Source organism: Mobula birostris, chromosome 1 (assembly GCF_030028105.1).
Source record: "Mobula birostris isolate sMobBir1 chromosome 1, sMobBir1.hap1, whole genome shotgun sequence".
NCBI classification, from domain to species: domain Eukaryota; kingdom Metazoa; phylum Chordata; class Chondrichthyes; order Myliobatiformes; family Myliobatidae; genus Mobula; species Mobula birostris.
In genome coordinates this window covers 49,554,448-49,842,805 of record NC_092370.1, presented here as the reverse complement: position 1 = coordinate 49,842,805, position 288,358 = coordinate 49,554,448, and the positions used below count along the sequence as shown (strand labels likewise).

The 288,358-nt window shown below is 40.2% G+C and overlaps 1 protein-coding gene across 1 annotated transcript; it reads right to left on the bottom strand.

Annotated features, from left to right (window-relative positions):
• Positions 1-59,054: 59,054 nt before the first annotated feature.
• Positions 59,055-195,366, bottom strand: st18 (ST18 C2H2C-type zinc finger transcription factor). Its single transcript, XM_072244117.1, has 20 exons — positions 195,279-195,366; positions 175,104-175,134; positions 139,190-139,383; positions 135,420-136,235; positions 127,440-127,574; positions 123,998-124,088; positions 107,056-107,157; positions 105,233-105,441; positions 104,127-104,329; positions 99,931-100,167; positions 98,465-98,571; positions 95,738-95,800; positions 92,094-92,162; positions 89,821-89,883; positions 89,647-89,730; positions 88,417-88,638; positions 87,288-87,379; positions 76,028-76,131; positions 75,522-75,665; positions 59,055-59,195 (listed from the first exon to the last, which is right to left on the bottom strand). Exons 1-20 carry the CDS (start codon positions 195,364-195,366, stop codon positions 59,055-59,057), a joined length of 3,195 nt encoding a protein of 1,064 aa, XP_072100218.1.
• Between the last annotated feature and the right edge of the window lie 92,992 nt (positions 195,367-288,358).

Sequence of the window (288,358 nt, the reverse complement as noted above, 5' to 3'; positions counted from 1 at the left end):
ATTTTCTTCCAGAGGGTCGGCATTTCACAGCATTTGTTGACCACAATGCACACAATGGCCAAAATTTTGGACTCTTGGTCTGCACAGCAGCAATGTTACCTAGCCCACATATCTGAGGTCACAACTGATATACAACATATCAAGAGGAACAATAATGTCATGGGTGGTTGCTTGTCCCTGCCAGCCATTGAGGCAATACACATAGGGGTTGACTATGCTGGCATGGCAGCTGACCAAATTACTGACCCAGGGTTCAAGGCTAACCGAACAGCTGCCGTGGGCCTGTGGTTGGCTGACATCAAGTTCGGGGAAGCTGGGATTTCTCTCCTATGCGATGTTTCAACTGGTCGTCCTTGCCCCTTAGTGCCCGCAAACTGGAGGCAGACTGTTTTTGACTCTACACGTGGCCTCTTGCACCCAGGCCAGAAGACCTCACAAAACTGGTTGCACTAAAGTTTGTGTGGCATGGCCTGAGAAATGATTTTTGGACTGCAGCCTGTGTGGAGTGCCAACGGGCAAAAATTAACCATCATATTCAGGCGCCATTGGCACCTTTTGAGGTCGCTGAGTGATGATTTGACCATGTCAAGGTGGACCTTGACAGTCCCCTCTCCCCCTTTCCTTGGTTTCACACACCTCCTTACCGTTGTGGACTGTACCACCAAGTTGGCAGAGATTATCACTCTAGCATTGAATACGGCGACAGACGTGGCTCGAGTGTTCATCAGCACCTGGTTTGCTCAGTTTGGCACCCCATCTAATATTTCCTCAGACCACTGTCCCCAATTCATATCAGACCTCTGGGCTGTGATGGCCCAGAACCTCAGTCTTAGGCTACATCACACCGTGGTGTATCACCTGCAGTCCAATGGCCTATGTGAGTGGTTTCGCCACTCTTGAAAGGCTGCTCTGAGGGCTTCCCTGATGGACGAGTGTTGGCATGATCATCTCCCGTGGGTTCTGCTGGGGCTCAGAACAGCTCCAAAAGAGGACCTGCAGTCGTCCGAGGCTGAGTTGGTATATGGGCAGCCGTTCCAACTTCCAGGTGATTTCATTCCTGATCGACCTTTCAAAAGTGTTCCAACCTCCTCAGTAAATTAAGTTCCTTTGCACCATTCCTACATCATAGAGAACAGCACTCTCGGGTTCCTGTTGATCTACATTCCACCTTGTTTGTTTTTGTCTGCCATGATGCACAACATACCCTTCGTCCCCCTTACAATGGCCCATTTTGCATTTTAGAACAGAAAGAAAGACTTTTGTCATAGATTATGTACTTTAGTAGATCACCTTAAACTGGCCCATCAAGATTTGGAGGAATCCACTACCATGTCCTTGCCATCACCACATGCCCATGAACATGTCAGTATACCTCTAGTTGAGCCAGATGCACCTGCTGTTCCTCCACCCATAAGACCCAAGCTGACTGGCTTATCCGAGTCCTGACAGGCTCGCAATGCCGGTTTTAATGAATCCTTGGGAGGCCTGTGTAGGGTCACGTAATTGGTAAAAAAGTACATGATTCATAACCACCAACATTGAGTTGGGATTCACTTTAAGAGGATGGTCTGACGTGTGATGTATTACATAAAGTTCGGTTACCACGCTTTTTGTGTTCAGTGTTAGGAGTACAATAAATGAGTTGTTACATTTTATCTTAAACACAAAACACCTCTGCCATTTTATTTGCGAAAACCTACACTGGGCACTGCACAGGCTTGAAATAAGCTGCAGAAAGTTGTAAACTCAGTCAGCTCCATCATGGGCACATGGCTCTCCAGCATCCAAGACATCTTCAAGGAGCGATGCCTCAAAAAGGTGACATCAGTCATTAAGGACCCCCCCCCCCCCCACCCCGCCTGATCACCCTGGACATGCCCTCTTCTCATTGCTAACATCCGGAAGGAGGTACAGATGCCTGAAGGCACACTTTCAATGATACAGGAATAGCTTCTTCCCTTCTGCCATCCGATTCCTGAATGGACATTGAACCCATGAACACTACCCCTCTTACTTTTTTTTCTCTCTTTTTGCTCTCCTTATTTAATTTAGTTTAAAAAAATATATACATACATATATTTCTTTCTGCAATTTATATTTTTATTGTTATGTATTGCAATGTACTGCTGCCACATAACAACAAATTTCACAACATATGCCACTGATATTTCCTGACGAAGGCCTGAAAACGGCCTGAAACGTCGACTGAACCTCTTCCTAGAGATGCTGCCTGGCCTGCTGCGTTCACCAGCAACTTTGATGTGTGTTGTTCCACTGATATTAAACCTGATTCTGACTCTGAAGGGACATAGAACATAGAACATAGAACATAGAATAGTACAGCACAGTACAGGCCCTTTGGCCCACAATGTTGTGCCAACCCTCAAACCCTGCCTCCCATATAAGCCCCCACCTTAAATTCCTCCATATACCTGTCTCGTAGTCTCTTAAACTTCACTAGTGTATCTGCCTCCACCACTGACTCAGGCAGTGCATTCCACGCACCAACCATTCTCTGAGTAAAAAACCTTCCTCTAATATCCCCCTTGAACTTCCCACCCCTTACCTTAAAGCCATGTCCTCTTGTATTGAGCAATGGTGCCCTGGGGAAGAGGCGCTGGCTATCCACTCTATCTATTCCTCTTATTATCTTGTACACCTCTATCATGTCTCCTCTCATCCTCCTCCTCTACAAAGAGTAAAGCCCTAGCTCCCTTAATCTCTGATCATAATGCATACTTTCTAAACCAGGCGGCATCCTGGTAAATCTCCTCTGTACCCTTGCTACAATGCTTCCACATCCTTCCTATAGTGAGGTGATCAGAACTGGACACAGTACTCCAAGTGTGGCCTAACCAGAGTTTTATAGAGCTGCATCATTACATCGCGTCTCTTAAACTCTATCCCTCGACTTATGAAATCTAACACCCCATAAGCTTTCTTAACTACCCTATCCACCTGTGAGGCAACTTTCAGGGATCTGTGGACACGTACCCCGAGATCCCTCTGCTCCTCCACACTACCAAGTATCCTGCCATTTACTTTGAACTCTGCCTTGGAGTTTGTCCTTCCAAAGTGTACCACCTCACACTTCTCCAGGTTGAACTCCATCTGCCACTTCTCAGCCTACTTCTGCATCCTATCAATATCTCTCTGCAATCTTTGACGATCCTCAACACTATCTACCACACCACCAACCTTTGTGTCGTCTGCAAACTTGCCAACCCACCCTTCTACCCCCACATCCAGGTCGTTAATAAAAATCACGAAAAGTAGAGGTCCCAGAACAGATCCTGTGGGACACCACTAGTCTCAATCCTCCAATCTAAATGTACTCCCTCCACCACCACCCTCTGCCTTCTGCAGGCAAGCCAATTCTGAATCCACCTGGCCAAACTTCCCTGGATCCCATGCCTTCTAACTTTCTGAATAAGCCTACCGTGTGGAACCTTGTCAAATGCCTTACTAAAATCTATATAGATCACATCCACTGCACTACCCTCAGCTATATGCCTGGTCACCTCCTCAAAGAACTCTATCAGGCTTGTTAGACACGATCTGGCCTTCACAAAGCCATGCTGACTGTCCCTGATCAAACCATGATTCTCTAATTGCCTATAGATCCTATCTCTAAGAATCTTTTCCAACAGCTTTCCCACCACAGACGTAAGGCTCACTGGTCTATAATTACCCGGACTATCCCTACTACCTTTTTTGAACAAGGGAACAACATTTGCCTCCCTCCAGTCCTCTGGTACCATTCCCATGGACAACCGAGGACATAAAGATCCTAGTCAGAGGCTCAGCAATCTCTTCTCTCGCCTTGTGGAGCAGCCTGGGGAAAATTCCGTCAGGCCCTGGGGACTTATCTGTCCTAATGTATTTTAACAACTCCAACACCTCCTCTCCCTTAATATCAACATGCTCCAGAACATCAACCTCACTCATATTGTCCTCACCATCATCAAGTTCCCTCTCATTGGTGAATACCGAAGAGAAGTATTTACTGAGACCTCGCTCACTTCCACAGCCTCCAGGCACATCTTTCCACCTTTATCTCTAATCAGTCCTACCTTCACTCCTGTCATCCTTTTTTTCTTCACATAATTGAAGAATGCCTTGGGGTTTTACTTTACCCCACTCACCAAGGCCTCCTCATACCCCCTTCTTGCTCTTCTCAGGCCTTCTTAAGCTCCTTTCTTGCTTCCTTATATTCCTCAATAAACCCATCTGATCCTTGTTTCCTAAACCTCATGTATGCTGCCTTCTTCCACCTGACTAGATTTTCCACCTCACTTATCACCCATGGTTCCTTCACCCTACCATTCTTTATCTTCCTCACTGGGACAAATTTATCCCTAACATCCCACAAGAGATCTCTAAACATCGACCACATGTCCATAGTACATTTTCCTGCAAAAACATCATCTCAATTCTCACCTGCAAGTTCTAGCCTTATCGCCTCATAATTTGCCTTTTCTCAATTAAAAATTTTCCTGTCCGCTTTGATTCTGTCCTTTTCCATGATAATGCTAAAGGCCAGGGAGCGGTGGTCACTGTCCCCCAGATGGTCACCCACTGAGAGATCTGTGACCGGACCCGGTTCATTACCTATTACTAGATCTAGTATGGCATTCCCCCTGGTCGGCCTATCCACATACTGTGACAGGAATCCGTCCTGGACACACTTAACAAACTCTGCCCCATTTAAACCCTTGGAACTAATCAGATGCCAATCAATATTAGGGAAATTAAAATCACCCATGATAACAACCCTGTTATTTTTGCACCTTTCCAAAATCTGCCTCCCAATCTGCTCCTCTGTATCTCCGCTGCTACCAGGGGGCCTATAGAATACCCCCAATGGAGTAACTGCTCCCTTCCTGTTCCTGAATTCCACCCATATTGACTCAAAAGAGGATCCTGCTACATTACCCACCCTTTCTGTAGCTGTAATAGTATCCCTGACCAGTAATGCCACCCCTCCTCCCCTTTTTCCACCCCCTCTATCCCTTTTAAAGCACTGAAATCCAGGAATATTGAGAATCCATTCCTGCCCTGGAGCCAGCCAAGTCTCTGTAATGGCCACTACATCATAATTCCATCTATGTATCCAAGCTCTCAGTTCATCACCTTTGTTCCTGATGCTTCTTGCATTGAGGTACACACATTTCAGCCCTTCTACCTTACTGTCCTTACACCATTTATTCTGCTTCTCTTTCCTCAAAGCCTCTCTGTATGTTAGATCTGGCTTTACTCCATGCACTTCTTTCACTGTTCTATCGCCCTGGGTCCCATCCCCCTCGCAAATTAGTTTAAACCCTCCCAAACCATGCTAGCAAACCTACCTGCAAGGATATTGCTTCCCCTTGAGTTCAGGTGCAACCCATCCAATCTGTACAGGTCCCACTTTCCCCAGAAGAGATCCCAATGATCCAAAAATCTAAAACCCTGCCCTCTGCACCAACTCCTCAGCCACACATTCAACTGCCATCTCCTCCAATTCTTACCATCACTGTCACGTAGCTCTGGCAGCAATCCTAAGAACTCCACCCTTGAGGTCCTGTTCTTCAGCCTTCTGCCTAGTTCCAGAAACTCTCACTTCCTGCCTATGTCGTTGATCCCAACATGTATCACGACTTCTGGTTGCTTTCCCTCTCGTACCAGGATGTCGTGCAGCCGGTCAGAGACATCCCGGACCCTGGCACTTGGGAGGCAACAAACCATGCGGGTGTCCTTCTCACGTCCACAAAATCTCCTGTCTGCTCCCCTGACTATAGAGTCTCCAATGACGACAGCTCTCCTCTTCTCCGTCCCACCCTTCTGCACCACCGGCTCAGAATCAGTGCCGGAGGCCCTGCCACCGTGGCTCACACCTGGTCGGTTGTCCCCACCAACAGTATCCAGGACGGTAAACTTATTACTCAGGGGAATGGCTACAGGGGTGCTCTGCACTACCTGTTTGCTCACCTTCGCTTTCCTCCCTCTGACTGTCACCCAACGACCGGCTTCCGACAGCCTAGGTGTGACTACCTCCCTGTAGCTCTCATCTATGACTGCCTCATTCTCCCTTATGAGTGGAAGGTCATCCAGCTGCTGCTCCAGATTCCTTACACGGTCTTCCAGATCGCCCAGCCGTATGCACTTCTGGCAGATGTGACTCTGCGGGAGAGGGGGGTTCCCCCAAGGCTGCCGCATCTCACATGAGAGGCACATCACCGTCTCAGGAGACATTGTAAAAACTAATTGCGAGCTAGCTTGTCCTCCGCTTCTTCTCGTTGAAGCCTCTCGAGTCAAAGCTTCAAAGCTCCACTCCTTCACTGGCCCATGTCTTGTTTTGAACACCATTAGCTCAAAGGTGTAAAAAATTAACTTTCCTCAGTTTTCCACTGTTCACACTCCAACTTCTATGTTTAAGCAATTCTGCATGTCTGAGATATTTCCTCATTTTAAACCCACAACCTACTGCCCCGTTTGCAATCATCACATCTGCACACCAACTGTGACATGGCCACACGATTCAGGGCAAGTCAAACTCAGCTTTTATGGTCTAATGTCCATTGAGGCAATTCATCACAGATGTATTCCAATTTATCATCAAGTTCGCTCTCCATTTCAGAACTAAAAATAAACCCTAACATGTGTCTGGCTGGTTTTGTCAAATTTCATCTCTGTTTCTCAATTGAACTGTCCGGGTTAACTTCCTGAACACATGCACACTCCCAAGCAATGGAATGAGTCTATGACAATAAGTTCATTCTTTTACATTATTTTTGACTTTTTAAAGCTCACAGAGGATGTATTCAAAAGATTCCTCTTCCAGGAAATAATCTGGGTCTGCCACATGTACACTTAATGACCCTGTCAATAAACCATACATTGTGGAGCTGGAGAATTTGTTCTTAGATCTTAGAGAATGTATTTATTTGATCAATATTTCACCTGAAGAGGGGCAAAGAGGCCCATTCAGCTTGGAATTCACAAAACCTCTCTCAAATTGGATAAAACACTTTTATACAAATCTATACATAGAGTACAGGATCTTTACCAATGTATAAGACCACAAGATATAGGGGCAGAATTAGGCCATTTGGCTTATTGAGTCTGCTCTTCCATTTCATCATGGCTGATCCATTTCCCTCTTAGCCCCAATCTCCTGCCTTCACCCCATATCCCTTTATCTCCTAACACATCAAGAATCTACCAATCCCTGCTTTGAATATTATCCAGTGACTTGGCCTCCACAGTCACCTGTGGCACTGACTTCCACAGATTCACCACTCTCTGGATAAAGATGCATAAATCTTCAGTTATCTGTTCTTGATTAATGCTAAATAAGGCAGCAAATCAGTAGTTACTTCTGACGTCATGCTCCCTGCAGATTTTCATGTGTTTTGCAGACTCACTTTGATCAGAGATCCAGTGCCCCATGCATGAAACATACTTTTGTTTGGTTAAAGTCTTGGTACTCGGAGCAGGCATATCCTCCAACTGACAAGCATCTGTATAAGTCTTCCATATTCATTATGGGGCAATCTGTTAACCATTGCCTCTACTTCCTTGACATATTGTTCCTTTCCGTTGTATTGTTCTTATTTGCAGCCTATGTGCCCCTGGTACAATGAAGAAAGCATTGAATGCTACTCTGAAGTTAGTCCACCATTTCTAAACATTTTATCCAAAGCCGAGAAGGTGAACTGTCTCTGAGCCCACTTCAGTGGGTTGTTTGCTTTAGGGGTGGATAGTTCATATATAATAACTAGCTCTGATTTATTTGGTGGCGTAGACTATGCTTTATTAAATAAAGTGCATGTTATGCTTAAGGGTTAATTCTTCTTGCTTTATTTAACATTTCGACCTCAGGTCATGTGGCTACATTCACAAAACTCCTTCATGTAGTTACATGCATATGTTCATTTTCATTGTGTACCTCAAGCTCACAGGGTCACAGCTGAACTATGTGTTTGAAAGTTAAATTCAGTTTGAAGAATAATCTTGCTTTTTATATACCTTGCATCTTGGTAACATGCTCAACCTTTTCTAGACATTGCCGTGGATCAACCTTTTTGGTTAACATACGTACCACAGTGTAGGTCAAACAGCAGCCACTCCTTTCTATTTTTGGGGACTGTTTCATGGTAGCAGAAGGAGAGGGAAAATAAAGAAGTCACCAAAATAACCCGTATAGAAAATGAATTACATTTGCCTCGTGCAGGGGGATATAGCTACACGGAAACAAATACTGATAAAGCAGCATACACAAAATGCTGGAGGAACTCAGCAGGTCAGGCAGCAGCTATGGAAATGAAGTAACAGTGAATGTTTTGGGCCAAGACTCTTCTTCAGGACTGGAAAGGAAGGGGGAAGCTGCCAGAATAAAAAGGTGTTGTGGGGAGAAGGATCGCTAGAAGGTAATAGGTGAAGCTAAGTGGGTAGGAAAGGTAAAGGGCTGGAGATGAAAGAATCTGATAGGAGAAGAGAGTGGATCATAGGAAAAAGGCAAGGAGGAGGGGACGTTGAGGAAATGATAGGTAGGTGAGAAGAACTAAGAGGAAGAGTGGGGAATAGAAGAAGCGGGGAGGAGGAGGGAAAATTTATCTCTTTTTACCAGAAGGAGAAATTGATGTTCATACCATCAGGTTGGAGGCTATCCAGACAGAATATAAGGTGAGGGTGGCCTCATTGTGGCACAAGTGGAGGCCATGGACCGACGCGTCGGAATGGGAATTAAAACGTTGGGCCACCGGAAAGTTCTCCTTTCCCGGGGACAAGTATATTGTTCTCAACAAAAGAGTTTCTGAAGTGTCATCATACTTGTAACGGCCCAACGTTTTAATTCCCATTCCAACATGTCGGTCCATGGCTTCCACTTGTGCCACAATGAGGCCACCCTCACCTTATATTCTGTCTGGATAGCCTCCAACCTGATGGTATGAACATCAATTTCTCCTTCTGGTAAAAAGAGATAAATTTTCCCTCCTCCTCCCTGCTTCTCCTATTCCCCACTCTTCCTCTTAGTTCTTCTCACCTGCCTATCACTGCCAGGTTGCACAAGACGAGCTCCCACAAACAGTCAAGACACAATATTTGTAAGTAAAATACTAGTCAGATCACTGTTGAGACCTCCCTATTTTTGGTTCTGAGATAATTATAGCATATGTAATGTTGGGTGTGAATAATAATTGTTGCTTGATTGTGTCATATAACTAACTGCAATAATGCCTGTGGTAAAGTGGACAGATAAATTGGTCAGAAAGTTTCCAAGGAATTTAAAGATGTTGATAGAACACCTGTAGAACGGGAAGTTGGAATCCACCATGTCAGAAATACTTTGATCAGCCAAAATGTAAAATCACTTGGGAAAGTTTGTGCCTCTTTTTTACCCTTTCAGGGTGTGGGGGGGTTCTTTTGAAGATCTGACCTGGAGTTACACTCTGACCTCGGTTCTTTGCGGGAATTAGACCTGCCCTCAGGGCCTCCTGACTAGCCACTTTTTGATATCCCAAGGACATGGCCTGGAAATTGAGCAAGCCTCGAGAGTTCTGGGTTTTTGTGGCTCTGGGGACGTGCCGATTCTAGGCCAGTGCCCCTGACTGAAGCGTCACAGGAGAACACGAAACATTGGGAGCAATGGGTTAGCTGCCGGGGGTTGCGTGTTCGGAGAGCCTCACCTTTTTGGTGCCAACTCTCTGGGCACGAAGCTTGGAAAAAGTAACGCAACAGACTTTTAACATTGTAAATCAGCGAGTTGTTTGTTATGTCTCCCCTCTCACGGTGAAATGGGGACACATCTTTTTCCCTTATTAGGGAGAGAGAGAGAGAGCCTGTGGTACATTGAATACCAGATGAACGAGTAGTCTTTGGGATACTGCAAGTCTGTGTCTTTATTGATGCTTTGCTGCACGCTTGAGTGCTCGGTAGAGGGTGCAGATGTTTTTTTTGCTGGTGGGGGAGGGGTGGGGTAATTGCTTTGCTGTTGCTTGTGCGTGGGTGGGGAGAGCTGTGGGGAGCTCTGGGGTTCTAACACCTTGGCTTTCATTCTTTGGAGCACTCCTCTGTTTTTGTGGATGTCTGCGAAGAAAAAGAATTTCAGTATGTTTATTGTATACATTTCTCTGACAGTAAATGTATCTATTGACACTTATTGGAAAAGAAAATGGTAAATTCAGTCAATGAGGAGGCCCAAAATAAAGGCACAAGATGAATTTCACAAGGAAGAATCATCAGTGTTCATGAGCAAGTAAACTAAAGGCAGATTACACTTCAGTATTTGAGTATCATTTAAATGAGACCAAAGAGCCCACATTGGGGTTTGGCAGGTGTAACTGTCAGCAATATGCAAATAATTGCCGAGCAAAGGAAAACAACATTGGGAAGAAGGAGCAAGTGATCAGGAGAGGTGGGTTTGATGAGGAAGGAAAAGCAGACCGAGACTCTGTGATCACAGACAAGAGAAAATCTGCAGGTTCTGGAAATCCAAGCAACACACGCAAAGTGCTGGAGAAACTTAGTAGGCCTGATGAAGAGTCTTGGCCCGATTCATCGGAGTTAACTCTTTTCTATAGATACTGCCTGTATTGCTGAGTCCTAAGCATTTTCTGTGTGTAGCTGAGATTTTGTGATGTTGAATTAGATATATTTTCCTGAACGTCACTGCTCAAATGCAGATGTAAAAAAGAAATATGATAAGTATGATTAATTTTATTGAATGTATCAACATATATTCATTAATTATAATTTGATTTGATTTGATTCTATGCAGTTGGTTTCCCTACAGATATGCACACTTCACGTGAAAAAATATTATAACAACCTAACCTGCTAGACCAGCTGTTTTGATATCCAGTTTACAAGTTAACCATTTTCTAGGCCCATGTGTCGAGGGTACAGACTGATCAATAGCTCAGCTACATGATATTCACTAGTTAGAATTAGAATTACCCAGTTATTGCCATGTGAAACACAATCACTCTGTGCTATGTTATTTCCAAATTCAATAAGCCCATCCAAGTCCTTCAGAATGTCATTGAACCAACTTCTATAGTTTTTCAAGGCTCATTTTGAAAGCAATTGCAAGGGAGGTTATTGAAATACATGTTGATGAGACTGTGTGAAGAAAATTGTTAATTGGGATTCTGAACTTGAAAATAATGGGCAGGGAAAAGCCAAATACTTTATCAAACCTGTGCTACATACACTTATTGGGAATATTGAAAAGACTTGAATAAAAGGCTAAATCTGAAACAAAAAAAAATAGAAACAATATTTATTCCAAAGCAGTTTCAGGAATTAACTTCTGATGATGGCAATAAAATCTAAACATTTCAGAAAGATTTTCTGCTTTGATTACAGTAACTATAATTATTCAATAAGGTTGTCCTCATGTGGTTAGGACAATACAATAATTATTGTTGCAAAATTTACTTTAAACCTCTTTCCACCAGTAGCATGTTTGATGTTGATGTTTCGGCTTCTAGTTGTTTTAATTCATGAATGCCTCATCCTGTTTATCAGTCTAATTATATTACTGCACGTTAACTGTTGTATTCAATCACTTAAGCCCTTGTTGTGCAATATTAGGCACTTAAATAAATTGGCTTACAAAATCCACATCAGGTCAGAGAACAAACAGGTATTGTGCAATTGTTCTAACAGGACTAAAATAATAAGTTGCAGTTATCTTAAGGTCACTTGAGGAGATTTGATCATATGGTTCTTTGCTAATGATCATGGTAGAACCCACCTAGTTGAGCTTATAAATTAAATTGATGAATACAAGGCAGTATGATTGCAATTATATCAAATTCATTTGCACAAAAGTGATTTGCCATTGGATTATTAAACAGACATTCATAGATACTTTGTTGTATACTATAGATATCAATGAGTTAAATAATTCTGAAGTCGTAAAATACAAAAAAGCAATAGACAACAGATCTAGAACCTATGATAATTATGTGTGAAATTCAGCAGGATGTCAAGAAAATTTAACTCTCAGTGTATACCCAATGCCCAAGTACAGATGCCTTTGTAATAGGTATTTTTGAGATTCGAACATTCTGGCATAAAAAGGTGTCCATTCTGAAACTACATTGTCTATGGATCTCTTCCAAAAACAGTTACCAGATGTGACACAGAGAGGGTGGCAGAACTAATAATGAAACCAAATATCAGCGAGAAGGTAAATTATGGCTGTAAGTCTTTTTTAAAATAGCCAAAAAATGTTGCATAAAGTAAAGGTACAGGAATAAACAAATGAAGCTGTGACCTAGAGTGATCTGAAGTGAATCACAATCCATATCAATCATCGGAGGAAGGGATCAAATATCTTCTTTCCTAGTTTGTTCATGACATTATACCAGGCAGAATTTTAAGTATGGAGGAGAATGTGAAGAGACTTCGGGGGATAGGGACATGCAAATTGAATATGTGAGAACATGGCAGATGGCATTCAATGTAGACTAATGCTCAGGTTTCAGTTTCAAGTTCAACTTTATTGCTGTCATATGCATACATACACAGTGCATAAATGCTATGAAAATTAGCTTTTTGCAGCAGCAGTAAAATTTTCATTCAAAATATCATTAAACAATGACACACCCAGGATAATACTGATGTTCAAAGTGTCATTTTACACAAGCCACTGAAAGCCCACATATAGGTGCAACAAAACAAATGATGTGCAACACACAGCATCAATGGAAAAAGAGTACAGTCGATGTTTCAGTCTGAGACCTTTCATCAGAATGTGTTTCCATAGATGCTGACTGGCCTGATGAGTTCCCCCAGCATTTTGCAGACGTTGCTTGGATTTCGAGCATCTGCAGATATTCTCTTCTTTGTGAAGGCAAATGATATGTTAATCTTTAAGTTCAAAGTTCAAAGTAAATATATTATCAAAGTACACACAGCATATGTCGCCATATACTACTCTGGGGTTCATTTTCTTGTGGACATTCACAATAAGCTCAAAAAGACACGGTGGCATCAGTGAAAACCTGCACACAAAGATGGACAAACACCCTATGTCCAAAAGACAAAAAGAAAAAAACTAACTAATCATAATAAATAAATCAATAATGAATACCTACTGAGTACGCGAGTTGTCGAGTCCTTGAAAGTGACTACATAGGTTGTGGAATTAGTTCAGTGTTGGGGTGAGAGAAGTTATCAACTCTGGTTCAGGAACCTGATGGTTGAGGGGTAACAAATGTTCCTGAAATCTTTGGTGTGAGTCCTGAGGCTCCTGGAGGTCCAAGAAAAGAGTGTGGCCTGGATGGCAGGGTCCTTGACGAATGCTGCTTTCCTACAATGGTGCTCCTTGTCAATGTGCTCAATGGTGGGGAGGGCTTTTTCCTGTGATGGACTGGTCTGTATCCACTACTTAAGTTTTAGATGTCATGCTGAATTTTCAGAAACTTCTAATAAAGTAGAGGCACTGCTTTGCCTTCTTTGTAATGCCGCTTAAGAGCTGGAACCAGGGCAGATCCACTGAAATGATAAAGTTGAGGAATTTGAAGCAGACAGTCCTTCCAGCTGAGGCGACACTTCACCTGTGAATCGGCTGGGGTGATATACTGCGTCCGGTGCTCCCGATGTGGCCTTCTATATATTGGTGAGACCCAACACAGACTGGGAGATCGCTGAAGACCTACGCTGTGTCTGCCAGAGAAAGCAGGATCTTCCAGTGGCCACACGTTTTAATTCCAGGTCCCATTCCCGTTCTGATACGTCTATTCACGGCCTCCTCTACTGTAAAGATGAAGTCACACTCAGACTGGAGGAACAACACCTTATATTCCGTCTGGGTAGCCTCCAACCTGATGGCATGAACATTGACTTCTTAAACTTCCGCTAATGCCCCACCTCCCCCTCGTACCCCATCCGTTATTTATTTATATACACACGTTCTTTCTTTCTGTCTCCTTTTTCTCCCTCTGTCTCTCTCACTATACCCCTTGCCCATCCTCTGGGTTTCTCCTCCCTCCCCCTTTTCTTTCTCCCTGAGCCTCCTGTCCCATGATCCTCTCATATCCCTTTTGCCAATCAACTGTCCAGCTCTTGGTTCCATCCCTCCCCTTCTTATCTTCTCCTATCTTTTTGCATCTCCCCCTCCCCCTTCCACTTTCAAATCTCTTACTAGCTCTTCCTTCAGTTAGTCCTGACGAAGGGTCTCGGCCTGAAACGTCGACTGTACCTCTTCCTAGAGATGCTGCCTGGCCTGCTGCATTCACCAGCAACTTTGATGTGTGTTGCTTGAATTTGAAGATCTTCCTGGTCAATAATCAGCTCCATGGTCTTGCTGACATTGAGGGAGAGGTAATCACCACCTTCGACTCAGCCAATAACAGTGATGTCATCAACAAACTTAAGTATGGCATTGGAGCTGTACTTAGCCTCAGAGTCATAAATATAAAACAAGCAGAGCAGGGGGCAGGTGCTTTTGTGCTGATGGTTATTGTAGAGGAGATATTATTGTTAATCTGAACTGACAAATGTTTGATGGTGAGGAAATCAAAGGTTGCACAAAGAGAGGCATTGAGGCCTTGCCTTGGAGCTAATTGATTGGTTCTGAGCGGATGATAGTGTTGAATGCAGAGCTGCAGTCAATGAAGAGCATTCTGATGTATGCATCTTCATAATCTGGATTGATTGAAGATCCAATGAAATGGCATCTGCTGTTGACCTGTTGTGACGGTAGGTAAATTGGCAGGGGTTGATATGTTTCATGACCAACTTCTCAAATTACTTCATCACAGTAGATCTAAGTAGCACGGGTATCTTAATGCAATTGCAGAAGGCCTTAGCAAAACTGCAACTGCTGTACTGTGCAGAGCTTTGGTCTCTTTATGCAAAAAAAGGATGTAGGGAGTGTAGTGATGACTCACTACACTAGTTCAAGGTATGATAGGCTTGCTGTAAGTACACCAGGCCTTTATTTAAAGATCTCATCGAAACTTTTTCACAGGACTTGACAGATTGGGTGCAGGGAGAAGGTTTCCACTGGCACCAAGGATGACAGTGTCAGAATAACGAGCTGTGTATTTAGGAATGAGAAAAGAGAAAAAAAAACATATTCACTTAGAGTGTAGTAAATTGGTGAATTCTCTACACTGGAGCTCAGACATTGAGTTCATTGAAAATAAAAGTTGATAGATTTCTGGTCAGAGAAGGTTCAAGAGAAATAGAGATAATGCAGTGGAATGGCATTGAGGGAGAAGGCATACAAGGCTTGTATGGGTTCCACTTTTATGTTCTTGGATTCCTTTCCTATTACATCAATATCATGATAATATTTAGATTTAACGACTTCAGGATTTGGATGTGTTGCACAATCATATTGTAGAAGTGGGTCCAAGTTATGAATGGTTTGAAGTTGTAACTCATTTGTCCTTAGTTTGCATTAAGAACTGCCATGAAGTGATGAACTAAAATCCTTACAGAAGTTAGGAACTCTGAAAAGTCTCAATTTACCATTAAATTAATTTGGAACGTGGATAACCTAAGCCAGTGCTGAGGAGTCCACAGCAGTTAAAGAGAAACCAGAAGTGGGCTTTTATGATGTTTAAAACTTTCAGTCCTCAGTTTAAATACATCACTTATTTATAGATGCCTTTAAACCTGTAACTGGGTGCACCGAACATGTACATTTCACAAGGACCATTATTTGGGTTACACAGTTAGAAAGCTTTAGAGGCTACTGGATTCAGCAATCTATTTTTATGGGGCTTATCTTTTTCATTTTATTTAGCGTGGTGTTACATTGTTTATTCTTCAGGTGCCTGGCATGCGTCCCTAATCTAAAGAGTGAGGAACAATAATGACATACTGTGTTATCTTTGACATAAGCCATCAGAACTCAGTGACTTTTCCACTTGTAAGGCTATTAGTTTATGAAGACACACAGTCCTCTTTTACTGTCATTTAGTAATGCATGCATTAAGAAATGATGCAATATTTCCTCCGGTATGATATCACAAAACACAGGACAGACCAAGACTGAAAAAACTAACAAAATCACGTAATTATAACATATAGTTACAACAGTGCAACAATATCATAACTTGATGAAGAACAGTCCATGAGCACAGTAAAAAGTTCAAAGTCTCTCAAATGTCCCACATCTTACGCAGACGGGAGAAGGAAGAAAAACTCTCCCTGCCATGCCCAACCACAGTCCGACTCTGAGTTGTTAGAAAACTTCGAGCCTCCGATCAGCTTTCCGACACCGAGTACCGGGCACCATCTCTATCTGAGCAATTTGACCTCAATCTCGGTCGCCAACAGCAGGCAAAGCCGGGGATTTTGAGGCCTTCCCTCCGGAAGATTCACGATCGCGCAGTAACGACAGCAGCAAACAGGCGTATCAGAAATTTCTCCAGATGTTCCTCTGTGCTTTCATGTCTGTCTCCATCAAATCAGAATTGTCCACGGCCCCTATTTAACGGATACAATATCATTTTTCACCGGAGGGCTGCGCACGCACGTCGCGCTGCACTCTCTCCTCCCGCCGTTATCACCTATTCTCTACAATTAACCTACACTGTCCATCACACCCACAGTCTTACCTCCATCTATGTTTATAAAATGATGATGGAAAATATCACTGACTTTTTACAGCTACTTTTACCATCGTCAGAGAACTATTTCATTGGTAAGCACTCCTACTTGTTCTTTAATTATCCTACCAAAGTTAATTGACACATCCAAGACACTGGAATCAGTCAGCAGACCAGACAGAGGAACATAGCTAATGATTCAAGATGAAGAACTTTGATCAGTATAGTGATGAAGAAAGATCATTAATGTTAACTCTTGTCTCCTCAATGATGCCTCCAGACTTGCTGAGATTTTCCACATTTTTCTGTATGCAGTTTAAACAATAGACTATAGACAATAGACAATAGGTGCAGGAGTAGGCCATTCGGCCCTTCAAGCCAGCACCGCCATTCACGGTGATCATGGCTGATCATAAACATCTGTATCAGGTGCATTTCATTTTTGCTTTGTTAAATAGTCTCTCTCTTTTTGTAATTAATTGTTAATTTTCCTGCTTCGTCCAACAAAAGCTTTTCCTTTACTGTCCTGGTAGATTTATAAACATTAAAACAGCAACTAAAATTCAAAAATATACTGTAAAACTCTATTGGCCCAATCTGTGGTCTTAAAGGTCCTCTATGAAAGTAAGGTTTTCTTTGAGTACCATTTTCCACTTTGGCACATATAATTAATTTGTGTCAACTTCTCCAGTCTCCTTTATATTGCTCACAGGACAATTTACAATGACCAATTAACCTACTAACTGGTGTGTCTTTGGGCTATGGGAGGAAACCAGAGCAGCTGGAGGAAACCCACGTGGTCAAAGGAAGAACGTACAAACTCCTTACAGGCAATGGCAGGAAGCAAATAGGGACCCGAACGAAAATCTCATAGTAATTTCCCGAAGTAACAAAAATTTAAGCTCCCTGTGAGCTGCAGATTTTATTCATACTGCTGGAGTGTCCTCTCCAGGGCGCAAACCTGGGTGGGAAGATTTGAAGAACTGGCTGTTGCCCGTGCAGCGGGATCCCCCTTTCCACATCACTGAAGTAGTCCAAGGGAAGGGCAGACACTGATACAGTTTGGCACCAGTTTCATCCCAGTGTAAACAACATCAAACTGCCTTAGGGACCCCGGCTCCACATTTCTTCCTCAGGGTTTACTTCTGAAGCCTTTCCCATGGGTGGATATGGCTGTAAGGCAGCGGAGGTTTAAAATCAGAGTTTTCCTTCTCGTAGGCGGGCTGTCGTACAAGGCTGACGACCCCCACCTGCCCGAAGCAACTGGCTTTGAGGCACCAGTGGTCTGCCTTTTCCTGTTTCTCTTGTCAGTAGAAACAGTTCTGCCGGGCCTAGTAGCTAAGCCACACATGAAGGCCAAGAGCTGGACTTGGTTGTCAGAGGCTATTAGAGTCACATGCCATTTGGAGCACTTTATAGGTAGTGGGAGCTTATCCCCACTACGACCTCGGTTATGACAACCTTAGGAACTTACTAAACCTGCAAAATGATAAAAATAAGAACAATAGTGAGAGCCAATTTTGGTAGCCTAGTGGTTAGTGTAACAGTATTACAGCACCAACGGTTGGAAGATCGGAGTTCAGTTCCCTCTGCTGTTTGTATGTTCTCCCCATGACTGTATGAATTTTCCCTGGGTGCTCTGGTTTCCTCCCACATTCGAAAAGGATGTATGAGTTAGGGTTAGTACATTGTGGATGTCCTCTGGCTCCCAAAGCATGGGTACATTTGCAGGCTGCCTAGAACAATCCTCGCTGATTTGATTTGATGCAAACTACGAATTTGATGTACATGTGACAAATAAAACTTATTTTTATCTTTGAAATGATTGCATTGAAATTGGCATAAAAGTAACTTTGCATCTGTCCTATTGTTGTGCACGTTAGGGATCACATGCACTATTCAAAGAATAGCAAAGGATTTTTTTTCTCAGGACTGGAAAGGAAGCGGGAAAATGCCCGAATAAAAAGTGGGGGCAAGGGAAGGAAGAAGAGCTAGAAGATGATAGGTGAAGCCAGGTGGGTGGGAAAGTTAAAGGGCCGGAGAAGAAGGCATCTGATAGCACAGGAGAGCGGACCATGGGAGAAAGGGGAGAAGGCGGGTCACCAGTGGGAGGTGATAGATAGGTGAGGAGAAGAGGTAAGAGGCCAGAGTGGGGAATAGAAGAGAGAAGGGGGAGGAAAATCTTTTTTTTTACCAGAGAATGAAATCGATCTTCATGCCATCAGATTGGAGGCTACCTAAATGGAATATGAGGTATTGGTCCTCCATTTTGAGAGTGGCCTTATCGTGTAACGATCGTCAGACAAGCAGACTCAGGTGTGGAGTAAACTCAGAACTTAACAATAGAAATTAATGACAAAACTAAAAGCTCATTTACTTAGAACTTGAGCACAAAGAACTCGAATCCAGGACTTAGCTATGAGCATCGTCCAGAATTCCCTTATATAAAACATAAAACACAGGAAACCTGTGGTTGGAATCAAAAACTAATCTCTTAAGAACAAGAAGCATAAGAAAACACATAATGAGTGTCACAAATAAAAAACACAGTGGCAGCTCACTGATAAAAGTAGTCATTAAACAACTCTAATAAACTCAAATAAATGACGTTCAAAAGCGTGGGGACTTGCTGCTACCCAGCGACCCTAACTAGTCTGAAGGGTTCATGACACATCATGGAAAAAGAGGAATCAAAGAGAAAAATAAACTAAAATAATGTTCCCATCTAAAGTATAATTTCTCAACATAAAGAGGTATAACACAAGGGATATTCGTATTATTTGTTACTAGAAGCAAAGAATCTTGCAGGCACATCTGACTTGCTGAAATGGCCATGGCATTGTCTTCCTCAGGAATCTAGTGCCCCAATCTTCACGGAAAATAGGCAAGTGATTGTGCAGCTTGAGTCACAAATAATGATCCCTTTGTAAGCGATTAGAACAGCAGCTGGTGAGTGCTGCAAATGTCTCCACTGTTTTAATTGAATTACATTAACTGAAACAGCACTTCAACATTTGTATATGAAGAGGCCCTGTTTATATGTTGTAGAGAGTTGTAACTTCTTTTTGTACTTACAGAACTTCAGACATTCAGAAAACATTGAATATGGAGATTCTAGGGTGGTTCCCACAACTGCTTTGAAAATAAAAGAGCATGAAATTGAATAGTAGGAGAACGGTAACTTCAAGGATCCCTCACTGACTAAGGATACCAGATGTCAACATACCAATGAAGAATTCTCATTCATTTAGTAGTTTCCTCTTCACTGCTACCAATGCTCCATATTCTCTGCCCAAGAGAAATGCTTATTTCTTTAAAGCATTACAATTCAAAGCATTGATGTAAATCATTAAAATTGCATGATTTGTGGAAAAATGTGGTTAATAGATCTTTGATTTAAAAGAGTAAAATTGCTTCTAGGTAGAGTGAAACAATAAGGTCTTTCCATCCCACATCAATGAGAGTGACAGAACAAATCCCTGTGAGAAGTTACCGAGCATGACTTTGGAATACAAACACATTAGTTCATATAGTTGAATACATTCTTACATTTTCAGTTTCATGAGGCCATATGAACATAAGATTTAGAAGCAGGATTAGGCCATTGAGCCCATTGTGAATGCTCTGCTGTTCCACCATGGCTAACTTATTACCTCTCACAATCCCATTTTCCCAACATCTCCGTGTAACCTTTGATGCCGTCACTAATCAAGAACCTATCAACATCTGCTATAAATGTATCCAATGACTTGGCCTCTGCAGCCGTCCGTGGCAATGAATTACACAGATTCATTATCCTCTTGTTAAAGAAATTTCTCATCTCTGTTCTAAATTGAGGCTGTACCCTCTGTTCCTAGTTCCCTCCCACCCCACTATAGGAAACATCATCTCCAGATCCATTCTGCCTACACCTTTCAATATTCAATAGGTTTCAATGATATATTCCCTTATTCCTCTAAACTCGAAAGAGTAGAGGCCCAAGCCAAGAAACACTCCTTATACATTAATCCTTTTGTTTCTAGAATCATTCTTGTTAACTTCCTCTGTACCCTCTCTCAGGCCAGCACAACCTTTCCTAGGTAAGGGGCCATAACTGCTCAAAATACCCAAAGTGTGGTCTGACCAATGCCTTATAAAGCCTCAACATCACATCCTTCCTTCCTACCAACTCAAACTGCAAGTTACCCTTTGGGGAATCCTGCACGAGGGCTCCCAATTTCTTTTGCACCTCCGACTTTTGAACTTTCTCCACATTTAGAAAATAATCTTCATCTTTAATCTTTCTACCAATATGCATGACTATACACTTCCCTACTCAATATTTCATTGGCCACATCCTTGTACATTCTCCTAATATGTCTAAGTCCTTCTGCAGGCTCCCTGCTTCCTCAAAATTACCTGCCCTTCCACCTATCTTCACATTGCCCACTAATTTAGCCACAATGCCATCAATTCCATCATCCAAATCATAAACATATAAGGTGAAATGAAGCCACCCTTGCAGAATAATACTATTCACTGGCAGCCAACCAGAAAAGGATCTTTTTTCTCAGCCAAGCATCTATCCATGCTAGTATTTTTACCGTATCACAAGCTCTTATTTTATTATGCAGCCTCATCTGCGGCACCTTGTCAACCACTAAAAAGTTCAAAGTTCAATACATGTCACCACATACAATTCCGAGATTCTTTCTCTGAGGGCATACTTAGCAAATCTAGAGAACAGTAACTGTAAGCAGGATTTGTAAACTGTAAACATCAGGAAATTGTAAACTGGAAGCAAGCTATGCAAATGCAGATATAAAGAAATAGCAATAAATAATGAGCATGAAATAACAAGAAACAAGAGTCCTTAAATGTGCTCAGTGGTTGGGAGGGTTTTACCTGTGATGCACTGGGCCAAATCCACTACCTTTTGTAGGATTTTCTGCTCAAAGGCATTGGTGTTCCCATACCAGGCCACCATGCAGCTAGTCAGCACATTTTCTATAGAAGATTGCCAAGGTTTTGCTGACAAGCTGAACCTCCACATGCTCCTGAGGAAGTAAATGTGCTGTCGAGTTTCCTTTGCAATAATATTCATATGACGGGTCCAGGACAGGTTCTCTGAGACTGTGACACCCAGGAATTTAAAGTTACTGACCCTCTCCACCTCTGATCCTCTGATGATCACTGGTTCATGGACTTCTGGTTTCCCTCTCCTAAAGTCTACAATCAGTTCCTTGGTCTTATTGACGTTGAGTGAGAGATTGTTGTTATTACATCACTCAGACAAGTTTTCAATCTCCCTCCTGTATGCTGATTCATCACAACATTTGTTGCAGCCCAAAACAGTGGTGTCATCAGGAAACCTGTATATGGTGTTGGAGCTGTACTTGGCCGTACAGTCATAGGTGTAAAGCAAGCAGAGCAGGGGGCTAAGTACAGATGCCTGCAGTGCTCCTGTGCTGGTTGAGATTGTGGAGGAGATAGTTTTTTGCCAATCCAAACTAACTGGGGTCTGCAAGTGAGGAAATCCACGATCCAATTGCACAAGGGGGTATTGAGGCCTAGGTCTTGGAGTTTACTGATTAATTTAGATGTGATGACGGTGTTAAATGCCAAGCTGTAATTGATAAAGAGCATCCTGATGTATGCATCTTTACTGTCCAGGTGTTCCAGAGTTGTGTGGAGCCAATGAAATAACGTCTGCTATCGACCTGTTGCTTCGGTAGGTGAACTGAAGCGGGTCCAAGTCGCCATTCGGACAGGAGCTGATATGCTTCACACCAGCCTTTCAAAACACTTCATCACAGTGGATGTAAGTGCCACCGGGCAATAGTCATTTAGACAGGCTGCAACACTCTTCTTGGGCACCAGTAGGATTGAAGCTTGCTTGAAGCAAGTGGGTCCCACACATTGCAGGAGCGAGAGGTTGAAGATATCTGTGAATACACCAGCCAATTGGTCGACACAGGTCTGCAGTGCTCAGCGAGGTACTCTGTTCAGACCGGATGCTTTCCTCGGATTCATTATCTTGTACACAGCCTGCACGTCGTCTTTAGAAAGTGAGGCCAATGGATCATCAGGAGGTATGGGGTAGCATGATGGTTCCTCCCTGTTCTGGTGATCAAAGCGAGCACAGTAGACATTGAGCTCATTGGAAGCAAAGCTCTGCTGTCCCCTATGTCACCAGATTTAACATTGTAGGAGGTTATGGCATTCAAATCCTGACACAGCTGTTGAGTATCCCTCATTGATTTCAACCTCCACTTCGCTTGAGAGATGGCTTTCTGGATGAACAATGAAATCTGGAATTTGGGGAGAGCCCTATAAGAGGCATTCAAATCTGGAGATCAAGAATGCCTCTGATCGAGCTCTCCCCAAATTCCAGATTTCATTGTTCATCCAGGGCTACTGATTGGGTAAAACACTGAACAAATGAGTAGGGACACACTCATCCACAGCTGTTTTAATAGAGTCAGGCTAATTGGCCCTCTCTTCTTAGAGTGGAGTGACATTTGCAATTTGGCAGTCCTCCGGAAACATCCCAGAATCTAGTGATTCTTGAATGATCACTACTAATGCCTCCACAATTTTTCCGGCAACCTCTTTCAGAGTCCTGTTGTGTAGTCCATCTGGTTCAGATCACTTATCTAACTTTAGACCTTTCAGCTTCCCAAGCACCTTCTCAGTAATAGCAACTACACTCACTTCTGCTCTCTGAAACTCAAATTACTGGCCTACTGCTAGTGCTTTCCACAATGAAGACTGACTTAAAATATTTATTAATTTTGCCCGCTATTTCTTTGACCCCATTACTATCTCTCCAGTGTCATTTTCCAGTGGTCTCCTGTCCAGCCTTTCCTCCCTTTTGCTCTTTATATATTTGAAAAACCTTTTGTATCCTCTTTTATATTATTAGCTATCTTACATTCATATTTCATCTTTTCTCTCCTTGTGGCTTTTTAGTTGCCTTCTGTTGGTTTTTACAAACTTTGCAATGCTCTAATTTCCCACTATTTTTTGTTATATTACATGCCTTATGTTTTGCTTTTGTTCTGTCTTTGACTTCCCTTGTCAGCCATGGTTGCTGAATCCTCTCTTTAGAATATTTCTTTCTTGGGGTGTTTTTATCCTACACATTCTGTCTTGCTTCCTGAAACTCTAGCTGTTGCTGTTCTACCACCATCTCTGTTAGTATCTCCTTCCAATCAACTTTAGCCAGCTCCTCTCTCATGCACCTGTAATTCCCTTTACTGCACTGTAGTACTGTAGACTTTAGCTTCTTTAACTGCAGGGTGAACTCTATCATATTATGATCACTGCCCCCTAAGGGCTCCTTTATCTGAAGTTTGCCAGTCAAATCTGGTTCATTGCAAACACCCAACCCAGAATTGCCCTTTCCTTAATGGGAATTAATTTTTCAAATTTCTCCATCTCTGTCCTATCTATTCTGTCTATAGGAAATTCTGAGATGTCTTCCACTTTGTTGAACAGTGACTTACTTTCCGCTATAGTTGATGAAGCATCTGGGCTGTTTTTCACCCCTCTGGTCGCACCCCTTCTCCTGCTGTGTTATAGCAGCTTTTACATTCAGCGGTTTTGCCAATTTGATACAGCACACATTAAAAGCACACTAGACAACTACTTGCCTAACAACTATACTTCTTTATTAATCACAATAAGTGCAGACAACTGAAAGATTGACTGTGTAGTCATTGATTAACTAATGCTGGATAACTCTATCAATTTCACAACTTTGAAAACCTACTCTTTGTATTCTGATATTACTCACTCTTGATGGTTGGTGTTCAATCTTTGTGAGTCCTGCTATGAGTTGCTAACTGAGTATCTACTGCATTTGTTGATCTCTGGAATTACTGCTGCTCGTCATCTCATGAGGAACCATTTAATACATTTCATTGCTTATCTCCCAGACGTTGCATAGTCTTTTATTGCCTTAAAACATCCTTAATACTGATCCTTATCCATATGAGTATGTTTCCTTAACTTCTTCAAGTTGCTGTAGATTTTATTCTGTACTTAGAGTCATAAAGTTATAGACAAGTACAGCCCAGAAACAGGCCCTTTGGCCCATCTAGTCCATGCCACACCATTTAAACTGCCTACTCCCATCAATGTGTACCGGGACCATAGCCCCCCATATCCCTGCCACCCATGTGCTTATTGCAACTTCTCTTAAATGTTGAATTCAAGCGTGCATGCATCACTTGCACTGGAAGCTCATTCAAATCTCTCCGCAACCCTCTGAGTGAAGAAGATTCCCCTCATGTTCGGCTTGATTTTTTCACCTTTCACCCTTAACCCATGACCTCTAGTTGTAGTCCCACCCAACCTCAGTGGAAAAAGCCTACTTGCATTTACCCTAATTATACCCATTATAATGTTGTATAGCTCTATCAAATCTCTTCTCAATCTTCTACATTCCAAGGAATAAAGTCCTAACCTATTCAATCTTTCCACATAATTCAGCTCCTCCAGACTCAGCAATATCCTTGTAAATTTCGTTTGTACTCTTTTGAACTTCTCACCAATGTCTTATACAATTTATCATAACATTCCATCTCTTGTACTCAATTTGTTAAGTTATCAGAATGCTTATATGACACTTTGTAATCTGTCAAAGGTTCTTTTCCACAAGTTGTCAGGTCTCAAATACCTTGACCCATGTGCCCTGACAGTGGCAAGTTTATGCTGAAGTTGTGCACAGGACTGTACAGCTGGCCCATCCTTGTTCTCAACTGGCACTGACCAGGCATTGATTACACAACCTCGCTTCACTCTTTACTCTTTAGTTTCTAACACTTCTTCCTAAGCAAGTGTCATCGCAAATCTAATGGGATACTTGACATCCTTCTGGCTTCTGCAACAGATCATCTGTAATTTTCACCAGATATATTAAGATTCCACCAGCAGACTCACCTTCCTCTATCCTCCACTTTCTGCATTTCAAAGGGACATTGTCGTTGACCCACTGTTTTGCCTCTACCAACAATTTTGCTTCTTGTGTTAATTCATGCTCACTTTAGTTTATGTTAACTATGTTTGTTCTCATCTTGGAATGTACTGTACTGACCTCCTGCTGAACAAAGCTAATTTTCACCACACTTGTACCTTGTATATGTATGCATGTAACAACCATAAATTTGAACCTATTGTACTTTCCCATGAAATCACTGGAAGTACAAAACCCGCCCTTTTATCTCTTTCAACTATTCAGGTACTTATACAATCTATTGAGGTAAAACAGTAATTCATTAGATTTCCATCCAATGAAATGTACTACATTTGATGGTCTATAATGTGATCTCCTCTGCAATGGAGAATCAATTGCAGATTATCCAAAACACCTGAGTTCACTCTGCAAACGTGACAGGGCTCCCTATTGCCTGCCACTTTAACTCTCCATCTCACTTCCAGTCTAACCTATTTGTCTGTGGCCACATGCAGTGTTATTATGATGCCCAATGTGAAAATGAACAGCAGCAACAGTAACTATCTCATCTACTTCAGGGCATTTTACAGGTTTCCAGACTTAGCACTGAATCTTTGTCTGTGTTAGATGTGGCATTTCTGATATAAGTTATCTGTCTCTGGCCTTGGCTCAGTTTGTTATCTATTAGCACTGTCTGACCTGATTGAACTAAAAACTGAAGTTTGCAATTTTCAAAGTAATTTCTTTTTGTCTCACCCTGTTACTATCCTTGTCTCATAACTTTTGTTCTTTCTCTCTCTCTCTCTACAATTGCCCTATTCAACTGGCTGACCTTTGACCCTACAACCATACCCTGTCAGAGATTATCCCCTTATCTGTCCACCCCCATCCCACTGTCTCTGTATCTTAAAAATGACCTGCCTCACTTTCCAGAATTGTCAGAAGATCCTTTTCTGACAAAGAATCTTGGATTGGAACAATTAATTCCTCGTTTCTTAGATTCTGCCTGACTCCTGACAGTTTCCAGCATTTTCTTTCTTTTTTATTATTATATTAAAAATTACTGACAATGAAAGAGGACAAATAGCTTATTATTCAATTCAGATTAATTCAGGATTAAGTTTTGGATGGACAAATGACTGACCTAGAAGTATAGATTAAAAATTAAAGAAAAACCCTCCTGGCTGCTCCCTGTAATTCACTGCTTCTTTTGGATTCATCTTGCATGAGTACACCTCAACCAAGTGAAACAAGTGCTACACATGCCCTTACGCTTCCTCCCTCACTACCATTTAGGGGCCCAGACAGTCCTTCTATAGAAACATAGAAAATAGGTGCAGGAGTAGGCCATTCGGCCCTCTGAGCCTGCACCGCAATTCAGTATGATCATGGCTGATCATCCAACTCAGAACCCTGTACCAGCCTTCCCTTCATACCCCCTGATCCCTTTAGCCATAAGGGCCATATCTAACTCCCTCTTAAATATAGCCAATGAACTGGCCTCAACTGTTTCCTCTGGCAGAAAATTACACAGATTCACCACTCTCGGTGTGAAGAAGTTTTTCCTAATCTTGGTCCTAAAAGGCTTCCCCTTTATCCTCAAACTGTTACCCCTCGTTCTGGACTTCCCCAACATCGGGTACAAACTTCCTGCATCTAGCCTGTCCAATCCCTTTAGGATTTCATACGTTTCAATAAGATCCCCCCTCAATCTTCTAAATTCCAACGAGAATAAGCCTAGTCGATCCAATCTTTCATCATATGCCAACCCAGGAATCAATCTGGTGAACCTTCTTTGTACTCCCTCTATGGCAAGAATGTCTTTCCTCAGATTAGGGGACCAAGACTGCACACAATACTCGAGGTGTGGTCTCACCAAGGCCTTGTACAACTGCAGTAGTACCTCCCTGCTCCTGTACTCGAATCCTCTTGCTATGAATGCCAGCATACCATTCGCCTTTTTCACCGCCTGCTGTACCTGCATGCCCACTTTCAATGACTGGTGTATAATGACACCCAGGTCTCGTTGCACCTCCCCTTTTCCTAATCGGCCACCATTCAGATAATAATCTGTTTTCCTGTTCTTGCCACCAAAGTGAATAACCTCACATTTATCCACATTAAATTGCATCTGCCATGAATTTGCCCACTCACTTAACCTATCCAAGTCACCCTGCATCCTCTTAGCATCCTCCTCACAGCTAACACTAAGGCGACACTTCACCTGTGAGTCGGCTGAGGTCATATACTGCCTCCAGTGCTCCTGATGCGGCCTTCTGTATATTGGCGAGGCCCAATGCAGACTGGGAGATCGTTTCGCCGAGCACCTATGCTCTGTCCGCCAGAGAAATCAGCATCTTCCAGTGGCCATACATTTTAATTCTACGTCCCATTCCCATTCTGATATGTCTATCCACGGCCTCCTCTACTGTAAAGATGAAACCACACTCAGGTTGGAGGAATGACACCTTATATTCCATCTGAGTAGCCTCCAACCTGATGGCATGAACGTTGACTTCTCTAACTTCCACTAATGCCCCACCTCCTCTTCGTACCCCATCTGTTATTTATTTATATACACATATTCTTTTTCTCTGTCTCCCTTTTCTCCCCCTGTCCCCCTCACTATACCCCTTGCCCATCCTCTGGGCTTCCCCCCTCCCCCTTTTCTTTCTCCCTAGGCCCCCTGTCCCATGATCCTCTCATATCCCTTTTGCTAATCACCTGTCCAGCTCTTGGCTCTATCCCTCCCCCTCCTGTCTTCTCCTATCATTTTGGATCTCCCCCTCCCCCTCCCACTTTCAAATCTCTTACTAGCTCTTCTTTCAGTTAGTCCTGACAAATGGTTTCGGCCGGAAACATTGACTGTACCTCTTCCTAGAGATGCTGCCTGGCCTGCTGCATTCACCAGCAACTTTTATGTGTGTTGCTTGAAATTCCAGCATCTGCAGATTTCCTCGTGTTTGCATTAAAAATATTTGCCAGACTGCAACATGTGCTGATCAAGGTGTTTATAGGGCCTGCTGCAAACAACAAGTTCCCTGAAGAAACTTCAATCAATTGAATTATGTCTGCTCAAGATTTCTGGAATGCATTGCCTGTGAGTTCTATTTCCCTGCTGGGAGCATTTGATTACAGTATCACCTTGTCTATCCCTCAGTATCTCTAGCCATTATCCTATTCTCTAATGTTATTGTAACTTCAGCAAATTTAGTCTGTTGCACCATCATGTGGTAAAGGATATGTATGCACTTACATTCCTAACACAACATTTTGAATTACAAGAATGTTAAGGAAAAGAATTAATGGTGAGTTTGCACTTAACAATAGTAAAACAATACTTAGAGCACTTTGTGTAGATTTAATACATTAAAGCTAATAAAACTGTAAAACAGTGATTCTCCTCAAATTTGATAGAATACTGAAGGCCATGCATACTGGAGTAAAATGTGAGAAAATTAGCTTAAAGTAAGTGGAGGTATCTACCAATAGACATGACAATAATGCTGAAGTGTTTTGATTTGCTTTTTTTTGCACTGAGGAGAGAGCTTGATTTTTTTTGAATGGGTTCCATTGTTTTCTTTGTTTTGTGGCTGTCTGTGGAGAAGATGAATCCCAGGGTTGTATACTGTGTACTTTGAACTTTGAAGTGGAAATATGGGTACCATAAGGCAGCAGAAAATAGTTAGCAGAATGGTTAGTATAGCGCTTTACAGTGCCAGCAATCAGTTGATTGGAGTTCAATTCTGGCTGCTGTCTCTAAGGAGTGAGTATGTTCTCACTGAGACCATGTGACTTTCCTCCAACTGCTCTGGTTTCCTCCCACGTTCCATTGACATATGGTTAGGATAAGTTGTGGGCATTCTATGTTAGAGCAAGAAGCATGGTGACACTTGTGGGCTACCCCAGCACAGTTGGTGTCAATGAGTTGTTCATTGACACCAACAATGCTATTTTCTGTATGTTTCGATGTACATCTGACAAATAAAAGCTACCCTTAAGCAACTCATGCAAATACTGGAAGAATTTATGAGATCAGGCAGGATCTATGGAAAAGAGTAAACAGTCAACATTTCAGGTTGTGACCCTTCATTGGGACTAAGAGGGAAGGGGGAGGATGCTGAATTAAAAGTTAGGGGAGGAGAAAAAGCAAATCTTTATCTTTAAATGGATAGACAATGAAGGATTATCTCTAGCATGCAAAATACACTTGCCAGGCCTGAGATTCTTTGATCTACTTTGGAGAGTAGTGTATCAGCTGCAAATGCTTTGATAACTAGTTTAAAATAGACCTCTGCAACCTCTTATAATGCAATCTGTTTATTCAAAGACCAGGAAGTCTGCCTTGCCAGTTTGGAAATCTGACACCACTGAATTATTTTGGTTTGAAACAGAAAACTTCACCATTTCTTGCAGTGTACTGTTCACAAAAAGCTCTCAGAAATTTCAACAGATGTACTGTGGAGAGCATTCTAGCTGGTTGCATCAACTCATGATATGGAGGCAGGATCAAAAAAAGCTGCAGGAATATTTAAATTCAGCTAACTCCATCAAGGCCACTAGCCTCTCCAGCATTGAGGACATCTTCAAAAAGTGATGTCTCAAAAAGGCAGCATCCAGCATTAAGGACACCCATCACCTAGGATATAGACAATAGACAATAGACAATAGCTGCAGGAGTAGGCCATTCAGCCCTTCAAGCCAGCACCACCATTCACTGTGATCATGGCTGATCATCCACAATCAGTACCCTTTTCCTGCCTTCTCCCCATATCCCTTCACTCTGCTATCTTTAAGAGCTCTATCTAACTCTTTCTTGAAAGAATCCGGAGAATTGGCCTTCATTGCCTTCTGAGGCAGAGCATTCCACAGAACCACAACCCTCTGTGTGGAAAAAGTTTTTCCTCAACTCGGTGCTAAATGGTCTACCCCTTATTCTTAAACAGTGGCCTCCGGTTCTAGACTCCCCCAACATCGGGAACATGTTTCCTGCCTCTAGTGTGTCTAATCCCTTAATAATCTTATATGTTTCAATCAGATCCCCTCTCATCCTTCTAAATTCCAGTGTATACAAGCCCAGTCACTCCAATCTTTCAACATATGACAGTCCTGCCATCCCGGGAATTAACCTTGTGAACCTACTTTGCACTCCCTCAATAGCTAGAATGTCCTTCCTCAAATCTGGAGACCAAAACTGTACACAATACTCCAGGTGTGGTCTCACCAGGGCCCTGTACAGCTGCAGAAGGACCTCTTTGCTCTATACTCAACTCCCCTTGTTATGAAGGCCAACATGCCATTAGATTTCTTCACTGCATGCTTACTTTCAGTGACTGATGAATAAGGACACCTAGATCTCGTTGTACTTCCCCTTTTCCTAACTTGACACCATTCAGGTAGTAATCTGCCCTTCTATTCTTGCCACCAAAGTGGATAACCTCACATTTATCCACATTAAACTGCATCTGCCATGCATCTGCCCACTCATCCAACCTGTCCAAGTCACCCTGCATTCTCATAACATCCTCCTCACATTTCACACTGCCACCCAGCTTTGTGTCATCTGCAAATTTTCTAATGTTACTTTTAATCCCTTCATCTAAATCATTAATGTATATTGTAAATAGCTGCGGTCCCAGCAAAGAGCCTTGCAGTACCCCACTAGTCACTTCCTACCATTCTGAAAAGGACCCATTAATCCCTACTCTTTGTTTCCTGTCAGCCAACCAATTTTCTATCCATGTCAGTACCCTACCCCCAATACCATTTGCTACTAATTTTGCCCACTAATCTCCTATGTGGGACTTTATCAAAGGCTTTCTGAAAGTCCAGGTACACTGGCTTTCCCATGACCATTTTCATAGTTACATTCTCAAAAAGTTCCAGAAAATTAGTCAAGCATGATTTCCGCTTCGTAAATCCATGCTGACTCAGACCTATCCTGCTACTGCTATCCAAATATGCTGCTATTTCATCTTTTATAATCGATGCCAGCATCTTCCCCACCACTGATGTCAGACTAATTGGTCTATAATTGCCTGTTTTCTCTCTCCATCCTTTCTTAAAAAGTGCGATAACATTAGCTACCCTCCAATTTGCAGGACCTAATCCTGAATCTATAGGGCATTGGAAAATGATTACCAATGCGTCCACGATTTCTAGAGCCACCTCCTTAAGTAGCCTGGGATACAGACCATCAGGCCCTGGGGATTTATCAGCATTCAGTCCCATCAGTTTATCCAACACCATTTTCTGCCTGATGTGAATTTCTTTCAGTTCCTCTGTTACCCTAGGTCCTTTGGCCACTATTACATCTGGGAGATTGTTTGTGTCTTCCCTAGTGAAGACAGATATGCTCTCTTATCATTGCTACCATCAAGGTGGAGGTACAGGAGCATAAAGACACACACTCAAAATTTCAGGAACAGCTTCTTTCCCTCTGCCATCAGATTTCTGAATGGGCAATGAACCCATGAACACTACCTCACTATTTTTTTTACTTTCTTCTCTATTTTTACTACGTATTTAATTTTATTTTCCTTTTTATATATGCTTATTATTGTAATTTATAGTTTATGATTATTATTATGTACTGCAATGTAATGCTGTTACAAAACAAATTTCACACATATGCTAGTGACATTAAAACTAATTCTAATTATTCTGATTCTGATTTGGAGGATGAGAAGTGACCTGATAGAGGTGTACAAGATGATGAGAGGCATTGATTGTGTGGATAGTCAGAGGCTTTTTCCCAGGGCTGAAATGGCTAGCATGAGAGGGCACAGTTTTAAGGTACTTGGAAGTAGTTACAGAGGAGATGTCAGGGGTAAGTTTTTTACGCAGAGTGATGAGTGCGTGGAATGGGCTGCCGTCGACAGTGGTGGAGGCAGAATCGATAGGGTTTTTTAAGGGTCTCCTGGATAGGTGCATGGAGCTTAGAAAAATAGAGGGCTGTGGGTAACCCTAGGTAATTTCTAAGGTAAGGACATGTTTGGCACAGCTTTGTGGGCTGAAGGGCCTATATTGTACTGTAGGTTTTCTATGTTTCTGTTCTAAACATAAAAAGCAGAGAGTTAATGTTTTTCTTGTCAGGGTCATGTCATTTGTTATCTTCTTCTCTGACCTGCTAAAAGAAAGAACTCAAGGTTGTCTGGCAGTAATTGAATACAAGATGTCATAGAGTTATATGATTAGCTTTACACACCATTAGGGAAAGGGAACATTAAAAAAGGAAACCCTGATCAACAGAAAAGAAGTGTTCACTTACTGAAGTAACATCCAGAAAATGCATGTAAACTACCAAAGGATCTACCACTACTAAGCTCACTCTTCAAAAGTGGGAGGACCATAGCAAAGGAGTTGGAAGATATCACTTAGTAACCCCACCAAGTCTGCATGGAACAGTTATGAATAATACAATGCTTTTACTGGGATCCTTAGAGTGAACCATGTCTGTGATGTTTGGGCTGTAATTTCTTTCTCTTGCTATGTTGCTGTTTGCTCCATATTGAACTGCACTAGATTTTGAGATTTCTGCAACTGGAGGAATAGCCACAACAGCAGTAGTAATCAACAGACGAATAAGATTTTGTATAAGAAGTGGAAATAAGGGATGATGCTCCAGGGCCTTATAGCAATATATCAGGAAGCAGTTGATCAATTGGTGATTTTGCTGTCCCATCCTGAAAATTTACAAACTTATAATTTCTAGATGTATTCATCATTACTTCCTTGATCCTCCACTGGAAAACATTGAAATTCAAAATCAAAGATGATTTTAAGTTGCTGAAACTTAAGTGCATCTAACTTCAACTCCTGACTGACAAGGTCAAGGAACTGGAGCTAGAGCTGGATGCACTCAAGACCATCTGGGAGACTGAAAACTTTATAGATGATACTTATTCTGAGGTGCAGACTTCAGATAGTAAATGTGTGAGCTCCAGGAGAAGTAACTGGGGTAAGCAGTTAGTGCAGGTTCTCCTGTGGCCATTTCCCTCAGCATCAGGTATAGACCTTTTGTTAGTGCGGATGGGGTGTGCTGACCTATCGGGACACAGCAGCAGCAGCCAGGCCAGTGGTTCTGACGCTTAACAGGGAAGAGTGAAGTCAGGCATTGTAATAATGATAGGTGACTCGATAGCTAGAGGGACTGGCAGCAGGTTCTGTGGCTGGGAAAGAGAACGTAGGATGGCGCTAGGGTCCAGGATGTCTCAGAGCAGCTGCAGAAGATTCTCAAGAGGAAGGGTGAGTGGCAAGAGGCTCTGGTGCATGTTGGCACCAATAACATGAGTAGAAAGAGGGAAGGGGTACTGCACAGTGAGTCTAGGGACTTGGGGAAGATGTTGAAGAGCAGGACCTCCAAGATGGTAATCTCTTGATTACTCCCAGTACTATGTCCTTGCCAGGAAAGAAAGAGGATGATAGCAAAGATGAATAAGTGGCTGAGGATGTGGTGCAGAGGGGAAGAGTTTCAGATTTCTGGATCATTGAGATCTCCACTGTGGAATGCGTGACCTGCATGAAAAGAACGGTTCACACCTGAACCCAAGGATGTCCAATATCCTTGTGGGCAGGATTGCCAGAGCTGTTCAGAAAGGTTTAAACTAAGATGGCAGGGGAATGGAAACCAAAGTAATAGGGCTGAGGTTGGGGCAGTTGGTATACAAGTGGATGCAGTGTGTAGTGAAACTGTCAGGAAGAAGAGGCAGATGATAGAGCAAAACTGCAGTCAGTGGGATGAGTTGAAGTGTAACATGGGTGGAAAATTGAAAAGGGTGATGAATACAGGACTGAATATTTTGCATTGGAATGCACACAATATATGGAATAATGCTGATGATCTTATAATTCAGTTAGAGATTGGCAGGGATGACGTTGTGGGCATCGCCGAGTTGTGGCTGAAAGAAAATAAAAATTGGGAGTTTAACATCCAAAGATACACATTATAATAAGAGGACAGGCAGATTGGCAGAGAAGGTGGGATGGCTTGTTGGTTTAAAAAAAGAAGTTAAATCCTTAGAAAGAGGTGACATAGGATCAGAAGATGTAGAATCCTTGTGGGTAGAATTAAGGAGCTGAAAGATTAAAAAGCCCCTGATGAGAGTTATACACAGGCCTCCAACAATAACCAGGACGCGGGCTACAAATTATAACAGGAGACAGAAAAGGCATGCAAAAAAGGGCAATGTTACATCAGTCATGGAGTATTTCAATATGCAGTTAGATTGGGAATATAAGGTTGGTGCTGGATACTAAGAGATGGAATTTGTAGAATGCCTACGGGATGGCTTTTTAGAGCTGCTTTTGTTTGAGCCCACTGGGGAAAGGTAATTCTGGATTCTGGACAGGAGGAGGAGTTGTTGATAGTGAGGAAGATTACAGTGGTATTTTGATCAGTTAGGGAAGTGGATCAAGGAGTAACAAATGGATTTCAATACAGATAAATGTGAGGAGATGCATTTTGAAAAGTCATTAACTGTTCAGATGCCTTTGATATTGTTATGGTTCATGCCTCCATCACCTATGTTGGTAGTTCATTCCAATACCAAAAAATCTGTGTGACAAATATAACCCTCAAATTCTCCTCCCTCTCACCTTAAACCTATGCCATCTAGTTTTAGACACCACAACTACAGGAAATGGATTCTGTTTATCTACCATATCTTTGTCTCTCATCATTTTATGTAACTATTATGTTTCCTCTCATTCACCTTTGTTCTAGGAAAACCAGATCTAGGGTATCCAACTTCTTCTTATGACTCAAACACCCTAATCATCCTTGCAAATCATTTTTTACACCTATTCTACTTCATTCCATCTTGTTAGCCTCCAACCTGAAGACATGGATTTCTTACTTCCTGCAATTACTTCCATCCGTTTCACACCACTAGTCCCCACAATACATTCATTTTCCGTTCTCCATTCTGGATATCCTCTCACTCCTTCTCTTCTCCTCCCCTCCCCTGGCCTTATGACCAGTCCATCACTTCACTCTGGTTTCCCTCCACCTCCTCTTTCTTCCATGGTCCACCTTCCTCACCCGTTATATTTCTTCTCCTTCTTCAGCTTTTTACTTCTTCCACATATCACCTCCCAGCTTCTTACATCATCCCCCTCCCCTACCAACCCCCTTCCCCCCCTCACCTATCACCTGTCAGCTTGACCTCTTCTCTTTCTCCTCCCCCTGCCCCACCTTCTTTTCCTGGCTTTTGCCCCCTTTCTTTCCAGTCCTGAAGAAGAGACTTGGGTGGAAATGTAGACTGCTAACTTATTCCCACCACGAAGATGCTTGCTGACCTGTTGAGTTCTTCCAGCAGTTTGTGTGTGTTGCTCAAGATTTTCAGCATCTGCAGAACCCATTGTGTTTTAGTACAAATGTAACATGATGTCACCACTCTTGTATTCATTGTCTCAGTTGATAGAGCATGTACACAACATGCCTACTTCAACACCCTGTCTACCCATGTTGAGACTTTCAGAGAACTACGTATTTGTACCTCTAGGTCCTGCTGCTGAACAGCACTCCCCAGAGCCCTCCCATTCACTGTGTATGTCTTGGCCTGGTTTAATTTCCCAAAATCCATCTGATCACACTTTTCCAATTTAAATTTTGTCTGCTATTTCCTTTCCAACTTTTCCACTTGACCTATATTCCCTTGTAATCTTAATTTTCTTCACTGTCCACTATATTACCAATCCTCATGTCATCTGCTAACTTACTAACCCTGCCAGCTACATTCTTATCCACATCATTAGTACATGTATAACAAATCCACCCCCAGTTCCTATGGCATACTACTGGTCATAGGATTACAATTTGGAAAACGACCCTCATAACCACTCTCTAATCCCACCAGCAAACAAATTTATATCCAATTGACTAGCTGTTTACTAACCTCCTGGACCAGACTACCATGTAGAACCCACCTCACTACAGGAAGGATGTGGATACTATAGAGAGTGTGCAGAGGAGACTTTCAAGGATGTTGCCTGGATTGCAGAGCATGAATTATGAGAATAGTTTGCATGAACTTGGCTTTTTTCTCTTTGGACTGATGGAGGATGAGAGGTGACATGATAGAGGTGTATAAGATGATGAGAAGCATTGATTGTGTGGATAGCTAGAGGCTTTTTCCCAGGGCTGAAATGGCTAACACAAGGGTTTGGGAGTAGGTACAAAAGGGATGTCAGGGTTATGTTTTTCACACAGAGAGTGGTGGGTGCACTGCTAGTGATGGTGGTGCAGCCAGATACGATAGGGTCTTTTAAGAGACTCTTAGATAAGTTCATGGAGCTTAGAAAAATAGAGGGCTATGTAGTAGGGTAATTCTAGGCAGTTTCTAGAGTAGGTTACATGGTCAGCATAACATTGTGGGCTGAAGGGCCTGTAATGTGCTGTAGATTTCTATGTTCTATGTCAAAGACATTGCCAAAGACTATGCAGACAATATCTTCTGCTCTATTCCTCGTGAGTTCTCTTGGTCACCCCTTCAAACACTCAATCAATTTCATGAAATATAATTTATATACACAAATGTTAGCTATTCCAAAATCAGTCCTTGCCTTTCTAAATTCAAATGAATTCTGTCTTTCAGAATCCCTTTCAAAGAATTTTCCACTATTAATGTAAAACTCACTGAACTGTAGTTTGCTGGCATATCTTTGCTGTCTCTCTTAGGTAAAGGCACAACATTAACTTTCCAGTACATCAGCTGTGGCTAACAAACTTATAAAAGTCTCTGCCTGGACCCCAGCAATCATGTCCCTTTCTTCCTATAACATCTTCTGGGGATTAATGCACTTCTATGCATCTCAAGACCTCTAATACATCCTCCCTCTCATGTTGATGTGCTCCTGGCTATCACTGTTTTGTCTGTCAGGCTTCTAAAACATTCTATGGGTAACTACAAATGAAAAGTATTAATTGAGGAATTTGTCCATTTCTGATGACTTCACACATTGATTATCACACCAATCCTTAAAGGGGCCTACTCTTTCCCTTGCTACCCTTTTCACTTAACATACTTATAGAATCTTTATAAATTTATTTTATCTGTTAAGGATAGCTTATAGCCCCTTTCTTCCCTTCTAACTTCATTTTTAAGTGTTCTCCTTCTGTCTCATTGACCCCAGCTGTTTATAGCTGTTTATCTCCCTCTTCTTCCAGACCAGTCCCTCAATATTACTCATCAACCAAGGTTCCATAACTTTGCCAGTCTTGTCCTTCACTCTAACAGGAACTCTCTGAGCTTGAATTCTTTTCAAAGCCTCCCACTTGCATGCCTGACTTGACCCCTAAAACAGATGCTTTACTGCAAGCTCGGTCATCAGAAGAGATTACCAGAAGTAAGACAATCAGACAATAGGCCTTTGCAAGTACGCCTACCATTGCATGTTATTTGCAGCTTCTTCATTCAAACAACACTTACAGAAATTTAGAGTAAGGGTGGTATGCCAGTGGATGTGCTGAGTGCCAAACTTACATTAATGTAATTTAGGAATTTCCAGGGAACCTCCAGGATGGAAGAGCATCACAAAACCAAACAGTTAATATCTGAGCATGAATCTCACTTTCCCTGTATGGTCAACTGGACCATCGAGCAGACTGGCTATATATTCCTTGTCTAATATTAGTTCAAATCAACTGCACCTGCATCTGCCATTAACGTTATTCTGTTTGCTTCAGATCTTGGCTTTCATCTAGACAATTTCATCAGTTCTGCCAAACAGTCCAAACTGATTTTTTGACTGTTTCAGGGATGCACTGTTTTATTTCCCTTTTTCTGTGCATCAACTCAGCAATGATTCAGGTAGGCCTCTAGCCCAATATTCTTTCTCATGTCACCCTCCATATGCACTTCAGCTTCAGGGATGACAGATTTGACAGATGATGAGTTGGACTAACCCATGCTTATATTCTGGGAAAGGGGGAGAACACCAGAATAAAAGGGTTCGGGGAGCGGAAGGAGGATAGTTAAAAGGTATAGGTGCAGCAAAGTGGGTAGGAGAGTCTACCCAGCTGGCTTCACCTATGGCTTTCAATCTCTCCTTCTTCCCTCCCCCCCACTCTCTTATTCTGGAATCTTCCCCCTTCCTTTCCAGTTCTGAAGAAGTGTCTCGGCCTGAAACATCGACTGTTTATTCATTTTGAATTTGAATTTTCAATTCAATTGAATTTTACAAATTTGTATAAGTATCGATGGTGGATGCAGCGTGGATGTTTTCCTTAATGGAGGCCCAGAGAATAAAGGGTATTTATTTATTTACAGATTCAATGCAGAACAGGCCATTCCTACCCATTGAGTTGCACCGCCCAGCAACCCACTGATTTGACCCTAGTTTAATCACAGGACAGTTTACAATGACCAATTAACCTACTAACTAGTACATCTTTTGACTGTGGAAGGAAACTGGAGTACCTGGAGGAAATCCACACGCATACGGGAAGGAGCATACAAACTTGCTTACAGAGGATGCCAGAATTGAACTCTGAACTCCAACACCCTGAGCTATAATAGCTTTGTGCAAGCTGTAATGCTACTGTGGTGCTCCAAGGCTATTTAGAACTGAGAGGGGAAGTAATTCCTCCAGCTGGAGGGTAAATTCTCCACCCTGGAGGAATGTTGGGTTTCAATCATTGAGTTCATTTAAACCAGGGAATATTGGATTTCTGGATGTTGAGCACATAAAGGGGTAGAGTTACTGTGCAGGAATATGGAACTAGGTAAATGATCAGTAAAGGACATGCTGAACTTGATCTCTCCCCAGCAGTATCTACATAATGCTCTGCCTCAGGAAGGCAACATCTATCATCAAAGATACCCACCATCCAGGCCATGCCATTTTCTTGCAGCTGCCATCAATAAGGAGATACAGAAGTCTGAATTTCCACACCGCCTGGTTCAAAACCAGCTGCTTCAGCTGTTCATTTCTTGAACCAACCTGCACAGCCCTAATTGCTACTTCTGCACAGCAACACTATGACCATTTTGTACTACTATGGAATTTTTGTTTGTTCTGATTAGGTTCTTTCGTGTAAACAATGTGGATAATTAATGTCTAATTTATGTTTTTCTTGTGATTGCTGCTTATCTGAAGCTACGTACTTGAGATGCTGCTGCTCATCACCTCTGCGTGCATGTATTTGTGCATTTGACAATAAACTCATCTTTGACTTTGACTTTGACTTTGCATGGCAGAGCAGGCTCAAAGAACGAGTTGGCCTGCTCCTGCTCCTATTTGTAATGTTCTTAAAGCCACTTTATATTTTTCTCTCTGTGTGTTTCGGAGAATGCAAAGTGAAACCCATTACACAAATGAACGTAGCTGATAATTTTTGTTTCAGTAACCTGACAATGCTTTGTCATAGCACAGATACAGGCCCTTTGGCTCATTCGGTCCACACTGACCATCAACCAGCAATTGACACTAATCTTATATTAATCCCACTTTCTCACGGATTTCACCCCTTGCCAGGTTGTACCATCTATCTATGCACCAGAGGCAATTTACAGAGGCCACTTAATCTACGTTGCAATCATTTTTGGCAGGTGGGAGGAAAGTGGAGCTTGCCCTACTATCATATTCAATATTCCATTTTTCTATGCAACTGCATATAAACTATAAATTCTATATCAATCACAGAGTCACCCTATTCCTTGAGTAATTTAGCCTGTAACCCATTCTCATCACATTTCCACCAGCTCCCCTGAGGCTCTATCATTAACCTGACACAGAGAAATTCTGAGTGAACTTCTCAAGTCACACCTCTTTGCAACATCGATGGAAAGTGGAGCATCCAGAAGGAAAGTATGTAAACTCTACACATGCAGGATTGAAATCAGGATTGAACCCAGGTTTTTGGTGCTGTTGGGAAGTGGCTCTACTAGCTGCACCATTCTGCTGCCCAATGTTGTTACTAGATACCTTGGAAAATCCCATCATAGTTTCCTCATTCCTTTCTTCAGTCTGAGCTAGTATTCCTCTTGAGGTAGTTCCTTCCTCTTCCTCATGAATCCAACAGTACTAACTTCAGGCTATAAAACCAGTGACTTGAAGGAACTATTTATGAGTGATTATTTTAATACAAATTACCCTGTGATAGTACTGATGACCAAATAGAAAATGATGGATGCATTCAGCAGGAAAGACAGAACCTGTGGAACGAAGAACAATTAATACTTCTCTTTCCACGGATGCTGTTGATGTGCAGGGTGTTTCTAGGATTTTCTGGTTTTATTTCAGATTTCTAGCATCTGCAATTTAAAGCAAAACCACAATACTATTGATATCTGGCAGTGAGAACAATTAACATTTCAAATCAAAATTTTCCATGATCATAAATTGAGAGGTCATCAGCCAGAACCATCGAATCTCCTTCTTTTCTCTGCTGATGCTGTTTGACTTGCGGAGTATTTTCAGCATTTTCTGTTTTGTTTTGTTAGAAATCATCATGGTCTGGCACTTACCTGGTAAAATACTGCAAGAAATGAAGGCACTCCCTTCTGTCACATCTTCCAATGGCTCATTCATCTGCACTTCTCCGGTTTTGGTTGTTACTACTGAGTGGCACTGTTACATCTTTCCCTGCTCTTAAAAATCAATACCAAAAACCACCTCAATCCTACTACAAGTATAGACCATAACTTCTGTTGTTCACCTTCTAACCCCTGTGCTGCTTTGTTGAAAACTCCTGCAAGTGTTGTGATATTTGTGGTCTTGGCATCAGGTAGGCAAACTCTAACTCTGAAGTCACACCTGTGCCACTGAAACATCTGTCCCTTCCCTTAACAATTAAAGTCATTGACGCATAGAGTCTGTACATAATTTCCCCATTTGAGTTGCTGTCAATGCAGAAAATGTAGTGAAGGCAGCCATTGTTGTGCATATACCTATGATCTATAGATTCACTTTGAAGGACTCTTTACAACTTATGTTTTCAGTATTATTTTTTATTTGCAGTTTGTCTTGTTTTTGCACTTTAATTGTTTATAGCCTCAAAAGCCAGGATAATCCAATAAATTTTTTCACCATCAACCAGAGATATGACTTCAACTAGTGGTAATAACTCTTTCTATGTGTACAATGTCTTTCATGTCGCCTATAAGTGTCACTGAGTTGAAATTTTATTAAACAACATTACTGACAATATTCCAAATCAGGTTCCTGTTATTGTGCATTAATTAATCCAGTAATGAATTCACTATTATTTCTGCATTAAAGATGTCCCAAAGCAGATAGGTGATTTTTTCCAGATATAAACAAAGTGAGAAAGTATCTAATTTGGAAAAGCAGGCTTCACTGCTGAACAGCAATGGAATTGTGTTCATTAACATATTGGTTCAATCTCTTAAAATGACCCTGAGTTCTGCTGAATTTAATAACTAATTAATATGTACACGTATTAATATGTACACATACTAAGAATGAATTGCATTCCCACAACCTCTTAAGCTTTCCTTTTTTGTGTGTCATTTCCAACCTGCTCTTCTTTAAGATCCCGGCCCAATGGAAACTCTCACCACAGCAATATTATTTAATTAAGCTGGTGTATATGCTGCATCTGAGGGCTTAAGAAGCTGTCTGATTTGTTCCCATTTATTTTCTGAGACGAAGTTTGCCATTTTTGAGTACCAGATAAATAATTATTCACATAACTTATTCAAAATTCATAAATTCATGAATTTGTTTTCTAACTGTAGGGCATTGTCCAATCTCGCATATAGTAAAATTCCTCAACCCAGACTGGAAGTTTTTAAAAAATCCAATTGCAAAGTTCAGTTCACCCCTAAATTTTTGAAACAGATGATATGCATACAGTATGTATGGAGACTGCTCAGCACTTGCTGTCATATTGCACAATGTGCAAAGTTGGTTTCGAAGTCTCTAACACAAAGTTATACCACAGATAAGACCACACATGATGTTGTCTTCATCCACAGAAATACATAATACTTGAAGGATCAAGTTATTTAACTGCCTGATCTTACTTGGTTACAGCTGGAGTTCACAAGGTATTGATTTTCTGTTTTATTTTCCAAGTTGTGCAAAATTTCCCTGTCTCATTGATCAAAATAACTCAGCCTAGCTATTGTAAATTAAAACAAAATGATGAGAAAAAAGTATATAATTTATATGGTAGATTTTCTGTGAAGATTAACACTATCACATTACCAATATCTTCTACATGCACCTCACTCTGTCACCTTAACTGTCTTTGCCAATCCTACCATGAATTTACACAACCAACCCACTTCAAATCCCTCCCTTACCTTGTCTCTATAAGTGAATTTCCCTCCCCACACCATGCATCTCCCATGACCCGCTCCTCCTTCAGTCTTCCCTCTGTTATCTTGAAAGGCTTATTCTATCCACACATTACCTTGGACCTCATGTATGATAGGATATTGTTTCTGAGCCACACACTATTCTAAAATGAAAACTTATTGCTCTTCTTCCATCTTCTTTTAGTCTAAAGTCAGCACTCCCTACTCAACAGTATTGTCGGTGCATCTTTACCAGAAGGACTGTGATGGTTCAAGGAGCTGGTTTATCACCTCAGGGCCTCCCCACTCCCCCAGCCCAGCCCCTCCCAAACTACGTAATTTACCTCTCCTCCAGCCACACTCCAATTGTCTTCCCAATCACACTATTGTCTGCTTGACCCAACCACCCCTAACCTAGACCCATAGCTCATTGTCTCCATAATGAATTTCCCTCTCCAGTCCCAGAATAGTTGCTGCTATCACTATCCACGCTATTCTCTCCTTTTCTCAGTATCCCCTCTAAAATATTGCCTTACTAGAAATTCTTTCATCCTCAGTATGTCTTAAATCCCTTATTGTAGTTATCTTTATTTACATAGACATCTGCACTGCACCAAAGTTAAGACTGCAGGTACTTTGGCTTTTCATTGATGTATCAAAATCCTTTTATTCTTTTTTCCTATGAATTATCCTTAAGGTCAATAGCCAGAGGGCAGCCAAGAACTTAAGAAGAGTATAGGTCCATTCAGGTTTCCCTCATTGAGGAAAATTGTGTGGATAGTTCCTACTGAAGCCAACGCTTGTGGAGTTCATGACTTCTGTGTTCCTTATCTTTGCAATGATGACACAGACAGTACTTAGACGCTGCACATAAGAAGATATTGCTGTTTTCATGAGCCACTTTTCTGTCTCCCATTATTGCCCATACTAAATACTAATTTACCCCACCCTTTCCCTGCAGATGTTGAATATCTATTAATGGCAGTAGGTTGCAAGATGACTTAGTGGTTTCAGAAACAGTCCAATAGTTAAGAGCATATTTTTGAACTTTTATTCTCTGGTGGAAACTTCTTGTGGAATACTTTAAAGTAGTAGAGAAAATAGCCCATCAACACTTACTGTCTAGTCTTTTGAGCAAGGTTAAGAAGTGTTCTGTGGAATCATACTCAGAGTAAATTTATCTACCTTCATAAGAGATTTTTCAAAAAATAGACACAAAGTTAATGAATTATTAATATCCTTTTATACAACAATGATAACATTTTAAATTCTTTTCCAACTTGTCTTTTTCTGTTATCTAGGCTGTCCTTTAGGATCATTTTGCATGATCTTTACCTTGTTGCAGTCACTAAAGCCCTGAATTATTAAGGTTATGTAATGAATACAATAAGAATATTTGGTTGTCATTTTTATTTGCTACCATACAAAAAAAACTGTATAGTATTCAATACACGTGTCTGTCTTCTTGTGTAAGAAATAGCAATTACATGAAGAACCATCAATGTACAACCCTCACAAACATAAAAAATGTACATTTCATCAGGGCTGAGAAATGCAAATTTTACAATAAAGTCTAGTATTATTAATGCAATTTGACACAAACAACAATTCAGTGCACATTACAAAACACATCAAGTATGAACCAGTTGGAAACAATAAATATTAATATTTATACTACACAGAAATACCTGAGCCAAGACATTGAACAGCACATTCAAATTAGCTTCAAGCAATTACAAATAATTGTCATGAATGAGTACACAAAAGTCTGGACAATTACAAAATAATTATATTTTATATATAAAGCTGAACTTAAAAGATTTCTTTAAAAGCAATGCTTTGCTTTAAGTTTCAGTATATTACCACAATATTATGTCTATAAAACTGTAATATTTTCATGTGTGGTAGCATTTTTTTCTTTGATTCTCACTCTATTCAGCAAATACAGTATGACAGCAGTTACAATCTAATAGTAGGTATTTTGGGCTCTGTGCTTTTTAAACGGGGCTCTGTGCTAGTCTATTTTTTGGGGGAATTAAAAAAATGACAGACAAATCTCACCAAGACCCAACCTATCCAAATATTAAGGCAAGATCATAGGAAAACTATGTGTTATATTATATACATTATCCAACAAAAAACAATCCAATGCATGACACATCTTCCCACCATTTATAGATTTGCCTTAAAGCTCCATATGAATTGGGACTTCTTTGCTCCAAACTGTACTTTTTGTGAGTTGCTTTATTTTAATGGTCACAGCAGGAATGACTTGAGTAACTTGAAAAGATGTAATGGTGGTTACTTGCATGTTAGCACAAATACCAAAAGCAACAGCAAGCGGAAATGAGCAGGAAGTGGGAATGAACTACTCTGCATTGTAACGGCAGTGCTAATTACAAATCGCTTTCAAAGTAGAGTGAGCATTTTTAAACGTGTGAAACTGAAATTTAGAGGATTGGTAATTGATAAAAAAAATCCAAAAACAACAGAATAAAACCTAACAGAATAAATAAGCAAAAAGTTTTAAGAACCAGCAAGAATTGTACTGGTGAAAGCTCATGAAGGTATATTGATATATGTATCGCTGGAACAGGTTTTGTAGTTTACGTACTAGGCAAAGTTCCCCCTTTTAATAATCTATCCTACAAAGAATAAGTTTATGACAATTGGCTTCAAATCATATATTTGTTTCAATTCAGATGTGCTTGCTTTAATTACCTACCAATTAAAATTATGCCAAAAACATTTTGTTCATTGAAATATATTGAAAAGCATTGGCTAATTCCAGTTTTAGCTTCCATTCACATGGCCTTCTCTGGTCTTATCAGCCGATCAATTTGGATACAATCAGATTCACAAAATAAAGAACAATTAAGTGTTCTGTAATGCTGGATCACAACCTATCAGGAAACGCAAATGCACTTGCTTAAGAATTTGGAACTTACTAACTTACTGCGAATTGACTAGAAAAATATCCCAACACCTAATTAAATCCAAGTTCTTGCATGAGGCCAGAAAACAACTGTTCCCAATGAAAACAGCCAGAATGAAACATAGGATAACAATTTATGAAATAGTAAGTCAGTGCTAGCCCTGCAACACTTTATGTGCTAGAGTTATGGGTAGTTTTGCAACCAGCTCCCAAGCAGACTATGAATGTGAAGCAACATAAGGTTTTCTGTCTGGGGGAAAAAAAGCCAAGCAGTAAGTGGCTGCAGTGAGCTCTTCCCAAATGTCACAGAGTGAAAAGCAATAGGGTGGGGAGAAGGAAAAGCAGTAAACTACAAGTGACTGGGAATTGTATCCCCCAGCACATCATTTTATTTCTTCCACTGTACACATTAACAGGAAGAGGATTGTGTGACAAAAAGATTGGACAATTCAATTCCACTGTTAAAAAATAAATAAACTGGGCTCGATACTTCAGAAGACTGACTGAAAACATGTATCTAAAAGTAGAATCCTTTGCAGCTACTTCTGAGTCTATGAATCCATTCCACCTCCAGCTGTCCTTGACCGGATTAGGATCTCTTGCTTTCACCATTTGCTTTCTCAGCTCACAGGATCTCTAGGATCACTGCCAGCAGAGCTGAGGATTGAAAGAGGGGCCAAGGTGTTTTGCATGCTACCTGAGAAGGAAGAGCTGACCTGTATGAGAGCACACAGCTATTACTGGTAAAAACAAGCTGAGAGCCTAAATGAAAACGGAGCACTAAACAGATCAAGGTAGAGCTACCAGTATCCTTCAAACTTTCTGCACCACTCTCAGGTAGAGGATTTATAAATAAGCTGAGAGTCCTGATGCCATTTTTATCTCTGTGCAAAAGACTTTGTGGATTGATTTGCTGTTGACAGGAAGACAAACCACAGTCTTGAGTATTTTGCAACTGAGTGAGCTTTGCAGTTTGTACAGAGCTCAGGTTTACATTGCTTACGTGTCAACGGTTACTGTGTGACACGAACAACTTACCACAAAGGGCTATGTAAACTACTTTGCCAAAGTTTCTACTGATCTACTGATTAATCAGTTCCTGGAAATCGGGAGAATTCAGTCTGAATACAGGACCATGATATGTTGCTTCTTTAAAATTGTTGAATTTTTTGGATCTTTTGCTGGGTAGAAATTGATCGAGGTCAATGTTTGACTCTATAACTACCTGTGGTGTACTGTACATACCCAAGTATTGCTGAGTGTCCTGAAGTTCACTTGAAATTAGGACTGATGCCTTACTTACAACTAAGCCTCTGAGCCCCTTGTGGCTCATAAGGAAGAACACTCATTTTAACAAGATCAGATTGTGGAAACATTTTCTGTTAGCAGTAACCCTTGTGTCATTCCCTGGGTGACAGAGGATAATTTGGAATCCATATGAAGACATTTGAGATAATTTACTGCCTTGAAACTGGCTCATTGTTAGATATTATGCTCAATTTGGGTCAGCCCAATTTGGTTCCTATTATAAAAGGTTAGACCGCACATTTACACATGCAAAGTGGTTGACTTAGGAAACCACCTTGGGCTCCTCTGAAACCATCTCTTTGATGCTTCTTTAACTGTTAAACTGATGCAGCAAATTGTCCCCAGAAAAGGGCTTTCCCTCTTCAGTTTTCCACTCAATAAAGAAATACAACAAGGACGGATTTCTAACCTGTCCCTTTCTTATTTATCAAAATGTAACTTTGAATTAGTAGGCTGTATTATATTTTAAAAGACCCCAAACCCAACCCCATCCTGTTATGAAAAATTACCTGCCGAATCTTTCATGCCCCATAGTGTATTAGGAGTAATTTCACCACTTCTGGCACATAGAACTGATGGTGAGTGCACACTGCATTACTGCTGCGTGAAACTAAATACATGAAGAAATGTTTTATCAAAGCTATTTTTATGGAAGTGGTCAATTTTTCAGTAACATTTTCTAAATGCAAATATATCATCGAGAACAGCTGACAGGAAATAATTTGAGCTGTGAATTATTAAATTCAGCAGGCAAAACAGCCACAAAATTAATTATCCAGAAGCAATTTGGACAATCTGCCTGAATTCCCCCAGGTATAAAATACAAACAGCTCTGAACATGGAGAGGGAGCAGCAGAAAGAATGATTTTACTGCGACTGCTGAGTGTTGCCTTCATGGTAAAATGAACGTGCTAGATTGGACTTGTCACTCTGCTGAAAGGAACATCACTGGCAAATTTCCCAAGGGTAGGCTATATTACAGCTTTAAGGTAGGCTCTGAGTGAGATTCTTGTCTGTATGAGTATGGGCCACTCAGGGGGAAAAAAAAACATTTGAAATCAGGATCAACAGAATGATTCCTATGGTTGATGAGGCAGGAAAAGGTAGCCTGAAGATTTTAGGTACAAATTTAGCAAACCGTGTTCTATAATGGAAATAAATATATTTTCTTGATCATGAAGTTATATGATTACTATTAAGACTCATGTAACAGCTTCCTGTTTGAGTTCCCTTTTTGCATTTTCTTGGGTATTTGCATTAATACAAGAGCATGAGATTATGGTGCAACTGATTAGGCCTCAGCTGAGGTGGTGAGTGCAGTTCTAGTAGCCACACTATAGGAAGGAAGTGATAAGTGTGGAGAAAGTATTGGGGAGATTCACTAGGATTTTACCTGAGATGGAGATTTCAGATATGAGGAGAGACTGGATTGGATGGGGTTTGTTTTATTTGGAGTGGAAAAGGTTAACGGAGGACCTGATAGCAGAATACAAAATTATGAGGGGCACAGACTGGGTGGGTAATAGGAAACATATTCCCTCAGTAAAATTGTTTTTACTAAGGGGCATAAGGATTACGGCAGTTCAGACAGGATCTGAAGAGGAATTTTTTTGCCAAGCAAGTGGTTGAAATTTGAAGCACGCCTCCTCAGGAGTAGTGGAGGCAGGTACTCTCACAACATTTAATTACTATCCAGATAAGCACTCGAATATCGAAACCACTGAAAGCTACAAACCATGTGCTAGTAAATGAGATAAGCATAAATGGTTATCTGATAGAAAGCATGCACATGTTAATCCAAAGGGCCTGTTTGCTTGCTGAATGACTATGTCTCTATGATATGTGGTATAAATTACAGAACATGATTAAGATGGAATTCACAAGTGTTCTATGAATCCCTTTAATTTCCTGCAGCATACGCTTCCCTTCCAATACTGACAACCACTTAAAGAGACTGTTGTGAAATTGCTCTGCCCACAAATATATTGTGCTTCTGGTATTTGATAACTTGACCTTTCCACATAACAGCAGTACAGATACAAACATAAGATGGATACATAAATATCCATCAGAATTGCAGATTGCTATGTGTTCACCAAAATTCATAAGAATGAAGGGATGAGCTCTTTGAAACCCATTGAATGTTGAAAAGACTCCATAGAGTGGACTTGGAGAGGATGTTTCCAATGGTGGGGCATCTAGGACCAGAGGACACAGCCTCAGAATAGAGGGGCATCCTTTTAGGATGGATATGAGGACGAACTCCATTAGCCAGAGAGTGGTGAATCTGTGGAATTCATTGCCACAGGCAGCTGTGGAGACCAACTCATTGGCTATATTTAAGGCAAAAGTTGATAGATTCTTGATTGGTCAGGGCGTGAAGGGATGTAGGGAGAAGGCAGAAGACTGGGGCTGAGACAGAAGTCAGATCGCCATGATGAAATAGTAGACAGAGCAGAATGTATAAGCCAAAAGGACAAATTCTGCTCCTATATCTTATGGTGTGATAAAATGTGCACCATCTTGCTGATTAAGTATTATTGTATTTCTTAATGCAATGTTTTCAATAATTTTGTATGATTATTATTTACGAGAAAATCATAATATCTCTCATATCTATGAACTTATTTCTTTCATATTCTTTATCCATGGATGGACTTCATATCTATGTATCCACATTAATAGAAGTTTCCTACTCTAAGGGGAGAGTTTACAGTTGTCTATAACTTTAATTCTTCATCCCACCCTTACTCTGATTTCTTTATGTTCCAATGTGGCCTAAAGTAAAACTGAGGAACCCACTTTATCTTTTGTCTGGGTGAATTCTGTCACAAATTTTACATATCTCTTTGTTTGTTTTCCCTCTTTGATTACCCTCAATAATCCATCAATGGGTTGGTTCATAAACAGCCTTTCACCATGCCAACCCTCGTTTCACCCCATCAGAAATACTCCTTTGTGCTATGCAAACTCCTCATTCTCCCTGCAACTTAAAAATAACATTTTTTTTTCTTTTCTGGTTTGAACAAAGTGACTTCAACCTTAAATTTTAATTTTGGTTCTATTTCAAAGGAGGCTACCTGACCTGCTGAGTATTTCCAGCACTTCCTATTTTCATTTCAGATTTCCAGCATCTGTAGATTTTTTGATTTTCGAGTTTCGGTGGAGATTTCTCAGGATGGTTGCAGAGAAGATGTTTCTGCTCGTAGGGTATTTAGAATTACAGGTCATTGTTTAAGAATAAGGAAATATCCATTTAAAACACAGGTGAGGAAGAATGTCTTCTTACAGAAGGTTGTGAATCTTTGGAATTCTCAAGGGCAAAGAGAGAGGATGATTTAATATTGTAAAGGTAAAGACTGACAGTGTTTGAACTATTTAAGAATTAAAGGGTGTGGAGAGAGTGTCACACCGAGGAGCTGGTTGGTCTGCTCCTCTATTCTTATGCTAATCGTTCCCAGTGTGCTGACAGCATTTTACAAACTACTTTTGGTGTTCCTCTGCATTCCAATCATTACCATCCATTGACAGAAATTTATCAAATCCTAAAGAGGGGTTTTAGTGAGGAAGCCAATCTAATGAAGTAGATCAGAGCCTTCCCCAGGGGCAGCAAAGGGGAAGTTTGATTTTTGTGCATCCATTGAAAGTTTGAGACCACTGCTAACCCATCCAATTAACCATAAAACTTACTTATATTTCTCACTCTTCTATGTTCTGTATTCTCAAAAATTTTGAATCCATTAGGATCAACAAAATTAGTATATTTTTTCATAAAGGGAGAAACCTTTGGGCCACAATCAGTTTAGACTACTGCAAGGGATGAGAACAAGCAAATTGTGCTCATTTGTTTCTGCTTTGCAGCCATGTAGATGTGACAATTCTCTCACTATATAGTACTGAGAAATTATTGTAAAGTAGAATACTCATTTTGTAGTTTTGCTTCTTTTCATGAATTTTATAGCGCTCATTCATAGTTTTGAACACCAATTAAAAGATTAGCAATTTTGGAATGGAACATTTTTAAAAGTGCGGTTCCGACTGACTGATTTTTATTCTCTTTAACTAATTTGTCATGCACACAACCATCTGAAATAAATAGCATAACCACGGCATTTTGATTTGAATCCATAAAATCGACAAAATTAGTATATTTTTCATAAATTGAGAAATCCATAGGCCATAGTCCTTTTAGTCTGTACGGTAAAAAATGTGAATAGAAAATTGTGCTGCTTGGTGTTTGCCTTGCAATCACATCAATGTGACAATTTCTCCCACTATATATTGCTGAGAAATTGTTAAGAATTGTAAGAATATACATTTCATTTTGACATCCAAGTAAAAAAACATCGTTTAGCCAATTTTGTTGAAAAAGTTGTCACAATGTTAATGCAAAGTAACAAACAATGGCATTTCAACATTTTTTAAATTTTCAAAACGCTAATCCCAAAAGTAGGGTTAAAAAAAAAACTAAAGTTTTGATGTTTAAACAAGGAGTGCATTGGCCCTTCAGTTCCTGGTGCTTGTTCCATTAGCACACCTTTTCACTTCACACGGCCCCATGTAAGATTTTTGTTACCTCAAATTGACATGTCATGAATATGTACTCCAATCCCAATTTATGTCCAGAAAATCATAAAAATCTATTTTTAATTTCAGATACTTTAAATTTTTCAGTTTTCTAAAATGAAAAATATAGTGCCAACAGTACTGTTCAATATGGTTAATAAGTGCCTTTCTCTAAAAAATAATCTATTTGTTTTAACCATGCTTATATATTCTGTTGTGAAGTGTTGTTAGCTAACTTTAGAAGAAAACTCTGAAATATATTGTGGCATATATTTTATTCTCTATTTTCACTTTTTTGTGCTTATATAGTGCAGTCTTCTAAACGTAATGTGAATCTAAACTGATGCAAACTCACGCGAGGAAGCTTGCGAGGTGCAAAGACCTGGTGGCGGACTGTAGATGGTAGGGCTGGCAGACGTGGAACTTCCCTGTTGAAGTGGGGGCAAGAGGATTTCCCGCCATGTCATGCTGGAAGATGATGGCAGCTTTAGGGATAAAAGGGAGAAACAGGAAGCAAGCCGTTAACACCGTGGGCCAAGCAGCAGAGAGAGCGTCCAGTTGGCTTTGGCTGCAAAAGGACGACAGTAGCTGGTTGTCTGACCATCGGGGGTAGAAGACTGATCATCTTCTGCTGTTCCACCATCCCGAGGATGTCCCGGGTTAGGGGGTGAAACGTCTGAAGACGGATGGACCCGGCTGATGGCTCGACGGTCCAGCAGCAGAAACATCACAGTTGTTTAAGGTAATGCTTCATCTAGTGTACCAGTGACATTCAGGAAAGACTGAATGACGACCGGGAATAGACTGATGACAGCTGGAGAGACAGATGGCATCCAGGAAAGACTGGAACTGAGGCATGAAGGGCCAGCAACCCGACATGATGCCTTTGGAAAAAGGCACCTCCAAGTAGCTACGAGTACAGAAACAAGAGGATACCCTCAGGTCTTCTGAGAGGGAGGGAGGATGAAAGACCCAACAGGACAGACCAAACAGAAACGACACGGCCTGTACAGCGGACTTTGACCGGAACAAACCTGACACAGCCAAGATGCCACTGTGGCAAACTCCGTAAGAACCTCAGGGGACTCAGGATCCACCAAGCAAAATCCAAGTGTCGGACCGGTGAGAGGCAGGAGGAACACACAGCAGTGGCTGGTGAGACGGTGGAGGACCACAGTCAGGAACAACCCCATCACACTGAGGACCTTCAGCCTACTGCTTCAACCCAGGAACACAGGAGGGGATCAACTGATGGGTCGAGGGAAACCCGTGTGAGACTTCCAGAGGAGAGGAAGGAGAGGATGAACTGGCCCCCAGTGAACAGTGGTGAGTGGAAGAAATTTGACGAGGACATGGACAGACTTCCTGAGATGATACTCATAGGTCCTGTGGAGAAGAAGCTTGAGAATATCTGCAGGTTGGTGTACTCCATTGGAGAAGACCGATTTGGTGTGGTGGAGAAGATAAAGGAGAAGAGAGTTTATCAGCCTAGCAGACGAGCGAGGGAGATAACCTGCATAAGATGGGAAATTAAAACACTCTCCAACAGGTACAGAAGAGGCAGTGTAGAAGAGAGAGAAGGACTGAGGCAGTTGAGACAAGACCTGAGAAGGAGGTTTAGAGAATTTCAGAATGTGGAAAGGATAAGGAAGAACAAGCATGAGAAGAATAGGAAAAGGGCTGCTTTCGTCACGAACCCTTATCGTTTTTCTGCAAGTGTGTTACCGGGGAAAGATCAGGCAAACTGGGGAAACCAAGAGAGGAAGTGGAGGCATACCTGCAGGAAACACACTCAGATGAAAGACAAGACCTGCCACTGGGGGAAAACAGCAGGATTGAGCCAGTGCAACAGCCGCAGAAACCTCTAGACGAGAAAGAGCCAACACTGAAAGAAGTAGGAGAAGCCATCAAGAAGGCAAGGGCAGGTGCAGCACCCGGACCCAATGGGATCACATATAAAGTCTACAAGAAGATCCCAAAGCTTCTCAAAAGGATGCGGAGGCCGATGAGAGTCATCTGAAGGAAGGGCCAGATACCACCTTGCTGGCAAGTGGCTGAAGGATGCTTTGTGCGAAAAGAGGAAAACTCAACTGAGATCAAGCAGTTCAGAACCACTTCCCTCCTCAACGTCGAAGGAAAAATCTTCTTCGCTGTTCTAGCAAGAAGGATGACATCATACATGGTAGAAAACCAATACATAGATACGGCAGTGCAAAAGGGAGGAATTCCTGGATTCCCAGGACGTGTGGAACACACAAGTGTTATATCCCGGCTGTTAAAGGAGGCCAAGGCAACCAAAGGGAACCTGACGGTTGTGTGGTTGGATTTAGCCGATGCCTATGGTACAGTGCCACACAAGCTCATCGAGACAGCACTGAAACACTATCATATCCCGGAGAAGGTCACCAAGATCCTGGCAAGCTACTTCGAGGGAATTCACCTGAGGTTCAGCGTGCAGGACTATGTAACATCATGGCAGCGAGTAGAGAAGGGTATTGTGACTGGCTGCACTATATCAGTAATCCTCTTCGTCATGGCCATGAATCTACTTATAGAGGCTGGGAAAAGAGACAAGCTCTAATATCAGACAGCCGCCAAGCAGAGGATTTATGGATGACCTTACAATTATAACCACAACACATAACCAGGCCAGATGGGTACTCCAGGCAATGGACGAGACAGCTACATGGGCACGAATGAAATATAAACCTGCCAAATCAAGGTGTTTGGTGGGCCAACTTACCTAGAAGTTCACCTTGAAGATCCAGGATGAGGAAATCCCATCTGTCATAAGAAAGCCCATCAAGTGCCTAGGGAAATGGTATGATGACAGCCCGAAGGATGTCAACAACAGCAGATGCCTGGAGCAACAAACATCGCAAAGGCTGGTAAAGATCCACAAATCAGGTTTACCAGGAAAGTTTAAGGCATGGATCTTCCAACATGGGCTCCTATCCAGACTAATGTGGCCAATGATGCTGTATGACATCGCCCTGTCAACAATCGAGAGCACGGAGAGGAAAATAAACCGGTATCTGAGAAGGTGGTTAGGAGTACTGCAGTGCTTCTCTTCCACAGGGCTATACAGCAAGTCAGCCAAGCTCCGGTTGCCCCTCTCCTCAGTTGTAGAGAAATTTAAAGCAGGGAAAGCACGCCTCGTCATGACCCTCAAAGACTCCAAGGACGACGAGGTCAGTGAAGCAGGAGTCAAGATGCAGACAGGGAGCAAATGGAAGGCAGCAGAGGTGGTAGAAGAAGCAGAGTCCCGATTTTGCCACAGGGATGTTGTTGGGACAGTGTGTAAGGGCAGACAAGGCCTAGGATGTGAGTCAACAATCAGGTGGAGGGAGGCCAACCCTAAGGACAGACGGCACTTGGTCCAGCGGGAGATAAGGAAGAAAGAGGAGGAGGCTAGATATGTGTGAGCAGTAGAGATGGGGAGTCTAGGGACCTGGACAAAATGGAAAACGGAACAGAGAGTGTTGACATGAGATGACATATGGAAATATACATCTTTTCAACTCCAGTTCCTACTGAGGGCTGTGTTCGATGTATTACCAACTCCAACAAACCTGCGGAACTGAAGAATAACAGAAAACTCAACGTGCCATCTGTGCCAGAAACCAGCCGAACCTAGAGCATACTCTTTCTTCATGCCATGTTGCCCTTTCCCAGGGACGGTACAGATGGAGACACGACCAGGTTTTGAGAGCACTCATCCACACTTTGGAGACAGAGAGGGAAAAGGACCACAAAAAGGACAGCCAACCAAACTTCATCAACTTCATCAGGATTGGGGAACATGCTGCAGCAACAAACAAGCGTAGAGATGGTATCCTGAGTATGGCAAAGGACTGGGAGATGAAGGTCAATCTTGTAAAGAAGCTGGTGTTCCCACCAATCATAGAGATCACACTTCAACCAGACATCCTACTATTGTCAGAGAGTGCAAAGAAACTCGTGGTGATAGAGCTAACAGTACCATGGGAGACCCGATGCCAAGAGGCTCACGAGAGGAAGCTTGCGAGGTAAGAAGACCTGGTCGCGGACTGCAGACGGCAAGGCTGGCAGACGTGGAACTTCCCTGTCGAAGTGGGGGTAAGAGGATTTCCCGCCATGTCATGCTGGAAGATGCAATACACGTCATAGTCTGGTATTGTGGTGCAGAAATCCTAGCTTCCCAGCAATGGGCTGGCCATTGAGGCAGCAATGGAGATGCACATTCTTGCACTCTGTCTGTCCGTCTGTATCTCTACCAGCGTGCATTGATGCTCAAAAGAACAGAATTCCCACTCTCCCACATATCTTATCCTTCATCAAGGGTTCTAGCAGCACAACAAATTACAGGACAATGGGACTGTAAAATAAGTTCCTTTATTGGTAGTTTCCAGTAGACCTTCACTCCTGTGTGGATACTGGCCTATTTCTCAAGAATCGCAGGCTGTAGTTTTCTGCCTTGGTTTCTCACACATCTCATGGTTTGTCTATCGTCTGTCCAGGATGTGGGAGAAAATATATAAACGAGGCCATAAGAAGACCTGCATCTGTGGCCTTGACACACTTCCAGCAGGCCTTCATCATCTGTGCAACTTTTCCATTCCTCTTAAATATTGGTGCTTTCTTCTCAAAACATAGGGGCTAAATTCTACTTGTTGATATTTGGATGGTAATTGTATTCTAGTCTTAAATTGTTCATCATTCAACAGAAATCAACCATCCCAAAGCAGCATTCATCTAAATATTGGATGGCAACAATTACATTTAAAAAAAGCTTATTTATAGGGATAATTTTAACCAGACCAGTCCTCTGAGAGACTGAGAAGATCAGGGCAACTCTGATTGACACCCTCCCTGGATGAATAATTGGTTGCAGTCAATAAAAATAACACCAGTCACCAACTTCACTAGCATGTCTGTCCACCTTTTGGCTTTCTTGCTCACCTGGATAAACTGAACTTACTCTTCTCCTAAGCATGGGTGGTAGAGAAATGAAACTGGTTCATATTGATGCAAACTGTGGATGTAATTTTCTTTATTTTCAGCACTTACAGGTGACTATTTAATTCATGTAGTCAACATCTGATCCACTACTGAGAAACTATTTTGGTACAAAAGACATAAAGGAATATCTCAAACAATATCATAAGGATATGGTATACAGTTACCTGTAAATGTTTCAAAATAGCATAGAAATAGAATAGATCAGGAACAAGGCAAATATTGGGATATATTTTGACAAACTTTACAGAAGATTTGCTTTCAATGCCTCAGATTGAGGAGGTGCTTGCAATGCCAACAGTGCTACAGACAAGTGGTATGCTAATAAACATACCCTATTGCCACTGGCAGGGGGATATTTGTTATTGCCGCTGGCAAGCTAATAATCTTAAATTATAGTAAATTTAATATCATTTATTGCAAAGTTGTTAAATTGGTATTGCCATTGTAAGATGATAGACAAGAGGCTATTTCTGAAGAATTTTTAGAACTTTCACTTCATTCTGAATTGTCACTTGTAAATAATGCTAAAAGAATCTTGTCAAAGGAACTGAAATTCTACACTATTAAAAAAATGGAATAACTTTGATCTGAATTAGGTCCTGCAGCTTGTATGATAACCTTCAAGTGATGCCTCAAATGACATTCACATTGAATTATGAAGTAATACAGAGTCAAATGAGACAACCTATGAATAGAACATATGGGAGTATCCTAATCAACAGTGCAAGGGAAAAAAATCACAGGAGCCCTTTGATTAATAAATTTAGAAAACAAATATACCACAGGACATATTCTAACTCACAAAGAAAAAACATTATAGCTAACACCACTGAATGTTTAAAATTTGTTTTACAAAATGTGTTTCATCAACTGAAATAAATATGCAAAATTAACAGGCAAGTATTTCTAGTCACTTTTAACCGTCAGTTGCTGTCCTGTCACAAGCACAAATATATGTGCACATTTAGACCTATTCAAGCATATGCATGCATGAGGACATATGCAGGCATAGATGTACATGTGATACATATGCGTATATACACAAGCCATTCACACACAAAGGCAGATTGTAGCAAATTTATGACCTAATATAGTGTACAAGAATTTTGAGACTTTACAGTTTAAAAAATCCATAAAAACATTTTCATACAAGTGATTTTTGTGATTCTTCTTGTCCATAGCTTCTCTGTTACTGTACAGTGGTCCCTGATATATAGCCTGTACCTGAACTGTAGCCAGGGTGAGCAATTTTTGCAAAACAGGTGTACCAAATTCATGTTACCACAGGAGGGCAGTATTTTATATTACACTTCTATTTGCACGATTCTTATAATTGATTGCTTTGTTGGTCATAAAAAATGCAATATAAAAAGTAAAGAATATATATATCCACAAAACACAGTAATAAGAAAATAAATTTATCGGAACACAAGAGACTAGAACAAAATAAAATCTGTTTGGAAATTCAGAAGGAAAACATAAATAATTTCTGTATGTTATTTGCATTTAGAGCCCAAAGGGAATTGTCATTTATTAAAAGAAAACGTATATTTCTTTTGTTCCATAATCCAGATAAGCAGAATAATTTTACATTTTTCCCCAGGAAACCATTTCATTAAATAGCATTGTTTGCATAATTAAAATTAACAAATTATTAAATTAAAAAGAATAAATAATAATGTATTATAAAAATAACCTAATCAACTCACTTTTACAACAAATTATATAAAAACTGAAAACTGGTGCAAACATAAAATTTCTTAAGTAAGTGCAGTGTTTTCAACGCTGTCATCCCTTCCAATTTCTGTTTAAAAAGTCAATGCCCTATTATAGACCTACATGAACTGGATATGAAAACTATTAAAAATTAGCACTACACAACATTCTTCCTTACTTATTGCACATGGTGCATGTGGTTGAAGATATTTTAAATAAGCAGCCCTGAAATCATGCAATTGGATCTTAAGGTATATACATTTAGCGTGTCTGCAATTTGTCCCTCTGCTATTTTAGCAAGGGTGTAAAACCATTTATCTAAATAGGTTATCATCTCTGCTGAAGTTGCAGTGAAGGCCGTTTTAGGTGAATATATTGTGCTTCAAATGCAAACACTACATAATTCCAAGGCTGTTTCTTTTGTAAGTAGCATGATGGTTGTACTTCCAAACTCTGCTTCTAAGTTGATTTCATACGGGGCTGTAACTCTGCGACATCATCTCAGAGTATTGACAAACTGCAATGTTTTCTGATGCTTCAATGCATGTTACTTAGCTTTTGTTTATGATTACTTCAAGTTACAGCCCATTGGGGTTATTATTTTGTCTTGCTATGTGGCTGTTGTAAATATGGAGTTTGCATTTTCTAAGACATGCCACTATTACATGTACGACAAACACTTGAAGCTGAAGTGTACTGCCTATGAGTAAAAAATGTCATTAGCATTTACAGAAGCAGCACCAGTAAACTGGCAGGGACAAGTTTTACACCTGGATACCCTTCACTGCTTGTTTTATGCTCTCCAGAAGGGCTTTGCTTTCAGGAGTGTAATTCCTTTCCAAGCTGCTGTACATGTCAGTCAGAGTGTTCACATACAAATCAAAATTCTGTTCGCTGATTGGTTCCTAAGTGAAAAATTCACATTTAGCACAATGAATATAAATATAGTTCAAATTTAATGCAGTAAGATTTTTCACAACATAAATCAAGAATTGGAGGAGCATTTGATTCTTGCTTCACTGAATGAGGATTTCTCACCGTTACCTTGGTGCTAATAACTGCAATTCAGCCACTGAATACTGACCAGCAAACCCATAGTGGCCCCGCTTTATTCAGCTATATGGAGCAACAAACAAGATGCTGGAGGAACACAGGGGTCCAGGCAGCATCTGTGGAGGAAAATGGGCAGTTGATGGCTTGGGTCGAGACCCTTCATCTGAACTGAAAGATAGAGGGTAGATAGCCAGTAGAAAAAGATGCTAGGAAGTTGTGTAACAAGAGCTGGCAAGTGGTAGGTAGATCGGCAAATGGAGAAGAGAGTGGAAATAACGGCAAAGACTGGGAGGTCAGAGGCAGAGGCAACAAACAACATAAACAATGAAAACATAAAACAATACAGCATAGGAACAGGCCTTTTGACCCACAATGTTGTGCCCAACCGATTAATCTATGTTGCCTAATTAAACTAACACCTTCTGCATGCACATGGTTCACATCCCTCTATCCTCTTCATATCATGTGCTATCTAAGAGCCTTTTAAACACTGATATCACATTTGTCATCACTGCAATCCCAGGCCGCCACCATTCTCTGTGTATTAAAAAAAATCCCTCACGCATCGCCTTTGAACTTTCAACTATGAATTTTCAAACTCCCCTTCAACGCATACCCTCTGCTATTAGACGTACTGACCTTGAGGAAGAGATACATGCTCCCTACTCTTTTTATACATCTGTTAATTTTATAAATTACCATCTGGTTGCCCCTCAACCTTCACCGATCCAGAAGCAAAGTAGTCGATACAGCCTAGTCCATTATAGATAGCCCCCCACTACCGCCATTGAGCACGTTTACGAGCAGCATTGTCACAGGAAAGCAGCATCCATCATCAAGGACCTACATGCAATGCTCTCTTCTCACTGCTGCCATCAGGAAGGATGTACGCGATCTTCAAGTTTCACACCACCAGCTTCAGGAATAGTTATTACTGTAGTGTATTTAATATTTCAGTAATATTGTGACTACATTGTTTGATTAAGCATTCTTTGTTTGTTCACATAATTCCTTACGGTTTAAATGTAAAAGTATGTGAATGGCAGATGTAATTACACCGCCATGTCATATCTGAGTGCCTCACTAAAGAAATGAAACTATATACACAAGTATTCTGTGCTCCTGTGTGTTTCTTTCAATGAGTTTTGGAGTCACAAAACATAACAGTGGCAATGAGGAGGTTAAAAAATGAACCTGAGGCTACTACCTACCTGTCGAAGTGCAGCACATTTTTTCTTTGGAAGGAGAGAAAGAGAGAGAGATGGTTGAGTTAAAAAATGGCAGAAAATGGAAAAAAAAATCATGAGTTCAAGGAGTACCAGGTGATAAAAATAAATTAACAGAAAAAGAAATGGCTGGCTACATCAAAAAGATAACAGTTAACTGGATGTATACTGAATGAACTTGGCAGTATTTTGAAGGAAATGAAATAGTCAATGAAAAACAACTGCCAGTGTTGCAAAGTGCAATAGGTGGAAAAGCATACTCTTTGCTTAGAAGTTTAACAGCTCCAACCAAACCAGCCCAAATGAACCTTGCTGATATTGTGAACTTAGTGCAGGAACACATAGAACTGAAACTACTGTTGATTGTTGAATGCTTTAGGTTTCATAATTGGAATCAAAAGGGGGAAGTCCATTTCAGCTTATGTGGGTGAATGGAAGAAATTGTCCAAGCATTGTCAGTTCAGTGATGGGCTTAATGATGCACTGAGAGATCATATAGTTTGTGGAATCCTGCAAGAAACAATTCAGAAACAGCTCCTAACTAAAGCAGAGCTTACATTTAAATGATCAATTGAAAATAGCTATATCAATGGAAACAGCAGGCAGAGGTGCAATTGAGATGCAGTCAGGGATGAAAAGGAGTGTGAACAAAATTGCAACACCTAAGCAGAAACCTGCCTGGCTGAACAAATTGTGTCAACATTGTGGCAGGGGCCCACATACACGACACCAATGCAGATTTAAAGCTGAAATTTACAGAAAATGCTACGAAGTAGGATACATACTAAGAGCATGTTGGGCATAATAAATAAATGGACCGCACAGGGAATAGAAAAAGATGAAAAGTCAAGTTGCAGTTTTAACAAGAGCACTAATCTAAATGCTGTTGATGAAAATCTGATAATGATGAGATGACACAGAACTAGGTAGTCTTGAGATTTATGATGTGAAAACTAACAAGAGACAAGCAATATGACTTACACTAGAAGTGAACAGCAAATTAATTAAAATGAAATTTGACACAACCTTGGCTGTTTCAGTCATTACACAAAATAAGTTTGAACAGCATTTCAAATAACTCACAGTGTTTAAATCTTTAGGCCTGAATGAGACAATTTAAAATTTACTCTGCTGTGGATGTCTTTATAGTTGTTGCATATATTACTATGCAAAAGTCTTATCCACCCTATAACTTTTCTTTTAAATGTTTATTTTTTGCGTTCTGCATTTTGTCAGTAGGAAAAAAGCAAAATTTAGATTTCCAAACATTTATTTTCCAAAATATTACAAGTTACAGAGAAATCTTAGTATTTCATTAAATAAAGTAACATATACATTCGTGGCCTAAGGTAGAAAGAGCCAATTTTAGAAAACCTAGCACATTTAGCCCCTCCTCCCCTACATTTACACACTTAGTCCAGCGGTCGTGGAGCATACGGATCCCTCCTTTGTAGAAGTCGGTGTCTTGGACCTCCAGAGAGTGGTCCACAGCAGGAGTGATTGATGTTCATGGCCTAAGGTAGAAGGAGATGAGTTATTAACTTCAAACTTTCTGCATAGTCACTCAAAGAGTTGAACTGCACATGCATTTAACAAGAACTGTATAACTCATCTCCTTCTACATTAGGCCACAAACTTATCATTCGCCCCTGCTGTGGACCACCTGGAGGTCCAAGACGTTCTCGTAACATGCACTTGCAGTTCAACCCTTTGAGTGATAATGCAGAAAGTTTGAAGTTAATAACTCATCTCCTTCTACCTTAGGTCACAAACCTATCAATCACCCCTGCTGTGGACCACTTCTACAAAGAAGGGATCTGTATGCTCCACGACTGCTGGACTAAGTGTGTAAATGTAGAAGGGGACTATGTTGAAAAATAAATGTGCTAGGTTTTCTAAAATTGACTCTTTCTACCTTAGGCCATGAACCTATCAATTACCCCTCGTAAAGTAAAAGTCCAATCACAAACAAGGGAAAATCTGCGGATACTGGAAATCTAAGAAACACACACAAAATGTTGAAGGAACTCAGCAGGCCAGGCAGCATCTATGGAAAAGAGTACAGTTGATGTTTCAGGCCGAGACCATTCAGCAGCTCCACTTTGCAAATAAAAATTTGATTACTTTGTAAGTATATGGCCCAATACGTGATTAAACAAAGATAACAAGCAGGTGATAATGATCAATGACTGAATGAATTGAATGAACTAAACTGATTAGCTGAAACAGAAATGATGTAGAAGGAATCAAACTGGGCGAAGGATAACCAAATTAAAAGATGAGGGTTCTGGCAGATGTGACATTTTAAGCTTCAAATTATCAACTATTACACCATGGCCAGAGTGAGCACAGCAACAAGACTCATGCTGGTCATACTGCATCAGCAAGGTCTCTCCCAAGCAGAAATTTAGTGGTAGACAGAAGTTTCAAGATTTGTTGTCCAAGCTCTTCTGAAGGAATACAAAGAAATGGACAAGGTTGAGGACCAGAAACACAATGGTTGGCCATGGAAACTGGGTGCAGCAGACAGGACAGACATCAAACTGACACCCCTTCTAAATCGGAAGAAGTCCCATTAGCTCTGAACTCACAGAAACTACTGGAACCCAAGTACACCCTTCTACAGTCCAGAGAAGTCTTGACAGAAGTGGACTTTGTGGAAGAGTTGCTGTCAAAAAGCCTTTCACCCAAGTAAAAACAAATTCACCTATGAACAAATACACAAGGACTGGGGCACTGAATAATGGCAGCGAGTGTTCTGAACTGATAGACAAAATTTGAAATTATTGCAACGCACATGAAAAATGCTGGTGAATGCAGCAGGCCAGGCAGCATCTATATGAAGAAGTACAGTCGACGTTTTGGGCCAAGACCCTTCAAGACCCTGAAATTATTGCTGTTTGTTTGTAGAAGAGCTGGAAAACTACATGAATGAGAATCTGCAGCCATAAGTGAAGCATGGCAGAGGTTCCCTGTAGGCTATGGACTTATTTCCACAACTGGAGTTGGTGATCTGGTCAGAATTAATGGAATCCCAAATGCTGAAAAGTACAAGCAGATTCTCATCCATCGCGCGATGCTTCAGGGAGGTGTCTGATTGGTCCCAACTTTATTCTGCAGCAGGACAATGACCCTAAACACAGGGCCAAGGTCATAGAGAACTATCTTCAGTGAAAAGAAGAACAAGGAGTTCTGCAACAGATGTATGGCATCCACAGAGCCCTGATCTCAAAATATCGAGGCTGTCTGGGATCACCTGGAGAGACAGCCGCAAGCAAGACAGTGAAACCTAATGGAAGAACTGTGGCAAATTCTCCAAGATTATTGGAATAACATTTCAGCCAATGACAGTTTTACCTAGGAGATTTGATGCAGTTTTAAAGGCAAAGTATGGTCTTACCAAATATTGATTTGATTTAATTTTTTTACTGTTTATTGTCTTTATAGTAATTTTTTGATGTTTAGAAACTTTTCATTTCATTAGTTTTGAAAGCATCTTTGCTTTACAAAATTTTTAACACTGACACACCAACACTGAACGGATTCCACAACCTATGGATTCACTTTTAAGGACTCTACAATTCTTTTCTTTTTGTATTTACACGGTTTGTTTCTTCAGCACATTGATTGTTTGTCCATCTCTCATGTACAGTTTTTCATTGATTCTATTGTGTTTCTTTCTATTTACTATGAACGCCCACATGAAAATAAATCTACGGGTAGTATATGGTGAAATATATGTACTTTGATAATAAATTTACTTTGAAATTTGAAAACAATCCCAGTTTGCCCAACCTCTCCTTTTGGCACATGCCCTCTAATCTAAGCAGTATCCTGATAAGCCACTTCTGCACTCTCCACATTCTTTCATAGAGTCATAGAATCAAAGAAAAGAATAGAGTAGAAACAGGCCCTTTGGCCCATCTAGTCAGTGCTGAACCATTTAAACTGCCTAGTCCCACTGACCTGCGCCTGGACCATAGCCATCCCTACCACTCCTATCCTTGTACCTGTCCAAACTTCATTTAAATCCTGAAATCAAGCTTGCATGCACCACTTGTGCTGGCAGCTCATTCCACACTCTCATGGCCCTCTGAGTGAAGAAGTTTCCCCTCATGTTCCCATTAAACTTCTCACCTTTCACCCATAACCCATGATCTCTGGTTGTAGTTCCACCCAACCTCAGCGGATAAAGCCTGCTTGCATTTACCCTATCTATGCCCCTCATAATTTTGTATGCCTCTATGAATCTTCCTTCAATCTTCTACGTTCTAAGAAATGAAGTCCTAACCTATTCAACCTTTCCTCATGACTCAGGTCATCCAGTTCCAGCAACATCCTTGTAAATTTTCTCTGTACTCATTCAATCTTTCCTGTAGGTTGCTGACCAAAACTGCACACACAATACTTCAAATTAGACCTCAGCAAATTTGTCTTATACAATTTCAACATACACCTCATCTCCTGTACTCAATACTTTGACTTATGAAGGCCGATGTGCCAAAAGCTTTCTTTAAGCCTCTAGCTACCTGTGCTGCCACTTTCATTAAACTATTAAACTGTATTCCAAGATCCTTTTGTTCTACCACACTTTTCAGTACCCTATCATTCACTGTGTGAGATCTAATCTGATTTGTCCTACTGAAGTGCAACACCTCGCACTTGTCTGCATTAAATCCCATCTGACATTTTTCAGCACATTTTTCCAGCTGGTCCAGATCCCACTGCAAGCTCTGATAGTCTTACTCACTGTCCACTGCACCCCTAATCTTGATGTCATCTGCAAATTTGCTGATCCAGTTAATGAAATTATCATTCGGATCATTGATATAGATGAAAAACAACCCAATACTGATGCTTATGACTCTCCACTAGTCTCAGGCCTCCAGTCAGAGAGGCAACCATCCACTACCATTCTCTGGCTTCTCCCACAAAGTCAATGTCTATTCCAATTACTATCTTGTCTTGAATGCCAAGCGACTGAACTTTCCTGACCAACCTCCCATACAGGACCTTGTCAAATACCTTCTACATGGACAATATCCACTGCCTTGGTAACTTTCCTGGTAACTTCCTCTAAAGAACTGTATAAAATTGATTAGACATGACCTATCATGCACAGCCATGTTAACTATCCCTAATTAGTCTCTGTCTATCCAAATATTCATTAGTCCGATCCCTTAGAATACCTTCCAATAACTTTTCCAGTAGTGATGTCAGGCTCACCAGCCTATAATTTCCTGCTTTGTTTTTAGAGCCTTTCTTAAACAGTAGAACGGAATTGGCTATTTCCAATCCTCCCTGATCCCTGTTACAAGGATGATCTATATTTCTCTGCTAGGGCCCCTGCAACTTCTGCACTTGCCTCCCACAGGGTCCAAATGAACACCTCGTCATGCCCAGAGGAATTAGCCACCCTAATTTGCCCCAAGACAGCAAAACACGTCATCTTCTGTAATCTGTATAGAGTTCTTGACTTTGCTGCTGAACTGCCTCTCTTCCATCAAATCTGTGTCTGTCTCCTGAGTAACTACAGAGGCAAAAAATCCATTTAAGATTCTCCGCCCCCTCCCCAATCTCTTCTGGCTCCATGCACAGATTAACATTTTGATCTTCCAGAGGAACAATTCTGAACCCTTGCAAACTTTTTGCTCTTAACATATTTGTCGAGTCCCTTAGGATTCTCCTTCAGCTTGTCTGCTAGGGCAAGCTCATGTTTTCTTTTAGCACTCCTGATTTCTTTCTGAAGTGTTCTTTTGCATTTCTTATACTCCATAAGCATCTCATTTGTTCCTACCTGCCTATACCTGCTATGCACCTGCTTTTTATTCTTAACCAGGGCTTAAATATCTCTTGAAAACTAAGGTTCTCTATTTTCATAATGGGATGACCAAAAGTGAGTGCAATATTCCAGATGCAGCCTAACCAGAGTTTTATAAATTGGCAACATAACTTCCTGATTCTTGAAATCATTGCCTCGACCAAGAAGGTTAAGCAGGCTATACACCTTACTTATCAGATTGTTAACTTCTGTGGTGACTTTCAGTGAGTGTAGACCTGATAGCCATCTGAATTCTCCTCTTTATTCCCTCATGTCTGTCCTTAGTGTCCTCCATTGCTATGGTGAGATTAAGTGCAGTGAGGAATATAACCTCATATTCTGCCTGGGCCTAGACATTAAATTCTCCAATTTCATGTTTTCACTTTTCTCCCTCTTCCTGATCTACCCAGTTCATCCCACACCCATCCTAGGTGTCACTTCACCTTTTCTTCCCCCTCTTCCGGCTATCACCCACAATGGGTCTCCTGCCCATCACTGTTCCCATCTGCCACCCCATCTCCTTGATCCGATTCCATGCTTCTTTTCCCCTGCAATCAGATTCCATCATTGCTGCCTTCACCTATGAAAGTTCAAAGCTCAAAGTAAATTCATTATTAAAGTGCACATATGTCACCATACACAACCCTGAGATTAATTTTCTTGTAGAACAAAGAAATATTATAGAATCAAGGAAAAACAAGCAAAAAGACTGATTAAAAAAAGACAAACTGTGCAAATATAATAATAATAGTGACTAAATGATACAAGAACACAAGTTGTGGACGTCCTTGAAAGTGAGTCGGTAGGTTGTGGAATCAATTCACTGTTGTGGTGAGAAAGATTATCCAGCTTAATGACTGAAGGGTAATAACTTTTCCTAAACCTGTTGGTGTGGGACATCCCGGCCCTGTCATTATTCCCACTCTTCCCTCCTCTGCCTGTTTCTCACTGCCGCCTCATCCAGATTCGACTAGCACCTATCAGGTCTTGCCCCAGCCTGTCCCTCCTCCTTTTTATCCTGGCTACCTTCCCTCTATCTTTCAGTCTAGATCTGAAACCTTGACCTTCCACAGCTGTGTCCTGACCCACTGAGTTCCTCTACCATCATGTTTGTTGCTCCAGATCCCAATATCTGTAGCCACAGCAATCTATCCATCTGGAAAATCCTCATTGTAGAAGGTTGATTATCACATTAACAAAACCATCCTTAATGGCACATACCTCAAATTCCTGTATCTCAACCTATACGGCCATGCTATCGTTTTCCTTATTATTAAGGAATATAGGAATACAAGTAACTCACTGTGGCTTCTACCATTATAGACCAGTTTATAACCATAATTGGTTTACAACGACAGAAGCCACAGAGTGTCTTAAAGAAAAGAATATTAATGAACTTTAAAGAAAAGCATTCTACTTTTGAAACATAGAAACATAGAAAACCTACAGCACAATACAGGCCCTTCAGCCCACAATGCTGTGCCGAACATGTACTTACTTTAGAAATTACCTAGGGTTGCCCATAGCCCTCTATTTTTCTGAGCTCCATTTACCTATCCAGGAGTCTCTTAAAAGATCCTATCATATCCACTCTTACCACCATCGCCTGTACCCGACTTTCCAATCTGACCCGGCAATTAAATCAGTAAAACATCAGCTCAATCCTTGTTTCCAGTCCCAGGCCCTACTGCCTCAATTCTGCTTGTACACGCCACACTGCAGCCGTCCTGCAATAGCAGCCAATTATAGATTGCATCACACAGAAAATAAAGATAAAGAATTATTCTGAAGTTATAATAACACTTCCTTAAAATTGTGAAGGAAGAAATATACATCCTGGATCTATTATCTTGACAGTTTTATGCAGTGTAACATATGATCGTATTGTGAGAGATGCCACATTTTAGATATGACTTTTTATTGTGCTAATGTATATATCACTGGAAAGTAGTGTTACTTAGAACCTTGAACATAGAATTCTAGAGCACGTCACAGGCCCTTTGGCCCACAATGTTGTGACGACCATGTAACCTACTTTAGAAACTGCCTAGAAATATTCTGCCACATAGCCCTCTAGTTTTCCTAAGCTCTATGTGCCTATCTATGAGTCTCTTAAAAGACCCTATTGTATCCACTTTCACCATCACCACTGGCAGTGCATTCCATGCACCCACCACACTCTCTGTAAAAAAACTTACCCCTGGCATCTCTTCTGTACCTATTTCCAAGCACCTTAAAACTGTGCCCCCTCATGTTAGCCATTTCAGCCTTGGGAAAATGCCTCTGACTATCACCATGATCAATGCCTCTCATCACCTTATACACCTCTATCAGGTCACCTCTCATCCTCCATGGATACAAGGAGAAAAGGCCAAGTTCACTGAACCTATTCTCATAAAGCATGCTCTCCAATCCAGGCAACATCCTTGTAAATCTTCTCTGCGCTCTTTCTATAGTATCCACATCCTTCCTGTAGTGAGGTGACCAGAACTGAGCACCGAACTCCAAGTGGGGTCTGACCAGGATCTTATATAGCTGTAACATTACCTCTCGGCTCCCAAACTCAATCCCATGATTGATGAAGGCCAATGCACCGTATGCCTTCTTAACCACAGAGTCAACCAGTGCAACAGCTTTGAGTGTCCTGTGGACCCGGATCCCAAAATCCCTCTGATCCTCCACACTGCCAAGAGTCTTACCATTAAAATTATATTCTGCCATGATCTTTGACCTACTTTATGAAATTCTAAAGCTTATTTTGACCAAATTTAATGCCTCAACTGTAACCAAATCCTTTGTTGTTGAGACATGAATACAGTTTTATTTCAACAGTCGCTTCTGTTTCGATAAGAACATTGATCTATTTGATCCCTCATGGGAATCAATGACCCTATTCTTCTTGTCCAGGCACAATTATATACATGTAGGTATATCATTGTTAGATCTGCGGTTCCTAAAATCATTGTCCGACAAACAAAAGCAAAGCCCTCTTGCTGGTGAGATCAGGCAGAGCAGAAACATAACCAAGAACGAGACCTAACCTTCACCATAATTATGTTGAAACTAATGGCATAATGATCACTACATGCAAAGTGTTCCACTATACACAATTCAGCCACGTGCCTGTCTCATATCTTAATAGGTGACCTAGTACCGTACTTTATGTACTGATTAAGGAAAGTTTCTTGAACCCATTTGACAAACTCCTTCCCATCCAGCCTTTTTACAGTATGGGAGTCCCAGTCAATATGTGGAAAGTTCAAAACAACTACTATCACAACCTTATGATTCTTGCAACAGTCTGCGATCTCGCTACAAATTTCCTCCTCTAAATCCCATGGGCTGTTGGGTGATATATAATATAATCTCATTAACATTGCCTTTCCTGTTTTATTCCTCAATTCCATTCATATAGACTCAGGAGACGAGCTCTCCAGTCTGTCCTGTCTAAGTACTGCCATGACATTTTCCCTGAATAGTAATTCCACCCCTCCCCCTTTAATCTCACCCACTCCATCACACCTAAAACAATGGAAACCTGGAACATTGAATGTCCTGAAACCAAGTTTCACTAATGGCTACATTATCATGGTTCCATGTGTTGATCCCTAAGCTCATGCCCTAAGCTCATCCACCTTTCTGACGATACTCCTTGTATTGAAATACACACAACTCAGAATATTAGTCCTACCTTGTTCAATCTTCCAATTCCTAACTTGGTATGTAGCCTTAACATTTTTCCTCTCAACTACTCCACTGTCTACTCTGGCTCTCTGGTTCCCATCCCCCTGCAACTCTAGTTTAAACATCCACCACCTCCCCCACCACCCACCCCATTGCAGTAGCAAACCTTTGGCAAGGATATTAGACCCCCCCTAATTCAGAAACAAACTTCCCTTCCGTGCAGGTCCCACATTCTCTGGAAGAGAGCGCAATGATCCACAAAATCTAAAGACCTCCTTCCGGCACCATCTTCTTAGTCACATGTTAAACTGTATGATTATCCATCTTCTGGCCTCACTAGCACATGGCATGGGTAGCAATTCTGTGATCACATCCCTGTCCTTTAACATAGCACCTAACTCCCTGAACTCAGTTTGCACCCAGCAGGATGGACAAACAACCAATGTGTAAAAGACAACAAACTGTGTCAACACAACACAAAAGAAAGAAAAAATAACAATAATAAATTGAATAAGCAATAACTATCAAGAACATGAGATGAAGAATCCTTGAAAGTGAGCCCACAGGTTGTGGGAACACTTCAGTGGTGGAGTGAGTGAAGTTGAGTGAGGTTATTCCCTCTATTTCAAGAGCCTGATGGTTGACAGGTAATAACCTGTCCTGAAGCTGGTGGTGTGAGTCTGGAGGTTCCTGTGTCACTTTCCTGATGGCAGCAGCGAGAAGAGGGCATGGCCTAGGTGGTGGGGGTCCTTGATGATGGATGCTGCTTTCCTGTGACAACGTTCCATGTAGATGTCCTCAACGGTCAGGACGCTTTATTCTTGATGGCCATCTCTAGGGGAGATGCCCCACAGTATACTGCATTTGCCGCATATCCATTTTCACCCTCCTAACAGGTACCCAGTTACTTGTGTTCTGCACCTTAGGTATAACTACCTCTCTGTAAATTCTGCCAATCAACCCCTCAGCCTCCCAATGATCTTGAGTTCATCCAGTTCCAGCTCCAATTCTTTATCATGGTCTGAAAGAAGCTGCATCTGGAGGACACTGGAGGTCTCCCTGCCTTCACACATCCTGCAAGAGGAGCATATAAATTTCCTGCCTGGCATCCCCACTGTTCTATAAGAAAGAAAGAAAAATTACTTGAAAAAATCTACCTGCAGTCTCCACCTCTCCTTGCCAAAGCCTCTAAGAGCCAAAACCTGAATCTCCCCACTCTTTAACACTGGCCTGCTCCCACAATAGCTGCTCCGCTTAAACCTAATTTCTTTTTTTTGAACCCTGCCAAGTATCTAATTATATATAATCCATGTCACCTCGAGAACTGTGGCACACAGAATGTCCTGACTGCCCCTGCTTGCATCTTTGGTACTCTCTCTCCCACTACACAATCCAACAGCTCCTCAGGACCTTCGGTGCATGGAATCTACTATCTGCAATCTACATCTGCAATCCTCCAAGGCTATTCTTTCCAGGATCCCTGAGTTTTCCTGTCTGGCATAAAACATTTTCTACAAATTATGAAAGACAATGCCTTAGCCATCTTCTCCCTAGTATCAAATGCACTTGAAGGTGGATATTGAATTAGTGAGCAGCCTCCTGAATGCACACTGGCCACTGCGTTAATCCAGAACAGTTGTTCTCATGGGAATGTGGTTCAGAACCAGCTACAGCACTCACAGCAAAGTCTTTCCACAATGTGGGCAACAGCTGAAAGAGAAGGTGGGATAAAGTGGCAGGAAAAGTCCAACCCACTAGATTGATGGAAGATACTTTGATAGTCAAATAAACCCCAAAGTTAGGTACTGTCAAATTTATCAAATGATTAGAAACACTTTGCAAGTTTTTGAGTGGTTTAGATCTTCAGAAAATTCAGAAATACTGTATAAATAATTTGTAAAATAAATCACTTCATAAAATCTGAATAAAATATTAAAAAATCTAAAGCATTTTAATCACATGTAAAGCAATTATAAATTTGTTCAAAGCAACTAAAAATAAATACATTTACCTAATATTTACCTTTGCTTCTGGGAGTCAATACCCCTCCATTGAATTGAATAGTAGAGCACTACTGCTTAAGGTCTAGCCGAGTGAAAGGTGTTGGATGCCCCACCATATGAATTGGAAATTGCCTCACCTTCTCACTCTCATGTTCAATTCTATGGAAGCCCAGTATCCAAGTGGACTCAGGGGAAAAAAAAAACAATGAAGCTGGAAAGTTTGGATCTGTATTCCTTGAAATCTAGAAAAATGTGGGGAGACCTCATTCAAACATTTAAGCTTCTAAGGAGGCCTGATGTTGAGATGTTTTCACTAGTTGGAGCCACTAACAAAGAGACATAGCTCCCAAATAAAGTGCCAGTCATTTTAAACCAATGTACATAGAAATTTCTTTCTTAGAGTGTAGTGAACCTGGAATTCTTTGTCTCCAAGGATGTGGGAGATCAGAATATGAGATATATTAGGTGGAATTTTAGATATATTGGAATATTAGATAGAAATATAGAACTGTGCAAAAGTCTTGGGCACATGTTAGGTGAGGATTGTTTCAAAAATAATGAAATGAGAAGTTTCTAAATGTAAAAAAATACTCTAAAGCTCAGTAAACAGTAAAAACTAAATCAAATCAATATTTGGTGTGACTACCCTTTGCCTTTAAAATTGCATCAATTCTCTTAGTCATGCAGTTTTATAACAAAATCAGCTGGAAGGTTTTTCCAAGCATCTTGGAGAACTTGCCACAGTTCTTCTGCAGACTTTGACTATCTCACTTGCTTTGGTCTCTCCAGGTAATCCCAGACAGCCTCGATGATATCGAGATCAAGGACCTGTGGAGGCCATACTATCTGAAACCATATAAAAAATCTAGGGTGCCTAAGACTTTTGTACAGTACTGTAGATGAGAAGTGGGAAAAAAGATTATATTTAAAAGGCTGAGGAACTTGAAGTTTGAATCTGAAGGGGAACAGTCACAGAAGAGGAACTGAGGCCAGTATAAATCAACCATGATCATGTTGCCTAGCAGGACAAGGCCAAGGGGTCTGGTGACCTCTCTTGCTCCTATTTTTTTTGCATCATTTTCTTGTGCTCTTGAGTGGTTGACCGCAATTTTGGTTTTTCCATATATACATTGAAATCCTAAAGTTGATGACATTTACTCAAAGGCAATGTTATTCTTCAAAACGATAAATGCCATTAGTTTCAAGGAAAATCTTGATCATCTACCTTCGTAGCAATATTACTAGTGGTGTAAAATGGCAGATGATACATACTATTTACCATCAAAAGTTAAAATAAGATTTATGGTTCATGTGTTTTTAAGCAATCAAAAATGATGCATGAAATAACTAATGTTGCACAACACTTTAATACTTAATTATGGGAGAGACTGCAAGTATGCTATAATAAAATATTAATATCAATCCCTATCAAATAGGGATTTAAATTGCTTTATGTAGTGATTTTTTGGTTAATTTAGTTATTTGCTTCATTTCTGGTTGGTTACTGGTGGTTAAAACTGACAATAAAATATCACCCGAACAGATTATCTGTTCTAAATTAACCACACTTATGCAATATGATCCTGTACATTATTTGCACCTATTGATTTGCCAAACAATTGATTAATATAACCAGCCAATACTATGACCTGGATTTTGTGGTTACAATAATTGCAGAATTCACTATCACCACATGTGAAACCGACTGCAACTTTGGGAGTGCGTTTTACATAAAAATCCTAAAAAATGCTTCAATGTCTCACAGTTTCTTCACATGCTACAGAGGTTTGCAGTTTTCTCCAAAGTAATCAAAGTAGCAAATTGATTTGACAAAAAAGGTGTTTTTAAGCTATCCTCATAGTAAAAATCCTTGAAAGTGCTAGAAAGTTGTTTCATAAAGTGCACTGAAACTTTCAGTACTGTACTGAGCCATAATTGATACTTATACAAATCTTTAGCACTAAGAAACTAATCTTGGTTGAGCATCTCAAATTATAATGTATATAAGTGAACATAATTAATTTTTTAAAACAACTTTTCTCATGATATTTCAGCTTCTATTTACAGTATATCATTTGCACAAATTGAAAGCTTTATTTTGTGCTTTCCAGAACTTTTTTGTAATATGGCTAAATAGTTGCTTCCTTCCTGTCCCATGAGTGATACGTAATGAGACAGGCTGCTCAGCCTGACTGATAGCCTATGTGCCCCACAAAATCTCTTGAATTGAAGCTTGATGGCAAGCAACACAAAAAAGAAGGGGAAGTCCGCCCCGATAGCTGAATCTTTGTGGCAGCTCTTTTAATTCTGGTGCCTACTTTAATGCTAACCATATCAAATGTGAGAAAAGAAGTAAAAAAACATTGGGAATAAAAGGAAATTTCCACAAATGTTTGTCACCATCACCATTATATGCTGTGTCGCATGACATTGGTAATCATGGTCCTATGACCGTGATTGTTCCTGGCAAATTTTTCTACAGAAGTGGTTTGCCATTGCCTTCTTCTGGGCAGTGTTTTTACTAGACGGTTGACCCCAGCCATTATCAATAGTCTTCAGAGATTGTGTATCTGGTGTCAGCAGTCACATAACCAGGACTTTTGATATGCATCAACTGCTCATACGACCAGCCACCACCCGTTCCCATGGCTTTACGTGTCCCTGATCAGGGGACTAAGTTGGTGCTACGTCTTGCCCAAGAGTGACCTGCAGGCTTGTGGAGGGAAGGTGCACCTTGCACTTCCTTTGGTAGAAATGTACCTCCACCCTGCCACTCAGCCACAAATGTTATGCCACAAATTTGTTCTGTTCTGCATAGACTTCAAACTTGATATAATGTTCACTGATCGAATTTCCTGGGGCTTATGGAAACTCCTGCTCAACAATATAGCTATATCTTAGTGTTTTTGATAGTTAAGTGAGGATGGCAGTGGAGGGGGGATCAATGAAATAAATGTTTCTTTTCCCATGATTTTAGTAGGGGTACCAGGTGTGTCTAAAGTGTCATTCACTTCCCACTTGGGGCATAGTTATTCTTAGAAGGAATTCCACCAAAATGAGTAAATGTGGCTTCAGGGCCCATTGTCTTTGTGCTTCATTCATTAGTGGTCCCAGATATGCCTCTTCATTCTGAACATTCTCAATATAACTAAAGCCTTAAAATAGCAAGTTACTTGCTTAATTATATTCTGTCAGTACCATTCAACAGTCATAAGTATAGGAGAGAACTGTCATTTATTTTAGTTTTACTTGTGTACTTTTTAAAAATCACTGCAGGGAAATACTAATGGGGGATGTGTACTCTAATTTGTTTGAAATGCTTCAAAGACATTACAAAGTGTATCCATTAGAAAATTGATTTAAGGGGTCAGAAATACTCACATACTCATAATAATTTTGCTGTGCAGAAATGTTTTAGTTTCAGTTACTTATTTGATAGCTTACCATTTGTGGGAGTTGGATGTCAGCGAGGCTGTTAATAAGGGCCTGACTCAGACCAGCTAATTCCTTTAACAAACTCTCATTGTGCTGCTCAATTAGTTTATTCTCCTCCTCAATTGTTTTCAAATTGCTCTCCATGGAAGTAATCTAAAATTTAGAAATAATTTTTCTTTAATTACATAATGGGCGCTTTACAAATTTCACAGAAATACAGCTTTGATTTATTATTGACAACGTAGCACTAAGAATTTTTCAGTTGGTAAACTACAGAACTAGACGTTGACTATGTTAATGTGAGTACCAGCTAAACCATAAAGCTGTATTATTTAGTCAACACTGTGGAAACATAACTGAAAAAAATAAAAGTCAGGCATTAAAAGAAGGCAATCATTGTCAAAGCACTGCATAAGGTGGCTGAAAATGTAGTGAAGTATAGCATATCCATGTCTTCAGATGAAACACTTCCATTGTTCCTGCAAAATGCAGCTCATGTACTGGCTGATGTTTACCTGTGTCTGAAGTTTTATCATATCTGCTTCCATTTTTAAATTTGATTCATTCAGCTCCTTAATTTCATCATCCAAATGATTGATCTCCTCATTGTTTTCAGCTCCTACAGAAAATAAAGGCAGTACATTTATCTATGTGGTCAGTGCCTGTAGATGGCGTACAATTACTGTGGAAAATATTTAGAAATTCATCCCTGTTCAGTCACATTAAACACATTATATAAAGCAACAGCTGTGCGACCTCCTCTGCTTCTGAATGCACAGTTATTACCATGTAATGTGTTTATATGATGAGTACTCTTGACCAAGGATGAATTGTTATTGGTAAGGCAACTTATAGATTTTACTGTGTGGAAATCTCTGAATGTGCATGGTAGCTTGAAGGTCCCGTAATCTGCATGTGTATTCCACCATGTGAAGTGATTGCCCTTGGTGATTAAGCAGCTTATGTTTTGACCTAATGAAGACATACATAATAAATTTATGACTCTTTTGACTCTATTTTCTTAATGTATTTTGATGGAACACAATTCAGTGAATGGCCAGCTCCAGCTGAATCTATCAAGTAGTGATTAAATCCAAGTTGCAGTGCAGGGTGCTTTCTGAGTGACCCAGGCAGTAGAAGAATAACTCAGGCTGTTTAAGAATAGCAATAGTCTACTCAATGACACTGTAAAAGGCAGCATAACCCATCTTATTAATGTTCACTTCTTGAGTGACAGCTTCAGGTGGTTTTGAAAAAAGTATATTGTGCAGTTTGTTCTCAATGCTGGATTGTTCGCTGAGAAAATAAAAACATACAGAACGGACCATTCTTTTATGGCAATTATCATGAATGTTCTCTGAGTTTTTAGGTGTTGGTCATCATTATGTTCTGCCCAAGATCATCACTGAGGGAGACATATCCTGTTCAGTTCTCGAGTACCTCAGGATTCCTAAGGGTTTTTAGTTAAGGCCAATAGTTCCTTGTTTCTGGGAATCCTGATTTCTTAGAAAATCATTTTCCCTGCTGCTTTCTCCTTGAGCCTGGAGCATTCGTTATCTCCCTTATACATGGTGGACTATAATCAGCGTGATGCAACCTGTGTGTCCAGCGGCAACCTGGAGAAAGCTAGAGGCACAGAAATTTATTGCAATTCTTATTACTTTAGGTTGTCATGAACAAGGGAGCATTAGCCTACTATATACTGTAGCTGAAGGTGTGATTACAGATCTCTTGGAGAAGAAAGAAGTCCACAACTATTGCTCTTCTTTCTTTGATGTGGAGAAAATGTTCCTAGAGAAACTTTATGTTAAGTTCTCCTCCTCTCCCTTACTTCCTCTCTTCTTTCATTGCAGCACTCTGGCCCACAGTTCCTTTCCTTCTCTATTCTGCAGGTCCAGAACTCTAAGCTTCTTATTCCTCTCTCTTGATGGGGCAACTGTAGCTCTAGTGAAACTTTATATTGTTCACTGCATCCTCTTACGACTTTGGAATATTAAAAGTTTCCAGCAATAGAAGTGAAGAATATGTGCAGTACCGGCTCTCCTTAGCACACACAAATGGACAAGTCAACAAAGGTCCTCTTCAGAAAACACAATGAGATTGGCAGGGGTAATATTCTTGCTGTTTTTAAATGCTAGACTCCCTGTGAGTGACTAACATATTGTGTTAGCAGGACTGCCACAGAACATCTTGACTGATGTAAAATCAATGTTGCATGAGGACTGATGTCATGAAATGTCTAATCTGAATATATTCAACGTGTTCAACCGCTTCATGTATCACTGCATAATCAGTTTGCTGGATGCTGCAATTTACACTTGGCAATAATTTCAATTAAGGCACACGTGCCTTTCTTGGACAGAGTTATTGATGTCAATAAGAACATGATTGTGCATTTCAAAATCTGGAGGGAAACTGAAAACCATGAGATCAAACAAAAAGCAAAGCAATGGAGCTCTAGCACTGACCTGTCTTCTTCACTCAGAGACTATGCTGAAGTCTGTCTGTTATTTCCTACCACTGCTGACAGGCAACTTAGGTCTTTGATGACACTCGAAGTCAAATTGCTTTCCAAATACATTTCAAAAAATTCCTTTAAAGACCTTCATAAATAAATCTGTTGTTGCATTTATAGATTCCCCTCACTAATACTTTTTGATTGACAGCAGCACAGATGCAGTAGAAGTGTTCCCGCACTGGTCCAGAGTGGAGCTTGAGAAAGCTGCCAGTTTTGATCGGAACACAGCACAGGCACAGTAGAAGCATTCCCACACAGGTCTGGAGCGAAGCTTCATAAACTCAGTCTTCATAAAAGAGAGGTACCATCTAGCAGAGAAGTCATCGTTGGAGTGCTCTGAATCAAAGTATTAAGGCTTTCGGTCAACAAACTTCAGCAACATGCCATGTGGCAGTGAGGGTAGGAATAGAATGAGGGGGCAGATAAATGCATGGCTGAAGAATTGGAGCAGGAGGCAGGGATTCAGATTTCTGGATCATTGGGACCTCATCTGGGGCAGGTGTAATCTGTACAAAGGGGACGGGCTGCACTTGAATCTGAGGGCAATAAATGTCCTTGCAGGCTGGTTTGCTAGAGCTGTTAGGAGTGGTTTCTCATATGGCAGAGGAATGGGAACCAATATGATGGAGCTGAGGATGAGCCAGCAGGTTTACAAGTAGTGATGGGTGCAATACGTATGAGGAAGGACAAGCTAATGATGGGATAAAAATGATGGCAGTGCAAAGAGTTAAATTGTACCAAAGAGACAAAATTCAAAAGGGAGAAGAACGCAGAACTGAAGGTTATTTGAATGTGCCTAGCACTTGGAATAAAGTGGATGAACTCCTGGTGCAATTAGAAATTTTCTGGCATGGTGTTGTAGTCATAGTTGGGAGCTTAATATCAAGGGATATACTTTGTATTGAAAGGACAGGTAGGAAGACATAGGTGGAGGTGTGGCTTTGTTGGTAAGAGATGGAATTACATCTTTAGAAAGAGGTGACATAGGGTCAAATCTTTGTGGGTGGAGTTAAGAAACTACAAGAGCTGAAAAAACCATTATGGGAGTCATAGCCTAGATGTGGGGTTGAGATTGCAAAGAGAACAGGAAGGGAATGTAATAAGGGTAGTGTCACAATGGTAACTGGGGACATCAATTTTCAAGGAGATAGGGAAAATCAGGTTGGTATTGGATCACAAGAGAGGGAATTTTTTGAATGACTACAAGATGGATTTTTAGAGCAGCTTGTGCTTGAGCCTACTTTAGGAAAGGTTATCTTAGATTGGATGTTGTGCAATAACCCAGATCTTACTAGGGAGCTTAATGTAAAGGAACCTTTAGGAGGCAGTGATCATAATACGATTGAATTCATACTGCAATTTGATAGGGACTACAGAGCGTCGTGGGAGCTGAATTCTGAAGGAAGGCAGTTTTTTAAAAAAACTTCTTCGAGTGCAAGAAGGACGAGACTGCGCAGGAGTGTGATGTCAACAGGACAGCGCGGAGAGTTTAAAAAGGAGACCACCCTATACAACGGGCAGTGGAGTGAGCGGGAGCAGAGTGTAGGGTTTTGGCTTCAACGGGCTTCGGCGGTAAACGGGAAGAGGCGAGAGTGAAGCACCAACTCTTTTTATTCTCCTCCCCCCCGCCCCCCGCTAATCGGCCCGGACAGACAGGAACAGCAGGGCTCACACAGCTAACGGTACGAGCTAACGGTTTAAAAAGTTCATCTGTTTGGCGAGATAAGTGGGTGAGTAGACTTACTTTTCCTGTTTCATTCCTGTAGAATTAGATAGCATGCCTGCAGGGTTAGTGCTTTGTTCAGGGTGTCAGATGTGGGAATCCTGGGAGACCTCCAGCCTCCCTGATGGCCACATCTGTGCCAGGTGCACCGAGATGCAGCTCCTCAGAGACCGTGTTAGGGATCTGGAGCTGTAGCTTGATGACCTACAGCTTATCAGGGAAAGTGAAGAGGTGATAGACAGGAGCTACAGGGAGGTAGTCATCCCTAGGCTACAGGGGTCAGAAAACTGGATCACTGTCAAGAGAGGGAAGGGAAATGCCCAGATAGTGGAGAGCACACCTGTGGCTGTCCCCCTCAGCAACAAATATCTTGTTCTGGATACTGTTGAGGGGGATGACCTGACAGGGGATGCCCACGGTGACCGGGTCTCTGGCACTGAGCCTGGCGCTGTTGTGCAGGAGAGAAGGAGGGAGAAGAAAATGCAGTAGCCGTAGGGGATTCCATAGTCAGGAGAATGGACAGGAGATTCTGTGAACCTCATAGAGATACCCGCATGGTGTGTTGCCTCCCAGGTGCCAGGGTATGGGATGTCTCCGATCGTGTCCTGAATATTCTGAAGGGGGAGGGTGAGCAGCAAGTTGTCTTGGTACACCTTCGTACCAATGACATAGATAGGACAAAGGAGGAGGTCCTGAAGAGAGATTTTCCAGGAGTTAGGAAAGAAGCTGAGAAGCAGGACCTCCAGGGTAGTAATCTCAGGATTGCTACCTGTGCCACGTGCTAGCGAGGGCAAGAATAGTAGGATCAGGCAGATGAATGCGTGGCTGAGAGACTGGTGTAGGGGGCAGGGCTTCAGATTCTTGGATAATTGGGATCTCTTCTGGGGGAAGTATGACCTGTTCAAAAAGGACAGGTTACACCTGAACCCGAAGTGGACCAAAATCCTGGCGGGAAAGTTTAATAGAGCTGTTAGGGAGGGTTTAAACTAATTTGGCAGGGGGATGGGAACCGGAATGACAGAGCGGAGGAAGGGGAAAACAGAAATCAATCTAAGATAGTGAGCAGTAAAGATGTCAGGAAAGACAGGTAGGTGATGGGGCAAATTTGTAGCCATTGGGATGAGTTGCAGTGCAATAAAGTTGCAGTGAAATCAAAGCGAAAAGTATCAAATACTGGTCTTAAGGTGTTACACTTAAATGCACGCAGCATAAGGAATAAGGTGGATGATCTTGTTGTACAGCTACAGATTGGCAGGTATGATATTGTGGCCATCACTGAGACCTGGCTAAAGGATGCATGTCTCTGGGAGCTGAACGTCCAAGGATACATGGTGTATCGGAAGGATAAGAAGGTAAGCAGAGGGGGAGGCGTGGCTTTATTGGTAAGAAATGATATTAAATCATTAGAAAGAGGTGATATAGGATCGGAAGGTGCAGAATCTTTAAGGGTTGAGCTAAGGAATAGCAGGGGTAAAAGGACCCTGATGCCAGTTATTTATAGGCCTCCAAACAGCTGCAGGGATGTGGACTACAAATTACAACTGGTAATAGAAAAGGCTTGTCAGAAGGGCAGTGTTATGATAATTGTGGGGGATTTTAACATGCGAGTGGATTGGGAAAATCAGGTCGGCACTGGATCTCAAGAGAGAGAATTTGTAGAATGTCTGCGAGATGGCTTTTTAGAACAGCTTGTTGTTGAGCCCACTAGGAGATCTGCTGTACTGGATTGGGTATTGCGTAATGAATCGGAGGTGATTTAGAGAGATTCAGGTGAAGGAACCCTTAGGAGGCAGTGATCATAACATGATTGAGTTCACTGTGAAATTTGAAAAAGAGAAGCCGAAATCTGATGTGTCGGTATTTCAGCAGAGTAAAGGAAATTACAGTGGCAAGAGAGAGAAATGGCCAAAGTTGACTGGAAAGGGACACTGGTGGAAAAGACGGCAGAGCAGCAGTGGCTGGAGTTTATGCGAGAAGTGAGGAAGGTGCAAGACAGGTATATTCCAAAAAAGAAGAAATTTTCGAGTGGAAAAAGGATGCAACCGTGGTTGACAAGAGAAGTCAAGGCCAAAGTTAAAGCAAAGGAGAGGGCATACAAGGAAGCAAAAATTAGTGGGAAGACAGAGGATTGGGAAGTTTTTAAAACCTTACAAAAGCAAACCAAGAAGGTCATTAAGAGGGAAAAGATTAACTATGAAAGGAAGCTAGCAAATAATATCAAAGAGAATACTAAAAGCTTTTTCAAGTATACAAAGGGTAAAAGACAGGTGAGAGTAGATATAGGACTGATAGAAAATGATGCTGGAGAAATTGTAATGGGAGATAAGGAGATGGCAAAGGAACTGAACGAGTACATTGCATCAGTCTTCACTGAGGAAGACGTCAGCAGTATACCGGACACACAAGGATGGCAGGGAAGAGAAGTGTGCACAGTCACGATTACGACAGAGAAAGTACTCAGGATGCTGAATAGTCTAAAGGTAGGTAAATCTCCTGGACCAGATGGAATGCACCCGCATGTTCTGAAGAAAGTAGCTATGAGATTGTGGAGGCATTAGCGATGATCTTTCAAAAGTCGATAGATTCTGGCATGGTTCCGGAGGACTGAAAGATTGCAAATGTCACTCCGCTATTTAAGAAGGGGGCAAGGAAGCAAAAAGGAAATTATAGACCTGTTAGCTTGACATCGGTGGTTGGGAAGTTGTTGGAGTCGATTGTCAAGGATGAGGTTACAGAGTACCTGGAGGCTTTTTCCACTGAGTCAAGGGGAGAAAAAAACCAGAGGACATGGGTTAAGGGTGAGGGGGGAAAAGTTTAAAGGGAATATTAGAGGGGGCTTCTTCACACAGAGAGTGGTGGGAGTATGGAATGAGCTGCCAGACGAGGTGGTAAATGCGGGTTCTTTTTTAACATTTAAAAATAAATTGGACAGATACATGGATGGGAGGTGTATGGAGGGATATGGTCCGTGTGCAGGTCAGTGGGACTAGGCAGAAAATGGTTCCGCACAGGCAAGAAGGGCCAAAAGGCCTGTTTCTCTGCTGTAGTTTCTATGGTTTCTATATGACAAGATAGGCAGAACTCAGCATGGATTCCTTAAAGGAAAATCCTGCCTGACAAACCTATTACAATTTTTTGAGGAAATTACCAGTAGGCTAGACAAAGGAGATGTAGTAGATGTTGTATATTTGGATTTTCAGAAGGTCTTTGACAAGGTGCTACACGTGAGGCTACTTAACAAGATAAGAGCCCATGGAATTACAGGAAAGTTACATACGTGGATAGAGCGTTGGCTGATTGGCAGGAAACAGAGAGTGGGAATAAAGGGATCCTATTCTGGTTGGCTGCCGGTTACCAGTGGTGTTCCACAGTGGTCAGTGTTGGGGCCACTTCTTTTTACATTGTACATCAACGATTTGGATTATGGAATAGATGGCTTTGTGGCTAAGTTTGCTGACGATACGAAGATAGGTGGAGGGGCCGGTTGTGCTGAGGAAACAGAGTCTGCAGAGAGACTTGGATAGATTGGAAGAATGAGCAGAGAAAGTTGGAAAGTGTATAGTTATGCACTTTGGCAGAAAAAAATAAATGGGCAGACTATTATTTAAATGGGGAGAGAATTCAAAGTTCGGAGATGCAACGGGACTTGGGAGTCCTCGTACAGGATACCCGTAAAGTTAACCTCCAGGTTGAGTCAGTAGTGAAGAAGGCGAATGCAATGTTGGCATTCATTTCTCGAGGAATAGAGTATAGGAGCAGGGATGTGATGTTGAGGCTCTATAAGGCGCTGGTGAGACCTCACTTGGAGTACTGTGGGCAGTTTTGGTCTCCTTATTTAAGAAAGGATGTGCTGACGTTGGAGAGGGTACAGAGAAGATTCACTGGAATGATTCCGGGAATGAGAGGGTTAACATATGAGGAACGATTGTCCGCTCTTGGACTGTATTCCTTGGAGTTTAGAAGAATGAGGGGAGACCTCATAGAAACATTTCGAATGTTAAAAGGTATGGACAGAGTGGATGTGGCAAAGTTGTTTCCCATGATGGGGGAGTTTAGTACGAGAGGGCATGACTTCAGGATTGAAGGTCACCCATTCACAACAGAGATGCAAAGACATTTTTTTAGTCAGAGGGTGGTGAATCTATGGAATTTGTTGCCACGGGCAGCAGTGGAGTCCAGGTCATTGGGTGTATTTAAGGCGGAGATTGATAGGTATCTGAGTAGCCAGGGCATCAAAGGTTATGGTGAGAAGGCGGGGGAGTGGGACTAAATAGGAGAATGGATCAGCTCATGATAAAATGGCGGAGCAGACTTGATGGGCCGAATGGCCGACTTCTGCTCCTTGGTCTTATGGTTTTATGGTCTTATGGAGAAGCATAAGTTAGATGTATTAGTATCACAATGGAATAAAGGAAATTACAGAGGCAGAGAGAGGAGCTTGCCCAGGTGGATTGGAGGGAGATACCGACGGAGATGACAACAGAGCAGAGGTAGCTGATGTTACTGGGAATAGTTCACAAGGCGCAGAATAGATATCTCCCACTGAAGAAGTTGTTCTCAAATGACCAGGATAGGCAACTGTGGCTGACAAGGGAGGTAACAGACAGCAGAAAAGCCAAGGAAAGAGCATAAAGTGTTGCAAAAGTGACTGGGAAATTGGATGATTGGGAAGTTTTTAAAATCTAACAAAAAGCAACTGAAAAAGCCATAGGAAGGGAAAAGATGAAATATGAGGGCAATAATGTAAAGCAGGGTACTAAAAGACTTTCAGTTATATAAAGACTAAAAGGGAGGTGAGAGTTGATATTGGACCACTGGAAAATCATGCTGGTGAGGCGGTAATAGGGGACAATGAAAAGGTGGATGAACTTAATCAATACTCTGCATCTGTCTTCACTGTGGAAGACTCTAGCTGTGTGCCAGAGGTCTGTGAGCATCAGGGAGCAGGAGTGAGTGCCATTGTTGTTACAAAGGGAAAAATGCTAGGCAGACTCAAAGGTCTTCAGGTGGATAAGTCACCTGGACCAGATGGACTACATCCCGGAGTCCTGAGCAAGGTTGCTGAAAAGATAGCAGCTGAATTGGTTATGCTCTTTCAAAAATCACTTGATTCTGGCATAGTTCCTTAGGACCGGAAAATTGCAAACTTCACTCCACACTTTATGAAGGGAGGAATGGAAAAGAAAAGAAATTATAGATCAGTTTGCCTACCCTCAGTAGCTGGGAAAGTGTTGGAGTCCATTATTAAGGATGAGGTTTCGGGATACTGGACATTAATGATAAAATCAGTCAAAGTCAATTTGGTTTCAATCTTGCCTGAAAAATCTGTTAGAGATCTTTGAGGAAGTAACAAGCAGCGTGGACAAAGGAGAGGCAGTGAATGCCTTTTACTTGCATTTTCTGAAGGCATTTGATAAGGTGCCACACATGAGGCTGCTTAACAAGATAAAATACCATGGCATTACAGGAAATATACTGGCTCGATAGAGAAATGGCTGACAGGCAGGAGGCAGTGAGTGGGAATAAAAAGGGCCCTTTCTGGTTGGCTGCCAGTGATTAGTGATTTTCCTCAGGGGTCAGTATTGGGACTACTACTTTTCACATTGTTTGTCAATGATTTAGACAATGGAATTGATGGCTTCGTGGCAAAGTTTACAGATGATACGAAGATAGGTGGAGGGGTAGGTACTGCTGAGGAAACAATGTGATTGCAGAAGGACTTAGACAGATTGGAAGAATGGGCAAAAAAGTGGCAGATGGAAAAGGTGCAAAAATGCAGACTATTATCTAAATGGAGAAAATTCAAACATCAGAGGTGCAAAAGGACTTAGGAGTCCTTGTGCAAGACTCCCAGAAGGTTAGAGTCTGTGGTAAAGAAGGCAAATGCAATGTTGGCATTCATTTCAATGGGAATAGAATATAAAAAAAGGAGATAATGCTGAGGCTTTTAAAGATACTAGTCAGGCCGTACTTGGGGTATTGTCAACAGTTTTGGGTGCCATATCTCAGAAAGAATGGGTTGTCTTTGGAGAGAGTCCAGAGGAGGTTCACGGGGATGATTCTAGGAATGAAGGGGTTAACATATGAGGAGTGTTTGGCAGCTTTGGGCTTCTACTCACTGTAATTTAGAAGAATGTGTGGGGATCTCATTAAAGCCTACCGAGTGTTGAAAGGACTAAATAGGGTGGATGTGAAGAGGATGTTTCCTATGGTGGGAGTACCCGTTCTGGAGGGCACAGCCTTAAAACTGAAGGGTGACCCTTTAGAACAGAAGTAAGGAGAAGAGTAGTGAATCTATGGAATGCACTGCCATATACAGCTGTGGAGGCCAAGGCTATATTTAAAGCGAAAATTGATCGTTTCCTGATCAGTCAGGGCATCAAAGGTTATGGCGAGAAGGCAGGTGTATGGGGTTGAGTGGGATCCAGTATCAGCCATGATGGAATGGCAGTTCAGACTTGATGGGCTGAATGGCCTAATTCTACTCTCATTTCTTATGGTCTTATTACCCAACACTGTATTATGGGGGAGGAAAACAGCGTAAAGAATCAAGGATGATACAATCGCTCAGCGTCTGTGTGGAATTTGCATGTTCTATTTGTGACCATGTGGGCTTCACCAGCTGTTCCAATTTTCTTCCACATCTCAGAATATGTGCAGGGTGGTTAGGTAATTCCTGTGAATATGTGACAAAAAGTAGAATTTGGGGTAAGTTTGTGGATTTGGGATAAGTAGTCTTTGTATTGTTTCATATAGCACCATGGTCCCAAAAAACGTTGTCTCCTTTTTACTGTGTACTGTACCAGCAGTTATGGTCGCAATGACAATAAAAAGTGACTTGACTTGACTTGATTGGACTCCATAGCTCATGTTACCATGTGTTTCTGGTCACTCCTTTTTTGCTTCTGTTATTTCGGGCGACTTTGTTCAGGGCAGCTTGCAGGTAATGAACTGGATATGCCTGGTTGTTTTGGTTTTGTGTTTTATATTCAGTGTTTTTTGCTCATTTTATTTTGTTGCCATTTGAGCGATTTGTTTTTATTGAGTGGTAAGGGTTTGATGATTTTCTTTGTTTCATGGCTGTCTGTGGGGAAGATAAATCTCTACAGATGTACACTGCACACATTCTTTGATAGTAAATATACTTTGAATCTTTGAAGTTGATGGGAATGTGGGGAGGTTGAAATGGGAGAAGTATACAATTAGTGTAAATGGATGTTTGATGGTTGACATAGACGAGGTAGGTCAAAAGGCTTATTTCCATGCTACGTGACTCCATATGATAGCAAAGCCAATTGAGGCAAGAATTAATAATAGCTTTCAATAAAATATAAAAGTGCAGCAAAATTCAATAAGCAAATTTTATGCCACAGGATTTACCCACAGGAAGTTGCAAAACAGAGATAATTTACTTGTTAAAGTTCTAGATTGCAATAGGACCCAATGTATGTAAACAGTATGAAGAAGGAATTAATCTAATATAAACAAACTGATTTGAATTGTATTATTGTATGTCATTTGATTGTGTTCTTACCGCTACTTGCCCTGAGCTTGATGGTCATCATTTCATCACACGAGAGTTTGCTTCTCTTCATTGCTAGGGAAGCTCGGGGGCAGCCTGACAAACTGGAAATATAAAAATATGATAAGAATAAGCATTTTCTATCCATATTTCATGAAGCAAATTTAGTTTGGGGTAGCAACTTAAAGAAGGTGTGTAAAATGTCTGTTGAAGTGCTGAGCCCTGAGGTACAGATACACAGGTAACTTTGAATCAAGCAGGGGTTTCAACAAAACACATATGCTTTTTAATCAGAAGGTGCCAATGATGCCAAATATAAATCCAATTAAAGTGACTTCAAGCTAGAAATTACTATTCAGATAAACAAATGTAAATTGGTTGATGCAACTGGACGATATTCCGTTTTACTGTGGCTTGATGGATTGAAGTAACTGACCTACAGTAAGAATGTCATAGAAACACGTTAAGGATTCACCTATCATATCAGCATCAGTGATTTCTATTCTGTTATTACAGAATGAAGAAAAAGTAAGGAAAATTTATAAACATAAGAGATTCTGCAGATGCTGGAAAATCAGAGCAACACACAAAAAAGGCTGGAGTAACTCAGTAAATGAGGCAGCATCTGTGGAGGTTTTCGTGCTGAGCCCTTTCAACAGGACTCAAAGAGAAAAGTATATTTTAGTTCATCTAAAATGGACCATGTTTTTGGCTAATTTATTTAAGCAAACAGGTTAAAATAAGTATTTAATAAAGGTAAATGAAGGATTTAACATGTGAATACAATGTATTCACAAGAAAATAATATTAGTCATAAAACATATCTCCTTTTGGATTATAATAGTTTACCTCTTGTTATCATTGTCCTCTTTCCATTTGATCTGTATTTTAACACATATCTTAGATGCTAAACAAATAAAATGTGTTATTTAAAAAAATGTGGTCACTGGTAACAATATTATAAACGACAATCAATTTTTTGAAAGTTGAAGGAGCTGGGCTCAGTTAGTTTAGCTGATAGTGTACAGCATAGTAAAGTGCAGGACAAATCCTTCAGTCTGGGTTCTTACATTACTAATATGGTTATAATGTTAGAGAATTTGTATTACAGTGGTAAGAAGAAGGATGCCCCTATACTAACCTTCTGTGGGTGACAAAACTGCCATTAATGTGACCAGATCCATCACAGCCAGGTGTGGGGCAAGTTGTACCTTCTGCTTTGCCAGATTTCCATGGAAATTGGGGTCCATTCAATGAAGCCTCCTTTTGTCTTTTTGCAGCTAAGGGGCACCCTGATGCACTCCGATGTGATGAGTATTTGCCAGATATGTGACCCTGCCCATCACAACCTATCACTGGACACCTTAGACAGACAAAAACACAGTGTGGTAAACCATATTATCAATGAACACTTCAACAACATAGTCAGGTCACGTTCAGAAACTCATTCTCCTTTTTGTGATAGATATGGTTTAAATAACATTGTACTAAATGTTAAGTTGCCATGGAACGCTTTGTATGTATTGCTAATAGGTGCAAGAGAAATAATCACATATAATTGAATTTTAGACTGCCAAGAACACATGGCACATTCATTTCATTCATTGCCAAATCTGTCTCAAACACAGCTCGACTTACCATGCCATACTGTCACAGCCAAAACCGTCTGCTGCTTCACAATCATACAGGAGCATAAAGCCACATTGGCCTCCATTTCTACACAAGGTACCACTCCTCATTCTCTATCTTCATCTTTGATAACAGCTCTGAAGGGACTATAGAATTCCTTGGTGATGAAATTGCACTTTGCTGCTTGTATTTTCAGATTGGGATGTCAAGAGGTTAAATTAAAAGGCTGGCCTCTCACAGCTGAGTCCATCAGGACAGGTGTTGGAGGCAACCCTCTAGGCGGAACTTGAATTTTTCTCCCTGTAGTCAATGTTGCTTTTCCCCTGGTGTTCCAATTTCCTCTCAAATCTCAAAGATGTGTTGTTTGTTAGATTAATTAGCTGCTGTAAATTAGCCCTAATGGATGTGGAAGTTAAGGTGGGATGATCGGAGGGTCAGTAAAAGCTACATGTGAGAGGAAAGCACAGGGGAATATTTCAGGAATTGGAAGGGTGGGGGGTTGATCTGAAGGCTCTATTCCAGGCTTGATTAGTCTAATGGACTCTTTCTATGCTGTAAGACTATATGAACATTCAAAACCTACAGATACAAATGGAAGAACGTCCACTGAATTAATATGAACTAGCAAGATCATTTATGCAATGCCTAAAGTTTACAAATTTTACATCACTATATACTGTATAAAAAAGCCATTACCTAGGGGAAGAATTTTTAAATAACAGTGTGTAGCCTTTCATCCTACCTCACTAACTCTGAGTCTTCTTTGTCATCATTGCTGGGTGTTAGCTTAATTCCACCTTTCTTAGCTCTTGGGCATCCAGAAAGGCTAGAAGATAAAATTGATCATAAACTCAGAATGAAGTAACAGGCCTTTAAATTACTACCCTGGTTTCTTTCAGCTTATTGCCAAACTCACCTTCTGTGTGAAGCATAGTTTCCAGTCACGTGGCCAGAGCCATCACAACCAGGCGTTGGACACCTCATGTAATAAAGGAAAAATATGTTGAGAAAACTGTACTGTGTAATAAACTTAATCTGATTTTTAGTGTATTTGTTGGTTGCCATCTAACAACAAAGGATCTTCCGGTGAACTGCTAAAATCATAGCAAACCATCGTCAATAGTTGGCAAATCACATTTAGAACCACAGAACACTACAGCACAGAAAACAGGCCATTTGTCCCTTCTAGTCTGTGCCAAAACAGTACTCTGCTAGTCCCATTGAATGGCTTCCAGTCCATAACCCTCCAGACCTCTCCCATCCACGTACCTGTCCAATTTATTCTTAAAACTTAAGAGTGAGCCCACATTTACCATGTCAGATAGCAGCTTGTTCCACTCTCTGAGTGAAGAAGTTCCCCCTAATGTTCCCCCTAAACCTTTCCCCTTTCACCCTAAAGCCATGTCCTCTCATATTTATCTCTCCTAATCTAAGTGGAAAGAGCGTATTCACATTTACTCTATACTCCTCGTAATTTTGTAAATCTCTGTCAAATCTCCTTCTACGCTCCAAGGAATAAAGTCGTAACCTGTTCAATCTTTCCCTGTAACTCAACTCCTGAACACCTGGCAACATCCTAGTAAATCTTCTCTGCACTCTTTCAATCTTACTGATATCCTTCCTATAGTTAGGTGACCAGAACTGTACACAATACTCCAAATTTGTCCTCACCAATGTCTTATACAACCTCCCAATGTCTTATACAACCTCCAATCATATGGACTTTTCCTCAACAAAGAGAAGCCAAATTAGAAATTAGTGTAAATTGTTGCATAGCCTGCTTTCAGCTGGCCTTGAAGAAACCTGCAGCTCTGGTACATTTTGCACAGTTGTCACCTCAATGCCAAACTCTAGAGTTGGCAATCTTGCTAAATTGTCCTGGGGACTCCAGGAATTAGAGATTAATTTTCTAGGTAGTGCTGCAAGCAATGTGGGAGAAAATGCATGAGGATGTTTCAAGGAACTGTGTTTACTTTATTTCATTACGATATTTTGGCAATTAGGAACAGCAATACTAGACTTGAAAATTAAGGCTATTTTACAGGATGGAGGAATTGGAAATGGCGATTATAGTAAGAACCAGGAATACAGTCACCATAGATGGCATCACTATTAAACACAAAAATATTATTCGTATCTTGAAAACATACCTCCTTAGATTTTCAATAAAGGTTTTACAGTAGAGAGAACTAATGTCTAGGCATAGTCTGAAAGATATTTTCTTTGTTGCTAATTGTTAACTAAATTATATCATAATGTAATGTAAAGCTTTTATTCTTTTTATGTGAAAAGTTCATACCACTCCACCAGTCACATAGAGATCTATGACTGCAAGTTTGATTGGTATCTGATGCAGCTACCTGTTGAGTTATGATAGGTTGTAAGCTGATATATCACAACCTGAACCAACAAAGCAAGCAGCATCCGTAGTGAGACATGTTTCTGCTGACAGGTTTTCAACCAAAAGCATTACTCCTACAGTCCATGTTTCACTGATGTCATCTAATCTGATGGATACTTTGAACAATTTCTCCTCCTACTCTTGTTTACTGTTATAAAAAAAGCACAGTCTGATCTTAGGTTAATTTTCACTCATTTGTCTTCTTTCACTGTGATTAATTAAATCTACATTGTACCATAACTCCCCAGAAATCTTGGCAAGGTTACAAATATTAAATGTACAGAAATGTAGACAACCAGGCACTTGCGGATTCTTAATGTAACATGTTCTTATACCACTGATGTGGATAACAAAATACATTCTCAATAGAGCAGTTTATTTCATCAACAGTTCCCCTGAAATGAGTAACCTGTAGTGGGATATACTGTTCGAAGCTCACAAGTCTCCATTGTGCACAACTCCAGGCAAATCGGTAATGAGGATTCTGAAACTGAATCTGATCCCATCATTTTTCCAGACGCAGCACATACAACAAAAACATCACTCACAAGTAACCAGGTACTAACCTGGCTAATATTCTCCCTCCATAGAGGATGGGAACAAAACCAATGAATTGTTGTCCCATCTAAGTCTAAATGGCTCAACTTCTGGTGAAGTCCAGAGCAGAGGAATTATTCTTCAAACACTCTTGGTTACAAATGATTGAAGAATGCTGCCTTCCAATCATTCAAGTCTGCCATTGAAAATAGTAATGGAAAAATACCAGAAATTTATACAAATGAGCATACTTCAGTTCCTGGGAGCTTGCTGCCATTAGACTCTTGAGACTTTTGTCAGCCAAAGGACAACCAGATACACTGCAAGAGAAAGAAAATATTTAATTATTCTATCTCTCTTATACTACTACAAATTTATAAACAAGAAAAAATATATGATAGAGGAATACAATACTTTTACCTGCCACCAATGAACCATGCTTTCAGATTCTCACTATCCAATCAGATAACTGGATATTAGGTTTTCCTTATTTCATTGGATATATAAATTTTATACAGTAGATCCAATCAAAAAGTTGCCACAGAGTGCATATCATAAGAATATACAGCATTATTTAACTTCCTTAAATACTTTAGGTTTAAATTTTAAAAGAAAGTAAAATTAAAATATTAAATCAAAGGAAAAAGATACATTTTGAAATTTCTGAGTGTAATGTAATTTTGTGCTGTGGGGAAGGACAAATTTGCAATATAAAAAACAATCAGTGGCTACTTTATTGGGTACCTCCTGTACCTAATAAATTGGTGAATAAGTGTATGTTCATGGTCTTCTTCTGCTTAGTCCATCTACTTCAAAGTTCAATATGTTGTGCATTTAGAGATGCTTTGCTGCTCATGACTATTGGAACATGTAGTTATTTGAGTTTCTGTTGCCCTCCTTTCAGCTTGAATCAATTTGGCCATTCTCCTCTGACCTCTCTCATTGACAGAGTGTTTTTTGCCCACAGAACTGCAGCTCACTGGATGTTTTTTTTTGTTTGCTTTTTTGCTCCATTCACAGTAAACTCTAGAGACCATGCGTGAAAATCCAGGAGATCAGCAGGTTCTGAATGACACAAATCACTCCATCTGGCACCAACAATCATTCTACCGAATGGCATAAAAGCATGCAGACACAGTCAAGCAGTTTAGATCATATTTCTTCCCCATCTTGGTGTTTGTTCTAAACAACATCTAAACCTCTTGAACATTTCTGCATACTTTTATGCATTGAGATGCTGCCACATAATTGGCTGATTAGATATTTGTATTAAAACCAGGTGTACAGGTGTACCGAGAAAGTAGCTACTGAGTGTGTACTGGAAGTTAGGCAGTTCCACTTTCACCAGAACAATCAGTACTGTTTGTCAATCCTACATAAATTTTACTTTTCCCATAACCAAATATATATGTAAAGAAATCACATAATAAATAATCAGAAGAATACCATCTGCTTTTCTTTTTTTTACTAGTGGGGCAATAACCCTGGATTTCTTCATATTTTTGCCCTGTTTGCTTAGAAGTAGCTCAGGGTTAATGCCTTTGCCTTAGAGTCATCATTATGAGACTTTGGAGGGAGATATTTGTCTTCAGTTCTTTGGCTAGACCTGCATGAATTGAAGCAGCAATGAGTTGTATTCTGTTATTTTAAATCCCATTGATTTCTATATTAAATATACACATTTGATATAAGAAAAAGCAGATTTCTGTCCTTACCTTTTGTTTTGATAATCATGGAGTGATAGGATCATGTGAGGGGATAAAAATAAAACACTATCTGACTTTTCTCTTCAGACAAAAACTGAAAATCACAAACATGCTTAATAGACTCATACCATCAATGGACATTCGGCCCACCTAGTCCATGGGGAACTATTAATTTGCCTTGTCCCCTTGACCTGCACCCAGACCATAGCTCTTCATACCCCTCCCATCCATGTACCTATTCTCATTTCTCTCAATTATTGAGATTGACCCACATCCACTATTTCCGTTGGTAGCTCATTCCACACTCTCACCACCATCTGAGTGAAAAAGTTTTCCCTTAAACATTTCATATTTCGCCTTTTAACCCATAACTTCCAGTTCTAGTCTCAAAAAACCTCTGTGGTAAAAGCCAGCTCCTTCCTACCTATATCTGCTATGCACCTCCTTCTTCTCAATATCTCTTGAAAACCAAAGTTCCCTATATCTTTTTACCCTTGTTTTTTATTCTGACAGGAACACACAAACTTTATACTCTCAAAATTTCACTTTTGAAGGCCCCCCCACTTACCAAATACAGCTTTGTCAGAAAGCAAATTGCCCTAATCCACACTTGTTGGATCTTTTCTGATATCATTAAAGTTGGGCCTTCTCCAATTTCGAATCTCATCCCAAGGACCAGACTTAGCCTTCCCCATAATTATATTAAAATTAATGGCAGCATGATCACTAGATGCATAGTGTTCCCACTACAAACTTCTGTCACCTGCACTGTCTTATTCCCTAAAAGGAGATCTCATATCACAGCTCTGTAGTTGGAACATCCATATATTCATTAAGGAAACTTTCCAGAGCATATTTGACAAACTCTATCTCATCCAGCCCTTTTACAACATGGGAATCCCGGTTAATATGTGTAAAGTTAAATTCACATATTGTAACAGCATATGTTTTCTTCCAACAATTTCTTGCAACAATCTGCGATCTTTCTGCAAATTTGCTCCTCAATCCCACTGACTGTTTGTGGTTTATAATAGAATCCCATTAACATGGTCACACTTTTTTATTCCTTTATAGCCCCAGTAGATGAGCTTTCCAGCCTCGTGCACTGCTATGACATTCTCCCTGATTGGTATTGCCACCCGTCCCCCGTTAATCCCTCTTGCTATATCACATCTAAAATAAGGGAACCCCGGTACATTGAGCTGCCAGCCCTCCTCCTCCCGCAATCAGGTTTCACCAATGGCTGCAGTGTCATAAATCTACATGCTGATCCATGCCCTAAGCTTATCTGCCTTTCCTATAATACTTACATTGAAATATACACTATACAACTCAGAACATTAGTTCCACCATGCTCAACCTTTCGATTCCTGTCTTTGTATGTAGGCTTAACAATATCTTTCCCCACAACCACTCCAGTATTTGCTCTGGCACTCCGGTTCCCAGATATCTATATAGTGTGTTCAGTTGAATAAGCAGAGCAAGCAGTTTAGTTATCTTAAGGACAAATACACAGCTACAAGGGAGGAGTGTTTAATTTAGCTACCAACTGCAGGCCACGTTTCTGCTTTTAGATGATACTGTTGCCATCAGATTGCATAATGAGAAATTATGCTTATTTGTGTAACATTTTTGCAATGTAATTTAGGCTGTAGTTAACCACACTACTGACTGAGAGCAGTAGCAGCAGAAAACAAGAGAAAGCAAGTTGTAAACTTGCACTTTGTTCATCAGTACCACAGTTTAGAACCACATATACTGTATACAAGCATATCTGAACTGCACTCCTGCCCAATAAATATAAGCATGTTCACTTTCTTAAAACTGAAACAAAAATATGCAGTAACTTTACATAAGTTCTAGGAAATACAAATGAACTTGCGGACATTTGCAGGAGTTTAAGACTCGATACTGCAAGTATGAGACTATTTTTGCTTCCTTGCAGATGGGAACCTCCATTTGCAACTTGAGCACAGCCAACTGATCACCAAACCTAACACACTTAAATAGGTGAAAGGATTACAGTGCAAATTAGCGAATCCTATCATTTTAATAAACAAAATACAGGGTAAAAGTCAATATATAACAATGTTATTATGATAAAACCTGTTTAGGTAGCAGGGGGTTTTACTCTATTAACTCAATATCTTTCATGGGTGGTGAATATGAAGATAAGTGTTTTCACGTACCTGCGATGTGATGCATAATTTCCAGTTACGTGGCCACTACCATCACATCCTGGTGTAGGGCAACTACAAAACGCAAGCATGAACATAATGTCAGATCAGCAATACCTGCAACAGTAAGATGGGCTTTAACATGTCATTTACAGTTTCAGAACATTGAAAAGCACACTTAACTGAAGACATAGGTGCCAATTTGTTAATGAAATGATGGTGAACATAAATTAGTTCCAGAATTGAAGTGGAATTTAAGTTAAATGATCTGTATATTAAATACATGTTGATTTCAGAATTCTCTGCAATTCCTCCCTGTGAAACCACAACCAAAGTCCTGATTTAACTGGATTTCAATGACATCATGTTGAAACTGTAGCATTGTAGATCTGAGTTAGAAACTTTTACAAAACCTTTCTGCCAATTATTTGGTGTGCATACATGCTCACGACATAATTCAAATTACTTTAGCATTCTTTTTGAAGTTTCTTCCAAATTCTCCCAATTAACTCCCAGGACATATGGACAAAATAGGTTTTTTAGAATGTTATAGGTTGTTGAAGTGAAAAGAGAAATTGACATACTGTATATGTATGTTATTTTCCTTGAGATGGCTAGAGAATTTGAGATGTCATATTAACATTGAGGTTATAAGTGTTATAAGTGAAGAATTAACAGAACAAAAGTTCTAATGGTAGATGGATAAAAATGAAGAACTGATGGTCTTTAAATTCAGCTTTATGAAAATGTTTTATGCATTCTGATACTGAATTGAGTTGGAGGATTAACAAACTCAGCAGGTCGAGCAGCACCTGTGGGAAGAAAGAAATTGTCAAAGTTTTGGGTGAAAATCCTGCATTAAGACCTGATGCAAGATTCTGACCTAAAGCACTGCTCAATTTGTTGAATTCCCCCAGCAGATTGTTACTCCAGATTCCAGCATCTGCAGTCTTTTGTGCCTTCGCTGGTTTGTGGGATGGATTGGTGAATGCTGTTGAGTACGTCAGCCATGAAATATAACTATGGATCACAAGCACCCATCGAACATTTGAAGCCCATCACGCATACATTGGTAATGGCAATCGTAGTACACAACACATTTGATATCACTACTGCAACAACAGAGAGCAAATAAGGGACAAGCAGGCACCAAGCATTAATGCAAGTGCACAGTCAAAAAGGAGGGGTATGTTCTGGTGCATTTATAAAATGGGAAGGTTTTACCAGTGTACAGTAATTGTTGGGGAATCCATGAAAAAAGACACTAGCAGTTTCACCTCCAATGTAACAAATAGGTCAAATTTCAGTTCATTATTCAGATGAGACAATCTACTTATATTCTAAGAGAGTTGTTTGGGATTCAAGAGCTTTGATTATCTTTCTGGTTGACTTTTTCTGAGTCCATGAGTTCCAATGCAGCATAGAATTGCTAGACCTCTGCTCACTTCCTAGTAATGCTCATGACAGTGCTTCCAAAGCACCACACTTCCAGATGAGACTGGATACTATGCAGGCTTGGCTTGTTTGTAGATCAGGCATAACTGAAGACAATATGTGCAGTCAACGTGTACAACAGTGAAAAAGGCCAATGACCTGCAATGCGTATGCACATTATGCTCACTTGCATTAAAGTAACTCTCCAACAGGCCCGGACAAAACCCTCATGGAACCTCCTCTGTGTATTTCAGTAGAAGGTAGAAGTTAGAGGATAATATTACAGTATTATTAAAACTATAAGCTTAAAGGTTCAGCTAATGTCCAGATTCAAATTTTAGAGATTTATGAAAATTATTCCAGTGATGAGGGATTATACCTACTTGGAAAAACTAGGAAAAGCTGATATTGTTCTCTTTGGAACGACAGAGCTTGATAGCGTTTTTAAGATCATGAAGAGTGTAGGTAGAGTAGAATAAGGTATAATATCAATGACATATGTTGTGAAATTCGTTGTTCTGAGGCAGCAGTAGAGTGCGATGCATAAAATATACTACTAATTGTAATAAGCAATATATATATAGTGTAAAAAGGGAGCAAAATTATGGTGAGGTAGATTTCTTATCTGTTCTGAAATCTGATGGCAGAGGGGATGAAGCTGTTCCTAAAACGTTAAGCATGTGTCTTCAGACTCTTGAACCTTCTCTTTGATGGTAGTAATGAGAAGAGTATACAGTATATCCTGAGTGGTGAGGGCTCCTATTGATGGATGCCACCTTTTTGAGGCATCATCTTTTAAAGATACTGTATCCTCAATGGCAGCTAGACGAATGCCCATGATGGAACTGGCTGAGTTTACAACTCTCTGCAGATTTTTCTGATCCTGTGCAGTTGCACCTCCATACCAGGCAGTGATGCAACCAATTAGAATGCCATTAGATAGAGAGAAGCTGTTTCTACTGAGGGTGGGTTAAGAGCCAAGGGCATAGAGTAAGGCAGTAGGCAAATGAAGCAAAAATCACATAAGGGAAAATACTTTTACACAGTGAGTGATAGAGACTGGAATTTATTAGCAAGGCAATAACAGAGGCAGACTCATAATGTTGAGTTGCATAACTGTTAGTCAAAAAAAGAACTTGCAGGACTATGGGAAGAGAGAAGGAAAATGGAGCTAGCTGGATTGCACTTTCATGATTGCAAGCCTCATGGCTACCTTCCATGCTGCAAAAATCCTGAGTTTTTGTGATTTTATTAGCTTATTGCTGCATCATACAAATAGAGAATAAATGGTGTACTGCAACTCACGTAATTAGTTCCTTCTTTGAGTCTTTGTTTGGAACTTTGGACTGAGGACTAGGAATCGTAACCTCACCAGGATATCTCCTCTCTTCCTCTGGACCAATGTCTTCTTTCTGTAAGCATAATAAGTGAGACAACAAGGTGATGAAATGGTCTGGGTGTTGTCGGCCATTCCAGCACACAAAATGACATTCCATTTAGGGAAAACGTTGCTTTATGCTTCACGCACAAATCTACATACTTGATTGTAAAATCTGACAAAGAACAGCACTATTGGACCTCAATTTAAAATATAAAAAAAATATAAAATTATTAGTATAATTTCTTCAATGAAAACTTCTCAATTGGTGAGCTTCATGAATTAAAAGTCAACACTGATCAGTGAGACCATAGGGGGTTGAGAATTTTAAAAGTGCAGCTTTGCTAAACTGATGCCAAATGTCAGTGGCCACAAATGGAATGATAAACAGGGCATTCTGTCAGTTAAGGGACAGCATCAATCACATCATTGAAACACGGCATTAATTCACCCCTATGACTAACTCTCTAACAATGAGCTTTTTTTCATAAAAGGTACAGAATTATTTTCTAATTCAATTCTAGTCAGTCAGATCTTCAAAAATAGCTGCCAATTATTCTTGCTTAAAAGATCCAGTTTAATCATTGTGGTGTCATTGAAAGACTGAAAAAAATCAAATGCAACCCAAATGAAATTAGAAAGATGCCCTAGTCATGGTTTATTTCCCCAGGGCCATTATTAGGTTTGTGGGTGGAATCTGCGTTTGGTATGAAGTTTTTAATACTAGAGGAAAATATTACTAAACCTCCAGTGGAAGCAATTGTAATTTGCAGTTCAAATTTGACAATATTTTGTGTAATGTCAGGGAAATTGTGCCAAGGAAAGTGCAAGCAGTTGAAAACTCCAGGCCAACATAACACTATGTGTTATGTCTTAACACTAAGTCTTAACACAAAGCAGTCATGAATAGTACATGCTTCAAAGTGGGCAGATGATGGAAGAATGATACATCTCAGACTGCAACTAGACTTTCATGTTTATGTATGTTTGCTAATGCTACTAGTCAGCTTGTGTAAAATAATAGTAAATGCCAGTAGCCTTCCTATTATTTTTATAATAAATTGTGACCCCTTAGACCACAACTTAATCTGTAATGTAAAGGTTTAAATCATGTATTTTAATGTAAAATTCAAGTGGAAAGTTGTGGTTGTAGAGAAATAATGAAAATGAATACATAGGAAGTAATGGATTGCAGCTGTGCTTTCCAGACTCGGACTTCTGTAACCTCTGCTCCGATGGAAACAATGGATAACAAAATCCCCACAAGAGCTTGCTTTCACAAATGATTCCATAATAAAATTAACAGTTAATCTACACCAGAGCACCTGGCAACAGCAACTCACAAGTCTACACAGACTTCATGAATTATCAGAAAGAAAGCCCTTTGAGTTACCTCTTTATCCTCTCCCTTTTGTATTTGTGCTTTAGTGTAGTTAACAGGTGCATCCCATCCTTCTTGTTCGCACAGTGCTTGGTAGTACTGAGGAGTTATCAAGATACTGTTTAGGTACGGTGGGGGAGATTCTGGTGTGGTTACTGCAGAACTGCAAGTGGTGACCTTGTCCCGGTTTCTATTTTTGTTCATGCTTAGGTCAAGGGTTCCATTTTCATCCACTTCTATATCTGTGTTCTGTATTAAGAAATTCCCATAACTATTATTATTTGTCATTGTATGTGATCAACAGTACTCTATTAAAGGGAGATCTACAGTGCTATATTAGGGAGCTTACATTACTTTGATGATACATTTCAAAAGATCGATCAGCAATGTGGATATACAGTTTTCACATGTTCCTTTAAATGGAAATTTAATCCAGTGATTCAATAAAAAAATTCATCATCTGTCAGAACTCAAAGTTTGCAAAAGAAAACCTCTGATCCTTCAACAGGGATTTGACAGTAACTATTTTTGTAGAAATTTGTGGCATTAAGACACTTCTTGACCTCATGACTAAGATGTAAAATTAATACAAAGAAAAAGATTTGCTTTTGGTTTTCAAAGCATGATTTGAGCAGACAGTTACTAAGCTTTACAATTAGTTTCTTTTTAGTTGGATGGCATCTAAACTGTTTGCAATGTTACCATGTGAGACATTTGTCAGTTCTCTATCAAAATTCAGTCTGTTGTCCATAAGCATTAATTCATTTAAAATTACATAATTCCCAGATTCTAGTCAATGTTCTAATAAAATAATTATAAAAAATGAAATGGAATTGTCGATCTGCATCTTGTTGAGAATTTAAAGTGCGTCACTAGTGCAAATGTCTCCTAGTTTTGGCAAAAACATGCAATCATATAGTGCAAAAAAAGGCTCTTTGACCATGACAACTATCAAGTACCCTACTATACTAACCAATCTTCCACCACAATGGCCTTCAAATACATTAGCAATTTCAGTGCTTGTCGGATATCTAAGTGCTTTGAAAGTATCTGATTTCCTCACTTATTCAGGCAGTACATTCCAGATTCTAACCACCTTTTTAGTGAAAAATATTTTCTTACATCCTCTCTAGATTTTCCCCAACCCCAGCCCAACCACCGTCCCCACCCATCCTAAACCTATGGTGTTCAGTTTTAGAAGCTTCTGTTACACAGAAATCTTTCCTAATAACTACCCAATTCATGTCCCTCCAAAGTTTTCTGGCATTGAGGCTCTTGGCGAACTTTCATTGTCCTGTTCTCATGGATTAGATGCAGGTTGTACTGTAAGTGTATTTTCAAATATTGATGAAAAATTTGTTTTCACTTTTCAAAGCATGAGAACAGAAACTTAGTAATTATGGTTTACAGTTAGATTCATTACTGAATTCTATACTTGTAAATTACTGTTGCGTCTGCATCACCAGACTCCTCTGATCCAAGGAAAGTAAACCCAGCCTATTCAGTTGCCCCTCATAAGTGAAATGTTCCAGCTCATGTCACATGCTGGTGAATCTTCTCTGCACCCTCTTTGATGCAATTATTATCTTCCTGTAGTGTGCCAACCAGGACCCATATAACGGTATTACCAATGATTTAGAATGCTTTTTCACAACCCTCTGGTCTTAAATTCTATGCTGATATCTTCAGGGATCATTGGACCTTTACAAAAAGGTCTTTCTGTTTCTCAATGCTCCCTAAGGTCCCATGATGTGATTGTATTTCTTGGAAACCATTCATATTGTGATTTCCTATAACACAAACCTCCTGTTCCCGTCACACCCCATGTTACAAACAGTGATGAGTGTCTATGGAATGTTTTTTCTCTCACATTAAGCCATTTTGTCAGTGATAGCAAAGTGACCCACTGCTATTATTTAACAGCTGATGAAAATATTAGACTTGGGGGGTGATCATGGCTCGATCAACATAAAATATTGTCAATTTTGATTTTTAGTCAGACAATATGGTGAGGCAATGAGATTTGGATAATATGGCACCATATCAATTGGGATGGCATTCACAGCGGAGTCCTTCCTTTGCCAAACCATCTCCTGTTCAAGGACTTATGAACAGATATCTCAGAGTGCAGCATAGGCACGTTCTTCATCTGTGAGGTATTTCTTCTGTTGTACATGGCTTATAGAGTAGTAAATGGTATAGGAAGTTGGATGCAGCATCTCAATTAACAATTATCACCACACTAACTATTTAATATGGCTATAGAGGTGCCAACCAACCATAATCCTGGAAGCCTTCCATTTTCATAGGTCACATATAGTAATCCAAATTTATAATTTCTATCAAGAAAGACAGAATTATAACTAAGTCTATGACAATGAGCAAGAATACTACATATCTACTAATCCTATTTGATTTGCCCTAAATTCCTATCAGTTCCCTTCCTGATCCTATCACTCACCTACAGACTAACCAAAAGTTCAGGATGGGGAGAAAATCAGGAAACACTGTAGTCACAGGGAGAACGTGCAGACTCCACACAGACAGCTCTAGTGATCAGGATCAAACCTGGGCTTGCAGAGCAGTGAGGAAGCAGCTGCACCAACATTGCAATCATATGTCAGACATCACGTTGAACATAAGTTTTATTCATACTTAAAGAGAATGGAATTAATCTCAATAGCTGGAAGGTGAATGTTGGCATGATATGAAATTAATATGTCAAAATTCAAATGCTATTCTGCCATTTTTATTGTATGCTATTAAAGGAATTAGGCACATACATGTTGTTGCAGTCAGAAGAATTAAAGTAAAGGCATCCGTTAGTCTTGCGAGACCATGGATCTGCACCTGGAAAGTCTTCACTCTCCAGGGCGCAGGCCTGGGCAAGGTTGTATGGAAGACCAGCAGTGGCCCATGCTGCAAGTCTCCCCTCTCCACAACACCAGTGTTGTCCAAGAGAAGGGCATTAGGACCCATACAGCTTGGCACCAGTGTCGTCGCAGAGCAATGCGTGATTAAGTGACTTGCTCAAGGACACAACACGTTGCCTTGGCTGGGGCTCGAACTCACGATCTTCAGGTCACTAGTCCAATACCTTAACCACTTGGCCACGTGCCCACCAGAATTAAGCCATTCATTAAAATACAAATTGTGAGAATAACATGCTGTATAAATGTGTCAAAGATTCTTCTTTCAAGACAATCAATAGAAACATCCATTTTGAGAAATTCCAGCCTTCCACACATTCTTTTCTTTGCCTGGATGAACCATTATGTCTTAAAACCTTTTCATCTTTTTGCATGGAAAAATTCATGGCTGATGAACCAAATACAACCCATGAGATTTATAAGACATTTTCTAAGAATGTTTCATAAATGAAGTTTCAGTAAGGTTGTAGTTTCAGATTCTAATTTTTTTTCAAATTCCTACTTGAACTTCAGAATTCAAAGTTCAAAGTAAATTTATTATCAACCCTGAGATTAATTTTTTTACAGCTATACTCAATAAATCCAATAACCATAATAGAATCAATGAAAGATCACACCAACAGGGTGGACAACCGGTGTACAAAAGACAACAAACTGTGCAGATACAAAAATAAAGAAAAAAGGAAATAATAATAATAATGATAATAATAAATAAATAAGCAATAAATATTAAGAGTGAGAAATGAGGAGTTCTTGAAAATGAGTCCATAGGTTATGGGAACAGATCAGCGATGGGCAAGGGAAGTTGAGTGAAGTTATCCCCTCTGGTTCAAGAGCCTAATGGTTGAGGAGTAAAAACTTTTCCTGAACCTAGTGGTTTTAGTCCCGAGGCCCCTGTACCTTCTTCATGATGGCAACAGTGAAACGAGAGAATGACCTGAGTGGTTGGGATCCTTGATGATAGACGTTGTCTTCCTGCGACAACGGTCCGTGTAGATGTGCTCAATGGTGGGGAGGGCTTTACTTGTGATGGACCCTCACCACTCAGTGCTCTCTTCTCAGTGCTGCCATCAGGAAGAATTTAAGTTGCTGGTTATTTTGCTGGACACAAACAATCCAACAGCTCAAATTAATCATGCCAGTTCAATATGTATAAATGAAGAAACTGATATGAGAATTGCTATAACATTTGGAGTTCATTGCCTACTTCAACCATTTTCTCAGCGTACATGATTCATTGTTTGAATGTAACCCACGGTTTAAGATGAATTGTCTCACCTTAGCCGACAAATCCTGAGGCTTTGTGGAGAGGTTCTGCGGCATTTCTCTACAGCGAGTGGATAGGTTGAGGATAGCTGCAGCTGCTATATGAGTGGCTTCAGTATCGTGAGTATAAGTGTAGATACTGGAATGGCATGGACTTTGAACAGAGGCTCTAGGCAGTCGGCTGGAAGAAGTCACTGGACTTGTAAACTGTTTAGCTGGCAGTAGATACAGGTGAAATTTATGTTAACATTTATGCAGTAACTTGACTGCATTATACAATTCAATCTATTATTCAACTTTTAAACTATTTTCTTGTTCGATTGAATTAACAGGTATAAAGATAAAAGTAAAACTGGAATAGTTAAAATAGACAGGGAAAGATGGGAAGAAACAGAAGAGAATATGATTAGAAGTGTCTATACTTTAAACTTCAGTTTAAAATAATGCAGATTTATTAACTGTATTTGTGAAAAAAAAGTCTTGGGATTATGACTTAATCCCATTCAATGGGTAAAATACACCTTAGTCTTCAGCAGAATGGCCATTTTCTCCCTGACAATGAGAAGCCAATGAATCTATTAGCCCATAAACACAAAAAATTCTGCAGATGCTAGAAATCCAGAGCAACACACAAAACGTTGAGGGAATTCAGCAGGTCAGGTAGCATCTACGGAGAGAAATAAACAGTTGATATTTCAGGCTGAGACTCTTCATCGGGACCAGAAAGGAAGGGGGATGATGAATAATAAGGTAAGAGAGGGGAAGGAGTATAAGCTAGAAGGTTGTAGTAGAAGCAAGGTGAGGGGGAAATGGCGGGGGCGGGTGTTGTGGATAAAGTGAGAAGCTGGGAGGTGATACGTAGATTCCATTTCCTAGTGTTCACTTGGTTGGTGGGTGGGTGAGAGGGGACTTTGTTGGAAAATCAACTCTTACAAGGAATTGAGGAATCTCCCAGAAAGCTAACATGAGACTGCAACGGATTTCCTGGAATTTCAATGCATATCCTGACAGAGTAATTCTGGGAGACAAGGGAAAATAAACCGCTCTATTATCCATTAATGCTTTCTAACATTCTATTATTATTCTTTACTGGCTTCATCTTGTTCTTCAATACTTACATTCACAAAATTGAACAGCTTCCCATTCTTGCACTTTTGATGTTACAGTGTGTTTTCCAAATACTTGTGCATCGAAGCTGGCATAATCAAATGGAGCCTTGGTGTATTTGTCAAGCTCTTTAGATATGTTGGTATGGCATGTGCTGATTGGCTGAGATGATGCATAGCTCAATTGTGTAATCTCCATTTGTTTCACCAGACACATAGGCCTATGCAAAGGACAGAAACACCATAAACTAAATTTATTTGTTTATTTCCTCTCCTGCCAATGTAAGCTGCAGATTTTTCTTTGAGGCACTCCAGTTTCTCAGCTGTTGTCACTGTGTCACTTCTTAACTGTCCCACAAGGTGGCACACTGGAGCAACAAAAACTGGTTATATCTTGCCTGTGATAAGCCAACGTTTGAAAACTATGCAAAACAGGAATTTTATTCCAACCTAGTACGAAATTTTGGGAAGTACATGCGTAACCTATCAGTCCACATTGGCTGGCAGCCAAACATGACAGAGGAGAATATGGTAACAGAAGTGCCCTTGCCAGTAACAGCTTTTTAAAGGGTAACCGATCAACATGAATAGTCAGAATATGCAAAGGATGAACTGTCACCTTGCAGAATACAATAGGCTGAGGCTGGGCAAAAAGTAAAAGCAGCATTGATGCCTTAATCAATTGATGATGGAGTCTGGGAAAAAAGGGCAACACCTCAGAATACAAGAATGTCCCTTTAGAACAGAGATAAGAAAGACTTTCTTTAGCCAGAGGGTGGTGAATTTGCAGAATTCATTGCCACAGATGACTGTGGAGGCCAAATCATTGGGTATATTTAAAGCAGAGGCTGAGAGGTTTTTGATTACTAGGGGCGTCAAAGGTTATAGGGAGAAGTCAGGAGAAGGGAGCTGAGAGAGATAATATATCATGGAATAGTGGAGCAGACTCGATGGGCTGAATGGCTTAATTATGCCCCTATGTCTTTTATGGTCTGATGGTCTTAGAATTGATTGCCTATTTTGAGACTAATAGGAAATCTAAGACAGCACACAATGTCACTGTCTCAACTGCAACTGGATTCCTACCTAAAAAAGAGCAGAATTTCTGTGGTTTGCAGTGGCGCTGACTCATTTCCTTCCCTCTTTCTGAAATTGTTAGCACCACAATTATCCTCTGCTTTGCATCTATTTCCTGATGCTCAGCCCAGAGAAAGAAATAAGTAAAGTTTCATTTTTAGCCCTTGTCTCCTTTACACTTCATGTGCTTTTCTGGGGCTTCACTGAGGTGGGCTGGGTTGTTCAGGTCATGAGACAGAGTTGGAGGTAGGACCGCTCCCCCCTTTGGCTCCTCGAGCATCAATCCGACAGAATCCAAATTGCAAATGTGTCCATCGCAAGTGGATGTTCCAGAATGGAATTAGCCACTTCATATAATAGAATCTAAGAAGATGTTTGATGCACAAGTTGTAAAATTGACCCAAAATATATGCAAATAAACTTCCCGGTTATATCAATAAATCATCTCATTTTCTTTGACAAATTCAACACTATCTGACTCAAGTTCTATTTTTTGAATTATATGACAGTTTTTTAACTGTTCTAAATAATAAAGCTTCCTTAGTAAGTATCCAAAAAATATGAAACATTATATATTAAATGGTTCTGTGTCTTTTTTAATATCAATGTTTTCATAATCAAGAAAAGAAAATTGAGATTTTCTTTTATGAAATGTTATCCAGGCAGCGCAGTTGAAATTATGCACCATGCTTTTATAATTGACTGGATCATATCAGCAGTATTGATTACTCCAAGGAAATGGAAAAAAATATGACTACCTGAACATTTGGTCTGAGGTTTGTCCAATCCTTGTAAGATCATTCTGTTTGTCCTGTGATTTGGCCAGTTTCTCTGCTGCAGCAATAGGGCAACCTGAGAGACTACGAAACAAATGAAATATTTAAGTGTAAATTATTTAAGGAGTCACAATGATCAACAAGATGAATGCAATGTATAAGAAGCAAAGAATCATAGAACATTACAGAACAGAAACTGGCACTTTGTCCCATCTAGTCTGTGCCGAACGATTTATCCATCTCGTCATATTGACCTGCATGACAGCATGTCTACATACTTAGAAGTTTAAGAAGATTCAGCATTACCTCTAAAATTCTGACAAACTTCTATATCTGTATGGTGGACAGTATATTGACAGTTGCATCACAGAACGGGATGTTGCATGACTTCGTATGGAAACATCAATGCCCTTGAATAGAAAGCCCTATAAAAAGTAATGGAGCAGACCAGTCCACTATGGGTCAAGCCTTTTCCACCCCTGAGCACATCTACAGGGTGCGCTGTCGCAGGAAGAAGCAATCAACATCACAAACTCCCACCACCCAGGGCTTGCTTTCTTCTCACTGCTGCCATCAGGAGCCACAGTGCCCTCATCATGAGGTTTAGGAACAGTTAGTACCCCTCAACCATCAGGCTCTTGAACCACTGGGGATAACTTCACTCAACATCACTCATCCCATCACTAAGCTATTACACAATCTATAGACTCACTTTCAAGGACTCTTCAACTCATGTTCTTGATATTTATTGATTATTTATTTATTATTATTATTTCTTCTTTTCCTATTTGTACATTTTGTTGTCTTTTGCACATTGGCTGTTTGTTCATCATGCTGGGTGCGGTCTTTCATTGATTCTATGATGTTTCTTTGATATATTGAGCATGCCCACAAGAAAATGAATCTCAACATTGTATATTGTGACATATCTGTACATTGACAATTGATTTACTTTGAATTTTGAATAAACAGTTGTCGTTTTGGGCCAAGACCCGAAACATCGACTCTTTACTCTTTTCCATAGATGCTGCCTGGCCTGCTGAGTTCCTCCAGCATTTTGTGTGTTGCTTTGGATTTCCAGCATCTGCAGATTTTCTCATGCTTGTGTTATCTAGCTACAAGATGACTGGTGAACCCAGGTGGGTGGAAAAGTTATAGGGCTGAGTGGGGAATAGAAGAAGAGAGAAGGGGAGGGAAATTTTTACTAGAAGAAGAAATTGATGTTCATCTCATCATGCTGGAGGCTACCTAGATGGAATATGATGTGTCGCTCCTTTGCCCTGAGAGTGTTCTCATCTTAGCAAAAGAGGAGGCCATGGATTAGCATGTTGAAAGGAAATGGGGATAGAATCGAAATGGTTGGCCACCAGGAAATTCTGCAGTTAGCTGATGGAGTGGAGGTGCTCAACAAAGGTGCCCCCCACCAATTAATGATTTTGCCAATGTAGAGGACCCCAACATAATTGCAGATGAAGTATTGCCTCCTCTGAAAAGACTGTTTGGGAACCTGAATGAAAGTAAGGGAGGAGGTAACTGGGCAGGTGTAGCATTTCAGTTGCTTGCAGGGAAATTTGCCAAGTGATAAACCTTCTTTAACAGCTTCCTGTGCTAGATCTGGTCAAAGGATTTGCTAAAGTCCATGTAGACAACATCCACTGCCTTGCCTTCATCCACTTTCCTGGTAATTTTCTTGAATTTTTTTTTAGATTGTTTAGACACAACCTACCACACACAAAGCCATGTTGACTATCCCTAATTATTCCCTGTCTATCGAAATACTTATACATCCGGTCCTTTAGAATAACTTCAAATAATTTACCACTACTTATTTCAGGCTCACAAGCCCATAATTTCCTGATGCATTCTTAGAGCCTTTCTTAAACAAAGGAACAACATTATCTATCCTTCAATCCTGTGGCACCTCACCAGTGGCTAAGAACAGTTTAAATGTCTCTGCTAGGGCCCCTGTACTTTCTGCTGTAACTGAGTCTTGGTTACACTGGCTGCTGAGGTGTCTAAAATGGCTTCTTTGTATGTTATATAAAATGGCTTTTCTGTAATAATAACTGCGATGTAAGGAGTTATCTCTCCCCCTGCTTGTTTGGGTTAAATTATTGATAAGGGAGGGAACGAAACAATGAGTGTCTATGCTATTCTTTTTGTGGGTGATATTCTGTCTCACATTGCTGGGGGACAGTGTGGTTTGGTGGGCTTTTCGGGGGAGAACTGAAGAGGGAGGACGTGCTGGATGCGCTCTGGTCGACCACCTGGTTGGTCCCAGGCGGCGGGTCGAGGAGGTCGGAGGAGATCGACTGGTGGACGGAAGACCCCATTAACTGAGCTCGAATGGTTGTGCACGAAGTGGTTGATAAGTCTGGCGCCTTTTACTTTCCTTTTATATTGTATCTCTATTAATTACATAGTTCCAGTAAGATCTATAAAGTGTAATCTGTAAATCATACATTGTGTGCTGTCTGACATTTGATGTATGAGTTTGAACCAGTGTGCATTACACAGCAACTACACAAACGTGACACACGGGGTTTCCTCTAGATAAACACGAGCTGATAGCTCTGAGCCTTACATTCACTGGGGCCATTGTCTGGGTTTGGATTCTGTGGAAGCTGTGTAATCACCACGTTAAGTTAGTGCGGAGATGGACCTGGATAAGACTGCAAGCTGGTGTGAGTCTGAGGAAGTACCGGTTAAACATGCGTGCGTGTTAGGTGGGGTGGATCTCCACACTTCGGAAGAAGTGCTCATGCGAGGGCTGAGTCTGATTAAAGCTATCGGCAAGGTAGAACTGATAGCTAGAAGGTGCGGTAAAGTAGTGGAATCCAGCTTGGTGTTGGTTCATACGAGTGCTGACGTCATGACCTTGGAACTGCCAGCAACGGTCAGTGTCCCGGGAGGTGGGTAGCATGTGCTATAACTGTGGGAAAGAGGAGCATTTCCAGTGGAATGTGTGTGGCAGGAGGTGTGCTACAGCTGTGGGGAAGAGGGACACTTCCGGAGGGATTGTGAGAGACAAGACGCCCTGCGGAGGGCAAGCCTCCAGGTGACTAAGAAGGGAGAGGTGTCGGGAAACTTAGGAGAGACTCAGTGAGGGAACGGACTGGAGTCTCTGGAGGAATATGTTCCCTGAAATCTACCATGGGACCTCCACAAGCCCAAGCCCTTATTCCGGATGGATTAGTGGGACCCCGCTCTGGCATGTCCCTATGGATAGAGGGAATCTTTGCAAGGGCCATCCTTGACACCCGGTGGCAAGTCACCTTATTGTACCGGTCATTCTACAACAAATGTCCAAAGCATTTGCCTGTAACCCTGTTTAATGCCCTGGAGATTTGGGGTATAAGTGATTACCCATACGATAGGTACCTGTGAGTGAGATTGGAATTCTCGGAGGGCGATGTGGGAATGTCGGAAGCCCTTGAGACGTTGGTGTTTTTTTGTCTGGACCCGGTGGAAACAGGTGGCACTGCCCTTCTGGTGGGGACTAACTCCCCTCTTGTGCGACGGCTCCAGGGAGCCTGTAAGGAGAAGGCGGGGGAGAACTTTCTGGAGACCCTCTTGGTATACCCAGTGTTTCGAGTGGCGTTCGAAGAAGCGGGTGGCCACAGGGGGCTGGATCCTGAGTTCAGACGAGGGGCAGTGTGGTGTACTCAGGCGAATCCTAAAGTCAGGGGAGGTGGCACTAGTGTTGGGGACCCCCAGATTTCCCGGAGTACCGGCCGGCAAGGCCCTGTTAGTAAACGCCCCGGAAGATCTTGAAAGGGAGTCCCGGTTCCCGGCTGGGGCGCTGGTGAGACCTGAATTGCAGAGGCCCTCAGTTCTACATGCACACCGGATTGGAGTGATTGTAATGAACACCATGGAGAGGGAGATCACCTTTAAGCACGGGATGCCCCTCGCGCACTTGTTCCTGGTGACGGTGATGTCTAGCGCCCCCGTGAGGCCCACTGGAGGAAAGGGGGCGGCTGACTGAGGATGTCTATAATTTTGAGGACTCCCCTGTGCCGCCAGAGTGTAAGAGAAGGCTGGCGGAGAAGATGTTGAAGCTAGGGGATGTCTTTTCTCAGGGCGAGTTTGATGTGGGTTGTTCCAAGAGCACTCGTCATACTATCCGGTTGACTAATGACACCCTGTTTAGAGAAAGGTCACGGTGGCTGGCCCCAGCAGATGTGGAAGATGTGTGGCAGCACTTGCACCAGTTGAAGGATGTGGGAATTATCACAGAGTCCTGGAGCCCCATGCGTCCCCCATAGTAGTGGCTAGGAAGAAAAATGGGAAGGTACGCATGTGCGTGGACTACAGGACCCTGAACTGGCGCACTGTCCCTGACCAGTGTACGGTCCCGAGGGTTGAAGACACGTTGGCCTGTCTGAGTGGGGCGCAGTGGTTTAGTGTCTTGGATTTGCGGAGTGGGTATTACCAGATTCTGATGAGTGAGGCCGATAAAGAGAAGACGGCCTTCATCTGTCCCCTGGGATTCTTTCAGTTCGAACGAATGCCCTAAGGCATATCGGGGGCCCCAGCCACCTTTCAGAGGGTCATGGAGAGAACAGTGGGGGATATGAACTTGCTCGAGGTGTTGGTGTATCTGGATGACCTGATAGTGTTTGGATCTACGTTAGAGGAACATGAGGAACGGCTGCTGAAGGTGTTAAGCCTGCTGAAGGAGCAAGGGTTGAAACTTTCCCTGGACAAATGCCAGTTCTGCAAGACGTCTGTTGGCTATGTTGGATACATAATCTCGCGAGATGGAGTGGCTACTGATCCGGCTAAGATAGACGCAGTGACCACCTGGCTGAGACCCCAGACTGTGAGTGCCCTGCGCTCGTTTTTGGGGTTCTGTGGGTATTATCGGCGATTTGTGAAAGGATATGCTAAAATGAGTCACCCCTTGAACCAGCTTTTGTGCAGCTATCCCTCCGTGAGGAAGAGAAGGAAGGGAGACTGAGAGCTGGAAGCAGGAGGATATCTGAACCCGTCGGAGCCCTTTGGACCGAGGTGGGATGCTCAATGAGAGGAGGCGTTCCAATCGCTGAAAAAGGCACTGACACAGGCCCTGGTGTTGGCTTTTGCCAATCCCTGGAAGTCGTATGTGCTACACATTGATGCCAGCCGAGAGCGACTGGGGGCTGTCCTGTACCAGGAGCAGGGCAACGGATTGAGACCAGTGGTGTTTGTCAGCCGAAGTTTCTCGCCTTCTGAGAGAAACTATCCCACTCACCAGTTGGAATTCCTGGTGCTGAAATGGGTGGTGGTGGACAAGTTGAGTGACTATCTATATGGGGCCAAGCTTGAGGTGAGGACGGACAACATTCCTCTCACTTACATTCTGACCTCAGTGAAACTGGACGCTACAGGGCATCGGTGGTTGGCGGCATTGTCTGCCTATGATTTCAGCCTGAAGTACCGGCCGGGGAGCCGGAACATCGATGCGGATGCTTTATCTCGTTGGGCACATGAGGGATCGGGCACGGATGAGGAGTGGGAGAGTGTCCCTGCACCGGGAGTGAAGGCCATGTGTCAATTTGCGAGCGACGCTAAAGCCGGGGACCCGATGGGGCCAGATCGGGCAGTGGATCAAATGGGGGTTGATGATGACGCGCTACCCACTGCTTACTGTAATTTGACTGCTCTGAAGAACCAGCAGTTGCCAGAGTTGAGCCCCGAGGAAGTTGGGGCGGCTCAGCAAGATGACCTGGGCATTGGCGCTATCTGGTACGTGGCTAAGAAGGGGGATATGGCTCAGATGGAGAAGATGAAACACGCCTCAGTGCCCTTACTACTGAAGGAATGAACTCGGTTGAAGCTGAAGAACCAAATCTTGTACTGGGTCACGTCGCCCCCGGACCACCCCCGGCGCTGGCAGCTGGTCATGCCTGAGAAGTATCAGAAGACTGTGCTTAAGTCACTACATGATGATTCCAGGCATTTAGGGCTGGAAAATACCTATGGATTACTCAAGGACCGGTTTTACTGGCCCCGGATGAGGAGGGAGGTGGAAGAATACTGTAAGGCCTGTAGTCGTTGCATCAGGAGGAAGACCTTGCCTGTGCAGGCGGCCCCGTTATCCCACTTGCAGAGTGCGGGACCCATGGACCTGGTGTGTATGGATTTCCTGTCTATTGAGCCAGACACCAGCAACACCGCCAATGTCTTAGTCATCACGGATCACTACACTAGGTGTTCTCAGGCGTTTTCCACTAAGGACCAGAAAGCAACTACAGTGGCGAAGGTGTTATGGGAGAGGTATTTTGTTCATTATGGCCTCCCCCGGCGGATCCATAGTGATCAGGGACGGGACTTCGAGAGCAGGCTTATCCATGAATTACTGGATATGCTTGGGGTCGAGAAATCCAGGACCACGCCCTACCACCCGCAGGGTGATCCTCAGCCCGAGAGGTTTAACCCGACCCTATTGGACATGCTTGGGACTCTGGAGATCAGTCAGAAGTGTAAGTGGAGTCAGCACATCGGGCATTTGGTTCACTGTTACAATTCTACCCGCAATGACGCTATGGGGTACTCGTCCTATTATCTGATGTTCGGGGGTGCGGGGAAGCGAGGTTGCCCATTGACCTTTGTTTTGGGACTGAAGCAGGTGAATTATCTTCGAAGCCCTATCTGAAGTATGTGTCCGATATGAGGAGGGAGTTGAAAAGGGTGTACGAGTTGGCTGAGGCAGTGGCCACCAAGCAGAATCAAGGGAGTAAGAGGAGGTATGATCAGAAAGTGAAGTTCGCCCAAATTATGCTGGGAGACCAGGTCCTCATACGGAATTTAGGATTACCTGGTAAGCACAAGTTGGCGGATCGCTGGGCGGCCACCCCCTATGTGTTAGAGAGCCAGATGCCGAACCTACCTGTTTACCGGGTGAGACCAGAGGATGGGAATGGCTTGTCAAGGTTCTTCATCGCAACCATCTGTTGCCCCTGCGACAGGAGGTGCAGGTGGACCCAGTGCCCGATGTGGAGCCTGTGCCTAGTACGAGGATTCTACAGAGCTGCAGGGTGATGGAGGAACCCACTTCGGGGAAGGCTGAACTGTGCCCGGCCCCGAAGAAGGACACTGATTTGGAAGATGATGATTCGGATTTGTGGTACCTGCTTCCGTTCGTTAATTCCCTGGTACCAGAAGAAAAGGCTCCTGACCCTTCCCCCACTGAGTTAGGTGAGAGGAGGGAGAGTGTTGAGGGGCAGCCTGGGATACAGCCGGCCTTGGAAGGAGAGAGGGTGGAACCAGAACCCGAGACAGAGGGCTCTGAGTTGCTGAGGGGTCCCATTGAGGGAGCAAGCGAGGGTTCGACAGGTAGACCCGGGGTGTCTCCAGTGGTGTCTGAGCCGGAAGGGTCACCAGAAGAGGTGTGGAGGTCTCAGAGAAGCAGCGACTCCCCGGAGAGGTTGACCTATACAGCGCCGGGAGAACAGGGTGTGATCTCTACCACCCTGGGAAGTTATGTCACTGCTTTATGCACCTGGGTTGGGTTTTGTGTTTTGCAAGGAGTATTGGTGAACTCCATTAATGTCATGAGGACATGAATTTATTTGGTGGAGCGAGAGTGTAACTGGGTCTTGGTTACACCGGCTGCTGAGGTGTCTAAAATGGCTTCTTTGTATGTTATATAAAATGGCTTTTCTTTAATAATAACTGCGATGTAAGGAGTTCTCTCTCTCCCTGCTTGTTTGGTTATATTATTGATAAGAGAGAGAACAAACCAATGAGTGTCCATGTTATTCTTTTTGTGGGTGATATTCTGTCTCACATTGCTGGGGGACAGTGTGGTTTGGTGGGCTTTTCGGAGGAGAACTGAAGAGGGAGGACGTGCTGGATGCGCTCTGGTCGACCACCGTGGTTGGTCCCAGGTGGCGGGTCGAGGGGGTCGGAGGAGATCGACTGGTGGACAGAACATAGAACATAGAACATAGAATAGTACAGCACAGTACAGGCCCTTCGGCCCACAATGTTGTGCCAACCCTCAAACCCTGCCTCCCATAGAATACCCCGTTAATTGAGCTCCAACGGTTGTGCACGAAGTGGATGAACTCTGATAAGTTTGGTGCCTTTTACTTTCCTTTTATATTGTATCTCTATTAATTACTTAGTTCCAGTAAGATCTATAAAGTGTAATCTGTAAATCAAACGCTGTGTGCTGTCCGATATTTGATGTGTGAGCTTGAACCAGGGTGCATTACATAACAACTACGCAAACGTGAGACACGATTTGGCGGGCGGACAGGGTTTCTCCTAGATAAACACGAGCCGATAGCCCTGAGCCTTACACTGCACTTGCCTCCCACAGCGTCTGAGCGATCACCTGATCAGGTCCTGGGGATTTATCCACACTCATTTCCCTTAAGACAGCAAATACCTGCTCCTCTGTGATCTGTATATGTTCCATGACATCATTGCTGTCTTGCCTCACTTCTACAGATTCTGTGTCTGTATCACAAGTAAATACAGATTCAAAAAATCCATTTAAGATTTCTCCAATCTCTTTTGGGTCCATGCATAGATGAGCACTTTGATCTTCCAGAGGACCAATTATGACACTTACTTTGCTTTTGCTCTTAATATATCTATAAAAGCCCTTGGAATTCTCCTTCACCTTGACTACTAGAGCAACATCATGACTTTATTTAGCCTACTTGATTTCCTTCTTAAGTGCTCTCTTACATTTTTTATATCACCTATGTACCTCATTTGCTTCTTCCTGCCTATACCTGCTCTGCACCACCTTCTTCTTAACCAGGGCCTTAATATCTCTTGAAAACCAACCAAAGGGACAGCTGGGACATTCCGCACACCACAGTTCCCTTGGAGATGTTCGATTGTGCGTAACTAGGTACTTGGCAAGGGCCAATGAAAAGACATTAGGTTTAAGTGGAGCAGCCATTGTGTGAGTGGGCCTGTGTTAGAATGGGAGGTTGAGGTTTGGCTCATAGAGGCTTTGTTAAGGGGAAGCAGAGGCTGTAGATAGATTTGTTTTTCCATTTAACTTTCTTTCTTTCTTATTGCAGGGTTAGACCCATGGGAATGTCAGGCAGGATAATGGAATGCTCCTCTTGTGGGATGTGAGAAGTCAGGGAGACCTCCAGTGTCTCTGATAACTACACCTGTAAGAAGAGGATCTAGCTGCAACTTCTTTTAGACCATGTTAAGAAATTGGAGCTGGAGACAGATGAACTCCAAATCAGTCAGGAGGCTGAGTGGTTGATAGTTATACTCAAGGTGCAGGATACAGGTGACATGAAGATGGGGCAAGGGGATTGGCAGCCAGTGCAGAGTACCACTCTGGCTGTTTCCCACTATAAAAGATATACCGCTTTGGATACTGTTGGGGAGAATAATCTAGAAGAGGGAAGACACAGTGGTCAGGTCTCTGGCACTGAGTCTGCCTCTGTGGCTCAGAAGGGAAGAGGAGGGAAGAGGTGAGCTGTAGTGATAGGGAATTCATTTTTTAGGAGAACAAACAGGACTTTCTGCAGACAAGGATGAAGGGTGATAAGGTTCTGCAAATATCCATTCAGGGCTCCAAACAGTCCTTCTAGGTGAGGCAACACTTCACCTGTAAATCTGACTATTCTACCTGGTGCTCACAGTGCGGCTTTGTTGAGCACATCTACTTCATCCACGCATATCAGATCTTCCTGGTGGCCCAGCATTCCCATTCCCATTCCGACATGTCAGTCCATGGCCTCCTCTTGTGCCGTGATGAGACCACCCTCTGGGCGGAGGGGCAACACCTCATATTCCGTCTGGGTAGCCTCCAACCTGATGCCATGAATATTGATTTCTCCTTCCGATAGAAAAAATTTCACTCCCCCTCCCCCTCTTCTTGTGTTCCTCTAATGCTCTGACCTCTAACCTCTTCTCACCTGCCTATCAACCCCCCCCCCCACCACCGGTGTCCCTCTTCCTTCCTTTTCTGCTATGACCCACTCTCATCTCCAATCAATTCCTTCTTCTCCTTTCCCACCCACCTGGCTTCACCTATCACCTTCTAACTATCCTTCTTATCCTCGCCCATCTTTTTATTCTGGCGTTTTCCCCCTTTCCTTCCAGACTGTTTGTACATGAATGCTGCCTGACCTGCTGAGTTCCTCCAGCTTTTTGTGTATGTGGCCTGCAGAATTTCTTGTGTTTAAGATAGTGGAGTGGTTCTGGGGAAAGATGTTGTTAAACCTACATATGAAGTCAGGAATCAAAAAATTGAGCATGGTGGGATTAATGTTCTGAGTTGTGTATATTTCAATGCAGGGAGTGTTGTAGGAAAGGCAGACGAGCTCAGGGCATGGATTAGCACATGGAATTATGATATTGTAGCCATTAGTGATACTTGATTGCAGGAGGGGCAGGACCACCAGCTCAATGTTCTGGAGTTCTGTGGTTTAAGATGTAATAGAGCGGGAGGAATTAAAGGGGGAAGGGTGGCATCACTGTTCAGGGGGAAATGTCACTGCAATGCTCAGAACAGACTGACTGGAGAGATCGTCTACTGAGGCTAAATGGGTGGAAATGAGAAATAAAAAAGGGATGAAAATGTGAATGGTATTATACTATACAACATCCAACAGTCAATGGGATTTAAAGGAGCTTATTAGCAAAGGGAAGATCTTCTGAATAGATAGGAAATTGATTGTGAGATAGGAGATATGGCATTAAGGTTGACAGCATGGCACTTGCTGACCTTGGAGTCAAAGCAGTGCATGAACCTCTGCAATCAGTTATGCTTTCTGCTTTGTCCCAGTAGTATAGAGTTTAATCATGCTAACATCCAAAATGAACTTTCCAATGTAACCTGTCAATGATCAAGATTCCTTAAATCTGAGTAAAACAAAGGTTCCCTAAACCTTTTGTCCAATAATAGGAGATCTGGTATTGCACTTTCTGTAGTTGCAACCTCCATATATTGATTAAAGAAACTTTCCTGAACACTTTTGATAAACTCTATCTTATCCAGTCTTTTACAGTTTGGGAGTCCTAGTCAATACGTGGAAAGTTAAAATCACCTAAATCACCTCTAACCACAACATTATGTTTCTTGCAACTGTCTGTAATCTCTCTTCACCTTAAGTACTCTCCTATTTTGAATCTGTAGACAATTCAACAAAAATATGAAAAAAAAGACCTAGCTTAGGTTTTAGGTGGACTGGTGTTTCCTTTGTTGTAATAATGAAAAAAAATTAATGAAGGTGAAAGCTTAGTAGATCCACTTAATTGAAGTTCAACCCTCCCCTCCATCCTGTCCTATGAAGACCTTGGTCTAAAATTTCATTGCAGGTGCTTTGACTGGACATCATTTGCATCTCAAAACCAGGGATCTGCATTACAGTCTTAAGAGTTTTCAGCCTAAACATCATGATATGCTGATCAATGAATCAGTAAGAACTCTAGCAGCAAATTTGACTGAGCTGCATCTCATTCTGCAGAATCTCTTGTGTTTACGATTGACAGAGCTGTACAATCTTTCCAAAAAAGAAGAGGATCGGGGGTCTGATGAACAATAGTTATACACCCAAAGTGATGTGGGAGAAAATTATTTTACAATATTGTAAGATTGGGCATCTCATGTTTAGTTGCCCTATCTTAAAATGACATCTTTCTATATTTTACAATTAATATCAAGCCTACCACTTTTAACTGTTTCTTTATCTTATCCAACAGATAACTTGTTTTTCTGCTTGAATTGAGTCCAGAATGCTAAATGTGTGCCACATAAAGCAAGACATTATATGGGGTGGCTGAGTGGACCACTGCCTGCCTTTAAGTGTCCATATGTATAAATGTATAATTTTACAATTGGGGTATTTAAATATTTTAAATATTCTGTTATTGCTCTCAGATACAGATTGGAAATGTTATGCAATAAGGGCATAGTGTTTGTGGCATTTGCTTCTGCAGCTGGGTCAACTAAGCCAAGAACTTGTAAAGTCAAATAGTTGATATATTTGTTTTTAAAATGACCTATTGTATGAAACGTTTGGTGTTGCTGCATGAATGGACATATTATTCACCAAGCAAAACATTTAGTGGAGCTAATTTCACTCCTATTGTCAGGAGCAGAATCTACAAACAACTGTACATAAAAATTCAAGCACGCAGACAGCTTCTGTCGCCTGGCATAGAGAACACACCCTTATTTTTATTGTGTTAACTATATTGATGTTGTAGGCATCCAATAATTACTCATCACCAACTGCAAAATCCAGGTTTTCATGTAAGGGATCTTGCCAGTGATGCCTGCCCACTGTGAGTCTGTTTCCCTCTCCAGGGTGCTGAACAACACATTTGTGTAGGCTGCAGTCCTTTTACAATTTGCTCCTTTTTATCACAAATTCTTCCCACAGCTTGGCCATGGACTTTGCAGTTTGGCAAAGGGAATGCACTCTGTTGCATTTTAAAATGCTCAATGTCTTGAATCAGATTTATTTGGACATAAATTTCATAAAACATAAGCTTAACCTGCATCCGAAATTCACTTGTAATGACAAATGCAGCATCCCTTGTCTGGAGCACAGACTGGAGATTCACAGTAACATATGAAGTGGGATTTACAGGTGAATCACTAAAATCAACTGTTAAAGAACAAATGCTAACGGGAGTGTGAAAATATCTTTAGCATCTGACCAACAGCGTTAAACTGATCAGCATAGTCAACCATTGATGGGATGCAGGAATTACTAGTGAGGCCATTATTTATTGCCCGTCCTTAATTACCCTTGACAAATTGTATGGTGATGGTGGTGAACTGCTCTAATTCTCGTGGTAAAGGATCTTCCATGGTGTTGTTGGGTAAGGATTTCCAATATTTAGATTCAGTAACAATGGAGGGACAATATATTTCCACTATATTATTGGATTGTAAAATGCGACAGAGGGGCATATTTCCTGAATATTCTTTCAAATGGAAGGTGATGAGTGGTGTTTTCTTTGGACCAGAGAAGCAGAATGTCATCGAAAGCCAATGAATTAAACACTGGGCAGTCCTCAACAAGTGCACAGTGATAGGTCATTCCGAGTAGTGGAGGGGCCAAAGATTAAATGGTAACAGGAATAAAAGAAGAAGAGGATTAACAACGAAATTGGAGAAATAAAATAATTTTCTTTTTACACGACATAATGCTTGGAATCTGGAGCGCACGCCTGCAGATATGGTTGATACAGATAGGATTCACTGTGGCTTCAAGAATGAATTATATAAGACATATATGGAAGAAAATTATACAGTGCTAAGAAGAAGGGGTAGTAAATGGTAAATCTCTCCCCACCGTTGAGCACATCTACAAGGAGTGTTGTTGCAGGAATGCAGCATCCATCATCAAGGACCCCCATCATCCAGGCCATGATCTCTTCCCACTGTTGCCATCAGGAAGAAGGGACAGGAGCCTCAGGTCCCACTCCAACAGGTTCAGTACAGCTATTACCCATCAACCATCAGGCCCTCGAACCAGAGGAGCTAACTTCACTCGACGTCACTCACTACAACAATGAACTGTTTCCATAACCTATGGACACACTTTCAAGGACTCCACAACTCATGTTCTCAACCTTCTTTACTTATTTATTTATTATCTTTACTTTTTGTATTCTCACAGTTTGTTGTCTTTTGTACATTGCTTGTTTGTCCATCTTTGCGTGCACGACTCTTTATTGATTCTATTGTGCTTCTTTGTATTTACTCTGAATGCCCAGAAGAAAATGGATCTCAGGGTAGTACCTGGTGGAATATACTGTATGTACTTTGGTAATAAATTTACTTCGAACTTTGTACTTTGTTTTGAACTGTGGGATGGAAATAATCAGTTGCTCTGGCTGAGAACAGGCATGGACAGGATGAGCAGAATAGTTTTTTTCTGTGCTGTAATCATTCTATAAATCTATACTATCTATCAGTATTATTAACTAATTTGCCTTCTATTGTTTTGAAAGTTGTATCTCAAATACCAATAACATTTAATTTCCATATCTGAACTCACTTACACAATTATTCATAAAACCAAGTATAAACTTAGATTGCCTAAGATAAAGCTATATATATTTAAAGAATTAAAGTGCACTATGACATGGGAATTACTATTCAAAAGGGTCTAGGAAAGCTTTAAGCAAGACTTCAGCTCATAGTCTGTGTTAATAAAACTGAAAGGGTGGGGGACTTACATGTGGAAGGCCAAGAAGAAAGGAATGAGCTTGACAAGTTGCAAGCTTGATCTATTTCATGTCTTCCCTGAGTTGGTTGAAAGAGTTGCTACATTCTTTATCAATTCTTAGCACGTTCCCACATTGTAATATACCTAGACTAAAGTGCAATCAGTTTTCAGACAGCATCTAATCATTTACACAATAGATTCTGAAGATGTTGGAAATCTTGAGCAACACACATATTGTGCCGTAGGAAATCAACAAGTCAGGCAATATCTATGGAGAGAAATTTAGTTTCGTAGATGCACTTTTGTATATGGGAATAGGATTCACAGTTCATTCTTCAGAGATTCTCCTAATTGGTCAAGACAACTTTAACAAATACATTGGTGGAAATGCACGTAATGTATTTGGATATGTTATGTAATGTGTGATTCTGACAACATTCAACTTATAGTGATCAGTTTGGAAATTCCCAAAGAAATTAGCTGTGATTGTACAAACGTTTGTAATTTTAGCACATGTTAATGACTTAACATTTCACTTTCTGCCCACCTTCAGAATCTTTCTGAAAAGATCTGTTTCAATGGTTATTCCCAAAGGTTATTGATGACTAGCAGAAGTGTTTTGGCTTGTCATAAAAAAACTCCGTTACCTCACTGGGTATTTAATTTCATAACATGGTACTCGAAGGATATAAAGAAAACAAAAAGTATTTGTATTTTGCAAAAGATTTGCATTTGTTTTCACAATGGCTTTTGAGATATGTTACAAATCACCTTTATATTCCCTGATAACTGACCTAAGCTCAGGAAGGTTTATTGCTGTTATCCCTGGATGAAAACCTAATCTTATGAATTTAGATTGAAATCAGCACATATTCACCAAGGTTTAGAAGAATGACAAGTGATATAATTTAAAATGTAAAATTCATAACAGGTCTGGAACTGGAGGTGTCAGTCTCTGAGGATGGAATCAATTATTTAACATTGGGATTGTATTTCTTCACATGTAGGGCTGTGAGAAGGTGGAGCACTCAATCCCAGAAGGCACTGGATGTTCAACTGTTGTATATCTTCAAGAGAAAAAAATCAACAGGGTCAGAAATCAACTGATAAAAATGGGATCAACTGCAAAGTGGATGATGTAGAATTATCCTACAATTCGCCTACTGACACAACTGATCAGCAGATGATACCATAGTCACAGCACTACACACCGTCGTCACTGACCTCGAGAAGAGGGATGCTTAAGTTAGAATGTTGTTTTTGGACTACAGTTCAGCACTCAATATCACAATTCCCCACAGGCTCAACAAGAAGCTCAGGGACTTTGGCCTGCAAACCGCCTTATACAGCTGGATCCTGGACTTCCTGTCGGATCGCCGGTAGGTGGTAAGGATGGGCTCCTTCACCTCTGCCCCTCTGCCCCTCAACACTGGAGCACCCCCACAGCAGTGTCCTGAGCCCCCTCCTCTACTCCCTATACACCCACGACTGTGTTGCCACACACAGGTCCAATCTGCGGATCAAATTTTCAGATGATACATCACTGATAGGCCTTATTTCCAACAATGATGAGATAGCCTACAGAGGAGAAGTCAAGGCACTGACATAGAGGTGGCAAGAAAACAACCTCTCCTCAATGTCAAAAAATGAGGGAGTCGAAGGATCGTGGATTACAGGGGAGACAGAGACAGGCTGGCCCCTATTGACATCAATGAGACTGTAGTGGAGAGGGTGAGTAGTTTCAGGTTCCTTGGTATACACATCACCGAGGATCTCACCTAGAGTGTACATACTAGCTGTGTGATGAAGAAAGCACAACAGTGCCTCTTTCAATTCAGCCAGCTGATGAAGATTAGCATGAGTCCCTAAATCCTCAGGACTTTCTATGAGACACCATCAACATTATCCTGACTGTCTGCATCGCTGCCTGGTATAGGGACGGTACTACCCTCAATCGCAGGGCACTTCAGTGGTGCAGACAGGCCAGCACACCTGTGGATGTGAACCTCCCACTATTCCGAACATTTACAGCAGCAGGTGTGTAAAAAGGGCCCGGAGGATCATCAAGACTCCAGCCACCCCAACCAGACACTATTGCAGCTTCTTCCTTCTAGCAAATGGTACCTCAGCATTAAGGCCTGAACCAACAGTCTCCAGGACAGCTTCTTTCACCAGGTCATCAGATTTATCAATACACATTGATCTGATGGTGTATTTGACTGTACATACATGCATACAAAACAATAACATATACAATATTGGTGTTTGGGCAATATCCTCCTATATTTCCCTTCCATATTGCTTGTACATAGTGACGGAGACGCAACATAAAGATTTTTACTCCCTTGGATGTAATGAATAAATAAATAAGTACATAATAAAATAAGTAAATAGAAAATCAGCATGATCTTATAAAAATTGTGCAGCAGGCTTCAGAGGTAAAATGACCTACTCCAATGCTCACTTCTTATCTAAGTTGTATAATCACAAAAGCTATACTATTCTTTTACTATGATTTTTCCTTTTACCACTTTTCTTCATAACCTTTCTGAAATCCAAAGAGTATAAATCAATTGAAATGATACTGAGCAGAACTTCGCGTGCCCAAAACAATTTTGTCAAAAATAACACAGCTTTAAATTCTATCTCATTCAGACTGATAGAACTCTGAAATGAACAAAATGGTGAAACACAGTAGTTTAGGCAAATTACTGATTGCCTAACTCTACAACTGTAAAATATATACTCTAAGTAATGCAGCTTACCTTCGGTGTGAATTGCGGTTGCTGTTCACATGGCCTCTTCCTGTGCAGCCTGGGGTTGGGCACCTGAGAACATTCTCATGCATGGCAAGAACTGAAAAGATGCAATGAAATATACCTGGTCATGAATGAAACTGGGTAAATATACACGTTCCTTACTTATCCTTCAGTGTAAAGTCTGTCTGTCCAAACATGTTTGTACATTAATTATATGAACAGGATGTTCATATAAATTCATAAAATGTATAAGCATAGGTAAATATAAGAAGTCATTATTTTCAATGAAGCTGTCAACTTTTGATGTATTATTGTAACTTCATATTGAATTTGTTAACTACTATGTTGAAAATCCTGCATTTTGCTGGAAAATCTGATCAATTTGCCATGAACAACAGAATAAAGTGAACTAGTCGACAAAGTGTATTTGGAAACATTTTGCCAACATAAAAGGTTACTCTGTAAGATCAGAAGGCATGAGATTGGGGATAATATATTAATAGGACAGAGAAGTGGCTATCTAGCAATAACAGGGAGTCAAAATCATGGATCAGTTTCAGGTTGGCCGTCAGTAACTAATGAGGTACTTCAGTGCAGGAGGGAGGGAAGGCAATACCTGGAGATTGGCTCGATCTTTGACCTGGATGATAAATGCATGAAGGTAAATATGGCTTGAAAAGTAAAGGGGAATGGAACATTGGCAGAAAGAAGCTGCCTGATTGACTTCAGTTCTAATAACGTGAAATTGCATGAGATCCTTACACATTGATGATATGATGAAGCGGGGGAGAAGAATTAAAGGTTTTAAGTAGAATTATCATTACTCTTATGGATTATGCTTGAGCATGGTATGCTTTGGTAAAGGAGAGAAAGCCTGAATGTGCTTTATGAAGTACAGCCAATTCTGGTGGTGGATGGCTAATCCTCTATTTTAAACTTTTTCTTTCTAGATTGAGGGAATGCAGGTGGGAGCAATTCTGGTTTAATCAAGACATCAGAAAATAAAGTTCTGATACAAGATTAATTGTGCAGATGGACGCAGAAGAGTTATGGACAGCGTAGGGCAAAGGTAAGTAGTTTTCACTTTGAAAAATGCATCTGTAAGTGAATGATTGAAAGTTTATAATTGGATATAACAGGAAGAATAGCTTGTAAGGAAAGGGCTGGTGAAGGATGCAGGAAGATGATCAGAAATAGTCTTCACTGGTGTGCATTGGTGATCACGAGTTTAAAAGGAACAGAGTATAACTTCAATGGGTAACTGAAATGAAGATTAATATTACTGAGGATGGAGAGCAACTCAGCCTAAAGACTTGGCAGTGGGGTTGGATTGACAAGACTGAAGGCTACCTTAGTGGCTAATGGAATCTGTTTAATGTTAAAAGAAAAGCAAGAAAGGTACAACAACAGGAGGTGTTTGACAGATATGGGGGGGGTGGTGGAAGATGATTTGTTATTTGCTGAGTGGCACCAAATAACAAATCATGTTAGTGAGGGACAGGCATAGATCCAGTTTAAGTCAAAGCCTGGATAGCAGAACAATCACCCAGTATTAGAATAAGTGATGTCGATTGCTGATGAACGAACGTTTTGATGAGAAATACAAAGGGAGTGTTGGCTCAGTGGCAATGTTTGAGGTTCAGGTCCTGGGTTAGGTGAACAAAATTGGGAGATAAATAAAATTAATTAATGCCAGTGGATGCTGGATGAAAAGTGCAGTGAGAGATGAAGATGGAGCAATCGTATTTAGTACTTATAAAGAGGCCCTGGTGGGTGTTTTGTTATTCCTGAAGAAAATACCACCTTGTTCTGCTGCTCATAAAGCCTTCTTATCTGCATACCATTTGATTAGAGAGCCCAGTGAGGATGAAATACCTCACATACCTCAACTCCAATGCTTTGATTTTCTGGCATGTTAGTTAGTTAGATAGTTCATAAAACCAGTTAGTTTTTCCCTGACAGGTTAAATTGAATGCTGTGGATGTCTGAGTTTTCATCTGATCACTACCCTTGGCATGTGATCTGTAAAACATCAGGGAAATGGCTGTAACCTTCTAGGTGTCTTGGCAAAATACACTTAATTGCCTTCGACTTTTGCAAGTTTGTCCCATCCAAAATGATCTGGGATTTTGATAGATTGCAGTATAGTCCTTAAAACTGAAAGTATTTTAAGAAATTTACCAGAGTTATTAACAAGTAACAAATTCATTTTAATGAAGAATGAATCAGAATGGTAAAAGAGTAATTACAAATAAGAAGTATTACTGATGATTCAAAGAGCTTGTCTTTTGAAAAGGTGAGCTATGTGAGTCAGTAATCCCTCAGACCCTAGAGGTCTTTTCCACTTCAGTTGATCTCTTCCGGACTGGTGCTTTATTGGCTTCTCTTCCAGAGGTGAAAATCATCCAAAGTCAGATTTTCAGGCTTTACCTCAGTTATATGATGCTGGATATATTTATTACTGCTAGATTAATTATTTGTAATTTTAAAACCTGTGCATAATGACCTTTGATAACAATAAAACTTACTGGGAAAGAGCAGGGAGGGTTTGGCAACTTCATTCAGAAAACCACAACAGAATAAGATGGATCAATTTGTGAGCCTTCAATGCTTTAATTCTTTAATCATGATTTAAAAAGCATTATTTAATTATAAATTAATGATTTTTTTTTTCTATTTTTTGCCTTTCTGTTCAATTAGGTATTCTTGTTTATGCTTTTCTCAGCTGTTTTAGTTGGGTCTGAGGAGAAGCAGATCTGGGAGTAATTCCAATATGAGTACGGGGTAGATGGGTGAATTATTTTAAATTGGGCTTTGTATTCCCTGCAAATGCTTCTATTTCCTTTGCCAGTTCAATGAAACAGATACCCACATATTGCTGCTGCTATTGTGATTATATAATGATCTTTATTAATCTTACTGTTCAACAAAATCATCTGATATAAACTCTTATTTATTATAAACATTTATAAACAGTGAACATGGCTTAAGTGTAATCTACTAAAAATTTTCCTATTTCACATTAGTTTAATTTTAAATCATAATAAAAACAAGTATAAGAAAGAAGATCACAATGAGCCCATGAAATGATCTGTCACCATGTTTGGAGCAAGCAGGTAAGAGCAAGCGTCCGCTTTTCACTTTTACCATGTGCTGACCTTGGAATCATTAGGTAACTGGGTGGAGCTTTGAGCTATAATCAAATCAATATATGGGAATTGCCAAGCAGAACATTTGGTCTGTTTAAACCCCATATGTTCAACTGAAGAGCAGCCAGATCTCAGATCCAGATTGTTTTATTCTTTGAATCTAAATATTGCGTGTACACTTTTTTTATATCAAGACATTTCAAATGTTTGTAATACGCCACAGGAGCTTTAGAATTATAGACAGCATTTATATGTAAAGTTTGCATTACGGAACAAGTTTGTCACTGTTGAATACTCACTGTCTGGGGGCACCCTCATTTTATGAGGACATCCTGAGAAGCTGCGGTGATGTGGATACAGTCCTGTGATGTGACCACTGCCATCACACCCTGGAGTTGGACATTTGGACTCTTTTTTGTCAGATCTTATAGAATCTGTAAAAATCAGCAGAATATTAGCAACAAGATAACTCAAATACAGCCATGTGATCTATAGTTTCTCATAAAAGCAGTCATCAATGTAAAGCTGATTAATATCCATCTAAAAATAATGTAGGCACAAAAATACCAGCTCCTCTCTCATGCCTCTGTAGTTCCTGCTGCTCCACGGTAATACTGATACATCTGATTTTGCCTTCTCCTTCTCAAAATGCAGAGTAAATTCAATCATATTATGATCACTGCCTCCTAACGATTCCTTTACCTTAAGCTCTTAAGCTCCCTAATTAAATCTGTTTCATTACAAAACCCCAAATCTAGAATTGACTTTCCTCTAGTGGGCACAACCGCAACCTTCTCTAAAATGTCATCTTCTGGGCATTCTACAAATTCCTTCCCTTGGGATCCAGTAGCAACCTAATCTTTCTAATCCAGCTGCATATTGAAATCCGCCATTATTATCATAACATTACCCTTTTTACTATGCTTAGCTGTCTTCCACTGTAATTTTTATGCCACATCCTGGCTACTATTTGGAGTCCTGTATATAAGCCCATCGGAGTCTTTTTACCCATTCAGTTTGTTAATTCTACCCACAAGGATTCTTCATCTTCCAATCCTATGTCATCTCTAACTAAGGAGGTGATTTCTTATTTTACCAACAAATTCATCCTAGTTTCTCTGCCTACCTGCCTGTTCTTTTAATAGAGGATGTGTCCTTGGACATTAAGTTTCCAACTATATTCTCCTTTCAGCCATGACTCAGTGATGCCTACCACATCATATCTGCCAATCTCTAAATCTGCTACAAGGTCATCTTCCTTCTTCTGGAAACTGCATGTATTCAAGTATAACACCTTCAGCTCTGCATCCATCACTCTTTTCAATTTTTCCCTCATGTTACACTTCAACTCATCCCACCTACTGCAGTTTTGCTCTATTATCTGTCCTTTCTCACAGTCTCCCTACACACTGCTTCTACTTGCATACCAACTGCCCCATTCTCAGCCCTATCATTCTGGTTCCCATTCCACTGCCAAATATGTTTAAACCCTCCCCAACAGCTCTAGAAAACCTGTCAGCAAAGATATTGGACTCCCTTCGGTCCAGGTGCAACCCGTCCTTTTTTACAGGTAATACCGTTCCCAGGAAAGATCCCAATGGTCACAAAATCTGAAGCCCTGCCTGCTGCACCAGTTCCTCTACAACACATTCACCTGTTGAAACATCGTATTCTTACCCTCTCTGGCGAGTGGCACAGAGAGCAATTCTGAGATTACTACCCTGGAGGGTGTTCTTGTGAGCTTCCTACCTAACTCCTTGTATTTTCTCTTCAGGACCTCCTCCCATTTCCTATCTATGTCATTTGTACTACAAGTTCTGGCTGTTCCCTCTCCCCCTTTAGAATGCTGTGGACCCAGCCTGAGACACCCCTGATCCCAGCACCTGGGAGGCAAAATATCATATGAGTTCTTTTTCACGTCCACATATTCTCCTGTCTGCTTCTGTAACTATGGAATCCCCTATCACTACTGCAATCCTCTTCTCCCCCTTCACCTCTGAGCCACATAGCCAGACTCAGTGCCATCTGGGTGCCCTACATTTAAATATGAAGATTGTATTCCTGTCGTACATTCCACTTAAGCTTATTTCCGATATCACAATTGAAAATAATTGAGAATCCAGCAAAAACACATGGTGTTTAAAAATGGCATTTTATTTCTTGCAATAAAAACAATTCTTTAACGTATTTTCACATGATGTAACAGTTTGGCATGGACTAGATGGGCTGAATTGCCTATTTCTCTCCTGTGGTTCTCCATGACTCTGTGACTCTGGTAATCTGATGCAGCTGAAAACTGAGTATCCACAAAAAATATTTGTAATACTTAAAATGAAGCTGTATAGCATTCTGTTTTTAGATAACTTAATTGGATCAAAACTACTTGCCAGCTTAATTGATGTAATAGAGTCAATTTCTTTATACATTTCAAGCAAAAATGCTTTTAAAGAGTGTGTACTAATGGCCTTGTGTCTCATATAGGTTAATTTTTACCAGATTTTTTAAAGCATGACATATAGATATAATTCGCTTGGTGATTAAATCCAATGCGGGCATAAGATTATATTGTTGCAACCTGTCAGAAACTGTACCCTAGGTACTCGTGTGGTGAGTTTATGTGTTAACCTATTATATCTAAACTAACTCCTTATCTATAACCTCAAGATTCCCCTCTAAAAAACAATAATTGTGCTTCAATTATTTTATTGTATTTATTTTGAGATACAGCATAGAATAGGTTCTTATGTCCCTTCGAATTGCACCGCCCAGCAGTCTCTGATTTAACACTAGCCTAATCATGGGACAATTTACAATGATCTATTAACCTACAACTGTTATGTCTTTGGACTGTGGACAGAAACCAAAGCACCTGGAGAAAACCCATGCACACACGGGAAGGAATGTACAAACAATCCTACAGAGGATGCCAGAACAGAGTTCTGAACTCCAACACTGTGAGCTGCAATAGAGTCGAGCTGGCCACTACCCTCCTCCCTTTTTGAATATTGCACTATTATTTTATAAGGAATATTTTCCAACATGAGTTAAGCATGCATCCAACATGTAATTATATTTTATTTAAATCATTCATAATTGATGCACAAAAGAATCATAATATAAAAAATTAAAAAGTTCTTGTAATAATATGGTAAAGAAACATTTTGTTCATAAGTATCACAACAACTATGTTCACAAAACTGTTCCAAAGCAGGACAGAGTGGTTTTATTTTTAACTGGGATTGTGATAGTACTGCACCTGCTAACACCAATCTCTAAACTCAAACAAGACCTTTAGCCCTATCAGATATAAATATCCACGAGTACTCTCACTAATGGGAAATTATAATGTAACTACCCAATATTCAAAGACTAGTTCACTTCTCTAATTTATTCCAGCATTGGGTCCCCTCTCCTTACCAAGAGAAGATACTTCCAGCTAACAAAGTAGTTTAAAACACAATTAATTTATTTTCAGTGATACATGTTTAAATCCAAGCTATTTCAAGTCCAAAGTACAAACTATTTCTAAAGCACAAAGCATTTCCAAAACACAAAGGCCAAAAGATTTCAAAACAGTTACAATTATAGGTACAACATACAATTTACAAGTACAATAGATTAAAAAGACATACTAATGATGCAGATGAATGAATCATCCATTGCAGAAATTGAAGCCAGAGGAATGGATTCTAGTTCACCCCATGTTTCTTACATAGCTTCTTGATGTTCTTTATCCCATTCCTAAAAAGCCTGAACTGCTCTCTGCATTTACACCCTTTTCTTTCACTTGGGTGACTTCAAACACATATTTTTCCTTGGGAACCCTTTTTACACAAAGGATCTAACAGCTTTTTGAATTACTGTTACCAGTTATCCCCAATTAATGCTGTAATACTAAGTTCACTGAGTACATAAAACTTAAAACATTAATAGATCAGAAATTTGATATACTAAGTGGTATTACCAATCTGGTCTGCAAGCATCCCTGAACTAAAACAATGTAGTCAGTGTCATCTGTTTTGAAACAAACCAAATTAAATAATCCATTGTCTTATACTGCACATTTGAACAGCAATAAATCAAATGTAGTGAACTACATCTTAGTGTCCATAGAGAGAGCATCTACTATATACAAATATTGTTTGTAAGGCTGTTCTATGGACAGTGTTTTTTTTAACTTCAAGCTGATTACTGCTTGCCATCCATTTAGATTTTAAGGAATGAAGACTAACTTCTATTTATGACCAGAGCTAAACAAAGCAACTTGTTTCTTGGTCTCCAGAGATGCTGCCTGACCTGTTGAGTTCCTCCAGCACTTTGTGTGTGCTGTATAAAGGTAGATAGTCTTAGCCTGAGCAAAGGATGGATTACTAGATATTCACAGTTCAAATGCATGCATTGTGATTCCTGCATAATTTTCCTAACTTTTTTAATATATAATGAGATAGATACATAGATGACTTCTATAGATATGTGGTAGAGAGAATATTGACGAGCTAAATCACAGCCTGGTATGGAAACACCAAAGTCATTGAATGGAAAAACTTACAAAGAGTAGTAGATACGACCCAGTCCATCATAGGTAAAGCCTCCCCACCACTGAGCACATCTTCATAGAGCATTGTTAAAGAAAATAGTATCTATCATCAGGGAGACCCACCACCCAGGACATGCTCTCTTCTCACTGCTGCCATCAGGAAGAAGGTACAGGAGCCTCAGGACTCACACCAGCAGATTCAGGAACGGGTATTACCCCTCAACCATCAGCATCTTGACCAAAGGGGATAATATCACTCAACTTCACTTGCCCCATCACTGAAATGTTCCCACAATCTATGGACTCACTTTCAAAGACTTTTCATCTTAGTTTTTCAATATTGATTGCTTATTTATTTACTTATATTATTTAATTGTTTTTGTATTTGCACAGTTTGTTATCTTTTGCACATTGGTTGAAAGCCCAATTTGGTGTAGCCTTTCATTGATGATATTATGGTTATTATTCTATTATGGATTTATTGAGTATGCCTGCAAGAAAATGAATCTCAGGTTTGTATATGGTGACATATATGTACTTTGACAATAGATTTACTTCGAACTTTGATGTAAGTCCACAGTTTTATGATAAGAGAGACGTGTTTCCACAGTTGTTCCCTGGTAACTCTACCTCAGACCTCCACTTCCAGAAGGCCTGATAAACCCTTATCAGTATTTTTCTGTCAATGACATTTGAATTGTTTTTAAATTTCTCTGATAATTAGAAATATTTAGAAAGAATATAAGTAAGTTTGAATAATGAAAGTACATGGAGCTTAGAAAAATAGAGGGCTATGGGGTAGGGAAATTCTAGGCAGTTTCTAGAGTAGGTTATATGGTTGGTGCAGCATTGTGGACCGAAGGGCCTGTAATGTTCTGTAGATTTCTATGTTTCTATGTATTGGTATGTTCAATATTGTCTTAAGGTAATGGTGCCTAGTTTCTTCAGAAAATCACTCTTAGCCACTGACTCTAATCACTCACCACCAACATAGATGTTTGCATCTATATTGGACCCTTCAGATGAAGTTCTGTCCTTGCAGAGTTGTCATAACTAAGATTTTCTTTTTCCACTTCTGCAACATCATAGGACACCACCTACAAGAATGCCCTAGGAAAGTTTTTCCTGCCCTAGTCATCCTCCAACTCTGTTATTCCCAATGTCCTCTTGATCTCATTCCACTCCTCCACCCTCCATAATGGAGGTAGGTAAGGGTAGGGCAGTGAATATTGTCTACGAGGACTAGAACAAAGCCTCTGACAACGTCGCACATGGCAGGTTGATCTGGAAGATAAGGTCACATGGGATTCAGAAGGAGCTAGTGAGGTGGATCCAGTATTGGTTCAATCGCGGGAAGCAAAGGATGACTGTTAGACGTTGATTTTACAGCTGGAGGCCTGTGACTAATGGAGTGCCCTGGTGTTGGTGTTGAGATCTCTGTTATCCATTATTTATGTAAATGAAGTGACTATGAATGTACATGGCACAATTAGCAAGTTGTTGGTGATACTCAATAGGGGCTCCCGTTTTTAAAGGTGTGGGTTACAATGAATTACAAAGAGATCTCGATCAGTCAGAGTGACAAGCTGCGGAATGGGAAATGAATTTCAACTTAGGGAAGTGTGAGGTGACACACTTTAGACGGACAAACCAGGGTAGGGCTTATACAGTAAATGGGAAGGCACTGACTCGTGTTGTGGAACAGAGGGTTCTAGGAGTACAAATGTACAAGGAGAGAGGGTGGCAAAGAAGATATTTAGCATGCTGGCCTTCATCAGCCAGAGTATCAAGTTTAGAAGTAGAGATATTATGCTGCAGTTACACAAGTTGGCAAGGCTACACTTGAAGAATTGTGCATTGTTTTGGGTACCCTGTTATAGGAAGGAGATTGTTAAGCTGGAGAGGGTAAAGAAGAGATCTATGCAGATGCTGTCTGGACTAGAGAGCCAGGTTATAGGGAGAGGTTGGCTATGCTGGATCTTTATTACCTGGAGCACAGGAGAAGTTGAAGAGACCTGAGAGTTAACTTCTTTATACAGAGGACAGTAAGTACCGTACCTGGAATGAATTGTCAGAAGAACTGGTTGGGGTGGCCACATTTGCAATATTTGAGGTATTTGGATAGGTACATGGAGAGGAAGGATTTGGAGGGTTATAGGCTGAATTTGGGCAGGAAGGATGTTGTAGTTGGCATGGATCAATTAGCCTCCTGAGCCTATATCTATGTTATATTAGTTTATGACTCTATGACTATTGGTAGCCTTGTATTATGTTGCCAAAGCCCTAAACTCTGGAGGTATAAGAGAACACAAATACTGAGATCTGGATAAAAAATTCAAGTTGCTCGAGAAACTTAGGGGATCAGGCACCATCTGTGGAGGTAAGGGGATTGACAACATTTGGAATTGAAACCCTTCATTGGTCCTGAGTTCCTTCAGTAGGTTGTTCTTTATTGCCCATAAGATCTAGGATTCGCTTTTCTTTTACTTTTCTAATTTTCTTATCACTGAAAATCACTTTTTAATACCTCTATCTATGACTAAGTTGTTGGTCATGTACCTTAATATCTTTTTATATAACTTAGTGTCAAAATTGTTTTGATTACGCTTCCAGTATCTTGAGGTGTTTTACTACAGTGAAGGTACCACTTGAATCCACTACTTTTGTTGTTAATTGAATTGTGCTGTGAAGAAAGAAAAATTACCTGGATGCATTGCATATACTGTGATTGATTTGCTGTTTCTCTGGAATAAATATTCGTGTTTTGCTGGTTTGAGGATACAAAACCTTCCATATAAACTCCAGGTTTCCATTTTTTACATTTCTATTCATTAGTTTAATTCCCCCTCCTTCCTTACGGATTTTAACAGAATAGGCCCTGAGCATTAAATCATTAATATAAATTCAGTAGACAATGATGTAGCTGCCATCACCATTTCACTATTTCTAATTTGAACCCAGTAGTGAACAGATATAATAATAAACCAAGTATGCAAGTGAGGGATGGAAATGAGGTAGGTTAGATTGAAATGAGGTAGGGCAGTGGAGATTACTTGAGGCTGAAGCATCAATGTGGCTTTGGCCTGTTTCTGTGCAATAAGTTTCATACCTTGTTCACCCTAAAATTTTCCATATGGGAATTGAACGAACTGGCTGAACAGAATGAATAATACACCAGAATTCTTATATCCTTTGATGAAGCTAGTAACATCTGTTGACAAGGATTTTTAAAATATCCACAGCAGTTCAAATGGCTGAAAAATCTGTAGCGGGTTTTCCCTGTTGTTCAGTGTAACCCTGGCAAAGGAGCTGTGGAAAACCAGAGAAAATGGCATATGGCTGGTGTATCTTTGGTTCTTTTACTAAAAAAGATGATGGACAATTGGGAGAACTGCAGCAGGAATTCACTTTCCCCAACAGATGCATGGTAGCACATGCAAAACTTTTCTGGAAGCATTGAGTAACTGAACTGCAGATTTAAACCATGATCGTCTCAAGTGCAAAAACTCATCTGACCTGACTTGGGAATTTTCATCAAATACGAGCTCCTATGTGGAGCACTACATGGTGCTGCGCTGCTGTCATTTATGAGATCGAAGTCCAGAACAGAATCACTCTCAGACTCAATCACATCCAGGTCATGGATATGTCATTATGAATGGGGGAACAGCTCTAGAGGAAAAATATCATTTTTATGGGCAATATTAAAATTGCTCCTGGAATAATTAAAAAGGCACTTTACCTCTGCTGGAGAAACTTTTCCGGAAGCCAATGTCAATAGTCTTGCAAAGTTGCCTTCCTGCTGTTAACTTTTCCAGTAAAATCCTTTCATTTTCCTTGTGTGTTTCCTTTATGATGTAACCCCGCTCTGCCTGTAGAGCTATAGCCTGTTCCAGGTGACTTAGGTTCCCCTTTGCAGTGCTAAAGTCTTCTGAATCCTCTGTAGTTGTGGATAGCTGAGAAGTACAGTCATCATCAGTCATTGGAGACTGCATGTCACCTACAGGAAGGCCTGGCTTTGAATCTGGTGCTTCACCAGTATTGTTCACTCTGCTCTGATAGGCTGGCTCCCGTGAAACAATTTCTGTTATCTCAGATTCCTTGCCTTTTGCCCTTAAAATGCCTTTAGGTTTACTGCCCAGGCTATACACCTGGACTGCGAGGGGCTTTAATTCATTCTTGTTAGATGGTTTGGATAAATCTTGGGGTTGGTCACAGTTGTCGTAAATATTCTCGGAAGGAACTTGAGTATTTTCTGCGTAGGAATAGTGTGGTACTATTTCTTTCTCACATACACTTGCCTTATCTTTAGTTAGGATTTCAGAAGTATTTCTTTCATCTCCATCACTTTCTCCCTCCAAAGATTGTACCCCACTGTCATTTAAATTGTTTTCAATACACCTCTGTATTCCTGCATCTTCAGCTATTTTTCCCAGATCTTGAAGTGATTTAGCTACCAGCTCCTGATAGCTGTTGAAATCATCACTATTATTATTAGTGTCTTTCTCTGGTAGGTCCATTTGAGGGTCTTCGTGTGTTGAATACAGAATTCTGTTTTCTAGGCAACAAACAAATCATTAAAGCACATGAGGTTTCTCTTTTCATTTTGTTATTTCATCTCCTAAAGACACTAATTCTTGATGGGGAATAGCTCTTCAGGCTCCTGGCACCATTCATATCCTTCATAAATTGGTCTTGGCAGTAAGTGCCATCCTGCAATCTTACCACTGGGGAGACCACAGCCAAATCCCAATCTATCTTTGCCCAAAATGCATACACATGGTTAGTTATCAAGAATAAGGTCCAGGGTTGATCATTTTCTAACCTTAGGCAGAGGGCTTTGAGAAAAATTTTAGCACTCCAGCTGCCATTGTGGCTGTGATAAAGGCAACTTAGATTCTGGAGAGGGAATGTTTGCTCACGGTGCTATGCAGTAAATTCATTGGAGAATCATTTTCAAATAATTGGTAATTCAATAGGAAAAAAATGAAAAGGGACATTTTGTTGGAGCTGTAAAAATTTTGATGTTCAGCTAAATCTTGAATGATCTGTATCTACTGGCCATTATATTGATAGGAACACAGGTGCCACTGGCAAAGAGAATATCTTTATACAAGGGGTCATTGCTGTCATTTTGAAGCAAAAACACAACTGACTTTTAAAATTAAATGTTTAAGTATTTACTAAAAGTAAGGTCAAACTCCCACAGCATTGCAAATTGGAAGTGAACACTAAAAGGGAGAAACATATCTGTACTTGCTGCCACTTAAAGTGTGCACAAGATCTGCCTTATCTATATATTGTACCATTCCTTTCCATGCAGCTGAACACGTGGTAATGAGGACAGCTGTTGTCCAATACTCATGCACAGTTACCAAAGATAGAATTTTCTCTTAATTTATCAGTTTCAGGTGAAGAATAATTCAATGAAACATATTTGAGAAGTAATGTTGGTGAGAAATTGACATTTCTTCTTAGTTGGGCAGCTGAGTGATGTGCGACTAAAATATGACAGCAGTTCTCCTGCTTGAGTGGTGCAATGAGAGTCCAATAAATTAATGTGGGCACAGTTGTTTAGGAACTGACAGTGCTTTAAAGCCATATTAAGCAGTTAGTTCATCGGAGAGAGTATTTTTTTCAGGAACCCCACACTCCCACAATGGACAATTCTGCTGCACAGGAGGTTCAAGATATGATAGAGGAGAAAGGTCAGGGAGTAGGAAGAGGATCTGTGAAATAGAGCTAAGACAGATAGTAGATACATATTATACAGTACAGGAACAGGCCATTGAGCCTACCATGTTGGTACCAACCATGATGCAAGTGCAAACTAATCCTATCCATCTGCACATGGTTTGTATCGCTCCATGCCTTTGCCTGTTGATGTCCCTGCCTAACTTATTCCTAAGTTTTGTTTTGGTACCTGCTTTCGTCATCTCCCCTGACAGCAAGTTCCAGGCACTACAACCTCTGTGTAAATGCCTCGTTGCCTCAAAAATCTCCTTTAAACTTTCCCTTTCTCACCTTAAATTTATGGGCACTGGTATTTGACAATCTCCCCCTTCCTTCTAGGGGAAAGACTCTATCTACCCCAACTATGATCCTCATACTTTTATGTACTATTATCATATCACTCCTCATCCTTCAACACTCCAGAGAAAGCAATCCAAGTTTTTCCAACCTCTTCTTATAGCTAATATCCTCCAATTCAGGCAACATCTTGGTGAACCTCTTCTGCACCTTTTCCAAAGTCTTCACTTCCTTCCTGTAATGTGGCAGCTAAGACTTCACATAATACTCCAAGTGTGGTCTAACCAGTGTTTCATTCAAATGCAACGTGACTTCCCAACTTTTATAATGAACAGCTTGACTAGTGAAGGCAAGCATGTTGTTTAGCCTCTTTACTATCCATCCTACTTGTGTTGCCGCCTTCAGGGAGCTATGGACTTGGACCCCAAGATCCCCAGTACATGTTGACAGTTGCTGTATATTTTCCTCTTGCATTTAATCACCTAAATTATAACCTCTCACACTTGGGTCTGAATTCATCTCCATCTGCCGTTTCTCTGCCCACATTTCCAACTGGTCTGTATTCTGTTGAATCCTTTGACAGCCTTCCTCAATATCTAAAATTCTGCCAATTTTTGCGTTATCTGAAACTTACTAATAAAACCATCAACATTTTTGTTTGTGTAGCTTATATATATCACAAACAGCAAAGTCCCAGTACTAAGCTTTGTAGATGACCATTAGTAACAGACCTGCAGTAAGAATAATAGCCTTCCAGCACCAGAACTACCCTCTGCCTTCTTTGACCAAACCTATTCTGAACCTACCAGATCTCCATTCATCTCATGTGCCTTGATCTTTAGGACCAGCCTTCTATGAAGATGATTTTGATTGTGGTTGGAAGTAAATAGTGCTAATTTTTTTGTGTTATAACACATTATAGGAATTTAAAATCCAAATAGCAGGTAATTATTATTGACTTATCTTTAAAAAAAGCTTTAGTGTTTTTAAATGTTGGCATTGAGGACAAAATAAATATGTGGAATCAGGCAAACACTGCAAAAATATCAGTGTAACCAAAAAATCAGCACAAAAATATAACAGTACAATAATGAAAAAAACAGAATTATGTTTGGTGGTGTATGATTCATTGAATTGTTTCTCAATCCACTACTTTGGCCACTTCTGTTCATTACTAATGGAATGATTGTACCTAATAAAAGCACTAGAAAGCAACAATGACTACTGTTGCTAAGTTACACAGTTCTGATATATCCCAATTAGCCACAGATTACTGGACATGGTGAAAATGCACGTTTACCTAACAATGTCTTTTTTATGCCATGCTGAAAAACATCATTGAAAGGAGTATACGTCATTGGAATATTGTTATAATTATAATGATGTACTGAAACGCCTACTTGGACTTGCTATCTATTTAAAGAATAGTTCCAAAAAAGCTACTGGACTTCACTCTGACATGGATTATCTTTTTAGCATTACCTAACAAATGCCGGTGGTTTTCCATATTATCTGCCTTTGCCATAATCTCGTCACAGTCTTTACCATCTTTACTTTCTTCTTCACAGTCCTTGCTGGGACTGTAGTGACGTGGTTTCATCAGCAGGGATTTTCTTTTGTTCACTGATGCTCCCAGTTCCATTTCTTGTACCTTTCTCCTCTTTGCCAGAGAACAGCTATGAAACATTTAAGGGAGGGAAAACAGAACAATTATACAAATTTTATTTTTGGAAGCAACACAAACTTTGAATATTACTGCCAGAATGGAGTCGATTCCAGCCAATAAAGACCAACGCATGATAGCAGAAACATATGAAGTTTGGGAGCAACAGTGTTGGCAGTAGATGTCACCGTATTTAATTCTACTTGTTCAAATTGTGCATCATTGTAGGTGGTTGCATGTGACTCTTAACATGTTCACTATTACTAAGGCTTGGTAGGTGTATTGTACCTGGAACGTATTCACTTGATAGTTTGATATGATTGCCTACTTTGAAAATGGGTAGATATTCATGCTCCTATTTCCTTGTAACATAGAACAAGCCCATTTGACACATCAAAGATTTTCTAGCTAACAGAGCAATCATCAATCTAATTTCCCCACTTATTTACTTGTTACTTATTCTCTTACACAAGGCCATTGAGAATCTTGATTCTTTCACCAATCACCTACTGTACATTATCAGCAATTCATCGTGACCAATAACCTGACAAGCAGCAAATCCTCTTTAGGATGTGGCAGGAAACTGGGGCATCTGGGGTAAACCTTCATGGTCACAGGAAAGTGTGCAAGCACCACTCAGTTAAAACCAAAGCTACAGGAAAGATGCCGTTAAACTGGATATAGTGCAGCAAAGATTTACAAGGATGTTGCCAGTGGTAAGAATAGAACCCAATTCACTGGAGCTTTGAAGCAGCAGCACTACCTGCAGTGCCACTGTTCCATACCGTGTCAAGTTTAAAGGCTTTATTGTAGGAATCGGCAAATTAAAATTTCACATAAACTCTGCCATGTACAATCCCAAGGCCGGCTGCAAAAGGAGGAGAGTTGGTATGGGGCTAGCAACCCCATTCCATAAAAACCCAGATCTACAGAAATGCCAGCGTAAGGTTCACGGACCTCATCCCTGGGACAGGAAGGTACTTCACCTAGAAGATATATGAAGTTGTGTGGTAAATGTGGAAGCCACAGTGCCAATCAATCTTCCAACAGCTCAGGACAGAGGACTCCAGGTAGCTGCTGTTGGCAGCCTATACCCCAGTAGGGGTGATGTGTTTAAGAAGATGAAGAATTCACATAGTTTCAAGAATTTAATTACAATTTGCAAATATATATAAATTCTACTTTCCAGATTGTATTTCTACAAGGTGATCTTGAGAAGCTGAATACGTGGATTGAGAAATAGTAACTAGAGTTTAATTTAAATAAGTGCAAAGAGTAGCATTTTGGATAATCAAGTCAATGAAGGGTTTTCACAATGAATGACAAAGCCATGGGGAGTGCTTTAGAACAAAGGCCCCTTGGAGTTCGGGTACATGCTCCCTGATAATGGAATCACAGATAGACAGGGTGGTTAAGAAGGCTTTCAGCATGCTGGCCTTCATCATTCAGGGCAATGAGTGAAGAAGTTAAGAGGTTATGGTGTGGTTTACAAGATGCTGGTAAGCACTAGTCGTAATGCTACAGGAAAGATGTTATTTAACGGGCAAAAGTGCCAAAATTATTTACAAGAATGTTGCCAGGAATTGATAATTGAAGAACCCAGAACGATATTGCAGCACCAGAGAGACATTAGGGACTGCTGTGTACTTTACTTCTTGGAAATATGGCTCTCCCTTACCATTTTGGCTGCTGCGCTACAGCACAATGGCTTCATCATTCTCCTCAAAGAAACACTAGAAACATAGAAACATAGAAAATAGGTGCAGGAGTAGGCCATTCAGCCCTTCGAGCCTGCACCGCCATTCAGTATGATCACGGCTGATCATCCAACTCAGAACCCTGTACCAGCCTTCCCTCCATACCCCCTGATCCTTTTAGCCACAAGGGCCATATCTAACAAAGACAGGACAACTGAGTCTTTTAAAGGTAGAGGAGCTGTATGAGAAATCACTGTGTTGCACAGACATGGCAGTTCTGTCACAATCCTGCTCAACTGACTTGGAACATCTAGTGGTCAAGTGTTTGCCGTTTTATCTGCCTAGGGAGTTTTTCACCATCAACCTGTTAGCAGTATACATTTTACCTCTGACCAACATCAGGCAGGCACTGGAGGAGCTGAGCACCATGATCAGCAGTCACAAAACAGCTTCTTCCTCTCCGCCATCAGATTTCTGAATGAACAATGAACCCATGTACACTAGCTCACTGTTTGTCATTTTTTTGCACTGATTTCATTATATATATATATTTCTTATTGTACTTTATAAGTTTTTATTCAGTTTTTGTTAATATGTATTGCAATGTACTGTGGCTGTAAAACAACAAATTTCATGACGTAAGCCAGTAACATTAAATCTGATTCTCATTCTGAGTCTGCATTATAGGAAGAGGTTGGACAGCTAAGTACTCTTTTCTTGAAACAAAGGGGACTGAAATATGATCTTAAAAGGCAGTTGGACTGGTACAAGCATAGGAATGGTTTATATGGGCCAAACCCAGGCAGCTTAGATGGGCATTTTGGTCAGCTTGGATCAGTTGTGCTGCAGGGCCTGTTTCTATGCTGAATGACTTTATACAAATTTTGTTTTATTTATTCTTTTTGAGGGATCTGTATGTCAGTAACAATGCCAGCATTATTGCCTATTCCGTAGTTTTTGGAAACTAACTTAATTAAACTGGGGTATACTGAATATTAGTATCACTCATTTTAGTCATATATCCCAATTGACAAACTAAAGCTTACTTTGTCCTGTCTCATGCTCTCATTCACTGAAAACATCATGACTGTGGAAAATTGAAGAATTTTGAGAAATTCTTCAAACATTTTACTTAATTATGAGAACCACAAAGGTATCCAATGAAATTTAAGAAACAACTTTTCAAATATCTGTATTGTGATTATTTTTTTCAGAAATAAAACTTGAATAGTAATAAAAATTGACAGCAAAAGCAGTATAGCATTGAATTAGGCATTAATTTAATGCTCAAGCAAACTTCAGCATACCTCCTGGTAACCTTGAACATCGCAACACAACTAGTAACTAATACATGTAAGTTGATGTTTTGATGTTTGCAGTTTATAGATTTGCTAAGTATGTCTGCAGGAAAAGAATCCCAGGGTTGTATGTGGTGACATGTATGTACTTGATAATAAATTTTACTTTCAACTTTGATATAAATTGAAACCTGCATCTTTACTTGCGCTTTCATTAGATTACAGCTTATTGAAGTATTGTAGTTGTTCAGATGCTAATGTCTGCCATATTGAAAGTAGCAGCTGACATGTGGGTGTCATTTGCTGAACTGTACCCTTCACAGGTGGTGCCACAGATACAGGTGAAACACTATTCCATAACTGAAGATCCACATGGAAATTGGAATGCTCACACAACCAGCAGGAAGGAGAGAAAACATTCATTAGAAAATGACTCCTCTTTTGGGCAAAATGTCATCATTTATCATTTTAACAGAATAATTAGCAGGAATACAATTTGTTGAGTTTCTCAGCAGTTTAACATATCCATTTTCACATTTGATAGTGACAAATAATGTGAAGTCTTGAAGGGCTCCATATCCTGCGCGATCATCACCATAGCAGAATTCTCAGCTGTTATAAGCAAAATTGTCTCCTCGTCGCTACTTGATTTTGATCTTTCTAAACATGTATGTTTGCGGGTGTGCTGGCAGGGCCAGTATTTATCACTCATTTGTCAACACCCTTGAGAAATAGATGGAGAACTAACACCTTGACCCATTGCAGTCCTTGTGGTGAAGTTGCATGCACTGTATCAGTTCTGAAACTCTCGAGTTACATAAAGGTATATACTAGTTTTTAACAATGGATATAATAATCATTAATAATCCATTTGTTACCATTAGTTTGAGACGGTGCTTCCTGAGAACACTTTCCTGATGCTTGTTCTCAATTAAAGTGCTCTAACACATTTAGTTTAACTATTAGATAATTGATTCAAACTAGACTATATAATTAGCTCCTGAATTCACTTACCTAATAACTTAATATTGCTGACAAAACCAAAGTAATACTCAGAGAGCAAAGGACTTTGTAAGTACTTCTTACAAGTGCCATTTTTAGTTTTTAGTTTTATCCTTATCACTCTATATATACTCAGTGGCCACTTTATTACGTACACCTGTGCAGCTGTCGTTAATGCAAATATCTAATCAGCCAATCATGAGGTAGCAACTCAATGCATAAAAGCATGCAGACATGGTTATGAGGTTGAGTTGTTGAACAGACCAAATATGAGAATGAGAACAGACCAAATATGAGAATGAGAACAGACCAAATATGAGTGACTTTGACTGTGGAATAATTGTTGGTGCCAGACAGGGTGGGTTGAGTATCTCACAAACAGCACAAGTAGTACTTATTGCAAGTGATGTAACAGATACAGGTGAAACACTGATTTTCACATACATCAGACTCTACACGTTACAGAAAAGAATCCAGTGAACAACAGATCGGTGGGCCAAGACACCTTGTTAATGAGAGAAGTCAGAGGGGAATGGCCAGACTGGATCAAGTTGACAGGAAGGTGACAATAACTCAAATAACCATGCGTTACAATAGTGGTGTGCAGAGAGGCATTTCTGTTAAGAACCTTGAAGTGGATAGGCAACAGTAGCAGGAGGTACAGTACCTAATAAATTGTCCACAGAGTGTACACAGTTTTGTCACACCCTTCATTCCACGCCCACTGAGAAGGTAAGTGTGACCAACATGAATTGTGTGACAGATGACAGATTTCCTTCCTCCCTGTTACAATTATTGTTCCTAAACATGAACTGTACCACAGGGTAATATTGGGTGGCCAAAGACCCCCATACTGTTTCAGTATCTGCACCTGATTGAATTTGAAAGGATTGTTGGAATTTAAATTACATGCAAATTAATGTGCATCAGCAGATTGCTCATATTTCCTCTAACAGAATTTGATGCAGATCTTGGCCAGTCTCCTGACACTTCCTAAATTATTGTTTAGGTCTGTCTAAGCTTGAAGTAACAGCTATTATTAAGAAGGGCATTTAAGTTTTACTAGATAAATGAAGATTTTATTGGAATTTGCAGATGAACACTGTTGGGCCCATTCATTTTGTGACATATTGTTCCTACACCCTCATTCTTCACATCCCAACCTAATTTTAAGATTGGTGGAAAGTCTGTGATTTCTGATCTCAGTCCCTCTGCACCCTTACGTGTGCCTGGTACTCATCAGAGAAAGAAAAAATATGTGCCCCATTGATGAAAGTCTGTTTCCTTGATCACAAGGGTTAAGTGGCACTGGAGATGCAACCAGTATCCATCACTATGAAAATGAGGTTGATCCCAGCACAACTAGTAATGGAAGTCTCTGCTCAGCATCTCTGCATTGATACCTGCGGTTTTTCACAGCCACAGACCATCAGCAAACTTCAGGAACACTATGAAGGAAGGTGTAGCAATATGGCTGCTTTTGAATCCATACCAACAAGCTAAGCTTTAAGACCATAAGTCCGTTAGAGTAAGGCTATTCAACCCCTCAGTCGTGGTCTGTTATTCAAAGGGATCATGGTTGATCTGACATTCCTATATCCATTAGAGAATTTCAATTGTTCACCCCTCTCTGTGAGAAGAAATTCCCAGAGACCTCAGTTTAAAATACCTTCCTAATTTTATAACTATGTTCTTTTGTTTGAGACTCAGTTATGAAAACATCTCAACATCTACCCTATCATGTCATTATTAGGATCTTAAATGTTTCAATAAAATCATCCCTCATCTTTTAACTATAACTTTTTTAGTCATTCATTCTGTCACAATGTTCCTATCCCAGAAATTAGCGCTGCTGGACAATCACCAGTGCTAGTATATCCTTCTGTAAATAAGTGAAAATATAACTTTTCATAGTAGTTCAGGTATAGCCTCAGCAGTAACAAAATGTTATATTTCTGAACACCTACCCTTTGTAAGAAAACAACATGCCATTTGCCTTGCTAACTATTTTGTTTTTCACCTGCGTGCTAATATTTTTCTATCCATTAGAATGCTTTGATCCCTCTCTACTCTTTATTTTTAGATAATAGCATGTCTTTAGATTCCTTCCATTGGTGTAGTTTCCTGCATTACACTGCACTTGCCAAGTTTTTTTTCTCACTCACTCAACAAATCCTTTCTTATTGCAATGTCTAAATATCCATGCTGCACCATGCTCTCCATCTACTTGTGTGTCATCAGCAAAATTGGACATTACCCTCTGCCCCCTCCACCAAGTTATTACACAGTTATAGGCAAACAAGTAATCTTTGGGACACTTTACTAGTTAGTTATCTTCATCCTTAAAAGAGCCATTAGTTCCAATTCTGTAGGATCTACATGATAAGCAGTCTTCAGTCCATATTAATACACTCCTCCTAATTTTGTGAGGTCTAATATTGTGTCTTTGATGTGGCACCTTACTTAAATGCTCATTAGCTTCCTCATCTCAGTCTGAAGTGAGTGCAACCCTATTCTGAGGCCAAGGTTTAAACATTTATGATACCTTATTGCCTGAGAATCTTATATGTTTCTATAGGATTGATTCTCATTCTTCCAAACTCCAGTGAGTAGAATCCCAACATGCTTATTGTTTTTGTCATTGGACAATACCCCTATACTGACTGTAAGAACGTCCAAGTGTATCTTTTCTATAATGACTCCAATGAAATAATATCTTCTCTTACACAGAAGGATAAAGTCTATTCAGAATTATCCAGTAGTGGGCTCCCTTGGGCCTTGTTCAGCTATAGTAATATTTCCTTTTGGTTATTTTCTAATCCACATGATATAAAGGCCAACATTCCATTAGATTTCCCTATTGCCCACTGCACTCGAGTTTACGTGGATATTTCTGTGTTTCACGCACAAGGATCTCTAGATCTCCCTCTGCTGCAGCTTTCTGCAGTTTTGTTTTATTGTCCATTTAGTTAATACTCTGTCCCTTTGTTTCTCCTTCCAAAATGCACAAGCTCATAGTTTTCCCTAATTACACTCCACTTGTCAATGTTTTGCCCACTAACTTCACTTACCTATTTCTCTCTAATCTATTTTGTATCCTCCTCACAGCTTGCCTTCCCTCTGGTTTTGTTTTTTTTTCCTTTTATATATTGTGTTCCCTGCAGTGGTACCCACTGTTCATTAGTTACCAGTTTGAAAATGATCTCTTTATTCATACTTGTTTCTTCCGTCTAATTGCCAGCCCTCTATCCCTGTCAATATATTATCTCCAACATCATTGACTCTAATCTTGTGAGTTAATCTTTCTGTGAGGCCTTTGCCAAAAGCCTTCATCTACTGGTTCCCAACTTTCCATTCTGGTGAAACCCTCAAAATGGAATAATCGATTTGTCAGATAGAATTTGCCTTCTTAAAAACTATGATGAATCTGCTTCATTGGATTATGTCTTTCCAAATGTGCTGCCATTATTAATTCCTTATTAATTAACATTTCTCTAAATATCGATGTTAGGCTATTCACTCAATAGTTATCCTCTTTTTGCTGTCCTCCCTTTTTTGAATGTTTATACAGGTACCTCTCTAATCATTTTGCTGTGCTCCCAAATTTTTGGATTTCTGGAAGATTACAACAAATACCTCCACGATTTCAGCAGCTTGATCTGTGGATTCAAGCTATCTGATCCAGGGAACATATACATATATAATCCTTTGGCCCCCATTAGCTTGGCAAGACTTACGACAGTTCCATTTAGAGCATACTAGGAGAGGCAATAGTTAAATCTCACTCAAGATTTGTACTACAGAATATTTGGTCTTTCTCATATTATTCTCTATGGTATTTTGGTTTGGTCAAATTGCCATCATAATTGAATATTACAACCTTAGTTGCAGATCAGAAGTGCATCTTTGACCGGATGTTTCTGATAAGGCCATGCTACATAAATATATATTGAAAGGTTTTTTTTAGATAATTGTGCCAAATATTGGATGAGAGATAAGTATTGGCCAAAATACCACTGTACTCTTCTTAGAACAGTACCACAGGATCTCTCTGGCCAATCTTAGAAGGTAGAAGGAAGTAGATTTAATTTCTAATCAAAATTTCACACCGCTATCAGTGTAACACCCCCTGAGATTATACTGAGCTTGTATTTTGTCAGTAAGGCATCCTCCTCCATCGTTTTACTTACAATGCTGTGACTGTCATAGAAACATAGAGAAATAGAAAACCTAAAGCCCAATACAGGCCCTTCAGCCCACAATGCTGTGCAGAACGTGTACTTACTTCAGAAATTACCTAGGATTGCACATAGCCCTCTATTTTTCTAAGTTCCATGTACCTATCCAGGAGTCTCTTAAAAGACCCTATCCTATATGCCTCCACCAACGTGGCCAGCAGCCCATTCCACGCACTCACCACTCTCTGCGTAAAAAAAACTTATCCCTGACATCTCCCCTGTACCTACTTCCAAGCACCTTAAAACTGTGCCCTCTCATGTTGCTATTTCAGCCTTGTGGTAAAAGCCTCTGACTATCCACACTATCAATGCCTCTCATCATCAAGTATATCTCTATCAGGTCACCTCTCATTCTTCGTCGCTCCAAGGAGAAAAGGCTATGTTCACTCAACCTATTCTCGTAAGGCATGCTCCCCAATCCAGGCAACATCCTTGTAAAACTCCTCTGCACCTTTTCTTTAGTTTCCACATCTTCCTGTAGTGAGGTGACCAGAACTGAGCACAGTACTCCAAGTGGGGTCTGACCAGGGTCCTATAAAGCTGTAACATTACCTCTCAGCTCTTGAACTCAATCCTATAGTTGATGAAGGCCAACACACTGTATGCTTTCTTATCACACAGTCAATCTGCTTTGAGTGTCCTATGGACTTGGACCCCAAGATCCTTCTGATTTTCCACATTACCAAGAGTGTTACCATTAATACTATATTCTGCCATCATATTTGACCTACCAAAATTAACCACCTCACACTTATCTGGGTTGAACTCCATCTGCCATTTCTCAGCCCAGTTTTGCATCCTATTGATGTCCTGCTGTAACCTCTGACAGCCCTCCACACTATCCACAACACCCCCAACCTTTGTGTCATCAGCAAATTTACTAACCCATCCCTTCACTTCCTCATCCAGGTCATTTATAAAAATCACGAAGAGAGGGAACCCCAGCACAGATCCCTGAAGCACACCACTGGTCACTGACCTCCATGCAGAATATGACCTGTCTATAATGACTTTTTGCTTTCTGTGTGCAAGCCAATTCTGGATCCACAAAGGAAGGTTCCCTTGGATCCCATGCCTCCTTACTTTCTCAATAAGCCTTGCATGGGGTACCTTATCAAATGCTTTGCTGAAATCCATATACTCTACATCTACTGCTCTAGCTTCATCAATGTGTTTAGACGTATCCTCAAAAAATTCAATCAGGCTTGTCAGGCATGACCTGCCTTTGACAAAGCCATGCTGATTATTCCTAATCATATTATGCCTCTCCAAATGTTTATAATCCTGCCTCTTAGGATCTTCTCCATCAATTTACCAACCACTGAAGTAAGTCCCTGAGGATAATGCTCCTTTATATAAAAATGCAGATGGAATATAACACTAATAATATGGTTAAGAAATTGTCCTTTGGTAATATGTTTGGCATTTTTGAAAGGCATTTCTTATTGTATTTTTATGGTGACCTATTTAATTCTTTTGAATTGCCTTGTTATAAGCAACTTTTTTTTAACTGGATCCCTCTGAGTCTATACAAACCCTGAAGAATTTATTCAAACTAATTGATTAGTTTGGTTTTATGGCTGTTTGTTGCTTGGTAGCTTTTAAAAATGCTAATAAATATGTTGGTGGGTTTTTGGTGAATTAGTATTACAGGTGCACATTCCTTTATCTGAAATTCTGAAATCCAAAAAGCTCCAAAACTGAAGTTTTTTTCGCCAACAGCTGACGTCACTCTGGTGTGACGTGGCAGCACTAGCAGAGGCCGCCAGACGTCAGTTGTGGTTCAACGCTCACACCTGCATTTGCTGTTCGCTGTTATTTTGTATTCACTGTTGACTTTGTGTTTAATTTCACTGTGAAAATGTCAAAAAGAGCTGCAGATACCCCTATGAGTAACTATGAGAAGACAGAAAGTGGAGTTATTGCAGAAATTTGATCGTGGTGTGTCTGTGCGGTGTCTTACTGAAGAAAATAGTGTTGGAACTACCACTGTATATGATTTAAATAAACAAAGACAAGTTACTGAAGTTTTATAGTGACAGTGACAGTGACATTCTACATTTAGTCCAATAAGTCATTTACCATGTGTTTGATTGGGTTTGTTTGAAGCTGTATATTTTTATGTTTTATAGAACATAGAACATAGAAAATAGAATAGTACAGCACAGTACAGGCCCTTCAGCCCATAATGTTGTGCCGACCCTTAAACCCTACCTCCCTATAGAAAAAAAAACAAAAAAAGGGACTGGGCAGTCCACTTTGAGGATACAACCAAAAAAACATAAAGAAAGACTTTCTGATCAAATCTAAAACTTCAGAAAAAAAGATTGAAAGAGTAAGAAATCAAATTAAATGAAAATATTATTGATTTATTGAATGATTTTGTTGGAAATAAATTTTTTTCTTGTCATTATTCCCTAAACAATACAGTACAACAACTATTTACACAGCATTTACATTGTATTAGGTATTATAAGTAATCTAGAGATGATTTAAGGTTATACGGGAGGATGTGTGTAGGTTTGGTGCTCCGCTAGGTCCTAAAGTCCACTGCACTGAGATAGGTTAAATAAGGGACTTGAGCATATGTGTTTTTTGGTATCAGGGTGGCGGGGGGGGGGGGGGGTCTGAAATCCGAAAATTTCTGAATTCCAAAATGCAACTGGCCTCAAGGATTTCAGATAAGGGATTGTGGACCTGTAATTTCAAATGACCTATATTTAAACAGGACAACAATTATTTATGATGATTAAGTAAGTCCATACTTGTAATGTTTTATCAATGTGATAATGAATTTAAATTGTTGATGAACTGCTGCTTTATGGAACTGCTGATCTGGGTTCAATCCCGATCACAGACACCATCTTTGTGGAGTTTGCATTTTCTCCTGTGACTGTGCGATATTCTTCTGGGTGATCTGTTTCCTCCAACATCCTAAAGACATACAGATTGACCAGGTTGTTATGTTAATTGGCCACCGCAAATTTCCACTGGAGTACATGTTCATGGTGGAATTAGGGGAGGGGTGAATGATGAGCATGTGGAGAAAATTATAAGAAGAGGATTAGTGTAAATGGATGGTTGATAATCAGTGCAAATTCAGCGAGCTGATTCATGGTTTTTGTGCTGTATGGCTCTGATAAAATTAAAACAACAGGAATTCTGCAGATGCTGGAAATTCAAGCAACACACATCAAAGTTGCTGGTGAACGCAGCAGGCCAGGCAGCATCTGTAGGAAGAGGTGCAGTCGACGTTTCAGGCCGAGACCCTTCGTCTGACGAAGGGTCGCGGCCTGAAACGTCGACTGATAAAATTAACCTATTTTTGAGTATATTTCTGTTCAAATCAGTTGTCTGTTGCTAAACAGAAATTCCATCATAACCCAATACAATTTGGCAATGTTACATTAAAAAGTAAAAGTATTTTGAAACATTCTATTATGTATTTTAGTGATATATTGATAAGTTTATTAATAGAACTGGAAATACAATAACTCCAAATATTAATTTTAAACCTTAGTGTCAATCCTTTAATTTTACAGTACTGATGACATTTATATATGCAAAATTATTTTTACAGAATAAATTTAAAAACAGTGTAAAACTTTCCTGTTGTATATACTAGTGTACTTGCCCCCCCACCAAAAAAATGCAGTTTAACCTATAGAATCTGAATAATTGCCTACGATCAAAGAGCTTATACCAAAAACAATTTTCAATATCTTTCACTTCCAATGACAAATGACCTGGTGACCTTTATAGAAAAGATATTAAAGTACAACAATAAGGAAGTTTTCTTACAATTACACAAGAAATTAGTAGGGTCATACCTTAGGTAATATGTACAATGTCATGCTCTTATTTCTTTAAGGATGTCCTAACATTGATGACAATTCAACAAAGCTTCACTAGATTGACTTCGGGGATGAAGTGAAAAGTCTGTTTCAAGGTAACTACTGCATAAATTCCCTGCAGCATTGATGACTAAAAGGTAGTCTTATTGAAGCTTAACACCTTGAAAAAGCTATACAGGGTCAATTCTGAAAGTTTGTGCCCCTTGGTTAGAGAAATGTTTCAGGGTAAGAAATTAGAAGACATTTCTTCACTAAGAGGATGGTGAACTTTTGTTATTCACTACCTCAGGGCACAGGATGTTTTTTCATTGATATAATCAAGCTGAGACAGACAACCTTTTTGCAGAAACCATGAGGAAAAGATTTGGTTGAGAAATTGATGTGAGGTTAGTCAATGATAATTTAATGGAACGTTGATGCAAGTGCCCTACACCTGCTATTTTTTATTATTTTCTTAATGGCCAACTCTGTTGCTAGGTTGTGATGCAATCAGTTCAAAAATTGCAGAAATTCAATACAGTGTGTGTTAGTCAGAATTTCCACTTCAAATTTCAATACCTTTTCAGCTGTTTTGCTGTTATCAGGGTAAATGTTGAAAGAATACAATTTAATTATCATCTATATGTTTAATTACAAGTTCTATAATTTTCTGAACAACAGCTAATAACAAAACATTATTTAATTTTTATTATATTGTATAGTAAACAGTAAGTATGAATAAATTGAGATATATTTGTATAAAAGCAAAGAAAACATCAATATTGCTGAATGTGATGGCATAAATGTTCTAATATATTGAGCTTGCTTTTAAAACATCAGTTTCAATTTTATGGACTATTTTTAAAAGAACAAGGATTTTGTCTTAATGGAAACACAGAAATATGAGTCTATATTTTGCTGCCTGCAGGTGGAATTGATAATGGGAATCATTGTCAGTCAGTCATGCAACTAGATCCTGGACTAAATGCCAGAATCCTGGAAAAAACTGACCTCCTGTTACATCATGGCCTACCTAGTGACTGAAGCCACCACATTTGTCATACTGCTTCATTAGTGGACTCCATATAGAAGCCAAGGAAGAGGTCAGTCTTACTAGAATTCCCTAGCATTATATTGGAGAATCTATCTCACTGAATATACAGTATTCAATCAGATTTGGTGAGGGCAGAAGCCCCATTCATTTCAGTTGCTGCATTTTACTTTATTTTAAAGTTTCTGTTCTTACTGATTTACACCTATTTTCTTCTACTTTTTAACCCTTTAAATTATTTTATTTATTTTATTCAATTAATAGTTGCTTAATGTTTCAAGTTCTGGGGATATTTAAAAACTATTAAATGAAGCCTCACCTGCTTTGGCCAAGGCAACAATCAATTTGAGGATTAATCACTGCTATGAGCTTGCTGCACCTAGCAGTCCAACCGATGGGCAGAGGAGATTGGCCCTCTGACCCTGGGTGGGGATCCCAGCAGTAGGCTGGGTTCAGCATGATTCAGCCGCTCAAACCACCTCAGCTTCAACATAAACCATAGAACGCAGTATAGAACAGGAACAGGCCACTTGGCCGTGAGGTTCTGCCAAACTAATTAAACTATTTACGCCTAAATATACCAAACCCTTCTGCTTGCACATGTTCTCTGCATATTCACATGCTTATTTAAGAGCCTCAAGTGCCACTATCATGTCTATCTCCAGCACCACTCCTGGCAGCACACTTCAAGCACCCATCACACTCTGTCTAGAAAAACTTGTCACGCACATCTCCTTCAAACTTCCACCCTCTTACTTTAAATCCACGTACTCTAGTATTAGACATTTCAACCTTTGGACAAAGAAATAGACTCTCTGCTCCATTGTATGAATATATGAGTGGCGAAGTGCAGGACTGTAAGCTATCAATCAATATCACCACAGCAGTAGCATTATATATTCTGGGTAGTTTCTTAAATGTGCTTTCTGTATTTTTTGTGATACTTTCATATTTAGCCATAATATTGGCAATAAAGTAACATTATATTCTGAATACACATCAACACTCTTGTAAATTCACTAAAGCCAATTCAGACAACTTAAATTTCATAATCAGCAATGAAAAATATTACCATATTTTAATAATTAATTTCATTAATCTAGCTCAATGATCTTACAGTAATTGCTTATTTGTTACATAAAGCATTTTTAGCAAACATCATTCACTCCAATAGTGACCTTCATTTTATTCCATAATGTCTCTGCAGATGTTGTATACAAGCCAGAAATAATCAGTCCTCTTCATGATACTCAGTCTTCTGTGGTGCACTAGTTTAAAAGGTGCCACATAAATAGTTTCTCTGACTTATGCGACCAACAGAGGACACAGAAATTACAACACTTCCCACTGACAATCTCACTACATGCCAGTCGCAGAAAACAGTGGGAAATCACTAATCTCACTCAAAATTACAGGAACAATGTAAATTACAATAAAGCTGCAAATACAAAAAGAAAGAGAACAATAATAATAATAATGAATAAATACTCAATAAACATTAAGTACATGAGAAGAAGATTCCTTGAAAGTAAGTGACGGGGCAATTAAAGTTGAGTGAAGTTATCCTCTCAGGTTCAAGTGCTTGATGGTAATATCTGATCCTGAACCTGGTGGTGTGGGTCCTGAGGCTCCTGTACCACTTTCCTAATGGCAGAAGGAAGAAGAGAGCATAGCCTGGATGGTGGGAGTCCTTGACAACAGGTGCTTCTTTACTGTGACGGTGCTCCATGGTGCAGAAGGCTTTATCCATGATGGACGGTGCCATATCTACCATTATTAGTAGGCTTTTCCGTACAAGGGCTTTGGTGCTTCTATACCAGGTTGTGATACCACCAGTCAATATACTCTCCACCATACTGTACAATAGATGTCTGTCGAAGTTTAGATGACTTTCTGAATGAATGCAAACTTCTAAGAAAGTTGAGGCACTGCCATGTTTTCTTTATAATGGCACTCACATCCTGGACCCAGGACAGATCCTCTGAAATGAGAACACTGAGGAATTTTAACTTGCTGGCCCTTCCACCTCTGACGCCCTGATGAGGACTTGCTCATGAAGACCCAGTTTCCTCCTTCTGAAGTCAATAATCATCTCCTCAGTCTTGCTAACATTGAGTGAGAGGTAGTTGTTGTGGCACCACTCAGCCAGATTTTCACTCTCCCTCCTATATGCTGATTCATCACCGCTCTTGAATCAGTCAATTTCAGTGGTGTCGTCAGCAAACTTTGCAAGTGAGGAAATCGAGGATCCATTCACAAACAAGAGAAAATCTGCAGATGCTGGAAATCTGAGGAACACATACAAAATGCTGGAGGAATTCAGCAGGCTGGGCAGCATCTATGGAAAAGTCCTGCCCAAGGGTTCCAGCCCCAAAAATTAACTGTACCCTTTTCCAACTCCTGCTGAAGGGTTTAAGCCTGAAATGTTGACTGTACTCTTTTCCATAGATGCTGCCTGGCCTGCTGAGTTCCTCCAGCATTTCGTCTGTATAAATCGAGGTTCCAGTTGCACAAGGAGGTATTAAGCCTAGGATGTGAAGCTTATTGATTAGTTTTAAGTGTTTGATAGTATTGAATGCCGTGTTGTAGACAATGAAGACCATATTGATGAATGCATCTTTACTGTCCAGATATTGAGCGAAGAGCCAATGAAATGTCATCTGCCTGTTGACCTGTTGTGATGGAATGGATTCAAATCACTTCTCAAGTAGGAGTCGATATGTTTCATCACCAACCCCTCAAAGTACTTCATCACAGTGGATGTAAGTTCTACTGGACAATAGTCATTGAGGCAGGTTACCATGATATTCTTAGGCACCAGTAAAATTGAAGCCTGCTTGAAGCAGGTGGGTATCTCAGACTGCCAAAGCAAGAGGGTAAAGATATCGGTGAACATTCCAGCTAGTTCTTCAGTACTAGGCCAGGTACCAAATCTGGGCCGGATGCTTTCCGTAGGTTCACTCTCCTGAAGGATGCTCTCATGTCAACCTCAGAAACTGCAATCGTGTGGTCATCAGGGGGTGGTGCAAGTTTATCATGAAACAGAGACCCCTACCTTCAGCCTTTACTGAATCAGTTGTCCTTTCCAATCCGTCTAGTCTATCAAGAAGCGTTTGGGTCTTATTAACGTATTCAGCATGCCTGGAGTAAGACATGTCTCCATGAAACACAGATTACAGCACTTCCTCATGTCCCACCGATACGGCAATCTTACCCTTAGATCCTCAATCTTGTTCTCCAGGGACTGTATATTTGCTAGATTTTCATTCCACTGCATTTCAGTCTGGATTGGAGTCCTCCCTTCCTCGCTCTCTTCCAGTCATGCTGATGTACTTTTGTCCACTTCAAATGCCATACCTGCATGCTTGAGAGTTAAGTCTGCCGAAGGTCATGAAATAACTAATTCCTTAAGACTGTTCAAAAGGGAACAGTCTTAATGGTGATGCTTAAAGTGAAATTACAGGTTGCTGGCTGCAGTGAGAGTAATTCAGAGGAGATATTCATAAGTTTTGTGAGCAGAATCCAACATGTTGCTGTGATTCACCAGTGTCATCTTGGACACCGGTCCATCTGAAATGAACTGCATCAGCGTTTTAACCACAATGAATTGTTTTTTCATCTCACTTACATTTGTGAAATTGTTCAAAGACAGTTTTTTTACAGACACCGACTTTGAATGAATTAAAGGAAATCCATCCCGCAATTTCCTGCCTCACAATTATTGATTCTGGTGTTCTTCCTTCTTTTTCACCAAGTGATCAATGGGAACTTAGTCAATTCTATTTCCATGTTGTTTTGATATAGGAAATGCTATTGTTTTAGTGTCTTTATTAATGACAAAATATTGATATTACTTCAGGTTTGGTTTTGAAGAGCAAAGATTTTATTTTTTGCCAGTTAACTCCAGATCTAATATTTCCCTTTCTACTATTTCTTGGCGAGCTTTTCAAGTGAAATTGGAAGATAGGGATTTATACAAAAGCATATATTTCTCATGCCTAACAACAAAATAATTTGCCATTCCACAGCATAATGACTTCTTACAGCCAGTGGAATATTTGCTTGTATTTTCCCAATAAACGTTACCAGAATTCACATGATGCACTGTCATTGTTAATGCAAACAGTGCAGAGAGATGGGTGTGCCTGCCAGTCAAACAGAAGACTGTTTTGCAATGATGCATTTGTTGTTGAAAGAACTTGGCACAGAGCAGCCAGCTAAACTGAAATATCAAGCCAGAACTGCAAGAGAAATATAATCTCTCTCACTTACAGAGCTAGTGTGAATGTGGCTGATACAAATGATGGGAGAAAAGGAAGACAGCAAGCCTTAATCAGGGAAAGGGATCACATTTGGTTTCAGTCATAGACCTTTTACAGAGACAGCTGTTACTATTTCCTTTTCTCCCTTACTCTTGTTGACTTGCCGAAAATGCACTTGGTTTTGTTTAAGCTAACAAAGAGAAGTCACTAAAATGCATCAATTCATGCTGAGATGGAACAGATGTATATTGAAATTCTGGGGTAGAGTTTCATGAGTGGTAAGTTGGTGTTGGTGTTGGGGATTAATATTCTGATTTATTATTACCCTAGAGTCATAGAAAATGACAACACAGAAACAGGCCTTTCAGCCTATCTAGTCTCTTCAGACCCATTAATCTTCCTAGTCCCATCGACCTGCACCCAGGATCAAAGCCCTCCATAACCCTGTCATCCAGGTACCTACCAAAATGTTTCTTAAATGTTGAAATTGACCCTGGCTCCACCACTTGCACTGGCAGCTCATTCCACACTCTCACCACCCTCTGAGTGAAGAGGCTCCCCACCCCATATTCCTCTTAAACATTTCACCTTTGTATGGGCAATTACACAGCACCGCTACTTCCTCAGGAGATTGAGATGATTTGGCACGACTCCTAAAACTTTGATAAACTTCAACAGATGTGTAGCGGAGAGTATATTGACTGGCTCCATCACCTCGTGTTCTTGATATTTATTGCTTATTAATTTATTATTACTATTCCTTTCTTTTTGTGTTTGTGCAGTTTGTTCTCTTTTGGACACTAGTTGAATACCCAAGTTGATGTGGTCTTCCATTGATTCTATTATGGTTATTATTCTATTATGTATTTATTAAGTATGCCCACAAGAAAGTAAATCTCAGGGTTGTATATGGTGACATATATGTACTTTGATAATAAATTTACTTTGAACTTTGAACTTTTGAACCTTTCACCCTTAAACCATGACATCTTAATGTAGTCTCATCCAACCTCAGTGGAAAAATCCTGCTTGCATTTACCCGATCTATATATCTCATAATTTTGTATACTTTTATGAAATCTCCCCTCAGTCTTTTACAGTCTAGGGAATAAATTCTTGGTATATTCAACCTTTCCCTATATCTCAGGTCCTCAAGTCTCAGCAACAACCTTGTAAATTTTCTCTGCACTCTTTCAATCTTATTTACATACTTCTTGTAGGTAAGGTACCAAAACTGCACATCATATTCCAAATTAGGCCTTACCAAGGTCTTATACAATTTCAACATAACAACCCAACCCCTCTGAAAATACATTGATTTATGAAGGCCATAAGCTTTCATTATGACCCTACCTACCGGTGATGTAACTTTCAATGAATTATGGATCTGTACTCCCAGATCCCTTTGTTCTACTGCGCTAGTCAGTGCCCTACTGCTCACTGTGAAAGACCTACCCTGGTTGATCCTCCCAAAGTACAACACCTTACACTTTTGTCTGCATTAAATTCCCTCTGCCATTTTTCAGCCCACTTCACCAGCTGGTCCAAATCCTGCTGCAAGCTTTGATGATCTTCCTCCCTGTCCACTACACCCCCATCTTGGTGTCATCCGCATATTTCCAGATTCATTTAACCACATTATCATCCAGATCATTGATATAGATGACCAACAAGAACAGACCCAGCGCTGATCCTTGCTGCACACTTCTAGTCACAGGCCTCCAGTCAAGAGAGGCAGCCATCTATAACCACTGTCTGACTTCTTCTGAGAAACCAATATCTAATCCAATTTACTACTTCATTTTGAATACCAAACGATTAAGCCATCTTGACCAATCTCCCATGTGGAACCTTGTGAAAGTCCATTCATGGCCTTGCCTTCATTAGCTTTCTTGGTATTTAAAGATTGGTTAGATACGACTTACCACACACAAAGGGATGAGAGGTGCTGATCATCCCTAATTACTTTGTGAGGAAGTAAAGCAGAGTTGCTACAGAACTCGCTGTTTCTGGCTTCTTGCACTATTTGAAGGCTCTGCCAATCTTTCACCAAAAAGTGTGGAAGAATATCATGACAGCCTCCACATAAAATCAAAGTACATGCTTAAAGTCCATTGTCGTCCATGTCGGTCTGCTGCAAATGAGGTTCTGCACATGTCCTTTTAAAAATAAAATAAGCTATGTGGATATGATGAATGATTAAATAGTAATGATGCTAAATTGTTATGAAAGCAAAATTGTCATTCTAAGGAGACAAATTGAAAATGGAAGTACTTGGCACTTGTAGAAACTATTGGAGATTTTGGGTTTCTACTTAAATAAATCTTCTGTTTTTGAGAATTTCTATTTATGTTGTGGTAATACAGGTATTCCTTAATTTACACACATTCAATTTACAAATTTTCATTATAATACCATTGAGTCTTTAGAGTACATATTGTCTATTTTGCAAAGAACTTTTTGCTATAATGAAAATTGTGATCTTCTCCATCATTGAAGCCTTCTTTCTCCTTTAGCATTTTGTCTTTATCGAGATGACAATGATCTGCATTTTGTTAGCATTAACCAAAATGTATTCTGGAAATGCCTTGCAGTTCTAAGGATTACGCCTCCTCTATTAAATCATGGCAGAGTGTGAGCATTAATACTACATTAGTTGTAATGGACGTAAGTGGAAAAGATGAGTGTTAAGTGAGCACCAGACATTTGTTAAATCTTGCAGTGCTGTGTATTTAATATTTCAGTAATATTTGAGTAAACTCGAATGTTGTTGATTAAGCATTCTTTGTTGTTTATGTAATGCATTGTGTGTTATCTGTAAAAGTATGTAACTTGTATACATCATCAAACCACCACGTGATATGTGCACATCTCACTTAAAGGAAAAAAAAAACAAAAACTGTGTAACGCGCTGTAAGGTTTCACTGCTAAGGAAATGGCTTCTCTGTAATGTTCCACTGCTTAGGTAATGGTTTCTCTGTAGCAGCAATGTTTGGGTTATGACTAGAGATAACAGGGCATGCAAGCCAATGAGTGGGATGTTGCTCTTTCTGGGAGCCGAGAATTCGCGGTCTTTTGCCACGGAGAGGTGAGGAGAGAAGACACAAATGGAGAGAGTTGGTAGACCTCGGACAGAGTGGACTTGGAGCGAGGGTCCGAAGATCAGCGATGATCGGAGGAGGTTGGTGGTGGATGAACGGCCTTATCAGTGAGCTCCAATTTTGCAGATTATACTGTTTCATGAGAATGGGCCCTTTTCCTTCTTTTGTTTTCTTTACTAACTATATAGTCAAATTTAAGAATTATAAAGCTCAATCGTTCAATCGCATATTGTGTACTGTTTGTTATTTCGTGATACTGATTTGCAACAGGGGACGCATCGTGCACCATCCACCCTAACGGGATTTCTTAAGTTTGGCTGGGCTGGAGCGGTGGGGGGGTGGTTATCATCCCCTATATTAAGCCACTAGCCAACGCGAGAGTTACAACTAAACAAGTGGTCTTTGTCTCCTGTCTTTTTGCTTTCAATTAGTTTAATATTTAGAAGTTACAAAACATGACAGTGGCAATGAGGTATGTTGAAGCTCAGTGAGGCGCTCAAGTTAAAAAAAAAGGTTGAGTTTTTAAAAAGGTGCAGCACATTTCATTTCCTTTGAAGCAACAACACATTTTCTCCACAAAAGGAAAGACGATAGAACTTTTAAAAAAGCATAAAATGGTAGAATTCACAGGTTCATAAACAATGTTCCCTCTAATTTGTAATGACCAGTGCGTGCAAAAATCTTGTGCTGTGCTATTTTTTTGCCCAGTGATAATGACATTTGCATATTGAATGTCATATATAGAGGTATTCATTTTAACAGCTAGCAAAGCACTGTCAGTAAGAACCATAATCTTCTCTGGGTTTGATCATTTTCAATCTTGTTCATCTGCACTCTCACAAAACAAGCATACATGCTACAGGTCTGCTAATGATGGACTTTCTTGCTGGAGTTTTTGCACGTTGTCCATATGTGATTTGCTTGTTAAATGACACTTTAAAAATTCAAGTTTCCAAATATCACTCCACTTCTTCGCACTGGCAAATTCTCCAGCAACTTTTGCTTCACGACAATATACTAGGGTAACACCAATTTCTGTATCGTACCATAAATATTTCTCATAACTGCACACTCCTGAACTCATGAGCTTTCATTAAGTTATTCTGTTTTAAATGATCTAGCAGTTCTTTTGCGCATCACACCCTTTGCTTCTTTGGAATTTGACATAGAGAATCAATATTTTTTTTAATAAAAACTGTATAACGCCTGTTCTAAAATCATTGCAAACTCCATGCTGTCAACACTGTCCTCATCAGAAACCAGAAAAAAATGTGATTGTGTACAATTGTGGAATATACTGAACATACCAACGAGGTAGAGGGTGATAATGTTTTGTGCAGTTTAGATTCCTTTGTGCGCTGGTAGCAAAGGATGTGTGCACGCACACATGCACAAACCTCAGAGGGAACACTGTTCATAAGCAGTGAGTACCAAATGATAATAATCATAATATAAAATGAGCAGAAATGGTTGGCTCTGTCGGAAAGATTGGCACTTTTGATTACATAACAGATAACTGGATATTGTATACTGAGTAGATTAATCAGTATTTTATAGTGAATGGAACAGCTGACGATAAGTGAGTGCCAATTTTGCTGAGAACATTGGATTTAAAAGCATACTGCTTGCTTAGGAGTTCATCTGTTCCAACCAAACTAGCCGATATGAGCTTTGCTGATATTGTGAAAGTAATGCTGGAACATTTAGATCTGAAATCATTGATGATTGCACAACAGTTTAAGTTTCATCAGGGGAATCAAAGGGAAGAGATGTCCATTTCAGCATACATAGCTGGATTGAAGAAATTATCTGAGCATTGTCAGTTCAGTGATAGGCTTAATGATGCACTGAGAGATCACTCAGTTTATGGAATCTTACAAGAAAGCATCAAAACAAGTGCTATCTGAAGCACAACTTATATTTAAAAGAAATTGCTGTATCAATTGAAATGGCTGACAGGAATGCAAGTGAGCTTGAACAAAATTGCAGCGTCTAAACAGAAACCAAACTGGACAAAAAATTGTGCTACCTTTGTGACGGGGGCTCACACTAGATCAATGCAGATTTAAAGACAGAATTTGCAGAAAATACAACAAAGTAGGTCACATATCAAGAGCATGACAAACAGGCAAAAATAGATGGACTGCACAGGAAAGAGAAAAAGGTAGAAAGTCAAGTTGCAGTTTCAAAAAGAGCATTAATCTGCATGCTGTTGATGAAAAGTCTGATAATGATTAGAGTGACACAGGACTGAGTGGACTTGAGATTTACATTGTGAAAACGGACAATAGACAAGTAATATGGCTTACACTAGAATTGGACAGCAAGTTAATTAGAATGGAATTGGACTGATTCAACTGTTTCAGTCATTCTACAAAATGAGTTTGAATGACATTTCAAAGCTATGGAACTTGAAGACCGCAGGTATCCAACCAAGAACCTATACTGAAGTAAAGATAACTACTGTAAGAATAACATTTGTAATACTGAAATACAACAACTAACAAGCCATACTGGGCTTGTATGTGGTAAAGACAGGAGGGCCATCTTAGTGGGGGCATGATTGGCTGAGATAATGACAACTTGATTGGAGATCCATCTATCATTTGCATGCCACATCGTCTGCAATAGAATCAATTAGAAGCAAAATAAGAAAAGTACAGGGTGATGCCTCAATTGTCTCTATGCTGTACACCAGGAACTGCTTCCCAACAGAGAAAAAAATGTGTTGGTGCCTCTGCGTCTCTGGTTGGAAAGTACATTGGACCAAGGAAGTACTGTGCTGCTAGGAGGAATCGTGTAAATGTCGAGAGCAGTGGTCTGACTATAACAATTTTTGTAGTTAACATATCTGAGAATGTTTCTGATGTGTTAGTCAGGTAGTTACTTGTGAAATGTGGCTTAGTTTTGGACCATAAGACTATAAGATATAGAAGCAGAATTAGGCTATTTTGTCCATTGACCCTGCTCCGACATTTTATCATGGCTAATCCATTTTTCCTCTCAGTCCACATCTCCTGCCTTTCCCTTGTATCCCTTCATGTCCTGACCAATCAAGAATCTATGAACCTCTGCCTTAAATATACATAAAGACCTGGCCTCCACAGCTGCCTGTGGCAAAGAATTCCACAGATTTACACTCCTTGGCCAAAGAAATTCTGTCTCATCTTCAGTCTAAAGGGACACCACTCTATTTTGAGGCTGTGTCCTCTGGCCTTAGTCATTCTCACCATTGGAAACATCCTCTCCACATCCACTCTATCAAGGCCTTTCACCATTCAACAGGTTTCAATTAGGTCACTGCTCATTCTTCTAAATTCCAGTGAATATCAGCCCAGAACCATCAAATGTTCTTCATAGGACACGCCGTTTAATTCTGGAATCATTTTTGTGAACCCGCTTTGAAGCTTCTCCAGGTTCAGCACATCCTTTCTAAGTTAAGGGGCCTAAATCCGCACCAAATGAGGCCTCATCAGTGCTTTATAAAGTCTCTACATTATATCCTTGCTTTTATATTCTAGTCCTCTTGAAATGAATGCAAAAATCACATTTGCCTTTCTCATCACAGACTCAACTTGCAAATTAATCTTTAGGGAATCCTACACAAGGACTTCCAAGTCCCTTTACAACTCATTTTTTTGTATATTCTGGCCATTTAGAAATCAGTTAATTCTTTGATTTCTTCTACCAAAGTGCATGACCATACACTTCCTGACACAACCTCCATCTGTTACTTCTTTGCTCACTCTCCTAATCTGTCTCTGTCCCTCTGCAGCTTCCCTATTTCCTCAAAACAACCTGCTCCTCCACCTATCTTTGTATCTCCTGCAAACTTTACAACAAAGCCATCAATTCCATCATCCAAATCATCAACATATAATGTAAAAAGAATCGGTCCCAACACAGATCCCAGTGCAATATAACTAGTTACAAGCAGCCAACCAGAAAAGGCTCCCTTAATTATGCTCTTTGGCTCCTGCCTATCTGCATTGCTTTATCCATGCTAGAATCTTTCCTGTAATACCAACAAGCTACATTAAGCAGCAACTGTTAAGTAGCTTGTGTGGCACTTGTCAAAGGTCTTCTGAAAATCCAAGTACACAACATTGACTGATACTCCTTTGTCTATCCTGCTTGTTATTTCTTCAAAGAATTCCAACAGATTTGTCAGGTAAGGTTTTCCCTTGAGGAAATCATGCTGACTACAGCCTATTTGATCATGTGCCTCCAAGTACCCCAAAACCACATCCTTAACAATCAACTCCAACATCTTCCCAACTACTGAGATCAGACTAACTGGTCTATAATTTCCTTTCTTCTGCCTCTCTCCCTTCTTGAAGAATGGAGTGATATTAACAGTTTTCCAGTCTTCCAGAGGTATTCCGGAATCTGGAGATTCTTGAAAGATCATTAATAATGCCTTCTTCATCTCTTCAGCTACCTCTTTCAGAACCATAGGGTGTACACCATGTAGTCTAGGTGACTTATCTATCTTCAGACCTTTCAGTTTCCCAAGAACCTTCTATCTAGTCGTGGTAACTTCACGTACTTCATGACCTCTGACACCCGGAATTTTCACCATACTGCTAATGTCTTCCACAGATTGACACAAAATACTTAATCAGTTTATTGGGCATTTCCTTGTCCCCCATTACTATCTCTCCAGCATTGTTTTCCAGTAGTCCGATATCCACTTTTGTCTCTCTTTCACACTTTACGTATCTGAAAAAAACTTTTGGTATCCTCTTTAATATTATTGGTCGGTTTACTTTTTTTTCTCATCTTTACCTTCTTTATGATTATTTAGTTGCCTCCTTTTGGTATTTATAAGCTTTCCACTCCCTAACTTCCCGCTAATGTTTGCTCTATTATATCCCCTCTCCGTGGCTTTAACTTCCCTTATTGGTCATGGTTGTGTCATCTTGACTTTAGAATACTTCCTCCTCTTTGGGACGTATCTATTCCGTGCCTTCCAAATTACTTCCGGAAATTCCATCCATTGCTGTTTGTCATCATTCCTGCCAGTGTTCATTTCCCATCAGCTCTGGCCAACTCCTCTCTCATGCATCTGTAATTCTCTTTACTCCACTGCAATACTGTCTTTAGCTTCTCCTTCTCAAATTTCAGGGTGAATTCGATCATATTATGATCACTCACTCTAAAAGATTCTTTTACCTTAAGCTCTCTAATCAATTCTGGCTCATTGCACAATACCCAGTCCCGAATATCTGATCCTCCAGTGGGCTCAATCAAGAGCTGCCCAAAAAAACCATCTCATGGGCATTCCAGAAATTCCCTCTCTAGTAATTCTGCATCAACCTGATTTTTCCAATCTCCCTGCATATTGAAATCCCCCATGACTATTGTAACAATGCTCTTCTGGCATGCATTTTCTATCTCTATTTGTAATTTTTAGACCACAGCCTTACTACTGCTTGGGGTTGGTCTATCACTTCCATTTTAAAAACGCGAACAACAGGAATTCTGCAGATGCTGGAAATTCAAGCAACACACATCAAAGTTGCTGGTGAACACAGCAGGCCAGACAGCATCGCTAGGAAGAGGTACAGTCAATGTTTAAGGGTTTCGGCCTGAAACGTCGACTGTACCTCTTCCTAGAGATGCTGTCTGGCCTGCTGCATTCACCAGCAACTTTGATGTGTGTTGCTATCACTTCCATTAGTGTCTTTTTACCCTTGAAGTTCCTTTTTTACCAATAGAACCACACCACTCCCTCTGCCTTCCTGCCTATTGTTTTGATACAATGTGTATCCTTGGACATTAAGCTCCTAGTTTTTAGCTGGAACAGAGTTCCAGGACCTTCAAGAAAGTTGCAAGCACTTGGCTTCTGTGAATATAACGTACCAGAATCGATTCTGCATGCATTAATGTTATTTCATGATCATCAGTTGGGAGACAAAAAGCTGCTTGTAAAGGTGAATGCAAAGACCAAAGTCCAGTTGTATGAATGGAAGGCCAAAAAGAACGGAGTCAATGGAGATACAAAAACAAAGGATTCAACAGATGACATTGTGGATAGTGAAACCAAGAGGAGAGATCAGATCATAAAGGGAGCAATAGAAGGATTAATAAGAGAATACTCCAGGCACTTTCCCAAGATCAAGATGCACAAATTAGAAGAGGAAAAGGGAAAGAGAAGTAAGATGTGCAGAGCAGTAAGAATCATTTCCTACAGTCTCAGAGTTAACACCCGCAACCATCACGGAGGAGGCCCCTGAACCTGGGATTGCCTTCCCAGCCACAAGTCTCACCTGCCAAGCGGAGTGACCTCCCTGTCAGGAAACACATTATCCCACAAGTATGAAAGCCTCCAAAATGATTATATGTTTGGGCCTGAATGGGAAAATTTATAATTTACTATGCTGTGGATGCATTGTGTACACCCTTACTACCTGTATCATGTCACTACGTGATATGTACGCGCTTCACTTAAAGTAAAAAAAAAAGAAAAATAAAACCAGTGCTCCTGGACTCCTGTCGTTTTGCTGTCAATTAGCGCCATATTTTGGAGTTATAAAATATAACGATGGTCTTTAACAGTACAGACAAATTAAAGTTATTGCCCTAACTGTACTCCATGTGATAATGAAGATTCTCCAGATTTCTATCAACATCTTGTTCATCAACCTCAATGTCAACATTGCAAATTCCATCACGTTCAGATTTACTACCATCATGATCTGAGCAGTAGTGACAACTCTTACCTCCTCACGCAAAGCCGGCACTATTACTTGTATACAAAGGGAGGAATTAGGAGCAGAGGTAGGCTACTGTACTGCTTGAACCTGCTCCAACATCCCTCCAGATGATGGTTGACCTAATTACATACTCAGCTCCATATCTCTGCCTGCCTGAGTAACCTCTTATTTCCTTTTTATATCAGGACTATGCCTTTGGGGCTTTGAGCAAGATAATGCCAGATTCATTATCCTCATGATCTCTTTCTTAAATGAGTAAGTGCCCTTTTTTTTGAAGCAGTAACCCTAATTCCAGATTTTCCTACAGGGTGAAGTATCCTCTTATCAGCAACTCTAATAACTGTTATGAAGGTTAGGCTTGTTTTCCCTGGAGCAGGTGTGATTGAGGTACATATCTTGTAATTATAAGAGGTATAGGTGAGTTAGACTGCAGGAAAAATTTCCACACATCAGAGATAGTTAAAATCAAAGGACACTGATTGAAGGTAAGGAATAAGGAATCCAGACAATTTCTCAGTGGGGGTTGACTGTGGTGATCCCCAGGAATACACTGCCTGAGAGAATTTGGAAGCAGAGTCAGTGACAGCATTTCAGAATTGTCTAGATAGGCACATGAATCTCTTTGGCATAGAAGGCAAAGGAAGAGGGCTGGAAGTAGGATTATTACCAGTTGGTGCCCACTGATCAGCGTGAACACAGTAGGATGAATGAACTGTTTCCCTGCGGCATGATGCTATGACCCCGTGGCACACTCTCAGTTCTCAGGTAAAGTATTTTGAAAGTGTAAACTATATATCTTTTCATAATTTTATAATTTAATTGTTAAAAAAATAATATATGGTGTTAAGCTTTTTAGATATTTATATCAATGTATTTTTAAATACTTTTTAATGTCAAAGTTCTTGAAGTGAGAATCAGAATCAGGTTTATTATCATTGTCTTATATGATGTGATATCTGTTGTTTTTCAGCAACAGTACAGAATGCAACCAGAAATTTTATGTTTAGTTTAGTGGGAAATGTCTTTTCAGGTTGCGAATTTTTGCTTAATGAAACATTTTACACTGAAACAACCCTTTAGTAAATTAAGGAATACCTGCACTCTATTTCTGGTGGCAAATCTAAACTGGCTGGAATGAGTGCCAGCCAAACATATAGGGACTCCATTCATCTCAGTTTCACAAATGGACTCCGAACAATGTGGTCCAATGTCATGAAAACTACCTGGTGCATGAGTTTTCAACGTTGTCTGTTTGCTGCAATTTAATTAGTGCCCATACCAATTCTGTATTGCAGACTTCAGTTCTGGATCACAGTTTACTCTTTTGAAAAAGGCATTCTATGCTGGAACAGTGCCAGAAACAGTCAGTGAGCTAGTTTGCATTTTTACTGTTGAAGAACAGGAAGAAGAAACGGGGCTTAACTCTGCTCAAGGACTCAGAGACGCAGTAACATGAATGAGTTCTAACATTAAAGGTTAGAACCTGCACAGGAAAAGCAAGCCAAACAAACAGCATGGCACTGACTGACACATAGCCTCGAAAGGTTGCAGGTCATCAAATGAACTATTATGAAAGCTGGTATATGAGTTGACTCTTCTATAATTTAGTGAAAATAAACAGGGAATAATTTATATAGTGACAGAGTTTTCTGTGAATGCACTGGACAGAAGGCTCACTAGAACAAAAAAAGACTTGAAACATCGACATCCAACATCCGTATCAGGACAAGACCCAAGAAAAAAAAAGATGGAGAAACAATGAGTGGAAAAAAATCGTTCTAAGGAATCCCAAAATGTATCACAGAGAATGGTTTATTTTCTGTTACAATGATTATAGTGTTCAACATGATGAGCAATGCTATAGTTTGTTTCTCAATAATGTTATGTTAAGGAGAAATATTATCTTGGGCATGAGGAAGACTCTTTGCTCTACTTTTAACAGTGTCATAATGTCTATCCATGCATCTATCGATGCCAGCACAGTAAAATAGCAACACAAAAGTAAAGGCTCAATACTGTACCTGAAGGCAGCTTGAATAAGATAGCTGAACTGATGGCTTGAACAGAAATAAAGTGTGAATGAACTCATTGCCATTACAGTGAGATGATTACAGGGTGACAAGGCTGGGAAATGAATATTGCAGGCAAGTTGGTATTTCAGAATGATAGAAAGAAACAAAGTTGGGATCGTTCTATTAATAAGGAACAAGATTGATACAGTGGGTGAGATTGTCAGTATGGCAAGATATAATTATTATGGTGCAATAGCCATTAGTCCAGGAGCTTCACATATTTATAAGCAATAGTAATGAGTTGGATGAAACCCACCAGTTTTTGTGGCCAATTATGTTTATGAAGCAAAGAAAGGTGGGAAAATGTTTTGCCATTGATGGAAAAAGTCTGCCAAGGGATATAGACAGGTAGGCAAATGGTGTATGCTATAGGGAAATGTGAAGTAATTCACTTCGTTTGGGCAAAAACGAAAACATTTTAGTGTCAGTCTCAGAGTGTGCTCAATCTTTGTGGTCAGTGGTGATGTTCACTTCTTGTTTAATACTTTAAGTGGGAAAAGTTGTAGAATGCTGTGGTACAGAAGGATTTGGTATTCATAGATGAAGCATAGGGAGTAGCGTCTAAGTCCAGCAAGTAATTAAGGAAGATAATAGAATGTTGGATCTTATCACTAGAGGAGTAAAGATACTGCGAACATATTTCCCCTCTAGAAAAAAATCTAGGCCTGAGAGACGTAGATTCACATTAAGGGAGTGCACACCTAATTGGAAAACAGGGGAGCTGTTTTTTCTTGGAGGATTGTGAACCTTTGGAATTCTTGAACCCAGGCAGATAGGGAGGTTGAATCTTTGAATATATTTAAGACCAAAATTTTTTTTAAATAAGGGCACTAAGTGTTATAGGGGACAAGAATGACAGTGGAACTAAGGCAAACATAAGAACTGCAATGACCTTATGAATGGCAGAGCAGGCTCTAGGTATCACATGACCACCTTCTCCTCCTATTTGTGTTGTTCTTCTTCCATAATCTTGCAATAAGTAGGAGGGAATACCTTCTGGGAGTCTTCATGGCTAATTCAGCTAACCTCTTCAATTAATTGGAGACTCCCAAATACACATTTCTGTCTGATTGCCATATAACTGTAAACTCATTTTGGCTAATCGGCAGACCAAATGGCCTGGAGTGGAAAGATATTTCAGAGGTGCCAAAATAGGGAATTATTTAAATGAGTTACATGCGATACCCTGGGCCTAAAATTCCCCAGAGTAACCTTAATATATTCTGGTAGCATCTAAGGTGTATCAGTTGACAAATGGCTGTGTCAGGGCCAATATAAACATTTGTCTTTACGCACACTTTTCCTACAGAATAGTTCTTCCAACACTGGGAGCCATTTACTTATCCAATTAATAGAGAACAGTTTTTGTCTTGGATTACCCACCTGGGAAGTTCATCGGATGGAGGTCATCTTTTACAATGTACCAGGTGAACAGTGTGAACAAATGTCTCAGCCTAACTTATGAGTTCAAATTCTGAATCAGTACTTGAGTCCAAAAACTTCTTGTGCAGAAGAAAAAGTGATAACCTTCAAGCCAACGTGATACGCAAAGGCTTTATCCCCTTGTCTCTCAGAATAACCCCCACAAAATCAGCTCAAATATCTGCCCTTTCAGGGTATGAAATCTTTCAGTACAGCATCAGCTGCATAAAGGAGCAGGAATGCCTTTCGAGATTTTCCCTGTGACATTTGGAATGTTTTCATCAGTCAAGCCTGTGAAAATCTCTCTCCCACTCCCACCCCTTGTTTGACAGCCAGCTAAGCACGGCTTTCTTAAGGAAGGAGTCTAGGATTGAGTACCTACCTAAATATTATAAATGGTTTTAGTCACAAATGTTGTTGGGCTTCTTCCAAACTTCTACATTTAGATATAATGATATTTGATTACTTTATCAGTAACTTTAAAGTTAACCATAAATACACAACTGCAAACTTAGATTAATGGGTAACACACTATCTTTGTTTAATTCCTATTACCATTTTCTCTTTTATCATTACAGCTGCACATCCTACATATTTTATGGGCCTAGAAGTGATTATCTCCAACCTGTTATCTTTCAACACCCCTCTGTTTCTACTGGAATGCAGGGTTATGTAAGAATTCCTATTACCTGATTTTAAGATTTTTTGGCCTGTTTATTGAGATTCAGCGCAGAATAGATTATTTCGGCCCTTCGAGCCACACTGGCCAGCAATCCCCCAATTTAATCCTAGCCTAATTTACAATGACCAATTAACCTATGTCTTTGGGATAACGTAAAAACTCCTTACAGGCTCTGGCAGGAATTGAACCCGGGTCGCATGTACTGCATTATGCTACTGTGCCACCCCAGAACATAGTGTACCTACTTAATTCTCCAGAGCATTAGAGTTAAAATACTGAAAAGGTTCATGTTGAAGGAACATGAGGCATCAATTCTCACCCCACTGCTCAAAATTGTTCAATCTCAAACAAGAGAAAATCTGCAAATGCTGGAAATCCAAACAACACACACAAAATAGTGGAGGAACTCAACAGGCCAGGCAGCATCTATGGAAAAGGGAAAACAGTCAATGTTTCGAGCTGAGACCCTTCATCAGGCATAATGAAGGGTGCTGATGAAGGGTCTTGGACTGAAACGTCCGTAGATGCTGCCTGGCCTGCTGAGTTCCTCCAGCATTTTGTGTGTGTTGCTCGGATTTCCAGTATCTTCAGATTTTTTCTTGCTTATGGTTTGATTACCTCTGATTTTAGTCTCACCCAACCCCAGGAGAAAAAGCCTCCATGTATTTACCCTATCTATGCCCCTCAGAATTTTGAATATCTCTGTAAGTCCTCCCCTCATTTTCCTACACTGTAGGAAATAAAGTCCCAACATATTTATCTTTTACCTATAACTCAGATCCTTAAGTCCCAGCAACATCCTTGTAAATTTTTCTGCAGCCTTTTAAGTTTATTGACATCTTTCCTGTAGACCAGAGCTACACACAATACTCCAAATTTGTCCTCTCCAATGTCCTACACAACTTCAACGTAACACCCCAATTTCTGTACTCAATGCTTTATAAGTTTGGAGCATTTTGGGGCAGTTAAACTAAGTTAAACTATAGATTTATTAAGTATACCCACAGGAAAAAGAATCTCAGGATTATATGTGGTGGCATGTATGAACTGTGATAACAAATATTATTTTGAATTTTGAACTTTGAAGTTCCTTTCCTGACTAGTTCCTGTTTTTTTAGGAACTTCGGTGCATGACAGCAATGAAGAAAAGCCATTTTTTTAAATGAGTCATCTCCAGGCAGCTTTCACACTTCTCAGAATGAGTAACACAGTGAAGTCATATAATTCAATAAGCAGGGCATCAGCCTACTCTCACAGTGAAACAGCTTTGTTTAAAGTCATCCACCAGACAAAAAAGGTGATAGTGAGACCCCTATCCCTACCATCACTATGGTTTTTCCAAACAGTGGACCCAGGCATCTACCTGAGGCAGGTGCACAGTTTATTTTGGCATTTAAATATGGATGATGGGGTGGTAAATTTGATTAGTAAGTATGCAGATGATACTAAGATAGGTGGCGTTGTGTATAATGAAGTAGGTTTTCAAAGCTTGCAGAAAGATTTAGGCCAGTTAGAAGAGTGGGCTGAAAGATGGCAGATGGAGTTTAATGCTGAAAAATGTGAGGTGCTACATTTTGGGAGGACTAATCAAAACAGGACCTACATGGTAAATGGTTGGGCATTGAAGAATGCAGTAGAACAGAGGGATCTAGGAATAATGGTGCATAGTTCTCTAAGGGTGGAATCTCATGTGGATAGAGTGGTGAAGAAAGCTTTTGGTATGCTGGCCTTTATTAATCAAAGCATTGAGTATAGGAGTAGGGATGTAATGTTGAAATTGTATAAGGCAATGGTGAGGCCAAATTTGGAGTATTGTGTACAGTTCTGGTCACCGAATTATAGGAAAGATGTCAATAAAATTGAGAGAGTACAGGGGAGATTTACTAAAATGTTGCCTGGGTTTCATCTCCTAAGTTACAGAGAAAGGTTGTACAAGTTAGGTCTTTATTCTTTGGAGCGTAGAAAGTTGAGGGGGGACTTGATAGAGGTATTTAAAATTATGAGGTGGATAGATAGAGTTGACGTGGATAGGCTTTTTCCATTGAGAGTGGGGGAGATTCAAACAAGAGGACGTGAGTTGAGAGTTAAAGGGCAAAAGTTTAGGGGTAACATGAGGAGGAACTTCTTTACTCAGAGAGTGGTAGCTGTGTGGAACGAGCTTCCAGTAGAAGTGGTTGAGGGAGGTTTGTTGTTGTCGTTTGAAGTTAAATTGGATAGATATATGGACAGGAAAGGAATGGAGGGTTATGGGCTGAGTGCAGGTCGATGGGACTAGGTGAGAGTAAGAGTTCGGCACGGACTAGAAGGGCAGAGATGGCCTGTTTCTGTGCTCTAATTGTTATATGGTTATATTTTGCTTAGCACAATGCTTTACAGTAGAGGTGACTTGGTTTCAATTCCTACTACTACTTGTAAGGATTTTGTACTTTCTTCCCGTGACCATGTGGGTTTCCTCCGGGTGCTCCGGAAGATGTACCAGTTGCTAGGTTATTTGGTCATTGAAAATTATCCATGATTAGGCGAGGATTAATCTGGGGGATTGCAGGGTGGTGTGGCTCGAAGGACTGGAAGGGCCTACTCTGCACTGAATCACAAATAAAGTAAACTGTGTCTCAGATCCAATGACATCTGTAGATATAGATCAAAGGACTTGAGCTCACATGTAGTTAACTGTTGGGTTATATGAGGCTGCAATGAACAGTATTGTTGCTTTCAGCAGTGTAAAGATTACCTGAGCTGCTGCCACACAGGGTCACTTTAGTTCCCAAAAACTGATATATTCTTCATCTTTTTCAACATACCTCATTCATGGCTAAATGCCTGGCATAATCCAGCCATGGTGATCTAACTGATCATGTTTGGAAAACTGTGCAAGTCTCTCCAAGGTGTGTCCATGAGCTGGGAGGAAAGGCTAAAACCTCCATTTTAGCCTTTCTCCAGTGACTCATGCAGGAACGTACATGTAGCATTATGTGTTTGTGTGTGTGTGCGCGTCTGTTATTGTGTGTCTGTATATATGCATGTATTCATATGTATTAATCTGCAAGGATGACTGCATGCATGTTTGTGCATGCTCGTACATCCATGAACATGTGTGCAATGTATGTATACATGTGAAGTGTATGACTGGGGAAGTCTAAAGTTCAAGTGCAAAGAGCAAGTCAGTCAGATGCCATAAGGCCACAAAGAAGGAAAATCTATTTTGGAAAAACATCAGAGAAGTAGCAAATAAGAATATGCCACATAAACAATTACTTAAACATGGTAAAATGCATCCCTGGCATTTTTTTTGTTACATTAGTGTACACTTTCACAAATAGATCATACTATTTTTTGTTTCATTGTTGAAACTTATAGATGGAATGTTCAACTTCAAAGGAAACTTCAAATATTGCTATATAACAATTCTGATGACGCTTTCCATTGAGGACATCTTAAGTACTCTTTTACTAAAGCCAGCCTTCCAGTGGTACTTCAATCTCATTTATATATACAAGGCAGATAGACAGTAGCTCTGAGCAAGAACACAATTTTTTTGTATGTTTAAGGAAGACTAAGGCATAAGTTTCAGCCTGCCCTGTGTTTATCACAGGCGATGGACCTTAGTATGCAGAGCTCAATACCATCCATAACATTCATTATCTGAAATGGTGGACATCTCCCTCCATTGAGTTTCAGTTGAACTTTCATCCACAGAGAAATGATGACAACCTGCTACCCTAGATTAATTGGCTTCGCAAGGGTTGCTATAATAATTTTATAAATGAAGAAGATTGTTTTTCATTTTTGGATAAAAGTTAAAGCCTTCATTATTTGAAATCCACCAGCAGTAAATCTAGGCTAGGAAATGTCCTGTTCAGTACCACAGATGCAGATATCATCTTTCTTAATTGATTTAACAGGATCTCCTGTCTTGTCAAATGAAACTCTGTTTGCTAACTTTAAAAAAATCAATATTTAAAAATACACTCCCTGAATCTATTCTTTATTTTAAGTCATTGTTCTGAGAAGTATGTATATATATGTCTTTTTATCAATTTGCACATGTTTGTAGGTGGGGTAGAGAGGATGTAGTGTGTGTGTGTGTGTGTGTACATCCTATAACAAGAATGAGTGTGCATGTGCTTGTGTGTCTTGCCTTTAATGGTAATGATTACTTGATTAAATTGCTGCAACCAATTCTAAATGTTTATCAGTACATTCTCTTTATTGCCTGTTACCAAGGAATTAAATCATTGAAAACTTATATATGATGGTTAATAGATAAAGCTATTGAAATTCGACAATGCATTGTGGCAATCAATCAATAACTTTTATCAGTGGTAATGGGGAATATATGGCCCATAGCTTCCTTACCTCAGTTCCTGTGTCACAGGCTCCACTGGAACTGTCAACAGAGAAAAAAAAACAGTTAAGTTTACATTTCCACTAAAAGAGCTTCTGCTGTTTGCACCTGTCTCCCTGTGACGACTCCACCTATAGTATTAAAGCTACAGGTGCGCTTAAATTCACAGCTACGTCAATTGAAAAGCCATTACAGGTTCACTTTAACTAAGAACCGTGCATTAATTGAAGCTATTTAAAACTAGGTGATATAACAATTTTCCTGACCCTAGTAATTTTCAGCCTTGATCCTGCCAATAATAATGTTAATGCACTACGTAGTGCACGATGTGTAATAAAGCATTTTCCCCATTAGAGTTTGCTGATACAAATAACATTTATTGCTCATTGTAAAGAACTTCTGGACAGCTCTCCTTAGTTCCTTAGCCATCTTTATCCAATATATGAATGCTTGTATCTTAATGAAGAGACGAAACCCTAGAAATTGCACTGTATGATAAAAACATAAAAATGCTCAATAAATTTAATATTTCAGAGTTGGAAGCCAATTTTCTTAAGCAGGTATTAAGTATTATAATATGCCATAATTCCCATGTCTAGCTGTTCTATTTCAATTTCATTATTTTAAAGGAACATGCAAGTAAAGAGATTATGGCAATGATCCTTCTGAAAACAATTTGCCTTAAATAATTTACTTACAATCATGAACTTCATTTTAGATCCTCAACATGCCCGAAAATGCTAAGTTACTCATGAGATTCAGACACATTAACCAGTTTGCATACTGTATGATCCACTAATGTCATATGAATGAGTGGAAAGTTCATCTGATCTTTAAAGGATTGCTGACTGGGATATCAGATCAATATTTACAACACTACAACGCAACCTTATATATAAATATCCTAATATGAATGTACTTCTTCCTAAAGACGGTACTTCTGACAAATACGCTTCTTTTGGTATTGTGCAGAATAATCAGCCCAAGTTGTGTCTTTAAATTTTGTGATGGGCATAAAAATTACAATGTTTCAGTCTAGAATTACAAATGTGACAATCATTTTTGACTTTTCTTTCAGCTGAGTCTAGCCGTGTTCTTTCAGCATGATGCCATGTAACGGGTTAGACCTTTGATGCCAATCAATGCTGCTTCACACCACCCACCCCATCCTGCATCAACACTACTCCCCTCACAGACACGCCTCACCATAACCCTCTGCCTCCCCTTGGCCAGGTACTATAAATTCTGACTGCTGTGTTCAGCAATCAGTGCTACAACTGCTCTAAATTTTACTATTTTGCTGGAAATTCAAATGTGAATATTAAGAAAAATTTTTGACCCATATATTACTTATAATTATATTTTTTACCTGTGCACAAACTATAAAATATGAGCTAAATTATTGTGAATGGTAACAAAAGGAAAGACACATTCCTTCTCACATAGTTTGAATATGAATACATGGGTAGATAGGGTGAACACTGAACAGTCAGGCTATGAATAGAGATTACCTCTGCCCTGCCATGTGATATACAGTGTTTTGTGCATTTTATGTGCCGTGACTGTAATTATGCAATTTGGAAGTATAGATGGAGCAAAGGGAGAAAATTTGATTTGTCTTCTGCTTATCACAGGGCAACAGCTCTTTGTTTTTAATTTAAAGAGGAATATGGTGTCAAGCTATGGCACAGGTAAGGAATGCCATCTTTCATCACTCCTGTAAAGCCAACTGAACAAAGAATAAAAATGCCAGAATGGAATTTTCAAAAAGCATTACTGACTTTATTCTTTGCTTTAAAGCAAAATTAGTGCATACATTTTGAAATTCTGGAGGCAATGGCTTGGATTTGCCAGTAAGTAAACCCATAGAGAACCAGGCAAATTGGCATCAGTCTATGTATTCAGATGGCATTGCTGATCCGCATGGCACACCACTGAATAAAATTAGATTTTTATGCTCTGTTGCACTCAGCTATTAGTGTCACACCAGCAGAGATTACAAATTCTCTCTCATGTTTCATGATAGTCTATGCACAACAGTTTATTCCATATCTATCTCGGATAGAACTAAATAATGTACCTTCCACTGGTTTAATCGACAAGAGGACTTAACATCAATGTTTTTTTGCCTCTATTGAACTTTAATAATATTTTATTTTTTCACCATCCTTGTATTGCAAATTTTGTATTTTTCAATGTGGAAAAGTATGGCTAAAAAAGGTGAGTTTACTTTTTCAACAGATTTCCAACTGTTGGCTGACAGCATCAGGAAATCATGAGGATGTGCATACAGTCAACAATTGAAAAACATGGTCAACATATTCACGATTATCCAGTAATCACTGCTAATCAGAAAGCTTGCATTGACAATGGAAGTTCGTCCCTGAGTGTGTAACAGAGAAGCATTTACAGATTGCATTCCATTTCTGTCAACTTTAATGAAACTGAATGTCTTAATATTAGCATGGTATGCATACACAACTGTAGCCAAAGTCAAAATCGAGCTTATTGTCATATGTGAGAGTACATGTATGCACAGATGCAATGAAAAATTTACTTGCAGAAGCATCACAGGCACATTGCATCAGTGTCTGAGGGAATATTTCTACAATAGGACGTTTACTTTATTTTCTGCGTGGCTTTGTTCATTGTCTCTGGTGGATTTAGCCCCACTGAGTGGAAGAATGAACTAAAGCATCATTGCCAAAAAAACAAGGATTAGTATAAACTTATATTCCAGGCATGAATGCATATGTCAATGTATATGACACTCTGAATATAACCAGGAGAGCATTATGCTGAAAGGAATGAATCATGTCTGACACAATGTTTCCCCCTGGAGACTTTTTTTATAAATTTTATAAACTCCCTGTTGTCAACTTAAAGTATTAATATGTCATTGCATGTACCTGTGAGCATAGATCAAAGCACCAAGGCAATAATATCCACAAGACAATAAGACCATAAGACATAGGAGCAGAATTAGGCCATTCTGCCCATCATATGCTCTGTCATTCCATTATGGTGATTTATTATCCCTCTCAACCCCATTCTCCTGCCTTCTCCCCATATCCTTTGATGCCCTGACTAATCAAGAATCTATCAATCTCTACTTTAAATATAAGCAACAACTTGGCCTATGGCAATGAACTCACAGATTCACCACCCTCTGGCTAAAGAAATCCTCCTCATCTCTGTATGAAATGCATGTCCCTCTATTCTTAGCTGTAGTAAGCATCCTCTCCATATCCAAAACTAGGCCTTTCAAGATTTGATAGACTTCAATGAGATTACCCCTCATTCTTCTAAACTGCAGGGAGTACAGGCCCAGTGCCATCAAATGTTCCTCATACATTAACCCTTTTGTTCCTGGTATCATTCTTGTGAACCTCCTCTGGACTCTCTCCAATGCCAGCAAATCCTTTTTTAGATAAGGAGCCAAAAACAGCTCATGATTCTCCAAGTGCAGTCTGACCAATGCCTTATAAAGACTCAGCATTATACTCTTGCTTTTACATACTAGTCCTCTTGAAATGAATGCTAACATTGCATTTGCCTTTCTTACCACCACTCTAGTAAATTTCCTTTTCTTCATCTTTTTTATTCTTCATTTCTCTTCTGTAAGAGCATAGTTAGTGTAGCGAGAATGTCTCCAGGGGTTGCGTTGTGCTCTGTGTATGAGATGTGAGAATTCTGGGAGGCCTCCTGCCTCCCGGAGAACCACGTCTGCACCAGGTGCACTCAGCTGCAGCTCGTCAGAAAATGTGCTAAGGAAATGGACCTGCAGATCAATGACCTACAACTCATATCGGAGACTGAGGAAGTGATATGCAGGAGGCACAGGGAGGTAGTCACCCCTAGGTGGCAGGATGCAGGTCACATGGTTACTGTCAAGAGAAGAAAGGGAAAATGGGCTGCCAGTACAGAGTACCCCTGTGGCGGTTCCCCTTAACAACTAGCATACTGTTTTTGATACAATTGCATGGAAGGGCTTGCCAAGGGTGGGGGTCTGCTGCGTCCGGGTCTCTGATACAGAGTCTGACACTGTGGATCAGAAGAGAAGAGATGAGGAAGACTACAATAGTGATTGGAGATTCCAAAGTTAGAGGAATAGAGACACCCAGATTGTATGTAGCCTTCCAAGTCCCAGGGTCAGGGATATCTTGGATCATGCCCATGACATTCCAAAGGGGAAGGGTGAGCAACCAGAAATTTTGGTACATATTGGCATCAATGACATAGGTAGGAGGAGAGAGGAGCTCCTGAAGAGGGATTTTAGGGAGCTAGGTAGAAAGTTGAAAAACATGATCTCCAGGGTATTAATCTCCGATTGTTGCCGATGCCATGTGCCAGTGAGGGTAAGGATTGGAGCACTTGGCAGAATAATGTGTAGCTGAGGAACTGGTGCAGGGGACAGGGGTTCAGATTTCTGGATCACTGGGATCCAGAGTGATCAGAGGAGGAGAAGATGGCAGCGCGACGGCAGCGTGTGCGATCTCTCTTGTGATGAATATCTGTTATCTGTCAAGTAGGGGACCGTGCACAATTCTGATTTGATGGAGACAGGCGTGAGAGTACGGAAGAACATCTGGAAAACTTCTGAAATGCCCACTTCGCTGCCGTTGCTACTAAGTGGTAACCGGAATCTCCGGAGCAGAAGGCCCCAAAATCCTCTGCTTTGCTTGTTTCAGCGGCTGAGGTGAGGTCGAAGGCGCTCGGCAGAGGATGGCGCTCGGGAGGCTGTATCGGAGGGGCAGATCAGAGGCTCTAAGTTTTCGGACGGATGGACTCAGTGTCGGCTGTGGTCGGCTGCTTCCAAGGCATTGGCAAGTTGACGGTGCCTGGCGGTTTATGGCAGGGAGTTTCTCCCTTTTGCCGCCTGCTATTGGGGACTCGGGAGTCAATCAACTCGGGAACTTTTGAGACTTTTTTTGACCGTGCCCATGGTTTGTTCTTCATCAAATTATGGTATTGCTTTGCACTGCTATAACTATATGTTATAGTTATGTGGTTCTGTCAGTGTTAGTCTTTGGTTTGTCCTGTTTTCTGTGATATCACTCCGGAGAAACATTGTATCATTTCCTAATGCATGTATGCATTTCTAAATGACAATAAAAGAGGACTGAGTGTTCTCCTAATCTAATCTAAATCTCTTCTGAGGAATGGATGACCTGTAGATAAAGGAAGGTTGACATCTAAACCTAAAAGGGACCCATATCATTGCAGGCAGGTTTGCTAGAATTGTTCAGGAGGATTTAAACTAATTTGGCGGGGAGGGGTGGTGGGAACCTAAGTGATAGGGCTGAAGATGGGGCAGTTGGTTTACAAACAGAGGCAGTGTACAGTGAGACAATGAGGAAGGATAGGCAGATCGTAGGGCAAAATTGCAGACAATGGGATGAGTTGCAATGTAAAAGGGGGACAAAATCAAAAAGGAAGTCGAATACAGGAATGAAGGTGTTATATTTGAACGCATGCAGTATACAGAGTAAGGTAGATGAACTTGTAGCACAGTTGCAGATTGGCAAGTGTGATGTTAATCACAGAATCATGGCCGAAAGAAGCTTAACATCAAAGGATGCACATTGTTTTGAAAGTCAAGCAGGTAGGCAGAGGGGGTGGGGTGGCTCTTTTGGTAAAAAATGAAATGAAACCTTTAGAAAGAAGTGACATAGAATTGGAGAATGTAGAATCCTTGTAGGTAGAGTTATGAAACTGCAACTGATGGGAGTTCTATACAAGCCCCTGGACAGTAACCAGGATGTGGGATATGTTTCTATGTTTCTATAAGGGCAATGTTACAATAGTCATGGGGGGAGGGAGCTGGTTCAATATACAAGTAGATTAGAAAAGTGAAGCTGATGCTGGATCCCAAGAGAGGAAATTTGTAGAATGCCTACAAAATGGCTCTTTAGAGCAGCTTGTCATTGAGCCCACTAAGGGAAAGGCAATCCTGGACTGGGTGATGTATAATGAACCGGAATTGATTAGAGAACTTAAGGTGAAGGAATCCTTAGGGACCCATGATCATAATATTATAGAATTCACCCTGCGATTTGAGAGGGAGAAGCTGAAGCTAAAGAATACTGTAATCAATATTACAGTATAGTAAATTGGGATTACAGAGGCATGAGAGGCTAGAGTCGACTGGAAGGGGACACTGGCAGGGATGACAGTAGAGAAGCAATGGCTGGAGTTTCTGGGAGGAATTCAGAAGGCAGATGTGTTGGCATCAGACTGAGTGAGTGTAAAGAAAATGGGTTGGCATCAGACTGAGTGCAAAGAGTACACTTTCCATCACGAGTCCCAGCAGAGATCAACTATCTGCACTTTGCAAAGTTTTGCTTCTGGCAAGGAGTCTAACTGGATGCCAGCTCAGATGGAAGATCAAGGGTGAGAGAGAGCAACCTAAATTTGTTCAAGCACATTATGCTCAACAGACCAAAACTGAAATTTTTGAAGAAGATGCTGAAGTAAGGTCTGGTGGGGGGGAGGTGTGTGGAATGAAAGTCAGGCAAATTAAGGAAGTAATCCAAATCAATTTTAGAGCTATCTATTAACTACGTGATTCTTGAGGCTGGTAAATAACATGTAAGCAATGTGCATACAATGTACTTGCAGCCACACAAAATTATTATATAAGACCATAACCTATAGGGTCAGAATTAGGCCATTTGACCCATTGAGTCTGCTCCGCCATTTCATCATGGCTGATCCGATATTCCTCTCAGCCCCAATCTCTTGCCTTCTCCCTGCACCCCTTCATGACCTGACCAATCAAGAATCTATCAATCTCTGCCATAATTACATATAAAGACTAGGCTTCCACACTACTGCCTGTGGTAAGGAATTTCACAGATTCACCACTCTCTGGCTAAAGAAATTCCTCCTCATCTCCATTCAAAAAGGACATCCCTCTATTCTGAGGATGTGTCCTCTGGTCTTAGATTCTCCCACCATAGGAAACATCCTTTCCACATCCACCTTATCAAGGCCTTTCACCATTCAATAGGCTTCAATGAGTTCGCCGCTCATTCTTTTGAATTCAAGTGAATACAGGTCCAGAGCCATCAAACGCTCTTCATATGACAATTCTGTCAATCTATGACTCATTTTCATGAACCTTCTTTGAACCCTCTTCAGTTTCAGCACATCATTTCTAAAATAAGAAGCCCAAAACATCTCTAAGTGGCTCCCCACTAGTGCTTTATAAAGTCTCAACATTCAATCCCTGCTTTTATACTCTAGTCCTCTTGAAATGAAGGCTAACATCACATTTGCTTTCCTCACCACAGACTCACCCTGCAAATTAACCTTGAGGGAATCTTGCACAAGGAATCCAAAGTCCCTTTGTAACTTTTTTTTTGTGTTTTCTCCCCATTTAGAAGATAGTCAACCCTTTCATTTCATCCAACAAAGTGCATGACCATAAAATTCCTAACACTCTATTCCATCTGCCATTTCTTTCCCCATCCTCCTAATATAGCTAAGTCCTTCTGTAGCCTCTCTACTTCTTCAAAACAACCTGCCCCCTCCACTGACCATTGACATATAATGTAAAGAGAATCAGTTCCCCCACAGAACACCACTAGCCACCGGCAGCCAACCATAAAAGGCTCTATTTATTCCAACTCTACTTTCTGCCGATCACTCACTGCTTTTTCCATGCTAAAATCTTTCCTGTAATAATATGGACTTGTAGCTCGTGTGGCACCCTGTCAAAGGCCCTCTGAAAATCCAAATACACACCATTAACCAATTCTACTTTGTCTATCCTGCTTGTTATTTCTTCAAAGAATTCCAACAGATCTGTCAGGTAAGATTTTCCTTTCAGGAAACCATGATGACTGTGACCTACTTTATCATGTGCCTCCAAATACCCTTAGAACTCATCCTTATGAATCAACTCCAACATCTTCACTGAGGTCAGATGAACTGGCCTATGGTTTCCTTTCTGCTTCTTTCCCTTTTTGAAGAGTGGAGTGACAGTTGCAATTTTCCAGTCTTTAGGAACATAGCAACATAGAAAAACTATAGCATAATACAGACCCTTCGGCCCACAAAGTTGTGCTGAACATGTCCTTACCTTAGAAATTACCTAGGGTTATCCATAGCCCTATTTTTCTAAGCTCCATGTACCTATCCAGGACTCCCTTAAAAGACCCTCCACTACCGTCGCCAGCAGCCCATTCCACGCACTCACCACTCTCTGCATAAAAAACTTACCCCTGACATCTCCTCTGTATCTACTTCCAGGGACCTTAAAACTGTGCCCTCTCGTGTTAGCCATTTCAGCCCTGGGAAAAAGCCTCTGACTATCCACATGATCAATGCCTCTCATCATCTTATACATCTCTATCTGGTCTCCTCTCATCCTCTGTCGCTCCAAGGAAAAAAGATCGAGTTCACTCAACCTATTCTCATAAGGCATACTCCCCAATCCAGGCAACATCCTTGTGAATCTCCTCTGCACCCTTTCTATGGTTTCCACATCCTTCCTGTAATGAGGCGACCAGAACTGAGCATAGCACTCCAAGTAGGGTCTAAACAGGGTCCTATATAGCTGCAACATTACCTCTCGGCTCCTAAACTCAATCCCAAGATTGATGAAGGCCAATGAACCATATGCCTTCGTAACCACAGAGTCAACCTGCGTAGCAGTTTTGAGTGTCCTGTGGACTCGGACCCCAAGATGCCTCTGATCCTCCACACTGCCAAGAGTCTTACCATTAATACTATATTCTGCCGTCATATTTGACCCACAAAAATGAACCACCTCACACTTATCTGGGTTGAACTCCATCTGCCACTTCGCAGTCCAGTTTTGCATTCTATCAAAGTCCTTCTGTAACCTCTGACAGCCCTCCACACTATCCGCAGCACCTCCAACCTATGTGTCATCAGCAAATTTACTAACCCATCCCTCCACTTCCTCATCTAGGTCATTTATAAAAACCATGGAGAGTAGGAGTCCCAGAACAGATCCCTGAGGAACACCACTGGTCACCGACCTCCATGCAGAATATGACTCATCTACAACCCTCTTTGCCTTCTGTGGGCAAGCCAGTCCTGGATCCACAAAGCAATGTCCCCTTGGATCCCACGCCTCTTTACATTCTCAATAAGCCTTGCATGGGGTACCTTGTCAAATGCCTTGCTGAAATCCATATACACTACATCTTCTGCTCTACCTTCAGCAATGTGTTTAGTCATATCCTCAAAAAATTCAATCAAGCTTGTAAAGCACAACCTGCCTTTGACAAAGCCATGCTGACTCTTTCTAATCATATTATGCCTCTACAAATGTTCATAAATCCTGTCTTTTAGGATCTTCTCCATCAACTTAGCAACCACTGAAGTAAGACTCACTGGTCTATAGTTTCCTGGGCTCTCCCTATTCCCTTTTTTGAATAAGGGAACAACAACCACAACTCTAATCCTCCGGAACCTCTCCTGAACTCATTGATGATGCAAAGATCATCGCCAGAGGCTCAGCAATCTCCTCCCTTGCCTCCCACAGTAGCCTGGGGTACATTTTGTCTGGTCCCAGCGACTTACACAACTTGATGTTTTCCAAAAGCTCCAGCACATCCTCTTCCTTAATATCTACATTTTCAAGCTTTTCAGTCCGCTGTAAGTCATCCCTACAATTGCCAAGATCCATTTCCATAGTGAATACTGAAGCAAAGTATTCATTAAGTACCTCTGCTATCTACTCCGGTTCCATACACACTTTCCCACTGTCACACTTGATTGGTCCTATTCTCTTATGTCTTATCTTCTTGCTCTTCACATACTGGTAGAATGCCTCGGGGTTTTTCTTAATCATATCCACCAGGGCCTTCCCATAGCCCCTCCTGGCTCTCCTAATTTCATTCTTAAGCTCCTTCCTGCTAACCTTATAATCTTCAAAATCTCTATCATTACTTAGTTTTTTGAACCTTAAGTAAGCTCATCTTTTCTTTTTGACTAGATTTTCAACAGCCTTTGTACACCATGGCTCCTGTACCCTACCATCCTTTCCCTGTCTCATTGGAATGTACCTATGCAGAACTCCACGCAAATATCCCTTGAACATTTGCCACATTTCCTCCGTATGTTTCGCTGAGAACATGTTTCCAATTCATGCTTCCAAGTTCCTGCCTGAATCTGGGGGGTTCTTGAAAGATTATTACTCATGCCTCCACAATCTCTTCAGCCATCTCTTTCAGAACCCTGGGGAGTACACCACCTGGTCCAGACCTTTCAGTTTCCTAAGACCCTTCTCTCTGGTAAAGGCAATTTCACACACCTCATGATCCCTGCCACCTGAAACTTCCACCAAACTAGAAAATACTTGTTCAGTTCATCGGACATTTCATTGCCCCCATCACTACCTCTTCAGCATTGTTTTGCAGTGGTCTGATATCCACTCTTGCCTCTTTAACAATTTATGTATCTGAAGAAACTTTTGCTATCCTCTTTGATATTATTGGCTAGCTTATTTTCTTATTCCATCTTTTCCTTCTTATTGAGTTTCTTAGTTGCCCTCTGTTGGTTTTTAAAAGCTTCCCAATACTCTAACTTCCCATTATTGTTTGCTCTATTATATGCCCTCCCTTTCATTTTTCAATTGTCTTTGACTTCTCTTGTTTGCCACAGTTGTGTCATCCTGCTTTTAGAATACATCTTCTTCCTTGGGGTATATGTATCCTGTGTATTCTGAAATGCTTCCAGAAATTCCAGTCATACTACTCTGCTGTCATCCCTGCCAGTGTTCATTTCCAATCAATCCTGGCCAGCTCCTCTCTTATGTCCCTGTAATTTCACTTACTTCGCTGAAATACTGATACATCTGACTTGGATTCTCCTTCTCAAATTTCAGGGTGAATTCAATCATATTATGATCACTCTCCCCTATGGGTTCTTTTAGCTTACTCTCTCTAATCAGCTCCAGTTCATAGCACAACATCCAATCCAGAATAGTTGATCTCCTGGTGGGCTCAACCGCGAGCTGCTCTAAAAAGCCATCTCATCGGCATTCTAGAAATTCCCCCTCTAGTAGTTCTGCACCAACCTGATTTTCACAATCTCCCTGCATATTGAAATCCTCCATGACTATTGTAACATTGCCCTTTTGACATGTATTTTCTATCTCCGATTGTAATTTGTAGACCACATCCTTACTACTGTTTGGGTGTCTGTATACAACTCCCATCAGGGTCTTTTTATCCTCGCTGTTCCTTTGCTCTATCCACAATGATTCGATACCTTCTGACCCTATGTCACTCTTTCTAATGATTTGATTTCATTTTTTACCAATAAAGCAACCTCACCCCTGTTTTCCTGCCTTTATTTTTAATACAATGGAGGGAGGAGAAGATGGCAGCGCGACGCAGCGCGCATAGCCTCTCTGGTGAAGTGATATCGTATTTGTCAAATAGGGGCCGTGCACAATTCTGATTTGACGGAGACAGCCATGAGAGCACGGAGGAACATCTGGAGTAACTTCTGAAACGCCCAGTTCACTGCTGCTGCTACTGTGCGATCGAGAATCTCTGGAGGAAAGACCCCAAAATCCTTGGCTTTGCCTGCTGCTGGCGACCGGGGCTGGGGTCGAAGTGGTTGGCAGAGATGGTGCTCGGTGCTCAGTGTTGGAGTGCTGGTCGGAGCTCGAAGTTTTCGGACGACTCAGAGTCGGACTGTGGTCGGGTATGGCAGGGAGAGTTTTCTTCCTTCTCCCTTCTGCGTGAGATGTGGGACTTTCGAGAGACTTTGAACTTTTTTACTGTGCTCACGGCCTGTTCTTCATCAGGTTATGGTATTGCTTGCACTGTTGTAACTATATGCTGTAATTACGTGGTTTTTGTCAGTTTTTCCTGTGTTTCTGTGATATCACACCGGAGGAATATTATATCATTTCTTAATACATGCATTACTATATGACAATAAAAGAACACTGCGTGTCCTCATAATCTAATCTAATCTAATGCGTATCCTTGGGCATTAAGCTCCCAGCTATAATCTTTCAGCCATGATTCAGTGAGGCCCACAATATCGTACATGTCAATCTGTGGCTGGGCTACAAGTTCATCTACCTTATTCCATATACTGCGCGCATTCAAATAAAACACCTTCAGTCTTGTATTAACCCAATTCAATTTTGTCCATTTTATGTTGAAACTCATCCTCTTGATTGCAATCTTGCCTTATCAACAGCCTCTCCTCACTACACATTGCCTCTGTTTGTAAACCAGCCACATCACCTTCAGTTTTATCAGTCAATTTCCCATTCTCCTGCCAAGTGTATGCTAGATAGTTGGTACAATAATTCTGCAGCCTGGACCATTCTGGAGAACTAAATCAGAAACACAGAAAATTCTACAGATGCTGGAAATCCTGAGTAACACATACAAGATGTCAGAGGAACTCAGCAGGTTAGGCAGAGCCTATTAAACAGTTAACATTTTTGGCAGAAGTATCAACTGTTTATTCATTTTCATATATGCTGTCTAAACTGCTGAGTTCCTCCAACATTTTGGATGTGTTACTCTGGAAGCGCACTGCGGTATCTTGCAAAGCAGATTAATTGTTTCTGGTTTTCCAGCACAAGTTCACTGCCTTGAAGCCTTACATCTTGCCACTACTTTTATGGAAAACTGGTGCAAAAAGCAGGGAGAAAAGAAGGAGAAAAGAGGGGGAGAGATGCCTATTCCAATGCTCCCTATTTTCCAATTAACCTGCTGTTGTTTGCCCTAACTGTGCTGAGAAACTTACATGGAAGCAGTATTGAAAACCTCTTTCTGATTTAAGATGGCACTGGAGAAACACAGTGACACCTTACCTGCAGCAGACAAAACTACTATTAATTACACTTTTTCTGGAAAAAGATTACTTCAACCTGTAACTTCCCTCTCAGTTTAGCTTTTGAACCGCTTGTATAAACCCTAGGTATTTTTGCAGTATGAACTGAAGTCTCAAAGGTGCAGGATATTTGCGGCATGACACTTACGGACCAAACTGAGGTGGCGGGTTTGAGCCTGAGAGTAAGGAACAAGCCCGTGTTTGACCAGTTTAGGTGTTGGGCCAGATTGGGTACTGGCCGAATCGAGGCAGCGGAGCCCGGGCCCAAGAATGTATCAACGTTGCAGGGCTTGGGTCTGAGAGCGAGGAACAAACTGATGTCTGGCCAATTTAAGTGCTGGGCCAAAATGAAAAGGTCAGGGTGTCAGGACTGGAAGCAAGGGATGGTTCGGTGTTCTGCTCAATGCTTGGTAGGGTTTACTCGTCTCTGTGCTGAACTGAGGCTGAGGCCTCATCTGTATGGTTTGGCTGTAGTGTTGACTGGCTTTGTGGCTGTGAACTCACTTTTGTGAACTTCAGTTCTGAATGTTATTTGCTTGCTTCTTGTTGTTTGCACAATTTGTTCTTTTTTCCTGCACAATGTTCTTTTTTAATGGGTTTTATTGGGCCTCTTTGTTTTGCAATCTCAAGGTTGTATAAGGCATATACACTTAGATAACAATGAACTTTGAACTTTGAACATGGTACTGCATAGAAACATAAAGGAATCACTCTTGTATCATCCATTGGAGCCTTACTTCATTGGCTTTGTCTGGTGTAGTCATACTCCATTAGTGTTTCAGATCTGATGGAAGACTACTGACTTTCAGTGGAGATATTTGGAGGTTGCTTTAGAGAATGATTCTAAGTAGATAAAATCTTGGCTTTGGACTACACCTCCTCGGAATGAATGGCATTAGATTAGACTGTCTGGCTCACAACCAACGGCAAGGTCATGGGTGTTTGGGAATGGTGGGTTCATGAACCTTATAACTCTGAAAGTGGATAGCAGATTCTGGAACCATTGCTACTCTCCAGGAGCAATGCTTCAACAATCCAAGGGAGGAAAAATTGCATACTTCCCTACATGCTTCATTGACCACTGATATTCACAGCCAGCTTTTTTGTACAAACTTTTGCTGTGGCGCCAACTATCGGGTAGCTTCTGGCACTGCTGTAATAAAAGTTGAACCACATCCATCAGATGCTGCATATGCTTGCACCACACCAGTGCTAATTAAATTCCCCCTACTTTGCAGAATGAATCATTGAATCATTTATTGTATTCTTTACGCTCACTGTGTTTATCTTGTGCTCTATCGTATCTGGAGTAATTATCATTTTGTTCTTCTCTACACTCATGTACCAAAGAAGGACAATAAAAGATCTTGAATCTTGAATCTTGAATTGTGATAGTAGACAAGAAGCCCATTCAACCATTTACGGCTGTGCCAGGACTTTCATTCTGCAATGGAATGGCTCTGCGCCTGGGAAAAGTGCACTTCTAAGTTGCATGGATTTCTCTGTGGTCCTTAACTCTGTACACGGCCATTTCAGTAAATATGTACCAATCATTTCATTATGCATATCTCAATCATCCTTTCCTGGCCTTCTCAATGTCTTGATCCTGGAGTAGAATACAGTGTGGTATTGCCATCTGGGGATGTGGCACTTGTTTTGCTCCTTCCACCTGATCTTGCTATAGTTCACCTCATGCCCCTTAGATCACAATGTTAACACATGCCTCTTTACAGCCATGCAGTACTGAGGGAATGCTGCACTCTTGGATCCACTTCTTTTTGCATGAAATGTTAAAGTATGCCTCCATCTTGTTTCTCAGAGACGGAGCCTACTAGCACAGGCTCACCATATCTGCTACTGGCCACTTACAGAAGTGGGCACTCACTGATGACATCAGTCGATGGACAGTACATTTAAAGCTGGTAGAATTCTCTAGATTGAATAAAGCACATGAAGTTGGCCTGTTGCCTGTAATGGAATGGCTTAATCATGCATTGTATGTCTTGCACTTATCAGGAGTATCCAAATTAATCTCCTCTTGAGATCCCAGTCTGAGCTGAAGTACTTTACATGAATCACAGTTTTTGTAGTCACTGTAGCCTAGACATTCTGTGTAAGAGAAATTATATCTGTTAGGTCCTTCCTAATTACTATCAAATGACTTGTTCTAAATATGAAGCTGCACAGAGTTGAAATCGAGAGTCCAGGACACCTTTAAGGAGTGATGACTCAAAAAGATGGCATCCATCACTAAGGACACCCATCACCCAGGTCATGCCTTGTTTTCATTGCTACCGCCAGGACGAAGGTACAGAAGTCTGAAAGTACTCACTCAATGATTCTCCCCTGCCATCAGGTCTCTAAATTGACATTGTACCCATGAACACCATCTCACTACTTCTTTATTTCTATTTTTGCACTACTTAACTATTTAATATGCACATGTATACTTCCTGTAATTCTGTTTTTACTCTATTATTATGTATTGCATTGTACTGGTGCTGTAAAGTCAGCAAATTTCATGACATATGCCAGTGATATTAAACCTGATTCTGAAATAAGGATGTCACCAATGACCAGACAGGTAGTACTCATTGTAGAAGCTCATAATGATTAATGGTTAACTTGGTGAGGTACTAGCAATGAATGCTTGTGGAACTGGGCACAAAATCACCCATGCCTTTTGGGTTTCAGAATGTGGAGATAATATGTTAATTTATTTTCCTGAAGATCTAGTTGTAGCTGCAGTCATATAAAAACAAAACAGAGGGGAAAATCAGAAATATAAAAGTGGATAAACCATATAGCACATGTAGAATACAGACTTGACATAAGAGACAAATAAGGGACATAAAGCGGACTGAACATAATTACGGTCCTGGTGTAAAGAGGTACTCGATATGAATGGTGCAGATATGAGGACAAATCTGATTTCATAATCAGAATACAAATCAATGCTTCAGTCCAAATCCAAAAAGGTTTTTTGTTGGCTTTGTACTGAAGCACCTTAGGGGTTCCTGATGCAGATACCTGGTGTAGATGGGGTGATTGCTTTGTCGAGCACCTTTGTTCCATCCACTGTAATAGCCAGGATCTCCTGGTGGCCAGCCATTTTAATTCCACTTCTCATTCCCACACTGAATTGTCTATCCATGATCATCACCTCTATTGTCACATTGAGACTAGACACAGGTTGGAGGACCAAGACATTTTATTCTGTCTTGGAGTTGTCCCCAACCTGAAGGCATCAACATCAAATTCTCTAACTTCCTTTAACCATTCCCAATTGTTCCCCACTTTGTTTTCCCTTATCCTACTGCCTCCTCACAGAACCTGCCTATCACATTCACCCTCTTATGGTTCCCCATCTTCTTCCCTTTATTCCATGGTCTACTGCTCTCTCCTATAGGATTCTTTCTTCTTCTCCAGCCCTCTGCCTCTTCCACCGGTCACCTTCCAGCTTCTCCTATTATTTCCCTTTTCTCCCCAATTCCCATATTCCTACCACTTCCCTGAATCCACCTATCAATTGCCAGCCCATGCATCTCCCTCTCCCTCCAATCTTTTACTCTGACTTCTGCCCGCTTTCTTTCCAATCCAAGATGAAAGGGCTCAGCCTGAAAAATAACTGTGCTGCTGCTGCAGAAGCATAATTTTCATGGCTCTTACACCCTTTGTATGATAAACTTGAACTCAAACTTGATACCTTGGGAACATTTTGTGTGTCTAACACAGGCAACATGGAGATAAAGAAAATTCCAACCAAACTAAACTAAGATTGGAACAATTGGTTTTACTCATTTATTACCTCATATTAACTAAGCTAGATAAGTGTGTTGCTTTCTTGAACTCCTGCAGTCTTTAGGAAAATGCAGGTCAGGTAGCAGCCATGGAAACTGAAAAAGGTTTAAAGCTTTAGGATAAATATCCATTGTCAAAACTAGGCAGAAGAAAAGAACAAGCTAGTTTTCCCCTGTTTTCCTTCTTTTCCTCTTTGAATCAAAGGTCTTCAACCTGAAACAATCACCCTGTTTCTCTCACCACAAATGTTGCTCAGTTGCTGTTTGCTTCTGACATTTTCTGTATTTTGTATCAGATTTCCAACATCTTCAGATGTCTTTATATTTCTTCCTATCATTGCTGTTGAATGAAGACTTTCAGAATTTAAATCTAGTGATGATAAAGGACAAGTCAGGATGCTATGTGACTTGGAGGAGTACCTGTAGGTGGTGATGTTGTCCTGTGTCTGATGTCCTCGTTATTAAGGATGGTAGAGGCCATGGGTTTGACAAATACTACTTGATGTCAAGAAATTCTTGAAGAGTTACTACAGTACATTTTGCAGAATGTACACCCTGCAGCCACTGTATGCTAGTCACGGAGGGAATAAATATTTCAGAGAGTGGTTGCCAGCAAATTCAAGTGCTGGAACTGGGGATTATCCCATGAGATTTTTAACTATTTTCCTTTGTAGATTCAGTCATGGAGTCATAAAAAAGTACAGCACAGAAGCAAGCCCTTTGGCCCATCTAGTCCATGCTAAACCATTTAAACTGCCACATCCATGTACCTGCACTGAGACCATAGCCCTCCATACCACTACCAGCAAGGTACTGATCCAGACTCCTCTTAAACATTGAAATCGAGCTCACATGCAACACTTGTGCTGGCAGCTCAATCCACACTCTCATGGTCCTCTGAGTGAAGTAGTTCCCCTCATCTTCCCCTTAAACTTTTCACCTTTCACCCTTAATCCATGATGTTTAGTTTTCTCAATACATTGGTCTATCAGGGCCATTGTGCCAAAAGCTTTCTTTATGACCCTATCTACATATGATGCCACCTTCAGTGAATTACGGATCCGTATTCCCAGATCCCTTTGTTCTACCACAATCCTCTGTGCCCTACAGTTCACTGTGTAAGACCTACTCCGGTTAGTCCTACCAAAGTGCATCATCGTGTACTTGTCTGCATTAAATGTCATTTGCCATTTTTCAGCCCATTTTTCCAGCTGGTCCTGAACCTGCTTCAACCTCTGATAGTCTTCCTTGTTGTCCACTACACCCCCAATATTTGTGTCATCTGCAAATTTGTTGATCCAATTAACCACATTATCATCCAGATCATTGATAAAGATGACATTCAACATTGGACCCAGCACCGATCCCTGCGACACTCCACTAGTCAGAAAGGCAACTATCTACTACCACTCTCTGGCTTCTTCCACCAAGCCAATGTCTAATCCAATTTACTACCTCATCTTGAATGCCGAGCAACTGAACCTTCTTGACCAACCTCCCTTGTGGGACCTTGTCAAATGCCTTGCTGAAGTCCATGTGAACAACATCCACTGCCTTGCCTTCATCAAATTTCCTGGTAACTTCCTCAAAAAGCCCTATACGATTGGTTAGACACAACCTACCATGCACAAAGCCATATTGACTATCCTTAATCAGTCCACGTCTATCCAAATACTCATATATCTGGTTCCTTAGAATACCTTCCAATAACTTGTCCATTACTGGTGTCAGGCTCACCACCCTATAATTTCCTGGTTTATTTTTAGAGCCTTTCTTAAACAGTGGAGCAATTTAGCTGTCCTCTAATTCTCTAGTATCTCTCCTGTTGCTAAAGATGACTTAAGTATACCTGCTAGACCCTTGCAGTTCTGCACTTGCCTCTCACTGTGTCCAAGGGAACACCTTGTCAGGCCCTAGTGATTTATCCACCCTAATTTACCTCATGGCTACAAACACCTCCTCCTCTGTAATTTGTATAGGCTCCATGAAGTTGATGCTGCTTTTCCTTTCTATTGACTCCGCATCTCTCTCCCAAGTAAATACAAATACAAAAAAATCCATTTAAGATTTCCCCTATCTCTTCTGGCACCATGAATAGACCAATTTTTTTTCCCTTGCAATCCTTTTGGCCTTAACATATCTGTAGAATCCCCTAGGATTCTTCTTTACCTTGTCTGCTGTTGCAACCTCATGCCTTCTTTGAGCCCTCCTGATTTCTTTCTTAAGTGTTCTCTTGCATTTCTTACACTCCATTAGTACCTCATTTGTTCCTATCTGGCTATTCCTGCTAAGCCCCTCCTTTCTTTTTCTTAACCAGGGCCCCAATATCTCTTGAAAACCAAGGTTGCCTAAACCTGTTACCTTTACCTTCTATTCGGACAAGCACATACAAACTTTGTACTGTCAACATTTTACTCTTGAAGACCTCCCACTTACCAAGTACACCTTTGCCAGAAAACAGCCTGTCCCAGTCCACACTTACCAGATCCTTTCTGATACTATCAAAATTGGCCTTTTGTCAAATTCAGAATCTCGAGCTGCGGACCAGACCTATCTTTTTGCATATTTACTTTGAAACTGATAGCATTGTGATCACTAAATGCAAACTGTTCCCCTACACAAACTTCTCTCACCTTTCTCATTCCCTCCTGGCAGATTAAGTATCACACACCCTCTCATTGGGACTTCTACGTACTGATTAAGGAAACTTTCCTGAACATATTTGACATACTCTGTCAATGGTGTGAAGGCTTTGAGGATTCTGAAGGTGAGACATAAAATAACTATGGGGCATCTTTCACCCACTCTCACTGAATGATATATTTGGAGTCATAGAGTCATATCATTCAACACAGAAATGGGGTCTTTGGTCCAAGTGATCCACAATGACCAAGATTCACATCTGTTTACCTGCATTTGGCCCCTATCCCTGTTGGTTAACACTTGGTTAAATGCAGCAACTGAATAAGAGGAACAGTTACTTATTTTTTATTCAGCAATGCAGTAACAAGTTTAGCAATTGCCATTGCTGGAACACAGGTTAATAATTTCACCACCCTACTCCACCAATTATCCTGCTTTAGCTCCTCAATGTTAAACTGTTGTTATTTAATGTTAATCTTAGCAGGGATATTACTTTATCTGCTGGTGGCCATCTTCATTTGTGGGAACATTATTCAAAATAAAAGCATATAATCATTATTGAAAGACATTTCTTGCATTATGGTGGTCAACCTCTTCATAAGAGAATGTGTAAAATTTTTATAGCTAAGCTTCAACGGAGAAAATAACTTTAAGTGTACATTTTCAAAGAGCACCAACAATAAAAAGCTGTTATGTGGCCTATTATTCAACCTTATTAAGCTTGACTGTGGAGCTTATGGGTAGAAGTACCTTACTCCTTCTCTCTGCTTAATATGTGAATGTATCACAATCAGAAAAGCAAGAGTAATAACATGTCTGCATATTTAAGGTTCTCCATAGGAACAAACCTGTCTTTTACTGTGTAGAGCAAAATTATTTTTGAACTTTTCAAACACTTACCCCTGGATCCTTTAGAACGAGTGCGTAGTCTCTTTTCCTCAATGTCTGAGTCCATCTGTACATAGAATGAGATATTAGTGCCAATCATTGCCACTAATTTCTCGCACTTATCTTACCTTAAAAAATAGTAAATAAAACAAAGCCTTTTGCATTCTTATCCATTGTTTCCATCAGGCCTAACAGCCTCATTGCTGGATGAAGGTCATTTTTTAATTTTGCATTCTCAGAAAGGAAGTGAGTGAACAGGATGTACTGTTACCTTAGTTTAAATGGGAAACATTACTCTTTTATCTAATGTTGTGTTGTGATTGAAAGTAGTGACCTGTATTAGATTTATAATAGGGGAGCAGGTGTGGCTATGATGGACCTTAATTTCCTTTAATAAACCTTTTGTGCACTGCACTCATATGGCAATACGATGCTCTCTGAGGCCCTGCGCATAATAGGTTCATTACTTTTGATTACTACGGTCTATTGAGAGAAAGAACTCACCAGCACACTACATTATATGCTGTTAAACCAATATATGTATGCCATTTATTTATTTTCTTTCACTAGTTCATGTGTGGCACTTAAAGTGATTTTAGCAACTGGCCTTCATAAATTAAAAAGATACAACCGGTCCAGGTAAAAATAGCACATGTGATCTGTTTTCTTACCACTTCAATCGCACAAGTTATTCCACATTTGATTTGACTATATACAACAAAAGTACATCTTTAATATCACAAAATAGAGCATGGTGGTAAATAGACCAAGGAGTAGAATTGTAATATGTCAGTGAAAAATAAATCACACCCAACTGATCGGACCAAGCTTTCTATTTTAGTAGCTCTTCTACAAAATCACTTTTATTCTAAATTGATAAAAACTCTTAGATAGAAACATATTTTGAACTAAACTAATTTCTGCAATGTATTAAAAGTGTGCATAATATAGATGTAATCACTAAAGGATAAAATTGCTCTGCAATATACAGCAATAAAATACATAATTTATGGGTTTTATTTAAAAAAACAAACCTGGCCAGCATTAATTATAAAAAAAATGTGAATAGGACAGTGTCTTTCTACTGTTTACAATTTCTTGCGCCAACTTCTGTTGGCTCTGTCAGGATCTTCCATGAGTCACAAAACTTTTCCCTAACACCCTGTTTTTCTCCAGCTAGCAAAGGTCATAATTTTATAATATAAGCAGTTTATAGGTTGTGTAAGAGTTCCATTCCTGAGACTGCCCATAAGATGATTTCTCTATAGCTCAGAAACACCCATTTTCTGTAACTATCCATAGTTTATCACTTCTGCATACAAGAGTTCTAATTCTTATATTTCACTGAATAATCACTCTAACGCCATCAATAATTAAATTAATAGAATGCATACTGAATCCATTCATTAACCAATACTATTACACCCTTATTATGACTATTATTATTACTAGCTTGAAAATGTTCTAAGAATTATGAGAATTGACTTGAAAGTTGGATTTCTCTAATTCATAACCTTGTGTCCCTATACTGGGTTATTAATAGACCACATTGAAACATCACATACCATGAAGGAATCCTGATTTAAAAAAATAATGTAATGGAGAAATAGGTAAGATCTTACATATGATGTAATTAGCTTGCAATAACACACTTGATATATGGGACTCTTTAGATTAAGATCGGATAATCTGATAGTTTGATGACATATCTTGCCCTTTGACATTAATCACACAGTTAATCTGCCAAAGATTTGTAATCAAGAAATTATTGTTTCTTTTCATATATTATTAGAAACAAATACAATATTTTAGAATTGGAAATAGAATTGGTTTATTATTGTCAAATGTACTAAGATACAGTGAGAAGCTTGTCTTACATATCATTGAGATCAAATCATTATATACTGCATTGTGGTAGCACAAGGTAAGACAATAACAGAATGCAGAATAAAGTGCAACAGCCATGGATAAATTGGAGTGCAGGTTGTCATTAAGGTGAAAGGTCATAATAAGGAAGATTGTGAGGCCAAGAGCCCATCTTATCATAATCTTAACTTTCTTAACTTACTTTAAATTTCTTAACTTAGCCTTTATGCAATATTCACCTGTACAATACTTTAAATAATATTTATTTCAAACATTTAACTCCTCTCTTAAATTAACAGATAGAGCATAGGTGTTGTCACTATACAGATCTCAAAACATAGAAATGAATGAATTGTGAATAAAACAAATAACTGATCTTAAACATGTGGTACAGCAAATTGTAAAGAAGTCTCAGTTTGAAGGAAGTGTACTTTCAATCCTAGTTCGAAGGTGAAGCCAGGGTATTCTTGTGTTAATGACAATACATGCAACTGTAATTTCTGTGAGGATATTAACACTTACCTTTCCTAGTTGCCTGTTGTAGTTTTCTGATGCTTCACAGTTTTTATTATATTTATGTAACCTATTTATTTTAGCAGGTAGTCTTGAAATTCATTCCCTGCAATACGAAAAATACGAATAGTAGACTCTTGAATTTTGAATCAAAAATAAAATACAGAAATCTATTTTCAATGTTAATTTAGCTAATTTTTCTAAATCTTTTAATACTCTTGGTCAGTACAACCACTTTGAATGCGATTAAGTTAAACAGTGAACAGAACGGCCCTAACTGCACTTACAGGCACCAAGAAGAAATAAAGAAGCACTCCCGACTGTTCAGCATTACGCTTAATCCAAACCCCATTGGAAACTGATAGTATTAAGCAAAAATCATGTGTTTAAAATTAACGTGTCAATAAAGTTATCAATTTCTATTTCTCGTATAACTAAACAGCAGAATTCAAATACAGAACTCCAATTCACGGATTTAAAATCTGAGTATTACCACCTTTGAGCTATTCAATTATACTTCACCCTTGTTTCTTTTTATTGTAGAATACTTTTGTCTCACCATTTTGTTATCAGTTTCAAGTGACAATAAAGCAGTCTGTTCAGAATAAAATCCACAAAGTTTGTTAGCATTAACTCAAATTTAACTAAAGGGTTTTTTGTTTTGCCTGCACTTAGTTTGCTGTCATGGCATGAAAATTACTCCAGCCTGATCTCAACAGAAATTCTGTTTTACATTTGATATGTAGCAACACCAGTATATTTCCCTTATCCAAAGCAAGTGTGGCATTCAAAGCAATGCACGTCTTGATCTTAAATTACATCTACCTTACTGCTTAGTATCAATCCAAGGGAGAAGGGCAAGTCACTTCTGTGATACAACATTAATCTTGCCTTTTTAATCTATTACTTGAATCATGGGTTGCTTAATTACATTCTAGTTATATCATATTTATGGTGGAGCAATGGTTGATATTGAACTAATGTTTCGGAGCCTGGACGGATATTAGTAAATATAAATCTTTATCCTTGTCATGGAATAGTTAGAACCTGAATTTAGTCAGAAGAATTGGGATTGCTTTCCTAGGGAAGTGAAGATTAAGGGAGACTAGACAGTGGTATTCAAAATGGTGAAATGTTTGGAAAGTGCAGATTTGCTTTCCTTTATCAGAGGATCAATATCTATTGGGTACAGATTTACTGTATCAGGCAAACTAATTCGGGTGTAAGGAGTTTTTCTTTATACAGCAATTTGGTATAATCATGAATGGGCTATCTGAAAGAGGATGGTTCAACCACAAGGTATAAAAATGAAATGGAATAAATGGAAAAAAAAATTCCAGAGAAAAGCAGAAGGGCTAGGATTAAATAGGTGGACCTGATTTTATGCAGGATGACTCCAAGATATTTCTTTTCCTGTATAGTTCAAATAGAGTAAATCTCTTATCTCTGATACATACTGATAAATATACCCATATCCTCCTGCTGAAGTCAAAGCAGTGTTACAAAGGTTTATGATCACTTATTTGCCTTAATCTCTAACTAAAAAACCAAGGATCCTATTTGCTATTTCAAGAGCCTTATCAACTTGAATGTTACTCTAAATTACTCTACTTATTCATCATTACAAAATATCAGGGACGATAGTTGTGTTCTAAGACCAGAAAAACGGACTGTTAAAGAATCACAATGCTGGAGTAGTAATTTGTTATAATGTCATGTTCAGGCAAAATACCATACAAGTACTCCTAGCATGGTAGGAGTAAACCTTGCCATGACAGCCTGTTAATAATGAGATATAATCTACACATGTCACTTGATGTGTATTAAATGCTTCAGAAAAATGCATCCAAATAATTTGGCTTTCAGGAGTAGCTTTAAGGGGCAAAATCCTTATTTCATTCTAACACTACTTATTGCCAGAGCTGGAGCACTAACATTTAGCCTGCAAGCAATTTTTTTGTGCTTTTTATCTTCACTTGAATATTTGGAATACTGTTACTTTAATTATAAATATAATGAAGCCAACAGTGAGCAAAATAATATCAGTTACTAACTATGGAAATGTCTGTCACATTTTAAAATATGAATATGAAGCTCTGGTGAAAAGAATGAACGCCATTGTCTGACTTTTAGAAAGCCCAAGCCAAAGTCAGATTGTTTCTTTGATCGTATTGTGTAGTGATACAGCTGTTCCAAGAAAAACATCTTTTTTGTTTGGGTAGATTGACATTGACAATACCAGTGTCATAGCTCCTCAGAGCAGACTGTGCTCAATCAAATAACTAAAATTTAATGAGCTGACCTGCTTCAATTTCATATTTATTATGTACCAAAGGTTTTTTTTTAATATTCTGGAACTCTATTCCTTTCCCAAAATGCATCGGCAGCTTCCGTTGTTTCTTCCCAATAAAGAAAAAAATCCAAATTAACTTGTACTGAAAATGAAATAAAAAGCACTGTTGCTCCACGTTGAACTGTTTTTTAGTGGAAAGGAAGTAAGTAGCTAGAAGAGACAGATTGAAGTTAATTGGCAAAATTACCTGAGGGGAACTGTTTTTACAGGCTTGTTATGGTAGGCATTGCTAAGTATGGTGATGAAGGCAGATTCATTACTAATTTCAAACAAGGAATGACTTGTAGAGCTCAGAGTGGGGAATAGAAGAAGGGGTGGGGGGGGGTGGCGGCAATTTTTTTCTAACAGAAGCAAAAATCGATATTCAGGCCATCAGGTTGAAGGCTACCCAGACAGAATCAAAGGTGAAACCCTGAGAGTGGCTTCATAGTTGCTGCTTGACTGCTGAGTTCCTCCAACATATTGTGAGCATTATTTTGAATTTCCAGCATTTGCAGATTTTCTCATGCTTATCATTTCATCTATATTTTTTCTGTTTATATAGCAGCAGCCAGCATCATCACTGTGGTCTACCGACATACAGATGCTTCAAGTCATCGTTCATGCTCTAAGAGTGTTACACCATAGAAACAGATCCATCAGCCTATTGAATCCACACTGGCATTCAAGCACCAACCCACACTAATCTGATATTTATTCCATTTTCATTTTTCCCATGTTCTCATCGACTACTTACTCATTCTGCCAATCACTTACACACAGGGACAATTTGATGTTACTATCTGGGAGGAAATCCACACAGTCAAGGAAAACATGCAAACAACATACAGATGGTATCAGAGATCAGAATTGAACTCAGGTGACTGGGCTGTGTTGAATCAGCTCTAATTAAATGTGCTACTGTATAGTAAAAATTCTTTGAGCATGTCTTCCCTTTTGGAAGTTTTGGAACTGATAGATTTCCCTTTCTACATTACAAGAGCTAAGGTTTTGAATTGGCTGTAAGGTCCTTTGGAATATTCTATGGCAATGAAATGGGCTATATGAGAGTGTCACTGTTGACAAGCTCCCTACAGTACATTTCTTGGGTATGTAAGAAGGCTATAACACTCTGGAGGAATTAGTTAATTTATTTCTCCCTGTTGATGAGATCAATACCTGAAACCATCATCTTCTAATATTTGTAATCTTCTACTTTTTTATTAGTTCCTTCCATTAACTATATTCATCATTCACCTTTAAGACTGCTAGAAACTCATATTACAACAATGATTTTTACACTTGTAAAGAGAATGACCTGTTATGAGCCTGTTTTTCAGGTATATACTAAAGTCCATACCTCAGGAGATCAGAGAATTCAGAAGTAAAAAAAAAAGGCAAAAATGCTTTTGTAATTTCTGACAATATAAATAGTTAAAAAAATTAACCAATTGAAGTAAGTTGGACATATGCACTACTGTATTCCCTTGAGAAGCAGGCTATTATGTGCAGTGATAGTTGTGGCAGCTGTTCCAACTGAACAAAATTCAGAATTAAGTTTGGTGCCTCCTTAATAACTATGTATATCCTCTCATCTGTGGCAGACTGCCAAATAAATTGTGCCGAGACAAACTACCAGTAAGACCATTTGCACTGTAAGGTATACATATGGGAAGGGATTACTACACAGTTTTTACACAAATAGCCCATGGCAAACAATCTTTTAAGACTGGCACTGATCTTGAAAATACATATCTGTTTCCATATGTCCTGATATAAAATACATGTACAGTTCTGTGCAAATGTCTCAAGTACATACAATGCTTATAAAAAGTATTCAACCCTCTTGGAAGTTTTCATGTTTTATTGTTTTACAATATTGAATCACAGTTGAATTAATTTGGCTTTTTTGACACTAATCAACAAATAAAGACGCTTTCCCGTCAGTGAAAATAGGTCTGTACAAAGTGATCTAAATTAATTACAAATATAAAACGCAAAATAATTGACTGCTTAAGTATTCACCCCCCCTTTGATATGTCAGACCAAATCATCGGGGTGCAGCCAATTGGTTTTAGAAGTCACATAATTTTTTCAATGGAGATCACCTGTGTGTATTCAAGGTGTTTCAGTCGATGGTAGCAATAACACACCTCTATCTAAAAGGTCTAACTGCAGGTGAGTCAATGTCCTGGCAAAAATTACACCATGAAGACAAAAGGACACTCTAAGGAACTCTGCGAAAAGGTTATTGAAAAAGACAAGTCAGGAGATGGATAAAAGAAAATTTCCAAATCACTGAATATTCCTTGGAGTACAGTTAAGTCAATCATCAAGAAATGGAAGAATATGGCACAGCTGTAAATCTGCCTAGAGCAGGCCATCCTTAAAAACTGAGTGAGTGTGTAAGAAGGGGACTAGTGAGGAAGGCCACCAAGAAGAGTTGCAAGCTTCAGTGGCTGAAATGTGCACAGCGTTGCCTGGGTGCATCACCAGTCACTGCTTTATGGGAGAATGGCAAAAAGAAAGCCACTGTTGAAAAAAGCTCACATGAAATCTCAGCTAGAGTTTACTGGATGCATGTGGGAGACTCTTAAGCCAGCTGAAAGAAAGTTCTGTGGTCTGATGAAACTAAAATTGTGCTTTTTGGCTATCAGACTAAATTCTATGTTTGGCATAAGCCAAACACTGCACATCATCAAAAACACACCATCCCTACCATGAAGTATGGTGGTGGCTGTATTATGCTCTGGGGATGCTTCACTGCAGCAGGCCCTAGAAGGCTTGTGAAGGTAGAGGGTAAAATAAATGCAGCGAGATACAGGGGGATCCTAGAGGAAAACGTGATGCAGTCTGCAGGAGAACTGTGACTTGGGTGAAGATTTGGGTGAAAATGACTAAGGAGCTGGTGGTAGACCTGAGGAGAGCTAAGGTACCGGTAACTCCTGTTTCCATCCAGGGGGTCAGTGTGGACATGGTGGAGGATTACAAATACCCGGGGATACGAATTGACAATAAACTGGACTGGTCAAAGAACACTGAGGCTGTCTACAAGAAGGGTCAGAGCTGTCTCTATTTCCTGAGGAGACTGAGGTCCTTTAACATCTGCCGGACGATGCCGAGGATGGTCTACGAGTCTGTGGTGGCCAGTGCTATCATGTTTGCTGTTGTGTGCTGGGGCAGCAGGCTGAGGGTGGCAGACACCAAAAGAATCAACAAACTCATTTGTAAGGCCAGTGATGTTGTGGGGATGGAACTGGACTCTCTCATGGTGGTGTCTGAAAAGAGGATGCAGTCTAAGTTGCATGCCATCTTGGTCAATGTCTCCTATCCACTACATAATGTACTGGGTGGGCACAGGAGTACATTCAGCCAGAGACTGATTCCACCGAGGTGCAGCACTGAGTGTCATAGGAAGTCATTCCTGCCTGTGGCCATCAAATCTTACAACTCTTCCCTTGGAGGGTCACACATCCTGAGCCAATAGGCTGGTCCTGGACTTATTTCATAATTTACTGGCATAATTTACATATTACTATTTAACTATTTATGGTTCTATTACTATTTATTATTTATGGAGCAACTGTAACGAAAACCAATTTCCCCTGGGATTAATAAAGTATGACTATGACTATGACTATGACTATTTGTTTTCCAGCAAGTCAATGACCACAAGCATAAAGCCAAAGCAACACAGGAATTGCTTAACAACAACAAAGTTAATGTCCTGAGGTGACCAAGTCAGAGTCCAGACCTCAATCCAATTGAGGATTTGTAGCTGGACTTGAAAAGGGCTGTTCACTCCCGATCCCCATACAATCTGACAGAGCTTGAACAGTTTTGTAAAGAAGAATAGGGAAAAATTGTAGTGTTCAATGTGTAAAACAGATAGAGACCTACCCATTGAACCATAGAACCATAGAATACTACAGCACAGAAAACAGGCCATTCGGCCCTTCTAGTCTGTACCAAAACTTTATTCCACTAGTCCATTGACCCACACCCAGTCCATAACCCTCCAGACCCCTCCTATCCATGTATCTATCCAATTTGTTCTTAAAACTTAAGAGTGAGCCCGCATTTACCATGTCAGATGGCAGCTCGTTCCACACTCCCACCACTCTCTGAGTGAAGAAGTTCCCCATAATGTTCCCCCTAAATCTTTCCCCTTTCCCCCTAAAGCCATGTCCCCTTGTGTTTATCTCTCCTAATCTGTCGAAAGAGCCTACCTCATTTACTCTGTCTATACCCTTCATAATTTTGTAAACCTCTATCAAATCTCCCCTCATTCTTCTACGCTCCGAGGAATAAAATCCTAAACTGTTCAATCTTTCCCTGTAACTCAACTCCTGAAGACCCAGCAATATCCTAGTAAATCTTCTCTGCACACTTTCAATCTTACTGATATTCTTCCTATCGCTGGTGACCAGAACTGCACACAATATTCCAAATTTGGCCTCACCAATGTCTTATACAACCTCACCATAACATCCCAACTCTTATACTCAATACTTCGATTTCTGAATGCCAGGATGTCAAAAGCCTTCTTTACCACCCTGTCCACCTGTGATGCCACTTTCAGGGAATTATGTATCTGAACTCCCAGATCCTTTTGTTCCTCCACACTCCTCAGTGCCCTACCATTTACTGTGTATGTCCTACCTTGATTTGTCCTTCCAAAATGCAATACCTCACACTTTTCTGTATTAAATTCCATCTGCCATTTTCTGGCCCATTTTTCCAGTTGGTCCAGATCCCTCTGCAAGCTTTGAAAGCCTTCCACGCCGTCCACAACGCCTCCAATCTTAGTGTCATCAGCAAACTTGTTGATCCAATTTTCCACATTTTCATCTAGATCATTGATGTAGAAAACAAACAACAATGGTCCCGGCACAGATCCGTGAGGTACACCACTAGTCACAAGCCTCCATTCTGAGAAGCAATTATCCACTAGAACTCTCTGTCTTCTCCCACACAGCCAATTTTGAATCCAGTTTACAACCTCTCCATCGATACCAAGTGTCCAAACCTTGTGAACTAACCTCCCATGTGGGACTTTGTCAAAGGCCTTACTAAAGTCCATGTAGACAACATCCACAGCCTTTCCCTCATCTACTTTCTTTGTAACCTCCTCAAAAAACTCTACAAAATTTATTAAACACAATCTACCACGCACAAAGCCATGCTGACCATCCTTAATTAGCCCTTGGCTGTCCAAATACTTGTATATCCGATCTCTCAGAACACCTTCCAATAACTTACCTACTACTGATGTGAGGCTCACCAGTTTGTAATTGCCTGGTTTACTTTTAGAGCCTTTCTAAAAAACAGAACAGCATGAGCCACCCTCCAGTCCTCTGGCACAGCACCGGTGGCTAAGGACATTTTAAATATTCCTGCCAGGGTCTCTGCAATTTCTACACTAGTCTCTCTCAATGTCCAAGGAGATATCCTGTCAGGCCCAAGGGATTTATCTACCTTTATTCGCTGTAAGGCAGCAAGCACCTCCTCCTCTTTAATCTCTATATGTTCCATGACACTACTGCTTGTTTCCCTTCCTTCCATGTACACTCTACCAGTTTCCTGTGTAAATACTGATAAAAAATCTGTTTTAAGATATCCACGCAGACTCGTCTGCAATTGCTGTCAAAGGTGCCTCTATTAAATACTGACATGAATGGGGTGAATACTTATGCAATCAACTATTTTCTGTATAATAATTGTAATGAATTTAGACCAATTTGTAGAAAAATGTTTTTACTTTAACATGAAAGATTCTTTGTTGCTGATCAGAGTAAAAACAGCTAAATTAAATGCACTGTGATTGATTGTTGTAAAACAATAAAACATGAAAACTTCCAAGAGGATGAATACTTTTTATAAGCACTGTATATATAGCTAGGGTGTGTAAGACTTCTGCACAGTGCTATCGTAATTTTATGTATTGCACTGTACAGCTGCCCCCAGAACATACAAAATTCATGAGATATGTGAGTGATGATAAAATTGATACTGATATGGGTCTCTATTGTGGACTGAGAATGGGAAGGGAGCAGGGTCAGTGGAATCATGGTTGGGAAAAGGGGAAGGGAGAGGGGAGATATTTAGAATCAAATTATCTTGCCTGGTGCCTCAGGGCAGAATGTGTCTGCAACCGCACAAGCACCCCTCCTCCACCCTTAGCACTCCTTCTCTGCCACCTGTCCCACAGCTCTCCACCCTTGCCATTCCCAACGTCCTTTGCTCCCGCCAGACTTACAAACTTGCTCTCCACTCCACATTGACAAATGCAGCACTATGCAAAAGTCTAAGACACCCTAACTTTTGTACAGTACTGTATATTGGTCAATATTGATTACTGGATGGGGACAATGAGATGCTAATTGAAAACCACATTACGAATACAGGTAAGTTTTCTTTCAGTACAAAATTGCTCTCTGAAATCTGAGGAGATTAACTGGAATCTTATTCATTCTTATGCATAAGTAATTCTGCCAGTCAAAATGTACTTTACACTCTTTACCAGTGAGCTATTTATTACAGCTTACATCTATGCAAAGCAAACATTCAATATTACTGTGTTAACAATAACATATGTTGAGTATAAGGAAAATCTTTCTCTTGTAATATGGACAGTCTGTTTTTATAATAATGGAAAATTGGCTAATTCTTTTAAGAGATAAGAAACTTTAGTGACCATTATTTAATAAAAGATCCTTCCAATTACCTGCTGGATTAAATATGTTTTTATCATATTTGTTACCATATTTATCACAGTTGTTTATTTTTTCAGTTTCTTGAGGCATGAGGAAATCTCTCTGGTTGAACTTTCATTGAAATAAAATCATCTTCCAGTAAATGAAAATTGTTCTTTATGGCTTTTGTGAGATTGAAGTAAATATATCTTTTGTCAGGAAGATAGTTTATGGATCTTTGCATTATGTCACTTGGTATACATCCAGCGATAAAGGAGAGAATAGAAATCTACATTTAATCATCACAGCATGTTTCCTGAAATGTACTGTGATTCTCCTTATTACCAAGGCAATCTAGAGTATCATATGAGATGATGAATTCATAAGGGCATAAGGCAAGGAATGAGGAGGAGATCATACTATCTCTCAAATATACTCCACCATTTATTTAATTTGTGGGTAATCCTTTGTCTTAGGTCTTTGCTGTCCAATTTCCATGCCCATACATTCCCTTAGTTTCCAAAAATCCATTACACTCATTCATGGACATGATCTACAAGATCAACAAATTGTTTTTGCACAGAACATACCTTACAACCATCCAGCTAAATAATTTTTGCTTTGTTTCATTTCTAAATGGGCAATACCTTCTCCTGACACCATGAACCCTAGTTCTAGACCCCCAAGCACAATGAAACAACCTCTGACCTTTTATCCTGTAAATACTTTTCTTGTGTGCCCCAGTGACATCACTTGTCATTCTGCTGAATCTCAGTGAATATAAACCAGTTTTACTCAATTTCTGTTCCTCCAGTAATCCTCTCAGTTTAGGAATCCATCCATGCTTCATTATCCCATAGCAAATACATCCTCTCTTAGATATGGAGCCAAATACTGCACAGAACTCCATGTTCCATAAGTGGGTAATTGCAGAATTATTTGGCTAAAGATATTTATAATTTCCTTATTCTTGTTATCTAATTCCATCATAATAAAGGCCAAATACTATTTGCCATTCCAACTGCATGAATTCTCTGAGCACTATCATTCCTTAGATGTTACTATTTATGAATACTCTGTTCCTTCTTGTTGGAAAAGTGAATAACCTCATAATTTGCGCCTCATTTTCCTTTCCCCTGGTACCTTCTTGCCCAATTATTTAGCATACATTTGTACATTTGTGATTTCAAAACCTCTTCACTTTTCCAACTAGATTTGTATCATCAGTAAATTTGATTACTATACACAACGCCTTTCAGGTTTGTCATTAAAATTAATTACAAATGGCTGAAGACAGAATGTGAATCCTTTTCCATCCCACCAATAATAGCTTGCCAAACTGGAAAGGAAGCATTTGATTCTAATTCTAATTTTCCATCCCTTATCAATCCTATCCCCATGCTAACATGTTAACCACAAAAATACAAGCTTTTAATTTATGGACAGCATCAATCAAATCCGCTTTGAAAATTGAATTTGTTACATCCACAGGTTTTTTTATTTATCCTCTTGCATCAAACTCTAGTTCTCTTTCATAAAACACTAACATTAATCCCATCATGATTGTGTCCTGTTAACATTTTCTTTTATATAAAACATAGATTAATTGATAACGTAGTAAATCTAAGCAAAGGATGTTTTCTGTCAACGCAGCACTAATAACATCAAGATGGAATATAAAACATCTTGACATTAATGCTCTATAGGTTAAACTTGTGGATTTAAGGATTTACTGAGAAACAATTGCTCCAAAGCATGTTAGACAAAACAATTGCTGCAGCATAAATAAAAAGTTTTGATCACTACATATATCATTGCAAGAGAACTTTAGAGCGAAATATAACCTGTTAAAATGGGTGATATATGACAAACTAACAAAATTTTTATTCTTGACATTTCCTTCTTTATCCTGATATTGTGTGTTAATATAAATGCTAAAAATAGGAGTTTGATTATATACTTTGAAAATATTTAGCTGGTCAGTATAAATTTATACTGTAAAGGGTAAATAATATTTATTGAACCCAATTGCTTTTTTTCAAATGGTGTCTAAAATAAGGAACAGAGGAAAGTCTATTGAAGTTATTTACATGGACTCCCAGAAAGCATTTGGTAAATTTCTTCACAACAATCTGTTAACCAAAGCTGCAGCTCAAGGTACTGAAGACAAATTAATCACAGAATTAAAGAAAATCAGCTCAGCAGCCAATTGGCAAGATGGCAGTGTCCTGGAAGAATTTGTGTTGAGATTGTGGACAGCATTTCTAATTGGCAGGATACCACTCTTAGTGTCTGACAAAATCTATGCACACCATATGTGTTAATAGGCAGTGCAAATGGAGGCATAAACTTATACATAATTATTCATAGATTAAGCATAGGTATTCAATTATGGACAATGGACTTCAATGCTGGCTAATGTGAAAACTTTAATTTTTGATCCAGAAGAGATTGAAAAGGATGCTTTTAAATGGTGAAAAACAGGATTTATTATAGGTTCATAAAAGCTTGAGGGCCCACATGAACTGACCAATAATTGATTGTTAGCCTTTGTATCTGGAAGTCAGCAGTGTACACCACAATTGTACAGATTCAGAGCCCCAATAATCTGAATTAATTCAAAATCTCTCATGCTACACATTTGGTATTTTCATGGGATTACTATAAACGGGTATTTGATAGTCAGTCTGGACTTGATGGGCCTAGTGGTCTGTTTCCATGTTGCCTATGAATTTATGAATGAAGTACACAGTGATAGTATTATTCTACAGCTATTCAAAATATGCTTTCATTATCTAAGATATTGTGTTTCATTCTGGGTGCTGCACTTCACGGTAGATATACAGGCTCTGAAGCAAATGTACATTTATATGGGGAAATATAAATCAATGAGAGATTAGACAAGTAAGAATTGTATTTACTGAAACTTTGAAGGTTTGATGGAAATTTTGATGGAAGGTCTCAATAAATTAAGAGAAATTAACGGGGTAAAACAGAAAAACGATTTCTCTTGATGATGGTTTGAGATTAGCATACATAATTTAAATAATAATTGAATGTTTCTGGACAAAACAAAAATTGCAGTTGCTGGAAATCTGATACTAAAACAGAAAATTCTGAAGGCACTCAACAGACCAGGCAGCATCTGTGAAAAGGGAAACACAGTTAACACTTCAGGTCAAAGACCCTTCATCAGAATTGCAAAAGGGAGAAAAAAGCAGTTAAATTTGTAAGGAAACTGGGGAGAGGGGTAGCTGGGCAAACGGGAAATAATTGCGAAAAATGAGGCCAGGATTATGATGAGATTAAATGGGTAGTCAATGGGCTAAAGTGATAACAAAGATGCTGAGTATTTCCAGCATTTCTCTTTCTGCTTCTGGAGCGATGTTGAAGAAATCAGCTATTGCAAATACATGTTAACATTGCTTGAAATATTGGATGTGCTGCAGTGAACCTAACAATGAAAGAGGGGCCACAGCGATAGCATACTCAATAGCTATACCATGGAATAAATTAAATAGATCATTATTAGCAGTCTTATCTGAGTGGTATAGAATGGTCACTTCCTTGGCAACCAGTCTAGTTACCCTTCAAGAGAACTTGAGGACTGTCAACAAAAGTTGTGTTTCTCTCCTTTTCTAGCTCACTTAAATGAAACAAGGAGGGGAAGAGGACATCCTCCTGACTCCACTTCATTAAAATTAGGCTGCACCTACGCCTATCTTGCAGTTCTTCCACACTGCATTAACTCAGTGAAAAACACCTCTAAGTCTGCCTGCCCGAAATCTGTTGATCTTCCAGTGCGGCAAGACATCTGTAAGGCAATGCTGCAGATTGGCTCAGTACAGACTGCAGGAGTATATGCTGAAGAATACACCGAAACTCAGTACAACCAATGCTAAGTCTCTGCAAGGAAGGACAACAGTCGAAAGTCCTTCCACTACGTCACAAAGAGGGGCGGAGTTGGATGTTTAAGCCCCAAAAACAACCAAAGGGTGTATCACCCGGGGGGGGGGGGGCTCATTAATGGCATTGTGTGATGTTTGCTTGTGTTTCTTTTAAAGAAAAGTTTACATCACTGAATAAGTAGTTAATGACACTACACTGAACCACACTAATAAAGCGGGCAGCACACATCAAAGTTGCTGGTGAACGCAGCAGGCCAGGCAGCATCTCTAGGAAGAAGCACAGTCGACGTTTCAGGCCGAGACCCTTTGTCAGGACTAACTGAAGGAAGAGTTAGTAAGAGATTTGAAAGTGGGGGGGGGGGGGAGATCCAAAATGATAGGTGAAGACAGGAGGGGGAGGGATGGAGCCAAGAGTTGGACAGGTGATTGGCAAAGGGGATATGAGAGGACCATGGGACAGGAGGCCCAGGGAGAAACACAAGGGTGGCGGGGGGGAACCCAGAGGATGGGCAAGAGGGACAGGGAGAGAAAAAGGAGAGTGAGAGAAAGAATGTGTGTATAAAAATAAATAACGGATGGGGTACGAGGGGGAGGCGGGGCATTAGCGGAAGTTAGAGAAGTCAATGTTCATGCCATCAGGTTGGAGGCTACCCAGACAGAATATAAGGTGTTGTTCCTCCAACCTGAGTGTGGCTTCATCTTTACAGTAGAGGAGGTTGTGGATAGACATGTCAGAATGGGAATGGGATGTAGAATTAAAATGTGTGGCCAATGGGAGATCCTGCTTTCTCTGGCAGACAGAGTGTAGGTATTCAGCAAAGCGGTCTCCCAGTCCGCGTCGGGTCTCACCAATATATAGAAGGCCACATCGGGAGCACCGGATGCAGTATATCACCCCAGCCGACTCACAGGTGAAGTGTCGCCTCACCTGGAAGGACTGTCTAGGGCCCTGAATGGTGGTAAGGGAGGAAGTGTAAGGGCATGTGTAGCACTCGTCAGGTGCTCCCGATGTGGTCTTCTATATATTGGCGAGACCCGATGCAGACTGGGAGACCACTTTGCTGAACACCTACGCTCTGTCCGCCAGAGAAAGCAGGATCTCCCAGTGGCCACACATTTTAATTCCACGTCCCATTCCCATTCTGACATGTCTATCCATGGCCTCCTCTACTGTAAAGATGAAGCCACACTCAGGTTGGAGGAACAACACCTTATATTCTGTCTGGGTAGCCTCCAACCTGATGGCATGAACATTGACTTCTCTGACTTCCGCTAATGCCCCACTTCCACCTGGTACCCCATCCGTTATTTATTTTTATACACACATTCTTTCTCTCACTTTCCTTTTTCTCCCCCTGTCCCTCTGAATATACCCCTTGCCCATCCTCTGGGTTCCCCCCCGCCACCCTTGTGTTTCTCCCTGGACCTCCTGTCCCATGATCCTCTCGTATCCCCTTTGCCAATCACCTGTCCAACTCTTGGCTCCATCCCTCCCCCTCCTGTCTTCTCCTATCATTTTAGATCTCCCCCTCCCCCTCCCATGTTCAAATCTCTTACTAACTCTTCCTTCAGTTAGTCCTGACGAAGGGTCTCAGCCTGAAACGTCGACTGTACCTCTTCCTAGAGATGCTGCCTGCCCTGCTGCATTCACCAGCAACTTTGATGTGCGTTGCTTGAATTTCCAGCATCTGCAGAATTCCTGTTGTTTGCGCTAATAAAGCGGGACTGTACAATATCCAGGGTTTCATCTACGAATCTGAACAAACACACCACAGTCGTCACCAACTTCATCAAGGCCTGTGTGGATGAGAATGTGCCTTCGAGAATATACCAGACATACCCAAACCAAAACCCATGGACGAATCAAGAAATTTGTAGTCAGCTGAAGACTAGATCTGTGACATTCAAGACCCGTGATCCAGAACTACATAAGAAGTTCAGATATGACCTACAGATGGTTACTTTAAGAGCAAAACATCAATTCCTATTGAGCTTAGAGATGGAATCAGATGCACATCAACTCGAGCAGGGTTTGAAGGCCATTACTTCCTATGAAGCCAAACCTAACATCATGAATGGCTGTGCTGCCTCTCTCCTAGATGAGCTCAACACCTTTAATGCATGCTTTGAAAGGGAGGATAAAACTACTCCTGTGCCTCTGGTGACCTTGTGATCTCTGTCTCGGAGGCCGAGGTCAGAACATCTTTCAAGAGGGTGAACCCTCAAAAGATGTCAGATCCTAATGGTGTACCTGATAGGGCTCTGAAAACCTGTGCTAAACATCTGGCAGAATTGTTCATCTTTAATCTCTCACTACTGCAGTCAGTGGCTCCTACTTGCTTCAAAAGGACAATGATAACAGTGCCCAAGAAGAGCACAGTGAGCTGCCTAAATGACTGTCACCCAGTGGCACTCACATCTACAGTGATGAAGTGCTTTAGAAAGTTGGTCATGGCTGGAATCAACTCCTGCCTAAGCAGGGACCTGGACCTGCTGCAATTTGCCTATCTCCATAATAGGTCTACAGTGAATGCAATCTCACTTGTTTTCCACTCGGTCTTGGATCGCCTGGAGAATTCCTATTCCGATAGTAATACCTGTGTCAGACTGCTCTTTGCTATTTGAAGCTCAACATTCAACACCACCATACATCAGTTCTAATCAACAGGCTCTGAGGCCCTGGGCCTCTGAAACTTCCTCTACAACTGGATCCTTGACTTCTTCACTGGAAGACCACAGTCTCTGTGGATCAGAAATAGCATCTCCTCACTGACGATCAAAACTGGTGCACCTCAAGGTTGCAGGTTTAGCTCACTGCACTACCTTCTCTACACCCACGACTGTGGGGCTAGGCACAGCCCAAGCACATCTATAAGTTTACCAATGACACGACTATTGTTGGCAGAGTTTCAGAAGTTGATAAGGAAGTATAGTTGAGTGAGATAGTTCAGTTGGTTGAGTGGTGTCGCACCAACAACCTTGCACTCATTGTCAGCAAGACCAAGAATTTGATTGTGGTCTTCAGGTCTCCAGTACTCATCAAGGGATCAGCAGTGGAAAGGGTGAGCAGTTTCAAGTTTCCGAGTGTCAACATCTCTGAGGATCTATCCTGGGCCCAACATATTGATGCAATTACAAAGAAGGCACGGCAGTGGCTTTATTTCATTAGGAGTTTGAGGAGGCTTGGTATGTCACGAATGATATTTGCAAATTTCTACAGATATACCATGGAGAGCATTCCAACTGGTTGCATCAATGTCAGGAATGGAGGGGCCACTGCACAAGATGCAGAAAGTTTTAAATGTGGCCAGCTCCATTACTGTTACTATCCTCCTCGGCAACATGTGCACCAGCCTCCCTAGCATCCAGGACACCTTCAAAAGTCAATGCCTCAAAAAAGAAGCATCCATCATCAAGGCCCCCATCATCCAAGACTTTCTCTCTTCTCATTGGTACCATCAAGGAGGAGGTACAGGAGCTGAAAGGCAGACACTCAACATTTCTCGAACAGTTTCTTCCCCTCTGCTATCAGATTTCTGATTGGGCAGTAAACCCATGAACCTCGTTATTATTTTTTCCTCTCTTTTTGCACTACATATTTAGTTTAATGTTTTCAATATACTGTATATACTTACTGCGATTTATTTTTTTTTTATCATTATAAATTGTAATGTCCTGCTGCCACAAAACAACAAAGTTCATAACAAAGGCCATTGATACCAATACTGATTAATCATAATTCTGGTGCAATGTTTGCTTGTTTTCTTCAAAATACTTCAAAGAAATGTTTACACTACTGAATGTAATGATCATGAATGTAAAAGGTTTTTGCACTGTTTCTTCATTTGTATTTATAATTTTTATGCTAAATAAAATCCATGATAGGCTGTGGAGAAACTATTTTCTAGGTCCAATGTAGGTACCTCAGTGCCTTCCCAGTGGTGAGGAAGAATTCTTTGATGGACATTAGATGAGATTTAAATATTGTAAAAATTCAGAAATGTTTACCATTTAATAGTCATCAACTTGTGGGATGTGGATATTATTGTTGTGACTAATATTAATGTCCTAATTCTAATTCTTCAATAACTAGGCAGCATGCTAAGCCATGTATGGAACAACTAATGAACTGTATGAGTGGATTCAAAGTTACATCTAAACTGGACAGGCTAAGTTTGGCAGACTTCCTTCCCTCAAAGACAGAAAAATGTTGGGTCGGATTTTATGATATTCGGTTATGTACCCTTTCTGGAGCTTAAACAATAATTTTGAGCTCATGACTTTAAACACGTGAGCTTTTTGTGCTCAATCTGAGTGGCTTTAGTGGCCAAAGTAGCATAGACCCATTAGATGTAAGAGTGCACTTATGTGACTCTTGGCAAGAGGGTGATGGTGGGTGGGTGGCAGTGGAAGCGTGATAATAAGCTCTTGAGGGAGCCAAATTCCACAATCAGTGGCAGACCTGTGTGGATAGCTGCTCACAGTAAACCAGCCTTCTCTGTTCTGTATGTCCCCACTTTTAATACTAGTTGTCAAGTATCAGCTCTCAGCAGTTACTAGAACTCAGTAAAAGCCAAGTTATCATTTTGGCCGAACAGTCAGCTTCATTGAAGAACTCGGACAACAGACCAATTGGGTGGAATCACAATTTAACTAAAATGGTAAATGGTAATAGTTTTATAACTACAAAATAAAAGTTAAATTAACTATTTACACAAGATTTGTAGAATCTGATATTTTTATAAATATCATACGAAGAAGAATAATCCATACGTATACCATTACATCTTGGAGTTGAAGGAACTGCTTCGTAATGTTTTGCTTTCGTAGAACATGACCAATTCATTTAAGTCCTACGTCACAAAGCATAATATTTGCATGGGATTTTTCACAGCAGGGTAAGTTCATAAGTGCTTCAAATTCTTGAAAGATGACTGAATTTGTAAGATTACCCTGGGAAGGATTTTGAAACAACATTTCCTTTGGTGGCAGAAGAAATCTCTAAGAGCCACTTCTATATTCCTGTTTTGAAGAGTGGATGAGCAGATTCCAAAAGGCAGCATTTGCTTTTAAAGCAGTGTTCTGTGTTTCTCTAATGCATGCATACATCACATAACAATTGAACATATGAAATAAAAGCAGGGAAAGATTGCTAGACTACATGTGCTTGTTCTGCCGCTCAATGGGATTATGACTGACCTTCTACCTCAGTCCGCTTGCTTGCACTAGACTCACATTTGTTGATTCCCCTAATACTAAGAATTAATTGATCTGTCTTGAATACACACAGTGGCTGAGAATTCTTGTGCTGCAAATTCTCACAACTGCCAGCATTAGAATATCGGATACAATCCCAGTAGACAAATCTTTAAGGGGATATACAGTACTATGCTAAAGTCTTTGGCACATATATATAGCCAGGGTGCCTAAGACTTTTGCACAGTACTGTATTTGGTAATGTGGAGTGGAGAGTGAACTGGTAAATCCAGCAGGAGTGAAGGACGTTGGGAATAGTGAGGGTGGAGAGCCACAGGAGGGGTGTCTGACAGGTGGCAGAGAAGGAGTGCCAAGGCCAGGGGGTGGCACAGATGCAGATGCACTCAGTCCTGAGACACCAAGCAATTGATCATTACAGATTCTCTCTGGTGCTTCACACTCCTTGTCCTCTCCCTTCCCCTTTTCCTAACCATGATTCCCCTCACCATGTTCCCTTCCCACTCTCAGTTCACAATAGAGACCCATATCAGGATCAGGTTTATCATCACTCACCGATGTCATGAAATTTGTTTTTATTTGCAGTACAATAGATGAAATTACTATAGTACTACATTTACTTATAGTAAATTGCTATAGTGCAAAAGTCTTAGGCATTCTCATTTTATGTACAAACACAAGAACATCTGCAGATGCTGGAAATTCAAAGCAACACACAAAAATGCTGGAGGAACTCAGCAGGCCAGGGAGAATTGTAGCTGCAGGGGGCATACGGAGCTCTCCTGGAACTGGGGAGCATGGAGCCATAATTCTCTTATGTGATTTCCCAAACTATCCCCCCTCTCCAGGGCAACAGACACATATCTGGGAAATTTCATAAGAGCATTAAGTTCAATCTATGATCACCTACACTTTGTTGAAGTTTGCAATGCAGACAAATGCCGTGCTAATTCTACCTGCTCCTGTGTAGATGAGGTGTCTTCTCTTTAGGTGACCTGTATAATACAGAAGTGAGCAGCAAACTGCAAAATGCGGCATATTTGCAGCAACAAACTAGAATGCGTTTGATCTGATCCCTTCCAGTTTAAAAACTCCATTCTCTCTTGCTCAATTCATAGTCTAAAACTGTAAGTAGGGCAGTAGAAAAGTAACAGAAACAAACTCTTTGTTTACATTTTCAGTTAATGGATCTCAGAAAGGAATTAAAATAGAAAGAAAGTATTGGTAATTTTTAAGAAAGTGCATTGGAGCACAGGGAATCAGACATCAAAGAGGCAGAGCTTTTTCCCTAATGAGCCTGTTCTGACCTTTGAACTATTTGCACTAATCTTACACTAATCAGGTTTTATTTCCCTAACATTCTCCTTCACATTCCACAACTTGCCTACACTCTAGGGGCGATTCTCAGTGGCCAACTGGGACGTGGGAGGAAACCAGAGCACCAAGGGAAAACCATTGTGGTCACAGGGAGAACATGTAAATTCCACACGGACAGCACCAGAAGTCAATGTAAACTGCGGTCGCTGAGCAGCTCTACCAGCTATAGCGTTGCTGCCTCACTAATTCGAATCACTTATTAAACATTTGCCTCTCCACTTCTGGTCAATTCATAATTGTCCATCTGAGCTCACATTCCATGATTTCTGTTCTGATAGATTCCTATGCTGTTGGATTGATGAACAGAAAATTCAAATACTTATTAAACTGTCTCTTGGACCTGTTACTATTTGCAAAAACTATTCTCGTGGCTAAGCTCAAGTTACAAAATTCCTTCCAATTTTGAAAGACTTTGCCATTGAAAATCAGTGCTCAACTGTAGTGACATCATTGTATAATCTATACCATGATATCTGCTGCTCATAATGCATGCAATTGTAAATAATATGCCATTAATGTGACTGTGTAAGCTCTGGTACTTGATTATTAGCTTGAGTTCCAGTTCAAATACAGGGTGGAAGTTATCTTTTTATAGAGAGTATTTTTCAAACTCCACCAATTTAAAAATTGTAGAACTGAACTTGCTTAAATATAATTCAAACCTCAAAGTACATTTATTATCAAAGTATGTATACTGTATACAACTTTGAGATTTGTCTCCTTACGGGCAATAACAAAACAAAGGAGATGAACATAGGTAATAAACAAAAATTCCCGGATAATTTTTATATCATTACACATACGACAGCAGTGCCTTCCTTCTTAGAGAGAAATCCAATTTCCTGATAGCAAGATAGCTTGGTTTAAAGAATATCACTGATGGGGATTCAAGCCCAAAAAACTATTCCTGCCAGCAAGTGTAGAATGGAGGCTAACATATACACTAACATAGTGTGATCAAAATTTAGTTATAAAGAAAGCCTATACTGTAATATGCCTAGGTAATTATTGTGCACCTTCCCAATGTGGACAAATTAGCATAAAGATAACAACAAATGATAAGTCATCTGTTAAAATGCAATTCTTGGTACTTTTTTCCATAAGCATTTTTCTCAGAGGTATTGTTTTCCATTTATTCAGCACTTCATCAGTTCTCAAGGGAAAGAGGCATCTTGAAGCTCATAGGTTCTACACAGCAACCAAAGCATTTGTTGTCAAACGCGTCAGCCCTCTACCCTAACCCCATCTGCTGTTTCTGCCATCCCTGGGGATGGAAAGTTCAGAGTATAATCTGGGATTCACTGACATGATATTATTGAATGGTAAACAAACAGGTTTTATGAATTTTATAAAAGCAGGGATTACTTTCACTTCTTTTATGTAAAATGAAAGTTATTGTCAATTTAAGCTTTTAACCAGTTACTGTCCCTTAAAATTTAAAATAAAGACTGGGTTTATTTTAGGTCTTGAACTAGTATTAAAAGGTATGAAGATAAATTATTTATTTGAGCACATACTGAATTCATATAGCTATTAGCTAAAAGAATCTTTATTCATTTGTATCTTTCACAACCTCATCAGATCCATGTGGTAATGAAATACTTTTGAAGTGTGGTCATTGTATCATTGTGGGGAAGAAAATATAGAGTGTGCTTCTGTATTCAAAAACAGCATTGAGATTCATAAGCCCACCAACATGAAATCTCAACACTTTCTTCCTGTACACTGAAGCTGACTGATTTGCAAAATTGGTCCTTATTTCATGAGCAGGATTCTTTCGTTAATGATGACACCATAGGCTGAAGATGCCCTAATCTGGAGTTAGAACCAAACTGTTGGGGGAACCAACTGAGTCAAAAATTGTACAGTAGAGGAGCCTCAGTAGAGTAGTGATTCTTTATGTTCAGGCTTTATATCAGCACTGAGAGTGTAGAGGGGAGATGTGAATAATGTTACTTAACTAAAAATTGTTAGCATGGATAATATAAAACTCCGCATTTCACATTTGAATAGTACCAGGAAGAACAACTAAGGATCTCAGTTTAACATCTTGACCAAACTTGACAATGTAAAACCCTTTCAGTATCACATTAAAGACCCCAGCAGAATTATGATCTCAAGTGACTTTATGAGGTGAAACACAATAATTTTACTCAAAAGCAAGAGAATTGCCATTAAGCCAAGACTGAACTGTCAATCCAGGCTGAACTGTGTAAATGTAATATGCACTCTAACTGACTGTACAAATGGAGCTGTTACACTGGGGACAACATACAAAATGCTTTCAACTTGGCTTTGTGCTGGCACTGTCAGTACTGTTGCGGAAATGTACAGCATAGAAGGAGGCCTTTCAGTCCTTGGCAGCCAAAATTGAAGCTTTTTATGTTCCTTGCATTTGTCAACTCATTGTCCATTGCATTGTACATTCCTGATGCTAAAGTGCTCATTGGAGTACCTTTTAAATAAGTGTGAAGTGGATCACTTTAGGGGGTCAAATATGAAGATAAAATATAATATTAATGGTAAGACTCTTGGCAGTGTGGAGGATCAGCAAGATCTTGGGGTCCATGTCCATAGGATACTCAAAGCTGCTGTGCAGGTTGACAGTGTTGGCATATGGTGTGATGCCCTTCATCAATCATGGATTTGAGTTCAAAACCCGTGAGGTAAAGTTAAAGCTGTATAAGACCTTAGTTAGACCCCACCTGGAATTCTGGTCACCTCACTACAGGAAGGATGTGGCTACTCTAGAGAGAGTGCAGAGGAGACTTCCAAAGATGTTGCCTGAATTGGAGGACGTACCTTATGAGAATGGGTTGAGTGAACTTGGCCTTTTCTCCTTTGACCAATGGAGGATAAGAGGTGACGTGAGCATGATAAGAGGTGTATAAGATGATAAGAGGCATTGATCATGTATATAGCCAGAAGCTCTTTCCCTGGGCTGGAATGGATAACATAAGAGGGCACAGTTTTAAGGTGCTTGGAAGTCGGTACAAGGGGGATGTCAGAGGTAAGTTTTTCACACAGAGGGTGGTGGGTGTGTGGAATGCACTGCCAGTGATGGAGGTAGAGGCAGATACAATAGGGTCTTTTAAGAGACACTTAGATAGGAACATGGAGCTTAGAAAAATAGAGGGCTCTGTGGTAGGGAAATTCTAGGCAGTTTCTAGGATAGGTTACATGGTTGGCCTAACATTGAGGGCCAATGTGCTGTAGATTTCGATGTTCTATGTTCTATGTTCCGTTAAGTGTAATAACGGCTTCACCACCTTTTTATTCAGTGAGGTCCCCTTTGAGCCTTGTACCAATAAATTTAAATTTATGTTCGCAAACACGAGGAAACCTGCAGATGCTGGAACTTCAAGCAACACACATAAAAGTTGCTGGTGAACGTTCACTAGCAACTTTTATGTGTGTTGCTTAAATTTATGTTGCTCAGTTATCAGTCTCTCTGACAGTTCACGTTTACTTGAACCAAAGCAATACCAATATATATTGGTTTTGAGCTTAGTGATACTCAACAGAGCACATTTGTTTACAGCTTTTGGTCCTGAAGTCTAAATGATCAATGAGACATATCCCTATTTCATTATAAAAAGATTTAGAAAAATACAGCACAGTACTGGCCTTTCAGCCCATGATGTGGTGCCAGCCTTTTAAACTACTCTAAGATTAATCTAACCCTTCCCTCTGACATAGCCTTCTATTTCTCTGTCATCCATGTGCCTATTAAAGGGCTTCTTAAATGACATCTGCAAGGCCAGCAGGAAATGACCCAAACACAGAGCAGTGGAGATGACAGAGCAGTGTGTGATATCTTTAATAACAAACTGCAAAGTAACAAGCCACAAGGGGCCATGAAACAAGAGAGAACAGACACTTAACAAGATGGGGGAACAAGGTAACTTAAGTCCAGATCAGGCAGGGCTTGATGTTTCCCATCAGCCAATGTTTTCATTCCTCCAAGGCCCATTTAATGATGGGTAGCTTCATGTTTCCTAGTCCATGATGGTGTTGTGTGGAGATGAACATGTGTGAGAAGGCACAAGGGTGTGACTTCCCATCCAGTCCTCACTGGAGAGGATTGCCCCTGCGTCCATGTCAGATACTTTCACCTTACCACAAAAGATCCGGAGGGGTTCAGATGGCAATGAATGGGAGCAGTGATAAAGTGTCTCTTGAGCTCCTTGAAACCATAGCCTGGGGCAGCAGACCAGGTTAGCCGTGAGGAAGGTGATTTGGTGAGGGAGATGAGAAGAGAGCTGATTTGGCTGTAGGTCCTGATGAAACAGCAGTAGAAGGTGGAATAACCCAAGAAGTGCCGTAGCTGTTTGAGGGAGTGTGGTCTTTGCCACTCAACAATCGTCACACTTTCACTGTGTCCATTGTTATGCCTTGAGTTGAGAGAACATAACCCAGGAGGGAAATGACTGAGGTGTGGAACAGTAATTTTTCTAACTTTTTCTAACTCCTTGGTTTTCAAGGAGATGCTGAAAGTCTGAATAGGCCTTTGTGTAGCATGTCTCAGAGGATCTTGTTGACGAACGCTTGGGAAATGGCTGGCCTTTTGAGAAGTTAGAAAGGCATCACCAATTATTCGTAGCGTCCAGTGGGTGTTATGAACTCTGCCTTCCACTCATACCCCTGGGCATGAATCAGGTGGTAATGTTCCGTAGATCCAGGTTCGTGAAAATCTTGGCCCCACAGAGTTTTGAATGTGCTATTCATCAAGGGGAAGGGTAATGATTCTTAATTGTGATCTTGCTGAGTTCACAGTAAAACTCCACAGGATGGAGATGCCTATCTTTCTTTTTGACAAAGAAGAATCCTGCACCATCTAGGGACTGGGATGTTCAAATGAAGCCATGTTGTAGCACTTCAGTGATGCAGTCACGCAAGGCTTGGGTCTCAGGAGGGAAGGGGGAGAACAGGCAAACTTGAGAAGTGGTGGTGCCCAGGAGGAGGTCTACTATGCAGCTGTGTAGTCTGTGAGGCAGCAGGGGGCTGGCTTCCCTTTTAATGAAGGTGATTCATGGTATTCCTCTGGTAGAACTTCCTCCGTCTCCACAGATATATGCGATAGGGTCAGCTGAGGTTGCAGGCAGGAGGTCCGGTAGCTGGGTACCCAACTCAGCAGTGAACTGTATGTGAGGGTCGTAAGTGGAGTGCCAGGGGTAACGCAAGATGAAAGGAGTGTGAAGTCAGTTGATAAAGAGGAATTGGATGGAATCGTAGTGCTCGCTGAAGCTCATGTGCACAAACCATGGTACGCGCTGATCATTCCAGAGCTCAGGTGACGTCAGTCAATCGCTGTGATCCAGAAGAAGTGAGAGATAGGCTTGGTAGGGAGTCCAAGCTGCATACAGAGTCTGGTCCAGAAAGTTGCTGTTGTGCAAGAATTCACGAGAGCCCCCTATGTGTGTAGAGCTATTGGGGTGTGGAAGAGATCAAAGAGATTGAGTCAGGCTATGGTGCTTAATGGGTGGCTGGGGGGAGATTACCAGATAGAAGGCCCCTCTTCACTGCCTGCTGGTGCTGTTTTCCTGGATGCAGTAGGTGTTTAATGTCTGGGTGAGCAGCAGCTTGGCAGCAAACACACAAGTTGTTTCTCCACCAACGCACGTGTTATTGGGGGGCATTTGGATTAAGGGACCTCTTTCTAACTGCATGGGTTCTGCAGAAGTTGATGATGAGGGTCCTGTAGCCCGAAATGGTTCTGGCTGGTGATCTGGAGAATCTTTCCATAACATGCTTATCAATTCAGAGGATCAGAGTGATGAAGCTCTTCAGGCCAATGGGTATCTCCTGGGTTGACAGCATATCCTTCAAGTGTTCCAAGAGGCCATGATTGTTATGGGCCAACAGTGATCCTGCAATCCAGTCATGCTGTGCCGTGAGGGTCCTGAATTCCATGGTATAATCATGGAATCATGGTATGATCATGGTATAATCAGAAGAGAAGATGGTGGCATGACGCAGCGCGCAGCGGCCACTCTAGAATGAATATCTGTAATCTGTCAAGTAGGATGAAGTGCACAATCCTGACTTGATGGAGACGGACTAGAGAAGCATGGAGGAACATCTGGTGAAACTTCTGAAATGCCTGTTTCGCTGCCGCTGCTACTGTGTGATCCAGAATCTCCGGAGGGGAAGGTCCTGAATCCTCGGCTTTGCCTGTTACTTGGCAGCCAGGGCCAGGGTCAAAGCGCTCGGCAGAGATGGTGCTCGGTGCCTGGTGTCGGAGGGCTGATTGGAGGCTCGATGTTTTCAGACGGGCTCAGAGTCGGTTGTGGTCGGGTGTTTCCAGGGTGCTGCATTGGCAAGTTTGTGGTGCTGGAGGTTCACGGCAGGGAGAGTTTTTCTTCCTTCTACCATCTGCTTGAGATTATGGGGATATTGGGACTTTGAGACTTTTTTTTTTTACCGTGCCCATGGTTTGCTCTTATCAAATTACAGTATTGCTTTGCACTGTTGTAACTATATGTTGTAATTATGTGGTTTTTGTCAGTTTTAGTCTTGGTCTGTCTTGTGTTTCTGTGATATCATACTGGAGGAACATTGTATCATTTCTTAATGCATGCATTACTAAATGACAATAAACGAGGACTGAGTGTCTTCATAATCTAATCTAAATCTAATCCAGCACCAAGATTGAGCCTTGACATTGGCCAAGTATCTGATCTCCTGCCCCACCCCTTCCACTTCCCAGATGGTCAAAAATCTGGCACATCTCAGCGATGAATTCCGCATATGGCAAATGGTGGTTTTATTGTCCCAGTTGGTGATGACCCAGGTCACAGTTCACTAGGTCAAGAGAGAAATGACACAGGTATTCTTGGCTTGGTCCGTAACTTACAGAAATGGATGGATGTTGATGTAAGGTGTACTGAAACTGGAAGATGTGGCATTGGGTTGGGGATCCAGCGAAATGTTCAGGCACTGAAATCTGAGGCCCCAAGGGCAGGGGTTTGCTATATCAATGGTCCCCAACCACCGGGCTGCAAAGCATGTGCTACCGGGCCGTGAGGAAATGATATGATTTGGCGATATGAAACGATATGAGTCAGCTGCACCTTTCCTCATTCCCTGTCACACCCACTGTTGGACTTGAATGCACGCGAGGTCAATACACACACGAGGTCATTACGCATGCGTCATCCATGTCAGCGCGGGAAGAAGATCAATTCCTCGAGCTTGCAAATGACGGCGGGCTGAAAAGTATGTTTGACATAACATCTCTGCCGGCATTCTGGATCAAAGTCAAGGCTGAATATTCTGAGATAGCCACGAAAGCACTGAAAACGTTGCTTCCATTTCCAACATCATATCGCTGCGAAGCGGAGTTTTCTGCAATAAATGCAATAAAAACTAAATTGCGGAATAGACTGGACACAAGGAACCCCCTTCAAGTATCACTGTCTCCCCTCACCCCTCGATGGGACCGTCTTGTTGCAGGGAAACAAGCCCAGGTCCCCCACTGATTCAGCGATATTGGCGTGTTGCAATGATTTTATATGTTCATATGGGGAAAATATGCACTGTGTGTTTAATATTAAATTCATTAGATAAACCATTTTAGAAATGAAAGTGAGTGTATTAGCCACTTATAAGTGACTTAGTTGACTTATCACCTATATTTTGACCCTGATTAACACCCCGGCCCGCCCCCCCCTGGGTAGGCCGGTCTGCAAGAATATTGTCAATATTAAACCAGTCCGCGGTGCAAAAAACGTTGGGGACCCCTGTACTATATCAAGACTGAGAGGGGTGAAAAGATGGTTGATGGTTTCCTGCTGCTTCTGGATCATGTGCTCACGTCAATGGATGACTTCTTTTAGGCAAACAAACTCTGTTAGGTCAATGATGGTGTCATCTGTCCTGTCAGGAAATGTACAGGAGGCTTCATCCAAACACAGAGCAGCAGAGACCATTTATCAGTGAGTGATAACTGCAAAATAATAAACCATGAGGGATCACACCTATCACAACAAGGCAACAAGGTAACTGAAGACTAGGAGAAACTGGCTGAGGCTGGCTGGTTCAAAGGGTGAACAAGGGCTGCAGATGAGAGCTGTGTTTAAATGGGCTGCTAGTGATGTGTTAGAAATGGGTGGCAGGTGGGGGATGCCAGCCTGCCAATGTGGTGCTGTGTTGGGAACCTGCTCCAGAACGCTGCAGTTTCACAGCAATGGAACGCTGAGCTCTCTGCTCCATGGCTGGTCTGGGGAACCAACCAAGCAGCATGTTGAGGTTGTCTGTGAGGACGGGTGTTGGCTGAGCTGGGACAAGAGGTGCAACATCTTAATGCTGAGATGTGTGCTCAGCTGAGGAATGGCAGCTTCAGCTCCTTATATTGACAGGCCGTCGACATCCTGCAATCTGGCTCATCACCTTCCCCTGAATGCAAAGGAAACTACTGTCTTTTTATTTGCTTGCACGGCTATCCTCAGCACAGAGATGTCTTTACAACAGCATGGTTGGCGACTGCCACTGAGCTTATTACCGAAGAGACATTGAGGTGCTGGGGAGAGCCAAACAAAGAAAGGGACTTCCGGTGTATCCAGTGGACGGTCTATCAGCACACGCAGCTGGATCTGCCAGTAACCGCAATAACCAGCACTCACAGGTTGCCTCTGCACATTGCATCAATGTCTCACCCCTTACTGAGAAACATGACACCAAGATCAGTTTAACCACTCTGCTGCTGGATTTCAAGCTAGGGGCTGAGGTCTCAATTTGATTCCCAGCACAACAGTGTATGTATACCAACAGCAGGGCAGGAGTTCATGCCAAGTTCCCGCACAACACATTTCTCTCTCATCGTGCTATCAATATCCTTTTTTAACAGTGATCCCACTAGAGCTCTCGTCCCTGGGAACGCACCCTAAGCAGAAGATGAGGTGCTCCTGAAATAAAACTGCCCCTCATATCTTTTACAAAGAAATAACCCTAGACTTACCTGCAGCTTTCTAGTCCAATAATCATCTTCCTGAGTCTACCCTGCTCCTTCTCTAGTGCCATTATATCCTTCCTACAACCCAGCTTGATTCACATTTCATACGGTTGTTGTATCATCTCTCTGCCTTATGTCAAATCCAAGGATATGACTGAAATCCCTTTTTTAATGCCCTTGTCTGCCCATGCCATCACATTAGGGTAGTATCTCTGGACGTACGGGAGAAGCTCCCTTTAGCCATCTACACACTTTATGTATTAAATTAGTATTTCAAAAGTAGCATCATCTAGCATCAGTTTTGTCTTCCATGTTCACTGACAGAAACAGTTCTACAGGTAAATTCGACAAAACCATGTACCGCACTGTCCATATGCAAATTGAAATTTGACCTCAGGTACACTTATTCATATGTTTGGATGGTTTTCTGAAAGCTTGCTTTACAGGGACAGAAATTGTGCATCAACCTTCCCTTCTTTTTGAAAGGAAAATATCACAAAAAGGTCACACTTCTTTCTGAGCACCATCTGTACGGATGCTTTCCAGCAATATATTGCAAACTGACAAGTGTCATAATATTTTACTCGAATTGTAGCTAAACATTTGATATGGGGTTGGGGATGTACCATAAATGCAAAGAGTCATAGAGAGGTACTGCATGGAAACAGGCGCCTTGGCCTGCTGCATCTTCGCCAACCAGCAAGTATTTGTATTAATTGCACACTCAGACAGGGAAGTAACGTAAAGATTTTTACTCCTCGTGTATGTGAAGGATGTAAAGAATCGTCAATTCAATTCAATAATCCTGTATTAATCCATATTTTATTCTTCCCACATTTCCATCAACTCCGCCCCCCCACACAGATTGTATCAGTTACCTATACATAAGGAGCAATTTACAGAGGCCAGTTAACCTGCCAGCCCACAGGTCTTTCAGAAACAGGAGCATCAGGTGGTCATAGGAAAAATGTGCAAACTCCACACAATTAGTAGCCAAGGTCCAGATTGAACCTGGGTTTCTGGCATTGTGGGACAACAGCTCTGCGGACTGTACCACTGTACCAAGGTACAAAATGTTGATGTTTTCCTTTCCATTGGCTTCATTTGACTATTACATAATTAACCCATCCTGTATTTGAAGAACAATTCAAGTATATGATGTAATATGATGATTAACACAACCATTGTCTTGCAATAAGCAACCCAAATTGTCAAAGTTTCAAAGATTTTGTTATTGGTTCCTATTACACTTGAGGTGCAGGTTGTTGATCAAAGAATTTTGGATATTTACGGTATACATAAAAGGAGAAATAATATTAAAGGTTGAATCAATATTAATTTAATAGATAAATGTTAAATTCTTTCCAAAATCCCAATTACTACTACATATTTGTTTTCATCTTAAGCATTTCTAGCTAATTAAAACACAACACAAAGCTTGGAATTTTGTTTTAAAAGACAGGGTTCGCTATGAAATAATTAATACTTAAATTTAGTGGTCATTTTGGAAAAAGCATTGTTTGGTATTGGCCACAGGAAAGCATCATAATTAATGATTTTGTAAATTCGATTTTTTGTATTCATCCATTTAGTACCAGTAACCGTAGAAGGATATAAGAGTATCTTATTAAAAAACTAGCTTTGCAACCTATACCAGAGATGTCCTCCTTCTTCAAAGAATGGGGTTTCCCTTCCTCCACCATTGATGCTGCCCTCACCTGGATCTCCTCCATTTCCCAGACATTCACTCTCACTTCATCTCCCCACCACCTTAACTGAGGTAGAATTTCTCTTGTCCTCCTGTACTAACCCATGAGCCTCCATATTCTACACAGCATTCTCTGCAACTTCCACCATCTTCAACCAGATCCTATCACCAAACATACCTTTACCTCCACCCCAGTCTCCACTTTTCACAGGGATCACTCCCTCTGTGATTCCCTTGTCCATTCGTCCCTCCCCAATAATCTCTCCCTGGCACATGTCCCTGTAAGTGTCAGAAAAACTACACCTGCCCATTCACCTCTTCCCTTATCTCCGAACGTCTTTCCAGGTGAGGCAGGTGATTCTTCTATTGTGTGTGATGCTCCCAATGCATCCTCCTCTACATTGCTGAGACCTGACGTAAATTAGGGGACTGCTTTCTCGAGCACCTCCAATCCATCCACCAAAAATAGAATTTCCCAGTGGCCAATCATTTTAATTCCTATCCACATTCCTGTTCCGACATGTCAGTCCACAGTCTGTTCTTTTGCCACAATGAGCCACTCTCAGGGTGGAGGAGCAACACCTCGCATTTCGTCCAGGTAGCCTACAACCTGAACATTGATATCTCCTTCAGGTAATTCTTCTTTTCCTCCCCTTCCCTATTCTTCTTTTCCTCACTTTGGCCTTTTACCTCTTTTCCTCCCCTGCCTATCACCTCCCCAAGTGCCCCTCTTTCTTTCCTTTCTCCTGTGATCCACAAACCTCTCCTGCCAGATTCCTTCTTCTCCAGTCCTTTATGTTTCCCACCCACCTGGCTTCACATATCACCTCCTAGCCAGTCCTCCTTCCCCTCCCTCCACCTTTTTATTCTGGCATCGTCCCCCATCCCTTTCCAGTCCTGAAGAAGGGTCATAGCCAGAAATGCCAACTGTTTATTTATTTCCATCAATGCTACCTGACCAACTGAGTTCCTCCACCATTTTGTGTGTGTTTCTCAACCCATGCTTTTGTTTATTAATATTGAACCATTCCCTCCATTTCTGCCAGTTTTGCTGATAGAGAAACTTTCTGAAATGTTTTCCTTCCTCCCAGACTTTGGATTTTCCCGCACTTTAGTGGACAGAGCTCAAAGATCAAAGTTCAAAGTAAATTTATTATCAAAGTATATATATGTTACCCTTTACAACCCTGAGATTCATTTTCATGTATTCATATTAAGTACAAAGATACACAATCAAATTCAATGAAGGCTGCACACAATAAGACAAACAACCTAAAGTGCAAAGAACAACAAAGTGTGCAAATACAAAAAGAAATAAATCGTAATAAATAAATAAGAAACATTTTTTGAGAACAGATATGAAGAGTCCTTGAAAGTAAGTCCATAGGTTGTGGGAACAGTTCCGCATTGGGGTGAATGAAGATGAGTGAAGTTATCCCTTCTGCTTCAAGAGCCTGATGGTTGAGGGGTAATTAGTGTTCCTGACCCTAGTGGTGTGGGTCCTAAGGCTCCTGTACTCCCATCCTGATGGCAGCAGCATGAAGAGAGTGTGGGGTCATGGATGATGGTTGCTGCTTTCCTGCGACAGTGCTCCATGTAGATATGCTCAGTGGTGAGGAGGGCTTTACCCGTGATGGACTGGGCTGTATTTGCTCATTTTTGGAGGTTTTCCAATTCAAGGGCATTGTATTTCCATACCAGGCCATGATGCAATAAGTCATAATCACCGCACTATAGCATTCTCAAAGTTTTAGATGCCATGCCAAATCTACATCCAAAAAGTAAATGTGCTGCCGTGATTTTCTTGCAATTGCGTTTATGTGCTGGACACAGGATAGATCCTCTGAAATGATATCACAGAGAAATTTAAAGTTGTTGATGCTCTACACCTGTGATCCCCTGTTGAGGACTGACATATGGAATTCTGGCTTCCTCCTTCTGTAGTCAATAATCAGATCTTTGCTTTTGCTGACATTGAGTGAGAGGTTATTTTTGTGGCACCATTCAGCCAGATGTTCAAACTGCTGAATTATCACCACCTTTGGTTTGGCCAAAGACCGGTGTTGTCAACAATTTGAATATAGCATCAGAGCTGTGCTTAGCCTCACAGTCATAAGTGTAAAACAAGTAGAGCAGAGGCCTAAACACACAGTGTTGTGGTGCACCTGAGCTGATGGTGATTGTGGAGACGTTATTGCTAATCCAAACTGACTAGGGTCCATAAATGAGGAAATCGAGGGTCTAGTTGCACAAGGAGGTATTGAGGCCCAGATCTTGTAGTTTATTGATTAGTTCTGAGGGGATGATGGTATTGAAAGCCAAGCTGACATCAGTGAAGAGCATCCTGGTGTATGCACCTTCACTGTGCAGATGTTCAGTGCTTAGTGAAGAGCCAATGAAATGGCATTTGCCATTGACCTGTTGTGACAGTAGGTAAATTGTCACAGATCCAAGTCGCTTCTCAAGCAGGAGTTGATATGTTTCATCACCAACCTCTCAAAGCACTTCATCACAGTGGATGCACTGAATAAAAACATGTATAACACACCAGAATAAAAAGGTGGGGATGGTGGTGGGGTGGGGGGGAAGGAGCCTTGCTAGAAGTCGATAGGTGAGGCCAGGTGGGTAGGAAAGATGAAGGGTTGGTAAGAAGGATCTGATAGGAGAGGAGAGTGGACCATAGGAGAAGGGGAAGGGGAGGGGGACCCAGGGGGAGGTGAGAAGCAAGTGAGAAGAGCTAAGAGACTAGAGGGAATAGAAGAAAAGGGGAGTGGGATGGAATTATTTTACCGGTGGGAGGAATCAATATTCGTGCCATTAGATTGGAGGCTACCCATATGGAATATAAGATGTTGCTCCTCCACTCTGAGGGTGGCCTCATCTTGGCACAAGAGGAGGCCATGGACTGTATTGAAACCTGTTTTAAGCAGGCTGCAACCTCAGACTGCTGAAGTGAAAGGTTAAAAATATTAGAGAACACTCCAGTCAGTTGATCAGTGCAGGTCTTGCAATTGGCCAAATATCCTGTCTGGGCCGTATGCCTTCCATGAGTTCACATTGACCTCACAGACTGAAATCATAGTGACATCGGGGGCTGTGGGAGTTCTCAACTGCATTGTGGATATTTTCCACATCCCTGCTCAAACTCCCTCTCCTCCTAGACAGATTTCAAACCTGAACAGATATTTTTTGATTCATATCCTCCATCTAACCAGGCCTCCACATTCAGCAGATTACCTTTCACAATTTCCCTGAAACGCAACATGATTCCACTATTTGACACATATTCCCCTCCTTTTACCTTTCAGAATTTTGAAGTAAATACATGTTTTGCTCTTTGATTGGCACCAAAATCATGTGGTAGTTTTCCATGCAAATGCAAGAAATGGCAATATTTGTGCTCTTACCTCTTCCCTTCCTACATTATGAAGAAGCAGCAATTTACTTGTACTTCTTCCGACCTAGTGGAAGATACTCAGTGTTCAAAATGTGATCTTTTCTGTACTGGACAAAACAAATGTGATCTTCTATGCATTGTGCAAACCAAATGCCATCTTCTCTGTACTGGACAACCCAAAGGTGATCTTCTCCGTACTGGACAAAACAAATATGATCTTCTATGTATTGGGAATACCAAATGCAAATTGGATGACTTCTTCATGAAACACCTCCTTTCAGTCAACAGGAATATTCTTGAACTTCATGTTGTCTATTGCTTTGATTCACCATTCCCCTATCTCTCTGATCTATCAGCAGTGTCACAATTATGCCCAATGCAAGTTTGAGGAACAACAGTCGTCTGTGTATGTTGTAGTCTTCTTCTAAACACACACAGATTCAGGCAACTCACTTTCGGAGAAGGTGTCAGAACAGCAGAAGGGCCATAAGAACAGATCCCTTATGCTGCTAGCCATCCATCTCTGATATTGCCTCAGTTTTTCTCTCTGGATTAATGCAACCTAACCTGCTGGGCATGCTCCACTATTCTGCTATTTACAACATACCATGCTCCTTTGTCTCTGTTGTCACCCTCTAACTGCTCCCATTAACCCATTTCTCCAGATAACCCCTACAACTCATCCCATGGCATCTGCAGACTCATGCAATCACAGATATTCCCTCTATCCTATCAATCTCTCCAGCCCACTTTCACTGCAACTTAAAACAACCTATTATATCACTTGCCCATTTCTGACAAAGGAACTTCAACCTCAAACCTTAGCTCTGCTTCTGTTTCCTGACCTATTAATTGGTTCCAGTTTATCTTTCTATTTTTATTGTCAAGTTCTGCAAATTTTGTTATTTTCATTATTCTTATTTGTACTTGTTTGTTCACTTTTTAAATATTACTTCAAAAAGAGTTTCAGGATATAAATAATAAGAATTCATTGTTTGATCTTCAATTAATCCAGAAGCCAGTTGTGCAAGTGTAGAAATTTCCTACAGGTAACAACTCGTTGACATTTTATTACCCTTTTAAGAACAAACATGTTAAATTAAAAAATACTTCTTTGTTATTTATCCTTCAAAACTCAAGGCAACAGAGCCACAGCCTTGCTCCCAATGCATCATATATTAGTTGTAACAAAGACATCCATTTTCAGGTTGCCATGTATCTGTTTGGCAATCTATTTGTTTTTAAATGATATAATTTTTTGCATTTGTCAGACAATGTCTTGCATTTTGCAAGCTCTAAAGGATATTCAGAACTCCAATGGTTAATGCAAATGGATTTATGATAAGCTTCAGGCCAGTTGTCCCCTCATTTATTAGCCCAGCTGATAGAAGAGATTTGATGAGGCACTTCTGGCATAATTGAGTCATCACACAAAGAAGCCTGCTAGCATTCAGAGTGTTTTTTATCAGCAGCAAACAGGCCTGATTACTGACAATTACACTCTGATCCATAAGGTAAGAAAGAGTATGAAAAAGAGTGGGAAATCTGCACATGTTTATACCCAGGCACAATTTTTATATTTATTTCATATTCTGTATGTTTTCCACACAAATAGAATAAACAATAAACAGGAGAAGATGCCACAATCTATCTCAACACTACATTGTAATGAATACATCAGTGACCATCTGTAAGTTGAATGAAATGCAATGACTCCAGCGTGACATACTTTCCGCTACAGTTCAATCCACACACGGAAACAGAGTGAATGCTTAATTTATGTGTCTGTTGCAACATTACTAACATGTGACCAAAAGTCAGAGATCTGCTACTCAGTAGACTTCATTTTATTAACTGACCAAAGTCATGGATAGTTTACACAACAGCAGTAATGCACTAATATGTGTAAGCATACTTTACAACAGTTAACCTTTAGTCTATCAAACAAATAGATACTCTCATTAGCACAATCAATGCTCTGCATCTGCAGTGGGATAAGAGAAATAGGAAATTCATGTAAACAAAAATAATTTATAAGCTGTTCTTAAATGATAATGCAGTTTTGTATTGTAAAGATCAATTAGCTTATAATTCTCTGAGCTAAATAATCTCAGGCCCTATGGCACAATGTTCATTTTATCAGTGCAAGTGCAAGAAACATTTTGAAAAGGCAAATGTGAAAAAGTTTGAGTCATGAGTTATCACTAGAAATATTGTATTTACAATGATTCATAATTCTATTGGCAAAATGCCATTCTTGTGCATGTCATTGGTGACTTTGCTAATGGCATTTAGTTCTATGGTGCCAAAGACGTATTTCATTCAATAATACAACACAGAATTGTGTGGCATAGAATTAATATTTAAATCCTAATTTTAAAATCTGCTATGTTTCTGGGCCATGCCTGGCATTATTGTGCAGAATGAGCAATCATATATAATAATTGGAATGAAGGAGCTATGAATGCTGTTTGGAACTCTGGCACAATGTAGGACAGAGGTCTCTGTAAAGTTCTCTGAGAAAATAAACAGGATTATAAAACAAGAGAAACAGCAGTAATGTGTTAGTATCTCCAAAAATATTTTATTGCTTTTGCTGAACTCAAATGAGAGGAAAAACAGTTATTTGATACACTCCATTAAAGGAGAGATTACCTATCTTGCTTCACCGTAGGGGAACGGTGGCAAATCCTGCCCTGCCAGTAATGGAGACAGATCAGGAAAGAGGATAAGAAATACACTATTGTATTTGTGTTCCAATAAATAGAATTAGCATCACATGCACTAGTTAAAATCAAAGCAGTGAAATATCACTGTTTGTTGTGAATATGTCTTCATTGTACAAAACTAGTTTTTGGATTTAATATTTGTGTTAAGTATATTCAGTGACGATTGTGTGCATGAACTACAAAGACTACACACAGCACATTTAGGAACCACCCCGGTGCCTTCTTACAAAAGTAGGCAAGTAGTTTGCATAAAAATGCATTTACCCAAATTTGTATTTCAGTGCTTCACCTTTCTGCTAGGTCAATAAAAAGAAATAAACGCTTGCAAGTACTTTGATTCAAATGACAATAAATGACAAACATAATGTGGTCTGAGCCATATTAAGAGGGGAGGGTTGCTCATGTTGCATCTTAGTGTTTATTAATTTTGTTAGTACTATTCCAAAAATCTCCTTCATTCTGCTGAGCACAGATGAAAATTCAATACAGCTCTTATGATTTAAGATGAAAGAACAGAGCCCAGGCAGTTTCCTCATTAACTAATTCCAAACTTTAAATTACAGGCATTATTATCATTTTTAGTAACAATGATAAGGTGAATGTTCCTTTAAGTTGTCCGTGCATTTGTATTATTTATATGATTCACTGAGTGAAGTCACATTAACAAGATATGTTTGTATATTTTATAATTGTGGCAGTGTTGCAGGCCCTGAAGGTTTACAGCTTCACTAAGTAGTGTTCAAAATTGCATTGGAACGCTGTGAGCAAGCACCAATAATATTTTAACATGGGTTACCTTCCTCTCCATTATAACATTGACTAACTTCAACAGTATTTGATTGAAAATGAAGTACTTGTGACAGCTTGAGATTATAAATAATGTTATATAAATGCGAGTTCTGTGACAGCATTGTGACATTGCATAAATAGAAATAATGGAATAATGCGGATTCATCCTTCTGCAAATCTTTCATAATTGTAAAGCCAGGACAAAGGAGTCCACTTGATTGGCAAGCAAACCATCAACATTTATTCCCTTTGTCAGCAATGCACCTTAACTACCTTTGGTGACACAACTGCATCTATCACATCCAAAACTTCCAGAAACAAGGAGGACAAGGCAACATGTGTATGATTCCCTCCAAGTTGCCCAGCATTTTGGCCTGAAACTATACTCCTTCAGTATTGTTAGGTCTAAATTCCAGATCCAGTTGATAAAATGTATTGTGTGTGCATCTTCACTAGAAAAATTTTCTGAAAATTACTCATTTGCAGTTTCTCAAGGACAAGCAGGGACAGGCAACAAATGTTGGTAAACTACCAATGCACTCATTAAATAGAAGATTAAGATAATAATCCTATGTAGTTCAGACTACAATCAGAATTTTTATGTTCATATTCATTCCTTCCTCACTGATGTTCAAGTAAATGTTAAATTTTTTTCTGTGTTCTACTTCACCTCTTAATTTTCATATCCACAATTAGTTGCAAGGAGCTCATTTTTTTTTCTATTTCCGAGGGCATTCTTTCAGCTTTTCTTTAACTTTGATCTGACTATGGAATACTACAGATTTGGCCCATTTTCACCTCAGCACTCATTCAGAAATTCTCTAATGTAACCTCTACTCTGACAAGAAATGGGACTTAGCTCCTGAACACTTAAGCTTCTTCTTCAACTCAATATTTTATGCCACTATAACTGCTCCCAAAGTTGTGAAAGAAGTAGTTATAGAGGTAATCTATGATTGTCATGTTCCAAAATTCTAAAGATTCTGTAATGTCATGCATTGAAGTCATAGAGTCGTACAATATTCAGTCCAACTTGTCTATGCAGCTAATAGGCACTGTAAGTATTAATTCCATCTCTCAGCAATTGGCCCATAGCCTTCTGTGCTTAACTGATTCAAGTGTCAAAGGTAAATGCTATCAGCAATTCCACTTCAATCACTTTCTCAGATACTGCATTTTGGGTCCATACCACCCTCTGTGTGTGAAAGGTGCATCTTGTATTACTTCTAAATCTTTCTCCTCTTACCATAAATCTAAGTCCTCTAGTTTTATTTACCTGATTTAGGAAACATTTCCGCTGCTCTGCCTTATCTGTACGACTCATAATTTTGTATACCTCCATCATGACCCTCTTAATCACATCTGCTATAATGTTCTTCCAATACCACTGCTTAGTAAATTGAATTGCCTTTATTACTTACGTCCTTCACATACATGAGGAGAAAAAATCTGTATGGTACATAGTCATAGTCATAGTCATAGTCTTACTTTATTGATCCCAGGGGATCAATCTCCATCTCACATCTCCATCGAAGTGTGCAATGTGCAATTTAAAGTAACTTGTAATAAATAGTTTGTACAACAGTCAATATAGCAAGGAAATACAATTGTATCAGCATGAATTAATCAGTCTGATGGCCTGGTGGAAGAAGCTGTCCCAGAGCCTGTTGGTCCTGGCTTTTATGCTGTGGTACCGTTTCCCAGATGGTAGCAGCTGGAACAGTTTGTGGTTGGGGGTGACTCGGGTCCTCAATGATCCTTTGGGCCCTTTTTAAACACCTCTCTCTGTAAATGTCCTGAATAGTGGTAAGTTCACATCTACAGATGCGCTGGGCTTTCCGCATCACTCTCTGCAGAGTCCTGTGATTGAGGGAAGTACAGTTCCTATATCAGGCAATGATGCAGCCAGTCTCAATTGAGCCACTGTAGAAAGTCTTTAGGATTTCGGGACCCATACCAAACTTCTTCAGTTGTCTGAGGTGAAAGAAGGGCTGTTGTGCTTTTTTCACCGCACAGTCGGTTTGTACAGACCATGTGAGATGCTCAGTGATGTGTATGCCAAGGAACTTAAAGCTGTTCACCCTCTCAACCCCAGATCCATTGATGGCAGTAGGGGTTAGTCTGTCTCCATTTGTCTGTAGTCCACAACCAGGTCCTTTGTTTTCCCGACTCTGAGGGAAGGTTGTTTTCTTGACACCACTGTGTCAGGGTGATGAATTCTTCTCTGTAAGCTGTCTCATTATTATTTCAGATAAGGCCAATCAATGTAGTATCATCAGCAAATTCAATTAGCATGTTTATACTAACTAGATCAGTACTCTAGTTAGGTCCAACCAGGGTTTTATAAAGTTGGAGTAAACTTCTCTATTCTATATCCCTACTGTTATAGGTCAGAATCCCATATACTGTATATTCCTGACTTTAGTATCTACTTGTGTTGCTACCTTCAAGGATTTATGGATTTGTAATCCAAAGTCCTTCTACTCAATATTCTCAACCATTCATGATGTACATCCCACTCTCATCATATGATGCATATTCACTGTTAAGGGTGGGGGCCTTTTTTTTTTTTGCCAAGCTCAGCTTTCTAACATAGCAGCTGAAACTTCTGGGAATCAAAGGTTATTTTTGAGTAAGTTAACTTTCCAACCAATATTCGTTGTCTAACTTCTTTGTTGTAAATAGCAACCAGTTTTCAGTTCTTATCAGAGTCAGAATCGGGTTTAATATCACTGTGGCATTGTCATGAAATTTCTTGTTTCGTGGTAGCAGTTCACTGCAACACATAATAATAAAAACTATAAATGACAGTAAGAAGTATATATAAAAATAAAATTAAATTAAATAAGTAGTGCAAAAGGAGAGGATATAATAATACTGTGGTAGTGTTCATGGGTTCATTGTCCATTAGAAATCTGATTGCAGAAGAAAAGAAGCTGTTCCTGAAGCACTGATTGTGTGTCTTCAGGCTGCTGAACCTCCTCCTTGATCACAAACAAAAGAAAATCTGCAGATGCTGGAAATCCAAGCAACACACTCAAAGTGCTGGTGGATCTCAGCAGTCCAGGCAGCATTTATGGAAAATAGTACAGTCATCTAATAGGAGGGAGGAGAAGATGGCGGCGTAATGCAGCGCGCAGCCGTTCGGAATTGATATCGATATGTGTTAACTAGGGGGCCGTGCACAATCCGGATTTGATGGAGACAGCTGTGAGAAGCGCAGAGGAACATCTAGAGTAACTTCTGAAATGCCTGCTTCGCTGCTGCTGCTACTGTGCGATCGAGAATCTCTGGAGACGAAGGCCCCAAATCCTCGGCTTTGCGTATCGCCTGTTGCCGGGGCCGGGGTTGAAGCGCTCGGCAGAGATGGTGCTCGGTGTTCGGTGTCGACGAGGTGGGTCAGAGCCTCGGAGTTTTTCGGCCGGACTCGGAGTCGGACTGTGGTCGGATACTTCCAGTATGCTGCGAGTTGGCGGAACTGGGGGTTTACTGCCTGCGTGAGATGATGGGACTTTCGAGAGACTTTGAGACTTTTACTGTGCCATGGTCTGTTCTTATCAAATTACGGTATTGCTTTGCACTGTTCTAACTATATGTTATAATTATGTGGTTTTTGTTAGTTTTTAAGTCGGTTTGTCATGTGTTTTTGTCATATCATTCTGGAAAAACATTTTATCATTTCTTAATGCATGCATTACTAAATGACAATAAAAAGGGGACTGTGTGTCCTGATAATCATAATAATAATCATAATCATAATCATCTTTTTTTCTCCAGTCCTGATGAAGGGTCTTGGCCCAAAATGTCTACTGTACTCTTCTTCATAAATGCTGCCTGGCCTGCTGTGTTCCTCCAGCATTTTGTGTGTGTTCCTCCTCCTTGATAGTAGGAATGAGAAAGGTCATGTTCTGGATGATGGGGGTTCTTAACGATGGATGCCGCCTTTTTGAGGCGTTGCCATTTGAAGGTGTCCTGGATGCTGGGGAGGCTAGTGTCCATGATGGAGTTGGTAGAGTTTACAACATTCTGTCGGGCTTTCTGATCCTGTGCAGTAGCTCCTCCAAAACAGACGGCAATGCAACCAGCTAGAATACTCTTCAAGGTACACCTGTAGAAATTTGCAAGTCTTTGGTGATATACCAACTCTCCTCAAACTCCTTAATAAAAAATATAGCCTTTGTCATGCCTTCTTTGTAATTGTATCAATATGTTGGGCTGAGTATAGATCTTCAGAGATGTTGACATCCAGGAACTTGAAACTGCTCACCCTTTCCACTTCTGAATCCTCAATGAGGACTCTAATCCCTTGAGGCTTCCCTCGACTTCCCCTACCTGAAGTAAACAATCAATTCTTTGGTCTTACTGAAGTTGAGTGCAATGTTGTTGCTGCGACACCCCTCAGCCAGCTGATCTATTTCATTCGGTGTACGTACCCTCATCACCATCTGAACTTCTGCCAACAACAATAGTGTCATCGGCAAATTTATAGATGGTGTTTGAGCTGTGCCTAGCATCATTATTGTAGTTGTAGAGACAGTACAGCAGTCGGCTAAACATGCATCCTTGAACTGTGGTAGTGTTGTTTGTCAGCGAGGAGGAGATATTATTTCCAATCCACACAGACTGTGTTCTGTCAGTGATGTAGTCAAGGATCTATTCGCAGAGGGAGATACAGAGGCCAGGAATTTGGAGTTTGTTGATTAGAACTGAGGGTATGATTGAGTTGAACGCAGAGTTGTTGTCAATACAAAGCAGTCTTACATAGGTGATCCAAGGCCGAGTGGGGTGCCAGTGAGATTGCAACTACTGTAGGCCTGTTGTGGTGATAGGCAAATTGCAGTCGGTTGAGATCCTTGCTTAACCAGGAGTTGATTCCAGCCATAACCAACCTCTCAAAGCACTTCATCACAGTAAATGTGAGTTCCACTGGGCAATAGTCATTGAAGCAGCTCACCCTGCTCTTCTTGGGCACTGGTAAGATTGTTGCCCTTTTGAAGCAGGTGGGACCCTCCAACTGCAGCAGTGAGAGATTGAAGATGTCTTTGAACACTCTGACCATTTGGTTGGCACAGGTTTTCAGCACTCCACCAAATATACCGTCAGGGCTTGACGTCTTGCGAGGGTTCACCTTCCTGAAAGTAGTTCTGATACTGGTCTCCAGGACAGAGATCACAGGGTCACTAGATGCTGCAGGGATTTACACAGGTGTAGTTTTATTTTCCCTTTTAAAGCATGCATAAAACGTGTTGAGCTCACCTGTGAGTGAAGCATCAGAGCCATTCATGATGTTAGGTTTCACTTTGTAGTAAATGGCAAGAAATAATCAGTCTGAAGCTAAAAGGAAGGCTTTGCAAACAAACAACACTATCTATACAGCACAGACTGCTGGCCCACCTGTTCAAGGTATTCAGTGTAAGAGAATGAGGTTGTGTTAATTGGCCTGCTTCATACCAGACAAACTGGCCAAGTTATTTAGTTCAAGGAAGCTCGCAAACCAGACTGATACTATCATTTAGCGCATCAAATAGCTGATCTATTAATAGTTGGATGGATTGTGTACTCAAAGGATCACCTCTCACAGCATTAATTGTGGGTATCTGGAAGCTCAATCCCCAGAAGCTTTTAGACCATCTTTGTGAAAAGGTATGTAAAAAAAAATATCAGATGTGTGTGAAGTCACTCAACTAGCAGAAAAATACAGTATAAATGTAAGAGAGCCGTCAGGCTTTCTTTCCTCTGCCTTCAGTTTCTGCAGCGGATGATTTGTTCATCTGCAACATGTTGGTATGTCTTTTTATCTATAGGAATTGTACACGTGGTTTAGAATTCCTTTATGTTTTAGTAATCACTTGGAGCTTGGAAATCTTTTGTGAGTTTTAAATGTGTTTTAAGAAGTTTATCTAAATTGAAATGTGTATCACTATAAGTAAAAGAGTTGTGTTTAAACTACCTTGTTATCTGGAAGAATCTCCTACTTGTTAGGGCGGGGGGGGGAACACTCAAATAATGGGTATTGCCAGCTAAACTCACCGTGGAGGATAAACAGGAAGTGATCCAGCTTTTGAAGAAAAGGTTCCTACAGTATGGCCTCCTATTATGAGCATACCCATAGCTATCTGTATTTGATAGTGCTTAAGATTTTTGTCTGAGTTTAGAACTTTACAGTCAGCAAACCTAATACCATCACAATCAGTATTCAAAAATGTGTCACTTCATGTGTGTCTGGATTAAACTCCATCTACCATTTTTTTGTCCATTTCACCAAGACATTGATATCTCTTGGCAGCCTAAGGCCAAGAGATATCAATCCTCACCATCAACAAATCCAGCAACCTTCATGTCATTCATCATCTCAGAAAGGAAGAATAAAGACATCTAAGGATTTTACTTACCTGTTGGTCTGACATAGCAGTAAGGAAAATGCTGGAATTCAAAACAAAGAATATGCCATCTACTATATGTTCCTGGAACATGACAGTAAGATTAAATAAGGACAACATGGAGTTGTGAAAGAGCAATTGTGTTGAAATCTAATGGAATTTTTTAAAGGATGTAGCAAGTATATAATGCTTTACCTTGAAAAGTTGCTCTGACTACATTCAAAGATGAGATTAATAGATTTTTGTGTTTTAGAGGAAAATAATGATAATGTAGAAAATCAACCATGCCTTTGTTGTAAAGATAGTTAACTTGAGGCAAAGAATGCCCTATTTCTTGTGCAAACCTCTTTCAAAATGGTTGACCACAAAGTTTAGACAAAAGCATCTTTTTGATACCATTGAGCTCTCCAACTGAGAAACAATCTTCACTATCTCGTACCTCTTGTTTGTTCCAGTATCTCTTATCACCCTTATATTTTTTCAATCTAGACTGTTTTCCATCAAACTCACTAGAGATTGCAATATAATGTATTTTCTCAGCATTCTGAACGTCCAACAATGCTATTCTTTTCCTCATCTCTCCTCTATCTCCCCTGCTGCTCACGTGTGTTTCCATTTTTCATTATTTCATTGCAATTGCTGCATTTTTAAATGTACTCCAAAATGTGAATGTCTCATGCATAAATTGGTCTTTTCCTAACTTTATCTAACTATGGAGTTAACACTCATTTTAACCATAATTAACTTTGCCTTTCTACCACCATTCAATTTCATCCGTCACTACTAAATTAGACATTTTAAATATCAAGCATACTGCATGAAGTTTCAAAGTGAACTGAAATATCGGTAATTCCTTTCGTCTCACAGATGCTTCTTGAACTACTCAATTCTTCCAGCAGATTGTTCATTGCACCAGATTCCAGATTGTAAGTAAATGGAAACTCTACATATGTGACATCCTGTCTAGAATGGCTAGAAATATTTAAATATGATTCTGAAATTTCCTAATTCAACATCAAACTTGTTGATGGGAACTTTGCCAGTACTTGCAGTGGAACTCATTTTCTTTGCTAAAACATAAAGGTTGGCTTAAAACAAAATCACACCATCAATGTCAGAATAATCAGTGGGCTTCTGTTTATGAGAACATTTCTTTTTCTTGTTTCTCGTCTTCTTTTACATCATTACACAAAAGAAGTTTAATCACATTGGGAAAGTCAGTCTAGCTAGTTGGCTCCTACAAGTAAGTCAAGGTCCGAAGAAGTCTAGTTATGTTGAGACTGGATGCATTTCAGTTCAGTATAATACATGCTTCAGTGGGGAGAAAAGTTAAATTTAGAAATAGGAAAAGGATCACTATCAAGTTCCAGAAATTATAGTTACACTGATCTTGGTAATTTTGGGTCTGTGCAACAAGGTACTACATTCCACTGAATTGGATGTGACGCAAACTTCAAAGAAATTGATGTATATCAATATTTTGGAATAAAACACCATAAATTATGAAGTTACTCGAAAACACAGAGCATATTACTACTTATGCACAATAATTCAGTACCATAACACTGCAAACTGATCTGAGAATTTTGGGTCACAGTTGTTGATTCAAAACCTTTTTCAGATTTGTCTAAGACCTGAATACTGGCTTTAGAATGTTGACATTCTTTGAAATACTTTGCTTTTCAATCAGTTTCCTCAACTAATTCATGCATTGTGAAAAAAGCATATGGGAGACTACTTCATCCCTCAATCTAAATTTCCAATCTAAAGCCTCTAATTATTCAAGACAAATCTTTGGCTCTTTTTACCAAATGGGCAGCACCCCTTTGATTTTCTTCAATTTAATACGATGTCTCTTCATTGTTAGCAAACCACACTGTACAGTCTTGTGCTATGAATATTTCCATGACCACAAAACTGTGGCATTCCTTATTTCCCAATCTTCCAAGGATCAATTGTTCACTCACCTCCATATATCTTGCAAGTTTGCGTCTATTTATCTAAAGACTTTTGTAAGGCATAATAACAGCAGAAACATTTTGTAATTCTGCTAAAGAAGTCTGTCAGTGTACGTTCCATTTGTTACCAGCAACAACATACTTATTTCACCATGTTGGAGTGGAGTATTGAGAATGAGATTCATTTTTGCTTATGATACTACTAATTTATTTCTATTTTATAAAAATTAGTTAAATTGCATTGTGTTCATAGCAGATCTGTTACATGGAATTATATTGTCTGCTGCTTTAATTGAGATATTTATTAGTTACAAAAATTATAAATAGAAAACAGTGAAGGTACTAATAGTTTACTTCACACACTGCTATTTCAACATATATTTTTCATCTGCTGTCCTTTGCAGTTTGTCATGACAATGTGCACTTGGTCACAATTTCTATACTGTATTATGTAAATTCTTCTATCCCCAACATTTTCAGGTAACAATGGAAGCTTTGCTTAGAAATCAACACCCCTCTACATGTTTGATGGTACAAGATGAATCTAAAGGAAGGTTATATTGTGTTGCAATTGCAGTCCCCCCTACCAAATCTAATGAAAGGTCATTAACCTGGGATTTTAACTCTGTTTCCAACCCCTGATATCCTGAGTATCTCCTGCAATTACTTTTAAATTTTAGATTTCAAGCACCTGCAGCTTTTTTTGCTTTCAAATTACTGCATGCATTAATTTCTTCTTTTTTTTCAAAATGGAAATCTGGAGCTGCATCAAACTTTTCCTTGTCACTGAGTTAGAAATTGCATTAGTAAATTTAATGGTTCAGATCCAAACTCAAGCTATTCTGTATTTTTTCCATTGGAACTCAATGAAACTTGGCAATGGTGAACATAACCAGATATTTTTAGACACATTTTGTACTGGAGATCTACAATGAACTTCTTGTCTATTGCAAGTTTTTATATGCATAAAGTATACTGCATACCATATCATGGAATTGTGCAGCCGCCTGATAAAATGAAAATGGCATTTGTTCAGCACATCACTATTACAGTTGACTACTGCAGTTCGTTGACACCCAAAAAGACTTTGATGAAAAGAAACATGAAACAGGTTGGTTTTAAGTGCTAAATTCCCATCAGTACAGTAATAATGATCTGTATGTAAATGTAACCAGTCTACTTTTTTTTCTCTGTGCACCTGATGGTAAGACTGAATTACCAATGCCATTTTGGAGAAGAATCACTGATTTAACACTAATTCCTAATCAGGTCTCACAAAAACGGGAAGCTCGCATGGCAGCTGTACTTTTCCCAGGGTTAATTACCTTTTGCTGCTCTCTCCTAATGAGTCAGCTGTTCCAGTCATTACACAACTTCACTTTGTTCATCTGTGGCTCTGGCCACCGCGCACTGATATTAGGCATGAACAAAGACAACTACACATTTAATCGAAAACCACATTTACTAGTTTAATGCTCCTTGAAAATATAGCAAAAGCATAAATAAAACATTTTCCTTCTTCAGTATTACAAAAAACTATGCAACTTTATCCTTAGTTTCTCTATTTAAGGAGAGCTAATCTGCCTTTTCTGTTACTGGACAAAGTTGTTTCCCCATTGCAATGGGATATTGTGGCTCCAAGCGATTGTGGCTTGCAAAAGAAGGGAATGGAAAGATAAAGGGAAGTTACGAGATTTCGTTTTTCATATTGTTTTTAATATTGCTAGACTTTCAAAGCAAGGTGAGGTAAGATTTTTGTGACAAAAAGGACAGAATAATTGACATAGACTAACTAAGAATCTTGCATTTATCTAAATATGAGTAATTAATTTTTAAAGGCCCATGTGATTTTTTTTCAACTATTATAATTTTTGCAAAGTAATGTATAGAATAATAAACTAATCTTCATTAGTTGTTTTAAATTATAGCATTCCTTCATTCCTTTTATAAATAGTTAGAGTTGACTCAAAGGTTTTTTTTCCAGGAATATGCAAGACTTACGATCTTAGAGAAGGATTGCCTGTGGGATCAACAAATGTACAACCAAGTTTCCACTAAACCATCACTATTTCTCCTCTTTACTGGTGATGATGGACCTACAGTGGGTTTTATAACATTTTTAGCTTTTAGTTTTCAGATATAATATTCATGTACTTGTATTTGACATAACCACAAAAAATAGACAGCGCGCAGGGCAGATATAGAAATGGAGACTGGGAAAATGTAGACTTTCAAATCAAGGGCAACAAGTAATGTTTTTTTGGGCAACATAACCCAGAAAAATAAATTGCCTAGCAGCAGACAGTAATTTCTACATCAGAATTAGAAAGAAATATTGATATTTTGCCAGTAAGGGTTAGTTTGGGATTTTTTTTCCATTGCAATTTAGAAAAGCCTGCCAAATCACCAGATGGCTCATGATTATAATTATGTGCATAAAAAAAACAACACTCTAATGCATAAGCTGTGCAAAATGTGAATTTGTTCTGAATCGATAAGAACAAGTGATTCAGCGGGAAAGTGTGTAACGTAAAACCTCAGCTTATTGAATGCTGTTATTTAAAATGTACGAACAGACTTGTGGGAGTTACTTTGCTGACCATATTTGCTAACAATAACACTGCTATCATTATGAAAATATGATGTAGTAATGTATCAGAGAATTCATCATGAGCAGTTTGCTAAGTGATAAATAAAACAAATGTGCTTCTGCGTTGCAATTAGTAAAACAAGTTCATTAAAATTGTGAATCAAATTATTGTCAGAAGTGCTATCTGACTACACTTAGCTAGCTCACAAAGGTGTACTGACAGTCTATCAAAGCTTTGCTTTAAAACCAATGACTAAGTGCATATATACTTTAATATTATCAACATATTAAAGATTAGCTAAAACTCTAAACCATCGCAAGCCTTCATTTTGAAACTCTTTTTCTATTATGCAATCTATAACAACCAGTTAATATTTACTATCAGCAATAAATGATAGATTTTTTTCTTCTCCACTAAGGCGATCCAAACCAATGTTTAAACACCATCCCACTGTGTGGAACTACAGCAGAGAGAAAGAAACATACTCATAGTAATGCAAACAGAGCCATCTGTGCAATGTCCTGTCAACACATCACTTTGTTCATTAACTGTTAGAACCTTAGGTGTTTTATTGATGTTAATAAGTTATGATTTTAACAACAATCACAAAGGGAGGACCTAAAATATTACTTCTTGTCCATAATTACCATATCACACATTTCAGCAATTTAATTATATTTTGTATTGATTAAAAAATCAGGGAATACAACTCTGGGGATGTGAAAGGAGGTTAGTTTAAAAGGAATAGCAAGCAACTAATACAAAACCAATATAGTATTTGTATGGAATTCAGAACTGCAAGATCTAAATAAAATCAGACTCTTTGCAGACACTTCTTTTGATGCTTTCAGAAATAATAAAATGTTTCTTGAAATAAAACTTCAATTCTGTAAGTGTGAGCTGAGTGTTCCCATTTTCAATTGCAACGTGAAAGTACTTGCGACATTAATCATTAATAAGAAGATATAAATTTAGAATAGATCAATAATATATAAAATAAAATGGTCAAAAATCTCACTTTTGAAAGAATACTTGACATAGCACATATAGAGCATTATGGATAATTAGAAATTGTTTTTCTTTCTGAAGTCTAAGTTCTTTTGTAGAATAAAGTAACTTTGCCTTCATGTGACAAATTATTACTTTTCCTCAATGCTCTCGTATCAGCTGCAGTTAAAGGGAAAGCGGATTTGCTCTTCTGTTCTCCAGGGTACAATTGTTAGACTGACTTACCATTTCCCTTTTAGCCTTTGTTCTGCTTCTAAAACTGACACCAGGGAACCAATGATGAAGTACAAACAGGGGTGGGCCAGGTTACTCCAATGTGTCGCGTGCAACGTATGGGGACTCTCTGTGATACTCCAATGAGCTGCTAAGCTTTTTGTAGGCTTTGTGTCATTTACTTAACGACCAATCTCATTAGCTGCTCCGTACAATGGGCCGATGCATTTTCTTTGTAAATACAGTACCCAGTGGCCTTTGAGGTTGTACTTACTCTGCTCAGAGATGAATATTTACTGTAAATTACTGAGACCATGCAAATCTTTAGGTATCTACTCAAACTGACAAAATCATTCAAAATATATTGATCAATTCCTCTAACAAAAACCATCACCAAATTAAAATAAAATAACACATAACCGAATCTTTCAAAGTTAATGAAAGATAGCATATAAACCCAACCTCTGATGATCTGGCAGAGAGAAGTAGCGCAAAATAAAAAAATGCTTAATTTACAAGAGGTGTGTGCAATTTCATGGCTTTCCTAGACTATGAATGTGCATAGCATTTGATGATATCAACTCCAGATACACATCAAAGTGACAGTGCGTAAATCCCTTTAATCAATAAAGCAGTGAAAAGCTTTCAACAATTATTGAGTAATCTTTCCTACTTCAAAAACAAAGTCAGAAATTCTGTATTGGAAATATGAATTGCGTTGAATCAACATAAACTTATATGGTACGTACTGAGAAAAATCTTAGAAAACAGTTTCACTTCATTCCTCAAAGGCAGTTTTATACTCCAAACTCCAAAAGAATTTCCATACCTGCAAAAAGAATTATGTTGGTAACCTGTTCCTTTTGCTATGTGTAAACTTTATGGCTATAACAGTCATGGTTTTGCTCATATTCCATACTTAGAAATAAACATAGTCTCTTCACCAATCTACACTGTATTTAGGTGAGATTCAAATTTAGCTGATTCAAGCAGAGTAAAGAGACCAATTAATATTAATATTCATATTTCATAATTTATATTTTGCTGAATGCGGAAGAGATTGATTTATAAATATCCCTGAGAAGCCCACCAATTAATACTAAAATATGACCAGAGAATACATTCTACAATAGTAAGTTGGATTGGAGGTGGGAGCAAATCAGTTCCAAATTACATTGCAGAAATTACTTCAAAACCAGCAAGTCAACATTCTTTGGAAATGTGACTGAAAGAAAAATCAACTGATGGGCTGTTACTAAATTCAATTACTTAAGTTTTTGATTTCATGGAGGATGGGGCAAAAAGTGAGCTAACATGATAATTTACTGGCAAGCCTAGAGAGATTTTAACTCCTCATTTGAATGTGATAAATTAGCTCATGTTCACATAAATGGGGAATTGCTGCTTTGCCAATTGATTAAAAGCAAAACTTTGGATTACTGGGGACTCTCTCAAGAGACCCAGTTGATTATTCCTGAGGGAGGGTAAGTGGTGAACCAACAGGAGAGGAAAGATTCCTGTGTCTAATAAGAAAAAGAAAGTGCTGAAATATTTAGCAGGTCAGGCGGCATCTGTGGGGAGAAAGATTCAACAACGTGTCCATATAAATAATACTAGTGTTGGTAGAGCACTTTTCTGACTTCTATAATATTGCTGCCTATTTCACATTACACACAAGTTGCTCAAATAAAAACATTGCTAACATCATCATCGGTGTGACTCTGAGACACAATACTAATTATGCTCCCACTTAGCCGCAGCTCCCCTGCAGAATGCCCAGTCGCTTAATGGAATAGTTAGAGAAAACGGGATTAAAACAGTTGACTGCCCTCTGGTCAGCATGGATGTGTTGGGCTCAACCGTTTGTTTCCATGCTGTACGACTCAAGACCCTCATGAAAATAGATGGAATAAATAGGATGGATCTATTTCCCAGAGTGGAGGATTAAAAACTAAGGGCTATATATTTAAAATAATTGGAATGAAGAGTAAAGGGGAGAAATGGAAACATCCAAAGAATGTCTGGATGTGTGGGAGAGTCAAGGTACTCATAACATTAAACTGTACTTGGATATCTGTTTGATGAGGGTACAGACTCTTACATAGGGTAACTCCTTTTATAAAGTATGTTAACTTTTTTGACTGGCACAGTCATGATGGGCCAAATGGCTTCTTCGGTGTTGTAACCTTTATATGGGTCTAGGAAAATTGCAGAAGGTGGCAGTGCATCATAAATGTCAAGCAAAGCAAATAACTGCAATTATAAGCACCCACCATCTGCATTCTCATTGGGTGAGACACGACTAAAATCATCCATTTAATTTTGGGTGAAAGATTTAGTTTTGCTTTTCTGCCACATTTATGAAATGCTCTTTTTCCCAAAAGCAGCTGATTATACTTAAGAACATTACTCACAACATTAAATAGACAAAATATCTTGTAAAACTGAGTTCTTAATTCAAGTCTCATATTTAGCTGTAACTGGAACCCTTGTGTTATGAGTAAAGCACATAAAAGAAAAAAAACGTACATTTTTTGCATCATACACACTTTCAGCTGATCGATCACAAAACAGAAATATAGCAGTTCTTAACTCCACTGAGCAATAACTGTGTTTTCTACTTGCTCTCCATGAGGGAAACTTATATTGTGTTAATGGAACTGGACAACCCTTGAAGGAACTGAAGTTTAAGTGCTGTTTTAACAGTTTATGATCAGTTTAAACATTGTTTTTTTGGAAAAATATAATCGATACTATAATTATAATAAAAAACAAATGTAACAAATAATTATTATAATAGGTTATAAAATATTATAAATGTGAAAAAACAAAATTCTACATTTTGGGCTTGATCCCCTTAATAATAAAAGACTGGATAAGATGGGAACTGGCTCTGATACAAAAAAAGAATTTAATAGGAATATAGTAGACCTATTCATGTAATTCCAAGAAAAGTAATGTAAAGACTTCATAATGTTAAATAAAATAAAATACTGTCAGAAACTCCAAATTTGACAGCTGTCCTAATGTGTAATATATATATAATATAAGAAAATGCAAATTTCATTGTTCTAATCAACCCTGGTTGGGTAGGGGTTTGTTTCAATTGGTCATTGGAGATTTCTCTGTCAACGATGGTGTGTGAAAGGGCAGAGTTTGCTTGAATCACGTTAACAGACTGTGCACAATCTGGGCTCTTGCAGAACTATCTCCTCTTGCCTGGACTCCATTCAGGCCTTATCTCTGTTTACCAACCACCATTTCTCTTTCTTTCACATAACTATGGCTTTCTTTTACAATCAGCCAACAGCTGACACTGTGCCACAACCTCAAAGGCAAAAGAAAAGGGATAAAAAGCCCAAGCTGTGCAAACAATGAAACAGAACAGGTTAATTCATAAACCCTGATTTTTTAAAGCCAACTCATTAGAAAGAAACAGACTAGTGGAAAATGTATTCTGATATCCATAAAATGCAGCAGAGGCAGTCACTTTTATTACCAAGTTCAGTGCAGCCAAAAATTATTAGAAAAAGAACAAATCAGTTTTATGTGCATAATACTATTTAAATGTTCCAAGTTTCACAAGTATTAATAACAAGCCAAATTACCATAACTCCAGATTTATCATCATTTCATTGTATTTATTTATGTAGTACAGAGGATAGTTTTTTAAACTTATTTCTATTATTAACCAGATAAATTGCAAGAAAGCGGAGCTAAAAATGTACCATAAAGAATGTTCAATTATGGCACTGTCAAAATTTTATCAAATTTAGAAAATGAGAATTTTTAAACAATGAATTCTTTGAAAGGCTATTCCCTTAAAATGATTTAATGAATTAAATTTATCCCTACACCAGCTGTTGTGCAGCAGATGGATCCATTTTGAAGCCTTGTTGAATTCAATCCATAAAACTCATTTTGCAGGATTATCCATCCAAAGTTTCATTTACTGTTAAAGGACAGCATTGGATTTAAAGTAACATGACATTACACTGAGGACAGAGATTCTGTATCATAGCAAAATGCAACCTGTCTCATCATATATTTCCATGTAAAAATCTTTTGAATGACTTTATACAAACACAAACACAAATAGATTGTAAATATTTTCAAGACATACACAGGTGCAAGTATTTGTTAATCAATCACTATGTCGACGAAAAATCAATATTTCTGGCTATTTTCTTCCAGAAGAACACAGAGAAATTCCTTAATTAATATTAATTTATTTATTTCGGACTCCTGTGATACTGTACAATGGATGTCCATTTATTTGTTTACTTTGCTTAGAGATACAGATTAGAACAGGTCCTTCTGGCCCAATAAACCATGCTGCCCAGCAGCACATCTATTTAACCCTAGCCTAATCACAGGACAATTTACAATGACTAATTAACCAACTAACCGGTATGCCTTTGGACTGTGGGAGGAAACAGGAGCACTCGGAGGAAACCCATGCAGTCACAGGGAGAACATACATACTCCTTATAGACAGCGCCGGAATTGAACTGCAGAGCTCAGAATGCCCCGAGCTGTAATGACATCACACTAACTGCTATGCTACTGTGGCACCCTATTCGAAGTAAGTGGAAGAGGTTATGAATGAATTGCTTTATAGGACACAAGTTGGGAAGTTTAATTCTAGGATATTTGTTGGAAACTTTAATATGGCCAGCCACCTGAGTCCCTCAGAGTGCCATCAACTCTTTTAATAGAAGTCAGCCTCTCCTATAACACTGTTCCCCGGTATTTTATTCTTTTCAGAGAACTAATGTACCTTCTAGGTGCATAGGAGGCACTCAATGCAAAATAGACATGATGTCATGCATAAGGATGCTCTTCATCACAACTTGATGTACAAATAAAGATTAAACTTCTTGTGTATCAGGGTTAGCAGACTGTTCAGTTTCCATATCTGTAATAAGGTCAGCATGTACTTAATATATCTAGTATTAGCTTATTTACAATTTTTAGTAGGAAAAGATCATATTGGAAATGTACTCTTCTCTCACAATATTAAAAAAATTATATTGATTTATGTGGATACATTAATGCACATATTACAAAATACATTCTAAAGGATCACATCACCATCTGCTACATGAAGGGCTCCATTTTCAGTCACAAGATACCTTCTAATGTGCTAGACAGTTGGCAATCTTTGATTACCCTCACTGAGCCCACTAACAATGTCAGAGGAATATTAAAACTAGCACTACTACTGTGGAAGGACATGATGCAGCCAGAAGTATCATTCTTTAAAATGAAAATGCTTATTATAAATAATATCACACACTCCACTTGAAATATATGTTCCTATGTTCAATGGAATGGAAGCAACTGGACCTCTCTCCTAACAGGTCTATTTCTACTTTGTGTGATCAAAAATTAGCAATTGATGTAACACATTTGCAATAGTTCATGCATTATGCCATCAGGATGCTTCTTATGAAAGCCGGCATAGAATCTATATTGCAGAAAGCAAGTTAGTCCAGATTCAATACATACAGAGTTTATATATCTTCTACAGCGAGGGTGGTGGGAGGGGGGGTTGATTTGTTTTGCTGTATCAATTCGGATTGTTAATCTAATATACTGCTTGACTGAAAGCTATGTATAAAACTCAACTGAAGGTAATTAACCCAAATAGTGCAGTCCCTGACAACATGTTATGGTGTGTTCACCACTCAGCTATTCAGCAGGTTAACATCACCAGTGAGGCTTCTGACCAATATCTTAGGCAGTTGATTGACCAATTGTGCAATAGCTAGTTCAAGAAACTGAGGATTGTCAAGGGTTCTTGGTTCTATGGAAATAATTTAAATAAAAGAGAAAGAAATGTGGATACACTATTATTGTGTATCAGCTTTGTTCACCTCAAGTTGTCTCGAAACACTTTACAACCATTGAAGAATTTGTTGAAATCTTTGCTGTAATGTAAGAAACATTTCAATCAACTTATATATAGAAATAAAGCTCTCACAAACAGCAAAGAAAAAATAATCTTATAGTTTACTTCTTTAGCGAATTCATTTGAGAGGGGTAATTATTTGTTGGGATACTGGATATAAAATTTCTACTCATCTTCAAAATAGCAAATTATAGGACCATTAATAACCAGATGAAAATGATGAAAGACATTTAGCATCAGGTTGAGATGAAATACATGAAACAGTACTGTCCTCGCCCAGTAATGCTCAATGGGCTAGCCTTGATTCCCAGGTACAAATCATGAGAGAGGGATGTGAACTCCATGCCTTTTGATTTAGATGCAATAGTGTGGCCAACAGTCACAAAAGACATCTTATTCCATAAAATCTTACTCCGTAAAATGTGAAAGTGGATTGAGACATCTTACTCTGGGAAACAGAGTACTGATCGAGTGTTTAATCTAATTTTGTAAAAAAAAATGCATTCATAGTATTGACTTGCCCTTTATCTTTCAACTTGTACTTCGTAATTCCTTGTTTTGTGACTATTGAATTCAAAGAATTCCCTCCATATCTTTGATTGAACAACAGATCAATAACTTTGTAAAACAATATGAGCCAATGCAAGTTAACAATCTAATACATTTACATTTGTAGCAGCAAATATGAGAATCATTACTGTTAAATTAGGGATAAAATCTGATATATTTAGGCAGAGGATTTGTATTTTGAGTCAAGTTGTCTTGCTAACAAGATTATCTCTATAATATTCCAAACTTTTTGATTTTCTGTTCAACCCTTTTGGTAAATTTTATATTTGGAATTATATTTTTATTTTACAAATAGCCAAGCATGCAATGAATAAACTTTTAGTTGTGAGAGCAGATGTCTCAAACTCAGAAATAAATCAGCATTTAGTGAATTTGTACTGTCTGATATTCAAAAAGAAATCTTCAATGATAAAGTGTTTTCATGCATCATACTATTTCATGTATTTGGGATAAGATTATGACTGTTACATATTGTAGTTAGTGTCTAATGTAAAGAGACAAATTAGAAGTTACAGTGAGCACAAACTAATAAACTTTCCCAATCAATAAGCAGAAGACTGGCACCAAGGACAGTTCCCTTAAAGTTAAAACACCTACAATGCTTTCAAAAACATGCCTTTGATGGAACCAGTTTTATTTTTCCTGCATACCCCTTTAGCTTAGTGTATAATGTTCAGATAATCAAGAACTTTTGTATGTTAAAAGGACAGGAACTAGATGTATACTTTGACTGGGGATTCAATGTTGCTCTTTCTTCCAAATTATTTTACTGGCTAAATGAAATGTAATCTCTAATTCAAGTGTTGAAGAAGAAATAATCACCAATTATGTTGCATCCATATGGAACACAAAATAATATTTACATTTACATGGTAAATAATACAAAAGCTCCGTACATTGCAAAAACTATAAGTAGTGAATTCAACTTATCCGGGTACAATGAGTTATAGGTTAACTTGTATAAAAAAAGATTTCATTAGCTTTATATAAAAAATAAGATTTTTTTTAGTTTGACATTAAACATGTATTTTTCATGTATGAGCTGGTTTCACTTTGCCATTCTTCAGACTAGTCAGATAGGAGTTATATTTGTAACCGTAAAATAATGAGTTTGAACATTATCGTACCTTTATTTACAAACTGTGCCAATTAGCTTTAATTTTATTTTTTTAAATCTATGGTGTTTTGGTAACAATTTTTAAATGTTTTATGATATCTTTTGAAAAACATGCATATAATGGGACATTAAGTTTGAGAAGACTGCATTTGCAACATATAGTACATATGATGCACCTTATAGCAATATGAACTGTACTTTGAAATTCAGAAAAAGACTGTGCCATATATTAAAGCCAAACAGTTGCAATCACAGCATTTGTTAACTAAACAAACTTCCTGTCTAATAATAATGATAATCACTGATTCCCTAGTCACCAAAAGACAATCAGACAACTGAATTTTAGCTGCATTTCTTCAGAATATATTTTTCTTCCTTTTACTCTTTGACCTAAGGCTAGTTTTTTATTCCCATTATTGTGGTGCTGTGATAAGCCATAGAAGTCTATTCAGAAATGTACTAAATAGGTCATCCATTGATGCAGTACTTAGTCAAAAACATTCTGTGGTATGATTTCCCTTCTTCCAACAACAGAGACAGAGCCTGACTTGAGAAACAAAGGTTTTCTCAATGTTTAAGCATAACTGCAAAAGAACCATCAAAACATTCCAATGTTTGTTCATAAGTACTAAAGGAACAGTGTTTAAAAAAAGTTGCAATAATTTCACATTTCCTTTTTCTAATACCCGATTAAAGTAATGAGAGTAGTATGTTTTACAGATTGCATTTCACAAAGCTTTCATTCTACTTATATTTAGTAAATTACTGACAATTAATGTGCTAGGTTTAAAATTAAATTTGTAAAATTGTATGTCCTCTTTGCTCTCACATATATGCTAATATAATTTTTACAAATGTTATTTTCTCTTGATAAAATTAAATCAAAGTCTACATGTTAGTATTTTCACTCCGAACCAATACAAAATCAAAGTTTAATCTAAACCCAGCACATGCTTCACACCTCTTACTTTTTCATCTGCTTGTACTGAAGCTGTAGCAGTCCCCAAGTTGCGATATCCAGTGCCTTTGACTGCATAGAGATAAGCACCTGCATTTGTGTGGATTTCTACGTCATACATCCCTATTCATAGCCCTCAATATTCTACATTTGCACATCAACAGCCTCACACACAGATTGCGGCTCTGGGCCCAAAACTTTCACTTTAATTTTCATCACATGATTGCTGCAGCATATGTCCTTCCAAGCTTCCCATATATCAGTCATCATGCAAATGAGATAGAATATTACTCCTCTACAGCAGATGGCCAGGGAAGATAACAATGGCTGAAGAGGGGAGATTCAATGTCCCTGACTTTATTGCCACGGCAACAACAATCTAAAATATATATATAATGGAAGCTGTGTTGATTAATTTTGTTGACTCTAGTATTCTGATTTTGTGAGTGAATGGGCTCAGTTAAAAAGGTGCTGCCAACTAATGTCCCTAGAAGACTATCTATAAAAGCCAGGGACTAGGATATTATTTCCAGTGACTAACAAGGCAACAGCCTCGCAATTATTTGAGAAATTAGGAGTAATTCCTCCCTGTAGGCCTTATATCCCTTCTGTGCTCGGAGTCTAGAAGCACATGTATTTGACAGACCTAGATTAGACATTGAAAAGAAAAGTGCCTAAAGACATTGCTACAGAACTTGCACACACTACACCCTTGTGATATGGCATCAGGAATCCAACATGCTGTGTAAACATAAGCCCCCAGCCAAAAGTAAATAATGGCAGCACTCCACATACACGGGTCAATTAGAATGACAAAGCCTACCACACACTTATGGGTGGAGCTGAAGCTTTTGAAGCACAAGGCTCTGAATGAGTGGCACACTTAATGGCCTTTCTGGAGCAGCAAGTATTTCCATTACCAGCTGTCACTGTGGGACACCAGTACAAGCTTGTCTCCGGGTTACAAGCTTCCTCCCTGGAGATTAATGTGCACACCAAGTCCACGGCAAGTTTTTAACCTTTTCAGTGCTAAATATCTGCATTAAACATGTTTTTCAAAATGCCTGTAGTGGATCCCATGTTAGCCAGTGACAAGCAATATCAATGGACATGCCCATGTGCCAGATTATTCTGTTCTCTTGGCTGATCAACGGGCTGGTGATAATAAAGATGAAAATAAAGGAGAGGGATAGCTGTGTAAATTTGCCTTTCTCCTCATTCTCTACTTCTACCCCAATCTGGAAAAGGGACAAAAGAGAAGAAATGTTTGGAGGTGGTCAGGAATGTTACCGATTAGAAAAATTGGAAGTAATTTAGTCCTTAAACTTCATGTGGTTAAAAAAAAGTCATTTTCTCAGCATGATTTTAAAAACACAGAACCACATCCAGCATGCAACTCATTAAACAGCACACTATCTAATTCCTGGCCTGGGTCTTTGTTTTATTCTTGGGTATAGGAATATTGGGTGGATAAAATATGGAAACACTGAACAAATTTTTATCATTGGAACCTGAAGTGGCTAAATCGATGAATTTAGGAATAATAGATAGTACAGCAGTGGATTAAAACTCTCAAGAGTCATTTGCCTGAAAAGTAGTCACAACAAGCACTCAGTTGCACCCACCTACCTGATCTATGAGTCACAGTATAAAAGTCAGGATAAAAGATTTAAAAAATGCCTGAATCATTTTTATTTTGTGGGCACTAGAAACAAATAACAAGAGGCCGAGTTAGAGACCTTTCTAAATGCTGGTACGATTCATTTTAATTGAGTAGCCTAAGCAGATGCAGAATACTAAGTAGAACTCTCCATTAGCCTCAGCACAAAACCAGAGACCTTATTCATTTTTGATTTAGGCAACTGATGTGATTTAGAGCTCAATTTTCAGCACATGGTAGTAAGCACAGAAACAAGAAAAGAATCGGGTCCAATTTTCCTGATTTATATCCACGCACACTCTGATTATTCTCCTTCCGGAGTGGAGAGCAAAATAAGATTATTCAAATTTATCCATTCCATCCTTGCAAGCCATGAATAAGTATGTGCAGGCCCCTCTACAAGTTCAAGAAGTCATTCCCCAAGTGTCTTAAAGCAAACTCTGAATTTCCAATTCTGAACACAAGTGTAATATAATTACCTCTTAAAGCAATATTTTAAATGGTTACTTCTGTAAAATGAGCCCAATTTCAGACCTGCTTTCTCAAAAAAGAAAAGGATTCAGGAACCTGTTTTCAACTGGCAAAGTAGAAAGATGGTTAGGTTCAGAACTTCAATTATCCCCCCAAACTGTAGGGAGAATCACATTTTCAAAGCCCATGGTTCTATGAGGGCATTACATTACAATGATTATTTATTTCACAACTATGTAGGAAGAATTTACCTTTAACCTGTTTTAAACAATCAAGCAACCTGGGAAAAATACTTTGACAGTTTCCAAAGTTTACTTCCACTTCCAATGGCCATTTTATTAAATCTTCTGAAGTGCTTTTTCTTCCAAAACTGGTTCTGGTCTACAAACATTTGTAGATGATGCCAGCGATCAATGATTCCTCAGATGACATCTTCCAGATAGCCTATCATTTCAGTTTTTCTACATTTTCTACTTAATTTTCTCTTAACTTTGTTTTTGAATCTGTTGTAGCCTGGAACTAACAGCCTGTAGTTCAATCAAGTGAGCTAGCACTCTGCTGTCCCCGTGAAAACTCCAGAAGAGAAATGTAAACACGAGCTACCATGTGGAGAAGTTCAGAGATGAGGTGATGGTTCATGCTCAGTTAGGTTTCTTGTTGATTGTTTGGGGTTTGTGTGTTTTTGTTTTTTTCATGTGGGGGGGTGGGAAGGGTAGTGGAATTGATGTTTTTCTTTCAACTGATTCTATGATTTCTATATTTTATGGCTATCTGGTGAAGACAAATCTTCAAGTTATTTTGCGTACATACTTTGATAATAAAATGAACCTTTGAATCTTTAAACCTTTTGGACCTTTGCTTTGGTTTTCAGGGATTTTTTTTATCCTCAACTCAGAACTTCCCCTTAACCCAGCAAACATTCATTTGCTTAGTTCTATGACTGGAGAGTTGGAACTGTCCAGTCAGTAAAATAAGCACATTGAAAATTATAAAGTGTAGCAATGAGCTGATTAACTACTGCTGCATTTGTCCTGCAGCTACTGTCCCATGCTGATGCCAGGTTTGAAATAGCCTGAGAAATCTGCTCCAAATATTTTTCTCTGGTGGTCAAGAGAACTGTAGTGGTCAAGTGCTGGGATACATTCATAGAATCCTGCTGACTCCTCACTGTGATCAATAATGTGGCAGGATATTACCTAAGTCGAATGATCTTGTTTTCTTTCGTTCATCAGATCAAAAACCTCATCAATTATTTCCACACCCATTGAGTCAACACCTCATCACTAGAGGCAGTACAGCAATGAATGACTGATCTCTCATCATTTTCCTTTTCATCAAATATCATTCTTTCTTATAACTCAAACTCATTTTCTTGAAAATAGTGGCTTTCACCACCATGCCTCTTTCAAACGTAGTCTATATAGAACATACCTATATCTTTCAAATTCTATCACTACTCAGCCCAAAAAGTTACACCAAGCGGCAAGCTGACCTGTTCAAGTTTCACTAACTTACTACTGGCTCCTGATTTGAGAGGGAGAAGCTGAAGTCAGATGTATCAATATTAGAGTGGATTAAAGGAAACTAGAGAGTGGAGCAGGATAAAATTGATTGGAAGGGGACATAAGCAGGGATGATGGTAGAACAGCAATGGCTGGAACTTCCAAAACCAATACAAAAGGTGCAGGATAGATATTTCCCAAAGAAGAAGAGTTATTTTAAATGCAGGATGATGCTACTGAGGCTGACAAAGGAAATCAAAACCAACATAAAAGCAAAAGAAAGAGCATAAAATAGAGCAACAAGTATTGGGAAGCCTTTAAAAAACAATAGAAGGCTAATAAAAGGAAAGCCATAAGGAGGGAAAGGATGAAATATAAAGGTAGGCAAGCTAATGATATCAAAGAAAGTATCTTTTTTTCAGATACTTGAAGAGGAAAAGAGAGGCAGGAGTAGATATCGGATCATTGGAAAATGACACCGGAGAGGTAGTATTGAGGGACAAGGAAATGGCAGATGAACTGAGTAAGTATTTTGAAATAGTATTTACTGTGGAAGACATGAGCAGTATGCCAGAACTTTAGGAGTGTCAGGGGGCTGAGATGAGTGCAGTTGCTATTACTAGGGAGAAGCTGCTTGGGAAGCTGAAAGGTAGATAAGTCACCTGGACCAGATGGACTACATCTCACAGTTCTGAAGGAGGTGGCTGGGGAGATTGTGGAGGCATCCGTACTTATCTTTCAAGAATCACTAGGTTTTGGCATGGTTCTGGAGGACTGGAAAATTGCAAATTCCACTCTTCAAGGAACAAAGGAGGCAGAAGAAAGGAAATTATATGCCAGTTAACCTAACCTTAAACTTTAGGAAGATATTGGAGCTGATTATGAAGGATGATGTCTCAACACACTTGGAGGCCCATGATAAAATAGGCCAAAGTCGGCATGGTTTCCTTAAGGAAAATCTTGATGACAAATGTGTTGGAATTCTTTAATGAAATAACAAATAGAATAGACAAAAGAGATTTGGTGGATTTTGTGAACATGGATTTTCAGAAGGGCTTTGACAAAGTCCTGTACATGAGGCTGCTTAACAAGATGAAAGCCCATGATATTGCAAGTAAGGTACTAGCATGGATAGAAGATTGGCTGAATGGCAGGAGGCAAAGAGTGAGAATAAAAGGAGCCTTTTCTGGTTGGCTGCCAGTGACTAGTGGTGTTCTGCAGGGATTGGTGTTGGGACCGATTCTTTTTACGTTATGTGCCAATGATTTGGATGATTTGTGATGGCTTTGTGGCCAAGTTTTCAGATGATATGAAGATAGTTGGAAGGGCAGGTAGTGTTGAGGAGCCAGCTAAGCTACCTTATGACTTAGATTAAGAGAACAAAGTACCGATGGAATGCGTGTCTGGAAGTGCAACAAAAGTGTAGACCATTTTCTAAACAGTCAGAAAATTCAAAAATCAGTTGTGCAAAGGGAGTTGGGAGCCCTTGTGCAGGATTCCCTAAAGGGGAACTTGTAGGTTGAGGAAGGCAAATGCAATGTTAGCATTCATTTTGAAAGGAGTAGAATATAAAAGCAAGAATTAAATTTTGAAGCTTTATAAGGCACTGGTGAGGCCTCACTTAAAGTATTATGAGCAGTCTTGGACCCCTTTTTTGAAGAAAGCATGTGCCAACTTTGGACAGGACTCAGAGGAAGCTCATGAAAATGATGCTGGGAATGAAAGGTTTATTGTATGAGGAGCATTTGGTGGCTTTAGGCCTGTACATGCTGGAATTTAGAAGAAGGAGTGGGGATCTCATTGAAACCTATTAAATGTTAGGTAAAACCTAGGTAAAGTAGAGAGAATGTTTCCTATAGTATAGTGCGGGGGTCTAGGATTGGAGGGCACAGCCTCAGAATAGAGAAATGCCCATTTACGATGGTCATGAGGAGGAATTTCTTTAGCCAGAGGGAGCTGAATCTGTGGAATTCATTGCCAAAGGCAGCTGTGGAGGCCAGGTCATTGGCTGCATTTAAGGCGAAGATTGATAGTTTCTTGATTTGTAAGGTGTGAAAGGTTACATGGACAGGGGCAGGAGAATAGGGTTGAGAGGGAAATGGATTAACCATGATGAATTAGCAGTGCAGTCTCAATGGGCCAAATGGCCTGATTCTGTTCCTGTCTCTTATGGTCTTTATTTCATTTGCCATTTGAACAGTTCAGATGCGTAATTAGAAAGTCAGCTGAATAGCAAGCTAAACTCATATTCTACATTCGTCTCTTGCAAATACCATTCATTCTCATTTTGGTACATGAGCTACTTATTTTATCACCCAAACCCGAACTCCACAGATGAAAACCACAGCTCCTACCTTTGTCAACTTACTTCACCAAATTGACTACATTGATTACTGCAGTTTATCTCTTATCCTTTGCCCTACACTTCTATTTCTATATGTTCCCTGAACTCTGGGAGGCCAAATCATGCTGATGACTAGCCAATGGTTTTGTAAGGAAGCGTCAGTCGGCTGGAGTGTGCGCATCAATACATTCCACAATTTCATGCCTGTGGACTGCAGCAAGGAAATATAGGCCGGTTTGGAATTCTGTAGGTCATGTGGATGCATCTGACTGCTCTTTCCACCCTTGACCCAGTGAATTAAGAGCTTTGCATAAGTTAATGAAACAAGGAGTCAAAGGCACTTCATACCCAATTTCCTAGTTTAAAGCCAATCAACATTTCATCTTTCTAACAACTAAAGTTGTCCACCTTTATATAAAAGATAACTTAAGGTAAGTTTTTTTTAGTTTTGTTTATTAAGTTGCATATTTATGTTTTGATTCATTATACATAGTCTAATGTGCTTGATGTAAATCTATTTTTAATTCTTAAGATACTTTCAAAATCAGTTTTGACTACTGATATATTTATTAATTTATTAGAGACAGTTTCAAAAACAGCAAAACGGGCTCTCGGTGATATGGCAATGTCAGCATCTTTACTTCTTTAAGAGCTTGAGAGGATTTGATATGCCACCGAAGACTCCAGCAAATATCTACCGATGTACTGTGGAGATCCTTCTGACTGATTGCATTACTGACAGGTCCGATGGAGGCTCCAATGCACAAGATTGATAAAAGATGCAGAGGGCTGTAGACTCAACCAGCTCCATCATGGGAACTAGCTTCCTTGGCATCGAGATCACCTTCAAAAGACAGTGCCTCAACAAGGTGGCACCCGTCACTAAGGACCTTTACCATCCAGGATATGCCCCTTCTCAATACTACTAATGGAAAGGATGTACAGGAGCCTGAAGATGCACACTTAATGATTCAGGACAGGTTCTTCCCCTCTGCCATCAGATTTCTGATGCACTCGATAACTATTATATCGTTATTCTTTATTTTGGCACTATTTATTGATATTTGTTTATAGCAATTTAACATCTTTGCCAAAGGCCTTTAATAGCTCCTGGGAGTGGGGCATCAGGATACCGCTGGAAAGAGTGCATGGGGCTGGCCAGGTTCGAATCCAGGACCATTCGCTTCAAAGTCCGGAGATGATGCTGCTCCACCACCGAACGGCTCTTGGAAGACATTCCACCTGCATTTGATTTTCTTATGGTCACAGGCTAGCATATCACAAAGTGAACATGATCTAGCCCCAAACAAGAGAAAATCTGCCGGTGCTGGAAATCAAAGCAATACATACAAGTGGTGGAGGGACTAAGCAGACCAGGCAGCATCTATGGAAAAGATTACGTTTGACACTTTGGGCCAAAACTCTTCAGCAGGACTGGAGAAAAAAAAGCTGAGGAGTAGTTTTAAAAGGTGGGGGGAAGAGAGAGAAAAACATAGAATGATAGGTGAAATCTGAAGGGGGAGAGATGAAGAATAGAGCTGGGAAGTTGATTGGTGAAAGCGACAAAAGGCCATGGAAGAATGAAAAGGGGGGAGGAGCACCAGAGGAAGGTGATGGGTGGGCAAGGAGATAAGGTGAAGCCGGGAAAAGGGGATGGGAAATGGTGAAGGTGGGGTGGATGGGGGACATTACCAGAAGTTCGAGAAATCGATGTTCATGCCATCAGGTTGGAGACTACCCATACAGAATATAAGGTGTTGTTCCTCCAGCGGAAGTGCGGCCTCATCATGATAGTGGAGGAGGCCATGGATAGACATAACAGAATGGGAATGGGATGTGGAATTAAAATGCGTGGCCACTGGGAGATCCTGCTTTTTCTGGCGCATGGAGCGTAGGTATTCGGCGAATACTACATTGGGTCTCACCGATATACAAAAGGCTAGACCGGGAACATTGGACTCAGTATATGACCCCAACAGACTCACAGGTGAAGTATCACCTCACCTGGCAGGAATGTTCAGGGCCCTGAATGTGAGTGAGGGAGGAGGTGTAGGTCCAGTTGTAGCACTTGTTCTGCTTGTAAGGATAGGTGCCAGGAGGCAGATCAGTGGGGAGGGATGAAAGGACAAGGGAGTCGTGTAGGGAGCGATCCCTGTGGAAAGCAGAAAATGGGAGGAAGGAAAAGATATGCTTGGTAGTGGGATCCCATTGGAGATGGTGGAGGTTTATACTTTATACTTTATGGTCGCCAAACAATTGACTAGAACGTACAGATATTTGATTCTGCGCTTCCCGCTCCCTGGATTACAAATATTAAATTTAAAAAATATTAAAAATTGTTAAAATTAGTAAATATTAAAAATTTAAATTATGAATCATAAATAGAAAATAGAAAAATGGAAAGTAAGGTAGTGCAAAAAAATCAAGAGGTAGATCTGGGTATTTGGAGGGTACAGCCCAGATCCGGGTCAGGATCCGTTCAGCAGTCTTATCACAGTTGGAAAGAAGCTGTTCCCAAATCTGGCCGTAAGAGTCTTCAAGCTCCTGAGCCTTCTCCCGGAGGAAAGAGGGATGAAAAGTGTGTTGGCTGGGTGGGTCGTGTCCTTGATTATCCTGGCGGTACTGCTCCGACAGCGTGCGGTGTAAAGTGAGTCCAAGGACGGAAGATTGGTTTGTGTGATGTGCTGCGCCGTGTTCATGATCTTCTGTAGCTTCTTTCGGTCTTGGACAGGACAACTTCCATACCAGGTTGTGATGCACCCTAGAAGAATGCTTTCTACGGTGCATCTATAAAAATTAGTGAGGGTTTTAGGGGACAGGCCAAGTTTCTTTAGTTTTCTCAGGAAGTAAAGGCGCTGGTGGGCCTTCTTGGCAGTGGACTCTGCTTGGTTGGACCAAGTCAGGTCATTTGTAATATTGACCCCAAAGAACTTACAGGTTTTGACCTGTTCCACTTGCGCACCACTGATGTAAATTGGGTCGTGCGGTCAGCTACTCCTTCTGAAGTCAACAACCAATTCCTTCATCTTGCTGACACTGAAGGATAGGTTATTGTCTTCGCACCATGCCACCAGGTTCTTAATTTCCTCTCTGTACTCAAACTCATCATTACGCAAGAAACGGCCTACAATTGTTGTGTCATCAGCAAACTTATATATTGAGTTCGATAGAAACTTGGCTACACAATCATGGGTACACAGTGAGTACAGCAGGGGGCTGAGTACACAGCCTTGTGGGGCACCGGTGCTCAGAGTGATTGTAGAGCAGAGCTTGTCCCCTATTTTTACAGCCTGGGTCCTATCTGTGAGGAAGTTGAAGATCCAGCTGCAGATCTGAGTGCTAAGGCCCAGGTTCTGGAGCTTAGGAATCAGTTTATTTGGAATGATGGTATTAAAGGCAGAGCTGTAGTCAATGAAAAGGAGCCTTACGTATGCGTCTTTATTCTCCAGGTGTTCCAAAGAGGAATGTAGGGCCAGAGAGATGGTAGAGATAGGGAAGCCCCTTTCTTTGAAAAAGGAGGACATCTGCTTCGTTCTAGAATGAAAAGCCTCATCCTGAGAGCAGATATAGTGGAGGCAGAGTAATTGAGAGAAGGGGATGGCATTTTTACAAATAACAGGGTGGCAAGAAGTGTAGTCCTGGTAGCTGTTAGAGTCCATAAGTTTATAATAGACATCAGTAGATAAGCTGTCTCCATAGATAGAGACAGTGAGATTGAGAAAGGGGAGGGAGATGTCGGAAATGGACCAGGTAAATTTGAGGGCGTGGTGGAAGCTGGAGGCAAAGTGGATGAAGTTGACGCGTTCAGCATGGGTGCAAGAAGCAGCTCCAATGCAGTCGGCAATGTAACGTAGGAAAAGTGCAGGACGGTCACCAGTATAGGCTTGGAACATAGACTGTTCCATGCAGCCGACCAAAAGGCATAGTTGGGACTCATGTGAGTGCTCATGGCTGCACATTTTGTTTGAAGGAAGTGGGAGGAGCCATGGAGAAATTATTTAGAGTGAGGACAAAATCTGCTAGGTGGAGGAGAGTGATGGTGGCAGGAAACTGGTTCGGTTTGATGTCCAGAAAGAAATAAAGAGCTTTGAGGCCTTCCTGGTGGGGATGGAGCTGTATAGGGCTGGACATGCATGGTAAAAATAAAATGATGGGCCCAGGGAATCTGAAATCATTGATAAGATCCAAAGCATGTGAAGTGTCACAGATGTAGGTAAGAAGGAACTGAACTAGGGGAATAAAACAAAGTTGAGGTATGCAGATATGAGTTCGGTGGGGCAGGAAAAGCTGAAACAATGGGTCTACCTGGACAAGTGGGTTCGTGGATCTTGGGTAGGAGGTAGAAATGGGCGATATGGGATGTGGGGACTATAAGGTTGGTGGCAGTGGATGGGAGATTCCCAGAGATCAATAAGGTTGTTGATGGTGTGGGAGACAATGGCCTGGTGTTTCTTAATGGGGTCCTGTTCCAGAGGGGTAAGTAAGAGAGGTGTCTGAGAGTTTGCACTGGGCCTCAGCAAGGTAGATGTTGATCTAGCCCATTGGTTTCTTGCTCTCTGGCACATAGATTTCAAAGCCTCCACCTTAAATTTTAAACTCCTCAAGACTTCACTTCATTCAGATCTTAAAAAATCTTTTCAACTCATGAATCAGCTAATAGCTGTTGCTATTCTAGTGCTAGTTTACTCTGTGTGAACCACAGAAAGGCTTCAACAGGATGTCACACACATGCTCTCCAAGGTAGGTTTTGTGGAGGGAACCAGAAATTGACTTCAACTGCTCTACACTAATACCGTAGTGCAGATCAAATTGGTGGAAGAATGACAGTTCCCTCATCAAATCTGGATTAGGCAGGGCTGTCCGCTCTCATCTCATGTATGTGTTGTATTGAACCCTTTGTTAAATCCACCAAGGAGGATGAGAGTATAAGAGAGGTGATATTGCCAGGCAGTTGAAGCATCTAGGCAATGTCACCATCTTTTGCTTTTTTCCACAAAGAGTTCACAAATTGATCAGCATCCACAAACAGTTTGAGTTGGCATTAGGGTCAATCATAGCGAACCTGAGATCCAGCTGACAGAATGCCTCATCACCAGAACTCACCAACAAGCACCAAGAGCTCACTTGGGTGGTAGCGACAGTTAGATCCTTTCTGTACAAATAAAGTATCATTCCCAGTGAACGCAACCTTTGGAATAGTTGTGGTGGGAATGTGACAGTTACCCAACTCCTTGCAACTGTATTTGCTCAAAGGGCGTGAAGAAAGATGCAAAAGTCCTTGTCTTGGTTCATCCTAAGCAGTTGTATAACAGAGAGCTCTTTGATCTGTAGACAATTCCAGAAGCACACACCGAGACAGATATCAAATGTTGCTGGAAGGTCGTCATCTCAGTGAAAGATGCCCTTTAGTCTGGTCAAAACTGTTGGTTTTCTGGTACGGTGAGATGCCTGTAAGGGAATGTCACTAATGGGCACATCCTGGTTGTAGTTTACCTGCTGAGGGATGTAATGAAACCTGGTGTAACCAATGCAAAGGCTCTGTGGAGAAAGACCATATTCTTTTGACTGCTGCACGCTTAGGCACCGAGTTGGGTGGAGAATTCTCTTAAACAATGAAAGAGCAATGAATCAATGGTTTTTTAAAGATATAATGACCATGGATGTAAAGAGTTGCCACTACTTCATATCACAAACAAGAGAATTTGTAGACACAAAATAATCTGCAGATACTGGGGTCAAAGCAACACTCACAACATGCTGGAGGAACTCAGCAGGTCAGGCAGCATCCGTGGAAACGATCAGTCAACGTTTCGGGCCTGAACCCTCGAAGGGTTCCAGCCCGAAACGTTGACTGATCGTTTCTACGGATGCTGCCCGACCTGCTGAGTTCCTCCAGCGTGTTGTAAGAGAATTTTTAGAATGTCTAAGGGATGGCATTTCAGAACAGCTTGTTGTTGAGCCCACTACGGATCGGCTGTACTGGATTGGGTGTTGTGCAATGATCCGCAGGTGATGAGAAAGCTTCAGGTTAAGGAATCCTTAGGGAACAGTGATCACAATATGATCGAGTTCACTTTGAAATTTAAGAAGGAGAAACTAAATTCCAATGTGTCGGTATTTCAGTGGAATAAAGGAAATTACAATGGCATGAGAGGGGAAATGGCCAAGGTTGACTGGAAAGGGACACTAGCAGGAAGGACAGCAGAGCAGCAATGGCTGGAGTTCCTGTGAAAAATGAGGAAAGTGCAAGACAGATATATTCCAAATAAGAAGAAATTTTTGAATTGAAGGACACTACCGTGGCTAACAAGTGAAGTCAGAGCCAAAGTAAAAGCAAAAGAGAAGTCATACAAGGAAGCCAAAGCTAGTGGGAAGGTAGAGGATTGGGAAGCTTTTAAAACATTGCAGAAGGAAATAAAAATGTCATTAGGAAGGAAAAGGTGAATTATGAAAGGAAGCTGGTGACTAATATCAAATAAGATACTAAAAGCTTTTTTAAGTATATAAAGGATAAAAGAGAGTATACCGGACATTCAAGAGTGTCAGGGAAGTGAAGTATGTGCAGTGAAAATTACGACTGAGAAGGTACTTAGTAGTCTGAGGGTGGATAAATCTCCTGGACCTGATGGAATGCACACTCGGGTCCTGAAGGAAGTAGCTGGAGAGATTGCGGATGCATTAACAATGACCTTTCAAGAATGGATAGATTCTGCCATTGTACAAGATGACTGGAAAATTGCAAATGTTACTCCGTTATTTAAGAAGGATGTGAAGCAGCAGAAAGTAAATTATAGACTTGTTAGCCTGACATCAGTGGTTGGGAAGTTGTTGGAATCGATTGTTAGGGATGAGATTACGGAGTACCTGGAGGCACGTGACAGAATAAGCCAAAGCCAGTATGGTTTCCTGAAATGAAGATCCTGCCTGACAAACATACTGCAATTCTTTGAGGAAATTACAAGCAGGGTAGACAAAGGAGATGCAGTAAATGTGGTGTACTTGGATTTTCAGAAGGCTTTTGGCAAGGTGCCACACATGAGGCTGCTTAGCAAGATGAGGGCCTATAGAATTACAGGGAAGTTACTAGCATAACTGATCGGCACAAAACAGAGAGTGGGAATAAATAAATATTCTGGCTGGCTGCCGGTTACCTGTGGAGTTCCACGGGGGTCGGTGTTGGGAACATTGCTTTTTACGATGTATGTCAATGATTTGGATTATGGGATTAATACATTTGTGGCTAAATTTGCCAATGATACAAAGTTCGGTGGAGGAGCGGGTAGTGCTGAGGAAACAAAGCCTGCAGAGGACTCAGATAGTTTAGAGGAATGGGCAAAGAAGTGGCAAACGAAATACAGTGTTGGAAAATATATGGTCATGCACTTTGAAGGAAGAAATAAATGGGCAGACTGTTATTTAGATTGGGAGAGAATTCAAAATGCAGAGATGCAAAGGGACCTGGTAGTCCTTGTGCAGGATACCCTAAAGGTTAACCTCCAGGTTGAGTCAGTGGTGAAGAAGGCAAATGCAATATTGGCATTCATTTCTAGAGGTATAGAATATAAAAGCAGGGATGTGATGTTGAGGCTCTATAAAGCACTCACACTTGGAGTATTGTGTGCAGTTTTAGGTTCCTTATTTTAGAAAGGATATACTGACATTGGAGAGGGTTCACAGAAGGTTCACGAGAATGATTCCAGGAATGAAAGGGTTACCATAAGAGGAACGTCTGGCAGTTCTTGGGCTGTATTCCCTGGACTTCAGGAGAATGAGGGGGGATCACATAGAAACATTCCGAATGTTAAAAAGCCTGAACAGATTAGATATGGCAAAGTTATTTCCCATGGTAGGGGAGTCTAGGACAAGAGGGCACGATTCAAGATTGAAGGACGTCCATTTAGAACAGAAATGAGGAGAAATTACTGTAGTCAGAGGGTGGTAAATCTGTGGAATTTGTTGCCACGAGTGGCTGTGGAGGCCAAGTCATTGGGTGCATTTAAGGCAGAGATAGATAGGTTCTTGATTAGCCAGGGCATCAAAGGGTATGGGGAGAAGGCAGGGAAGTGGGGATGATGGAAGAATTGGATCAGCCCATGATTGAATGGCAGAGCAGACTCGATGGGCCAAATGGCCTACTTCTGCTTCTATATCTTCTGGTCTTATCTGCAGACGCTGGAAATCCAAGCAACACACAGAAAATGCTGGAGGAACTCAACAGGCCAGACTGTACTTTTTTCCATAGATGCTGAGTTCCTCCAGCATTTGGTGTGTATAACTGCTTCATATGTTTATATTTTTATAGGCATAAAGTTTATTTTTGAAATATAAACCAAAAGTTAAATAATGCAGATTCTGGTTAATTGGGATACATCGGGACCAGGACTTTCTGTCCCAATTAAGTGACTGTCCCAATTAGCATAAGTTTCATTGAAATCCTTAAAAAAGTTCAAATAGACAAACTACCACTTAAATGAGAATCAAAATCAGAATCAGTTTTAATATCACTGGCATATGTTGTGAAATTCATTGCCTTTGTGGCAGCAGTACATTGCAATACATAATAATGGAGTAAAAACTGAATTATAGTAAGTATATATAGTAAAATAGTCAAATTAAATAAGTAGTGCAAAAATAAAAATAAAAACATAGTGAGGTAGTGTTCATGGATTCAACATCCATTCAGAAATTGGATGGCAGAGGGGAAGAAGCTGTTCCTGAATCACTGAGTGTGTGCCTTCTACTTCTGCACCTCCTTCAATGAGTACAAGGCATGTCCTGGGTGGTGGGTGATTGCCACCTTTTCGAGGTATCGTTCCTTGATGATGTCCTGGATGCTTCTAAGGCTAGTGCCCACAATGGAACTAAGTTTACAACTCTCTATAGCCTATTTCAACCCAGTGCATTAGCCCTCCACCCCCCCATACCAGATGGTGATGCAGCCAGTTAGGATGCTCGCCACGGTACATCTGCAGAAATTTGTGAGTGTCTTTGGTGACATACCAAATCTCTTCAAACTCTCAATGAGATATAACTGCAGTTAATATTTTGGGTCCAGGGTAGATCCGCGGAGATATTGACGCCCAGCAAATTGAAATTGCTCACTCTTTCCACATCTGATCCTTCCATGAGTACTGGTGTGTTTTCCCTCATCTTATCCTTCCTGAAGTCCGCAATCAGCTCTTTGGTCTTACTGATGTTGAGTGCATGGTTGCTGCTGCAACTCCACTCAACTAGCTGGCATATCTTCCTCCTGCACGCCTTCACATTGCCATTTGAAATTCTGCTAACAATAGTTGTATTGTCAGCAAATTTATAGTTAGCCTTTAAGCTTTGCCTAGCCACACCGTCATGGGTGTAGAGAGAGTAGAACAGTGGGCTAAGCTCACATCCCTGAGGTGCACCCGTGTAGATTGTCAGTGAGGTGGAGATGTTCTTTTGATCTGCACAGATTGTGGTCATCTGGTTAGGAAGTCGAGGATCCAGTTGCCGAGGAGGTACAGAGGCCCAGGTTCTGGAGCTTTCCGATCAGAACTGTAGGAATGATTGTGTTAAACACTGAACTGTAATTAATAAACAGCATCCTGGCTTAGGCATTTGTATTGTCCAGGTGATCCAAGGTCGTGTGAAGAGCCAATGAGATCACATCCACTGTAGATCTATTATGGTGATAAGCAAATTGCAGTGAGTCCAGGTCCTTGCTGAGGCAGGAGTTAATTCTAGCCATATCTTCTCAAGGCATTTCATCACTGTAGATGTGAGCGCTGCTGGACGATAGTCATTAAGGCAGTTCAGCCTGCTCTTCTTGGGCACTGGTATTGTTGCCTGTTTTAAGCAGGTGGGAACTCTCGACTGTAGCGATGAGAGACTGAAAATGTCTTTGAATACCCCTGCCGGTTGGTTGGCAGAGGTTTTCAGTGCCCAATCAGGTATTCTATCGGGGCCTGTCGCCTTGCAAGAGTTCACCCTCTTGAGAGACAGCCTGATGTCGGCCTCCGAGACAGAGATCACAGGGTCACTGGGTGCGGCAGGGATCCTCATTGCTGTAGTTTTATTCTCCCTTTCAAAGTGTGCCTAAGAGGTATTGAGCTCATCTGGGAGAGAAGTTTCACTGCCATTCATGATGTTAGGTTTTGCTTTGTAGGAAGTAATGGCCTGCAAATCCTGTCAGAGTTGAAGTGCATCTTATTCTGCCTCCAGAATTGTTTCTTTGCTCTTGAGGTAGTCTCCTGCAAGTTGTAGCTGGTTTTCTTGTACAGACCTGGGATGCCAGACTTGAATGCTAAAGATCTAGCCTTCAGCAGACTATGAGCCTCTTAGATCATCCACGGCTTTTGATTTGGGTATGTACAGTAAATTCTCATCGGTACACACTCATCCGCACAGCTTTTAATGGAGTGAGTGACAGCTGTGGCATGCTCATTCAGGCTCGAAGATGAATCCCTGAATACAGTCCATTCCACCGATTCAAAGCAGTCCTGTAAGTGCTCCTGTGCCTCTCTTGGCCATACCTCCTTGGTCCTCACTCCCAAAGGGTCAAGTAAACGTATTATCAAAGTGCGTACACATCACCATATACTACCCTGAGAGATTATCAAACCATGTGTTTAAACGAAATACAGAACAAATTAGAACACTATTACTACTACTACAATACGATAAATCTTCTACTATAGTACGAAAATACTATACATTAGTCCCTAATCAAAGGAGGAATTCATCCAGTGTATACTGCTGCATTCTTTTTGATTGACTGTAAATGAACAAAATCAGCACAGACACCTAGTGCAGATAATGAACCACCTTTATACAATGCTTTTGACAATTGTAACCTCCGAATCTTCACTTTCATTCCAACATTCAGGATTTAACCTTCGAATTCTTTGTAATTTCTAACTAGCTGAAGTAGTGAAGTCCTTTCATTTTCACTCCCAGCCATTTCTGGCATCTGGGAGCAGTGGAAAAAGGACAAGCTGGATAGTGATAGGTGAACACAAGAGACTCTACAGATGCTAGAAGTACAGAGCAGCACACATAAAAAGCTGGAGGATCTCAGCAGGTCCTGCAGCATCTATAAACTGAATAGACTGTTGACGTTTCAGGATGAGATCCTTCTTCAGAACTGGAAAGGAAGGAGGAAGATGCCAGAATAAAAGTTGGGAGGAGGGTAAGGAGAATAAGCTAAGAGGTGATAAAGGTGAGTGGGAAAGGTAGATAACTGGAGAAGAAGAAATCTATAAGAGAAGAAAGTGGACCGTGGGGAAAAGGGAAGAAGGAGGGGCACAAACTGGAGGTAATAAGTAGGTGAGAATTAGAGGTAAGAGGCAAGAGTAGGGAATCGAAGAAGAGGGAAAGTGGGAAAAAGATACTGGAAGGAGAAATCAATGTCCGTAGCATCAGGTTGGAGGCTACCCAAACAAAATAAGAGGTGTAGCTTCTCCACCCTGAGAGTAGGCTCATTGTGGCCACAGAGGAGGCCACAGACCAACATTACAGAACAGAAATTAAAATGATTGGCTATCAGAAAATTCTGCCTTGGCAGATGGAGTGGAGGTGCTTGACAAAGCGGTCCCCTAATTTACGCCAGGTCGCACCAATGTACAAGAGGCTGCATTGGGAGTACCGGATACAATGACCTCAACAGATTCACAGGTGAAGTGTTGCCTCATCTGTTTGAGGCCCTGAATGAAGGTGAGGGAGGAGGTGAATGGGCAGGTGTAGCATTTTTGTTGCTTGCAGGGGTAAGTACCAGGTGAGTGATTAGTGGAGAGTGACAAATAGTCAAGGGAATCACTGAGGGAACAATCTCTGTGGAAAGTAGAGAGTGGGGTTTAGGTAAAGATGTGTTTGCTGATAGGATCCTGTTGAAGACGGCAGTTTGACTGAGTATGAGAACTTCTATGTTTTTACTCTTTACTTTGTACTGAGCACTCTGTAAACGACTCATAATAAAGCACAGGAACTCTGGTGAGAGTATTGCCATCATTAACTAATCACAGACAGGCTGTATAGCAAACACAATTATTCAGGCTAGAAATAACCTTTGGGTTTATTATCTTCTGCCTATGCAAGTGGAGATCTAATGGGAATATTATAAATTTTTGAACACAAGTATTTTGGTAAAAATAGCTTAAGAAATGGTACATCAAATACCTGGAATAACATGCACAAAATGCTGGAGAAGCTCGGCAGGGCAATCAGCATCTATGGAGAGGAATGATGAGCTGATATTTCAGGCTGAGACCCTTCAACTGGGCTGTAAAGGAAGGGGGAAGAATCCAGAATAAGAACGTGGGGGAAGCTCATGCATTTCATTGAAGTTTTCATAAAGTGGAAAATGCTGTGACATAGACTCCTCTTGCGTGAGCTACTAACTTCATAACGTTCACGAGGTAATGACATTTAGTGGAAATCAGGAAAAGGTTGGCAATTGGGGAAGCAGTCACTGTGGGCCACTCCTGTGCATTTCCTTATAGTAATGTGACTGAATTAGTTCTAGGATCTGTAGTGTGTCAATGTGGCAAGATGGGGAAAAACACATTTTAGTTTAAAGATGGAAACAAGAATAGGTTGCACAAGTGTATGAAAGGCCATTTAGCTTCTAGGTTATAGTAGGACTCTGCTGCACTGTGATTATGTTTAAATAAAATACATATACAGTTTCAGGGTGGACCAGTGCCACAACACATTGGCTTACTCTTGCCTGCACAGCTGAATGGTGGGATGTGGCTTCACGCCTGTGATTTCCCACATGGCGAGTTCCTGATCTCAACTGAGCTGTCAGAGCAGCTATGTGTGCAGGCCAGGTATTTTTCTAGTAGGAGGGAGGGGAAAAACCATGGTGTGAAAACAAGAGGAAGTTTTACACGAATGAACAGCTAAACAAAAAAATTGAACTGATGGAAAGAAAAGGTTTAAAATATGTTTTTAATATAGTTCTAATCAAAATTGCAGTTTTATAAGAAGTCTTTTGGACTGGACATAGATGGACTTTCATTTTCTGGATCTGCAATGTAACATTGAGTCGATGCTAATGATGGAAAAAAAGTTGCTTGATTGACTCTCTGACAATGTGATGGGACAGTTTGTGAGGGTATTTTGAAACAAACCTGACTGAATTCAGTCAGGTTTGAGCATAGCAGCATTTAGTAAATCAATACCTTCTAGCTTCACCTGGGGCACAAATATTATGGATTGTAGTAATTCATGTTGAATGCAAAGAAAGCATAATTTAATAGTTAATTACAATACAGAGCAGAAATACAATAGAGTTTCATGGAAAATATTGTTGAAAGTGAGCCTGTCGGTCATTGAATCAGTTCAGAGTTGTGGTGATTGACATTGTTCTTGCTGGTTCAGGAGTTTGAATGTTGAAGGGTAATAACTGTTCCTGAACCTTGGGATAGGTTTTGTATCACAGCGGACTAACAATGAATATGCCTCCTACCATCTTTTGAAGAGGTGGCAAGGAACTATATTTCTGACAGTGCTGTTAGGAGAAAGGTCCAGGATTTTCACACAGGTAATAGTGGAAGTGTGCAGATATACTTCAAAGGCAGTATGGAGTGTGTCATAGAGACAGACTTGTAGGTGGCGGTATTCCCAGTCAATTTCTTCTCTCTCTCTAGGTGACAGAGGTAGTGCTTTTTGGTTGGTGCTGTCATAAAAGTCTTGCTGAGTTGTAGCTGTACATTTGGCATACAGTACATGCTACAGCCATGGTGTGGCAATGGTAGAGAGGGAATGTTCAGCATGGGGTACTGGATGCCAATCAACTAGGTTGCTAGATCTTAACTAGTATCAAACATCTTGAATTTTGTTGCAAATGATTTTTCACAAACCAAAGGACAGTATTCCAACAAACTTCCAATTTGCTCATCCTATTAGGTTATAGAGAGTCTGCAGCTACCTTGCAATGTAGAATACATGGTCTTCAGTATTTTCCTGTAGGCACACATATCATGTATTTGACCTATACTTAGTGATCACATTATTAGGTACCTCCTGTACATAATAAAGTGGACATTGAGTGTATACTTGTGGTCTTCTGCCGCTGTAGCCCATTCACTTCAAGGTTGAATGTGCTGTGCGTTCAGAGACGTTCTTCTGCACACCACTGTTGTAACACATATTTATTTGAGTTACTATCACCTTCCTGTCAGCTTGAACTAACCTGGTCATTCTTCTCTGTCCTTTCTTGTTCACAAGGTGTTTTCCACAGAACTACTGGACACTGGTTGTGTTTTTGTTTCTCACACCATTCTCTGCAAACACTAGAGAATGCCATGCATGAAAATCTGAGGATATCAGCAGTTTCTAAGATACTCAGACCACCCCCTCTGGCACCAACAATCATCCTACGGTCAAAGATCACATTTCCTTCCCATTCTGATGTTTGGTCTAAACAACAACTGAACCTCTTGACCATCTTTGCATGCTTTATGCATTGAGTTGCTGTCACATAATTGGCTGATTAGATATTTGTATTAACGAACAGGTGCACAGGTGGCCATTGAGTGCTTGTATGTGGGGGGGAGTGCTCTGTAATGTTGATAATGAGCGATTTGGCAATGCCATTACCACAGAATATCAAGGGTAAGTGGTTGGACTTTATTTTGCTGAAGATGGTCCTTGTCTGGCAATTCTGTAGCAAAAATGTCACTTGTAATCTATCAGCCCAAGTCCAAATATTGTCCTGCTGTCAATGTGACATAGACTACCTAATCACCTGAACACTTGTTCTGCCTCAGATTTCTCACTTGATGCATAGAAGGATCTTGGGTCCATTGTTCATTGCAAGCAGCAACACAAGTCGGTAGGGTGGTCAATAAAGTTTATGGCTTGCTTGCCTTTATCAGTTGCAGTGCAGACTATAAGAAATAGGAAGTTATGTGGCAATTTCCATTAGGCCATCTTTGGAGTACTGTGTCCAGTTCTGGTCACTATATTGCAGGAAAAATGTGGAGGCTTCAGTGCAGATGGTGTTCACCAGGATGCTGCCTGGATTAAAGAGCATTGTGGGCTAGAGGTCCTGTTTCTGCACTGCACTATGTTCTTTTATCAGAGGATGAATCACTGCCTTATAGCAAGACAAGAAAATGTCTTCATTATCAATTTTTCCATCCCTCTCCCTCCTCCTATTCTTGCATCTCATTTTCCTACATTTTCCTCCACCTCCACCAGCAATACAATCTCTTGTAAGGTCTGAATCTGCATAAATGGTGAGTTGTGAGGGGTGTATCATAAAATAAAAGATGCTCTTTGGACAATCCTGGACCACACCTCATGATTAATCTGGACATCAGAATTATTTCTTCTGCATACCAATGATGACGCTGGCCTCATTACAGAGGAGTATATACCTGTCCTTGGAAGAACATTCTGTTTTGAATCTGGAGCCCTCATTGGCACCAGATACCCAGAATATTGTTCCTGTCACTTAGAAAACACCCATTGATATGTCTGGAAAACAATGGAGACTACAGACACACAGATAGAGTAGTGTAAAATACAGTGGACTATGAAATTGACCATAGGATTTTATGCATGTGATCACAATTTATTTGGAAAATGGCAGCACGTAGAGTTACATTGACTTCTCCAGTTCCCAAAGATGGTGCTAGTTTTAAATTCTTAGATAGTGTTTCAAAGTTTCTAGTCAAGGATTTCAGTCAGCCAATGTTCAGAGGATACACCACCACTGAATTCTTAGACAAAATTACCTTTAATCTGCCGGCAGCAGAGTTAATAGTAGCGCCTAACAGACTAGGGATTCTCTGGACACCAGCGAGATGGCCTAGTAGTTCAGATGAGTTAGCACAAGATGCAGTGGTGCCAGAGGAAGCAGAGATGTGGCAAGAGAGCCTGAGGATCAGTTAGGCTGAGAGCTAACTCAACCAGCCCAGCGGAACCATGACTTTTTCTGGCCAATGTCCACTCCCTAGAATTTAGTATGAACACACTGAGACATGAATGAACACACAGGAAGAGATGAGAAACTGCTGTATTCTAGTTTTCACCAAAACGTGGCTAAACAACATGTCTGACTTGGCATTTCAGCTTGACAGCATGACTCTGTTCTGTGCAGACCAAAACGTTGCGCACAATTTCATCTGTAGTTAGCAGTCACAGTCTGGGGCAATTGAACTTCTTACAATGAAATGCTGGCCATATTATCTGCTCAGGAATTTACTGTTATGCTCATCACTGGTGTCCACATCCCCTAGAGTGTGAACACCAAGAACACTATCTCCCTAGAAAATAAGTATCTGGATGGTCTTTTCATAATTGCAGGAGACTTCAATCATGTTAATCTGCAGGACATTTTACCCACATTCCACCAATATATTACCATGGCCACTAGGAACAAACAGATTCAACCATGTTTGTACAAGTGATGTGGTACTTGCAAAGCCATCCCACACCCTCATCTTGACCTCTCTGACCACACCTCTATAGCGTTAATCCCAATATACTGAAAATGGAGAATCCAGTCAAGCTGGCCATCACTGTATGGCCCAAAGAGGCAATCTCTATGCTGTAGACTAACTGGCAGATGTTCAAGGAGGCTGCCTGAAAAGGACAAGACACAGACCTCAAGGAATATGCCTCATCTGTCACCAGTTGCTCCTGTAAGTGTGTAAATGACATTGGTACATGTTGGTTAATTCATAGACCAACCAGAAGCCCTGGCTGAACACTGCAAAGTCCAGGATGCTACCTTCAAGACTGGTGACAGAACAGCAAGTTAGAACCTCATCCTAGGCATCGAGAGGGTCAAGACTACTTGCACTCCAAAAACTTTAACAGCACCTGTCCGATAATGATCTTTGGAATACTTGGCTGGGCATCAAGGATGTTACTGACTAGGTGAGGAAAATCCTCAATGCTCTAAAAAAGTTTATGCATGCTTCGCGGCATGCAACAAAATACCAGTTATGTGAGTCAGCCCCTATAAGGCAACTGGGCCAGGCAACAGCCCAGGCTGAGTACTCAGGGAGTGTGCACACCAGCTCACTGATGCCTTCACGAACATCTTCAATATTTCACCCAACCAGGCTGCTGTCCCCACATACCTCAAATCAGCCACCATCAGCTCTGCATCAAAGAATTCCACACCTTCAGAACTGAACAACTTTTGACACTGACATCACTCATCACAAAGTAAGCTGGTAATGGCACATGCCAAAAACACCATTCCTGCCACATTGGACACCAATGTGCTTACCAACAAAACCGCTATATGACAGATGCCAAAGCACTTGTCATGCACCTGGCCCAGACACACCTGGAAAACAGGATATTTATGTCTGAATGCTGTTTCTGAATTTCATTTCTGCACTCAACACAGATCTTGGTGAACAAACTCCTACTCCTCAGTGTAAAAACACCACTGTGCAACAGGGTGTTGGACTTCCTAACCTCAGATAGTCAGAATGGACAGCCACCCCTCCCTCCCCATCACCGCCAACACAGGTACCCCCCCCCCCCCCCCCACCAGGGCTGTATGCTGAGCCACCGCTGTACATTTTGCTCACACAAGTGCACGGCCAAATACCTGAGTAGTCACATTGTTAAGTTCATCGATGACATGGCAGTGGTGGGGCTCATCACCAACAATGATGAGACAGCCTACAGAGAGGAAGTGAAAGAGCTCACATCCTGATGCCAAAACAAATATCCTCTTACTCAAAGTCAACAAGGCAAAGGAGATGATTATTGACTTCAGGAGAACTCGCACCACTGATACCCCTCTTTACATCGGTAGCGTAACGGTGGAAACTGCATGCTGCTTCAAACTCTTGGGATTGCATATCTTGCACAATCTATCATGATCCCTGAGCACATCCTACACTGTCAGGAAAGCTTATCAATGTCTCTCCTTTCTGAGAATGCTGAAGAGAGCTGGACTTTGCACATCCATACTCACATCATTCTACAGATGCAAATAGAGGGCATCCTGATAATCTGCATCACTCTGTGGTAGAGATACTGCACTGTGGCTGACAGGAAGGCTCTATAAGGGGTAGTCAAAATTGTCCAAAGCATCACCAGCACCAGCCTACCTGCCATCAAGGACATATATACAGAAAGGTGCTGGAAAAGGGCCAGTAACATCATCAAGGATCCCACCCACTTTGCTCATGAACTGCTTGTCTCATTGCTGTCAAGGAGGAGGCTATGAAGCACCTATGCCAGGACCACCAGACTCAAAAATAGTTATTTTCCCCAAGCAGTAAGGCTGATCAAAACCTCCACCCACTAACTTGTCCTCCACAACCCCAACCGCCACTACTCTATCATTTCCTGTCAGTCACCTTATGTACAGACTCTCCTGTGCCTAGTGTCACTTTATGAATGTACAATCAGTTTATATATATAAGCTATCTTATGTATTTATATTTATTGTGATTTTTATTATTATTCTGTTAAGACCATAAGATATAAGAGCAGAATTAGGCCACTCAGCCCATTAAGTCTATGGCTAAACTATTATCTCTCTTTCCTTCTCCCCATACCTTTTGATTCCTGACTAATCAAGAACCTATCAACCTCCACTTTAAATATACTCAATGACTTGTCCTCCACAGTCATCTGTGGCAATGAATTCCCCATTCACCACCCTTCGTCCAAGGAAATTCCTCCTCATCTCTGTTCCAAATGGATGTTCCGCTATTTGAGGTTGTGCCCCCTGGTCCTAGACTCCCCCACAATAGGAAACATCCTCTCCACATCCACTCTATCCTGTCCTTTCAATATTCAATCGGCTTCAATGAGATGCCTACAGATTTTTCTAAACTCCAACACCTACAGGCTTATTTATCTTAAAGTGTGTTTTTTTTTGTGTGCAGTAATAGATCCGGAGTAACAATTATTTCATTTGTTTACACTTGTGTACTGGAAATGACATTAAACAATCTTGAAATCTTCGATATTTCGGGGATTGAAATGCTTTGCAGTTCTGATGCCGTTGTAGGATCTAAAGTGTAGTCCTAAGGACAGTGATGGGAACCCATCACCACCTGAGAACAGTGACTGCTCAGGAATTAAATTCAGCTCCTGCTCCTTAGGCAATGAGTTTTGCTGATGTGCCCACTAGCCTAGAATGATCGTCCTCCGTCACAGTCAGATTGGTTGTTGCGAAGTTCCGTATCAGTGTTGTCTCTCACTGGTGCTCCAGTTGTTTGACAGATTTTCCTGATCCACTATATTCCTTGACTACCTTTTTCTTCACCCTCCAATGATGGAACCACAAATGCATTCTGCCATGCCAGCTGAAGGTAAAGGCTACGATGATAACACGAGACTCCACACTCAATTCGAGCAACAGGTAGAGTGATGTCATACATCTCTAATGCAGTGAATATGCACACGGTTATTTCCTTCCAAAGAAATGACAGCAACAGTACCAACAATTTTGGAAGCAATTAAGAACCCTTTTAAATAGCATGGACAGTGGTGGAGTGCTTCTCACCCTCAAAATGGCAAGGTGATTAATGCAGAACACTGGCTGGATCATCACAGCTCAGTTTGGCAAAGCTGACACCAAGTCAGCATTGCATGTGGACCAGCATCAATAACAGTCTACTCTGCATACTACTAGCTTGTGTGCAGCACACGTGTTATTGAACTATTCAATTTGCTGAGTAAACTCGATTGCTCCAAAAATTATCCGCTCACAACTCGAGAATGACGTTGGAGCTAAAATGGTGTCCTTACCACTAAAGAACACAAAGCAATGTGATCTAAATTTTGCCATTATTCTACTGATTACCAGCAAACTTGGATGGATACAGCAAAAAAAAAAGTTTAAGGTTTCAAAACTGAACAAGTGTTCAGTCAGAATATACTCACAGAGGCAGAGACTAAACAAACTTGGTTGCCATTGTAACGTAGAGAGATACTGACTTTATCACTGTGAGTTAACTGCAGGCACGTGTTACTCTCATGTACCACCATCCTTCGCTTATCCCCGAGGCTTTGGCTGAATACATAACCCACATATTTCTCTGCTGTCTTTTATTATCTATATAGTGGATAGCACTTAGAATAATGTTTTAAGAGTAGTGTTCTTTAGCTTTTAGCTGTAAGTAGGAAAAATAATTATGAAGCAATCTGAGGTTATGCATGAAAAAAAGAGCGAACCACAAAAACAGTATAGGGACACTTAAGGATGAGTTGTGCTGCAAGTCCTATTCAGTTTTGGGAGTAGTTTATATGTTATTAAGCCCTACAGCAATGCTACACGTACCTACACACACACACACACACACACACACACACACACACACACACACACACACACACACACACACACACACACACACAGTTGTTAGTTGCTCTAGTGTCAGCTACTGATTTAATCGCTGACACAGGCAGCATCATCTTCTAGAAAAAAACTAAAAACAAAGATTAGCCAAAAGTGTTCCTGTATGTAATTAAAAGTCCATTGAGGTTCCTTTGCAGCGACATGTGATAGAATTTCAATGTTCCAATACATCACATAATAAAATCCATGAATGCATTCTTACATGCCTGCTAAAGGAGATGTCTGAAAAAATAACAAGAGGCTCCAACCTAATTCATCATATTATTGATGCACAAAAAATCAAATGACTATCTGCTATTGATCCTTTTACCCCAATCCAAAGTACAAAGTTCAAAGTGAAGGTTAATTAATTGTCAATATACATATGTCACCATATACTACCCTGCGATTCATTTTCTTCTAGGTATTTGCAATAAATATAAAGAAGTACAATAAAATCAATGAAAAACATACCCTACAAGATGGATAAACAACCAGCGTGCAATAAAAACAAACTGTACAAATATTTTTTAAAAATGAACACAATAATAATAGGGGATGTCAGGGGTAAGTTTTTTTACGCAGCAAGTGGTGAGTGAATGGAATGGGCTGCCAGTTACGGTGGTGGAGGTAGATACAATAGGGTCTTTTAAGAGACTCCTGGACAGGTATATGGAGCTTAGCAAAATAGAGGGCAATGGGCAATCCTAGGTAATTCCTAAGGTAAGGACATGTTCAGCACAACATTGTGGGCTGAAGGACCTGTATTGTGCTGTAAGTTTTCAATGTTTCTATGTTTCGAATAATAAAATATAAATAAGCAAGTAATATCAAGAACAGGAGATGAAGAATTCTTGAAAGTAGATCAATATGTTTAGGAAGAGTTCAGTGTTGGTGTGGTTGAGTTGAGTGAAGTTGTCCCCTCTGATTCAATAGCCTGATTATTGAGAGGTAGTAGATCTTGTACTTGGTGGTGTGTATCCTGTGACTCCTGTACCTTCTTCCTGATGGCAGCAGAAAAAGAGAGCATGACCTGGGAAGTAGGGGTCCCAGGTGATGGATGCTGCTTTCCTGCAACAATAGTCATGTAGATGTGCTCAATAGTGGGGAGGGCTTTATCTGTAATGGACTGGGCCAAATCTACTACCTTTTGTCGGATTTCCATTGGTGCTTCCACACTAGTCTGTGATGCAACCAGTCAATGTACTCCCCACTGCGCATCTATCAAAGATTTACAGTTTTCAATGGCGTCAAATTTTCACAAACATCTTGGAAGGTAGTAGTGCTGCCATGCCTTCTTTGTAATGAGAGTAACATGCTGGACCCTGGACAGATCCTCTGGAATGAAAATGCTGAAGAATTTAAAGTTGCTGACCTTCTCCGATCCCCTGATGAAGACCTCCGGTTTCCTCCTCCTGTATTCAATAATTAGCTCCTTGGTCTTGCTGACATTGAGTGAGAGGTTGTGTTGTTTCACCTGTCAGCCAGATTTTCAATCTCCCTCCTAAATGCTGATTCATCACCACCTTTGATTTGGCCAATAAAAGTGATGTCATCAGGAAACTTAAATATGGCATTGGAGCTGAGCTTAGTCTCACAGTCAAAAGTATAAAGTGAGTCGAGCAGGGGGGTAGGCACACTGCCTTAGTGCTTCTGTGCCATTGTTTTTTGTAGAGGAGATGTCGTTGCTAATCCAAACTGACAGAGGTCTGCTGGTGAGGAAATCGAGGGTCAGGTCGCACAAGGAGGCATTGAGGCCTTGCCTTGGAGCTAATTGATCAGTTTTGAGGGGATTATGGTGTTGAATGCAGAACCGTAGTGAAGGAAGAGCTTTCTAACATATGCATCTTCACTGCCCAGGTGTTCCAGGGTTGAGTGAAGAGCCAAAGAAATGGCATCTTCTGTTAACCTTTTTTAATGGTAGGCAAATTGGAGCAGATCCAAGTCACTCCTCAGGCAGGATGTGATATGTTCATCACCACCTTTCAAGGCACTTTATCACAATGGACGCAAGTGCTATTGGGCGAGTCATTGAGGCAGGTTACCACATTCTTCTTGGGCACCAGTATAATTGAAGCCTACTTGAAGCAGGTGGGTACCTCAGACAGATGAAGTAAGAGGTTAACGATATCAGTGAAGACTCCAGCCAGTTGATCAGCACAGGTCTTCAGCTCTCAAATAGGTACCCCATCTGGGCTGAGCTATCTCTCCTGAAGGATACTCTCACATTGGCCTTAAAGATTGCAATCACAGGGTTGCTTAGGGTGTGGGAGTTTGTGAAGATACTTCCAGACCATCAAGGCGAACATAAAGGCACTGAGCACATCTAGACGTGAGACCTTGTTGTCACCTATGTCCCTTGGTTTCATTTTGTAAGAGGTGATAGCCTTCAAGCCCCACCACAGCTGTCAAGCATCCTTGTGAGATGGCTTTCTGGTGGTCGTTCCTGGATGTCTTGTATTTCACTTGGTCACCAGACCTGAACACCACCAATCTGGTCCTCAGCAGGTTATGAATCTCTTGCTTCCTCTAGGGCTTCTGGTTGGGGAAGACACAAAATGATTCTGCGGAGACACGGTTGTCCATGAATGACTTTATAATGTCTGTGACAACCAGGGTGTATGTATTCATATCCTCTGATGAGTCCTTGAATGTGGCCCTGTCCACTGATTCAAAGCAGTCCTGTGGCTACTACTTTACCTTCCGTGTCCATCTCTTCAACGTTCTTACTTCTGCAGCCTTTCTCGTTAGCCTCTGCCTGTATGCAGATAAAAGGGTGACAGCTAGATGATCAGCTTTCTCCCAAAATTCAGTCTGGGATGGAACAGTAGGTGTTCCTTGTGGTAGTATAGCAATGGTGCAGTTTGTAGGGACCCCTGGTAATTCAGGTGACACGTTGATAATAATAGGACAGAGATCTTTTTCAAGCTAACCTGATTGAAGTCCCTGGCAATGAATTGAAAGTCAACAGGGTTGGCTGTTTCTGTTTTTTTAATTGAGGCATTCAATACATTGAGTTCTTGCTTAACATCACCCTTCGGTGACATGCTAACTGTGGTCAGGATCATGGAGGAGAACTTTCTCGGTATGTAGAATCCAATGCAGATCAGTTGACTAAGAACTAATAATTAGATGCTCTAAGTCTGAGGAACAAGAGTGAAACACAAAGAGTTTATCATGAAACACAGACCCTAACATTTCCCCTCTTCAAGTCAGCAGTTTTGATCCAAATAGTGGATCTAGAAGCCCACGTCTGACCAGCATATCTAGCATGTCTGAGCCAAGCCATGTTTCCATGAAACAGAGAATGCAGCATCCTTAATTTCTCTCCAGCTCAGCAACATTGCCCTGAGGTCTTCTATCTTTTTCTCCAGAGACTGTACATTCACTAACAAGATACTAGGTAGAGGAAGCTTTACACCTTGCTATTTTGGTCTGGTTTGGAGTCCTCCCTTCCTTCTTCTCTTTCAGCCATGGCAATGTACCTTTGCCTCCTTAAAGGTGCTGTACCGGTATTCTGAGAATTGAGTCCTTCAGGATGTCATAAAATCACTAGTCCGTTAAGATGGCTTAAAAGTACATTACTTAAAGGGAAAGTACAAGCTGCAGATTGTTTAGAAGGGGTATACCTTGAAGTTTTGTGAGCAACCCACAAAATATTGTTACGTGTCTCCATTGACATCTTGATCCAGTCTTTCATTAAAACCAAAACATGCTAAGTTCAAGAGCAACCAAAAATGAGCATGAGTGTAAATTGCTTCTGATTCAGAAATGATTTTGACTTAATGTGGGATGCCTACTCACATGGTTGTGAATCACGACCTGGACAGATTTCAGAACTGTGTTGATAGGATTTGTAGATATGATGTGTATATATGTAGGTGTTCCATAAGAAGCTAAATTTCCCATGTGCTATGATCTTAATACATTGTTGTAATGGGCATTGCTATTCAATTTGAGAATGGTTACCCTCAAAAAAATATTTCCTGCTAGCTTTATCTTCATTTGTGTGATAGTACTTTCAAAAATGCCAACATAGTCCTATTTATTGTCATTATCATATTCACGAGTTCACAGGTCCAATGAAAAACTTACAGCAGATTCACAGGCACCTACCATCAGAAAGATAGCATCCACAAGAGAAACATAAATTATACATTTCCCCCGTGGTCTTTTTTCTCTCTTACAATCCACCTAGGTTCACTTTTCTTTGTTCACCTTTTTCTTGAACCCAACTTGTCACCTAGATTCCTTACCCTCACCCTCCTGGTTCCATGTGCCCTTTACCCACACGTCTATTTATGTTGATTTCTTCTCCTTTGGCCTACCTGTTCTTCTTCCCTTCTCCATCTGGGTTGCATCTGTCCATCAATGGATGACAGAAGGGTGGTAGCTTGTTTACCTCAATCCTGTTTTCAATCACTGCACATTATTTCCTCATGGTCTTAAACTGAATGCAGGTAAATTGAAAGACATCTGTGAACTGCAGAAGACTGGCAAGGAATGCAACGAGATATAGATCGTTCTCAGATATGGGCAGAGAAATGAGAGATGGAGTTTAAGCCGCCAAATATAAAGTGTTGTACCTTGGTAAGTTAATTGCAAAGAGACAATACTCTGTTAAGGGCAAGATCTCTAACAGTATTGATGAGCAGAGGGATCTTAGGTCCAAGTTCATAGCTCCTTGAAAGTGGCTACACAGGTTAAGAAGGCGTGGAGCTAGCATGCATGCCTTTATTAACTGAGACCCTGAGTTCAAAGGTCAGGATGCTATGTTGCAGCTTTATAGAACACTAGTTAGGCCACATCTGGAGTATTGCATACAGTTCCGGTCACCCTATTGTAGGTAGGATGTCAAGGCTTTGGAGTGGGCGCAGGAGAGGTTTACCAGGATGTTGCTTGGATTAGAGGGCATGTACTGCAATGAGAGGTTGGACAGACTTGGGTTGGTTTTCTTTGGAACAGCAGAGGCTGATGGGAGATCTGATAGAGGTTCGTAAGGTTGTAAGAGGCATAGATAGATTAGACTGATGCTATCTTTCTCCAAGGATTGAAATGTCTAATACCAAAGGCCATGCATTTATGGTGAAAGGAGGTAAATTCAAGGGAGATATGAGGGGCAAGTTTTTTATGCAGAGAGCTGTGGGTGCCTGGAATGCACTGCCTCGTGTGGTGGTAGAGGTAGAAATGTTAGAGACTGTTAAGAGATGTTCAGATAGGCACGTGAATCTGAGGAAGTTGAAAGGATATGGACATTGTATAGGCAGAAGAGATCAGTTTAGTTAGGTATTTGATTACTAATTTAATTTCTCTGGCATAACGTTGTGGCCTGAAGAGCCTGTTTCTGTGCTGCTCTGCTTATTTAGTTATTTATTGGGATACAGCACAGAATAGACCCTCCAAACCCATCATGCCATGCCACCAACAATCCCTGATTCAACCCCTGATTTAAATTATTGGGATAATTTACATTGACCAATTAACATACCACCTGGCACATCTACTGGAGTTCTGGAGGAAACTCATTCAGTCATGGGGAGAAAGTATAAACTCCTTATGGACAGCAGCAGTCTATGTTCTATGTTCTATAACCAATAAGCAAGAGAAGATTTAAAAAAATTCACTTGTGTGAATATTACAAAATTCAAAATTCAGCCCTTTGAACTAAGAATTGGAACTAGGTAATGGACCAAGTCAAATAAATAATTCCTTCTCACAGAGTTAATGAAGACTACACCATGAAAAATTAATTGGTCGTTCATTTCCCTGGTGTTTGTGGACATTGTTGTCAAAAATGGCTGCTTCATTTGCTTAAGTAGCAGGAGGAAATGTATCAGATTTCTGTTTTTCTTCTCACTTGTTCAGATCTCTAGTTCAACGGACTGCCTGTCTTTCAATTGTAAGCACCAATTTCTCTCTGCAAGTCACTATTCTCTTTCAAAAGACATTTGAATAAGTGCTGAAAGCAATTTTTATAACCTTTTATTGATTCCCAGACATCTTTCACATTGTCCCATCATAACTTCAAGAGCAAGCAGAAATCGCGTGCTGTACTGAACTAATATCACAGAGTCATAACATCACAAGCCCCTGAAAGAACAAGTTGCCCTTCATGTGTTAATTTTCCCTAGAAATATAGAAAGTGCTGGCTCACTCATTGATGCGTGGCTTACTCCCTTAGAAGAAAGATGAAGGAAGGCAATCTCTCTCCCTTGGAAAGCTTTTAAAAATTGAATTTCTTCAAAGTCAATAATTTCTTTATTTTTCATATTTGAATCAGTTCATTTTTGATTCCAGGCACTTAATGTTCCAAGTTGCCACCTGCAAGTTAGAAAAGATTAAAATTTGGACAATGATAAAAATCACAGTATGTTAGTCACACCAAACCTCCTGGCTTTCAGCAGGAGATTGAAAAAATTACATGCTGGTGCAATAGCTGTTCAAGCAAGTGGGTTCTGGTAAAACAAACATACTGGTTTATCTACATAAGTGAAGAATGTGTTGTAGAGAAAGTAGGCTCCAGTCATCAAAATTGTTCTTGTGAAATCTAAGTCATTGCTATTTTTAAACCACATGAGTTCAGAGAAGTAACTTATGCACATGAACAAAGTTTCTTATGA

Coding starts and splice junctions, on each gene's coding strand:
- st18 (XM_072244117.1), bottom strand. CDS start 195,366: ATGATTGGCACTAATATCTCATTCTATGTACAGATGGACTCAGACATT. Junction 104,330..105,232: donor AGCTGTTCAATTTTGTGAAT/GTAAGTATTGAA, acceptor ATCTACTGCCAG/CTAAACAGTTTACAAGTCCA. Junction 59,196..75,521: donor ACATCCAACTCCCACAAATG/GTAAGCTATCAA, acceptor TTTTTCACTTAG/GAACCAATCAGCGAACAGAA.